The sequence below is a fragment of the Aulonocara sp. 'chitande type north' Nkhata Bay genome, linkage group LG17 (assembly GCF_057382095.1).
Source record: "Aulonocara sp. 'chitande type north' Nkhata Bay isolate Kocher_YH1m ecotype deep benthic linkage group LG17, A_spYH_male_GT1.1, whole genome shotgun sequence".
Classification (NCBI taxonomy): Eukaryota; Metazoa; Chordata; class Actinopteri; order Cichliformes; family Cichlidae; genus Aulonocara; species Aulonocara sp. 'chitande type north' Nkhata Bay.
The window spans coordinates 18,212,856-18,501,213 of record NC_141360.1 but is presented as its reverse complement, the minus strand read 5'-3'; the positions used below and the strand labels follow the sequence as shown (position 1 = coordinate 18,501,213).

Below are 288,358 nucleotides of genomic sequence, written 5' to 3'. Positions count from 1 at the left end.
TGGATGAAGGAGAGGCAAACTTGCGGTTCCACAAGTATAATTATTACGTAACATAGACTATATCGATATAAATGATATTGTCACATCTCATATCTCATATAAAAATATATTGATATATTTAAAAACTCGATATATTGCCCAGTCCTAACACACACACACACAAAGACAAAAACACAAATCCCAAAAACGTTGACTCTGTTCATCTGGACGTAGCGTTAGTGGGAGAAACATTTCATCACTCATCCAAGTGACTTCTTCAGTCTCAGCTGACTGCAGGTTTCACCAACCTTATAAACAGTACATTTGCTCAATAACTGAAACCAGCCCACTGAAAGAACAATGGGCTGTGAGGTCAGTTCCTTGATCATTAATACGCAATTTGTCATGACCAACGATCAACAACCACTGATCAAAGCCCACTGATCAATTGCCATGAATAATATTGCAACTGCTCATCCACTTTGTCATACAGCGATATTAAACTGCCACTAAACTAAACTAACTAAACTGCCACTGTTTGTATTGATAACACATAAGCATATAGGGAGTGATATCTGAAGACTCTAAATGGTGACTTTGTAATGTATGTTACTATACTAGGTTATAACACTTTAAATACAAAATATTTTTTCCCTGGATATTTTTTTACTAGTCGTTTAAACAAATTTTGTGCAGTACGTCCACATAAATAAAACATAATTAGCCTCTGAATAAAGTCAGGTAAATTAAAAAGGGTAAATAAAGCTCCTGTTGTTTTACGGGACTACAAACTACAACTGTCTTAAGGCACAGAGAAAATCCAAACCTGTATCTACAGAGAGTGAGCTGGGTGTTTGGAGGTTTGTGTTCTCACAGTTCTTCTTGTTTGTCATCACTTTTTCTGGCTAAGTGCTGGCTTTCGTGACTCTTGCGTCATGGGAGGTGACTGTCACAGTGTGAGACTGCTCTTTATTGTATCACACAGAGATTTGTACTCACCCACGTCTTTGTGTTGGACTGTTTTCAAGACGTTTCTCGTGCTCTTGCTTTTGTAACACATGCGTTTTCCAGCATTTGGGAACCTTTGTGTTTATTATTATTATACGTGTTTGTGTGATATGCTGAGGACTCACACTCTCCTTTACACTCCTTTTTGTGAAGCAGCTCCCACGTGTCTGCAGTAAGTCTGCGTCTGTTTTGCATCATCACCGTCTGCAGCACTTCATCTCGCTCTGCATGTCTGGTGTCTTCTGCGCGTCTCCTTTTGATCTCTGAGCAGTTGCATTAATTTGGGTTTGTTTCTCTGCGTGCTCTGCGCTGCTCACTTCGTTTTGTGTATTTACAAAGATTTGTGTTGTCTAAGCTGCTTGTTTCTGTTTGCTCTCTGGTTTTGTGCCTTGCTTGTGTTTATCTCCCATCTAGTTTTTGTTGTTTTTTGTCTTTGTGGTGCTTTTGCATCTCCAAGGTTCTTCGCTGATGTTTCTTTAGTGTATCTTTGTTGATCTCTTGGTGCTTCTTTCATGGCTTGTGGTCTTTTTTGTGTTAAAAAAAAAAAAAGCTGCATGCTATTTTTGTTGGTTTGTGTTTCTTTGTGTTCAACCGATTGATTACCCAGCATTAAATGTTAATCCTTACTGTGAGCACAGGCCTGCGTTCAGTGAGGCCACAAATCGATTAATGAGTCAGTTAGAGGAACAGTAAGAACCCTTTAACCCTTTCTACCAGCAGCTGTGATTAAAGACCATCATTCTGCACGTTTCCAGCCTCATCTTTTACTTTTGTGTCATTTATGACACACTCGGTGCTCCTCTCAGAACCTCTGAGTCTGCCTGCCTGAGAACAAAGACCCTGAATTGAACAGAAAACTGCAGAAAAGAGAGCAGCTTGCCCCACACAGAATCCCGTCAGAGGTGTGAAGGCGACTCAAAGCGTCTTAATTAACACTCAGCCACATCTCTACGCTAAATATAGAGGAGAAAAAGAAGAAACTGCCTCCTCCAGCCTCAGAAAAAGCTCCATGTGACATCAGCTGGTGTATTTATAGTCTGAGAATCTGCTTCTGTTCAGCACACACACTCAGAGCTGAGTGTGTCTCCTTCTGAGTTCCCACAATCCTTTGTGGTCGCTGACAGATGGTGACAATCAGAACCGTCGCCAGGAGACGAGAGGACAGGACGTCCTGTTCATAATTGAACGATCACACGGTCCAGCTAGGAGTCACTCCGGACCCCTTCACTTTCATTTCAGACAAATCAGCCGCTTGGTCAGCAGCAACCTGTTGGACTCTGCACAGCTGACCTACGTGGACATGTTTGAGTAGATCGGTCAGAGAGTGGAAGGGTTCTTCTTCCAGTTCAAGTGATGACCTTTCATTTTCACTCACTGCTCTCTTTGTTTCTCTTTGTCTCTCTGGTTCTGTCACGGTCCTGGGTCGGGTCGACCCAGTATTTTGAGTTTCTTATGTTTTGGTTTATTTTGCATTATGGATTAGTTATTCTCTGGTGATACTGTTTTGATTACAATTATATTCTGATTCTTTAGTTATCTGATGATGATGTTGATGATGATTATTTCTGGTTTAGGTTTTGTTATCTTGCCCTTATGTTTGGTTTAGGTTGCCTGTGCTTAGTCTTCTCTGCCCGTATGTCCCTCTGTTTGTCCATGACGTCATTATGCCTGTTTACGAGTCTGTCTCTGTCTGGCGTGTGCTTCCTGTTTTATTTTGTAGGTCTGTGCCCTTTGTCAGTGCGTTCAGCTTTGTGCTCTCCCTGTCTCGTCAGTGTAATCAACGTCAGCCGTGTCTCCCAGCTGTTTCCTCTTTGCTCCGTTCACCTCTTGTATTTAGTGTCTGTGTCTTCCCCTACTCGGTGTCGCATTGTTAACGTCTGTTTACCCTCGCTTCCTCCGTGTGCTCCGTTTGCCAGCCAGCCTTCCTGCCTACTCATTCCGTTCTTCCAGTTTAGTTAGTGTTTTTCTGTTCTGCTTCTTACCAGCAATAAAGCTGTGTGTTTTGAATTACTTCCGCCTCAGTGAGTCCTGCATTTTGGGTCCTCTCTTCCTGCCTGCCCACACTCAGACATGACAGGTTCGTTGCATTGCTCCGTCCTGTCTCCATCTTGTGTTGCTCATGAGATAATCTCGGATTCAGTCAAAGTGCGGATAACTCCAGAAAAAAGTGGAATCACTGGCTTGTGGCACCCGACCCATGTAGCTAGTATTCAAATTAGATCAAAGGGGTGTTGTAGTATTACAGGAAAGTCCCTGGGTTCTTTGATTTTGTAACTTGCCGTACTAACCTGTAATGCTGATGAAATTGTGTTTTTACCAGGAAACCAGGTGCACACTGTCAGTAATGTTACTTTATATCCATGCTGCCGCAAGAATACAAACTTTCAGCATTTAGTCCTACTAAGAATTTGTGGTTAAGCCTCACTGAAACAATCAAAGTGAATCGGGCTATTGACAAGCACCTGAAGTGAAATACAAACTCACACACAGCACTCATTAACACAAAAAAGACTTTAGTCAGCACTGCCAAACATTTCAAATAGTCCCAATCACTGAAGTATCTCTGAAACTCAAACACCAAAATACTCACGCATGCTCTCACACTGATGTACTGCAACCATAAATCGGAGTCCTTTAAGTTGAAATTAAATGAAGGGTGCAGGCCCGTGTGGATGTTTGCGTGCTCTGTGGTCTGAAACTATGAGACCCTCTCACTTGCAAAGCAAGCAGGAAAACAAAAAAAGACTTAGCATGTGCCACAGTTAGGCTGTAAAAGCCTGAATTAGTGATGGAAATGGGAGGAACCATCAAAGACACAGATGAGAGGGCACAGTGACAGAACTGAAAGCCCACAGAAGAAAGTGAACATCTGGGTCCACCTGTGCTTCACCAGGAGGATAAGTTCAAGGGCAGCCTCCTGGTGCTGTAGCACTCAGTCCATTTACTTTCTCTTAAGTCTTTTAATGACTTCCAACATCGGCACACATTAACACATCAACTTACACCGCTATACGTGGTACATGTGCTAACACTGCTAGTCACTAATATGCTATCCGCTATTAGCTCGTTTAAACAGTGACTCTGACAGAAACATTTAAAACAAGCCTCAGAAATATTTACTTCCTTAACCCAAACCCTGTAGTCACCATGGTAACAGCCTCTTCTTCGCTGGTCTTCACTGGTGTCACCTGCTCTGTGTCTGTACATGTGTCGCTTTCTCTTTCCACATGTCATGCAGCCGTCAACGTCAGGTCCCTCCCCCACAACTCCCTGATTGGTCCAAAATTCACAGACGCCCAATACCAGCAAACAACCCCAGGAGTCTGCTGCTCAGCAGGGTAGGTAGCAGACTGTGCACGTGTATTCAGTTTTATTAACATACAGAAAATACACTGAATAACACAGAAAATAATTTGTTCAGCTTCTGAACTTTAAAGCACTTTTAAATCAACTTTTAGCTATTTAAGCATTTTGGAACTATTTACTCATTTACTATAGTCTCTTATTGGCTGGGCTACAGCATTATTTATTATTATTATTATTATTATTACGGGCAGCACAGTGGCATGGTGGTTAGCACTGTTGCCGCACAGCAAGAAGGTCCTGAGTTCAATTCCACCATCAGGCCGGGGTCTTTCTGTGTGGAGTTTGCATGTTCTCCCCGTGTTTGCGTGGGTTCCCTCCGGGTACTCCGGCTTCCTCCCACCGTCCAAAGACATGCAGTTTGTGGGGATAGGTTAATTGGAAAATCCAAATTGTCACTAGGTGTGAATGTGAGTATGAATGGTTGTCTGTCCTTGTGTGTTAGCCCTGTGACAGACTGGCGACCTGTCCAGGGTGTACCCCGCCTCTCGCCCTACGACAGCTGGGATTGGCTCCAGCGCCCCCTGCGACCCTGAAAAGGAAAAGCGGTAGCGAATGGATGGATGGATGGATGGATGTATTATTATTATATATTTGTTTCTTGTTGGTCTCATTACAGCCTGGTGGCCTGTGCTGAGATAATTTCGCCCTATCAGAGCTGGGATAGAGATGGATGAATGTTTTCACTGTGTGGTTGTTCTGCTGTCTTTCATGTTTGACCTCCTTCATTCCATTGCTGCTGGTTCTGTTGCTCTCATCCTGTCTCTGGTGGCATTGCTGGGTTGTGTCTCTTTGGTTTTCTGCTTATGTTGGATTGGTCCTGTGTTTGGTTACCAGGGTTGTGTCCTGTGTTGCTTCCTATCCGGCGTACTCCGCCTGAGATTCCCCTGCAGTCCCTCCACCTGTCACTCTGTCCCGCCCGGCTGGACTAGTTCCTGATGCATGCTGAGATTGAACCAATTATTCAATCCCTGCTGAGATCTAATTAATTTAATATGATTCAAAACAACTGACCAACAAACAAACAGACACAAGATCTGCAAACTCCAGGAAATAAATATCGTGAAAGCTTTAAAAATTATGGCAAATGGGAAAAACAGTTCAGATGAAGGCTTCATCTGCTGCCTGTGCTCTCTGCCTGCTCCTGGTAACAGAGAGAGGCTCAGTCATATTATAAGGATACTACAATGTAGTCTGATTCTCACCTTACATATATGGTGACTTAAAAAAAAAACCATAATTGTCTTAGTTCATTTGTCAGTCATTCATGTATTTAACCCAAAAACAAACACAGTCCCACTGGACATCCATTTTTACCCCTAACACTGATGTGAAAATATGAACACGCCCCACCAACAAAAACTCTTGAAGTCTGAACAAACAGGATTTTGTTAAAAAATCAAAGCTGAAAAATCTGAATTCGAGCTTGTTTTACCCTCTGATCCCAGATCTTCGTGTGATGCCATTTTTAAGATGTTACATGAACGTCATGACATCCTTTGGTTACATGAACATGTACCATGATGTCTGAGCTTTAATGCTGGCCACCCAGGAGAGAAGATCCCCCGAACAGGCTGGGTGTTTACGAACCAGTACACAGCTTCATGTCCAGTTTGGGCTTAATTTTCACTCATCTTTTGGATCAAGTCGACTTCTTGCTGAGCGGAACTGAACTGCTTCCCTCCTTCCTCCTCAGTGTGAGTGCAGACAGATGTTAGGAGCTTTGTGTCCTCTCCTGAACACAGTCAACAACATGATCCTGTCATCAGCTGGATTAGAGCCAGAGCGTGTTAATTAGCTGCAAAGTGCGGAGATTAAATATTCACCAGATGTTTATCTTGTTTTTTTCTCTGAGGACATGTAACCTGGATGCGTGTCCCTCTATCCTAATAAAGCGATCCACCCTACTGGCCCCAAGTATAATATCTACAATGTTCGGATCTAGGGCCCTCCAGTGTAGAATCAACACAAGGCTACTCAGACTCGCACTCACTAACCCACTAGGTTTCTAAAGGAGATTGGCAGTAGCAGACTAAATGGAAGCAAATGAGACCCCCAGCCCACACAACACACAGGAGCCCACGCTGATGAACAGGAAATTTCTTTATGTGAATACCTCATTCAATTTCCATTTAGCTTCTGTTAAAGTAGGGGTACCCCTAAAGTAAAAACAAATAACCCAAATATACCAAAAAGTAATCTTAGCAACTTAGATGGGTGTAACAAGGAAAACAAATGAAATTACTCCAACAAATGAAGGAAATGTGGTACTACTTGACTGTCCAGGTTGTGAACCTCCAGTTCATTATGGTGTCAATTTATTCAGTCACCTGTTATCTTGGTTTGATAACAAAAAACAACCTGAGTCTCAGGCGGAGGAAAAAGGTAGCAAAGTAAGACAATAAAGTAGCTCTCAGGTGGACTCCCTTTTGTTTTTTCCCCCTACCAGCCTCCTGGTACGGCAGGCATCAATGTGTCGGCACCCTGACACACAGAAGGCCTCCACAGCCAAAACGGCATCTCAGATCCTCACACGACACAAATGGAATTATCCCTCAAAAAAAAAAACAGTCTGGGAACAACAGTTTCCTCATGAACTTCCACGGAAAGTTCTCCTTCCCCACGAACTGGACAAAACGTGCTTCCCTTCTATCTCCCTGCTCATACTCCTGTTTCGGCCCCACCCGAGCTGCAGGTGATGCCTCCAGGACAAGCCCAGAAAGAGCGTCACAGGAGAGCCAAACAAAGACCACGAGTGAGCCTTGGGTTTAAAGTGCAGTTTCATGTTCGCCTTTCTTTCACAGAACAAAGCTTTGTGACATTTGGTGCAGCTGATCCTGTAAAACACTCACAAGGGCGCAAGGGGAAGATTAAAGTCTTTATCAGAGACCTTGTATTGATTAGTCATCTGGCTTTCATCACCTTAATCTAATCGGGTGTAAGTATAAAACCCTTGCAGAGCTTCAAGCACATGCAGCGTCTCTGAGGCTGGAGGATCCTCAGCTCTGCTTGTGTGGCCACAGTGGTGAAACAGGGCCAGGTTAAACACTGAAGAGGGTTAAAGGGAAAGAAAAGGTCAGCCGCACATGCAGAGGAGATGTCAGCAGAGAGGTGAAGACTTCAACAGAAGAAACACCTCGAGCAGAACTCAAATAAACATTAAAGAGACAAAAGTTTGAGACAGTAACCTGTCCTGATGGTGCAGAGAGCGGCGGCTGGTCGCTGCCTCTGCCACACACTCACTGAGTTTTGGATGGTAAAGGTCTGCGGTGGTCTGTTGGATGTGTCTCACTTTCTGGTATGTCACATGTGTTTCCTCTCCAGTCAGAGATACTTGAACTGAACTCACATCATTAAACCATCACAAGCAGCTGGAGAAATGAGAGCCCACTCTCCACTTAGTCTTCATTCAGCACCTCTCTGTGTGCTGTGGAGTCTCAGTCAGTTCAGCATGAGCACACCTTGTTCTGTTTAATGAGGGGTGACCGGGTCACCTGAACCACAGCTCACTTTATGAGGAAAAGTCCAAAAACTATCACCAGCTGGCCGGCTGTCATTTCCACAGCTGGAACAAAGACGTGCTGCTGCTCTTCCAAGGAGCTGGAGGGAGGGGAAATCAGGCTTCAGGCCTAGCTTTCATGGCTTGAACGTGATTGGCAACTTGGCGTTGGCATGCCAACTCCAGGTGAGTAGAGCAGGTGAGGGGATGACAGCCCTGCCCAGGGGCGGGTATGAGGAGACTCAGGAACCTGGTGGAATCTTCCAGCCACTCACCTTGACCTTAACAAGGAAAAACTCCCTTAAAATAGGAAGAAACCTCAAGTAGAACCAGGATCAGGGTAAAGGAGTCTGACAGATTGGAAAAGTTCAGATCAGCTTTAATGTTTCCATGGTGATCAGATGTGACATCAACGCTGCTTCTGTCACAGCTGCTGTTTGAAGATGGGCACATGAAACAGGACTTACTTGTAAATACAGGTGAGGCTGAAGTCAGCAAGGAGAGGACAGGTGAAGCTGCTGCGAGCGTATCTGAAATCATAACTTCTGCTTTTCCATCTAAAAAGTTGTACAAGCCCCGACATGAGTCGGTTATTATTAGGAAGGTTTTATTCTCTCTCAGATGCCGAGAAAGAACCAAAGTGACCTACAGACTTAGAGTGATCAGAGCTCAGTGCAGAGTGTCGGGTGGAGCCTAAACACTGAGCGTTTGGACCACTGGCTCCTCTCAGAGCACCAATGCCGAGTCCTGATTTCTTCCTGCTCTAAAAAATAGAACAAAAGATAAAAAAAACATTCAAATGAAAATTACATTTTTAAAAATCCAAATGGGAAAATGTGAAAAAAGAGAAGGTCATCTTTCCACATAAGTCACTCTGAATGGTGAGGACGCAGTTGAAGGACGTGTTGGAGCCAGTTACAGAGTTTATTTCAGGAGCAGACCACTTGAAGACTGGGTGGAGGTCTTTTATGGTTATTTGAGGGCCTTTTAGTCTTTATTGTGATAGGACAGAGGAGAGAAGACCAGAAGAAAACATGCGGTAAATGTTTTCTGGGGCAGATTTGAACCCAGGACTCTGCATGGGCGTTACAGGTCACCTGCTGGACCCTGTGGGCTGAAACAGCACCACCGTTGTGTTATTTTAATGAGGACTGTGTTGATGTTCTGGTTGTGATGATACGTCCTTTGGGACTGTCACGAGTGGATAAATGAGTAAATTAGCCCTCTGACTGTGTCGGAGGGACTCGGCGCCTTGTTTCTGGGTTCAGTGCTGAACTTTGAAGCATTGTATTTGTTGATATTCAGACAGGAAATGAACATCAGTTTGTCAAGATGTTTTTCTGCATAACGACACTGAGACAGATCCTGTGATTTCTAGCGGCTGCTGTGACAGATCCTTAATATGACCCTGATTTGATCTCGATGTCCCATGAGCCTCAGACATATGGACCTTGTAAAACTGGAAGTGTTTGCGCTGGAAGCAGCTGGAGCATAAATAGATCAGATCCTCTAAGATGTGATTTTCCTGTCTCCTGGTTTCCCTATAGCTCTGATAAACTCAGGACTGCATAAAAGAGCAAAGAGAGCCTTTTCTGTCTTCACGTGGTCAGCATTTCTCGTCCTGATCCTTTTGATCTGGTCATCCTGACTTTTGTGTCCTTCTCGTTTTCTTTCCCCCATCACAGCGAGCGGCCTCGAGGTCATAACACACTGTACAGGAGCTAAAACCCCTCCTCCACCATCCTATATTCCCATCCTATTTATAGGCCCGCAGCTCCCCTCCCTCCACAGAAAGATGTTTCCTAATGTGGTTACAAAGGAGGAGAAGAAGGATGAGGACTCAGACTGAGGCTGATTTAAATCATTCAAATCTGCATTACAGACCCCAGCTGAGAAGGTGGTGAGAGATTAGCTGGTCAGCCTGTTATTGATCAGCAACGCTCATTATTCACCACAAAAGAAGCAACAAGCATTACTGACTTAATGGAGTCTATAACCAAACAAGATGTGAGGATTTATTACTTGCAGAAACTACACGCCGGTCTGATACCGCCAGTTTAATAATAAAAAAAGATGAAGGCATGCATCAACATTTAAGATCAGAAGTGAAGCCTGCATTTCCTCTAACGCCCACAAGACGCAGGCTCCAAAACTGAGTCATGATGAAAAAGTCACACCAAAGAGAAACGTGGCATTTCTGGATGTGTGAGAGGAGCCGACAACACAACACCAGAAAAAAGCCTTAGATGTGTTTTTGGAAGTTCAGGTCGAGTGTTTCCGACAATTTTGACTCACACAGTCAGAAATATTATAATCCTGACAATTTACCAGTACATATCCATATTTTTATATCTGCGGATAAAAACAAAGCTGAGACTTCATCAGAGATGTAAGCATCACAGCAGATGTCTTTGTGTCAAAGTAACTGAGGATAAAACAGAAAAACAGGAAGGAGATTTTCCTGGCCTGGCTTTTTATGGCAGATAACTGCCTTTAAAATATTCTGCAGTAGATCAAAAACTGAAGAAAACCAAGAATCATTACCTGCTGCTGCTGAAGTGAAGCAGAGCAAAGTTACAGAGGTTTTATTAGAGACAGAGCCAAGCATTTTGCAATTTGGCGTCATTTTAAAACGTTTACATTTCTTTGGTATTGAATAGCAGATATTTATAGAGATTTTTGATGGTGAACTGGTCTCTGAGTAAACTGGAGAGAGAGTTGTGCAGGAAGTGTGACTTTGTTGTGACGGAAACAAAACTGCCAAAGTAAGAGGGAATTCATGACGATGTTTTTCAAACCTGAAGCATAGTTTTGTGAGCTTTAAACTCAGATTCTGATGTTTCTGACAAAATACATTTATATCTAGAAATCAATTCAAGATTTAATGAATCGATATTGGGTTATTTATACAGCTTTAAACGTGAGTGCAGACCTGCAGAACCAACTCATCAGCTGGTTCAGTCACACCTGCACAGGTAAAACACTGAGGGAAGAAACTTTACTGATGTTTACATCACACCCTCACTACCCATAATGAACCAGTGATGGTGTGGCCTCTGCTTTTGTTGTTTGAATTATTAAAATCCTGTGGAAACGGCTGCATTATTTATTTTTTATTACATTACCACAACAGCATGACTGCAGACACCACGATCAATTATGGATGAGGTTTACCTTCAGAGGTGCACACGTGCACACACACGCACACACACACACACGTATATACACACTCACACATGATTATACAAACAGATTATTGAGTGAAGCTGCTGTTTGAACAAACTGCTGCTGAAGCCTTTAAATACTCCCTGAAGCCTGGAGGCTGTGACAGCAGCGCTGTGCGATACTGCGATGTTGGTATCGATACGTTGAACCTTTAACGGCAGCGTATCCAGGAAGAGAAGTGTGTCATGATTTATGAGATGATTCATCATCAGTCTATAATTCTGAATACATTTTAATAATCACTAAATCAGAGCTTTACTTTCCACAATAACGCGTTAACTCAAAAATCACCTTTCATATTTTTATTTATTTTGAAAATGTTTTTGATTTTTGGGGGTTTTTTTGTATGTTTAGGAGACCGGGGTGTAGATGTGTCTGTGTCTGAAGAAGTTGGAGTTTCTGGTCTTTACATGTCTTATAGGCTATAAAAACCAGATGTGACATCGACACAGAAAGGTTCAGACTGTCTTCATACTGCATGTTTGAGGGATATTTTTCCATCTGCAAATAATTCAGTGATCCACAAACTGAACTTACAGAAACAATGTATTGATCCTATCACGCTAGAATTAATTTGATACCGATACCTGTGTTGGTAAAATGACGAGCCCAAAATCAATAAAGCATTTCTCTGCAATTACAAACTCTGTGTAAACAATCTTGGTATTAAACTAAAGCTAGTGCTTGAGACACTTCATCAGAGGTGTAAATATTACCACAGATGTGACTGTGTCAAAGTAACCGAGGCTAGAACAAAAAAATAAGAAGATTTTTTTCCTGGTCTGAAATCCTTTTTCTATTTTATAGCATATAAAAACATGCTGCCGTAGACAATAAACTCCAGGTTTTAGTAAAAACAACCAGGCGTTCTTGTCAGGGTCCTGGGTCTGCTGTCCCAGTGTTTGTGATGTTTTTTGGTAAAAATTTGTTAAAAATGAGGCCGGGGGTCCATTTCTCGATTTTAAAGAAAATCAATAGGTCACTGCTTCACCCGTGCTCCACCTCTGCACTGCAGGTCATGAATCACACCTCAAAGAAAGATCACGTACTCCACAAAGACGGTAATGAGCTGGTGCTTGGAAGCTTTTCCACTGCGGGTGTATTTTTGCAGCTGTGATGGTGAAACGAGGGGAGGAAAAACAGATATTTATGATTGTACTCCATCTTTTCTCAACTAATTTGAGTCCAGTTTTCTCGGAGCAGAGCTGAAGGTTGTTTTTCTGAGGTTTCGCTGCCACTCGGAGAGCGAGCAGGAAGCTGTTCATAAAAACCTGAGAATGAAAGAACGGAAGCTCTCCTCCACCTGCTGCATCACATTCAACATTCATCCATCCACATCTCCTTTCAGCACATCTCTTCACATGCGCACACACAGGGTCATTATGAGACTGTTTTGGCCTGAGGCAGCTGCTCGGCGAGGACAAGGAAGATCCTGACCTTCATCTTTCTGAACACTCGTACAGATAAGGCCTACCTGTTTCTAACTACAGCACACAACTCTTTCACCTGTGTGTGCGTGTGTGTTGCTTTGAGGTCACTGTCCTGCTCTGTAATTGGCCACAGTGGGCATACGTGGAGACAGGAAGTGGGCTTCAGGGTCGAGGCTGGCATCCTGCTGCATTATTCATTCATCTTTAGTGAACGCTGCAAGGATAAAGAGACGAGAGCGGCTCTATTTACTGGGATCATTGGAGATCGATATCAGGAATCTGCAGAGGCAGAGGAGGATGAAGAGGGAAATTACTCTGAGTCACATGTTTCTCTGTGTCAATGGGACATCTACCACTAAAGCCTGACACAGAAACCGTTTCAGTCTCTGTGGATAATTTCCTCCTTCAAAACACCTGCTTTATAACACAATGTTTAATCATGAGTAAGGCTTAGTTTGCATTATTAGGGGGCGTGGCTTATTTGACAGACTGGTGAGTGATCCAAGTGTAGCAGAAGATTTTAAACGAGGTTTCATTGGTATTTTACTGTTTTATGACCTTGTTCAGGTGTGTTTTGCCTGCGTGTGCACCCTCAGAGGGACGACTGTGAGCAGGTCTGGAAGTCTTGAGGGCGGACATTTTGGTAAATTAAATCAGAGAGAGGGCTGAATGTTACCGTGTCCTCCAGGATGTCATCACATCCACCCATCCACGTTCTTCATCATGGGGAGGTGGAGGACATCTCAGTCCCACCCTCACAGGGCAACCACACAGACACAGACAACCACACATAGTAAATATGACACAAACTCACAGTGTAGGAAGTGGCCAAGCCTGGAATTAAGACACAGTCTCTAAAATGTGAAACTCAAACTTTTACCACCTTTGGATCAGCAAAAAGTTCCTTCTGTAATTAAAGCAGTGTGATTTTGCAGTATTTGGCCAGCAGTAATGTAATATTTAACCTCTGTGCGGACTCTCCTCTGGCTCACAAAGCCAATCTATGGAAGCCCATTTCTGCCACAAAAAAAAGGATCCATAACTCGAAATTTTGAGTTATTTTCTCGAAATTTTGAGTTATTTTCTCGAAATTTTGAGTTATTTTTTCAAAATTTTGAGAAAAGTAACTCAAAATTTCGAGTTAGCATTGCCAATCAATAATATACCTGGATGATGTTATTTCCTTGTTACCCGCAAGCTGAAGCCCTCAGGTAGAAATGCTACAGCTAAGCTACCGGTATTACATCCAGTCATGAATGCACAGATTGCTGATTATTTTCAGCATGGCTTCAAAAATGATGAAATCCTTGTGTTATTAGCTGAATCACATGGAGTTACTATCAGCAAACGTACTCGCGAAAGCGCCAATTTGTTGCAATCCGGTTTTGAGTGCACGTTACTCTGCGCCATATGATTCCGGGTAACAAGAAAGTGACCTCATTCACGTAGATTACCGATTGGCAGAGCTAACTCGAAATTTTGAGAAAAGAAACTAGAAATTTCGAGTTATGAATACTTGTTTTGTTTTTTATTTTAGTGGCGGAAACAGGCTTCCATACCAGTCGGCTTGTTTATAGTCCCAGAAATAAATCTGGGACTGTAGAGCTCAGTGTGAATTTTTACCTTCAGCTCTTCCAGGAAACAGCAGATCAACATGAAGCATCACAAGCAGCACAAGCTCAGAGCTCAGAGAGGATGGGCTGAAGGTGGGAGACATGGCAGATGTCCTGCTGCCATATGGTTCAAGAAGCAGAGCTGAAATAATGAGGATGTGTGATTGTTTCAATTTAATTTTTTAGACACTGTGTGTGCCGTGCTTTGCTTTTCTACAAGACAAACATCACAAGGTTACACCGACAATAAAACCCAGCGCAACAAAAACAGACGACAGCTCAAAAATGAAAAAGCATGAAGCATGAAGACACAAACCAGGAGAACTTTTCAACAACGCTCAGACAGACAACTTGTGCAAAAGTGACAGGCGCCACAGAAACACCACCTCTGTCATCTCCAAGAAACCCGATCACAAAGTCAAGCAGTGATCAGAGATTTGATATGAAACAAAAACATTTACGAATGTGGCCATTGTCTGTGTTCTCTATACTGCTGAATTACTGCTGGTTCTATTTGGATACTGAAAATCATTCAACAGCTTTCAACGTACATAAATGGTCGATGCCACTGCCGACAGTTATACGTGTGTGGTTTGCCTCTATTGCTCTGCAGTTTCCCTCCAAAACAGCAGCTGGTCAGAGAAGAGACATCTAAGTAAACAAGCGTATCATCTGCATAAAGGAGCGCTTAATCAAAGAAGAAAGCAGGACCTGAAATCAAAGCATGAGGGACTCCTTTGTAGAGGACCCCAGGAAACATGACCTTTGACCATGCGTAGAAACACGCTGGGATGACCTTAAAAACCGTGAAGAAAACTTAGTGTGACTAACAGCAGCTCATGGTGGACTGAAGGAAATGCCAATAGCGCTGCTTTCTGTCCACAACATCTTTTTACTGTCCGAATCTTGTCCTGATGCAGGCTCACACTGCTTTGAGGAAGTTAAATAAATAAATGAATAAATATTTAATGCATCATCTCACACACTGGACCCAACACATAAATCCTTCAGCTTCGTGTAACAACAGGTGATGTAACAGATACAGCCAGAGTGAGGAGGAAGACAAGGAGAAGGTTCATTTCTCTCCCTCAGCACTCAGTTTCATCTGGTTCACTGCTGAGAGTGGACACCAGGCTCTGTGCGTGCGTGCATGCATGTGTGTGAGATCTAAGTGAAGGCAGGGGGTCTCCGACTGCAGCCAATCAAAGATCAGAGAAACATGAAGCTGCTGCTCAGCAGGAAACACTGGCAGAGGTTTAAATCCTGCTGCTGCTTGTTTGGGTTGCTGAGCAGGAGTGAGGATGAGTAGCTGTGCAGGTCGGTCCTCACAGGTTCTACATGTAGACTTTAACCCTCTGAGTGTCGGCCTGTTCTGCTTCTCTCAGATGGTCACATGGTTTTGTGGCTAGATTCTGAATTTTGGTTCTTGTTCTCAGATTTTTTTCTCTTTTCTTTGTGTTTTTAGTCCAGTCAGTGTTTGGTCTTCTTGCTTTGTGTGGTTGGGATTTAATTTTCTTCACCTGTCATGTCTCTCACCTGTGTGTCTCGCTGCTGTTCGTGTCCATCCTTGTGTCTTACTTTTAGACGTGGGGCTTGGTTATCCACTCATCGGTCATGGTTCATGTGCTTTTACCTGCACAAATATCTGTCACACGTTCTTAACCCGAAATTCCTGAAAACCACTTGATTATTTGATCATTTAAGGTTAAATTCTTATATCAAGTGCTTAGAAATGGAGAAAAGCTTTTTGTTAATGACCCAACTGTCTTCACTTTGATATGATAAAAGACAGTACATTACAGAGAATGCTCATGGACACGATCATGATGCTGAGGTTGTCTGCAGCCGGCTCTTAGCTGTGTGCTTTTCTAACCAGTGCAAACAGTTCACAGAGGGACTGTCAGACTCAAGCTTATTGATAAATGTGATCTGCTCATCCTGCACATCCTGTGCAGTCACACACTTCAGCCTGCAGATATACACAATCCGTACAGATTCTTCCAGGTTTCTTGTGTAAACGTGGAAAAAAGCAGTGAACAATTTCTGACTATTAATAATTCAAAAAATTCTTGCTTTTTCAGAGCCTTTCTGCATCTCTGAGCCACCAATGAAGAAGAAATCTCCATCTGTGATTCGCTCAGAGCATTTCTCTCTGTGTGTAAGGGCACAGAAAAGTCCAGAAATCAGGATTATAAACGGATCTCTAACAGAGTTTATCAGCCATCACATCCTTCAGGTGATGACGTCCAGCTCAACGCCACCGCAGCCAGGGGCAGCCAATCAACCGCCAGCAGCAGAACAGTATCAATGCGTTATTTCCACAGTTGAAGCTGAATGTGTGTGCATGTGTGTGTGGTGTCACTCGTTCACTCCGACCACTCATCCACTCGCTCGCTGTCACTTCAGATAAACAAAAACAGGCCACCATCGATCAGCCTCACTCTGAATCCTGAGAGGCTTTTAATTAATCCTCACCTCTGCCCCCCCCCCCCCTCCCCGCCCCGCCCCGCCCCAAAAAATAAAAAATAAAAAAACCTCGCCTGACATCGAGGAAGGAGAAGGGGGCTAGAGAGATGGAGGTGGAGGGCAGAGGCGAGGAGGGAGTATGTAATTAGAAAGCAGAGCTGAAAGGAATCAGTCACCTGAGCTCAGGTCTGCAGGTAGAAACTGTCAGACAGGATTAATGCAAGAGAGACCGAGGGAGGAGGAGGAGGAGGTTACCAGCAGTTTCATCATCACTCCCCCCAAACTCAGCCACATGACCTCTGTTTACTGCCAGGATCACAGCGAGAAGGTCCAAACCAGTAGAAGAGAGAAAAGAACCCCAAACAATCATACATCATTAAATGTGTCTGGAAAGTGTGGATTTCATGACCTTCGCTGACCTGAGGCTCCACAACAGTTCAGGTTTCACTGCTTTATTCTTCAGGAAAGCTGTATCGGGCTGCCCGAAGAGACTGCCTTGCTGTGGTGGATCAGCATCATCAGGCCCCACAAACCCGAAAACCTCCTGTTCCTGAGAGCGGAGGTTATTTATGATCAGGTTCTCCTAGTTAATCTCCTCGCTGTCATCGTCTTTGTTGTTCTCGCAGACATAAGCTAACTGGGTTTTATGAAATTCTATGAATGTCTACCAGGAGCATGACTGCTGATAGACATCTGCAGTTAGTTAATTAGTTGGAGGTGCATCTAACACAGTTAAAGGGTCAGGATGCTCGGCTGCAGTGAAAGCATGAATCCTGCAGAGCTGAGCTCAGAATAGATCTCAGAGACTGAGCAGCATGGTTCAGATGTACGCCGCAGTTCTGGTCGGAAGCCTGTGATTGGTTGACTGGTCAATGATGAGCTGAAGCTGGGTTCACAGACGTTGGCCTTGCCTTTCAAACACCTGTGAAGTGTTCTCCTGTCAGAGAGCATAAACATTTGTCCTCAGCTCAGCAGGAACCACCTGCGCTCCACCTGTGAGGTCATCAGCAGGTGTGAATACTGATGCGTGCTGCAGCTGTATTCTCTGTCAGCCACCTGAGCGAGACTTGAGCAGCTGAACTCCATCGATCGCCTCTCACTGTTTTTCACTGGTATCAATGAAAGTCAGCAGCAGTCCTGCATGCTGATGCCTCTGAGTGTTTTCTTCTCTCCTTCTACTCTCACACTGAGCAGATGATTAATTATCAGGAAGTACAAGCCGGGGTGGAGACGGATCTATCAGCTCCAAGTCCAGAGGCCTCCGGTCTCCTTGGGTTTCGCACAGAAATCATCTACATTGAGCTTTGAGGAGAACTCTTTGCTGAAATCTCAATGTGCCGAGATGAGGCGAAGCTACGGCTGAAATTATGATTCCCTCCTGCTTCTACACAAAAGCCATAAACTAAAAGAAAAGTTTGTTAGGCCTGTGACATGAGGCCCACCTGCCCAGGTCTACAATAACAGTTGAGACACTTCACCACCACCTCCACCTCCACTCCCATGACCTTGAATTGGATAAGCAGAAGAAAATGAGTACTGAAGGAAAAAAATGTCCATCCCGGTTTTCCCTCCAAGGCACGAGCGATAAGCAGAGTTCTGTCCTTTCCTTCTAAGATTCCTAATTATTTAAAGTAACACTCAGGTATGCCATTCAGCGTGTTAGTACGAGCTCGGGAGCAGCTTGGGAGAACAAGAAAACAGAGACTGCTTTAGGTTGTCTTCCCAATCGACTCAAAGGTTTATTTAGTACATAACAGCTTATATAGAGGAAAAAAAGGTTCGTGTGTCAGCAAGTTCTCAGTTCAAACCGGTACAGACCAAATAAGGAAACGTCTTCCTGCCTTGTGAGCAAAGAAGTATCCTGTGTGTAGTTTATCAGTTCAGCTACAATTTATGATCATCCCAGCAAAATACACTCCTAGACATAGAATACAGAGTTTTTTCATTAGTGAATTCTGAAACAAACCACCTGGCCTTTAACGAGCCTTTTTCTAAGAGATAAAGAAAAAGGGAGGATGGGAGTAAGGAAGTGGTCTCGTCTCTGTGGTGTTTTCGACCTTGGGGTACCAGCCTGTGAGTCTTACACATTAATTCTTGGGTCAGAGAGAAAGAGAAAAACAACTAGTAAATGGGCCTTATTGAGTAACAGTTTCATGTATGATATCACTATAAAACAATATCCTGTAAATGCTATCATGGTATCAAAATATCACAACAAGTACCATGCTAGAACTGAAATAGAACAACTCACAGCGAAGCTGGTTCTGCCCATGAATGGCTAATATGCAGCTCATGGATGCTGATTGGTCGGTAAGAGGATTCAGAGCAGGCCGCGCTTGCTCGATGATGCCTGTTTCCAAGTGATAACTCCAACAGAGGATAGCAGCATGGTTGCTAACCTCTGCCCAGCGGACACAGCCGTCTGGTAGAAGGTGAATCTATCCAGGGGCTGCTGCTCGCTTCATGCCCCGAATCAAAATGGGGATGATGCAAAGCTGCTCAAGCAGTACTGTGCTGGGTTTCTGTCATTTATAAGACACGAGACTTGAAAAGAGCCCATAAACTCATGTCATAAAATTTCATTTTAGTGTAGTTTTTGAAGACTTTCCTTATTTGGACTGTGTGATGATGATGAAGATGATGATGATGACGATAATGATGATAAAAGGCTTCACTGGTATTGAAAGAGAAATGAATGTGGGCATCGGTAGGAACAAATACAGTGCTTCAGAAACACAGTGTTGTCTCAGAGGCAGCAAACGAAGCAGGACAATAAGTTATTTTGGTGGGTTTCAATCAGGCGGCATCTCAAAAACCGAAGGATCCTCCTCAGGATCTGAGTTAGTTCTGCCTTGTTGTCTATTGAAAACAAGCAAACATTTCAGACTTTTGTTAATAGAAATCATTTCCACTGACTGCCTGATGCCGGTGAACTACTTCCATGTTCTGCAGTGTAGGTACCTCGGCAGTCAGGTGTCGAAAATCAACAGTGACACTGCATTCCAAGGCTAAAGTCGGAAAAGCAGGAAAAACAGGTTTCATTTGCTTCTCTTGGAAGCACAATACATTTTTCCATTTAACTTCACTGCCGTCATCTTGGATTGTTAACTCAGGGTTGGCGGGGCTCTTCTGACTTTCCGAGTTAAGGTGATGATCCACATGAAATATTTCAACTGGGAACTTGGAAGTCCAGACTTGGGACTCGCTCTAGACTGCACTAATAGACCCTGCTACTGCTACGACATCCCTGTGTCAGTCTTTGGAGCGTTTCTCAGAGTTCATCCGAAAACCAGTGATCGAGGTCCTCAGCAGAACAAAGCATGAGATTTGTGACCGAGGCAGAGACTCAGACACATTTACAAACCTTACAAACCAGCTGCAGCTAATCAGAGACGACCCAAATCAGGAGAGTCACACATTAACTGAATACTAATGGCTGTCATTACTGCCTCCTCCTCCTCTCTCAGCGGGAGGAAGATGAGCAGAAGTGATGAGCTTCTCCTCACTCTGTGACAGCAGCAGGCAGCTCCGAATTTCATATCAAGTACTTTAAAGGATACCTTGAACATAGACACATGCTAAACTGCATCACAATGACAACTTCTGGCCTTGCTTCATTAGGTTAATTTACTTAAAGAGAAAATGTGATGAAGCTGCCGTTCTTCAGGAGAGCCCACAAACTAAACTAAACTAAACTAACCCCCCCCACACACACACACACACACACACACACACACACACACACAAACACAGGTCACCCTCCATGGGTTTCAATCTGACTTCTGTAATGGTTTTTCTGCTTTGCGTGGAGACGATGGCTCTGACCATCAATCACCATCAGCTGACTGTTTTTGTGGGGACGTCTCTGTCAGCAGAACGAGCTAACACACACACACACACACACACAGAATGTAAAACTACCCATACATGTATGTGTGTGAGGCAGGTTTTGGAGAGAAAGGTGTTTGTTCCCTGAGTTTGTCCAGAAGGCAGCGCTGCAGTGTTTGCTCATCAGTTGGAGAAGAATCTGTTTTTGTGGATGAAACGAGCACAAACCTGTTCAGTGATCATCAGCTCGACAGCCTGACCTGCAGACTGTGACAATGAGTGAATTAAAATAAAGACTAATATCTGGAGGGTTGATTTGAGATTCTCACGGTTCTGTGGTCGACAGCTTGGACAGACAAAGATTTAGTGTGTGCATCAAAGTCCAGTTGGTTACAGACAGGATGTGAGATTCTAAATAAAAGGAAGAAGCTGGTGGAGGTAAACACTGGAAGCCTAAGATACCTGGAGTACCTCAGGCATGCATAGTGGGCCCTGGGCCCTTTGTTTAGATATAAAAGATTTCCATGTGATGAACACAAAAGTTCAGTGAGGGTCACAAATGTTGTTTAAAAGAAGCAATGGCCAGTGTTTGGCGCCAATTTTCAAAGAATCCTGATACATTTTATCTTGATTACAAAGAACGATTTAAAAGAAAGAGGGAGGATGACCAAAGTTCATTCACCTCAAACGTCGAGAGGAGGAGTCTGAATGAACACGCTCGCTGGGTGTGACTGATTTTCAAATTTACAACACAAATGGCGCTCTGAAGGTCAGAACAGACTCAGTGAGAGATTATGAAATGATAAAGAGTTGATGAAGAGACAGTCACCATGATGCTTTCACTGCCCGCTGAGGAGTGTTAACATGTCACATTTACAAACATTGCTGCCTGATGCAGAGACACCTCATTGTCGCACGCGCGCACACACACACACACACACACACACACACACACACACACACACACACACACACACATTGTTGACATTTGTTGAGAAGAGGCGTCTCCATCCTAATGATCATTTCACACGTTAGTTTTTCCTTCCTGTGAGCGTTGTGAGCTTCACACAGCCAGGAGTATGTTAACAAGATGAATGGGTGGAGGAGAAGGTGGTGAGGAAAAAGGCTGAGCGCAGAGCTGGCTGTTACTGAGGCTGCAGTAAACCATTGATTTAGGTGATGGATGGAGTGATAAAAATGAGGAACATAAAAAGAGGAGAGTGAGCAGGGGAGCGGTGCTGAAGGACACAGGTTCAGGGTCTGAGATCAGCAGTTTAACAGGAACATTTTCAAGGCTGGAAACGTTCACTCAGGTCCTCTTTTCAGGAATTCACACAGCTGAGGCTGAGCCAGAAAAACCTGAATCTCAGATTTCAGCAGCACTCATACTTTCTCTCAACATTTACCCAGAAGAAGCCGTTAGATCCGTCTATCACATCACACAGTCGCCTCCTATTACTGGAAGTATGTTTGTGTTGCTGTGTAAGAACATCAGCAGCACCCAATCAGAACTTCTTCCTGTGAATCCAAACAGGTGTAGAGTGGAACAGCTTCTGTCTCCGACTCTGATCTCAGCCGGTGAACCTGGAGGCTGCAGCTTCCTGCTGGGAGGATTGATGGGATGGCTGAATTTATTCACAGAAGCTGGTGCACTCTACATGATGATGATGATGATGATGATGATGATGAGGTAATGGCTGTCAACGCAAATGCATTCACTATGTGTGAGCAGCCTGAGAGGCAGAAAGCAGGGCAGAGCTTCCATGTGGACTTTTGAAACCTCAGTTGGATCCAAACTGGAAGTGTTTGCAGAGATCATCGTGACAAGCGGTCATTTGGGGTCTAACTTGAGCTCTTCAAGCCTGAAGCGTGAGGCAGGAGGAGGCGGAGTAATTTAAAAGCCTGGAAGCACCCGTGTGTACACCTGTGAGCACTGGTGTACACACGGGTGCTCACACACACAAACTACACCCTTTTTGGCTCCTACCTCAAAGCACACTGTGCGCTGTCGATCTTACGTGATGCACAATAATATTCAATATTTAATATTTACTGTTATATTCACATAGATCATCGCAATGATGTAGTTTATTATATTGCCCTCTTTTTTTTTGCTTGTTTTCTCTTTTTTCTTTCTCAACAGGTGATCCAGGTGATTGATATGTGTATTTTTTGTCTGTTTGTTTTGTTGTTTTTTGTTTTTTGCCCTTTATCCCCATTCCTCTTCTCCGCTGTTTTTCTTTCCCTCTTTCTTTCTCCCTTTTCTTTCCCCCAGTCATGTCTGTCCCGTGTGTAGCAAGTGAAAATAAAATAAAATAAACAATAAAAACAAAGGTGAATCAAATAGAACAATACGGCAAGGCCGGGATGGTCCATTTGGTAAATCCGTTGGGCATCTTTCTTTGCCTTTAGACAATAATTCTGATGGCAAAAGAACCAAACAAAAATAAAATAAAATAAAATAAAAGCCTGGAAGCTTAAAGGCGATCTCTGTCGACGAGCCCATCGAAGTCAGAAGCCGTTTTCCTGTTTTTCTTATCGTGTTCGCTCATCTCACACAAACACTGATAAGAGTGATCGCAGGAGGTGAAGAAGTAAATCACAGCAGGGCGGAGGGAGCGGGGGGAATACAGAGGAAACAGTGAGGAGGGGGGCAGCGTTTTATCACTGTCAGCATGGTGAGTACCGCTCGGCATGCTGGGATGAAAGAGTCTGAAGGAGGAGGCGCAGGAGGGAGTTCCACCTCACTAAACTCAGCTCGTTTGTCTCTAATCCCTCCGTTTCTTGCTGCCATCAGGGGTCTGATATCAGCGTGTTTGTCGAGTGGAGGCGTCATCAGGAAGAGATTCCTCACTGCGAGGCCGTTTGCAGAGGAAGAGCCCAGACGACACGATGAGACAGGAAAGATGAGAACACGAGCTGTAACACACCAGCTCAGCTACAATTCAGTGTGGCGGGTCAGAGGTCACAGAGACGCTGCTGCTGCGACAACACTGAACACTGAAACTGTTGCAATGGAGACGTGTCAGTGTTAGAGTTCACCAACTGTAGACATGCAAGCATTACACATTAGAACAACGAACGCCTCTTGGTGTACGTACAGCGGCTGTCAGTCATGCACACACCTGAGTCTCAGCCAGCCTCTGTCAACAAATAGCTGACAGGAAGCACTCATGACCCTGACAGCCAAAAACACAGGCTGAAGCAACAGAATGGGAACATGACAGGGAACTAACAAACCTACCAGGAATCACTGAGGACAAATTTCACAAGAATATAAGAAAACTACCCAGTAAATGAGCAGAGGTGTCTGCCTCAGCTATGAGAACCATGTTTGATAAATGGTCGACAGCTCGTTTACGTGTCTTCCTCCCCTCACCGCAACTGGTTTCTTCCTGTTAAAAGGGAGTTTTTCCTTCCCACTGTCACAAAGTGCTTGCTCACAGTGGCTGGTGTGATTGTTGAGGAGGTCTTTGATTTGGTGCTGTATGAATAAAACTGAATTGAATCTGTGATGTGCAGCACGTGGAGGACATGGAACCGAGCAGGATTGCTGATTGGCGTGTTTGTGTTCTTCATACAGGGACCTTCACAGTTAGCGATCAGGTGTTTGAGTCTGTGAGAGCTGAACCTTACAGGTATCTGCTGTGAGGTTTCTCCTGCCTCCTCTCAAGCAGAGATGGAGAAAAATGGCAGGGAGGTGGATTTCCTGTGTTTGTGGATGGTGAGGAAGCAAGATGTGAAGAGCACAAAGTGCGTCATTGTGCTGGAATGTGTCGCTGCAGGAGGAGCCGAACCTGCTGGAGGTTCATCCACCATCACAGTCAGCTGATGATGACTCTGACACTGCGATGAAGATAACGATGCCTTCGTGTCCGGGTGCTTGGTCACTTCAGAGCCTCGTTATGCCTCGTTAAGCCTCGCTGTAGTGCTGACACTGAGCTGATTAGAAATAACGAGTGTTTCTGTGTGAACTTCTCCCTCCATCACCGATAACGCAGCCCTCGCCTTTCTGCACTCGGCCTTCATCTCACACTTAGCTTCACATGAAAGTCCACGTCCAGAACGGCAGGGCTAACTTTGGTTCTGACCCCAGACCGCAGGAAGTGATGTAGCCCTGTAACTATCACTCTGTACTCACATTAGCCTCCTTAGAGCTTTTCTTAATGCTTCCTGTGTGTGAACACGGTTTTAATTAACTGTCACAAAAATTTATGTTGAACGTTTAGGTGGAGGCAAATGGAGCATCAACAGGACACGCAGAGCCTTCGGCGGAGCACACAAGCAATTATGAATGTAGACAACGAGAGGGTCAAACGGGGCATCCTGATAGGCTCAGTCAGCTCTTTCAGCTTCAGAGGATCTCACCCACTGTGCTCCAGACCCCGCCTCTTCCAGCTGAAACCCAGACTGAAATCGGTTCATTTCACCTGTGAGGTAAAAACACCCTCTGACTCTGCCTGCTCACTGAGGCCTCATAGTTGATTTTAGGTGAGATAAGTAAACTACACACATACCTGCTAATCAGTAACATCCAGATAAAATCCCAAAACTAGAGCTCAGACTTACAGTAACTTCACAGCAGCCAAATTATTGGTCAGATATTTGCATTAAAAAGCTCCAGCAGTCTCTTAGTTATTTAATATATTGTCTCTTCAGTCCTTAGCTTCACTTTCACCTTTGGTTCTAAGAGTTTATAATGTTCTCTTACGGTCTCGTGTCCAGTGTCATTTCCACATCTTACGTTAGAAAACGCAAACATATTCCTCCTTAACTTAGCTTCACTGGTGTCCCTTCAAGTTTAGGATTAATACTAAGATTTAACTGATTGATTGGGCTGGCTCATGTTCACACTCTTGTCAGATCACATGATCACATGACCCCAATAACTGAGACGATCGAGCTTTGAGTTTCTGGGATGTATTACCATTTCATATTTGACATGTCCAAACTTTACATTCAAATCTTTGCTCAAGGCTCATTTTTCTTCTCTGGACTTTAATCCACACTAAACCTCGACCTCCTTTAATTGTTTTGTTTTCCATTAGCTTTTAATTTTGGCTTCCTGTGAAGCACTTTGGTAAATTGCGGTTGTAAATTTGCTGTATAAATAAACGTGACCTTGACCTTTAACTGTGTTAGGTTATTCATGTGTGTGTGTTTCCTGTTGAGGTTAATAGTTTCTTGTTATTGCTGCTTCCTGCTCATTATTGTCATCTGTGTCTCTTTACCCTGCTGTGTTAGCTTCTCTTGCTTTCCCTCGTGTGTATAAATAGTCCAGTCTTCTTAGTCTTTGTCTCAGTGTCTGTTTACTTCCTTGCACGTCTCCAGCCAGATTGATTAGTTCATTGTATTTTGGGTTTTTCATCAGCTAAAAAGCTATTAACCTTCATGCTTCATGACACCAACAGCACCAACACAGGTCCATTTAGCTGAGGTGAAGCCTAGCAGACAGCTAGCAGCTGCAGCTGCTACATGTTTCTAATATCTTACCTTTTTTTTTCTCTTTGGCATGTATATTAATAAAAGTTTCCTGATTCCTGAGTTGACTGGCTTTTTCTTCGTAGATATCTTAAAGTGAAGGTCGCTGAGCTGTGTGACTGCAGTGTGAGCAGATTGTAAAGCGGCGATCAGAGACTGAGGCCTTTTTATTGTCGTCTTCCTGCTGACAGATGATGGCCGGGAATCGTCCCAGAGAAACAATCGCATGGCGTGTCTACGGTCAGTCCAGCTGCTCACTGAGTCACACCTGATTTACCTGATGTGATTCTGCGAGCAGCGTCTGGTCCTGCAGCAGAGAAGGTGGAAAGGCTCGCCTCCTCCTCTGCAGTGGGAGGATTGTGCTGGAGGACAGGTGTCAGGGGATTTGTGGGAGCAGGCGTGCAGAAAGCCAATATGAGCTGGAAATGGGGAAGAATTCATGCGTGCTGTTTTGGAATGAATTGAAACCTGCAGAAGGCGTATTGATTCACGTCCCGGCCCCTCCGCCCACCCTCCCCTCCCGCTTTGTTTTTCGCTCACTGACTGATGGCAATGGACGGCAATGATGGAGAGGAAGGCGGTGACCTCTGGCTCCTCTCAGCTGAAGTTTAACTGCAGACAGAATGAATTTGTGTCTGACGGCTGGAGGTCGCCAACAGAGTGAACCTGCTGTCACTCGGCTTTCTCTGCAAACACTCAAAGTGAGATAAATATGAAAAATATATTTGCTCTCTCCTCCTGTAGAGCCTCTGACTGCGACAGCCTCCAATTCTGCAGCATGATTGAAAACGCTGTCAGTCTGTTTTTTCAGCCGCACGTGAGAAAGGAAAAGTCACAATTTCAGGCTTTATTTCTGAGTCTGTTAAAAAATTGTCTTCAGATCAGATTTAAAGATGGTAGTTGATATTTTACAGCTATGTGTTCAGGCTGGCCTCACTTTCATTGGAGTTTTCCTGCAATGAAGGCATAAATGAAAAGTTTAACTCATTAAATTTTAAGTGAATTCACTTTAAAATAAAAGGAAAATAAAGGAAAATAAGATGTTTGATTACAGATGTGTCAGAGTCCTGTTTCGCTGACGCAGTGTTTCAGGTTGGGGACTTTCTTGGTTTTCCTTGTGTTGTGCTTTATCTTCGTTTCCCAGTGATCATTTTGGTTTTTATTGTTCTGCCTATATTTTGCTCCTTGGCTCTGTTCTTGGTAGTTTAGTTCCTCTTATGTCAGTTTCTGTTTTGATTGTTTTTTGGTTTTTGTGCCTGCTGTTCAGTTTTACTTTCCTTTGTCTCGTTTTCACAGATTTTTTTTGCTGCTGTGTCTCATTCCCAGTTTCCCTCGTGTATGTAGCCCAGTCAGGACTTTGCTCTGTGTCCCTGCATCATTATCCCTCCCATCATGCTTCTGGTTCATGATTCTCCTGAACGTCTTGGGTTTTTGTACCTCTTGGATTCAGTTTTCTTGTGCATTATTTTCACAGACTGTCATTAAAAGTACGCTTTGAGTTTTCATCCTTGTTGGGTCCACAACCACACGCTACCGAACCGGATGGAAAGAAAAACGGACCCCTCCAACTCCTTTAAAGAAAACATGATCACAGCTGGAAACTGACTCTGTTTTATGCTCTGTTACGTTCAGCCTCTGCGTTATTATGATGGAGCTGCTCCTGGGTGGAGGTAGGAGGTGTGTGCTGTTTAGAACAGTGTTAAGCTGCTTTGGCTTAGCTGGCTTAGCTGCTTGTTTTCAGTAGTTTTGTCTCCGTGACACATGAGGTCATCATGAGATTATAGTCATCGCTCCCTGCCTGAGAAACAGCTCTTTCATCTTTTCTAATAGTTTGTATCAGGCAGGAGGTGAGGTCCAAACACGATGCGATCCATGGTCCCCTGATGATCCTCAGACTTTGCACACTGGACATGTAAAAATTTGTGCAAATGTTTTGCCTTTTAAAAATATTTTTCGGACTCACTGTTCACACCGACCACATAATTTTGCTTGATGAATTTGCAGTATTCATTTCCCCCCTGCAAATAAACAGATCTGACCAATTAGATCACTGAATTTGGCAACAAGTGTGTTCGTAGCTCGAAACATACACCGGTACACAACAAACTGAATTATTTAATTTTCCCATTTAAACTGTAGTGCTGTGATTACAGGGGAGACTCCTCTGCACTCTCATATTGGAAGGAAGCTGGAAAGCAGGTCTGTGATGTAGAGTAGTGATATCCCCTCTTTAAAGACGTGGTGATATTATTGCTACAAGGAGAAGCATGTTGGACTTCCTGATATTGTTTGACTGTTGGTGTGTTTGGTGCTTTGTGCTCGCTTTTCTTTGCTGATGTTTTAAAAGAGCGGTTGAAGAGCTTGGCACCATCAGCTCAACTACGACCGAGCTGTCTTCTAGTTTGGATACTTCTGACTCTTCTACTGCAAACCACTGCAGAAGCAAAGCCTTCATCGTGATGCTCGGCAGCGTGAAAACGGACTGACGTGGTGACACCACAGCAGCTTTTTCAGAGACAGTCCAGTCTGATCAAAGTGAAAGCAAACTTTCTGCATGTGACGTTTCCATCAACAGTTCTCTGAGCCGGACCAGGCGGGGTGAATTGGGGTGAATGTAGTGTTTGTGTGGATGATGAATGGTGGTTCTGTATTCTGTCCCCTCAGCTGAGTAAAGAGCTGCGTGGTTGTCAGGTTATTTTCTGTGGATGACTTTTGTGTCTGTAGGAGGTCATATCTGCAAATGTGATCTCTGTGAAGTCACTGAAGCTGCGACGACTCTGTGAGGAAAACAACAGCACGTAAAGGAGCAGGAGGACATATTGGAAAAATGACTCAGGACCAGCACGCCCTCTGCACGTCGTGCTTCGAGTAGAGGAACTGTGAAAACGTGACCTGCAGTGTTTTTGTCGTGAAGCATGCAGAGAAGGAAAAATGAAAGATGGCTTCAGGAGGAGCAGCAAGCAGTTCCTCTCTTTAAATCCCTCGACAGGAGGAGCAGTCAGAGATCTAGTGACACCTCCTCCACCTGCTGGACTAGTTCGTTAAACCTAAAGTTCTATTTGCAGACAAATGTCACCTGTTAGTCAGTGAAGACCTGTCCTGATGACATGTCTAAGTTTTTTTTGACCTTCATTGACTTGGATGTTTAAAAGCACACCTGTCAGGTGAGGGGTGGCTCATTAAACCCTCCCCTACTTCCTGCTCCTCTCCGCTCCAAAATTTCCACAGTGAACTTCATGTTTGATTCAGTCTGACCTGAGACCAGGAACTCACCAGAAAAGAGTTCACCGAGGAGGCACTCCCTGCTGAACAGAGAGATGGTCTGTGGAGGTCAGTGGTCCTCAGAGTTCTCACATTAAACCTCATTAGTCAGTGTGAATTAAATCTTTCTTTTTAAAGCTCGTTTTGGTGCTGGTGACTCTGAAGAGCTAATGTCCGGCCCATCTTGACCTCTGACCTTGAACCCTTTAAAGTGGCAGTAAAACCATAATGGAGCCATTAAAGACACTTGGATCCTCGCTGACCACAGAAAAAGCAGAAATGAGAGCTGCAGAGGCAGAGGGAGGGAGTGGAAGTTTAATTTGCTCTGCAGACTGAGAGGTAATTAAAAGAGACTGACCTAATTAAGTTAGAGAGCCGGGACTCTCCCTCTGAATTACACTGTGAGACTCCACTGTCACTGTTTAATCACTGCAGCCACTTCACTTTAAAAGCCACTTTCTAACCACCAGATTACAGTTCAGATAACAGCTGGTATTTATTAGGAAGACGTACAGAGATCAAAATAAACTGCAGCGTGTAATCCTGGAGCTTAAAGAGATTAAATCATGTACGATGGAGCATTATGGACTTAAACACCCATAAAGACAACAGCAGTAGCTCCTCAGAGGTCTCATCCTGTAAAGTCAGGCTTCACATCGACACCAATGTGTGCTTTATTCGATTTTTTCCTGCACACAAACGATCACAGGGTCATGGTGGAAAGGGTGGAAAAGAGTGGAGTTTCCACTCCCGCAAATATCTTGGGGTCCTGTTCATAAATGAGGGGTGAATGAAGGGTCTGCAGTGATGTGGGTGATGTACTGGTGTGTTTTCTGAGTTTTCTTCCCTCATCTGTGACTGTGAGCTGTGGGCAGACACCAAAACAGGAGAGTGAGGATACAGGTGGACGGTGTGAGCTTCCTCCAGAGTCTCAGCCGTAGAGAGCCTGAAGAACTGCTGCTCCTCCACATCAAAAGGAGTCAGCATCTGAACAGGAGCCTCCTACACCATCCCACGGGAAGTGACTGCCAGGTGCTTGGACAGACAGACGGACGGATGGATGGACAGATGGATGGGTGGATGATGAACTGACATGAAACTTCATGGGAGTGGGGGATCATTGAAGAATTAGTAGGGCCATCAGACGGGAAGTTACAGAGATGAGGATAGAGTTCCTGTGGGTTCTTGTGATCTTTTGGGGTTTTTTGGTTCCGGATAATAAACATGAAGCTGTGTGAGAAACCGGGACTGGAACCAATTCATCTCAGGACTTAAGTCTGAGATGATTTCCCTCTTGTGTTTTCAGTGCATGTCACACATTAACTGGCACATCTTCTGAAGGTTTATGTGATGTTCATGAAGGAATAGAGAAGTACCAAGTCACCTCTCACACTGGCAGTGACACAAATGCACACTAAATAACCACAAAGGAAGAAGAAACCAAGAAAAAGCACTCAAGAAACACAAACACAAGCTGTTCTCATTCCTCTGGGTTCAATTAGACAGACTTGTCAAAGCTAGTGGCATGGCTCATTTACACACAAGATGTCCTTCATTAGGAAAATTATGCTAATCAGCAGTGGGACAAAACACAACAACAGAATAGGCCAAACTAGATGTGCACAAAGCTCTCCTGACTGACTAACCTGTGACTTACGCCAACACTATCCCTGCAATCCCTGCAAAGCTGAAACTGCTGCGTGCAGTGCACAGCAACAGCATAAAGATTTAAACAAAGCCAAGCACAGAGACTGCACTGCTCTACCTGATGAGCAAAGCGGCTTTCAGCTTTTTTAATTGAACACTCGTAGAAACAAATCTGCTGCTGGGTCTGAAATATGCAAGCTGCGGCTTGAAACATGAGTTTGAGCCCAGAGCGAAAATCTTCAAGCAGCAATTAGCAGAGAAGGATTTTTGTTTGAAACAGGCAGAGCACAAGTCAGCTGCAATTGATGGAAACTCAGCTCAGACTTCAGACTCCTTTTGAGCTGTTTAAACTCCAAACTGCAGCTCGGTCACATGGCCAGACACACATATCTTTATGCTGATGTCAGCTCCTCTGCAGCTCCCACTGACACTGACAATGATTTTATTTTAATGGTGTACAAAGCACTAAATTAGATCCAGGATATATTATAGAGCCACTAAAACCACATTCACACTCTGCACTCTTGGCTGTACCACATCATCGCACACACACGAACTCTGGAGACCCATGCTGCTCTGGGAAATCAAATTAAACCTGCATCTACACCCCATTATCAGCATGAGCAGCTAATGCCAGCAGAGCAATGTCCAGCTACCGCAGGAAAAATTGCTTTTAAGGAGAAAAACCAGTTTTAAACACACTGGTCTGGATCGGCACACAAATGTAATGGGCTCTTCCTTTGGCTCGCTCAGCCCGTGACCACGAAGAAGAAACAAAAACAAAGAGCAGAAACAGCAAAACGTTTGAGAAGCTTCTCGTAGTTCTGTCAAGTCACAAAGTCCGAACAAAGATTCAGATTTTCATCCAATATCTAAGTGAGTGGAAAAAAGCAGAAAACAAACAGACAAAATAAGCAAAAAGTGATGTGAAAGACAAAAAAGACACAAAATGAGACAAAGTGATCAAGATTCACAGATTCATGAAGTTCAGCTCAGAGCTGCTACTGACAGACACTTTAACAAACCATCAATTAATTAATCGCCAATCAGTCGTGCAGGCAGCAGATACCTTTGCACTTGCAAAAGTCCAACATGGAGACTTTCTGTGTGTCCTGGAAGACATCATTAAGAGAACCGTGAACTTTCAAAGCCTCTGCTGATGTCACAGAGGTGATCGGAGAGCTTTGATTGGGCTCTGATGTGTTTCAGGTAAAGTCTTTGATGGTGTTCCAGAGGACCTTCAGGACTTCGCAAGGGAGGGTGAGGAGGTTTTAGAGCCTATAGTGAAGGTTGTAGAGGATTTAACGACCTTCTGGGGATCCATACATCATTGTTACAGTGTTTACCTGCAGTTTATTTAGACCAGAACTCAGCCAATCAGAATCCAGGGCCAGCTCCCTGCAGAAGCATTCGTAGTGAGGCTGGATGGAAACAGCATGTGTCCTTCTCATATTTCGTGTGGTCTCTCGTGGAAACACGGCTGCAGGAGATGGGAGGTAATGATCATAAATACAGTGGAAAGGTCAGAGCATGAATCTCTGAGAGCGGCTGCAGCGTCAGTCCTCACCTGTCCTCTGCATCTCTGTCCTCAGGTGGTGCCAGGGTGGGTAGGAGTGTGTCGTTTCTGCTGCTTTGCTGTTCAGCAGTACTGCAGCACTGCGACAGCTGCTCTCCCTAGGCCTCATAATGGCAATATCAGTCAGAGCTGATTCATTACAGGCAGACACCAGAGAGTAGCCCGAGTCCCAAGTCTAAAGACGTCTCACACTGGCTCTAAAGTCAAGACAGCACATCATTCATTCATGACTCTTCTTTATCCTTTCAAACCTGCACAATCCTTTATTTTTCATTATTGAAGAGATGCAGGAGCAGACACCCTCAGGATTTCTGTTTTTTTTTTTCTTTGTTAGCAATTTCATCCAACTAGGACTCATTAAACACCTCAGACAGAGAGGAACAAGACTACAAGTCTGCAACGGCAGGAGTTTAAGTTTAATGTGAGATTTGTATTTCATAAAATTGTGTAAGGCGTGTAGTCCTGGAGGCTCAGACAGACTGATATTTAAATGGACAGATTTGTTTCAAATCACCTTAGTGAAGCTGTGGACGGATTACGGAATCAACCTTAGCACAAAGCCCTGATGCAAGCTTTACTGGGAAACGCATGAGACGACACACACACACGCACACACGCAGCAGTGATAAAAGTATACAAAGTGACCACAAAGACACAAAATGACCACATGCACAGATTTCCTGAGCTGATGAGCACAAAAATAAAGTTTAAACCATGCTGCAGAGAAACTTTCCTCGCTGTCTTTCTTCTCTCAGCATTTTATTGACGTGTTTTCAGTGGAACCAAAGGTTCAGCTTTCATTTTTTATTCATTTTTTATTCTTTCTTCTTCTTCTTCTTCATCTCTTCCTGTGGTTCTACCCTCCAGCTGCTTCATCAAATGACCTGAAATCAGTAAGACCTCCCTGACCATCAGAGAGAGCAGAGCATTGTGGGATACCAGCTGACTCAATGAATCTCTCATCAGACAGAAAGTATCAGGTAGGTCCAGGAGCTCATTCACTTTTCAGGATGGCTCACACTAGTCCACACTACAAAACTAGCTGCGACCAGACCAACGTGGACTCCACTCATTCATTCACTCATTCATTCAGTCTCAGCTCAGAGAAACAAAAGAGGACTGCTATTAGGTTTATATTGTGGATTGTCATTTATGCTTAGAAATATGTACCCATATATGCTTAGAGTTTTATAATCGATTGCATATTGATAGGATGTCTGATCCTTAGCAGTCTGCAAAGACTCTGTGTGCTTCCCAGAGCACCCTGGCATACACACACACATCTTACGGTCATGAGAGAGGTCGTGGACCGCTGGACTCCTGGCACCAGCTTTGGGGAGTCGTTCACAGGGTCACATCTTGACACCCCCCCCTGCACACACACACACACACACACGACACACAGACATGGAACTCTTTGTTTAAATGTATGCCTATGTAAGACGTCATATGTTAATGAACGTATGCCTTAGTCATGTAACCGCAATAAAGAGCAGTGTTACGAGGGAGCAGACAAGAGCGACTGGAGTTCGAGCGTCAAGAACAGCGCTCGTCACAGTTCTCTCCCTCGTGCACGAGATCACACAAAGAGCTCTGCTTGGTGTCCAATGCTTTTTGCTGTTGTAGTAGAATTGTCTCGTTCCAGTGGTGGGTCTGTGCTAGACAGACCCAACAACTGCTTTATATATGGGCAGGGCTTATTGTAAGCAAAGTAGCTGCTGTGATGAACAGCTAACATTAGCTAATATCAGTTGGTTCACAGGGGATCAGAGCCGACCCTGAGCTTTCTTTCTTCAGGCTAAAGACAGACTCATTAGATGCTCTCAAATGGGGGTTCCTGCTAACAGCAGAGGTGCTCTGACTCCAGCTCCAACCGCTCTGAACTCTCAGAACTTTCCTTTGTTTCCTGAAACCAAGTGCTCTGCCTCTTCGTTTATTCACCCAGTCCAGAGTTTACAATGTGAGAATGAACACATTCAGTTTCTGCCACTTTGACAGCAGGTAAAACACAGTCATCAGTCTCAGTCACACAGGTCAAAGGTCAGAGTCCCTCAGTCCTTACCCCACCAGTGTAAATGTGCTCCTGTGTTTAGTTTTTTGGCAAATCTGCTTCACTGCCTCCACAGTCTTAAACCTAACAGCCCGTTCTGCTGCGTTCCACTGTTAGTCTTCAAGATCATATGATCAGTGTATTAGCAGTCAGGTGTGCAGCTCTGAGGGACTTGAGTGGAACCCTGGGCTGAATGTCATTTAGAAAGAGAAAAAAGACACTCATCAGCTGGAAAAGGAGGAGGGGAACCTCTCTTTAACAAAGAGCTCACACTGAGTCTGAAGAAACTCAACAACCTGCAGAGTCTTTATTCTGATTCAGGCCTTTTGATCTCCCTCTCTGTCTGCTCCGGTTCTGATGTTTTCCATCACATCCCTCGGTCTACTTCCTGCCATCGAGCCAACACTTTGTCTTTTTTCTGCTTTCAGTAAATGAATGCAATGCTTTTTGCCCCAGAGGCAATTTATCAGGAACAATGTGCCTTCAGAATTCATGTATCTGAAGGTAGAAATGGTCAGGGTGAAGTAAGACTCTGGGGTACCGAGTGTACTGTACTCAGTCTGTGTTTGAAAATGCAAAGGGTATGCTGAAGTTGGAGAGCGAATAATGACTTTTATGACCTGAAACATAAAGATTTGTACAAAGAGTTGATGTGGATTTATTGCTGTGGAACTGAAGACTTTTTGGTTGGGACCTGGAATTAATTCCGAGATTTGTTCAGGTCTTAGAGCTGAGCTTGTCTTTACTTTGGATGCAGTTGAACTTCATAACAGCCTTTATGTGGAACACAATTTGTGAATTGTTAAGTTAGTTAAAACTTGTTGGATTCAGTTTACAGCTTGTATTACTTTAACAGGGCCTGGGTGGTTTGGCTCTGGAACTTGGAGCTAATATATCTAACATGTAATATAGGATAATCAAACTTTATCTTGTTGGATACACTGGGACTTGATTTTGGACTTCATTTAGGAGTTGTTAGATTTGACATGTGGATTTGTGGGTTTTCATTTCAGTCTTGATTTGGAGCTGATGTTGGATTTGATGGACTTGATTTGGGATTTAGCAAACTAGATCATGGTCGTCATTTTGTGATTTAGTGGCCTTCGTGCGGGACTTGGACTTATTTCAGGGCCTATTTTCCGCTGATTTGGGTTTTGTTGGATTATGTTAGGGACATGGAACTTGATTATGGGCCTCGATAAAATGATTTGGGATTTCTTAGCCTTGATTTGGGACTTGTTTTTCCTGTTCTCAGACTTGATTTAGAGCTACTTACTACTTACTTTGGGCCTTGTCTGGATGTGACTCTTGTTCGATTTGATTTGGGATGTTCATGTGTTGCTCTGGAACTCCTTGGTGTAAATTTTGAACTTGCTGGATTTGATTTATAACCTGATGGGACTTGTTGCATGGCGCTGTTTGTTGACTCACCAAAGTTTTCTTTGCTTTATCTTCAGCTCTTTATTAATAACAGGAGCTTCATATGATGTATTTGTGCATCTCCTTTGTTCTTGGCGGTTTCTTTCCTCCCACGTGGCTCCAAACATTCTTCTGATAAACACAAAGCCATAGTCTTGAACCTGCCGAGGGCCTTGAACTCACCTTTTGTCTGTAAAAAGAGAAAATTAATGTGGGCCAGATGAGACTCAAACAACAGCAGCGACTCGTCTCTATTGGGTTATTTATCATTCGGCAGCGTGCTCGGCTCCCTGCCCTCGCTGCTGCCGACACAAATTGGATTTTCTCCGTCACAAAAACTATCAGAAGAAGCAAAAACAATCTTTAAACAGATCCGAAGGAGAGGTTTCCTCTGTACACAAAGGCTGTCCTTCATGTGCCATCCTGCAGTAAATTTTCTCTGACACAAAACATCCCTGAGCTCATTCACTCCCAGTTTCATCTCTCAGCAGCCTCTATTGCCTCCCACACTGACAACATAAAATCCTCTCAGCTTATTCTTCTTCTTCCTCTGTGGCCTCCATGTCCGCTCACAAACAGAGGCTTTCTGCAATTGATTGTCACATGGACGGCCAGCACAGCGCATTTAAATACCTAAAATATTTTCTTTACTGAGCAATCATCTTTCAAGGAAAATCACATAAATTTTTGTTTGTAACTATAACGAACAATCAAATATCTCACATTCACACAAAATAGTATTTTTATCATTTAGAAAGAAAATCAATGCATTCATTTTAAATTTATCCCCCATTAACTTTAACACGCCAGCCTGTACTAATGAAGGTTAAAATATTTTTGATTGGTTCAATGATCCTTAAAATTCACCAATTGTGGGACTTAGCTCTGAAAATCAGCAGAACTGCTGCGTTCAAATAGAACAAATCATCTTGAGTTACATTAAGATTGAAAAAGTTTGAAAAATATTTCTTTATAAATCTGACCAGACACAGAAAAAGAAATGTATTTGTATGAATAAATGTAATACTTTTCGGGATAAAAGTGAGCTTTTATTGTTATTTGAGACATGCAAACTTGTTTATCTTTATTCTTCAGATTTTACAGCTTTTATTGTGACTTTTCTCCTGAACCGATTCTCATATCATTTTATACTTGTTTATACAGTTATAATTCTGGCTTTCTAATGAATTTCACTCTCAAATGTCATCTCACTATTCTGACTTCTCCTGAAAATGGTCTGTTAATTAAAGAGTTGAAGCGTTACCGACTTTCACTTGTATGTGTTGATCTTCATCTTCCTCTTGATCTTCATCAGCTTTGTGATGGAGGGTAAGAGAGCTGTGCATAGACTGAGAGAGTAGATACCTCTGGGCTTTATTGAAAGCGAAATATGCTCGCTGTGTTTCAGGACAACAATGCATGAGCCGCTCTGCTGCCAAGTGAAGCGCCTCAGGCTCTTATTCACGTATATATAGAAATGTCTTCTGTTCTCCAGGCTGCGAGGAAACAAACGCTGCATCTTAAAACTCGGATGTAAATAATGAAGTTCTCTGAAGCGTTAATACGCTCATTCATCTGAGCAGCACATCTCCTCATTATTTATTCTTTATTCTCTTTGCTGCCTCAGCACTGAGGGACGTTAAAGTGTCTGCATGTGATTCATCGTAAATCCTCTTATGTAAATGTCTCTGCTCCAATATGAAGAACAGAGAGAAGACGACAACTTATTAGGAGAAATCAGCTGAAAACTGAAGGATCTGCAACAGCCGACAGATAATTACATATGAAAAGTGAGAGGGATCAATAATGCTCAGAGGAAATCCAATCAATCAGAACGCCAATACACTGAATAGAACTGCAGTCACATTACTTTGAATTTATTTCTTGAAGTGTCAGAAATGTACGGTGGCCCTGAGAGGCCAAACGGACTGCAACTTCAGAAAACACTTGCAAAAAGAAAAATGCTGTAAAAAGAAAAACGCTGCACTGCAACTTCAGAGAAAACCTGCAAAAAGAAAAACGCTGCAAAAAGAAAACACCTGCAAAAAGAAAAACACTGCAAAAACAAAAACACCTGCAAAAAGCACACAAAACACAACGGAAATAGGAAAAAAACACAATGGAAATGTTTCTGGGGAGACAATAACCCGACGGACCAGTTGTACGAACCAAAACATGTATGTATGGCTGTATCCCAATTCAGGGGCTGTGTCCCAATTCAGGGTCTGCACGCTTGAAGTACGCGCACTACGCGCACTACGTACAGTGCGTACGGTCTAGCCTTCATTGCGCTGTTCCATACAGCTTTGTGTGACAGAAATGAAGGAGAACAAATGTTTTGTTGGACATTAATTTTTGTCATGACATCACTTTGATTAGTTGAGTATCTGAGGCTGAGACCACAGGACTGTAAAACATGATTGTTGGGCTTCATTTCTGTACTGAACAGTTATTTCAAGATTAGTTAGTAAATAACAATTAGCTAATGTTGTTCATGAGACTAAGATCATCTCACTGTGGTAATGTAAATATAATATGGCCAATATTATATGTATTGTCAGATTATTATATATATATATATATATATATATGTGAGTGCAGGACAGACAGGTGACAGTCTCAGGTGTATACACTGCTACAAAAGAGCACAAGAGAAGAAGGATTTAGTGTTTGTGTTATTACGAGTGCTAAACAAGAAGAGTTCCCAGATGGTACAGTGGACACATGTGTGACTCCTGTGATTAAAGCATCTTTCTTCCAGCTTAACGAGTGAACCGTCAGCTCGTTCAAACACACGTTAAAGTCCGTTTGGCTTGACACCACCGAACAGAGGCAGCAATATAACATAGCTAACATTAAAAGTGCAGTGAATCCTGCTTGGGCCGTGATATTCAGGACTGCAAACCGAGCAGCATCACTGACTTTGAGCTTGTTGTGTTTGTGGATATATGACTGACTTTAATTATCCACAAAATCATCACATTCTCTGTAAGATTAAGGTCACCTATCAAACGGCGTATAAAGTAAAGGTTTTAAAGCAAAGTAAACGCTGAAAGTACAAACATCGCTAATGTCACATAACTTTGCCGACATGTGGCCAACAGTAATGTTTTAATGTTCTTCATTATTAAACATTTGCACATAAATAAGTGACATAATATTCAGTACTTACTTTTGAAAGTTTACTCTTTGGCCGCCCCGCTTCCACCGTTTTTTTCGGCAAAATTATCCACACCCACCACCGTGCTATGCATTCTGGGATATGTTGGGCCACGAAGTCTACACCGCCACATCGTTAAAATTCAGGGAAATGAAGGACGCATTTGAGGGCCGCATTTCGAGCAGCCTTTGAATTGGAACAGCCTTCGTCGCGTCGCTGTGACATAATCGCCCTTAAAAAGCGGCCTTTAAGGCTGCAGACCCTGAATTGGGACACAGCCTATATTTCAGATATCTGTAGTATTATTAGAATCATATGATTACAGTTGCAGTGCAGTGTTTTTCTTTTTGCAGCATTTTTCTTTTTGCAAGTGTTTTCTGAAGTTGCAGTCCGTTTGGCCCCTCAGAGAAATGTCCCCATAGAAGAGAAATGTCCCCACGAAGCAGAAACGTCCTCACAGAGGAGAAATGTCCCCACTCTGCGGAAATGTCCACAGGAAGTAGAAATGTCTCCACTGTGCAGAAATGTCCACAGGAAGCAGAAATGTCCCCGCAGAGAAAAAATGTTCCCACAGTGCAGAAATGTCCCCACAGACTGAGGTTTTGAGCTCAAATTTGTCGAGTAAATGTGGAAATGCATTTATCCATTTACACACATACCGGCCTTTGTAAACCTGAACAACCCAACCTGTCTGACAGTCTGGACCATGCAAGAGTTTGTCCATGCTGAAGACTGTCCCACAGTGATGAGTGGAACAAATGTCCTCACAGTCTCTAAAATGCTCGCTGTTCCTCACAAATGCAGCCATGCAAGCACACAGTCTGGCATCAATCGTGCAGTGAACGAGGGCCGGTGTTTACGATCCCCTTCAGCCTTCGGCCATGATGGATTTAGTGCTGATGGGAGAGGAAGGGCTCCAAAATTCATCAGTGAGACACACACACACACACACACACTGACCCAGTTAAGTGGTCCAGGAGTGCTGCACTTTCTTCTTCTCTCCACAGCAGCCAGCAGAAACACTGAATGTGTGATTTATGTTCTTAATTACTCAAGGAAGCAACAAGCAGCTGGACAGGAAGTGGAAACAAATCAATGTCTTGGCAGGTCAGCATGCCGCCTCACCTGTACCTGCAGCCTGATACAAACACTGTTTTGGACTCTATAGTGACAACCTCCTCCTACATTATGGGAACGTGTTTATGACTCACCTGTCTTCATCATTAGGGCGCAGCCTCTTTGACTGGCAGGTGAGTGGCTGGACCTCTGGACCATGCCTGTGCTGTTGGATGTTTCCTGAATTGTTGTTAATAAAGTTACAGATTCAAGACGTCAGACTTGAGCTCGCAATAAGAAGCTCAGAGATTTCACAAGAACTCCTGATGCCTCTCTTCTCTCTGCTGCTGCTCCCTGTGTCATGAATCTTTATTGATGTTCACTCACACAGCAATCCGACACAACACCAGGAGCATGTGATACAATCTGCAGAAATTATAATCTGTGGGATTGATGAAGCCGTGTTATTACTGAACTGATCAATCAGACTGAGCGACGAGGCCATCAATCAGATTTTATCGTAGATCGACAGATTTGTGTCCATCATTTATTCATTTATTTAAAGTCAGTGAATTTCCTGGATTTGGTCAAAGTTGCCAAAGTGTGTCTGTGCTGTGATTGGCTGTGACAGTCCCCTGAATGAATGCTGGAGTAGAGCCATGAGTCAGTGCAGGCCGTCAGAGGAAGCAAATAAATCCTGAGAGCTGAGCGTCCGGACGCAGCATTAAAATGCAGCTCTCAGTGGTTCATCACAGCATCCTGCACACTCCTCACAGCAAAGACTCAAACACACTTTGACACACTGAGGAAGAAACGTCTGCTCTCCTGCTGCACGCTGGCCTCGTCGCTCAGTCTGATTGATCAGTTCAGTAATAACACGGCTTCATCAATCCCACAGATTATAATTTCTGCAGATTCCATCACATGCTGCTGGCTGTGTGTGGGATTGTTGTGTGAGGGAACAAAAAGATTAATGACACAGTGAGCAATTGAAGAGAAAAGAGAGGCCTCAGGATTTCTTGTGAAATCTCTGATGTGATCTTTGAGCTTCTGACATCTTAAATCTGTAACTTTATTAACAACAATCCAGGAAACATCCAACAGCACAAGCACAGTCCAGAGGTCCAGCCACTCACGTGGCAGTCAAAGAGGCTGCGCCCCTAATAATGAAGACAGGTGAGTCATAAACACATTCTCATTATGTAGGAGGAGGTCGTCTCTGTAGAAACCAAACAGTGTTTGTATCAGGCTGTAAACATGTTTATTTCTGTTGTAAAGTTTTAACGGGACGGACATACTGCTGGAGCCCCTGCTGGTCGTCAGAGGAGCTACAGGCTGTGCTGGGCTTCTGATTGGCGGTTTTAGATGCCGTTATTTTTGTGCCTCTATTCTGAGCGCACATTAATAAAATGCAAGCGCCAATGTTGCATTTTGAGGAGAAATTTATTTTGATTGAAGAAAAGTTTAATTTGAGAGAACAAAATTCATTGCTGCGTGTAAGAAGTGTATTTCTTTTGTTTGCTACTATTCATATACACCCACAATAACAGCCCCTCTTGCTCAGTTGTTGGCATTTGTTCTTGCTCAGACCTCTGCTTTTTGTGCTGACAGACATCCGCTGACCTGCTCTCAGTACGGAAGCGTAGAGCTGCCACCCAGGCAAAAGAAAAATACAAGTGTATCACGTTATAACGTGAAAAGTTTATTGTTCTAACAAGATACTTTTCCTGTTTGTACAATATACTATCATGTTTGTACAATATACTTTTCACGTTTGAACAACATAATATCACGTTATTACAATATACATAATTATCACGTTCGTACAATATAAATATTATATTGTACGAACGTGATCATATATTGTACAAATGTAAAAAAAACAAATACCATTACAATAACATTTTTTATTGTAAGAACGTAAAACGTGTTGCGTTCGGAAACCCAAATCCATGGTAGGTGTGGAGAGCTCACGCTTTTCAGAACTGGCACTTAACTTTGAATGCCCTGCTTTCAACATGGACACAAACACTGAAAGCCCACTTCTGAGATTTCTTCGGAATCGTGGTGTACCTGAGGACTGTCTCTTACGAATGCTACAAGAACACATAAGTGCTCTCCTGAGGGGGAAACTTGTAAAACTCGCTTTTTACGAAGTTACAGCATCTAAAAATGTGACATATTGCTAAGTTAGCAACCACAGCGGTTTTCGCTTCTCTCGCTTTGACTGCGTAAGGACGTAACGGTAGGCTGCATTGGTGTGGATCTATATGGAATGGAGAATGTAAAACAAATTAACCCGCTGTATAAAACTGGGTCGTTGTATGACCACATGTTACTACTTAACCCGTATGCAGATTCCAGGTTTCGTAAATATATCGCTATATTATGTGATGCACAATGTTTCCTTGTTTATCTAAAAACAAATGAATTAAACTGTGCTTATATTGATATTTGGCTTCAATTTTAAAAAAACTGTGAGTTCAACCCCTTGTTCTCTGTGCAACTGAAAGATACGTGAATACTAATTTACTTTTTCAAAAGTGGGCGTTGTATATACTGTAATATTTCTATTAATAACATGTTAGAGAATCTCATTAATGTTGCTGGCATAGAGAGAGGAAAAGAATAAATGCTAAATATTGATGGCTGCCACTAAAATAATAACAGACAATTATCAAAACACATGTGAAATGTACATACATTTTTTTAGTGAGGTACCTCATGTGGTGTGGCAGCAGGTATACCTTGTACTTCTGTATAGTAATAAATATCTCTTATTACAGATTGATGCCACAGTGATTGATTTCATGGATGACAAGACCCTGTCTGGTTACATCCCAACATATGGTGATCGGATAGCTGCCAGACGGTTCTGCTTGGAAAACAGTGGTGCAAGTACTAAGGAATCAAGAAAAAAAAACTCATTGCTCGAAAAATTGAAGGAAAAGATGGGAATCAATGAAAATGAGAAGAAACCTGATCATGAGGAGGCATTTGTTTCTAAGAGAAAAAGAACATATGCAAAAAACAACAAATGGGCTGAGAAAAAGACTCGAAAAATTGAGTTAGGGTGGATCCATGAAGGTAAGCAAGTGAGAAAGCACAGAGGAGGAGGAACAAGGACCTTTGATGTGCCCAAAAACTCCAAAAAAGCTGACATATTACAGTATGCTAAAGATCTTTTCTTTCCAAGTGGAAAAAGCAAATTTGGAAGATGGGAGGTGTTCAGTCATGACATATTAGACTATCAGGAAGAGGCTGTATTTGATTAAGATGTCACAGTTGGAGAACTCTACTCAGCACTTAAAATGGGAATGTTGAGATTTTACTTGTGCACAAGAAGATTTTCCAATGATGAAGATGATGAAGAAGTTTATGATAGAGGGAAAACACATGTAAACAATGTTACACAACTGACTGATTCACATCAAGGAGATGAAGAAGCTTCTCACACTGTTGTGATCTCATCATCAGAATCTAGGAATGCTGATGAAGATGTATTATTAGACACATCTGAGGTAATGATTGGACCCTACCTTGGAGAGCCTCTGCCTTGTCAACTTGATGACACTGTAATAGATGAACCATTCCTGCAGTTTGAGGAAGATGATCTGGTCATCACATCCATTACACTTCCTCCAACAAACACAGCAGTCAGTAGTCCAGATACATCTATAAGCAATGAAGCAATAAGCTCTGCAGGATCATATGATGTTGTCTGTGTTACCATCAAACTTCACAGGGTTACTATTCTGGAGGAGATGATCAGCCAGTTCAAAGATCCAGCACTCCTCATACACCCTCTAAAATACACCTACATTAATGAAAAAGGAGCTGATGCAGATGGCGTATCAAGAGATGTGTATGCTGCATTTTGGTCAGAGTTTGTGGACAACACAGCTGAAGGAGAGGAGTTCAGAGTGCCATCACTGTCTCCTAAATGGCAGGAAGAAGAGTGGAAATCCATGGGTAGAATTTTACTGAAGGGATTTCAAGACCATGGATATTTCCCTTGTCGCCTTGCTCCTGTTTTCACAGTGGCACTCATCTTCGGTGAGAATCAAGTATCAGATGATCTGCTGTTTGAAAGTCTTCTCTTTTACCTAAGTCAATCAGATAGGGATCTAATAACAAGGGCACTAAAAGAAGATCTTTCAGATGAAGACAGGGATGAAGTGCTGGATCTCATGGATAGCCTGGATGTATCAGTGCTTCCAAACAAAGAGAACTTAAAAGGCCTTCTTCTGAAAGTCACACACAAACAATTAATCCAAAAACCAGCATATGCCGCAGAGAAAATGTCCTTGGTTGCAAGCCACTTCCTAAAATAAGCTTTTCAAAGCCCACAAGATGTCCTACAAATGTATGAAGATAAAAAGCCAACAACGAGAAAGCTTTTGAAGTTGCTTACTGCCTCTCCCACCACTCAAGCAGAGAAGCAAAGCTTCAGATTTCTGAACCAGTACATCAGAGGACTTGACGATACAGGGCTCAGAAGGATGTTCAGGTTTCTTACTGGGTCAGATGTCATCTGTGTTGACAAGGTTGAGGTACTGTTCACGCCTGTGGATGGACTGGCACGATGACCTGTAGCCCACACATGCGGCCCTCTTCTGGAACTACCATGGACATACAGTGGGGCAAAAAAGTATTTAGTCAGCCACCGATTGTGCAAGTTCCCCCACTTAAAATGATGACAGAGGTCAGTAATTTGCACCAGAGGTACACTTCAACTGTGAGAGACAGAATGTGAAAAAAAAATCCATGAATTCACATGGTAGGATTTGTAAAGAATTTATTCGTAAATCAGGGTGGAAAATAAGTATTTGGTCACCTCAAACAAGGAAAATCTCTGGCTCTCACAGACCTGTAACGTCTTCTGTAAGAAGCTTTTCTGTCCCCCACTCGTTACCTGTATGAATGGCACCTGTTTGAACTCATCATCTGTATAAAAGACACCTGTCCACAGTCTCAAACAGTCAGACTCCAAACTCCACCATGGCCAAGACCAAAGAGCTTTCGAAGGACACCAGGAAAAGTATTGTAGACCTGCACCAGACTGGGAAGAGTGAATCTACAATAGGCAAGCAGCTTGGTGTGAAAAAATCAACTGTGGGAGCAATCATCAGAAAATGGAAGACATACAAGACCACTGATAATCTCCCTCGATCTGGGGCTCCACGCAAGATCTCATCCCGTGGGGTCAAAATGATCATGAGAACGGTGAGCAAAGATCCCAGAACCACACGGGGGGACCTGGTGAATGACCTGCAGAGAGCTGGGACCAAAGTAACAAAGGTCACCATCAGTAACACACTACAACGGCAGGGAATCAAATCCCGCAGTGCCAGACGTGTTCCGCTGCTGAAGCCAGTGCATGTCCAGGCCCGTCTGAAGTTTGCCAGAGAGCACATGGATGATACAGCAGAGGATTGGGAGAATGTCATGTGGTCAGATGAAACCAAAGTAGAACTTTTTGGTATAAACTCAACTCATCGTGTTTGGAGGAAGAAGAATACTGAGTTGCATCCCAAGAACACCATACCTACTGTGAAGCATGGGGGTGGAAACATCATGCTATGGGGCTGTTTTTCTGCCAAGGGGACAGGACGACTGATCCGTGTTAAGGACAGAATGAATGGGGCCATGTATCGTGAGATTTTGAGCCAAAACCTCCTTCCATCAGTGAGAACTTTGAAGATGAAACGAGGCTGGGTCTTCCAACATGACAATGATCCAAAACACACCGCCCGGGCAACAAAGGAGTGGCTCCATAAGAAGCATTTGAAAGTCCTGGAGTGGCCTAGCCAGTCTCCAGACCTCAACCCCATAGAAAATCTGTGGCGGGAGTTGAAAGTCCGTGTTGCTCGGCGACAGCCCCAAAACATCACTGCTCTCGAGAAGATCTGCATGGAGGAATGGGCCAAAATACCAGCTACTGTGTGTGCAAACCTCGTAAAGACCTATAGTAAATGTTTGACCTCTGTTATTGCCAACAAAGGTTATGTTACAAAGTATTGAGTTGTATTTTTGTTATTGACCAAATACTTATTTTCCACCCTGATTTACGAATAAATTCTTTACAAATCCTACCATGTGAATTCATGGATTTTTTTTTTCACATTCTGTCTCTCACAGTTGAAGTGTACCTCTGGTGCAAATTACTGACCTCTGTCATCATTTTAGGTGGGGGAACTTGCACAATCGGTGGCTGACTAAATACTTTTTTGCCCCACTGTACACGTCCTACCCAGAACTACAAAATGAACTGGACAATGTTTTGGCTGCTAAAAGCTCTCATGAGTTCAGCATAGCTTGATTAAAGTCCATCATGTTTAAACCAAAGAATGAAAGGTTTGCACTAACAATGACTGGCTATGAAGCTCTAAAGTTTGTTAAACCCATAAACAGGGAACACATCATTGTATAAAAAAAGAAAGAGCTTAAATTTCAGGGAAGTGTTTTATTTCACATTTGAATTTATTTTCAAAAATTGTGGATAATATCAATTTGTTTCCACCATGAAAAATGTAAATTTCAGTTTAAATTTTCATACTTAAAAGTTTTACTAGTTTAAATGTTAACTAATTATGTTTAATAAGTTCATATGGTTAGCAGCAAGAGGTGAACTATGCTTATTATTAGTTCTTATCATGTGTCAAGGTCCTTTTCCACAGGTCTGTGGTGCAGTTTTGTAGGATACAAGATGTCTGCTAGGGGATGTTTTGTTTAGTAATAATTCAAAAGACTTAATATTAATTATTTTCAAGTATATTTGTTTTACCTTTCCACCAGTCATTTGTTTAGAACATATTTTAAGGGAATAACTTTGGAAGGCAATGTGTTTGATGCAATAGTTGACTGGACTGGAATAAAAGACAGAAAATTGGCACATAAGTTAAGTTTTGTAGTGTTTATCAAGAGTCCGTGTTTTCTTCTCCTTGAACAAAAATAAAAGGGAGGTTAACATCTAACAGTGTTTGTTAATTATTAAATAATGCAGAATTTTTACATTTACCAGTTTACAAGAAACTGTTCGTGGATGAATAGCAGTTGCACAATGTGTTCAGTAAAATTGAAAACAATATTTCATGAATGATAATGTATAGGATCAGCAGTTTAAAAAAATGTTTTTTCGACAGTCTTAAAACAGAAATCAGATATAATAGAAATTCAGTTAAAAAAAAAAATAATAATAATTGGACATGCCAAAAGGTTGAGGTTTTTCAATGCACATCTTTACTGATTTACTTTTTAAAACATTTTGCGTATTCAAGCATTTACTTCAATGTTCTCATTTCAATTAATAAACAGGTGTCAGATGTTTTCTTTAGATGGGAAGAAAACACCAGTTTTTTGCATAAATCTCTCAGTCAAAATATTAAAAAAAAAGAAAAGCAATACTAATACAAGGACCTGCTTTAATTTTGCTTCTTCACTGGAGTACACAGATTTGGTAAAATATATTTAGACATGCTTGCTTGCTACTATCATGAACCGAAAATCCAAACAAAATAATAATGATTGTCTTTTCTATTGTTTATTGCACAATAAAACATTGTACCAAAAAATATGTGCGTAAAAATTCCCAAAGCCCAATTATATTTAGGTTTATAAGTCCTTCAGTATATAGGCTCTCAGGAAGAGATACAGTTCAATGGATTCATCTGCTGTGCTTGGTGGAAGTAAGAAGTTCTCTGACATTATAAGGCAACACAAGCTGAAAACTGTTTCATCACAGGTATAAGGTCCTCTCTGTTGACATTCTTGTTTACAAGCATCCACTACCTCGCGAGAAACCTCTTTCAGATGATCCTGTCCTCCAAAGAGATGAGGGATGGTGTACATGAGAATCGGACGTCCACTTGGAGCAACTGCATTTCTGCTTCTGCGTATTATGTGGGTGTTCCACATATGTGCAACTTGCTGCAGCTCTTCCTATTAAATATTAAAAATTAAAAAATATCATATCAGTAAAAGAACACATTTCTCTTGGCTCAACATGTTACCCAAAACGGCGCTGGCACGGCTGGCAGCCTTAACCCAATTTCCCTCGGGATGAATAAAGTACGATCAATCAATCAATCAATCAATCAATCAATCAATCAATCAAAAGCACCACACAGTGACAGTCAGAAAGACAGAGTTTATCAAATAAATATGAAATATGCATTTTTTTCATATCCTGAACGCAGTGATAATAGGGATGGAGCATGGTGGGTGTTAAGGAAAACTTTTTATTCTCTCTCCGTGTCTCTCTTTCTCTCTAACACACACACACACACACACACACACACACACACACACAATGACTCATTAAAAGAATATAAACATAGTTACATACCTCGATGACGTTCAGGCATGCACGTAAACAATATGAGCTGCTTGTCCAAAAAACATCCAGAAAAGCAGTCATGGTCTTTTAGTTCCTGGAGACGATTTATCCAGTGCTGAGCATGATGTCGTCTCAGAAAGGCCCACCAGCCTTCAATACGCTGATTGTGATTGCTGGATCCAGTAATAAAACACTTTCTGACGTTCGGATCCATAGTCCAGCGAAAGAATCGTTGCATCTCGGCCATTATGACATTTTCTGTTCCCAAATCAGAGCGAATCCTAGCAGGTGTTCCCATCGTCTTTTCAACTTCTGCTATGAAATATCCAGCAATGACTTTGGGATCATTGTTTGTTGAATAGGCATGAAGCCAAATCACAACTCTCGAAAAGCCATCAGTAGCTCCATTTATACAGATTCCAAAAGGCTTCAGTTTGTCATAGGAGTCAACATGCCACATGAAATTTGGTCCAGGATTTACATACGTGCGTCGCATTAGGCGATTTCTGCGTCGTTGCTCAACACCGTAAGGGTCAAGATATTTCAGTAAATGTCTCACAGTACTCTGCGTGACAACATAACCTGCCTGAATGCAGTTCAGGTGGTGTAGTTTGTATCCATGGAGCCTCCCATGTCCCTCCAGTTGATCAATAAGAAATCGACTCATTCTTTCTCCTGTACAGTCCCATGCGTTTTAGGTTTCTTCTAAGTGTCCGCATGCTTATCACAATACTGTCCAAACTGCTCAATAACAGCAAAATCTCCCCATGCCTCAATCCAAGCATAAAATAGAACTTAATTAATTCCAATAAACGAGCCATTTTCTCGCACTCTGATCTGCACTGTCACCCACTTCACTATGTTTTACACTTCCGTATCTTTACGGCAATATATCATGCTCGAACAATAAAATATATGTTATAACATGAAAACTTTATTGTTCAAACAATATAATTATCACGTTCGTACAATATATTGTACGAACGTGATAATTATGTCTATTGTAATAACGTGATATTATGTTGTTCAAACGTGAAAAGTATATTGTACAAACATGATAGTATATTGTACAAACAGGAAAAGTATCTTGTTAGAACAATAAACTTTTCACGTTATAAAGTGATTGACATGGGCCGTGGTGCGCGGGCACGAAAGGATCCAGGCGCAGACTCCGAGCTAACAGAAAGACACTTTATTGAAACAACGAAAGGCGACCCGGGGAAATTAGAGAGCAAAACAGAAACTAAAAACCCGGGGAAACAATGACACGAGGAAGCCGGGATCGGGACGGCGGGGGGCTGCAATAGAAAGGGGAGATGATTACTAGGGAGCCAGGAAGCGGGGAAAACATATCAGGACTGAGTTAGAGTAGGGGCTTACGATAGAACGGGACCGTGGGAGCTCGGGAGGGAAGTGTGGCAGTCCGTGGGGGCAGGAAGTCCGTGGGAATGGCGAGTGGGCCAGGTGAGCACCGCGAGATCCAGTTGAGCCGGAGGACAGGCAGGTAGCAGACGCCGAGTAGAAACCTGGACAGAAGTAGGCAGGTTAAACAAAGTTCCAAGCAGAAGAGAATGCACACTTTTCGTGGAAGTCTGGTTACCACTGTGGGGATAACTAACGGACTGGCGTGGAGAATCCGTCAGCGCCGGATTTGTAATATCTCACGTGTAGATTCATCAGCCAGATTAAGTGTTTACTGACAATTGACAGTGATAGCGCACATCATCATCACTATTCCAACAATCCTCTCCTCACAGACAAGCATAAACACACTCGACTATCGCTAAATCAGATTTAACACACGTTTGTAATGACGATAATTCCGTTCATAATAGGGTTTATTCGCTCGGTCAGCAGGTGGCGGTATCCTCGTACACTGGGGAGTAAACTGCCATTAAACGAACAAAAGAAGAAGAAAACATCTGCACATGCGCGGTACGGATCGGGTAGCCCCGATTTGTACGGTCAGACTTTACACATGCGCAGTAAGGATCAGAGAGTCCTGATCCGTAACTTTCTTTTTATTTTTCGTTTTTGTCTACATTGTATTGAAATGCTTCATTATTGCAAACATTTTAAGATATACTTGTTATTCTTAACAGATACTCTGACCCATAACTATCGTAAAACGCTACGACCGGAAGTAGAAACCTTTCGCGCATGCGGGGTACCGATCGGGTTTCCGGTACAGATCGGGTAGTGACACTCACAACTATAACATCTCTGCTCCGTGCGCTCAACTCTCTGTACACCGTTATAAGTGTGCCACAATGATATGCGACAATGGGACTCAATCTCTATCCTTTTAATGATTGTGTTTTTGGTGTACTAAGTAAGCCACATGTATGTTAAAGTGTTCGCAGAAAGGAAACTGTTATATCTCATAAAAATGGCCTTCATATATTTATGTATATGTATATATGTGGGTTTTTTTGTTTTTGTTTTTTTTGGGGGGTTTTTTGTTTTTTTTTCTATTTCGTTTGGTTTCTTATTCAACCTTTTCAAGATGTTGTTGCACTAATGTTGTCCCCCAACGAGAGATTGTAATATGTGCATAAATTTAATTAAAGTATGGGGGAAAAAAAAAAAAAGTGTGCCACAAAACCAACCAATCACAGACTTGGATGTCAATATTCTGATTGGCTGTTACGGTATCCAATCAGCTGGCTAGCTACTGCATTCCGGAAACACGGTCCAGAATGTAGTTAAATCCAGTGGAGTGGTTTCTTTTAAACTAGATTAAAACAAACACTGGTCTTAATTATATATATTAAAAAAAAATAAAATTTAACATACTAACCGAAAGTGGATTTAGCTATATTCTGGACCGTGCTCCTGGAACAGGAACAGCCGATTAGAATATTGGCATCCAAGTATGTGATTGTTTCGTTTTGTGGCACACTTATAACTGTGTACAGAGAGTTAAGCGTGCAAGGAGCAGAGATGTGAGCGCGAACCACACATTGAGAGCAGGTCCGCAGATGTCTGTCAGCACACAGAGCAGAGATTTGAGCGAGAGGGGTTGTTGTTGTGTGTGTGTATATGGATAATAGCAAACACTGAAATACATTTCTTTCACGCAGCAATGCATTTTGTTCTCTCAAATTAAACTTTTCTTTGCTCAAAATAATTTTCTCCTCAAAATGCAACATTTGCGCTTGCATTTTTTGTTTACACGCGCTCAGAAGACAGGCACAAAATAACGCCATAATTTTCCTCCGTCTTCATCACTCACGTGGAGTAACAGCTTCTGTGTGGAGTCTGCATGTTCTCCCTGTTACGGCATTTGTTTTCCAGCTTCCTCCAACAGTCCACAAAACACACATGCAGGTAATGTGCTCTTAGTCCCCTTCTATTGGCTGCAGAGGTGACAGCCTGCTCACCTGTCCAGGTGTGCTCCCCTTCTCAGGCAAAATTAAGCTAAATAATAAAATAAACGTTTGGGTTTGTTTTTTTTATCATTTACAAATTCTACATTCATGTAGTTTTTATCAAATCATTCATTTGTTCACATGTTTAATCGGGGATTTGATATTTTATCTCTGAATTAGTGTTTTTCCTCACACAGCAACTTTGAGTAAAGTTGAACCTGTGACTCACTGTTACTGTAAAGACGCGGCTTTTTATTTCATTTATGGTTTTGTTTAATGGCTTAAAATTTTGTTGCTAACATTCGTTTCTAATCATTTTGGCTTTCAGTTAATTGCTTTTATTATTAAGCATTTTAAAAAATTATCTTATATTAAACACCATGTTTTCTAATATTTATTATTTTGCTAAATTTTGAGGGATATTTTTATTATTCAGTATTTCAGAGTGTTGCCTTATTATTATTTTCTGATCTTCTTCTTCTACGTTTTTATTGCTTCATATTTTTTTCTTTTCTTATATATTTATTCTCATAAACTTGATTTTTAAAATCTTTTGATGTTATTTTTTCTTTTTTTCAAATTCTAACTTCATTCTAAATATTTTAATCAAAAACTTTTAATTTTTATTTTTTGGTGATGATTTCTTTCCCCTTTATCTGAAATGTTGTTGTTATCATTAAATGTTAATATTTTTGATTTCTATCATATAGTTATATCGTAAAGTAAATACTGTTGTTATGATTATTTGTGTCAGTCACTCAGTACACCTGTGTGAGCAGGGAGTGGTGGGTGGTTGGTGTGTCATTGAGTTGATGAACATACTTGTCTGCAGACGAGGTTTCATCTTCCTGCTTTTACCTTTACGGTAAAAGCAGGAAGATGAAACCTCGTCAGCGTTTCCTGAATCCTTCATGAAGACGTCACAGACTTACGACCCCACAAGCTTTCAGCCACAAGCTTCTGGCTGGAGGGCTTCAGTCTCTAACAGGAAGCACCTCTGCTGTGTTTCTGCTTCACGCTGCAGTCGATGGCGAGAGGATCAAAGTATCTGCTGTGTCACCGGCCTCCAGAGGGCACTCAGTTTCCTCCTCCAAACATGGCGGGTGGCGTGGATAAAGCTCCATCACTCTCCTGAGGACCTGGAAACACAGACTTCACTCATCTTAATTGGCCCTGAAGCAGTGCTTTGCCACTCTCGGCTCCCTTGGCGGCTTCTTTGAGTCTGAGGAGGGAGCTCGTTATGCTCCCATGCAGGCCTTTAACACTGAAGCGTGATATTAGAAAATGATGAAAAACTGTGATCAACACGTCAGGAAAACGAGCCGTTTGCTCAGGAGAGGAAAATATGTGAGCGGTGTGCTTCTCACTGATGTACAGACATAAAACTTAATGATTATGCTGAAGTAATGAGGGTTTAAAAATACCACAGCTCAGGCTTAGAGCAGAGTGAAGACCAACACTCTCAAACACCACCTCCAGCCTCCAAGCAGCTCTTCTACCTGCCTGCACTGACCTGCAGGAGCTCCTGTCTGCTGGACTGAGCTCTGAGGTGACGCCCTCCTCAGACACCAGTCTGTGGGCTGAGCTTGTGATGATGCTGGCGAGCTCCACTAAATCTCTCAGCTGGAGAGTTTCAATACAGCCATTAAACCACAATAGAATCTCAGTTCCAGATGTTTAACAGCTGTGGTCAGAGGTGCCTTTAATCCAGGTGTGAGGAGCATCATCAGTCACCTGAATCCTAAAATTGCTGTTTAAATGTTCACAAACTCATCTCTGATTTTGTTTCTTAGTTCTGGATTCACGTTTTTGTTCCTAAATCCTGCAGCAGGACGCAGGATTTCCTCTGATCATCGCCTTGGTAACTGATGCTGAGTTCCAGGTTAGAGATCAGCACGTATGAAATCATCGCCTGCTGACCAATCAGACATGTGTAGGACAGCATCACCCTAGCTGTGTAGCTTCAATGTGCAGGCCAGTGGCCATGTTCTGCCTTCTGTTTCTGGTTCCTGATGCTCTCCTGTGATATTATTCATCAGTGTCTCCTCGTGTTTGTTCCTCCTCACCTTGCAGAGAGTTTTTGGACAACACCTCCTCCTTCTAGGATGTTTTGGTAACAGATCCTGCTGGACGAGGAAGAGCTGCATGTGAAACACACAGAGGCGCCTATCTGTCCTGCACTCCACGTCTCCAGCTGCAGACGTTTCATTTTCAGTCACTTCTTTTTCACCTTGCTGCACTTGCCAAAGTCACATGGTCCCAAACAAAGCTGAACCCTGACCAGGTCAGACCCACGTGGTCCTACTGCAGCACCAAGGAGTTCCCGCGTTACGTAGGAGCGTTTGAGCTCAACTGCCAGAGGATTCCTCCACATCTGGACAGAGCCAGGGACCAAAGCAGAGACACATCTGGAGAGGAGAGGGGAGCCTCAGCAGGCTTACGTAAGACACCATCTGTCAGTCAGTCTGATCACAAACAGCTGCAGCCCCAAATCCCCCGACACTTCACAGACTTCATCTGTCCACAGCCTCGCCCGTCAGCTGCCTGCATTGGCCTGACCCCCCTCCTCCTGCTCCTGCTCCTCATCCTCATCCTTCTCCTCATCATCACCCAGAAGGTCGCATTTGAACTCATGCATGAGTCTTTTTATCCCACTGGTGACGGCTGAATATTAATGTGCATTATGACTTTAAACGTCCCAGCAGTGCCGGCTAATGTGAACAGAAATCTAATTTGTTGATGCTCCGCACAACACAGTAGAGTGATTATGTTAGCACAGCCACAGGTGTGTAATAACGTCCAACAGGTCATTAAATGTTCTCATTCCCTCGCACTGCAGCACAAATGCGCTCTTTTATGTCACTAAATCTCATCTAACCTTCTAAAACCTGCAGATATGTGCAGTCCTGCCACCGAGAGGTCAACAGCAATAATCTCAGAACCAGGTGTGTCAGACTCCGCCTCCAAACCTCATCTTTAGGCATTTTTTTTAAATATTTATCTATGTATTTAGAAAGAGGGACAATACATAATAATTAACATTTTCACAAATGTAAATATGCCAGATTATAGCCTTCAGCTAATTTCCATCTGAAAACCCTCTGACAGGTTGGTGTTGCACACAAGTTAGTAAAGAACACACAGAGACAGTATTTACAGACCATTTATATAGAGAAACAGTTATCACATCATATTAGAACAAACAATGACAAAAACAAATGGACAACATAGCAAACAATAACAGAAACACATCAATTATATTGCACATGCCCTGATATTGCACTGACCCATTGCACCAATAACTGTTTCCCTTTTTGTAATTCTATTTCACGTCCAATATATAATCAAGATTAATTAGAAATGATCACATGCTTGTGTGTCCATCAGCCACCCTTTTAAATGACTCCTAAAAATAGAGGGAGACTTGTGCTTTCCCTCACTGGCAGTGGAAGACTATTCCAGAAGCTCCCTGATATGACAGAGCATTCTGTGAAAAGGTGGTCCCTCTAAATGCCAATTCACAATCACCTCTCACCGTGGCTTAAGTCAATCAAGACCCAGTAATACTGCTACTTTTGTTTAATAAGATCACTCATTGGTGGAGGCGCCAGACCACCTTATAGATTAGACAGGCAGATTTAAATATTTTGAAATTAATAAAATGTAAAAGCTTGTATCTATCTAGAATTTGACATTGGTGGTATGACAAAGGTTTCTTGTCTAATATGTTCATCCTGGGTTTCAGAACAGCTCCTGCAGGAAGCATGGTAAACTTTTCTAATTCCTGCTGAGGTCTTGTTGTTTTTCAGGTAACTGATGTTCATTGGCTCGCTAAGTGTGACTCACAGCTGATAAACACAGGCCTGTGTCATCTGCACATGGAGAAAGGGGGCGGGCTCACAGGTGAACAGCAGGTCACAGTGGCACTGCTGAAAGCCAGCACTGGAGCCGGTTCAGTCTCACGGTGGGAGGTGAAGCTGAAGGTTGGGTATCATGTGCTGGAGCGCCATCTCCAGCAGCTGATGGAAGCTTTGCTCTAACGTGCTGGGTTTCGTGTGTGACACTCAGGTCCTCCATCACACAGAGACAACAGCATTTCACTTTAAACTCTTACATAACGCTGCTGGAGACCATGTTCTGATCTGCAGCTAACGTCTCCCTGAGAGGCCGGCACACTGAGGTCAGAGGTCAGACTGGAGGAACACAGGCACTCGAGCAGGTCAGCGTTTTCTCCCTCATGTTAGAAGGTGTGTGTGTGTGTGTGTGTGTGTGTGTGTGTGTGTAGTCAGAGCACGATGTCCTCGTTACACTGGACGGTCCTCATTATAACTCTGACCCTCCCCCTCCTCTGTCCGAGGTTATCAGGCGGCTGGGCGCGAGCATTTCTGTCTGCGGACAATTGAGGGCACGCCCCCTCCTGCGCAGCCTGATGGGAAGGATGGAAGAGAGCGCTCTAATGGAAACCAATTACAAGGCCATCATCGTGGTCACAGCTAACGTCAGAGTGAGGTGACACCAAGGACGGGGGGAGGTGGGTTAGCCTGCAGGTAGCTCTCGGTAGCTCAGGTAGAAACATTAGCTGTCCTGCTCGTGAAGACAAGCAGAGATCAGGGAGAGACTTTTCTATTCACCACAAAAACAGTTAGTTAACGATGTACGTCTTTACCTCCTAACAACAAACATCTGAGCTGTCAGTTTTTTTCAATTCAGCCACAGCTCACTGTGGAGTCAAACTGGTGTGTCTTTTATCACACCAGTTCAGGTTTGAGGAAAGGCGTGTGTATTATTCACACACCTGAACCCTGAGCTGTTTCTCTTCATGTTTTACTATCCACAGTCCTGACTGCACAAGTGAGAAAACAGTGTGGTCATCACCCTGCAGCAGCCTGACACACAGACGCACACTGACATCATCACGAAATGCGACAGCAAAAAACCTGTGAGACAAACATATTTTACCACATGACACACATCCATCCATCCATCTGTCATCATCCACCCACCCATCATCCATCCATCATCATTCATCCATCCATCCATTATCCATCCATCATCATCCATCCATCATCCATCCATCATCATTGATCCATCCACCCATTATCCATCCATCATCATCCATCCATCATCCATCCATCATCATCCATCCATCATCATTCATCCATCCACCGATCATCCATCCACCGATCATCCATCCACCCATCATCCATCCATCATCATCCATCCATTATCCATGCGTCATCCATCCACCGATCATCCATCCACCCATCATCCATCCATCATCATTCATCCATCCATCAACATCCATCCATTCAGCCATCCATCATCCATCCACCCATCATCCATCCATCATCCATCCACCCATCATCCACCCATCATCATCCATCCATTATCCATGCATCATCCATCCATCCACCCATCATCCACCCATCATCCATCCACCCGTCATCATCCATTCAGCCATCCATCATCCATCCACCATCATCCATCCATCCATCATCATCCATCATCATCCATCATCATTAATCCATCCATCCATCATCATCCATCCATTCAGCCATCCATCATCCATCCATCATCCACCCATCATCCATCCACCTATCATCCATCCATCATCCACCCATCATCCATCCATCATCATCCATCCATCCATTATCCATGCATCATCCATCCATCATCCATCTACCATCATCCATCCATCCGTCATCATCCATTCAGCCATCCATCATCCATCCATCATCCATCCATCCGTCATCATCCATTCAGCCATCCGTCATCCATCCATCATCCATCCATCATCCATCCACCCATCATCCATCCATCCGTCTTCATCCATTCAGCCACCCATCATCCATCCATCCGTCATCATCCATTCAGCCATCCATCATCCATCCATCCATCCATCATCCATCCACCCATCATCCACCCATCATCATCCATCCATTATTCATGCATCATCCATCCATCTACCCATCATCCATCCATCCACCCATCATCCATCCATCTGTCATCATCCATTCAGCCATCCATCATCCATCCACCCATCATCCATCCATCATCATCCATCCATCCATTCAGCCATCCATCATCCATCCATCATGCCTCCCATCATCCATCCACCCATCATCCATCCATCCGTCTTCATCCATTCAGCCACCCATCATCCATCCATCCGTCATCATCCATTCAGCCATCCATCATCCATCCATCCATCCATCCACCCATCATCCACCCATCATCATCCATCCATTATTCATGCATCATCCATCCATCTACCCATCATCCATCCATCCACCCATCATCCATCCATCTGTCATCATCCATTCAGCCATCCATCATCCATCCACCCATCATCCATCCATCATCATCCATCCATCCATTCAGCCATCCATCATCCATCCATCATGCCTCCCATCATCCATCCAGCCATCATCCATCCATCATCCACCCATCATCCATCCACCCATCATCATCCATCCATTATCCATGCATCATCCATCCATCATCCATCCACCCATCATCCATCCATCCGTCATCATCCATTCAGCCGTCCATCATCCATCCATCATCCACCCATCATCCATCCACCCATCATCATCCATCCATTATCCATGCATCATCCATCCATCATCCATCCACCCATCATCCATCCATCCGTCATCATCCATTCAGCCATCCATCGTCCATCCATTCAGCCATCATCCATCCACCCATCATCCATCCATCATCCATCCATCATCATCCATCCATCATCCATCCATCATCATTCATCCATCCATCCATCATCCATCCACCCATCATCCATCCATCATCATCCATCCATTATCCATGCATCATCCATCCACCGATCATCCATCCACCGATCATCCATCCATCATCATTCATCCATCCATCACCATCCATCCATTCAGCCATCCATCATCCATCCACCCATCATCCATCCATCATCCATCCACCCATCATCCACCCCCACCCATCATCATCCATCCATTATCCATGCATCATCCATCCATCCACCCATCATCCATCCATCCGTCATCATCCATTCAGCCATCCATCATCCATCCACCCATCATCCATCCATCCATCATCATCCATCATGCATCCATCATCATTCATCCATCCATCATCATCCATCCATTCAGCCATCCATCATCCATCCATCATCCACCCATCATCCATCCACCTATCATCAATCCATCATCCACCCATCATCCATCCATCATCATCCACCCATCATCCATCCACCATCATCCATCCATCCGTCATCATCCATTCAGCCATCCATCATCCATCCGTCATCCATCCTTTATCCATCCACCCATCATCCATCCATCATCCACCCATCCTCATCCATCCATTATCCATACATCATCCATCCATCATCCATCCATCCGTCATCATCCATTCAGCCATCCATCATCCATCCACCCATCATCATCCATCCATTCAGCCATCCATCATCCATCCATCATCCACCCATCATCATCCATCCATTATCCATGCATCATCCGTCCATCATCCATCCATCATCCATCCATCCGTCATCATCCATTCAGCCATCCGTCATCCATCCATTATCCATGCATCATCCATCCATCATCCATCCATCCATCATCCATCCATCCGTCATCATCCATTCAGCCATCCATCATCCATCATCCACCCATCATCATCCATCCATTATCCATGCATCATCCATCCATCATCCATCCATAATCATCCATCCATCCGTCATCATCCATTCAGCCACCCATCATCCATCCATCCGTCATCATCCATTCAGCCATCCATCATCCATCCATCCATCCATCATCCATCCACCCATCATCCATCCATCATCCATCCACCCATCATCCACCCATCATCATCCATCCATTATTCATGCATCCATCCATCCATCTACCCATCATCCATCCATCCACCCATCATCCATCCATCCGTAATCATCCATTCAGCCATCCATCATCCATCCACCCATCATCCATCCATCATCATCCATCATCCATCCATCATCATTCATCCATCCATCCATCATCATCCATCCATCCATTATCCATGCATCATCCATTCATCATCCATCCACCCATCATCCATCCATCCGTCATCATCCATTCAGCCATCATCCACCCATCATCCATCCACCCATCATCATCCATCCATTATCCATGCATCATCCATCCATCATCCATTCACTCATCATCCATCCATCCGTCATCATCCATTCAGCCATCCATCATCCATCCACCCATCATCCATCCACCCATCATCATTCATCCATCCATCAGAGCTGCTTGGCCTCTGTGGTAGTTGGGATTTTAGCGTAAGAGAAACGATTCATGAATGATCGAATGATTAGTAGTTCTGCTTGTTTCGTTTCAGGATCTCACCTCAGTATATGGCTGAGATAAGCAAAACTCACTGAGGAGTTCAAACTGAAGTAAATCTGAAACATCAGAGTCAGGGCAGAGAAAATCCACTTCACATGTGAAACAACTGGCTTCAGCAGGTCCACATCAGCTGTTTGCTTTGAGAATCATTTGTTTTTGCGTCATCACAGAATTAATCCAGAAACAGCGAGCACACTTGAAACAGCTGATTAAAGCAAGCTGCTCTGTGTGTGGTGGTGAACTCACTAATCAGTTCTGTGCGTCTGTAATGTGCGACGCTGATTAGTAAGCAGGTCCAAACGAGCAGGAAGATCAATAGCAGGCAGACCAGAGCGGCTGACAGGAACAACATTTACAAACGAGCAGCAGCCAAGCAAAGACGGCAGCGAGGACGGGTCATTACAGTGGCCAATGAGCTGGAACTAAAATACGTGGTGAGCTCAGAGAGCGAAGGAGGAGGAAGTTTGAAACTGTATGTAGCATGTACAGAGGCCCTGTTGGGACATCTCAGGAGCAACACATTACACAGGAAGAGGTGTCTTCTTCTTTGGCTCAAGGTTTCAAAGAGATCTCTGTGTGTCATCGGAGGTAAACCAAAAAAGTTCTCTTTTTAAAGCGAGCCCAGATCAAAGTCTCTCAATAACAAAAAGATTCTTTTTTAACATAAGTTTAAATCAAATCTGTCAAACTTTCTCCTGTTCTCTGCTGACACTCTCAGCCATCTGGATTTTATGGGACTATTTTTCATTCGGTCTGGCTGAATAGCCGATCTGAGTAACGAGCCGGGGGTGGCCGATCCGAGCTCAGCGGAGGAGTTTCCCGGGACAGCGCTCATTTTTCCAGCCTCGCTGAGGCTCGTTGGCGAGGGAATGATCCCTTCACCCGCTCCTTCCATCCTTCACCTCGCAGACAGACTCGGCAGAGAAGTCGGACGTTTTCTCTCTCCATCATCCTCTGCCTCACCTCTTCGTCATCCTCCTCTGCCTTCCTCAGATGGGATACAGCTGTGACTCCATCAGTACATCCATCTTCCTCTCAGAGACAGAAGCAAGGGGAAAAGGTCAGAACCAGAACAAAACATCATATTTTATAAACCCACTGCATGTTCAGCCTGGCAGACTTTAATCTACTCACTAACAGTAACTCCACCTGAGGAAGAAACTTGGAGATCTGCTGATGTTAGAGCACAGAAGAAAGGTGAGGTACTCTGGGAAACATACTCCAGGAGACTGAAACCTGAAGACATTGGTGAAGCTAATAGCCAGAGAGCCATCTGATCTTTATCAGAGTCCAGGATTCCCTTCAGTTCCAGGACTTCAGCTCTACAGAGGTCCAATCAGAGTGTCAGATCACTGCGATGAAGGTGACACCTACATGTGTCTTTGTTTCATTCCGAATTATCTGCTGATTAAACAGGCGTGATCAGACCGTGTTCACTACAGCACACCTGTTTTCCACATGTAAACAGCGCTGCCGATGTCTCACAGCAGCTGGACCACCACCCGAAGTTTTCCCAGCCTGGTGGATCTGACACTAAATGAGCACAGAGACAAGCAACACAACCAACGCCATAAAAATACATGGAGTTGAGTCAGCAACAAGTCAAACAGCTGCTGCTCCCCTGCAACAAGGTTCAGAATCAGAATCAGAAAGGGTTTTATTGCCAAATGTTGAGCAGGTTTACAACATTAGGAAATTGCTGCAGTACTTAGTGCAAAACATACTGTCACACAACCAGTGTTGGGGAGTAACGGAATACATGTACCGCCGTTACGTATTTAAAATACAAAATATGAGTAACTGTATTCCGTTACAGTTACCGTTTAAACAGGTGGTATTCAGAATACAGTTACTTTGTTGAAATAAATGGAATACACTGGGGTACTTTCCTGTTTCATTTTGTCGCGGGTCAGGACTGTTTGGGTTTTGTTTGACAGCTACGTTCTGTTGTTCCAGGCGGCAGCGTTACGGTTGCCATGGTTACAGGGCAACGCTCTCTCTCTCTCTCTGCGACTGCGTGTTTCCTGGGTGAGAGAGCGCCTTTTCATTGTTGTTGTTGTTGTTGTGCTAAGCTAACAGGCAGAATGCTACAAGCATAGCTCTAAAGAATGTAGCATCATGGGCAGTGTAGTCCGTGTTTCAGGGAGAATGGACTGCCATACACATTATGGGTCTGTGAGCGCGAGGAGGGAGAAAAAGGGGAGCGGAAAGGTACGAGTTGTCATCGAGCAAAAACGGGAGCTGGAAGCATGTAAATATAATAATAACCACTTCAGCCAAGAAGAGTGCCTGACGAGCCCAGTTGTAAGTAAGCTATTAACACTCGACTGTACACTGTGTTCGTGTTTTCCTCCGAAAACAATAAGTTCTGTTGGAGCAGCCTTTCAACGCCTCTCTCTGTCTCTCGCAAGAAAAGTTGACCCACACAACAAAGTAAAGCTAGTTTTCGGCTACGAGCTGACAGGGACCCCGCCGTATTAGTCAGAGGTCCCTTTACTACAGTTCGGAGTCGCGGACCTTCAGTAATAGTAATAAATCACACAGCAATAGTACATTCACGTTGTTGTAAAAAGAATGATAATATATTAAGTAATCCAAAGTATTCAGAATACGTTACTGTCATTGAGTAACGTAACGGAATACGTTACAGAATACATTTTGAGGCATGTATTCTGTATTCTGTAATGGAATACATTTTAAAAGTAACCTTCCCAACACTGCACACAACACTTAAATAAACATGAAAATTAAAATTAAAAGTACTAAGCAGGTAGATATATACATGAATGCAGGTGGTGATCAGTGTAAAAATGGAATGATGCAGTGAACACTGTATAGGGTCAGGTTAAACACATTTCTAGATCCTGGGGGTCTGGACCTGGATTAGGCTTTCACACTCCCAGCAGCATAGCAGGAGTCTGTTGGTCTTTTGATATATTGTACATTAAAGTACAATGAATTTAAATATTACTGCTCACCTGTGAATAAATGCATCATATGAGAGTCACTGATATGGCTTTGAACCATTTTGTGCTCTGTGATCTGAGATCCCATCACGGCTTAGTTGCAGCACAGTCTGAAAGTCACAGACTTCTGTCTGAGGGCAGCCCGGGTTTACTTTCATCCACCTGGGCAACACAACATCCCTTGAGAAACCTCATGCTCTTATTTTGAAAGTTGAATTGCTGCTAACCAGTTTCCTGCAGATAAACTGATGTGAGACTCCTCCTCCGTGGTGGAGGTGGTTCAGTTTTACTTTTAGTACTCTGGGGCTGGATTGAGAGATACCTGCACAACTCCTGCTGCACCTGTGTTTCTGAGAGAGTCAGCAGCAACAACGGCACCTCTGAGCCAATTGAGTCACACCTTTACCCAATCCTGACAGGTGTCAAAAACAGAGGGTTCTAACGCCTGAGAGACTCACTGTGGTTTGATGAGCTTGTGGTGGTTTCATGATCCATCAGCGCTGCTCCTAGTGGATTGTGGAAGCTAAAAGGGAGGGAGGGAGGGGACCGGTGAGCCGTGCTGTCGTCCAATCTCACAGCTGCTGGCTGCGAGTTGGAAACTGGGGTGAAAACGGGGAGCAGGTTTAACTCTGATGGGTTTTTCCAGCCAATCAGTATGCTTGACAGGAGAGTCGTGACCTCAGCATTCTCATATTCATCTGCACGCGGTCAGTTTGAGCCATTCAAGACAGCTGATGAATGAGACTGCAGTGAAGATGTGAAACACACACACAATAAAACAGCAATTTGTTCACTGAGATCACATTTCTGGATTTCTTCTGTTTTTATTCCTTCTGGCAAAAGTATCGATTTAGATTTAGAAATACATTTCCCATAATGCTTTTATGTCATCTGAGTTCTTCCAGTTGATTTCAGAGCTTAGAGTAACTGTGTGTTACTGCTGGGCTTCATATCTGTTCTCTATCAGTGCAGGCTTCATGTTCACTCTGTTTCTTCTAGACTTTAAGGTGCAGGTTGAAGAGGCAGAGGTGCAGATTATCTGATTGGATTATACTCTGGAGACACTTCACCATCTGTATGCTTGTGCTTCACACTTCCAGTGTAAGGACCAAGCCTTCACACAGTTGTTTTCCCGTTTCCCTCGTTTACTTCCTGTCTTATTTTGAAGGGTTTTGGTGTTTGGTGGTGTTTTTATGTCTTCTTCCTGTTCTGGTTTTTGGCTGTGACTGAGTTCACCTCTTCCTTGTTATCCTCCCTGTGCTGTTTGTATTGCAACCACACACAAAAACTACCAGCCTGAGCGTAACTGGAAGCAAACCAGCGCAAACAACATGAAACCAAATCAGAGGACATCATGAATTAATCTGAGCAGTGCAGAAAACCCTTGGTATGATTTTCAGCCTCCTGATTGGCTCATTATGAGCTGCTGGTTCACTGGCATCACTACATTAATATTTGAAAACCTGCAGAAGAAGAAGAGACTGAAACTTTGAAGTCAAAGATCAATATTTAAACCCAAAAAACATAAAATACTTCAGTTAAACCACTGATCCCATCCATGCTCTCATCCAATGGGAATTAAAATAACAGGACTGACGTCCAATGGCATGCCACGCGGTGCACTCTCACCCTGCACAGACTTCTTAACTGAAACTTTTGTTTTAAGTCCATTTACATAACTGTTCCAGCAGTAATCAGAGTACAGCGGGTAGACCATTGGTGTAACCTTTGAGGAGGAGGAGAGTGCTGATCTTCACTCCACTCACTTGCTGAGATTCACACCTCCTCATTTACTCAAGCCGCCGCTCGCTGCGCTGTCTCTTCATCCATGGCAGGTGTTTGGAGGTCAGAGGTGCAGACTCCTCCTCCTGCTGTGGAACGTGTTCTAGATACTAGACTGTATATTTAAGATGGACATGATGTAACCCTTGGGTTTCTGGTGAATCAGCAGCAGCCTGTGTCACCATCCACCTGTCAGTCACAGAGGCCACGCCCATAACAATGCAGGCTGGGAGCCTCTGGTGGAAGTTAGAGGAACTGCAGCTGTTCAGGTTAACATGCTGTGAACTGTGAATGATTATTATTATAATGCTGATTAGATTTACCTGTGTGCTGACACCATTAGTTATCAGGTGATGTGCACACGGTGGTGTTTGTGGGGGTGGAGTCTCTGTGCTCACTCTTGCTGCAGGTGTGATGGAGCGCAGCAGGCAAATATGACTGCGACACATGGCTCAGCTTCACCTGCAGCTGAGTCCAGGATGTTCTGCTGCAGAGTCACACCTTCTTCTGACAGATGCTCTGTGTTATTAGCCAAAGACTGTATGTAAAGGATGGCTGTGGCCACAGCAGCATTACCTGTTAGTTTGTAGCTTTTCTGAGACATTTTGTGCTGGGTTAAGAATGGCGTGCAGCTGCTGGCATCTCAGTAATCTGTTGGTGCTCCAGTGGAAGAGATAAACGATGAAGAGGAGCGCAGTGCGATGGGGATGGGGTGTTGCTGGGAAACCGCTGCGTGCATTGTTTTCTCTGAGTTTATCAGAGGATTATTCTTCATAATCACATGTGGCCAGATGTTTTCCAGAAGTGTTCTTCCTGGGCCGTGACGACGTTTCTCCGCCAGTCTGCATCCTTTGTTGTCTCGTCTCTGTTGGGAAAGTAAAACAGTGGGACTCCCGAGCAGCATGTACACCTCTGAGGAGGAAAGACAAGGAGGAGGAGGGCGTCGTCTCCTGGATTAGAAATCCGGCTGCTTGAATTAGGAGTGTTAAATTTAGCTCCTGCTGCCCCGTCATCCTCCTCTCAGAGGCATTAATTACAGCTGTCCTCTCAGACTAATAATACTCACTAATGCTGCTGCAAGACGAAGAGGAGGCTTCCTGAGGCCCATCATCATCATCATCATCATTATTGCTTCTTAATGACATCACCTGCTGTTTTTGTAAATAAAGTTTTATTAAATCACAATAAAAAAATGGTTTCATGTGTGGAGGAAGAGTTACAAACACATGCATACACACACACGCACACACACATACTGAGGGCCCTGAAATCAGATCTGTGTGCAGAGGAAATCTCATCATGTTTCCATCTGCAGATATGATTTGTGATGGTCAGAGTTCAGACAGCGGTGTGCTGTCACGGCACACGGCAGCATGGCTCCGCACACTGCTTGTTTTGTTTCATGCCCAGGTAACCAACATTTGAGTTCAGGTGGAACCAAGAAAACCACTTTCTTATGTGTCCTTCACATGGCTTTGATTGTCTGCACGAGGGCTTTTATTCTGGCTCGATACTCTTCCTGCCCTCCTCACCTGCTGGTGGATTGGAGTGTGGTCTGGAGCAGGAATTTCAGGCTCAGAGGAGAGCAGAGACCTCCCTCAGTGCACTTCCTGCTCCACAGGGGGCGTTCTCAAGGGGCAGACTTGCTCACGGGTCGTGTCCAAATTCATACTAATGCTTCCTCAGGAGGATGCAGTCCAGGAATTTGGACACGACCATTGTGTTCCCACTGAGCACCAGAAGAGTGAGATGAGGAAGAGTGCAAACATTCATGACAGTATTATGACTTCTCACTTCATGGTTTTATTTTTTCTAAAAGATTATCCAAACAGCTTGTGATCCTTTTTACTGATTACTTAATTCATTAAGTATTTTGGTTTTTGTTTTTGTTTTGTTGCTTAGGATTCTTTAACCTTTAATCCTACACCAGTCGTGTAGCACAGGGTTTTTATTTAACTTGTTATCATGTATAAACAAAAATAAAACAGGGGCTTTAAATATTCTGTGATATTACAAAATAAGTCCAATGAATGAATATGGCTTTAGCCTGATATTTGCAGATATAAATATGAAATATGGAGTCCAAATTCTCACTATTTGACTTGGCTTTGCTCTTGCGCTGTTTTGCGCATGCCAAATCATCTGTATTTCTTATAAACAGATCGCAAGGTGCAGGCAGCAGCTCGCCCAGTTTCTTTAAACCAATGACTGGAGAAGTTTTCTACAGTTTTACAGAAAACTGTAGAAAACTGTAGATGTTTTCTACAGTCATTGCTTTAAACTGCAACGCTGCCATCTAGCGGTCGGCAGCCTGTATCACACCATAGCGCCGCCAGGGGGCAGCACGCGGAGCTGCTACACAGACCAGAGCAGCGAAGAAGAAATTTAACGCGGGTACTTTGAGTGTTGTGCTAACGGCTACAAACAGTTAGCCCCGGTGTAGCTCGGCTCAGGTTTTTCGGTAAGTTTCTCTCTGATTTTACTCCTTAAACACCGTCGCTGCTTCATGTTACCGACACCTGCTTATTCTCAGGTATTTCTCTTATTTAAAAAAATAACCAAGCTGAGCAGGTAAATGAGCCAAGTGTTCAAGCTTTGACAGCTGCAGTCGCTTAGACGCTCCGCCACATTGCGTTGATAAATCTGACATTTCTGTGTTTCATTCGGATTGATGTAAACATCGATCTCACAGAGGATTAATTAACACGGTTTACTAAACAGTGGAATGTCCCGGTATATTCGGCGTTAGATTAGGAATAAGTTAATTTGTTAAGTTTATCTTTTAATCACAGGTTTAGCTACAGCGATTAAAATAAATCACATTTTTGAACGTACTTTGCTTTAATTTCGTTCTCTCTGATTTCAGTATTTGCCGCTTTAGCTCGCAGCAATTATCACGCTATTTAATATAATTCACAGCAGCGATAACACAGTTTTGTTTGATTTTGAGGACAGGTGAATGCAAAGAGTTCACCATGAAAACTGATAATCGATACTTAAATCGATATGTACAGTCCAGCTGTAGCTGTGCGCTCTGATCGACATTACAGGCTTTTATGAATCTACTATTATATCAAATTTGGACTGAATGAAAGTAATCTTTGCTTGAGTTTTAAATGAGAAAGCGTTCCATCTGCAACTCAGAGCACTGCAGAGAAACGAGCTGCTTAAAGACCGAGTGATGTTTGAGACCCCGCAGGATTCACAGCCTGTTCTGGTTCTACCTGTTTCAGGTGAGATGGAGTCCACAGAGAGCCGATATGCTCACCTGCTCCAGCCGATCCGAGAGCTCACAAAGAACTGGGAGATCGACCTGGCGTCAGAGCTAAACGACTACTTAGATGAGGTAATTTATTTATACCACAGAGGCTCTTACTTTGATAGCTTTCGTCCTCCATACAAACTGACACGAGACAGCAATATCCTTCTGCATCAAACATGTGGTCCGTGCCCCAGAACAGGCTCACCTACAGGGTCAGTCTGGCTCCCTGGGTGTCTTTGTAAAGAGTAAAAGCAGCACGGAGAAGGTGTCAGTTTTAGCAGTAAGCTCTGCAGTACTTCTAATGCAGACAGAAGAAGACAGAGCTGTAATTAGAAGGTAACAACTGCATTTCAGACAAATTGCTCTGGGTCAGTTTATTGTTCAGGTCATTCACAAAGGACTGGTCTGGCAGCTTCAGGTGATCCACAGAGACACAAACGTGAATCCAGGTGGGATTTCAGTCAGTCACAGCCTGATGGAATGAAGCTGAGCTCCGCCCAGTAACATCTGTCTGTGTGTCTGCAGCTGGATGACATGTGTATCACCTTCGATGGTGGGAAAACCAGGCTGAACTTCGCAGAGGCTGCGCTGCTCATCCAGGGCTCCGCCTGCATCTACAGCAAGAAGGTGAGCCACACACAAGTCACATGACCTCGGCCAGTCTGTGATGGAGTCATGTGACGGCATCTGCGTCTGTTTCAGGTGGAGCTGCTGCACAGCCTGGTGTTCCAGACTCTGGAGTACATCAACGACAAGAACAAGAAGTAGGCGTGACTCCGCCCACATGCTGGTTTGATTTCCTGCTGCAGGTTCACACATTATCTTTGTGCTCTCCCGACAGACGCAACAAGCAGGCAACAGAGTCTCAGGAGGGTGATGGCAGAGCAGTGAGCAGTCATGATGCTGACAACTTGGAGGAGGTAAAAAAATAAAAAAAAAGACCAGGCAGCTTTTATTAAAGGTGGTTCTTTACCTGAGAGCAAACTTCCAGAGTCACATTTTGTCCCTGATTTGATTTTCAGCTTTCATGATGCTTCATTCATTTAAACACACTGGCGATAAAGTGCTTTGAGAGCTGGATGTTAGACTCAAAAATAAACCACACCAAGGAAAAGAAGTATAAAATGTTTCTGTTCTAAAAATTCAAAACTGATATCTGACATTTTTATAGACTTCAAAGAAAGTCTATGAAACATGTTTTCAGAGGGGATTTAAAGGAAGCACCTGACTCTATGAGCCTGATGTTATTAGCCAGCTTGCTCCAGAGCCAAGGCCTTCTTTAACCCTCAGAGGCTGCAGAGTGAGCCGAGCTGTAGAAATAGTTCGGTCCTGGAGCAGACAAGAAGTCAGGGTCAGCTGGAACTGAAGCATCTGAGGTCACTGAGTGTGAAGCTGTTTGGGTGAAAATGTGGCATCTGTGCTCAAGAATATAAACAGCAAGTTACAGGGGACCTGGAGCCAAGCCTGAGGTACCCCTCAGGTAACGTGAGTTAACAGGTCAGAATGAAAACAGGCACAGGGTTAAGGTTTTACTGTTACGCCATTCTCTAACAACACTCACAGGGCATTCTGGGGAACGTAGTCACTTCATTCAGTCACTGACCATATCATATTTAAAAAATTAGAACCTTAAATTTAAAACATTCTTTATCGTGATCATTAATTATTTTAATTATTTATTATTAATGATCTAGATTTTTCAGATTCAACCTTTTAATCGTAAAAAATAAAATAAATTTTGACCTCAGATTTTCACAGAAATTCTTTTTAAATCTGTATCGTGTCATTTTTGCCTTTTTATTTTTACTCCTTTTTTGTAACTCTTTATCCTGTCAAAGTCAGGTGTGCTCGGGTGTAAATGAGTAACATCATTTGTGTCCTTCAGTTTTCTGCGTTGGACCTGGAAGTGTCGGACCGATCTGAGAGGTCTGACTCCAACACGGTGAGTTTGATTCTCTGAGGTCAGTTTACCTGCAGCTCGTTCTGGCCTCTGACCTCTGCTTGTGACCTCTGACCTATGCAGACTGTGGACGTGCCGCCTCTTCCTCCGGAGTCTTTGATTGCACCTGAAACCCAAGAGAAAAAGAAACTGCCCCTCATCAGGTCAGTGATCTCGCACAGCAACTAAATGAGAGCTAAGCCTCGCTCCCCGATGATGAGGTCTCACCTGGTTCTATGCCTGTGTGTCAGTGTGAAAGGTGAGATCCTGTGCAGTCAGAAGGACTTCAGGATCAACCTGTTCGTCCCAGGTGAGGGCGACATGATCCTGCTCACATTCAGATCAGTTGCTTCCACTTCCCTGCCTCACAGTGACTTCGCTCAACTAGAGACCCAGCCCCCAGGTACACCTCACCTCACCTGTTCAGTCCTTCATGACACATTTCCTCCCGCTTTGCTCCCCTTTTTTTTTCTTCTTGACTTTCACTACTTTGGTTTCTGATTTTTTTTTTACTTTTGACCTTCATGGCTCAGATGCTGTGGTTCCAGTGGATGTTGAAATGGGCAGAGCTGATGCTGAGGAGGGTGGAGGCGATGCAGCAGACGATTTCCTCCCCTTAGAGTTGGACAACATGGAGCAGGAGGAGGAGCATGTGGACAGATTGCAGGTGGAGGAGATTTCACTTGTTAGAATCACAGAACAGTTTCAGCCACCACCTCTTCATCTTCTTCTTCTCCTTGTGTAACTTCGGTGTCGTTGGTGTGTTTCAGGCTCCGAGTGATGGTCGAATGATCCGAGAGAGGCAACATATGGAAGCCAACAAACCGAGGAGAGAGGAGCCGATTCCTCCTGCTGTACGTTAATCTGCTTTAATCCCCCAGATTGCAGCTCAGTGTTCGCCACAGGAGCGTTTATTTTCCCCTAGTCAAAAATCTCACACACTTAAAGCACAACAGTACTTTTATTTTGAAAAAAATAGTTTTCATAAAGCTCCGGTTCCTCATTTTGTTTTCTAACTAGATTCATTAAATTTGACCTTTTTACTAGAGCTTCATTATGAAACATCTTTTTTTTTTCTTTTTTTTTCTTCTTTTTTTTCTTCAGGTGAATGTTTGGGCGTTCCATGACCCATACGCCATGCTTGAGGAGGACAAACCACTGAAACCAGGTAACTATGGGGACCGCGTGGCATGTTTCAGTATTCAGTCTGCAGGTGCTTACAGAGTTTTGTGTCTTCTGCAGGGAAGTGCTACAGAGTTCCCGACGGGCTGGACGACTGCGGGAAGAGGAAAAGGAAACGAGCCGCTTTCCTTCGGGACTTCAGGAGCTGGTTCAGAGGAACCTGTAAGAACAAACTGCTTGGAGCACTCATGTTCTTCCTGTGGACCCATTATCTGTTAACATGTCACTTCCTTTTTGTGGTTGTTTGTTTCAGTTGACCCTCCAGAGCACAAGTTGAAAAATGGACCCACATTTACAGGTAACAATAGGCTGAAAACTTTTCTGTGTCCAGAAAAAGACTTTTAATCTGAAGAGTTGAATTTATACTTCCTGTTAAATGAAGCTAAGACTTCCTGTTTTTCAGACCTCAACTACATCTACCTGAGCACGATCAAAGACAAACTCAAAAATCAGAAGAGGATGAACAGAAGAGCCGTAAGACGCACACACCATCATCCATGCTGACATCACAGTGATGTCAGCAGTGACATCAGCTGCGGTTCAGGTCGTTTTATCAGGGTCAGTGTTATTGTCAGATTATGACTCATTACTATCACATTTGTTATGTCACTCAGGGAGTGATGATGTCTGACGAGGAGCTGAAGAGGACCTTCCTACAGCCAGAGGGGGTGGGGCCTGGTCAACTGGGGGAGGAGCCTGTGGAAGAGTTGAGACAGCACCTGCTGGGTAACAGTCTTAGTGCTGGTCTGAGTTCAGGGTCATAAAAGCTGTTTGAGTGTGTTTGCGTTAAAGCCTGATATGTCTGTCTGAAGGTGGGGATGATGACGCCTCGGACAACGAGCACGACGCCTTTCCCGATGACGTCCCAGCCGAGTTTCTGGGTGGCCCGGAGCACATTTCACCTGGTAAAATGCTTCAGATTCAGACTGAAACTGATCGATCAGTTCAATCAGTTCAGTATCGATACAGGAACAGTGGACCGTGTGTAATGATCTGATGCTGTTTGTGTCCGCAGAAGCTCACCGAGATGAACTGAGTTACGAGGATCTGGTGAAGCTGCGAGTGGTCAGTGATCAATATTATTATCTTCAGTAATGTTCAGTACATTCTGATCAATCATACTTGGAGCCTGTAAGGTTTGTTCCTACTGCTAGAAGCTACCCATAATCAGAAAAATCAAACTACTTATAACTCCGTCATGAAGAAGGTGAAGCTTTTATTTTGAATAGCAGGAAGTTGATTAACCCTTTGTGTGTGGGATTTAGGAGCAGCTAGTGGTAAACAGTCGTGGTTACACTCAGGAGACAGCACTGTCTCGGAGGGTCAAAGACTGGGAGGAGAAGATCCGCCCTGAGTTGGCACTGCAGGTAAAACCTGCTGAGCCCCATCCAGTAACTTAACCCAACTTCTGACTCAAACCCCTTCTGACTCTAAACCCCGCCTCTCCATTTTCCAGGAGGAACGCCCAGCATTTGACATCCATGATTACGGAGACCGCATCGTGAGAGCGCTGAGCGGCGTTGGATGCCGCAGAACGTTTGCAGCCATCGTTCATGGTCTAGACAACTTTGAAGCCTCAAAGTACCTGCTGGCCTCCCTGCAGCTGGTAAAACATCTGCACAGACATCAGCGATCAACCAATAACAGCGCAGAGATCACACACATCAGACCACACTTACTTTAATGATCTGAGCACACTCAAATCCAAAGGAGGCATTTTGCGCGTTTTGTGACTAGTTTGGCCCAAACAGTGAACGTCACCTGTTCCAGTCAGGGATGTCATCAAATGATGATGAATTCTCTAAAAAGCATAAACGATAAACTGCAGCATTGATACGTTAATCTGGTGTCATAGTTACGGCTCTGCACACACAGTTCGGTACAAGGATGAGCGCAGCGCTGCAGGTGTTTAACATTCTGTTGCTGAATGTTTCCTGATGAGGTCATCCCATCGAACTGAATAAAACAACATGTTTGGTCCAATTAGTGTCAGGAGCTTTTACCATGGGACCACACAAAATATCCAGGCTTTATACAGAAGTAGATGATGTCACCATGTCCATCTTTTATATACAGTCTCTGTTTAGACCCACTATAGCATTCGCACTGGGTATCGTCACTGATTTCTATAACTGATTGGATTCAATTTGATTTAGACTCAGAAATATTTTAATTCTGATCTTTTATCAGTATATATACATATTTATGCATATTTATATCTATGCATTAAAAACAAAGCTAAGACTTGTGAGAATTCATCACAGGTGGTCTCTGAATACACAGAGAGGCAGCTGTGCAGGAAGTGTGGTTTTTATTGTCCTGGGCACAAAAGAGGGAATTCATGACAATGTTTTTCAAACATAGAGCATAGTTTGGATCTTCTTTTGCTGCCGGTTCAATGAATTTTGGTCAGAGTGACGAAACCTGCAGCTTCAGAACTTGTGAGATATCAGCTTTCAGCAACGACAGCATGTCCGCATGTGCCGTTTACCTGCTCTCATTTGCTTTTTTAACTGTTTGGCAGTGGTTGAAATAGTTTTGTGAGCTTTAACCTGAGATTCTGGTGTTTCTGGCAAAATACATTTATATTTAAAAATCGATTCAGGAATTAATGGATTGATACACTATTCAAATTGAAATCGATTTAAATAGGATAATTGATTTTTTTTTTTTTAAACCTGCCCCTATCGTGCATAGCTGTGTTCATTCCAGTGAACAGCAAGGTGTGTGTTTAGGGGTTTTACTGTGAAAAAGGTAAGGACAGGAAACTGGATCAGTCTGGTGGTTTTATTTTGAAAATCCTCCATGACAGAAGTGGTGCTTTTATTTCTTTAAATCCTCTGAGCTGGTTAAAGACAGACGAGAGTCTGATGAGCTCGCTGATCAATAACAGAACAGCTGTCTGATCACTTTATTGATCAGTGACACCGTCAGAAGGTTGAAAGTCTGTTCTGATGAGTCTTCACTTCCTGTTGATGGATGGCTGCAGCTGATTGGTTGCTGATCATGACTCTCTACTTCCTGCAGGCAAACGACTACACGGTGGAGATCGACAGTTGTGCCGGTTTGGAGGGAAGTTTGGACACAATGGCTCTGACTCTACTGAGCACGCACAGAGCGACGGACAGATTTGCCACGCTGAAGGCCTGAATGCAGCACAAGCCGCTCTGACATCATCATGTAACGTTTAATCGATGATCAATGTTATTGAATTTTTGTAATAAAATGTTTGTCACTGTCTGCACTCTCTGTGTCTGTGGGGAAAATCTGATGGTAACAAGAAGCCAAAAAACAAAAACGCACGACCTTCTGACGAGAACCTGTCTGTCACTCACGCTTCATTAAAGTCCGCCATAATATAACTTGTTTCCACAGCAACATTACAGCTGATCAGTTTCCATGTGACCAGCATGATCTGCCCTATCGCTGACCTCTTCACAGGAATCGGCGAGGTCCTCACACCCTGAGGCCAATCTGACCTTTAACTATGAAAACTGACACTTTCTCAGAGAGCATGTCCCACTGGCATTTATGTGACAGACTGGAGGAAATGCCCAGCATGCACTTCTTCCAGCTGTTAACACACTTCATCCACACTGAGCAAGAGAGAAGTAAACTTAACCTGATAAACATCTCAGCTCCACATGGAAGCAGTCAGACTGCTTCACTTGTCTGAGGAACAGGAAGTCTGTCTAGGTGTCAACAGAGGAACACCTTAAACAGGAAATCTGTGTGTGTTCCTCTCCTGACACCAGGCCCCACACACACACACACACACTGAAACCATCAGGCTGAGACAGGAAGTGAGGGAGCATGCTCTCTGGATTTTACATTGTTATTATCGACAAACTTTCACTTCAAACACGTTTACAGTTCTGTGTTACCATGGAGAAGTGTCCCGTTTTAGGACAAGAAGCAGTTTATCCCCCAGCTGTGAGTGGGGTTGTTATGAAAACAGTCTGTAATTGGTTGCTATATAGCCAGCGCTCACAGCGTGGCATAGTTTTTGATGTGTTTGCGGACACTGTCGGCGATCTGCTCATCACTCTTCATCCTGTTGTAGTAGTCGAGAAAGAGGCCGTCAGGGCTGACAAGGTAGATGAGGATAGTGTGGTCCACAATGTAGTCGCCATCCTCGTCTTTGGGCCCGGCGCTGGCGTACACTCTGTAGTCCCGCCCTGCGTGCTTCACCTCCTCGACCGTCCCCGTCAGCCCAATCAGCCGGGGATGGAAGTCTTTAACGTACCGGGCAAGCGCCGCCTCATCGTCCCGCTCTGGGTCTACAGTGATAAAAAGGGGCTGCACCGGCGGCAGCGAGGCGTCGCGGTCCAGAGTCATCACGACAGTGCTTAGCTTTTCCAGCTCTTCGGGGCAGATGTCAGGGCAGTGCGTGAAGCCAAAGTACAGCAGCACCCAGTTGCCCAGGAAGTCCTTCTTCGTCCGGCGGCACCCCGTGTGGTCCATGAGGCTGAAAGTGCCCTGCCCCAGCGCCACCTGCCGCAGCTGCTCCACTCGCTGCTGCTGCAGCTTCTGCTGTTTCTCTGAGTGCACAAACCACCACACACCCAGCAACCCGCCGCCGAACAACAGCGTAACCAGCAGCCGAGTCCGCAGCTTCATTTTAGCCACTACTGACGGCGACGAGTCCCGATCACCAGAGAGGAAGCGAGCCTGAGGAAGCCTGTCCTGCGGTGCTAGCCGCCACCTCAAACTCAGCACCGCCGAAGACACAAATGTCCTCCGGAGTGCCGCTCCTCCTCGCAGGTCACCCATGATGCACCGCAGCCCCAACATCTCCACCACCTGCTATAAGACAGGAAGACCAGATTATTTTATTATATTATTTATTCTGATCATTAATCTGTCAAATTATTGATTATAAAACATGTTTCACTTGTGTCTATTAAACTTTAGATCCGCTTATTTTATTTGAAGTCTGACTTCAGAAACACACTGAAACGCAAAGCTCAAAACATTATTTTAGTTTTAAAAATTTACCAAAATAAAATCCATTATCATCACGTGTTATTATTAGTTTCTGACATTCATAAAATAAATAAATAAATAAATAATTAGTTTAAATGTAAAATCTTGGCCCCTTTGGTCTTCCATACACTCATTACCCTTTTAATCGTCTTTGGGGATTTTTCCTGTTTTAGTGAAGTTAAACCCACGTGACACTGCCTTACCTAGACCCCAGACCTTCAGTAACTCTCAGGTGAGTTTACGTCCTCACCTGTTACTGACCGCGTCACGACGCTGTTACGTCACAGGACAAATGACGGTAAACACATACAAACACCAGCCGAAGAGACCCCCCCCCCCCCCCACACACACACACACACACAGCTGATGTCAGGACAGTGCTACAGGGTTTCCTGGTGACTGAAGGTTAAGGAGCACGCGGTTAGCCAAAAGCTAACTGAGTGTCGGCTCGGGATAATGCTAATGCACGAGCTGCTTCAGCGAGTTCCGGTAAAAACGAGGTGCGGACTCACCTGTTTACCTTTTAGACCCCACACTAATGTGACCGGCTCCTGCCACACGTCCACCGAACACTCCTCCGGCTTCTGCTTCCTCTTCTATGGTGGTTTACCGCAAACATCGAGATGCAGTGCCGCCACCTGCTGGAGTGACGAAGCAGGACTCCTAAATCTACAACTGCACTTGTCTCCACCTTTAATCTTACAGAGAATGTGATGATTTCATGGATATTTAAAGTAAATACTGAGACAAATTTAGTAATCATGTTTTTACAGTCCTGTGGTCTCAGCCTTAGATACTTATCAAATCAAAGCCCATGTAGAAACAAACAAACAAATGAACAAAAATATGTTCTCCTTCATTTCTGTCAAGCAAAGCTGTATGAAACGTTTCCAGCTGTTAGTATCATGGTTGCTAGGCAACCTGGGCAGCGCGACCGAGGCTAGACCGTCCCATTTCAGAAGCCTCGCACTTCCGGCCTTAGCGGTCTTTGAGTGCGCGGCCCTTGTGGACCGTTAACGACGCGTACTTTAAGGCTGCAGACCCTGAATTGGGATACAGCCCTGGTGACACGTAATCTCCACAACAGCCTCTCTTCATTCATCATGTTTGTGTAAAATGTCTTTCATGTCATTATCAGCTGTAAGACTGGCTTCTTCCTCTGAATGGCGCCGTCCGACAACTGCAGATGCGCTCCACTTTAATCAAACAAACATCTGCACGTTCATGTTATCAGGAAATCATACAAAATCACAACTAACATAATTTATTACAGCTCCTGCAGTCAGAGCAGCTTTCGGGTAACCTGAGCTCAGAGTTCAGAACTTCACCTGAACGATGAGAACGGGGAAAAAAATCAAGAATTGAAACTAATCAGGTAAAAATACTCATGTTTCCGTGATTTCACCTCTAAATTAAATCAGAACGAGCGCTCAGAGGGGATTCTGACTGATCATTCAGGTTTTAACTCGTTTTTTAGGATTTAATCTAAGAAGCTGAAAATCATGGTTCACGTGCGTCCTCTAACCGTCCGTCTCGCGCAGCTCAGCTTCTTCTCTGCTGCGTCGCTCCATGTTTCTTTAATGAGCTCTAAGGGCAGCACAAACCGGCTGAAGCACCACTGAAGAAGGAACCAGGTCACATCGCAGCGCAAACACACAGCATGCACAGTGCACAGCTGATTTTCCTCTTATCATTCTTCTTCTTATTATTATTCTTATTATTCTTATTCTTATGTAACACACCCAAAGAAAGATTCTAGGTCTGACCAACCGTCTCAGTCGTGGGCAAAAAAATGACAGTCAATAAAATTCTAAAAGATAATTTATTGACAAAAAAATATCAAGAGATAAAAGATAAAACAGTCCAGTGTCCCATTTATGAATCGTATAAAAACACATAGTCCCAAGGCCAGAGCCAGCTATGCCACATGGCCAGTTGCACTCCGCGTGTTGCCTTTAACAGGGTTAGAAGTTGTCCTTGGAGACCCCTGCAAGCATATAGCCAGTGGTCACTCCAGCCTCTGCAACTCTGCTGCCTTTAGGTTGTGGCATATAATAGGCCCTGGCCTGCACAGAGAGACAAAATGACACATTCAGTATAAAATTCATAGCGCAAAACCCATCCATCCCAAACATATCTGATTTCTTTTCATCACATTACATACCTGCACAGAGAGACAAAATGACACAGCAGTGTTTGTAGTGTGGGCTATAAGTAGACCAGTGTATCAGTGCAATCAAGTAGGGGAGACCGGGGATAGTTGTAACGTGGGTCAGTTGTAACACTTCCAATTTCTCCAATCAGGGCTAAGTTTCAAATGATGTGACTCATGTTGGACTCATCCTGTGCATGCCCAATTCAGTTCTGCTATCACATGTGAAAAATCAGCACATTTTGTCAAACACAGACAATTTAACACGAAAAAAAGTAATTTGTATGGCAAAAAGTAAGTTTTTCTACTTTATTTCAATTTCTAATAGCATTATTTGCTTTTCAGTTAAACTCATCAAACTTAAATTATGTTATTTGTATGTCTATGGGGATATATTCTGTGTAGGTCTTTAGTGCTAATGTTTTAGCCGTTGGCTGTAATGTTAGCTAGTTCATGGCTATAGGAGTCTGGGTCAGTTGTAACAGCAACAGTCTGGGTTAGTTGTAACAATAATGCAGATGTTACAACTTGCCACACTATTACTTTAACTTATATTAAACAAGTTGGGGCAACGACATCAGCAGAGAGAGGTTCACTGGTTTCATTTGTATATGTGGTTAATGCCATTGGCAACACAATTCCTCCACTGTTTGTGTTCCCACACATACATTATGCAGACCACTGTGTCAGAGATGGACCAGTAGGAAGTACTGGTAGTGGAAATAAGTCAGGATGGGTGCAAGAAACAGATTTCCTCATCTTTCTGAAGCACTTTGCAAACCACACCAAGGTAAGCCATGATAAAAAGTAATGGAATTGCGATGCTGGTGAACAACTACATTTTTTCAGCTTCATTGTTATGTTCAAAATTGGTGCAAGAGTTGTAGGTTATAATGCCCACTGATCCAATGAGGCCAAACTCAAGGAAGACCAACCAAAATTAATGAAATATTCAGTTGCAGAAAATTCCATAACCTGTCTTTTTTGGGGGGTTGGAATATGTTCAAAAGCTAGATTTCTGCATTCTGTCACACACACACAGAGCTACATAAATGGCTCTAAGTGCATTCATGTGTTGAATAAACAAAGATTACATGTTAATGTTTTGTTAGTACCCTTATTTCATTGTGTTACATTTCACCCCAGGATATGTTACAACTAACCCAGACTATGGGGTTAATTGTAACATTTCACTCTTTGTGTTTGAGACCATACCATGCAATGGATAATTGTGCTGCAGAGAAAATAGCTGCACTATTTAATAGTTGAGACATGTAAATACTTTGCATTACATTTTGAATCCACTACCTTAAAAGAGCTTCAATTTACAGACAGAAATGTCAAAAATGTTACAACTATCCCCGGTCTCCCCTACACCTTCCTCTAATTAGTCCAAACCCATTCCAGCCATTGGCTCACCAAAAATGTGACATACACACACAAAACCACTCCCAACCCAGTGCAACTTCACATAATAATATGGAGCTGAATTAACACAGGCACATTAGTCTACCATGTTACAATTATTATTATTATTATTATTATTATTTCCAGGTGCTGCAGTGGTTAGCACCGTTTCCTCACAGGACAAAGCCTCCAGTTTGGGGCGTCCTGATTGGCCGGTTCTTTCTGTGCCTGCCTGTGTTTCCTTCCTTTGTCCAATGACGTGAGTTTCAGGTCACCTGTGATTCTGACAGTGACGTGAGGGCTGAAAGCCAGTTTAAGTCAAAGTCAAAGTCAACTTTATTTGTCGATTCTGCCACATGTACAGGACATACGGAGAATAGAAATTGCGTTACTCTTCAATCCCTAGATAAATAGCAAATGAACATTTAAATATATTTAAATATAAAAGTGATTAAAAAATGCAAGTAAAATAATTAAAAAGTAAAAATTTAAATAAATACAATTTTACATATAACAAGAAAGCTATATAATATACAATATAATGGGTAAGTGACATTGAGTGTAAACCAGGCAGAGTAGTGCAAATAGGCAAATAGTGCAAATGGAGATTTAGTAGTGTACGGTAAGAGAAAGTGTAACAACAAAGTCTTATGAGGTAATGGCAGTCCAATGCTCCACAAAGTGACTGGTAACTGGTGCAGGCCAGTGAGTGAGTCAGAGAGTGTGCGTGTTTGTGTGTGTGTGACAGAGTTCAGTGAGACCGTGGAGGAGAGAGGGGAGAGGGGGCAGAATCGGGAGGGAGTTAAGCTTCCTGACAGCCTGATGGATGAAGCTGTCCTTCAGCCTGCTGGTCCTGGCCTGGAGACTCCGCAGTCTCCTCCCCGACGGCAGCAGCTTGAAGAAGCTTTGCATTGGGTGCGTGGGATCAGCCACTATGCAAAGGGATTTTTTAGTGAGACGGGTGCTGTAAATGTCCTGGAGGGAGGGGAGAGAGACACCAATGATCCTCTCTGCAGCTCTCACTATGCGTTGGAGGGTTCTATGACAGGACGCATTGCAGGCTCCAAACCACACAGTGATGCAGCTCGACAGGATGCTCTCGATGGTGCCTCTGTAGAAAGTGTGCATGATGGGGGCTGGTGCTCCTGCTCTTCTTAGTTTGCGGAGAAAGAAGAGACGCTGCTGTGATTTCTTGGCCAGTGCTGTGGTGTTGTACGTCCAGGAGAGATCCTCTGTGATGTGCACACCCAAGAACTTGGTGCTGCTCACTCTCTCCACAGACGCTCCGTCAATGGTCAGAGGAGCATGTTGGGTGTGCATTCTCCTGAAGTCCACAACAATCTCCTTCGTCTTCTCCACGTTCAGAGAGAGATTGTTGTCAGCACACCACGTGGCCAGGCGTCTCACCTCACTTCTGTAGTCGGTCTCATCCCTGTTGCTAATGAGACCCACCACCAAAGAGTCCAGCTGAGTGATTTAGAGCCTTTACATAACCCTGCAGTGCTGAGCACACACAGCATCTCTCACTGTGTTCACGTCCTGTTTGCACGTCCACACTAACACAGCGCGTCTACAAACATCTTTGAGCTTCAGACAGAAGTAGAGACTCAGACAGCAGAGACGGTTTAATCTTTTACTCCCCTCCAAGTTTCAGAGTCTTCAGAGCCATCATTTAAATGTAGAGTTTCAGATCTACAGTCACAAACTTTCACGCAGTTTCTAATAATAATGTGCTCAGTTTGAGCCAAAACATCAGGATGCAGATGCCGTTTTTTCTACTCTGGGATATCTGTGATGTCACACAGGGGGGGTGTCTTCGTCAGACCCATTAGCTTGTCTCTACTCCGCTCTCGAGGTTCTAACTCCTCATCAGGACTTATTTATTTTAAGATTATTTATTTATTTTACAGTTTGTTTTCTCAACCTTCACAGCTGCGAGAGGAAGCCAGGCAAAGGGCAGCCAATCAGAGGAAAGCTGCTTTCATGCAGTGGTTCTCCTGAAGGTGGTCCTGCAGTGGTCAACCCTACACCTTTTACCCTTCATCACCATAACAGAGTTTTTTTTTAAAAAAATACTAATTTGTTTATTTCTATTTATTTCACTTAGTTTGACTCCTCCCACCACCTGCAGAGGCCACCAGGGGGCTCAAGAACTGCTGGTTTTAAGGCAGGAGGTCCCAAACACACTATTATTATTATTATTGTTATCATCAAGAGTTGCTGTTGTGTCGTTATGAAGTGAAAGCTCATCTGTGCTGTATCCCGTTTGCTGAATGTGGGTTCAGCGAGGCTGTCAGTCACAGAGCTGCTCTCAGAGGTTCTGGGAAAACTCTGAAACTGGGAATGAGCAGACTGGAAACCTCTTCACTGTAGATGTCAGTGATTCTGGTCTCTGTCTCTGTGGGGATTTTGAACCTTCAGGTGGAGTTTTAGTTTTAACCCTGCAGCTTCCTGGATCTTTGGGAGGTCGGTGCTCAGCTTTCATTTCCCTCCTCTCTCATCTTTGTGGCCTTTAATGTTATCCAGCCTGGATTTGTGTTGCCTAGCAACAGAAGTGAGCGAGTTTGCAGCGTTTCCATTTTCACCGGCAGTTGACTGAGAGCCAACGAGTCTTGCAGAGCGTCTGTGTCACCTTGTGTTAAATCTCTCCTGCAGGTGCGACCCAGAGACTTTCAGCTGAGACTAAAACCGCAGTGAAGCATTACTTTTAATGGGGAATAAGACAATTATTCCCCATTAAAACAATTATTAGACAGTTAATCAATACTGATATCAGTCTTTTTTTTCTGTATCAAGACTGAAATAAAATCAGTGTTTGTCATTATTGTGTTTGTTTTGCTTCACATGGCCTTGTTAGAGTTGAACACTGTTTCTGTCTGACCACTTGGTGAATCATAACCTGGGCCACAGAAATGTGATCCTTGTTATGTCTGCAGCTGCAGCCACTCACACGTCTTCAGTTTCACTGACTGCAGATCAGAGGCAGGAATGGGTTAATAAATGACGTCATGTAGGCTGATTGTGCATTCACATCATGGCCTCTGTCCGTCTGTAGCATGTAGTGACGTCACTCTGCATCACGCTGAGAGAGCAGCTGAGGAGGAAATATAGGACAACAGGAGGAGGAAGAGGAGGAGGAGGTCTGCAGCAAAGCCTGAAACCACAGAGAGTGGTTCAGAGACGAGCAGATCTGCATCAGGTACGTCTTCATCCTGCATGTATGTGTTGTGTTTGAGCAGCAGAAAAAGGTCGTGCCACAGCCTGTTAGCTGATTCTAATGGAAGAGTTCAGCATTTTAAAACTGCAATGAGGCAGGGAGAGGATGTTCCAGCAGAAAATCCAAGGAATGACATTTAAACTTTTCCTTTATGAAGGCACAATGACAGGGAAACAGGGGGATTTCAGGCTTTATGGTCACAGTGCAAGCTCAACGAAATGACACAGAGCAATGAATGAGGACTTTAATATCAGCAGCAGGACAGCACATACAGAGCACATATAGAGGGTGATGACATGGTGGTATTAATGTGTAATAGTGAGGATAAGATTGTAATCCAGCTCATGTCAGAGCTGCTCTCAGTGTAAAACCTTCAACATGAGGAGTTTCTGCAGATATATCAGATTAACATTGCTGAAGCTGTTCCTGTTTGTGCCTCAGTGTTCATGTTTGAGTTTCCACGTCAGCTGGGAACTCTGAGGTGTTAAAGCTAATCGATGCTTCTGTATCAGCACTGTGTTCTCATCAGTCTTTTTGTCCTTCTTGATCGTGCTGTGTCTGTTTTTCTAGTCTTTTGTGTGTTTTGGAGTGTTTTGTAGAAGCCTGGCATCAGACAGAAATGTGTGCTGGTCCCTTTAAACTATCCCTGAACGGCTGCACTTACATGCAGAATGCATGAGTACTTGCAGTGTGACTGAAGGTTTCAAGTTATCTTTACATCCTTTCAATCGGGAAATGTGATGTGTGTTCTCGTCAGCGCTTCGTCCCTGAAAATATTTACAGTCAGAGTGTTTTAAAATCTCAGCAGAGGAGCAGTTTGACATTCAGGTTTAAGTCATGAAATCAGGTGGATCGTTTCCTCTGAAGGGTTTAAACTTTAAATAAATATAATCTGAATACCAAGCTCCAGGTAAACACAACCGCAGCCTTAAATCTGACAGCCTTTCCCAACCAACCAATCTCTGGAGACCAACAAACCTCTCTAAACGATCATCAAAGGCCACACTGATGAAGAACAAGCACTGCACAGAACCGTAAAACACATTCCAAGATTAATAAATGAAGCTAGCACTGAAGCTCCAAACTAGCAGTTCTTCTAGTTTCCACTAGAGGCTCCAGGAGTGACCCAGGACCAATAGACTTCATTGTTAAAATAAACATGTTTACAGTCTGAGACGGGATAGAAACTGGTTTGTGCGCTGTACATAATTTCCCACTTCCTGAAACTATTTTACTTCTGTTACATCATAAAGATAAGTAAAAGGAAGTAAAAGACAGGAATGGGAAGAATAAGACATGCAGATGACATAGATTTATAAGCTGGAAAAGAAGGAGACTGCAAAAGTTTATCTGGGGTTCATATCAAATATAACGTCTGTATGGGGGGAAAATGTTTTTATAAGTCATATGTTTAATTTTACTAACAGGCCATCCAAGAAGTCTGAGCTCCAGTTTTGGTCACCAGTGAAATTCTAGGATTTTGATTGGATGTTACTGCACAGGTATTTGTGTCTGTGAGGCTCTGCCCTCTGAAAACAAAACATAGCACCTCATGGGTCAAAATGCTAAAACTGATGGCACAAAGCAAACAGCCGATAGCCCTCTTTTATTCACAGTCTGCTAAAGGTTAGCGCTATTTGTAGGTAACATACCAGCAAACTGAGAGTTAAGGGATTCAGTGGTCCAGGTGATCTCTGTGGTCAATTCTTATTTCAGTCATTTGTCATGAAGAGCGGTCCCAATTTATAACTGTATAGATGACACCAGCCGCCCATGGTAGCTGTTGATTGGTTCTTGTGGCAGTGGTGTCCGCAGAGAGATGCTGTGTTTGCTCCCCTCTCACTGAGGTTATGCGGGTTGGTGGTTAAAAGGCAGCAGAGCTGCAGAGTGAGACATGTGGAGATAGAGTGTGTGTTTGAGGCCTGCACGCTGCCCGCCTCCTCGTGATGCAGTATCTGTCGCAGCTCTCACCACCTCTCCCTCCTCCCCCTGTGTTTCCCTCCCAGCTCCAGAAGGATGAAAGGGCTGCAGCGGCTCTCTCTACCCGGAGCGTGAGGACCCTTCCTGGGCTCCATCTGCCTCATTCTCTCCCCTCCTCACCCCTCTGGAGCTCTGACCCCCTCATCTCTATAGCTTCCCGTCAATCAGAGGAAACATGGATGCCTTCCGGCTGCCGCCTGTCATCGAGGAGGTCCTCGACCCATCCGGTCAGTCACTGTGTGTGCGTGTGTCTGTGTGAAGGGATAAGCATCAGAGTCTTCATTTTTAGTCCCATTTATTTTACCTTACATTTATTTTATCTTCACCTTGTTAATTATGTTCAGCACTTCCTGTTTCACATAAAAACCATAGAGGCTAGAACAAGGTGTAGACATTTCAAATGTGTGTCAGAGGTGCAGACTGAGGTGCACGCTGAAATTCAAATTATTACTTTTGATTTAAGAGAAACACGTTCTCCTTTATATGAAATATTATATTAGAATTATCTTATTTTATGGGATTTTAACTCTTTTGTTGTTTTTATGCTGATGGTACACACATTTAAAGGTGTTTTGCTGCCAGGTGAAGTCAGGTATATTCAGTTGTTTACCTTTTCCCTGCCCCTCACTTTAAATGATTTGCTGTTAATGATGCACCAGATTAAATAAAGGTTAAATCCAGCAGATGTCTCTGCAGCACAGCACACAAAAAATTTGGACATTGAGTAAATTTAGAGGATTTTAAAGTATTTAAAACAAGGATATTTGATAAAAACTGTTAACCTGCTTGAAAACCTCAGACAGTTTCGGTATTTATCTCCCACTAAAATAAAGGGTATGACTTTCAGTGACAAACAAGAAGAAACCTGGTTTATTAAGAAGAGCCCTGGTGGTCAAGTAAAGAAGTACATCATGGTTTTATAATCTTTTAAAATAAATATTGTTTTATTTGGAAACTCCTACAAAATAAGAGAAGTGTATTTTCATCTCTCTTTGTTAAAAATCCTCCTCTGCCTCTTCATTGTCTCCTTCCTCTCTGAGCAGATGAGCTCTGTGAGCTGAAGGAGGAGAAGCCCATCATGCTGGCAGATACCCTCACAGCCAAAGAGAGGGAGTCCCTTGAGGAGAAGGAGGAGACAGGGGGTGAAGGAGAGAAGGGGCAGGAGGAGGATGAGAAAGAGGTGAAGGAAGAGAAGTCTGAGGATGAGGAGGAAGGCGGCGATAAAGGTAAAGAAGAGGAGCTGGAGGAGCTGAAGGCTCAGGTGTTGCAGCTACTGCTGGAGCTGGAGGAGACACGGGAGGTGTCTCAGAGACATGAGGAGAGCTTCATGGAGCTACAGGGTGAGGAAACGTCACTTTGCTTCATATTCACGGTTGTTACTCCTTCTGCATCTCCTGTTATGCAGGAGCACAATCAAAACTGCTCCCAACAAACATAGAGGTTTACATCAGCTCTGTAACTTTCCTCTTATCTGTATTTCATTTTATTCAATTTAATAACGGTACAGTACTCTCTTTTTGGTAACCTTTGTCCTTGATGTAAATATGTGAAAACTGTGTATGTTTCTGTTCTGTGTCTTGTGTACTGTTTGTTTGTATATGTGTCTTTCTTGCTGCTGTTACACCCAAATTTCCCCATGTGGGACAATTAAAGGATTATTCTATTCTATTCTATTCTATTCTATTCTATTCTATATCATTTCTCCTTTCAAAGGTCTGTTAGAGGAGGAGCGGCTGGCCAGCGCCCACCAGGCCGAGAGCTTCACCCGGCAGATCCAAAGGCTGCAAGGTGAGCTCCTTCACCTCCCTGACTCTGACAGTATGACACTCTGATTCTCTGACACTCTGACACTGACTCACAGACTCTGACTCTCCGAGAGTCTGACACTCTGAGACTGTGAGTCTGACTCACTGTCTCTGACTCACTGACACTGACTCACTGACTGACTCTCTCTGGCTCTTTGACACTTTGACTCTCTGACACTGACTCTCTGATCTCTAAGACACTGACACTCTGAGACTCTGACTCACTGACTCTCTCTGACTTTCTGACTCGCTGTGACTTTCTGATCTCTCCGACTGTCTCTGACTATGACGCTCCGACTCTTTCTGACTCTGATTTTCTGATGCTCCCCGACTCTCTCTTGCTCTCTGACACTTTGACTCTCTGACTCTCTGACACTCTGACTCAGACTGACTTTCTGAGACACTGACTCTCTGAGACACTGACTCTCTGAGACAGTGACTCTGACTCTCTGACTCTGACTCTAAGACTCTGACTCACTAACTCTGATTCTCTCGGACTCTGACTCTTGGACTCACTGACACTGACTCACTGACTTTGACTCTCTCTCTGATTCTGACTCTCTGAGACTCTGACTCACTGACTCTGACTCTCTAACTCTCTGAGACTCTGAAACTGTGATATTGACTCTCACTCTAATTCTCTCACGCTGTCTGACTCATTCAGCCCAGCTGCGTTCAGTCCAGGAGGAGATGGACAGTCTGGAGGAGGAGAAGGAAAGCGAGCTGGAGGAGGTGCAGCAGGAGCTACGCTCAGCTCAAGAGGAGGTGCTAATGCTGCAGCAGGCAGCCGAGGAGGCAGCAGCAGAGAGAGAGAATGACATTGCCTCCCTTCAGGAAGAGCTATGCCGTCTGAGGGCGGAGCTACAGCGTCTGCACGCCACAACAGCCGAGTACGAACTTGAGGTGACAACACTGAGAGCTGAGCTGAGCATGAAGAGCCACAGCACACTGACACAGGGTAACTGCAACTAAACACAGTAACTATAACTCTAAGTAATATTAACCTGCATTATCTAAGGTTTAGTACTAGTAACTGTAACTAAGTAGGAGAACTGTAACTAACAGATGGGACCTTTATCACCTGAGATGAAGGAAACAAAGTGAACAAACATCTGATGCACCAATAATGCAGAGATGTAATAACGTGTTTGTTTCTTCATTAGAATCAATAAGACAATTATTAGTCAGTTAATCAATACTGATATCAGTCTTTGTCTACTGATACAGGTGAGGTCACTCAGCTGCAGGACGAGTTCAACTCTCTGACAGACCAACATCAGAATCTGACTAGTGACAACAAACAGCTGAACAACAAGGTGGAGGAACTGCAACAACAACAAGACGCGTGAGTGACCTGAGCAGCTTCAGTCAAAACATCCACCTACACCTGACACTCTGACTCTTAAAATGTGCGAAAATTCTTCAAGCTTGGGTTTTCTACCAGAGACTTTTTTTGTGTAGTAGACCCCACCCCCTGTGGATCTTGTGCTCAGAGCTTGTCTGATCATTTCCTAATAATATTTAAATTTACAATAATGAATTACACGGCAATGGGGAATAGATTTCATAACAGCAGATGTCTTTCTGAAAGCACTGTAACTAAGTTCAAGGTCTTGTTAATAATTTTACTTCTTCACTGTGTACGACTCTGCACAATGTGGCTCCTCAGAACAAGAAAGCACCAGATCACAAGAACTTGACTCCCTGGTGTAACTCTTAAACACAAACCTTAAAGATAACTTGTAAGCTGGAGAGGAAATGGCATATCACAAATTTAGAAGTTCATTATTTAGCCTGAAAAAATAGTTTGCTGCTTTATTGTTTTGAAAATGTCCCCCATAAAGCTAGAACGTCTCACTATTCATCATTGTTTGACGAAAATAAGAATAACCCCAGGTTTCTCTAAAGCACTGTAGCCAGGCTGACAAAAGGTTACAATTTATGTTCTTATGGCCTCTGACGGTGGACTTATCTCTGTGCTGGTCCTGCTAGACCACAGTGCAGCATTCGATAGTGTTGACCATAATATTTTATTATAGCGATTAGAACTTGACGTAAGTGTTACAAGTACTGCACTGCAGTGGTTTTAATTATATCTATCTAATGGACTCAAATTTGTTCATGTAAATGGAGAGTCGTCTTTACACACTAAGGTTGATTATGGAGTTCCACAGGGTTCTGTGCTAGGACCAATTCTATTTACATTATACATACTTCCTTTTGGCAGTATCACCAGAAGGTATAGCATACATTTTCACAGCTATGCAGATGACACCCAACTTTATCTATCCATGAAGCCAGATAACACACCAATTAGTTAAACTGCAGCAATGTCCTAAAGACATAAAATCCTGGATAACCACTAATTTAACGCTTTTAAATTTAGATAAAACTGAGGTTATTTTACTCTGCCCTGAAAATCTTAGAAATATGGTATATAACCAGATTCTTACTCTGGATGGCATTATCTTGGCCTCCAGTGACACTGTGAATCTTGGAGTCATTTTTGACCAGGATATGTCCTTCAGTGCGCATATTAAATAGATACAGATGTGGACAAAATTGTTGGTACCCTTCAGTCAATAAAAGAAAATCTCACAATGGTCACAGAAATAACCTTAATCTGACAAAAGTAATAATAAATAAAAATTCTATAAATGTCAACCAATGAAAGTCAGACATTGCTTTTCAACCATGCTTCAATAGAATTATTTAAAAAATAAATGCATGAAACAAACTACCAAAAGGCAACATTGCAGACATAGAGGGCAGCTACAAGTACCTGGGGATCCCACGGGCAAATGGGAACAATGAAGAGGCCGCTAGAAAAGCTGCAACCACCAAGTACCTGCAGAGGGCCAGGCAAGTCCTGAGGAGTCAGCTGAACGGTAAGAACAAGATCCGGGCTATCAGCACCTACACCCTGTCCATTATCAGGTACCCTGCTGGGGTAATAGGCTGGCCAAAGGAGGCGATAGAAGCCACTGACATCAGAACAAGGAAGCTCCTGACCATGCATGGAGGGTTTCACACCAAGTCCAGCACCCTGAGCCTGTACGCTAAGTGGAAGGAAGGAGGCTGGGGACTGGTGAGTGTCAGCACCACAGTCCAGGATGAGACAACAAACATCCTCGAATACATCAGTAAGATGGCCCCAACTGACCGAGTGCTCAGTGAAAACCTCAGGCAGCAGAAACCCAAGAATGAAGAGGAAGAGGAGGAACCATCATGGAAGGACAGGCCCCTGCACGGTATGTACCACCGGCAGATAGAGGAGGTGGCTGATATCCAGAAATCCTACCAGTGGCTGGACAAAGCTGGACTGAAAGACAGCACAGAGGCACTAATCATGGCAGCACAAGAACAAGCTCTGAGTACAAGATCCATAGAGGCTGGGGTCTATCACACCAGGCAAGACCCGAGGTTCAGGCTGTGTAAAGATGCCACTGAGACAATCCAGCACATAACAGCAAGGTGTAAAATGCTAGCAGGCAGGGCATACATGGAACGCCATAACCAAGTGGCCGGCATAGTATACAGAAACATCTGTGCCAAATACGGCCTGGAAGTCCCGAGGTCAAAATGGGAGACGCCCCCTAGGGTGGTGGAGAATGACCGAGCTAAGATCCTGAGGAACTTCCAGATACAGACTGACAAAATGGTGGTGGCTAACCAACCGGACATAGTGGTGGTAGACAAACAGAAGGAGACGTAGTGATAGACGTAGCAGTTCCGAATGGCAGCAACATCAGGAAGGAACACGAGAAGCTCGAGAAATACCAAGGGCTCAGAGAAGAGTTTGAGAAAATGTGAAGGTAACGGTGGTCCCCGTGGTAATCGGAGCACTAGGTGCGGTGACTGCCTAACTAGGTGTGTAGCTCCAGCAGATCCCAGGAACAACATCGGAGATCTCTGTCCAGAAGAGCGCAGTCCTAGGAAGAGCTAAGATACTGCGCAGGACCCTCAAACGCCCAGGCCTCTGGTAGAGGACCTGAGCTTGAAGGATAGACCGCTTGCAGGGACGAGCGGGTATTTTTTTTTTTTTTAGGGTGTTATTATATATCTCACTTTGTCTCCTGAAGCTACTGTTCCAACAGATCTTCTGTCTAATGGCAAACAGGTGTGATGACGTGTATCTGGCAGTCAGAGCGGAGGGCAGTACTGAATATGAAAAGGACAACCAGGTGAAGGCGGACTCTTATATCACGGTGTTCCAGTCCAGACCTGAGCAGAAGGACTCATCTGATATACAGGAGGAGATCAGCATCCTGAAGGTCAAACTGAGACAAGCTGAGGAGACAGCGCAGAAGGTCCAGAGAGAGGTGAGAGGTGACTGCTGTTTATGAGCTAAAACATCTGGATGTTTACTACAGACGGACATCATATTTGGTCAGTTTAATCCAAAGACTGTTGATATCTTGAATTGCAAAGCTTTTGATTTTACCTTTAACAGTCATCTGTAGCAGCATGGCAAATTTCAGCATTTCAACATTAAAAAACAGGCAGTTGTAACTCGAATAGAATAGAATAGAAACATGCTTTACTGTCATGGTACATGTTTAATGAAATTGTGGGAAATTGTTCCCAGTATGTCTGTGAAGGTTCTCAGTCATCCAGGTCATCGTAGTCAAAGGAGCTTGGAAAGAAAAGCGCCTGGACTTCTTTAAGTTGCTTGAAGACGTTTCACCTCTCATCCGAGAAACTTCTTCAGTTCTAAGGTCAAATGGTGGAGAGTCCCAGATATAAACCTAGTGGAAGTAACCCCCCACAGAGGGACAAAAGGACCCCCTGATGATCCTCTAATCGCCTGAGCCAAGGTGTGAAACTGGGTGTGGGTCCCAATCAGCCAGAGTTCCGGGTGTGTTCATTGTGAAACCTGGCCCCACCTTATCATGCGACTTCCTGAGGTCAGATGGCCCAGGATGTGAGTGGGCGTTAAGGCGTCTGGGAAGGGATCTCAAAACTGGATTATAGATGGCAGAGAGTTGGTGTCGTAAACCCCCGCCTCTGTTCAAAGATGGTCGCTCACAGTGGACATAGATGGCTTCTTTCACTCCTCTTTCAAACCATCTGTCCTCTGTCCAAAATGTGAACATTGGCATCCTCGAAAGAGTGTCCTCATGCTGTACAGTGCAGCGAGGAATGCTCAGACCTCTACATTGGAGAGACCAAACAGCCACTTCACAAGCGCATGGCACAACACAGAAGAGCCACCTCCACAGGACAAGACTCAGCAGTCCATCTGCATCTTAAGGATAAAGGACACGCTTTCGAGGATGCCAATGAGAGGTGAAACGTCTTCAAGCAACTTAAAGAAGTCCAGACGCTTTTCTTTGCAAGATCCTTTGACTGTTCCCAGTATGGAATCAGCATCTTCCAATAGTCTTCAGGTTTACAGACCAAAGAGGTCCTGACCTGCCCATAGTATCTTTGTCTCTTATATAAATATCTGTTATTGATTTGTTGTTGTGTTTCTTCTGTCCTTCCTTCAGTGTGAAGGTTTGAAAGGTGAGCTGGCCGAGCTTCAGCAGCTGTATGACTGCAGCCAGCGGGAGCGAGCGGCACTTGAACAGGAGCTGCAGCGCTGCAAGGCTGAGCTGCAAAAACTGGTGGGCAGGAAGTCACAGGTGAGAGGTCACAGGTAAAAGCCTCAGGTGCTTAGTGAAGTTGGGTATGTTACAATGTTAAAATGTTTCAGTACTGATAGATTATTTGGTCTCAAGTAACCATGCCTGACAGAGATTAGGGTTAAAACTCCCTCCCTCTGGAGAGGAAAGGGTGAGGTTTAGATTAACATAGCAGAACATTTTCAGGTAAGTGTTTAGAGAAAAAAAATCTGGTCCGTGCTCTGTCACATGACGCCTCTCTGTCTGTACTGTGTGCATGTTGGCCGGTAACAGCTAAGCCCAAACGCTCTCTGGATCATTTTGCTTTCAGCTCTGCTCGTGGCCGGTTTCTGACAGTTTTTCTGTGAGCTTCTAAATGTCTGTCGCTTCAGGGCACGTTGTCTTTTGTCTGGTCTTTCGCCTGTATCGCACAGCCCTTGAAAATGAATTTCATACAAAAACAAAGAACACGGACATTTACAGCTCATCTGATATGGAACATCTCCTGCAAGACAGACCAGTCCAAACAGTTTGGGACTCTTTACTTTAACATCAGTAAATCAATTCTTCCCGGAGACTCCAAAACTTGAACAAATAAATTCCCCAGTTAGGTGACTCAGTATTGATCAACTGTCAATTTTTCACACCTTATGACTCAAATTGACTTGAGGGTTCACTAGGTAGGATGTGAAATTCAACTGATTTTCATTTTTCATAATGTCAAATGGATTAAAGAGATTGGAAACTTTAACAATCAGATGACCCCCCACCCCCACCCCCCACCCCAAGGAGCAGCATTTGGTGTCAGTGAGGAGCAAAACTCCCGTCTAACAGGAAAAAACCTCCAGCCTAACCAGGATCAGGGAGGGGCAACCCATCTAGTCTGATATAGTTCCACATAAGAGGGGCCTTAAAGATGAAGGCTCTGCCTCCCATTCTACTTTTAAATACTCTAGGAACCACAAGTAAGCCTGCAGTGTGAGAACAAAGTGCTCTAATGTGGTGATATGGTACTATGAGGTTATTAAAATGACATGGGGCCTGATTATTTAAGAGCTTAAATGTGAAGAGCAGGATTTTAAATTCTGGATTCTTAACAGGGAGCAAATGAAGAGAGGCCACCTGTCAGTACTGTTGCTGCAGCATTTGGGTTCAACTGAAAGATTTTCAGGAAGTTCTTAGGGCATACAAATAACAAATTGCAGCAGTTCAACCTAGAAGTAATAAATACAATAACTAGCTTTTAGCGTCACTCTGAGACAGGATATTTCTAATTTTAGAGATATTGCAGAAATGGAAGACAGCAGTCCCACATTTCTATTTAATATGCGCATTGAAGGACATATCCTGGTCAAAAATGACTCCAAGATTTCTCACAGTGTTACTGGAGGTCAAGTTTATGCCAGCCAGAGTAGGAATCTGGTTATATGCCATATTTCTAAGGTTTTCAGGGCAGAGTACACTAACCTCAGTTTTATCTAAATCTACAACCATTAAATTAGTGGTTATCCAGCCTTTAAATTTTTAAGACATTAATGTAGTTTTACTAATTGTTCTTTCTTATCTAGTTTCATGGACAGTTAAACTGGTATGGATTTTTGCATAGCTGTGAAAATCATAATCCTTTGTCCAAGTCAGCACTCAAGACCTGCTGTTTGACTTCACCCTTATCTGGATCTCCAGCCATGCTTTCAACACTCCTACTTGTAATTTGAAATGTAAACTGTAAAATTAAAAACTAAAACTACACAGAGTTTGGTTTTCTAAGACTTGCTGGGGAACTTTCCTGACTCGAGCATTTGCATTCACTAGTGCTGACATGAGGTTTGACTCAGAACTTGTTGTGGCACTTGCCTTTCTTTTCTTTGGACTTTGTAAACAGTGACCTGGTCCCCAATCCACTCCTCTTCATCAGATAATTCATTCAATTTCTTATCCACCATGCAGCACTGCAGGGGTGTCATTATTTTGATAGTAGCAGCCTTTAACATTGACATTAGTTCCTCCTTCCCTTGGCAAAAATAAAATGGGATTTTTTCACAGGCCTCCAGAAAATATCACTTTGTGAAATATAAACATTTTAGGATGAATTTAGGATATTTTCACCGAGTGAGATATAAACTCACTTGTGAGAATACTAACGCTAGGCTAACAAACTTGTTAGGAAACACATCAACTTTTAAGATGGCTCTCTACAGCCAAAGCTGACCTGGTAGTTCTTACCCAAAAGCCCCTGCAGGGCTGCTGATGCTTCAGATTTGATCTCCAAAAGTCTTGAAATGACAAGATGCTGATGTTTTAATGTTAAAGACTTCAAACAAAACAAAACAAAAAAAACCTCACCATCTTGTCTTTAATTTTTCAGTTTCCTCACTTCATTTCCATTTTTTTGTCTGATTGCCGTCTCTTCTGTTTCACATGAAATTTACACGAGAAACTGAAAAATTCTCTGAAAATTTGATGAGTTTTCATGATCGACCTGCCTGCCTATCAGTCATTTCACATCAGATCACTCGTTTTCGTTTGCTCCCTGCTTGCCGTTCGCCCTCACGTCCTCTGACTTTATTATTCTGATTTTTTTATTTTCTCCTCTCTCCATACTCCCCACACTCCTACCTTCTGTCTTCTTCCCAGAACTGCACTCGCCAGTCTGAGCCCCCTGTTCTCTCCATCCCCTTCATAGGAATGATTGTAATAGTGGCCTTGATTTGGTGCTGGTGGGAGGAGCTGGCGTCTTAGATGGGACCAGGTATGGCCATGACCTTCTTCCTCTACCAGGCGCTTTCAAGGAAAACTGCCTCTGCATTTGTTTCCACAAATGAAGAAACAATTGCTTCAGATGAACCCCTCTGTCATTTAAAGAGTTTAAAAGTGGAAACCTCTGCCACCATGACTTCCCAATCTCTGTTCAAATCCAGGTTTTACTTGTTTGTTTGAACTGTAGTAGTACATCAGCCGTGCCGGGTGTTCCATCCTCCATCAGCCATGATTTTACATGCTCATGTCCCGACTGATTTAATGCTGGGCTCAGTTTGTTTTGTCAGGTTGCTTGAGTTTCTGTGAAGCAAATCAAATATGAAGGAAGGTTGGTGGTTCAATCCGCGTCTGCTTTCTATATGCCAAATATCTTTGGGCAACATACTAACCCCAAGTTGCTCTCAGATGCCTCCATCATCTGTGTTAATGTTAGATAGAAAACACTTGCATAGAAAGAAGCGCTTATGCGAATGGGTGTGAATGTGTGAATGAGCCAAGTTGTGCAAAGTTAGCTCATAGTAGAAAAGCACTATATAAGAACCGGTCCATTTACCATCTGTCCATCAAAGAGCCCATAATAATGTAATCTTTACACTTTAATTCTTAGATTAATGTCAGAATTCCGAGAAAAAAAGTCAGAATTCTTACTTTTTTCTCGGAATTCTGGAAAACAAGAAAGAAAAAGATGTTCCCACTCTTTTTTTTCCCCCAGTGGCCCTAATCCTCTTCCATACTTTTATCTTTTATATCTTTTTAAAGAAAATCTATTTCTTTATTTATCTTTTTTGTATTTTCTTTATCACCGAGGGCACCACTGTAATTTTTGTTATGTTCTAGCAACATAATGCCAGTAAAGAAAATCTTGAATCAGAAGAGTCTTTGCTTGTGACACAGCACGGACTTTTTCTGTAAGATTAAATATTTTCAGTTTATGTATGATTGCATCTTAGCATTGACTCTGTTTGTAATTGTGAGGCACAAAAAACATCCTTCACCTTTCGCCTAAACACAGCCATACAGAGGTAGTTAGAAAAATACTGAATGACCTGCCACTCACTCTTCATTTGTGACCAGTACGAATGGATTCGCAGAACATCTAAAAGTTCCCAAACATCTTAAAGGCTCCACACTAAAACTTCGCTTATGGTCATATTCAGTATTTTTTGTTGTCAATTTGTGTGGGTTCTTTGCATATGTGTTTAGAATATGCAGAGGTTGAAGAGGCTCTGCTTCAGGGGCCACCTGATTTCTTCACCCCTCTGGACCAGATCCTACAAGCACATTCAAAATGTGGTGGGAGGTCAGAATGTAGTGCTCTTTTATAAAAAGTATTGTCCCCTTTTTTATAGACATTTCCATTATTTGGTGCATCCAAATGGAAAAGAACTGCAAAGTCAAAATAAAGTTTCAAACTCCATTTAAAGTTTCCAAAATATCCAGCATGTGGCTAAAACCTAATGTGCTTATAAATTAATTTTATTCTAACCTGTCTTGTCGTCTCCCGGCAGCGCGACTGTGAAGGCTGGAACCTGGCAGTGGTGGCAGTCGCCGTGGCAGCCATTGCTGTTCTGGTTGTCCCTAGTTTCACCAGGGCTTGAGGAGTACACAGGAAGCGACCTCACGGTGAACTGTAGGATTGTGGGATTGCCGTCATCCATCCAGTGCTGCCCTCATACATGTGACCATCCTGATGTCTGCTTGTTGCATCTCCACGACTCTTTGACCAAACGCCACAGACGTCAGTGAGTGCTGGAGGGGAAAGCAATAGGAATTCCCGACATCGTCTACTATGATTCTTTACTCTTCCTGCAGGTCAGCTCTGCGCAGATGGTCAAGCGGTTGATTTATTGAGTACTCACCATCACAGTTCAAGAGTTGAACAGAATATCTCATTTTGTTGTATCTTCCAGAAGTACCAGAAGTAGCTTGTCATGAGGTTCGTGAAGACAATGGACTAAGTTTCACTTTCGTGTTAGTGGATGCTACATATAAAAAAAAAAAATGTCTCTACATTCAGTGTTAAAATGGAAAATATAAACTCATGGGGTGAAATGATCTAATTAACTTACTGATAAAACATGCTTACTTACTTGAATAGTTTTGGTGATTATTCATTAAAATGAGATTTGATCAAACAGCAGTCCAAAACAAAAGGCTCATTAATTTAAAGGCAACACTCTGAAAAAGTAGCACATTTTTACTTTAAAAATGACTTGAGTTATTATATTTTCCTTCAGCTTTAAAATTATTTGCCTTATTTCTGTCCTGGTGAGTTTAAGGAGTACTTTGCACTTACTGATAAAGGAGAAAACAGTAGCAGATAAAACTTGATTGTTTAGCGCTTCAAATACTGCCTTCCTTCCTTCTTAATGTTATACATCATCTGATCATGTATTTGTCAGAAACTTAACGCTGATTAACTTTAATCAGCGTCAAGTTTCAGCAGGTCTGGTTTGTAGCATGAAACACTGGGATTAGCTTTATTTTACCTTCCTCACTTCTTATAAATCCGTTTACATGTCTGGATTTATGTTTTTCAAATGTGTAGTATGACTATCTATAAAAGTAAAATAGCACTTTAAAAATATATATATTTCCTAAAGCTCATTTCTAAAGAGAGATAATTTCTGTGGACTGATTACACTGTGTTTAAATTCAGATTGTGCCAGAGTTGTTTTTATTTTGCACAGTTAGGTGTAGCAGATGGTTTTCATTGATTTATTTATTGATTTATTTTTGAACAGACACTTTCCTCCTTCTCTGAAATAATGCTAAGGGGATTTTTTTGTTGTTCATTTTTAGCATGTTGTAGAAAATGTGATTAAAATCAAAACACAGCAAATGCTAGTGTTACTTAACATGCAAATTTTAGATTGTGTATGCAGATGACACTTTTCTTTATTTTTACGAAGAGCAGAGTTTGATCAAAACGTAATGAACTGAAAACTATAATGATTAAACAGAAAATTACTTTTTTACTAAAAAAGTCCAAATTTTATGCATGCAGATGATACATTATTTTACATCTAACAGTTGAGCACAATGCAGCAGAATGAATTTCATGAAAATTTGATTAATTGAAAAATGATAGAAGTTAAGCTCATATACAGTCCTAATCAAATAAGGGCACTGGGCAATATCTATTTACAAATAATAATGGAGGAGGACCAGAAATGATGTCATGTAGTGGAACACCTTTCACTGAATTCAAAATGACAGTGATAAGGACACAAAGTTTTATTTAGATTTGAATATTGTTTTGTTTATTTTTTTTCTTCTGTAGAAATTAAAAACTGGGATGGATCTTGTCTGAAAGGGGCGGCAAAAATTCAGCATTTAATGTAAAACCCCAAAGAGAAGTCTGCATCTGCATTTTGGTTGATCAAACTTCTCAGATGCCTCAGATCATCCTTCTGAATAAACACGTCTTTTTCTGTAAGCTTTTGAATTTTTTTTACTGTGGGAGATACCCAAATACATCTCTTTTTTGCTTTTGCACACATTTCAAACTTTATGGTTCCTAAGTTATGTTTACATTTAAATAGAGACCAAATAATCCTAGAAAATAAGAATAAGCTGTTCAGATGACTGTGATCCCTTTCAGGGTGGAACAAGGTACTTCTGTCAAACTTGTTTCAGTAAGATAACAACTAGCTCAGACATTCCAGTTTCTTTACAACATATGGCACTGCAAATGAAGATTGAACTGTGACAAGTGTACTTGACTGAAGATATTAAGAGCATTAATTTGATAAAGCAGGGCTTTAACAAACTATGGGAATTTAAAATTAATAAAGGCTTATTAATTAATTTAAGATTATTTAAATTAATTAATAATTAAATCCGAAGTTTGATCAGGCTATTATACTGTATTGTTTAAAACAACTAGTAGCATGTGCTGTTAGGAGCTCCTATAAACATTTTGCATGACAAACACGTGTAGCCTACTTTAAAGACACTTGCTGAAGGAAAAACATATTTTACACATTTAACTGATGTTGTGAAGTTTTCTTAGTAATATGTGTAGGTCAGCTCCCAGCAGAAAAAAAAACAATAATATATATGAAAGGTTAGTCAAGATAAAGACTTAATTGCCACACAACTTTCACGGGGTAACTTTTTTAAATGTACTTATTTACTCAAATTAAAGGTATGAAAGCCCATTACTGCCAGAAAAGGGAAACCAGTTAGGAACAAAAAATTATTATCTCATTAATGTCACTAGCTAAGTCAACATTAATGAGATAATTAGACAGATGTTGAGTTGCACATTATTTAATCATTTTGATCAGTGAGTTTCAACTAATTTTATCTGATATTTTAGAACATAAAATACTAATAGTTATAACCTATATTTGACCTGCTAGTGTTTTTGGTATTTCCTGGGCTTGAATCTGGTTTTGTGTTGTATCGGGGCTCTCACTGTTTTTAGTGTTGCCTTTGCTGGTCTTGTGTTAAAAATGTGTCTGAAAATATGTAATTTATTCGAGACTTCCACGACCTTAACTGGCACTGAATCAATTCCTCCAGAATGTTTTTAAATCTGTGTTTTACTGTGAATACAAACTCGATACTATTTTTTTATTATTATGTCAGTAAAATTACAAAAATCTTCCTAAAAGCTGCATGCCGGTGTTCCTCTGTACCGTCTTGGTATCTTTGCTTTGATCAGGTGCTTTGTTCTGATTTTTCTTCCGCTTGGTTTCTTCTTTGTTCTGTTTTAAAGTGCATAATTTTCCTACAGCTTCTGTGATAATAAGTATGTGATAGTTTGTCAGATGTTTGCAAATCTAGCATTAAGAAGAGTCTGGGGGTGGACTGATTATTGGTTTCCTGATACATTAATATACAGCAGCACAACTCAGACTGTTTGTCCATTATGCAGAAATCACATCTGAATTTATAGAACAATTTAAAAAACTTTCTTTCATCTATTGTGTGAATATGGATTTACTTTGAAAACTTCTCAAACATCTGAGCTTCCTGTTAGGCCACCAAATCTCCTCTGATGGTTCTCGTATGTCTGTGTTGGAGTTATCTTGACAAAAGTCACAATAATATAATCAAAATACAAAATATGTCAGTTTATCTGCTGTTGTTTCTGCCACAGTAACTTGCACTTGATATCAATTTCTGGAGGTCTGTGATAGTTTTTATGTACTTCTGAAAACAGAACTAGTACTTATCTGATCCTTTTGTTGTTCTCTTTTCACAAAATTAAAATGTAAAAGTGAAAAGGCATATTTTGTTTTATCAGTGATATCCTGAATCCGTCCATCCTTAGCACAGTCCTGACAAACGTTAGCTCACAGTAGGTATCTCCATCCTGCATGTTAGGTTTAGAGGAATAGTGACTTTGCATGAAATTAGAAGAGTAGATGTAGCCGCTGTAGCAGCTTCAGCCAAGCTGTAGCATGAGCGCTAAAATCCAATTCTTCCATTAGCTGATGCAGACTGTGTTATTAGCCAATTGTTTTTATGGTGGATTTTAGTTTCATCTGGGTTTAACCAAGCTGAGCATGAACACTGGAACCATGGGAGCACCTTAACATCTACATGATGGTTTACATTAAGTTTATGTGGCACACAGCTAAAGACATTGTCACTGAACTAGTTTAACTTATAGAACTACAAACAGTTTAACGCAACATGTTTTCCTGCTGGTTTCTAACTGGTGTTGTGTCGCGCAGCTGTGTCTAATGGAAATAGCAGTTTATTATTATAGTTATCTATCAGTAGCAGCTAGTTCAGCCTAATTTAGCACAAGTCCGTGTAGCTGCTGAAATACTGGCATGTTTTATTAGCTAAGTGATATTTTTGTTGTTATTAGCCACTGCAGGCATTACACTAGGTTCTTCTAGTACTGACAGGCATTGTTGTAGTTTTTTGTAACTGGTGTTTATAAAATTAGCTTAGCCTAGCTTAACATATGTTAGCCAGCATAACTAAAGATAGTATGCTAAATGTTTTTCCATATTTTGGGATTTATTTGGTAGTTAGCAATAGATTTATTCAACATCATGCTAGTTGGTATAAAAATGAATGTTATGGTTTGTTGTTTTGTTTAGTTTTATTTTGTTTTGGGGGTGGGACAAGTGTTCATATGTTTAAACGTGATTAGCCAAGCTCAGCGTTGATTAGGATGTTAAACACATAGGGGGAAACTGCCAATGAGCTTTAAAAAAGAAAATACAGAAGACACTGATAGCTGTCAGTTTGCCCCTGAGTTCCAGCCTTTTTGCAAAGCTAGGTTCATCCTGGATGTATACTTAGACCACGGTGAAAAGATTTAAAAATGTCTGACTGTTTAAACTCCTCAGATTTCACTGCTGATTGTGCGTCAGGTGTTACTGTCAAGTATCAGGTGTGCTGTATGAACTCTGCTTCTACTTTGGCGTCCTGAATCTGAGCCGCAAAAAAGTGGAACATCACTGTCATCTGGCTGCTGTTTCTCTTCTTTGTTTTTGATCTCTGTTCTTGATGTTTTTGCACCATGATAACATCTGTCTGGGACTGTATTTTATGTTTGTTAAATGATCTAATACAAATAAACATAGTTTTCCTTGTCTTTCATGTGTTCAGCATTATGGTATATTTTCAGAATTACTGGTAAAAACAACCTTGAGACATTACATGTACCTGTTTCAACCATGCAATTATCTATTCAACCAATCACATGGCAGCAACTTATTGCTTTTAGGTATGTAGACATCGTGACAATGACCTGCTGAAGTGCTTGGTTGTTGGTGCTAGAGAGGCTGGTCTAAACTTGAAGCAACTGGGCTCCAGCAGCAGAAGACCTCACATGTACCACTTTTGTTCACTAATAACAGTAGGCTACAGAGAGGCTACAGTTTACACAGACTCACAAAAACTGGACAACAGAAGACAAAAAAACGTTTCCTGGTCTGATGATGATTCCTGCTAGTACAATCAGATGGTAAGTTTAGAGTTTGGTGAAAACAGCCATTATGAAGTCATTTATCAATCCTGCCTTATACCAGTATTTCAGGCTGCTGGTGGTGTGATGGTGTGAAGGATATTTTATTGACCCGCTTTTGTCACCTGAGCAACACAGTTTACAGTTTAAATACAGCATCGTAGCTGAGTATTGTTGCTGACCATGTCCATCCCTTTATGGCCATAGTATACCATGTTCTAATGCTCTATCTACTCTGTCATCTGATGCTGTGTCAGTTTCTGCTGTGAAACCTTGTGTCACCATCATAGTTGTGGCAGCTGTGTGGTGGATCAAACCAAATCAAACCAAACCAAAAGGTCCCATTAGAGCCAGAAAAGACCACAAAACCAGGAATGATTTAGGGCGGGGCTACCTAGTGGTCAAAAAGTTGCTTCATGGTGACATCATAATGGCTACTTCCATCGTCTTTATTCAGTTCATGGTGAAGGGGAAAAAAAGAGTAGGAATCAGGAGTGAAGTCATGACCGTAATAAGTGGTGATAACTCTGGTAAACTGTCTGCCCTGAGAGGATGATGAGTGTATCACGGCGGCACTCGCTGTTAAATTTAGTTTGGCTCCATATTTACACTTTAGATGTGAGCTGCTGTTTTCCTCTCGTGATATCTGAGCTGGACGCAGATATTTTCAGACTCACGGTGAGTCTGTATTCCTGTCTTGTGTTTTTATAGTAAGTCTCTAAACGTGACACACAGGAAATATGCCTGATGCCACACATTTTAACTCAAAACACTACTTTCATGTTTTCACACACATGTTCAACGAGCCCACGATTCCACAGCATGAATGCAGTGAGCCACTGTGCCACTTGTCACTTTTTAATCCACTCAACCCACTAGAATCATCACTGTGGACATTTTTTGTTTATAAAGACTATAGACTATGTACAGCCACAGCGAGCACATTTTAGGCTGATGTTCAACACAGTTGGAATAAAACCAGCAGCTCTTATAAAGCTGTAACTGCACACATCTGTATGTGATTATTGCAGAGCTGATCTTGGGTTTCACTCTGGGTCAAGTTCAGCTTGTTTCACGTAGAAGCAGACTGTGCTCAGCAGGGGGCGCTGCTGTTTACGTCAATAAATCTCTTCAGTTTGTTTTATTCTTCAAAAACGCAGCATGGAATTTTTCTTCCTCTCTCGCTTGCTTCAGTTTGCCGCGCCTCCATTTGGCAGCCAATGGAATTGCAAGAAGCAGCAACACCTCATTCAATTAACTGTAAACACCTAACCTCCATTGTAGTTACCATTAATTTCATTAATCATTATCACAGAGCCTATTGTATTTTCAGATATGATATGTATTTCCAAACTGAAGTAAACTTTGATGTTTTTTATTTATGCTTTGTTGTTTAAATATCATGCAGTGATTTGATTCGCTGTCTGATGGTGATGTCATGTCCCTCCTCAGGGTGTCTCTCCAGGTTTGAGGACTCTAAAAATACCCGGAGGTGTCAGAGCGGCTGTGGAGCCCCGGGTCCGGCTGTCGGGGTGGGGTAGATGGGGGTGTCCTGGTTGGGGGTGTCCAGCGTGTCTCCACCCCCCTGTTCCGCGCCGACCAATGATCTGCGGTCTCGGTGTCCTGCGGCTCGGAGGATGCCCGGGCCGCAGTAGTATATGGTCATGGCAGGGGCATTCCTGGGAGTCCTGCGCAGTGACGCCGAGCCTTTAAACCTCGCTTCACGCTCCCGCAGCTGCACAGCCCCACTCTGTCCACGACGCCACCCGCGTGTGACCACAGCCAAGCCAGCCGGAGGACAAAAGCAGACTATTCTTCACTCTTCCTCCCGAGCCTCCGCTTTCTCTGAGAGTGTGAGCCACAGGAGTGACCTCGGGTCTGCATGCGCGCCTCTTTACGCACAGCTCCGTGAAGCTCCCTCCCCGCGCGCTGGGCACTGCCCCTCCGCTTCCACTGCCCCCCGTTTCTCTTTTTTTTTCTGCCTTTCCTTCTCTTCCCACTGCGCTCGGTTCTATAAAAGGCATGTCCATGATGAGCAACAACAGCTACTTGGAGCCCCAGCAGTTCTACCAGAGCACCGCGGACATCGGCGAGGAGGAGGAGGAGGAGATGCCGGCCACCGAGAAGGACCTAGCCGAGGACGCCCCGTGGAAGAAGATCCAGCAGAACACCTTCACTAGGTGGTGCAACGAGCACCTGAAGGTGATCAACAAACGCATCAACGACCTACAGAAGGACCTAAGCGATGGGCTAAAGTTAATAGGGCTGCTGGAGGTGCTAAGCCAGAAAAAGATGTACCGGAAGTACCACAGCAGACCCAACTTCAGGCAGATGAAGCTGGAGAACGTGTCCGTGGCGCTGGAGTTCCTGGAAAGGGAGCACATCAAATTGGTCTCCATCGGTGAGTGCGTAAAACCGAGACAGAGGCGCGTTTGGAGAGTTTTTACGCAAATTTTACGCACGGTGTGTATTTGTATGTGTGTGTGTGAGAGAGAGAGAGACCTGGAAACAGTCAGCCCAACTGCTGGTTTCTTTCATAAAAGGGGTTTTAACAAAGGTAATCACGTGTGGCATCGGTTTGTGACTGACAGGTCACAGGTGTGGCTCACAGGTGTGTGGAGATCCAGGTGTTCACAGCTGTTCAGTGCGTACAGCTTCATCAGTGGATTCATTCAAAGAGTTTCTTATTTTTAAGGATAAAAAGTCAGAATTATTAAAGCCTGCTTTTAAATTTCACCCAAGTACAGAGTATGTGGTTTTTGCAAAAGGTCTCGGGAGGGCTCAGAGAAACTTGTTGAAACTTGAACCCTTCAAGAAATCCAAAAGTGTTTGGAACCCTCCAGAAGGACGTAAATCGGACTGCAGATGTCTTGGAGTGGATGTGAATGATGAGTGGCCAAGGTGTTGCAGGGTTTTATAAATCCTGAAGAAGTACAACTTTACTGCTCAGTCTGCAGACATGAAGTCCATGCTACTTAGTACAGCATTAAAAAACTAGTATAGATGAAGTTAAATGCACTAATCTGACTAAAGGACAGTATTTGCAGACACAGTGTGTTTGTGTTGCTGAATTCATTGTGCAGTGGTGTGTTGGAGTCTGTGTGCCATGGTTTTCAGTGTTTATATGAAGGTTTAGTTGTTAACAGACTCCTGTTGAGAGTAATTGTTCCCACTTCAGTCTGTCTGTAACTGTGCAGGACACAAAGACTAAGCAGGCTTACCTTCATTAAATGAAACATAGGTAGTAACAGTAATAATAACTTTGTTCATATAGCATGATTTAAAAAAAAAAAATCAAAGACAGATGATCAAAAACATAAATAGCAAAATCAAAGGGAGACCCTGAAATAAAAGACGATAAATGAGAGAGAGGAAAAATCCACACACTGAAGAAAAAATCACAGCCAACAATTCTTCTTACATTCAATATCAGGATTAAACTGAGTTTAGACTGAGCTTGTCACAGTAACCGTCAGCTGGAAATCAATGCTTTAATTAAAGAAAATCACTTTTTGTAATTATGTCACATTTATTATAACTTAAGGAAAAACATGCTTCATTTTCATTCATTGAGCAGTTTTCAGTTTCGGGCTTTTGAATGTTTCTTGTATCGGATTAACAGAAAATACCCAGCTGTGTATTTAACTTGTGGACATCTGTCATATATTCATGGAAATAATATTAAAATATTTAAAGAAAAATACTGACATCACTAACGAGACATGGTGGTTAAGGCTAAAGGTGAAAGTTTTCCTCTGTCCAGCTGTGCGCTCAGCTCTGGAGATAAGTTTGTTTTCATGTGTTGTAGTTTTACTTTTGTTGAGGGTCTAACAGGACAAACTGAAGCTTGAGCTGCTGTTGTGAGTCTGCAGCTGATGGGGGGGCTGTTGGGGGGCTGCGAGGCCTGGAGGGCGCAGTTACTTGTTGGGGTTTTATGGGGTGGAGGGGGTGGAGGAGGTGGAGGAGCAGTGTGAGTAGGAGTTGATTGATAGCAGCACAGCTGAGCTCTGCTGTCCCTCAGCCAACAGCTGCTGAAAATAGACCCAGAGAATGCAGGGCCTCGCTAACCTGCTGAGGGGCCCGGGGGCAGAGACATGCTGAGGGCTCCTCAGGACCCCCTTATGCAGGGCAACATTTAATTAAACTTTGTTAATAAAATGCATATGCTTTTCTATTATTTTATAATAATTTTATATAGATAGATAGATAGATAGATAGATAGATAGATAGATCTATATAGATATATAATTATATATAAAAAGTCATTATAACCAACCACAGCTGACAGGCTTCATAAGAGGCCTGGCCTGGAGACAGCCACTTAATAATGTTTTAGCACTAGTAGTGGGGCCAACAGGAACTCATCATTGGTTAGCTAATATATGTGAGTTGCTTGTTGTGTCTGATACACAGATATTTGATGTGTGACAGGATGTGATCTGTAACCTGATTGGCTTGTTTCCAAACCTGAGGGGTGGGTGTATAAATGGTTAATGTGGTGTTTGTGTAGCTGAGGCTGCTGAGCTGAACTGCGCGTTTTCTCTAACCTGGATTCTTTCAGCCAAACTCCATTCAAATATCGGCTAATTTTACCTCCATGCCTCTCTGGCTGTGTCTCTGTAATAGTTGCCATGTGTTGCAGCAGTCAGCACACAGGAATGTTAAACTAAGGCCAGGACACCCCGCCCCTCCCTCCCCTCATAGTAACTCACTACACGCTGCTGATTTCTGAGCCGTGTTTCACATTAACTTCCTGTTACAGCTGAGGATATCCTACCTGACTGTGAGGTCACAGGTTAGACTGTACCTGTGCAGCGTTTATGTGAAAACTGTGATACCGAGTCTGTGTGTGGCAGCAATTCAGAGGTCAAAGGTCGGGTGGAATAGGAGACGAAGAGAGGTTCAATGTGGAGATGGTCATTTGTGGGAGAGGAAGTGTGAGTGTGGTATCGCCTCTCTTTTTAGGACGTACTGGGAGCTTCACTTTGTCACACTGTCGGCTTCATTAAGACCAAAATAACGAAGTCGAGTCTGAGCCTTTCTTGTGTGGGGGTGACGTCCTGCTGTCCTGAACCTTCAACCAGGATATAATAGTGAGAGTAAAAAGTCATACTAAAGAAAAACTCAAAGCTCCCAGCGGGACTCGAACCATGACCTCCAAAGAAGGGCTCCTTCCAAGCTCCTGATGAGGACGTCACAGGCTGTTATATAAGACACCCTCGTACTGTCCTGATCCTCCCTGCTGAACACTTCCTGTCAGGCACCGGCAAACACGAAACTAATGAGGAGGCTGTGGTCACGCCCCGTTTGGACTTTTATGTTTGCATTTTTTTTCTTTTGTTATGAGCTTGTTGGGTTTAGATGGTTTAATCTGCACCAGTAACCCACCTCTTTGAAGCTGTGGTGTGTTTGCACCTTCCTTCTCTCAGAGCTCCTGGAAACCTCAGAATCAATCTGTTATGAGTCAGCGGGACAGCTTTCATTAACGATGGCTCAGCATCTCTAAGTATCACTGAGGCAGCGTGACACCAGCTGGATGCTGGAAACTACATCAAGGGTCCAGCTTAACCAGATTAAAGTGAGCTTGTTTGGTCATTTCCAGATGTGGGAGCGTGTTTAAGCCACTGTTGGAGACAGATGTTTCAGTGCTGGGCGTCTACATGCTAGTTGGTCTTTGTTCCCTCTGAGCCTCACTGGGTATTTGTGAAGTTTGAGAGGAACAGCTGCACAAACAGCAGAAATCACCTCAAAACAGTTTAAACTAGCTGAGGGTGATGTGGGGGAGTAGGAGCCCATTACCAGATGAGCTAATAAGCAAAACTGGAGATGGTGGGGAGGAAGAACACCCTTTAAACTGGAAAACAGGAGGAGGATCAAGGAGGAGTACCTAACAATAAGATCAGCAAAATTTCAAATGGACTGCAGGGAAAGAATGAGATTTTTCAAAGCCCCGGACTTCCCCTGTGTGTGTGTGTGTGTGTGTGTGTGTGTGTGTGTGTGTGTGTGTGTGTGTGTGTGTGTGTGTGTGTGTGTGTGTGTGTTTGAGAGAAGAGAGATAGAGAGATCTGGTGTGATCTGCTGACTGTCACACTGTAGACTCTGCAGTAAACGTCCAGTTTGAGTCTGAACAACAAAGACTCACTTTAGTTACTGCCCCCCCCCAGACAGAGACCAACCACATGACAAGAGGGTGAGGGTGTGTGTGTGTTTGTGTGCATGTGTGTGTCAGCTGTCGCCACAGCTGTTGTGAAGCATTTGAAGCAGCAGCCGGAGCCTGAGCACATCGAGGGGAATGATGTGTTCAGGCTCCAGCTGACAGAGTTATTATAAGTTATTGATTAGTGTGTGGTGTGTTGTATGTGTGTGTGCAAGATCTGGGGTATCTAACAATATCTAACAGTGGTACATTGGCTTTGCAGAGCTACATCCCTAAAAAATCAGACAGACTGAGAAAAGTTCCACGCTGGAGAGATTTGATCTCTCGGCTGGTTTGTGAACGCCTCCATGCTCATTGTCGTTGGAGGAGGAGGCTGGGCTTCTCTGCTTAGACTGCTGCCACTAGGATAAGAGAATAAGATGGATATGTGTGTGTGTGTGTGTGTGTGTGTGTGTACATACATATGTATATGTACATATATGTAGTAATGTGAAAAAATGCTTTAAACAAAGAATGCTTTCAGAAATATGAACGCTTGTTTATTTGCCCCAAATGTAGCCAAGCCAAAGTCATTAAGAATTATCTTAAGTGTAAAGAAGAACAAGAAGTACTGGAAGTAATGGCATGGTCCCCACAGAGCCCTGATCTCAACGTCATCGAGTGTGTCTGGGATTATATGAAGAGACAGAAGGATGTGAGGAAGCCAACATCCACAGAAGATCTGTGGTCAGTTCTCCAAGATGTTTGGCACAACCTACCAGCCGAGTTTCTTTAAAAACTGTGTGCAAGTGTACCTAGAAGAATTGATGCTGTTATGAAGCCAAAGCGTGGTCACACCAAATATTGATTTGATTTAGATTTCTCTTTTGTTTATTCACTGCATTTTGTTGATTGGTGAAAATAAATGATTAACACTTCCTTTTCTGAAAGCATTTTTTCTCTCATCTCCGTTCTTCCTCCTGATCGCCTCTCAGATCAGCACATTTCTCTTTGACCCACCTGTTTCTTTTGACCCTCACCTGCACTATAATCCAGTGGAGAGTGTCTTAAATTGTGGAATCTCACATGAAATCACGGCTTTATTCATATCAGCTCCAAACAGCCTCTGAGCCGTCTCACGTGTCGGGTTTCTCTGGGTGGTGTTGTCAGAAGGAAGGCGCCTTGATGAGGATGACACCGGAGCGTCACTGCTACACGAGGATATACCTCACATCTATCACACCATCTGACAAACGGATCCCGGCTCCTGCCAAGTGTCCCTGCTGAGGGACACCTCCCTGTGGAGCCAGGGACACTTGGCAGGATTTCGGGTGCCTGAAGTTTGTCTGTCAGGGTGAGATGTTAAGCTGTGTTATTGGAACTCTGATATATATCTGTTTTATGTCTTCATATTCCTCTCAGTCTGTTCAACTGTTTGTTTCCTGTTTTACTTTGATAGTTTTGTCTGGTGTCTTATATTGATTTTGACTTCCTGTCTATCTCCTTGTCCCTCCTCGCCTCGTTTAACCAGAACTCTGAGGTACATTTAGTCCTTTGTTTGCTGCTCATATGTGGGTGTTTTCGGTATCTAAGCTCCTCATGCCTGGCGCTGGCTGCACTCGTTTCACGGCTCATCCAAAGGTCTTCTTCAGTCCTGACAGATGACGGGGAGTCAGTGGTATTTAATTTGGAGGCGGATCAAATGCATGAAGGTGTGAGCGGGGCTAAATGATATAGGCGGTTGATGGCTGGTGTCATATGCCACTACCTTTGTCCAGTGATGGTGCTTCAGGTCTTCAGCAGCTCAGAGAACCAAGCAGGACCCTGAGATGTAAATGTTACTGTTCCTGGATCAAGCTCTCCTCACTGAGGAGGACGGAGGCCTGAACATCGTGCGCGACGTGTACAGCCTGGAAATCCAGTAGATCCTTGCTCTAGGTCTGGTGGGTGATCAGCTCCCTCCTGACTGACCTGCTCGTGTCTAGCAGAGCATTTGAAGTGTCCAGGTAACTGCTTTGACCTCCTTTATTCAAGAAAGCATTCAGAGGAAGAGAATGTGTTAAACTACTGATAGAGTACATGTTTGTGCGCTGAATATTGCAGTAATAACACGTATTTCTCACACCTGGGCATGCTTTGAGGTACAAAGCTGATGGAGGGATAAAAGTTCATTGTACACCTGATGTCACTGTGTGGACTCTGAGGGGGAAACACCAGAGCAGCACACTCAGAAATCCTAACCAGCTGCTGGCCCGATCAGCAGACTTTGGTCTTTTATAGCTCACGTGTGTGTGTGTGTGTGTGTGTGTCTTTAAATAGTTGTGGTCTTTGTGAAGTCTCCCAGGATAAACAACAACATCTCATTTACTCAGCTGCCGTCCATCTGCTCAGACAGAAATCAGGTTTGAGCTTCCAGTGAAGTTCGGGAGCAGCTGATCAGTGACTGAATGAGCTCTATCTTCGCTCCATCCAGCAGGTGCTCGGGGTGGATGTTTGTGTGACAGCAGGCTGTTGTTCTGTTTCTTCTTGTAAACTTCAGCTTCATGAAGAGCTTTTACAAAAGTGACCCACTCAAAAGGCAGTCCAAAAATATTTTTTCAGGCTTTTATTTTGAAAAAACACTCCTTCCTGTAGTGTTTAAAATGCTTCACGAGTAAAATCAGACTGCGAATTGCTTAAATGCACTAAAAAGGGTAAAATCTACTTTATGTTATGTTAAATTCAGCTTCCTGCAGTCAGAGTTCACCTCATGTTCATTTCTTCCCCCGATACTAAACGACCTACATATACTTTCCTGCTCTGCTCACATCCAGCTGCCTGTTTTCATACTGTGCCAGGGCAGCTTTGCATGATTCACAGTTCAAAATGTTATAATAGTGCTTCTTTATCTGATCCTGCGTGTCGGTGCAGCCCGTCAGTTCATACTCTGTCGGAAACAAACTGTTTTAGCTCTTTTCACTTTACAGCTAACCTTCTTCTGATTGGCCAGTTTCTGGAAGCGTGCTGAGGGACACTACCCAGTAACTGTGAACAGCACTGCCTGATTTTGTTTTTCTTTTGTTTGTTTGTTTTTTTGTTTGGGGGGGAGGGGTATCAGCCTGAGTCAAGATGACGTGGTGATGGTCGTGAAAAGAAATTTGTAATCTGAGAGTGTTTGAAGCTTTGTTGATATTCACTGTGAAAAATATACAGAGCCTTTAAAAGTCCCTTTTCTCAGTTTGAATGTTGAAGATTGAGGTTTTCTTTGTTTCGTCTGCCTTCGTATTGCAGGCGTGACCTCGCTTTGACCTCTGTGTGACTGCAGCTCAGCAGATAGTAGAAATCCTCCCACACAGACGTGAACATCAGCGTACCAGCCTGCGCCTTGGACGGGTGCTCACACAAACTATCTGCACTCCATCAGTCTGTCACGACCTCATTTGTCCTTTTAAACCACCTTCAGTTTACTGAGGTCACACTGTGTGGGCTCAAAGGAAGCCTGGCCTCAGACTGTCTGACACCAGTCTGCTTCCAGTTAAACCAGTGATGGAGACATTCAGACTTTCTCCTGATCTTGGATTGTTTAACTCTCCTTTTTCAAATTGAGCTTGACAGGAATCCGATGAAAGGATGAGTAACTTTCACTCTTCAGAGAGGAAGAGGACGCGGTGATGTCAGGCTGGTGGTTAAACCACCTGTAAAAGCAGACTGTGGACATTGGTGAGTCCAAGCGTAGGTGATCTTCCTCTCATAGTCACAGAGTGGAGTTTACAGCAGTGACTCTATTCTCAGGGCTGCGTTTTAAAAACGTGCAGATAAAGAGCGACAGCAGACTGGACGCCATGTCAGCAGGTAGCCGGAGGATTGGCTGGCAACTTGTTTTAACTTCCTGTTGTTGGACTCCTGCAGAGCTCAGACCCTCCTCTTTAATTCTTTCCCTACATCGTCATCCTCGTTCTTTGCTTTTTCCACCCTCCCTCCATGTCTTCCTCTCTCCACTCTGCAGCTCATAAAGCCTTTCTTTCTAAATGTCACATTACACAGCTTCTCCGTCACCCTCGAGCTTGTTCTGGAGGAGGAGGAGGTGATGGAGGAGGTGACGGGGGGGCTGTTTTCCTCTCACGCTGCAGGCTTTCTATCAGGACTCCATTGTTTCTAGGTGGCCTGTTTGTTTGGTAACCAATGACGACCGGCGAGCGTGGCTGTCGGACATTAACGAACAGATGAGTTGTTGTGCGGCTGGCAGAGTCCTGATTTTAGAGCCTTTGGGGGTTTTTACAGAAAACTCACCTCGACTCAGCTTCTGTTTACAGGACGCGGCGCTCAGAGCACGTGTAGCTCAAACCCACCTTCTCCAAATTATAAATCACTTTTTTTGAACACACATTCACATTTTCCAGAAAGCCTTCCAGCCACAGGAAATAAGAATCAGTGGTGACGATCATGTCTGAATATGAGCTGATATTTATTTCTGTGCTTCACCATAAACTATTTAAATGATCGCAGAATAAACTGTGTTTATCAGGCAGGGAAGGCCAGGCCAACTGCTGCAGCAGCTCCTGTTTCCTGGGGAAAGATTACAGCGACACTCCAAACACATTTCCTCTCTGGACACCGGACCGGGCTAATCTCTGGGCTCCGAGTTTCCTGAGGGGTGAAGAAAGGTCATCTGAGCTCAGAGAAGGAAAATATGATTTAACGACTGGGAACAGACGCAGTGGTGTTTCCATCACCTCAGAGGACATCACACTGAGATTTATTTCCTTCAGGCTTAACCTTAAACTAACCTTAATCTCACTTTAAAATAACATTAATCCCAGGAGACACAGAACAATTTATCTGCCTTACAGAGGCTGCTGTGGTTTCAGACATGCAGAGTCGTGTTTCAATCATTTCCAGCAGGAAGATATTAAAGAAAACTTATTTTCATTAGACTTAACTTAATGTCAGTTTAAACCTTAATATAACTTAATATAAAATATCTTTATTTGGGCAGAGTCAGGACCTTACATTGAGTTTTTTTTTTGAATACTTTTTAATTTTACTCTTTTTAAACAAATATCTGTACTTTCTACTCCTTAAATTTCCAAAGCAGACTAATTACTTTTGCCATAACACATTTGAGGGGAGTTATTATGTCATCACTCACATCAGTTCCTCACGTCAAACACATGAAAGGAAATCCTGTTCACTTATTAATCTCCAGGAGATGTGGCATAAAAAGAGATGACTATGCCAAAGTCACAGGTTAAAGTGGGACAGTGTTTTTTTGTGTGTGGGGTGGGGGGTGGGGGTTACCACAACCACTGCAGGTGTCCATAAGCTGTGTGTTTGTGGTACTTCAGCATCTAGTCTTCGTTTTTTTAAAATCAGATATCAGGTCTGTACATGTGAAATTATGTTTTTTCATATTGTGAAACATGCTGCTAAACAAACTGAGGCAGACAAACTGTGTTATTTGAAATCCTCTGCAGGTTAGTGCAGGATAAATAGGTTAGTTTTCTGCACTGTGATGGATTTAAAGTAGGGGTGGGAATTTAACACGTTAATTGCTATTCATTTTTTTTTTTTTGAACAAATAACACATTCAAAAAAATAATGCATTTAATTGCAATTTGTATTCCAAGCAAAGGGGAACTTTTGTCAATGCACAATTTCCTGGTATACTGAATACACTGAGGCACACATCAGAGCGACTGTGCTTGACCCATGCTTTAAGGATTTAGAGTGTCTTGCAAGGGGAGAGCGAAAAGAGGTTTGGACCAGCCTTGAGGCCGCTGCAGGAACAGTGTAAAGATGCCACCACAAAGGAGCCAGCAAAGACAAAGAGCCTCCTCTTCTCTTCGTTGTTTTCAGACTCTGATTCAGATGAGGAAGCCCTGTGTAACAGGGCCCTGAGTTTGTACAGAGCAGAATCCACCATCAGCAAGACAGACTGCCCGCTGCAGTGGTGGTCCAGTCGAGCAGGGACCCACCCACAGCTGTCTGTCCTGGCCTGCAAGTATTTGATTAGTCCTGCCACTTCTGTCAGATGTGAGAGACTGTTCTCAGTTGCAGGTCACAGTAACAAAAAAGAAAGCTACCTTCAGCTCAGAAAATGTGAACAGACTAGTTTGTCTAAGTAACTGGCTGAAGAAGACGGACAGTAAATAACCATGGAGGTATTGTGAGTCCAGTAGGTTTGTTATGTTTTGCACTAAAATGTTCAATGATCACACTGTTTTAACCTAATGTACAAAATAAGGTTACTTAGAGTTTAAAGGTGAAGCTGTTGAAATAACCTTTTATGTTTCTGCCTTATCTTTTTTAAGAAGAAAACCTGCACTTTATGTTGACATTTTTATTATTATTATTATTGTAAGACAATACAATTTTGAAAATGTACTTAAAATGGCACTTTATTGTTAAGTCTGCCCAATTTTGAACAGGGATGTTAGGTTTCTCTGTTTTGGATTGAGTTAAATCCTTTTTTTTCTTCCAGAAATTAAAAGAGGTTGAGTTACAATACATGTCCATGTCTATTATTTGATTCTGTCACCCACTAAAACCCTTTTCAATTTAAAAAAAAAAAAAAAAAAAAAGCACTCTTGGACAAATTTTCTTGTGTGATTAAATGCGATTATTCGAGATTAATTAATTATAAAGTCGCTAATTAATTAGATTAATTTTTTTGACCTAATGACAGTGTGTGACTGGTGCACAGTGGCTGTGGTTTCATGGTCAGAGTAACTTTACATCAAGTGTAGCAGAGACTCATTCACTGAATTCCACCTTCATACCAACTTTAGCACTCAGTAGAAATCGTCATATCGTCGTCACCCCCCCCCACACACACACACACCTGAATCCACTTGAACCCCTGACTGTACACATTGACTGTACCTGTTTAGAGGTAAAGTCACCCTCTACAATGCAGGCAACAGAAATATAGATTTATTTATTTTTTCCTTCTTTTTCTTCCAGTTCAAACTGAAAATAATTAGGATTAAAAAAGTTAGATTAAAGTTTGTATTCCCATCTACTGACATTATTTTATCATTATGTTGATATAGCACAAGGTTCAGTTAGCATTGTGCAAGACATAGAAATGTCTTCCAAAGATCTGCTTATACTTTCTTACTTTTTTACTTTTAATTAAGTATAGAAGTAAAGTTAAATCAGTACTTCACCTTTTTGTGGTGTGTTTCTAACAGTAGTACCTGTACTTCTGCTTAAGTACAGAATGTCTTTACTTTTGCCAACTCTGGTCAGAGGCCTTAAGAAGATCATTTGTAACCTTCACTAAAGCTGTTTCTGTGCTGCTATGAGCTCTGAAACCTGACTGAAACTCTTCGGATAAGCCATTGCTCTGCAGATGATCTGTTAGCTGTTTGACAACTACTCTTTCAAGGATTTTTGAGATAAAAGGAAGGTTGGAGGCCTGTAATTAGCTAATACAGCTGGGCCAAGTGTAGGGATGGGTATCGTTTTGGTTTTATCCGATACCGGTGCCAAACCGGTACTTTTGAAACGGTGCCGGTGCTTAAACGGTGCTCAAACCAGTGCTTAAAGAATGGAGAGCACAAAATTGGTCCAAAAACCTCTCATGTTCAGCTGGTTTTTTGTAAAAAGATAACAATGTTAGCCTTTTCTGCAGCTATGGGGCATATATGGTATCACTCTTGGCTGGAAGCAGTGCTTAAACAATGGACAAACACAAACTTTGTCCAAAAACTTCTCATGTTTAACTGTTTTCCACTTTTTCTTTGGTCATTTTAGCCTTTTTGGCCAGGGTGAAGGGAGTATCTGCCATCAAACAAGAGGACAGCCGCATGTAGCTATGATGATGTTTGCTAGTTCACCTTACATGCATTAATGTAATAACGTGGTTAGCCTACTCAACGTAAATTACACACGAACAACATTAAGCTACTCACGCAGAGAAGAACGGCTGCTGCTGCCATCATCATCCGTCATCATTTCTGCTACACTGGCAGGGCAAGGGGCCAGGACTCTCCTCTTTGGGTTTTTGGGGGATGATGCTAACTCCGGGTCCGATAACAGGCACCACACCCACAGTAGATGTGCTCGGTGTGAGGTCTTGCAGCAAGCTATCAAATACGGCGCATTTCTCGGCTTTTAAAAAAAAAAACGCTATGCGTCGCCAGGTGTTTCATCGGATTTGAGGTGTTACCTCCTTTGACAGTATCACAGTATCAGCTTAAAGCACTTGTTGCAGGCTGCTGAGTTTGCATATTTTGCTGTGAAGTACAACCAGACTTTTGACCGCTTCGCCTTGGGCATTTTTAATCTGTAGCTCTGCTCTAAAAGAACATACGTACCTGGACCCGCCTACTATCCTCGGAAACATAAAATGATCGGCTAGAATCTAAAGTGTATCACAGCTCAGGAAAAAAAAAGCACCGAAATAAAGCACCGAAATGTGCGCTGCTTTTCGGTCTGGTTACTACCGTTTATGTCAGAACCGGTGCCATCATGGCACCGGACACCGGTACCCATCCCTAGCCAAGTGCTGGCTTTTTAAGTAAAGGTTTAAATACTGCCAGCTTGAAGGCCTGTGGTACATAGCCAATTATTAGAGATAGGCCGATCATATTTAAGATTGAAGCATTAATTAATGGCAGGACTTCTTTGAGCAGTTTTGTAGGAATGGGGTCAAAAAGACACGATGGTTTGGAGAAGTAATTACTGAAGTTAACTCAGAAAGATTAATTGGAGTAAAAGACTAAATAAATAGTGTTACATCTGTGCGAGGATTATGAATATTTCTTTCTCTAATAGTTAAAATTTTATTTGTGAAGAAGTTCATTAAGTCATTATTACTAGTTGGTCTTTAGTTTGTCTCTTTGGGAGCTGACACAGGCGATGGGGCTTTGGGGGGATAACAGGAGAGAAGCTGCATAGAGGCGTGTAACTCTGTTTCCTGGTCCAAACTCTGGATAGTCACATTTTGGTGGTTTTAATAAATTTGACCAGATTTCTAGAAATGAAAGCTGCTCCATCCAATGTGGGACGGATACCATCTCTCCTAACAAGACCAGGTTTCCCTCAGAAAGTTACCCAATTATCTATAAAGCTCACATCATCAAAATAAGCTGGCAGGCAGTGTTCGTGTTGCTTGTATGTGGTAATGTGAAGTTAAAGGCGCTGAAAACAGCCAAAGCGTGAGTGAAACTCCAGCTGTGTGTTTAGAAGTTGGTTTCCTCGCCTCCTGATTGGGTAGGCCTTCAGAAATTTTAACAACACTCAGGGGGAAACACAAGGTTTTCTGCTGTTTTAAAGACGACATGTTCACATGACAAGCTGACCTCAATATAGAAAGAAAGCAAATTCACCTGAGAATTCAGGTGTGTGACAGAAAACAACAGCAGTGTTCAGCAGAGCAGGAGAAATGTGTCTGAGGGTGTCCTCCATCAGATTCCTGTTAGTGTGTGTGTGTGTGTGTGTGTGTGTGTGTGTGTGTGTGTGTGTGTGTGTGTGTGTGTGTGTGTGTGTGCGCGCATGTGTTTCCTATTTAAACTGACCTCATTCCTCAGAGCGGGGGCTGCATGACATCATGCTGCTCGCTGCTGTCGATGGATGAAACTTTTCTGCACGATGACAGAAAAAAATAAGTCTCCTGATGTCTGAAAGATAAACAGAGAGCAGACATGAACTTTTATTTTGGCACTCTTTGGCAGAACAGGAAACTGGGTCACGAAATGTTGGAAATCAAATTCAGCTGAACGTGACTTTAAATTAATCAAAACCAGCTGTTAACATCTGTTCACTGATGCTCCACACGTCACAGAATCAAAATACCACAACAGCGCACGTAAAAGTATAAAAATATAATCATCTACAGTCATGATACAAAGAAAGTTAAAAACAACCTCATAAGAAAAAACAACCATGACACATTACACCGTGTCTTTATTTAATTAATGAAACTAAGTCCATCTCATATTTCAGCAACAGTAAGTTGCACTGATGGTTCCTGTGTGACTTCATCAGTCCGTCTCATCTCTGCGGGGGATTTTTAGTCCACTCTTTTTCACAGCCATGCTTTAGTTCATTGAGGTTTGCAGCATTCATTCATGCACAGCTCTCTGAGCTCTGCAGCCCTTCTAAACAGCCATACCTGTTAGTCTTTTTCTAATTGTGCTGTCATGAACTTTGACTTTTAACCTGCTAACTGATGCTTGTAGAGTCTGACATGTAGTTCTTGGTTTTGTTGCTCAGTCTGACGTCAGGGTGGATTTGCTAGAGCACTCAATCCTGGAAAGACACTCACATTAAAACACCTGAATGACTCTGTATTTATTTCAGACTCCAAAGCCATCGTGGATGGGAATCTGAAGCTGATCCTGGGTCTTATCTGGACCCTGATCCTCCACTACTCCATCTCCATGCCCATGTGGGAGGACGAGGATGACGAAGACGCCAAGAAACTGACTCCTAAACAGCGTCTGCTGGGCTGGATCCAGAACAAGGTGCCCCAGCTCCCCATCACCAACTTCCACCGAGACTGGAGGGACGGCAAGGCGCTGGGAGCTCTGGTGGACAACTGCGCCCCCGGTAGGATCCCGCTGACACTGCACACAGTGTGCAGAGACGCTGATGTTTAAGTTAAAAATGATCAGTAAAAGTAGTTTAAATGTTTTAAGACAGGAAGCTGACTGAGTTTGGTTTTCTTTAAAACGTTCCTGTGATTTAAAGAAAAGCGGCTGCTGTTTTCCTGGAAGCTGAGGAAAGCTTCCAGGAAAATATAGACGCTGTCAAATAAAAACTTTCCCTGAAGCCGTCAAACTGTCAGTTAAAGTGAACATGTGCTTAAATAATCTGTGAGCTGATGTGAAGCAGCTGCTAAATCTAAACTATCGATTTGTTCCTGTGTCAAAGTTTTCTCCAGAAAACCTGATATTTAACTTCCTGTATCGATGTCTGGAGGGTTTGGTCATCGGCTGAGTGCTTCGCTCTGGAACTGATCCAGCCCCACTAACCTGGAGTCAGGCTGTAAAAATGTCTTGACTTTGCAGGAAAAGTTGAAATCTTCACATGGAAGTTTGTACAGCACACTTGGGGAGGAGGAGGAGTTAATCCTCTTATCAGCTTCAGGCTCAGAGTGTTTCTGTGTTTCTGCTTCATGTCAGCAGCTTCAGGAAACAAGCAGCAGCTGAAATCTGCAGTTTCTGCTCTGATCCTCATCAGAGAGCAGCGAAGGACAAATATGTATAACTCATCAGCTTTAACGTTCAGCTAATTTTGAGTTTTTCAGTCCAGGGTGAGGTGTGCCGGATATTTTCTGATCTCATTTTTGAGTTTGTGAAGCTTATTATGCAGCCAGAGGCTCGTTACCTTTGTGGAAATGTGTTCAAGTAATTTATGAGGACAAAGTGTGTGTGCTCAGGGCTGATTACAAGAAACTGGCTGAACATATTGTTCCATATTTTTTGTTTTCATCATCATTTCTCTCTGATTAAGGTCTAACAGAAGAATCCTCCTGTTTTATGTTTAATAACAGTCACATATTTTATTCATGTTTTCTGCTCCAGTTTCATAAATGCTTTTTCTTTTTCTCTTTCATCATCGGAAACTTTTATCTTTAATATTTCCGTATAACAGACCTGCATTAACTAACTGCAACACCTCCTCCATTTCCAGTTCATAGTCAGCACTTAACTGTGAAAATATTTACAAATAATTCAAAGTGCATTAAAATAGAAATGTTGAGAAGATCTTGTTACTTTGACTCTGTAAGTCTGACCCTCGACGAGGTTTGATGATGAGCGTCTGCTGCCTCTGTTTGTATGTAAAACCAACAAGAACTGAAACGAGTAAACCGGCTCAATCAAAATAAAACCTGTAATAACTAAACCTACAGTTTCATTACAAAGCTGGTTTCTCCTAGATTACAAAGTAAACCCGTTCATCCATTTATAAATATAAAATACAGACATAATTACAACAAATTTTAGACATTTGTTTGTTTTCTCAAGAATATTCTGTAATTTCACAGTGAAGCATATGCGAGTTAGAGAAAATTGTGCACATGAAACAGAAGTAGTCAAAGTGTCTTTTAATTATAAAGTACTCTGTAGTCAAAGTCCATAAAGAGCCCATATCACATATTTTTATGTTCATAATTTAATATGTGGCATAAATCGAATATGTAGTTTTTTTCATGTTAGTTTGATATTAACTCCCAAACTTTGTCTCTTATGGAAATGAACTCGTGTCAGACATGTTCTGAGTTTCTAAAGCTTGAACAAAAAGGAACTCGCTACACAAATCAAGGAAAAATAAATCTTATTTTGAAATATTTTCTCTGCAAACTGTTAAGCAGGAGCTCATCGGATGTTCTGCAGCAGAGGCGACTCAGACTGAACGTCGTCCTGCAGGACAGACTAGTCTCCTGTACATAATGAAACCTCTCTGTCTGTGCTGCCTTCAGGTCTGTGTCCCGACTGGGAAACATGGGATCCCAGTCAGCCAGTGGAGAACGCCCGGGAAGCCATGCAACAGGCTGACGATTGGCTGGGAGTGCCACAGGTAACACCTACCTGCGCACGGACTGCAACACATTCAGTGTCTGTTCTCTGAGTTTCTTCTTACTGATTAATGAGAAAATCAGAGCCAAAATCTAGGAAACAGCTACAAAATAAAAGCCTCTGCTTCACTGAACATGGATGAATCAGGGATAAGTTGACCTGTATGCTGTTTATATCTGCCGGTGAGCTTTGTGGTTCCTTTGAATTCAGGCTCAGAGGATATATTTGTTACGATTAAATTGAACTTCAGAAATAGCAGTCGTGGTTGAGCCATGATCCATGTGGATGATTCACACGCTCGACTCTATTTTCAGCCTGCAGAGATGTGAGCAGGCTGCAGTTTAAATTAGCAGCAGAGCAGATGAGTCAAAGCGATTGTTCACTCAGTAGTCTGAGGCACGAAGTCAGAGTCTGAGTTCAGCTGCTGCCTAATTTCTGCAGGTCGGAGGTGAATTAAGCCTCTCTAATTTCCCAGAAAGTTTAATCATAAAATTCAACTGCCAGAGTCGTTTAAATGAGAAACGCAGAAATTTTTTAGTCAGAACTTGTAAAGAGAGGAATAATGTATAAATGTTTTCACAAGAAATTAGAGGGAAATGATTTGGTAAGGAGCGCTTAAGTGGAAAAAACACATAACGATGACAATAATGATAAAACTCTTTGCACTGTTCTCAGGTTGATTCAGGCGGTTTTCCTCTGAGATTTCAGACGTCTTCTCACTCTCCTTCGCTGAGCAAGCAGCTGTTTACCATTTCACCGACCCCTCACGTGTTCTGTTCTTTTGTTATTTATGTAATTAAAAAACAGATTTTCTGATCAGATGAAACCATTCATTTTGATTTCCCTCCAGTTTCTCTTCCATGGAGGATTTTGGACTCGACTCCCTCAATCTCTTATGAACTCACTCACTTCAGCTGTTGGAGATTAGAGACGTCTTTATCGAGGCCATCTGATGTGTTTCTGGCAAAATGAAATCGTTTTTAAGTTTCCAGCTGTTATTTTTTAAATAAGTATTTGCAGCTGGAAATGTATTGATTGTAACAGGTTTACTGACATGTTCACAAGCTCATCAGCTAATTTATGTCCTACCACTCTGAGCTTCACGAGAAAGAGCAGGGCATCCCCTAATCAGAAGGTCGGTGGTTCGATCCTAAGCGCCTCTATTGTGTGTGTGTGTATGTGTGTTTCTGGGTTAGTAAAAAAATGCTTAAAGACGTAAATTATTATAACTTGTTGTGAAAAGTGCTTTGAATGCTGAGTTCGAGTAAATGGTAAATGGTAAATGGCCTGCATTTGTATAGCGCTTTTCTAGTCCATAGGACCCCAAAGCGCTTCACACTACATTCAGTCATTCACCCATTCACACACACATTCACACACTGGCGATAGCAAGCTACATTGCTAGAGTAGAACATTGCTATAAAAGGACCAGTCCATTTAACATAGTTCCAACTTAAAAGCAAAGCAAAGAAATAAAACTGCAACTAAATCAGGAGATGTTAAGCATAATATGAGAAAACAAATTTCTAGCTGCAAAACAATTTTCCTTGAAGGTTTTTAAACTTCTGAAGAAATCGTCAGTAAATGGAAAACTTACCTTACCAGTCACACAGGAGAACCGTTAGCAAGGACATGTAGTTCCAGTTCGATAAAGCTTGAGTGTGTGGCTGCTGTGTGTTGAGCTGATGCAATTTTCGTCTTGTCCTTCCTCTCCAGGTGATTGCTCCTGAGGAGATCGTCGATCCTAATGTGGATGAGCACTCTGTGATGACCTACCTGTCTCAGTTCCCTAAAGCCAAACTGAAGCCCGGTGCCCCCTTGAGGGCCAAATCGCTACACCCCAAGAGGGCTAAGGCCTACGGACCAGGTGAGTGGAAAATGCACAGGAACAAAGTTCATTAATCAAACTTCAAGTTTTATTGAGGTTTTAGAAAAATTTCTGGTAGAATCGACTCATTGGGATTGTACAAAAAACGTATTGTAATACCTCAAAATTCCATCAATCATTTAGATATTTGTCTCATTACTCAAAACAAAGTTGTTAGGTGTGGCTGTGTGCAGACAGGAATAGGACCCAAGGTGCAGACTCCGGAGACAGAACTTAAACCAAAACAGCTTTAATGCTGAACTCAAACATAACATAACTGGGGAAAAAAGGTCAAAAATAAACTCACACCAGCGGATTGCCAAAACACACAGCAAAATAAACGGTAGATTGCGACACAGACACTAAGAAACACAGGGCTTAAATACACAGAGGGAGCAATCAGGGAATGAGTAACAGGAGGGAAACACAGCTGGGACAAATTAGAACTGACGAGACCAAAGAAGCGTAACCTGAACACACTGAGATAAGACAGAGACCTTCAAAGTAAAACAGGAAACACATAACACAGACTGAACAAAGACACAGACTCACATGCAGGCACTACAAAGGGAACAGAGACGTGGGAACAGGGCAGACACAAACACTGACTGAACACGGGGATATAGGAACTTAAGATACACATAGACGCGAACTAGACAAGGGGATGCAGGTGATAGGGGAGACATAAGCCATAAGACGGAACTCAAAGAAACCAAAAACTAGAAAGTATAAATAATAACATAAACTCAAACACCCTGGGTCAACGACCCAGGCATCCTAACAAAAGTACCTAATCTGAGGATGTCTTTGGGCTTATTTAACTCCTTTTTTTGTTTCATAGATGAAACACTGAAGTGGAAAAAGATCATTGCTAAATTTCCAGAATATTAAAATGTTTAATAAATGCAGATGCACATTTAAACTGAAATCATGCTCAAATAGCAATTTTATTTGTACTGTTAGCTGAATTAAAACAAGTTTTCTAAATATGTTATCGACATCAGCACATTACGGCCCTAAATCCAGAAACAGTCAACTTTATTGTAGCTTCTGTTATTAACACGGTACTACCACATCTGAAAAACTATGTCGCCATTTACGTAGTTCGATGCTATCGGAGGACTTTCACAAACATTTCCATTCATTACTTCAAACAATAAAGTTACGTGTGATCGCTGTGTTTGCAGGTATCGAGCCTCGAGGTAACATGGTTCTGAAACCAGCAGAGTTCCTGGTGGAGACGGTGGAGGCTGGACTGGGAGAAGTTCTAGTTTATGTGGAGGATCCAGAGGGACACACAGAAGAGGTGCAAACACACCCTCACATTAATTTAAAAGGACACAAAAGTTAAATATAACTGAGATTATGCTGCATCATTTCTGTCTCCATCAGGCCCGAGTCATCCCCAACAACGACAAGAACCGAACCTACTCTGTGGTCTACCTGCCCAAAGTGGAGGGGCTTCATAAAGTAAGAAGCTCTCACTGTAAGGCTGAAAGAAGTACAGTGGTTCTTATGTTATTGATCAGAAACACAGGGCCATGGTTCCCAACGTTCTTCATCTGATGGACCTGCACAGCCTATAACATGGACCCAGAGCCCTTCATGTTTGAAGGGGAACCCATTTACATTGGACAAGGATGACTTTACCATTTAAGATAAATAAATACAAATACAAATAAATGTCATCATCCACAATCATTAGCATAACTGTTCACTGACTCATCAATAACTGCATTCTCTTTCACCATTAATTATCACTTTTAATCATGTATGCATATCTATTTGCTACCATTTATCAGTTCCTTTTAACTTTAACTGGTGATGTCTGCTCAATTTTGGTCTCTGTAATTTTTTTAATGTTTATGTTTGAGCTAATCTTTCTGCAGAAGAACTCCCTGTGATGCTTATACCCCTGATTGGGGAATACTGAACCAATGACATGTATAATTCACATGGATCATGTGTGGATAAAGGAGCTGTTTCTTGTGTTGTCCTTTTGACAGGTTCTGAATGTTTCCTGGTTCCTTTGTCTTAGCTTTTGTTTAATTCATGGAAACACAAATTTATGTTTGTGAACCTAACAGGCCTTTGCGGTCCTCTTCCACTCAGGTAAAGGTGTTGTTTGCTGGTCAGGACATCGACAGAAGCCCCTTCATTGTAAATGTTTCAAAAGCCATGGGCGGCGACCCAACCAGAGTTCAGGCCCGCGGGCTGGGACTGCAGCCAACGGGAAATGTGGCCAACAAACCTACATACTTTGATATTTACACTGCAGGTAAGTCTCATTGTATTGTTAGTTTGTCTGAGCTACATTCCCTTAATAAAAGAAAATTGATGAAAAGTTTTTCTTCCATCATTACTCTTGAAAGAACAAATTAAAACCAAAATTATGCACAAAAACATTTTGTGGTCTCTCGGAGGGACTCTGACTCTATATTTCCATTAGCTCTGGGTATCCACTGCTATATTTCCTGCAGATGACCTTCATTGTCTGATACTGTTCCAGTGACTGTCACATTCCTCCTCCATTGTTTAAAGGTCTTGTTATTCTCTGTCCGTACACCAGGAGCGGGTGCTGGAGATGTGGGCGTCATCATTGTGGACTCAAATGGCCGCAGGGATACAGTGGAGATTGTCCTGGAGAACAGAGGCGACAGTGTATTTCGGTGCACCTATGTCCCTGTCCTGGAGGGACCTCATGTCGTCTGTGTGACTTTTGCTGGGCAGCAGATTCCCAGAAGTCCTTTCACTGTCCACATCTCCGAAGGTGGGCTATTAACATTTACTTTATGTCTACAACACTACAAACTGACCTTTCTAACTCTTTCCTGCATTCTAGGTGCTAGGCAGTTCCTTCAGTGATTTAAAATGAAAACCACAATTTTGTCCTAAAGTCCTATCTTATATGTAATTCTTTAAATCTGCAGATATATTTTTATTTCATTCATTTAATATAGTCAACTTAAATATTTACAATATTTATTTTAAACATTTAACTGACCCTGTCTCTTATTGTAATACATTCACCAGCACAGATCTCTGATCAGCATGCGTGTAACATTAAACTTCAATGGATTTTGTAACAGGAACCTTTGGTATCGTCCAAGTCCAGGTCTTCTGAGATTGTCTGTGCTTCCTTTATGGTTCACTCTATGGACTTTCATGTTTTTAGGCTGTGGTGTTTGATCACCTCTGGTTTGCTGGAACAGGATGTGGATATTTATATGGACTGGATTATGTCTGACTTGGCTGTTCTTGATCTGGGATTTGGCTACTTTTGGTTAGGACTTGTAAGTCATGTTTGGAGCGTTCCTAATTTGTCTTAATTTGGAGCCTAAATTTAGGGTATTATTGGCAACTTGGTCTTGTCTTGTAATTTGTTGCAGAAGTAGCCTTGGGATGTCATGTTGGATTAAACTAATTTGGAATTAGATGAGGGGATTTTTCAATATTGAACTTAAGAATCGTGAAATGTGATTTCCAAGGATTTAAGATATAAATCAGGACCGTGTTGATCCAGGACACTGAGTTTGGGAATAGCTTACCTTAATTTGAAGTCTAACTTGACTTATCTTTGAAAATGGGACTAGCCTGATTCAACTGACTTGAGAAAATTCCAGTGACTTGAGACTAACTTTGCAGAATTAATGCAGAATTAAACTTTATCCCAACTGTCTACGGGTTTGATTTATGTTGGTTAGGTGGTTAGGTCTGGAATAGTTTGTTTTGGGTTGACTGGATTTCCTATGTTTTATTTAGCGTTGGTTTGTTGGTTGTGTTTGATTTGTTTTAGTTTTGTTTGGATTGATTTGGCTCGTTTGCTTTATTTTAGTGCATTTGGGTTGGGTTATTTTGGGTTTGCTTAGTTTTCGTTTGGTTTGGGTTGGGTTGATTTGGTTGAATTTGGAGAGTTCGTCTTGCTTTGGTGACGCTGCCCTTTAACCGATCTGGGTTCTGTCCTCCTTGTGCCGATGTACAAATGCATCATACTGTTATTCCCTCCTTCAGTTTCACAGAGTGTCCCTCCTCCTGGGTCTCCAGTGCAGATTGTACCTCAGTCCATACGCACCCCACCTGCTGACAAGACCAGGAGAGCTCCTCCTCCAACACCACCCAAACCCAGGCGACCAAGTTAGTACAGGCCATTGACAGGATGCAACTGGAGCCTGCCTGCGCTAGCCTGGTCTTTTCGACTCAAACTGTCTTCACTTTGGCCCCATATGGATGGGGGTTCCCTGCCTTACAGCATGTCCTGGCACTGCTTCATCCTGAGCAGCTTGTTCTTTTTCTACATCTCAGAAACTGAATGTGGTAGTCTAAAGCCCTTTTTGAATGGCATCAGAAATAATTAGGAATTATTTAAGTTCATCATTATTTTATCATTATTATTTTATTACACTTTAGTTCTGTAGAAATTCAAGCTTAATAATTTACATTTGGGTTGGTTGTGGTGTTCTGGGATGCATTTTGTCAAAACTATCTATCCTGAGAACATGTTGTTAGGTCAGTAGGTTGATAAAAGCAGCAAAGAAAGCAATTCCAAGTAACTCAAGCTATTTACTGCTCAGTTTTTTGTTTTTGTTTTGTTTTTTTAGCTCCATTGCCCACAGATTCAACTTTTGTGTCAGCAAAAATCCAGAATATTCTCCTGAGTGGGTTAGTATGTGTGGTGGGTCACGTCTTGTAAACATTTGGAGACTTTTGTTTGATTTAGATGGTTAACAAAAAATCTACAAGAACCGTTGAGGGCTGGAAAACGACACTGACAAAGTAGCCCAAGAACAGCTCAGATTTTCTTGGTATCACTTTTAATTTTAAGAAATTTTGTAGAATTGAACAGGGTTCAACTATATAAGGAGGTATTAAGAAAAAGTGTGTTATGAAGAAGATTCTGGGTTGTTTTATTGGTTTGAATCTGTAATTTGAATAACAACTAAACAGAATAAGAAGTGTTAATAACATCTTAGCAAAACAACAAAATTAACCACTTTAAAATAAAGTGGTTAGCAAGTGACTTCACATAATTATATATAATCAAAGAAGAGGCTTAAATGCCAGAGTGATCTTCTACTTGCTCCTCCCCAACATCATCATCAACCCTGCCTGTTCTTCCTCACGTCGCCTCCAGTAACTCTTCCTTCTGCAGCTAACCGACGCTCTATCCTCTGAGTGCATCGTGTTCTCAAATCTGATGCTTCAAACTTAAGTTTAAGTTTAAAGAACATATCAATCTATAGCAAGTTTTTCCTTCTGTTTGCTATTAAGTTTGTGTGTATTTTGTATTTTTCTTGAATCTTCAGCTCTGAATTCTGATTTCATCACGTCTTCCTCTTTGCTGCTTTTCCCTTTCAGCCTCAGCAAACTGCATTTTATGGCGCTGATCAGCTGACTAATGAGAAACTCGTGCTGCTCTGTGTGTGTGTTGTTAGTATATTTTAGTTAGAATCACTGTGTACTGTTGTACACACAGTAATCATTTGAGTTCAATCAGCTGTGCACTGATCAGTCTGAGAGAGTAAATGAGTAACCTGTGAGATTAACTATTAATTTCTGAGACCAAATTAACTCCAACTCAGCCCTCCATTTCAAGCTTCATAGCTCCTCCATGATAGCAGCCGACTTTATGGCTTCAGCTGGAGGAGGCAGTTGGACAGATAAGACAGATTCTGATGATTCTCCAGGCGATTCAGTGTAGGATTACATAGGAAGTATGAAACAGGCTCTGTGTGTTTGTGTGAGTTTCATTATCATTTGAGCATCGTTTCCCAGTCTTAACCTCCATCTGACTGATCCTTGCAGCCTGTAACCCAAACGCCTGCAGAGCATCTGGCAGAGGTCTGCAGCCGAAGGGTCTGAGAGTGAAAGAATTGGCAGATTTCAGAGTTTACACCAAAGGAGCCGGCAGCGGGGAGCTCAAAATCACCGTAAAAGGACCAAGTAAGACAGCAAGACTCACCAACCCACGAGATTCACCAACTGGAGCTAAAATCCCTTTAAGGAAACACATTTAAACACAAAACTGAAGAGAACCCCTGTTATTTTTAGTACAGAACACTGACTATAGCTGATATTTGTGAGATTTTTAATGATGGATTCAGCACAGTATGGCCTTTCCAGAATATCCAAAAAGAGGTTTCTCCTGTGTATGTACATTTGTGAGTGTGTTTTACAAAATGTTTTTATTTTTGGTAATTGGCTTTATTTTCATTTGAAATTTAGCTCAGTAAAGGTGGGCTGATTGTGGATTATGTTTATTTTTAATATAGAGGGCCTGGAGGAGTCTGTGAATGTGCTTGAGATGGAAAATGGCCTGTATGAGTGTAATTATTACCCCGTCATGGCAGGAAAGTACATCGTAACCGTCACTTGGGGCGGACACAGCATCCCTCGCAGGTGAGGTTGATGGAGTGATTATACATACTATTACATTTTGGGGAGTTAACAGTGTTTATTACAGCTGTGCATTATGTCACATATAGTAACAAATGCATGCATTTTAATCATTTGGCCATGTGATGCCATATAAAACTAAAGATATTGAGGATCCAAGATTGAACCCTGAGGTACTCCAGTGACTTGTGTGCATAAATGTAAACTTTTTTTTTTATCTGAAATAAAGATAAAAACTAATCAATTCGTTCTGTTTTTCCAGCCCATTTGAAGTTTATGTCAGTGAGGAGGCAGGGCTTCAGAAAGTGAGAGCCTGGGGTCCAGGTCTGGAGACCGGTATGGTGGGGAAGAGTGCTGACTTTGTGGTGGAGGCCATTGGAACTGAAGTGGGAACTCTCGGTTAGTTACAATAACATAAAGATGGGACTCAGGAAAACGTTAAGAGCTTAAGGTGCTGACTTATGGTCAAAAGCAATCCACAGTACTTCAACATCTTGTTGAAAAAATATTTTTAAATTTAATAAGGATGTAACATTTCTGCTGCATCTATCAAACGAAACGAGACCAAGGAAATCTAACACCTCATATGTTTCAGTAAACAGCTACCAAACAGAACTCCACATCTTTTATTTGCTTAAGTGGTCATGGAATAACAACCTGCAGACCTACTCCTTATCAACAGTCTGGTTACTTTTGAGCATCTGAAAACAGGGCATTGTGTGTAAGATGTTTGCCACTGTCCAAAAGCCTCTGGATCTGATGGTATATCCTGCTATTTCTGTGAATATTTGTGTGTCATGTAAAGTATTGAACTCCATGGGCAGATCCCATTGTTTTCACATTCATCAATGATAGGCAGTGTTTAAATAACAGCGTCTATGTGTAGGTTTCTCTATCGAGGGGCCCTCCCAGGCTAAGATTGAGTGTGATGATAAAGGCGATGGATCGTGTGATGTTCGATACTGGCCGACTGAACCAGGCGACTATGCCGTCCATGTTATTTGTGATGACGAGGACATCAAGGACAGTCCCTTCATGGCCCACATCCTCCCTGCTGCCAGTGTCATCTTCCCTGAGAAGGTCAGATCAGAGCCTTGTTGAGTTTCAAACATTTTCCTGCATGTTTAATTTTTAAACATGTGATGTGTTTACTTCCTCAGGTGAAATGTTACGGTCCAGGTCTGGAGCCTTTGGGCTGCATTGTTAACAAACCTGCTGATTTCACCATTGATACCCATGGAGCTGGCAGAGGAGAGCTGAAGCTCTATGCTCAGGTGAGGATTCAGAGGCAGCCTCTCCGTAATGTTTTAATAACACATTAACATCTTTTCAAAGTCACACCAGTGTAAATCTGTTTGTGTTGTAGGATTCAGATGGTTTCCCCATTGACGTCCAGATCACAGATAATGGAGACAGCACCTACTTCTGTGTTTACATTCCCACAAAACCCATCAAACACACCATTATCGTCACCTGGGGTGAAGTCAACGTCCCCAACAGCCCATTCAGGGTATAAAACCAACACCAAATATAGTCTTACATTAAAGTCACTGAAGTATATCCTTTAAATCTGTTAATCCCACTGACAATGTCTGCAGTTTGTTGCAGTGTAAACTGGTCAATCATTAACACGAACATACAAATACCTTGCTCTTTGAATTATTACCAACTTACAACAGACACTATGTGAGATTAGTTTCAGGTTTGTTTTTTGTTAGTAATCAGTAAAACATTAAATGGAAAAAACTAAATTAACCTTTAACTTAAGCAGATGTCTGCTAAACACGATTTCTATTCGTTGAAGGACAAAATGCTGTCATGTAAATACAGAACTTTAGGGGACCCATAATAGAGCCTTGAGGTACTCCGGTGGCTGCAGTGTTTTAATAATAGTGTGTCGAGAGCTCAGTGTATCACCTCAAATGTTTCTTAGCAGAAAAAGATGAGTTTAAAATTTTCCTTAAAAGCATGGATGTTTATATTCCATGATTTCTTCCATATTTCAGCTTTTGCATTTATTTGTTAGAGTCTAGATAGAAGCCAGGTTTATTGTTGCCAACAATGATGGTAATGTTGTGAATAAGGTGACTATCGGAGAGGGCAGCCATCCAGAGAATGTGAAAGTTTATGGTCCAGGTGTGGAGAAGACAGGACTGAAGGCCAACGAGCCGACTTACTTCACTGTGGACTGCAGTGAAGCCGGACAGGGTGAGACCTGTTTCATGTCTAATGTCCTCTTTTCATGTCCCGCCACCACAATGCACGACACATAGGAGATTGTTTTGTCTTTCTGATCGTTGAGCTTGATCTCCAATGAATGACTTTAACTCAGATTCAGACCAGCTGTGCAGCACACAAACATGCTGTAATGCCAAGTTTTGTTTTTATGAGTGTAATTAGAAAGAAATTAAATAGTACAGGAATACTGCTACATGATGTTTGAATATTACTGCAGAAATAACCTTGAATCTCTGTAATAGAGTTAATTATTATTTCCCTGCAGGTGATGTCAGCATTGGCATCAAGTGCGCTCCAGGTGTAGTCGGACCTGCCGAGGCTGACATCGACTTTGACATCATCAAGAACGACAACGACACATTCACAGTGAAGTACATGCCTCCGGGTCCCGGACAGTACACCATCATGGTGCTGTTCGCTGATCAGGTAAATGAGGGGTCAACAGTTGGATCAAATCTTAAATGCACATCTATGTTAAAACTGAATTGAAAAAACATCTCACACTTATTGTGTAAAACAGGAAATCCCTATTAGCCCCTTCAGAATAAAGGTGGATCCTTCCCATGATGCAGCCAAAGTCAGGGCAGAGGGACCTGGACTCAACAGGACAGGTGAGCTGGGTTTTATCACATTTGCGATCAATACAACACAAAAATCAGCGTGGGTTCTCTCCGGGTACTCCGGCTTCCTCCCACCGTCCAAAGACATGCACTTAGTGTGGATAGGTTAATTGGTTAATCAAAATTGCCCATAGGTGTGAATGTGCGAGTGAATGTGAGTGCGAATGGTTGTCTGTCTCTGTGTGTTGGCCCTGCGACAGACTGGCGACCTGTCCAGGGTGTACCCCGCCTCTCGCCCTATGACAGCTGGGATAGGCTCCAGCGCCCCCCGCGACCCTGAACAGGATAAGCGGACGCGAATGGATGGATGGATGGATGGATGGATGTTTTCTATTGATTCCAGCTGCCTACTATTTATAATTTATTCTGGCACAACTAGGGTGGAGCACCCACAGTTTTGATTTATATGTACAATGACAATAAAGGGTTATTCTATTCTATTCTTCTAATAATACAAACTTTAAATAATCTAAAAAGACTGTATCAGACTATAAACATCTATATCTGTTGTAAAGTTGGACATTTTAATCTTTAATTAGTCTGTTAGGACTGGCTCACTGCTGGAGCCCCTGTTCCCATCAGGGGGACAGCAGGTTTTAGCTTGTTATCTGTATTAAATTAGATAAAGTAAAATTTTATTTATATAGCACCTTTCTAGACAGAGAATCACAAAGTGCTGCACATAGAAGAACCTTATTAATAAAGTTTCTGTCTGAACTTTGCAGGGGTGGAGGTGGGTAAGCCCACCCACTTCACCATTTATACAAAGGGAGCTGGTAAAGCCAAACCTGAGGTCCACTTCACCGGAGCAACTAAAGGTGATGCCGTCCGAGACTTTGAGATCATCGACAACCATGACTACTCATACACTGTCCGCTACACGGCGGTGCAGCAGGTAACACACCAACTTCACATGTGTGATGGATTACCTGTGAGGTGACTGATGGACATAAGTTAAGCACTGCTTGTGTTTCTCTCAGGGGAGCATGTCCATCATTGTGTGTCATGGAGGAGACCCCATCCCAAAGAGTCCATTCACCATCATTGTGGCCCCCCCACTGGACCTCAACAAGGTCAAAGTTCAGGGACTGAACAACAGTAAGTCTGTGAGGAAAAAAATGGAACATTTATCATACAGAAGCAAAGTGCTTCCATACGGAGCCCTGATCGGGTTTCATGACGCAGCAGATGAAGCAGAGAATGCGTGTTTCCAGCTAAATTCCTGGAATTATTCATCACAAATTCCTAAATACAAGCTGCTGTTTAGCTTTAGATTACAGGATGTTTCCATAGAGAGTCCTGCACAGTTTGGTACTAATTATAATAAGTGAGGTGGAGAGTAAATGATGGATTAGATGAGTAAACAAAAGAATCCAGGAGTTCCTCTGAAAGACAATCACAACCCCTTCATGGGGATCCTTAATGACTCTGAGCTGCTGTTCATTCAAGCTCTGTTTCATTAAATTTAATCTAACTGATGTGTAATTCTGATCTGCAGTGGAAATTTCTCTTCTTTCTGAATCATTTAACATAAAACAAGCTTGAACTGCTTAGACCACTTTTCCATTTCATTTATAATCGGTATCAAAGGATTCCAACAGAAATATCCCTTAATGTGCAGCCGAACACACGCCAGCATTTCCAAAAATAATAGCTTTTCATCTTTATGTCTAAAGCTGCGTCCACACAGGAAAAAATTCACATGGTGACAGGAAAATCAATGACATTCAATGATGTCACGCGTGACATAAACGTTTCTCAACTTTAAGGAGAGCAATTAAAGTGATTGCTACTTAGCTCAGGATACTGGTGAATGACATATGACTGGCTAGTAAATACATTAGAATGTTACCTAGGTAACTGGAGCCTGGTAGCGACCAACCATCAGGTTGAAAGCGATGCACGGTGAGTGAATTGTCCTCTGTGTGGGTACAGCTTAAAAAGATGTTCAGACTTCACTGTTATCAACATCCTAAACCCCAAACCCCTGTTCCTGCTGACCATCCTGCTGTTTCTGTGCACTAATCAGAAGTAGACGTTGGGAAGGATCAGGAGTTCTCCATCTGTACTCAAGGTGCTGGAGGTCAGGGCAAACTAGACGTGAAGATCACCTCCCCTTCTCGTCGACCAATCCCCTGCAAGGTAGAGTCGGGCACAGCCAATGAGGTTCATACAGTGAAGTACATTCCTCCTGAGGAAGGACCATACAGAGTGGACATCAGCTACGATGGGAACCCTGTCCCAGGAAGTCCATTCACTGTGGAGGGCATCATGCCCCCTGATCCTTCAAAGGTGAGTTAAGATCACAACAACCCACACTGATAGAATTTTAATATTTGTCAGAATAAGTAAAGACATGTGGTTATCCTAATTGGGCTTTCATCGAGTCAGCAAAGATGCACAGAAAAAAGTATCAGACACCAACTAGGAAGGATCAGAAAGGTACTTAGTACTTAGTTGAGAAATCCTTGTGTAAATCTTTACTTGTGTGAATGTTTTTCAGGCCTACCAGTTTAGTAATCCATGGATGTTCAGTCAATCATCTGTGCTGATTCTGGTGCAAACCTCAGACTTAAAGCTAATGTCTTCTGCTAACCAGCATTAATAAGTATTCCTTGTGTCTCTTCTGGTTTTTTTCATTTACTTTCCAGGTGCGAGCCTACGGTCCAGGCCTTCAGGGTGGTGTGGTAGGCAAACCAGCCCCCTTTGCCATTGACACAAAGGGTGCTGGTACTGGTGGTCTGGGTCTGACAGTGGAGGGGCCGTGTGAGGCCAAGATTGAATGCCAGGACAATGGTGATGGATCCTGCTCTGTGTCCTACCTGCCGACTGAGCCTGGTGAATACGCCATCAACATCCTGTTTGCAGACCAGCACATCCCCGGTTCCCCCTTCAAGGCTGTGGTCCAGTCAGTGTTTGACCCCAGCAAGGTGACAGCCAGCGGCCCCGGGCTGGAGCAAGGCAAGGTCAACGAGGCTGGAACCTTCACGGTGGACTGCTCCAAAGCCGGAGAGGATGAGCTCACCATCGAGATCATCTCTGACTCTGGGGCCAAAGCTGAAGTTCACATTCAGAACAACAGTGATGGGACCTACTCCATCACATATATACCCCAGTGCCACGGCATGTACACCATCACCATTAAATATGGAGGACACATGGTGCCAAAGTTCCCCATTCGCTTGCAGGTGGACCCAGCTGTTGACACCAGCGGAGTGAAGGTCTATGGACCAGGAGTGGAACCCAGAGGTGAGCACTTAAAGATGTTTTAATGCCCAGTTAAAAGAAGGATGTCTGAGGTTTGTATACTTTAATCAAACACAAATGTAAAACAATATCTGGTCATCAAATTTGCTCATCGATTTTGTGCTCTAAACACGACAGAAAACTCAGTAGATTTTGCACACGTGTGAGAAGCTGTGAAAATGTACTGATTTTTATTAGCTGTAAACATGCAGGGGTGCAAAATGCTTCCACAAAACCCCCTGCAAAATTTTAGTGACGTAATGCCACTGCCATGTATGTGTATAAAATATGATACATGCACCTGATATAAAAACATGTCCAGAAACGCCCCTGACCCTAACAGGACGTCTGCCACTAAAGATGCAGGGGTTTTGGCTCCTCTATGTTATGGGGTACACATTACCTTCTATTTTCCTTAATAAACCATAGGGGAGCCTTTAACTTGTTTTCAGCCCTAATTAGCCTATCCGTCTCAGTGGTTAGAGTTTCCAAACTCTCTGCTGTTCTGAGGTCTGTTTTTACGACGACAGGACTGTTTCCAGTGTGATCTGGTTTAGGCTCAGCTCTCTGTGGTTGGTTCATTGGCCTCCTGGACGCCACCAGACTCCATTATCACAGTTAATAAACTCCCAACAGCACATTTAGTTTGTATGTTGTTCTTTTTTTAATTATTACGTTTTTCTTTCCGTATTTCGATTGCAGTCTTTATTAAATTGAGATTAAAGTAAAACCAATAAAAGAGCACTGAAGTCATAAAGTCTTATAATGAGAACAAATGGGAGAAGTTGCTGAATGCTCACGTTACTAATTTAATCAATAAACAAAGAGCAAAGAAGAAATGAGTGCTTGTTGCATTACTCTGATGGATTTATCCTGAAACAACCTTTGGTCCTGATCTAAGTCATGCTGTGAAAGTTAAAATATGAGGCTGGAAAGTGATAGAACGTCATACCTCTAACAGAGCCACGGCATCCAAAATGAACTTGTTGTTCTATTCAATCAGACCTGAAAGCAGCGACTGAGAAAGAGTTTGCTGAGCTCAGAGACTTTTATCCAATCAGACTTCACTGGAGTCGCCCCCTGCTGGAAATGACAGAAAATGCAGCACTAGAAGCTAAAGTCCATCTTTTGTAATAACTATGATCTGTGTTAATGATACACGTTTTCTATCATGTTTGGGTTTTTTTTAATTTATGTGACTGGAACCAAAAAAATAAATTAAGTGATTAATATGGCTGATTGTTTGTAAACTGAACATGAATTCTGTAGCACTTTAAATAATCTGTTCAGTATGACTGTATTCAGTGAAATATTTCAAATATTTTACTGTCTTTGGCTATGATTAAAAGTGATGAGTCCTTCTCTGCATCTTGGTAAAAAATGGGATGTTATATTTCATGGAGACATTGACTAACTTTCTTCTCTACTTTTTTGCCTTCGTGCTGCTTTCCTCTCCGCAGGCATCCTGAGGGAAGTAACCACTCATTTCATCGTGGACGCTCGAGCTCACTACAAGAGCGGTGGCAGCCATATCAAAACCTCGATCTCAAATCCGTCAGGCGCCAACACAGACGCCTACGTCACCGACAAGGGAGATGGGACATACAAAGTCGAGTACACACCGTATGAGGACGGTAAGCCTGAGACCTGTGTGTTGTTTGTGAGCCTGGCTGCAGATCGTCAGCAAAGACAGAGGACGGGCAAGACGACGGTTTGCTGCTGGTTTGTGGGTGTTTTTCCACTGCAACACCTCCTAATTGTGAAATAAAATTCCATTTGGCTTTCATAAGGCTTGTTTTCCCTCGCCAGCCATGAAGGACTGTTGGCTGAACTGCGGTCAGTCTGTGTACAGAGGGGTTAGCAGCAATCAACATCCAGGGCATAATTACCATTCCAGAGCAAATATATCTGATTTAATATTTAAGTGCCTGAAGCTCAGACAAATATCTGCTGCTCAAAGCTTAACCCTGCATGTGCTACTGTTATAGTCAGTTATAGTAATGTACTGAACATCAGTTACAATGATTGGATTCTGGTCCTTTAACCTCTCAGTGAGGAGCGGGTTTGGACCAAGGGTATTTATAGCTGCAGTCTGTCGGCGCTCAGCAGATGGTTTTCCACTGATAGTGAAGTGTGACGTGTTAGAGTCCATTGCATTGTGGGAAAGAAATACTCAGTCAGACTGGAATTTTAATGGAAGGTGATTCTTTGTCTGGTTTACTCCCACTCTGCCTGAGAGGTTGCTGGTTAAAAACTGAACCGTGGGGTAAAAAAATGAGTGACCATTAAATGTTTGGGTTACTTTGAAACAACACACTCAACAGCTGAAGATGGATAAATAAATAAATGTGTAAAGCATTTAATTTGTATTTCTTCGTATACAAGTTTAAGAGAACAAACAAATTACAGAGCAATGAGGAGGTTACTCAGTGACATCTACACACCGGATCACTGCAGAATGGTTTCACCCACATTATCTTGACTCTATCCATTAAAATACTCACTTTTACTGGACTCTTGTTTGCTGAAGGTTTACATCTGATTGAAGTTCTTTTGGATGACATCTCGGTGCCAAAGAGTCCGTTCAGGGTGTCCGTGAGCGAGGGTTGTGATCCCAGTCGAGTCCGAGCCTACGGTCCAGGTTTGGAGGAAGGACTGGTGAACAAACCAAACCGATTCACTGTTGAGACCAGGTATCGTCACTCTGTTTTTAAATCCAGAATAGATTTTGTAGCATCCATAGATCTCTGTTTAAACATCCTAAACTTCCTTTTTGTTTCATGCGTGCCTCAGAGGTGCTGGCACTGGGGGACTTGGCCTGGCCATTGAGGGTCCATCAGAGGCAAAAATGTCATGTAAGGACAACAAAGATGGCAGCTGCAGTGTGGAGTATATCCCCTTCACACCTGGAGAATATGACGTCAATATCACCTTTGGAGGCTTACCGATCCCAGGTGAAGGTCACTTAACCCTGTAGGGTGTGGTTTGGATATAACTGACTCTGCGCTTTTCTAAGGTAAAGATATCTGCAATCAAGAGCGTCTATTACGTCACTTGTCTTTCAGGGAGTCCATTCCGGGTCCCAGTGCGAGAGCTGGTTGATCCCAGTATGGTGAGGTGTTCAGGTCCTGGCCTTGGAAGTGGAGTCCGGGCTCATGTTCCTCAGACTTTTACTGTAGACAGCAGCAAGGCAGGGGTGGCTCCCCTGTCAGTTCAGCTATATGGACCAACAGGTAAGATTACAAAGACTTATTAACCTCATAACATTGCCCAGGCCATTGGTAACCAGGAAAGCTGTTCCAAAAAAGCTGCACCTGCCTTACCTTATACCCGTGGGACTTCCAGTCAGACCAACTCATTATCAAGCTGGAGTTAAATCTTTCTTTAGTAGTATTGTCATGAAACTCTCCCATTAGCTTTAATCACCTGATATCACCTCATTGTGGCCTTGCCCTGTGCTCTGGTTTGTCTTCAGGTGTAGCTGAGCCACTCAACATCACAGATAATGGTGATGGCACTCACACGGTCAACTATACTCCTGCCAACGATGGCCCATATACGGTGTGCGTAAAGTATGCCGACCAGGAAGTGCCCCGGAGGTTGGTATTGAAGAGAAGTGTGTACAAGACAGTTCTGGTCCTTCAGGTTCAGATTTAACCTTTCTAACTGTCTCTTCAGTCCTTTTAAAATCAAGACGTTACCGGCTCATGATGCTAGCAAAGTTCGAGCCAGTGGTCCCGGTCTGAATGCATCTGGGGTTCCAGCCAGCTTGCCAGTGGAGTTCACCATTGATGCCAGAGATGCTGGAGAAGGACTGCTCACCGTCCAGATTCTGGTGAGTCTCCTGTCCTGAAATCATCATTGTGCTGCCCAGTCAGTGTTTGGCAGGGAGGTGTCTGTCGTGTCTTGTTGCTCTTCTGTGACCTGTTTCTGACTCACCCCGATTCAAACGCAGACCGGCGGGCTTGTTGCTGTCACTGCAGGGTCCAGACGGCTGCAGTCGCGAGGCTTCATTGTTTGTGGAAGACTGGGGCAGGAGGGTGTGGGAGACTCACATAGTAAAGAAAACCATCCCCTTCAGTATTCTTAGGAGAGGCTCTGTAAGCCCTGCACTCTCTCCCTTCACCTCCTTCCCCCTTTACCTGTCTCTTGTCCCCCCGCCCAACCCACCTGTTCTCCCCCGCTGACTGCCTCCTCATTGTGTAGCCTTTGGCTGTTTTCACCGCTCTTATATTCTGCATAAGATCTAAAGTGTGAATATTCCTGTGACGCTAATAACATCCATGAAACTCATTATTAGTTTCATGGATGTTATTAAAAACGGAGACTCAAAGAAAGAATAGCTGCACGTGGTTAAGCTCTTATAATCAACTCCTTAATATGGAATCTTATCTGTTAGTTACACTTAAATGGAAATCTTATAATGGAAGAACTGTAAGGATAAAATAAGAGTGAGAGAACAAATTTCAGCCCTTTCCCTTAGCAGTTCACATCTGACCTGGCAGATGGTAGGATGTTAGGTAAATGCTCTTAGTTAAAGCCTTTTAAATGAAGCTCATAGTTTCCTGTGTTAGAGTCCAAGTACTTGAAATATCACTTTCAATGTTCATCAAATCAACAACAGATTCAAAAAGATTATCTGCTGGAACGTTAGAAGCAAATTTTCATTGGCAGCACTTTGCTTGGCTTCCACCCCTCTGTGGTCTGCACGTGCACTGACTCCATTCAGTTTGTTTAACGAGTTAACAGACATATTTGATTTTGAGTTGTTAACTAACCAGAGTTTTTGGTAAACCTGCTTCCATTCAATGATCCATCCATCCACTTGTCTGACCTGTCATTGCTGCAGTGAATAGTTAGATCCTGTGAGAACACTTGTGGACGTGACAAGCCCACTGCTCTCAAACCATCAGCGGCCATCAGGTCTACGATAGTGTTCATAATGCGGTAGCTGTTAATCTTTCTGATACACACTTTAGTTTTTCACATGGATATAAGCTGTAGATGCCTGCTTCCACACACCAGGGGGCGCTGCTGCACAGGGAGGTTAAATCAGATTTTTTTATTTTTTTTTATTTTTTTTACGCCTGTTTTTACATTCAACTGCTCATCACTGACACAGTGAAAAGTTTTAGATCCAGAAGTCTGAATTTCATGTTGGTTGTTTGATCTCTAACATATTTGTTTATCCAGAAAATCTGTTTTGTCCTCTTCTTCTGTGCAAGATACAGAAACCGGGTATTACCAATACTGCAATGAGAAGTATATTCTACTTTGTACAAAAGCAGGGGCAGGATGAGCAGTGCCAGAGCCCTACAGAATGACCTGCAGCAGGCTACTGGTGTGAATGTCTCCGACCAAACAATCCATTGATTGCATTTATGTATCACAAAGATTCCTAAAAATCATCAAAAGAAGTTGGAAATTATCATTAGAGACCAAAACAGTTTCTGTATCAGGTTGTAAAGATGTTTATTTCTAATGTAAGGTTTTAACTGATGCACTGCTGAAGCCTCTGCTGGACATCAGAGGAACTGCAGGTTTGTAGCTTCCACCCAGCAGTTCAGTTTGTTTGTGTCCACACATGAAGAAATGAGCCTCAGTCTGGTGACCAAGAAGATCTCTGATCTCCGTAAAATAAAATTAATTTGACTTCATATTACTTTTCCCTTTTCTTACTATCGATGGCAGATGGTAGGAGACCAGTGATGGGCAATGGGACCTATTTATGTTTTCTGTACCCCAAACATGACTAACTTCTTGTCTGTACGCTTCCAGGATCCAGAGGGAAAACCCAAGAAGGCAACCATTCGAGACAACAGAGATGGGACTTACACAGTGTCCTACGTGCCGGACATGGCGGGCCGCTACACCATCACCATCAAATACGGAGGAGATGAGATCCCGTACTCACCTTACCGGATCCACGCCCTGCCCACCGGAGACGCCAGCAAGTGTCTGGTCACAGGTTAGGCTCCACCCATCAGCACTGAAACTTAAACTTTATCATTGGAAGCTTAGCAGCATCACTGATTGTAGTTGTTTTCCTACAGTGTCGATTGGAGGACACGGACTCGGTGAGTGGCCTCAACTTTCTTAGACTCACTGAACGCCAACAGATAAACAGCATTACAGTTTTGCATAAAAAAGCAGCTGCTTAACTAACCAACCAGCAACTACACATATATACTGAACGGTGGATATTTAAAATGGACACTGATTCATTGAGTTTAATGTTTTCTCAAATTTTGGTTCTGCATTGTGACTGGAATCCAGCTCTGTGTGTGTGTGTGTGTGTGGGGGGGGGGGGGGGGGGGTAGTTTGCTTTAAAAGGTAGGATACCATTCCTAGTAGTAAAGGTCACCTCAGAAGTTATTATTATTATTATTAATAATAAGAATATAAAATTAGCTGGAAGCTGTTATATATGGAAGGAACTGAATAAAATAAGATGCTAAATATGCAGTGATTTCTGTTCTCAGAGGCCAGAAGATGGGCTGGGAGTTTCTCTGAGCTTTCAGAATGAGTGATGGGAAATGTCATTCGCTAAGCAATGGCTAAACTAAATCCCAGTACGCGCTGGGAACTGGACATCTGTCAGTGCAGCTTGAAGCTACTTAAAGATGTTTTGGTGTGTAGGGTGGAGAATTAAAAATGCTTGGAGGTCACTGGATAAACTCCAGTGGACTCCAGATGAGACCGAAACTATCTGTGGCATTTCTGCACTCATTTCCTGTCATCTATATTTGACATATGTGTAACTACCCACAATTACTGTCACTGTATTTGTCCAGTCAGTCTGTCTGGAAAACAGAAGGAAATCCAAGATTTATTATAAGTATGTTTTGCACTTTAAACCCACCCAAACAAATTCAAACACACTCAGTGCAAACTGAAATAAATGACAAAGACTTTAATTTATTGTTTTATTTAAGGGTTTCTATTGTGCAATAAACATATTGATAATAAACACAATAGAGATTAACAACCCACTCTAACAGCTCATTGAGCAGCACTCACTCTGAGGCTGGGTACACCACCGTTATCAGAACCTTTTTCTTATAATCACTGCTCACGATCACTCTTAAAGCTTCCCCTAATCAACTCAGCATCAATCTAAACATTTAACCTCCCTGGTATTAGTGTGTGCTTTCTTTCATTAACATTAATCACTTCAGAAATCACTGCTTTGACTCTGTTGGTTCCACAAATGTCTTGTCAGGTTCAGGAATTGGACCAACCATCCAGATCGGAGAGGAAACAGTCATCACCGTGGATGCAAAGGCTGCAGGGAAAGGTAAAGTCACCTGTAAGGTGTCAACGCCGGACGGAGCGGAGTTGGATGTGGATGTAGTGGAGAACGCAGATGGGACGTTTGATATTTATTACACGGCTCCAGAGCCAGGGAAGTACGTCATCACCATCCGCTTCGGAGGGGAACACATTCCTAACAGCCCCTTCCATGTCGTGGTGAGTCACCACCCTGAAAACACCATGATTTGGGCTTAGCTGATTTCAGTTTGGGACTGAGTTGGAGTCAAGTGGTCAGGTTAGCTTTGTTTTGCTTTGACTTTCTGGCCTGTTATTGTTGGTTTTATGGGGATGGATTTGGGATAGTTTAGGTTGAGGTTAGTTTAGGTTGGGTTAGGATTTTTTTTTTTTTCTTGGTTCAGAGTGGTTTTGTTTGGGATTTGTTGGCATGAGTTTGGTTTGGCTTTGGTCTGGTTTTTGTTTAGGGTTACATAGTTAGGTTTGATTTGGGATGGTTTGAACTGGTTTGGGGCAGTTTGGTGTTTGTTGGGGTTGGTTTTGGGATAGTTTAAGTTGGGGTTTTTGGATTGGGTTTTGTTTGGTTTGAAGGTCAGTCCTTCCAAGGCTTCTTCATGTAAATACCAAAGTAGTTTTACGCCTCCAACTATCTCAACCCATCTGAATCTATCAGATTTGGAGCCACTGGAGATCGATTAGCTAATGGCTCATTTATTTAACACTCTGTATAACTGCATGTCTTTCACAACTGATCTTGGGATTTTTTTTTTCATGAATATTAGTTGTCACTATGAAAAAACAAATATTTAAATTATTTAGTTGACCCCCAAACAAAACAAACTCTTTGAATAAAACTGTGAAACTGTGAATTCTTCACAGCATTGACACGATGGAGAAATCTCCAGTTTAAGGAAAATAAATGTATTATTATTTATTATTTTGTTCATCTTTTTGTTTTCTTTTATTTTTGTGGCTGTTTTTGTATTTTTTTGTATCTTATGTATGTATTTGTTTTATGTCTCATTTTTGATTTGATTTTAAGTTGCAGTCTATTTTATCCTTAATTTTTCTTTGACTATTTGTTTTATTTTTGTTTATTTATTGTATTGTTCCATATTTTAATTATGTTTCAGATTTATTTCCTGAAACTGTGGAAAATTGCTGCGCTTTTCGGTGTGTTTGTTTCTGGTTTGCTTGTGTTTGTAATGGCTGCACCTTGTTCCTCGTCAGGCAAGTGATACCATCCCAATAATAGAGGAACCATGTGACAAGCTTCAGTTACAGCAGCCCTACTCTCCCTATGCGGCCTTCTCCCCTCAATGGGTATCATCATTACCTCCATACCTGCTGTTTATCTGCCGCTGCGTCTCCTCTTCATAAAAACTGTCATCTGTTCCTCGCTTTGCCCTCCATCACTGCAGCGTTTCCTGTCCCACAGTCGATACCGACCCACATTCACTTATTGATTGATCTCTGGCTCAGCATGAGGCTGCATGTTTAATCTGCATGATCATCATCTCCTGCTGGGAGGGCAGCTGGGGGCTACTCTTATTAACACTACCCTCTGATTTTTACCCTCTGACTGGCTGATATCAGAGACAATTCAGCATGTCAACTTTTCTTCAACATCTGGAGAGCAGCTGATCCAGATGTTCTGACAATGTGATGATTTTAGAGAAATAGTTTCAAGACAGATTTGATCTGTTTTGTATTATTTCAGAGAATTGTGTATTTTCTTAAAATTATAATTTATTTTATTTTTATACTTTTATAATTTTTTCATATTATTTTTAGTATGACATTATTTTAAATTTTAAATTTTGTTTTATTGCTTTACTCTATTTTTCATTAAATGTATTTAATTATAATTTTTTGGTAATTTTATGGTTTCGTTATAGTTTTCAGAGCCGTTGTCTCTATTTCATTTTGCTTCTTTATATCAAAATGCTTAGATAGGTTAATATTTCTTATATTAACCTATATAATATTATTTTCTTATTATCTCAGAGACTGTGCAGCAGTCATTTGTTCCAGTTCAGTTCTGATCGTTAGAAGCTCCCTTCCTTTCCCCGCTCTTAAACCAGTGTTACCTAAACTGGACCAGTCAGATGTCTCTGTCAGCCTCTCTGCAGCCCTGCTGTGCTTCCTCTGCCTCTCCCCTCTCTCTGGATGAAATCCCAGAGTTCCTAGTATGATGCCACTAACGCCCCTCCCCTCTTGCTCTGGTTCAGGCTACCGATGATCCCGTCAGCCCTGTGGATGGGCTGGAGCCGATGCTGCGTCCCTTCAGTCTGGTCATTCCCTTTACGGTGCAGAAAGGAGAGATCACAGGTAGGGCATCTTTATTTCTAATGGTAGTGTTTATGCAGTTTGTGTTAATTTTGTTTTGTTTTGTGGGCATTTTAGCCATTATTGGACAGAGACGGTGTAGACCAGGGGTCAGCAACCTTTAACACCCAAAGAGCCATTAGGATGCGATTTCCACGCAAAAGAAAACACTGGGAGCCGCAAATACTTTTTGACATCTAAAATGAAGATTACACTGTATATATTGTTTTTTACCTTTATGCTTTGTGTGAACAACTAAGGTCTATTGCTTGTGAAATCCATGAAGTGCTACAGAGAAAATTACATTTCAATTTCAAAATTACAATTACATTTAGCAAACAAAAACTGTTGTGAGCCGCCACCCTTATATCGCCTTTGGGCTTTTGGAGCCTTGACCTGACTTTTAAAAAGTAATTGGAAAAAAAGCACTATGCTGCTAAAAAAAAATGAAAACTAGATATTTGCAAAATTCTGCCTAAATATGTATTTTACCTGGTTAATGTGTGTGGCGGGGCGTGGTCTGCAGCGCCGCTGCAGGGGAGGCGGACGCACCTGAGCGGCACCCGCAATCACGCCTCGCCGCCTTAACGTCTGTGCTATCTATGCTGTTGTGTTGGTGTGTGTCGGGCTGTGAACTGAAAAGCTACAGCCGGCTGTATGCGTACAGCAACCGTGTGTGAAAAGTGGTAGATGCTGAAAAGCATGTTCATGGAAACATCGTTGGTCTGCCGTGGTATGTTTACAATGGAACTTCTGCTCCTGAACCTCTGCGCACTGTTACGTTATTTGAGGTTATGGATGTTATTTGACTGGAGGCATAACTCACAGACACAAGAGACGCGCCATTACTCCAATGAGTGTCCTTTATTATTTTTCATCCCCCCCTACAACAACAACCCAGCAGAAACGTTCCTACCACTTAACATTTACCTGATACTACATCCCCCCTACTAAATAGGATGTGATGCTGGAATACAACCAAGAAAACAGATTAGACCCGCACGCTTTAAAGTATACTATTACTATGTCCTTGTGCTTTATCTGGTAACAGCTTGTTTACTGAACTCGCTTGGTTTCAAACCAGACTACTCAGAATGTCCAAAAATAAACTCTCAAAGTATACAACTCTGAACACTAAGCATAAGTGCACATTTCTGAACTATTCAGTGCAGCTACAAACAACATGTTTAAACAGTGCAACCATTTGCTTTATTTCTCATTGTCTCTATGAGGGATGGGGTAGACTACCCAGCCCTCAGCCTGAGTGTGGGGATTATTCTGCCCCATTGCTCACTCAGTTCCAAGCCCTATGAGCAAACATAGTCTTTTAGGTATGCTGGAGGCCTCCTAGACCTGGGTTGGATTTGGCTCCCAGCTTCAGGAGTCTGCTGGCTGGCCCCCTGTGAGATAGTGTCTGGAACCGACACAATCTATGCAGCTGGAACAGAGTTCTCAGGTGAAGCCTCTGGTGGATCGCCAGAAATCTCTGGTGCCCCAGGTGTCCATGTAAGATGGTAACGGTTTCTTCTCAGCGTGCCCTTTGCTGTCTCGATGATGTAGGACCTCGGTGAGCCTGCCATGGACACGACTGTCCCTCTAGTATCCATGTCTGAGAACCACACTTTGTCTCCAGGATTGAGCTGTAGCATATCATGTGCTCTGTGTCTGCGGTTGTAGTTTTGTCTTTGTTTTTGTCTGTACGATTGTTCTATAGCTTTGAGCTTGTCTGTGTCCGTACCTCTTGGATTTAGCTGTGATGGGATGACAGGAATAGTTGTCCTTATCCTTCTACCCATGAGAAGCTCTGTTGGGCTGTAGCCATTTGCCAATGGAGTGGCCCGGTATGCCATAAGGGCGAGATAGGGATCGCCAGACTTTTTAAGAAGACTTTTGATGGTCCTGACTGCCCTCTCGGCCTCCCCATTGCTCTGAGGGAAGTGGGGACTGGATGTCTCATGGCTAAAACCCCATTCTTGTGCAAATCTTTTGAAGGAATCAGACGAGAACTGAGGTCCATTATCAGAGCGAACCCGCTCTGGTATGCCATGACGTGCAAAGATTGATTTACAGTGCTCGATCACTGCCTCTGATGTTGTAGATGTCAGTTTGGCAACTTCGAAGAATCTGGAAAAGTAATCCACAATGACCAGGTACTGTTTATTCTCTATCTGGAACAGATCAGTTCCAACCATGGCCCACGGTCTTTGTGGGAACTCGGTAGGTAGCATGATTTCTTTGTGGTTAGTCCGCTCACGGCAGCAAGTGTCACAGGTCCCAATCACTTTTATCAGCTCACTGCTCAGGCCTGGCCACCAAACAGATTGTTTAGCTCTCTCTCTGCATTTCGTTATTCCCAGGTGTCTCTCATGTAGTTTAGACAGAATGTCTGCTCTGAGTGATGTGGGAATCACTATTCTGCTCCCATAAAGAAGCAAACCATTGTGGACTGTGAGGTCACCTGAAAATGGCAGATAAGGCTGGAAAACCCTTTCGATGGAGTACTTATCTGGCCATCCTTCCACACAGAACTTCTTCAGCTGGCTTAGAATGCTGTCATTGTCCTGATGTGTCTGGATTTCTCTGAGTCGTGGCTCTGTGGCTGGCAGGCTTGCTATGACGGACTCCACATACAAGTTGATTTCTTCCTCCGGCAAACCTTCAGTTGTGTCACATACAGGAGCTCTGGACAGTACATCTGCTGTTGCAATGTAGCTGCCATCACCAGTGTGTGTGTGAGTGGGTGGATGACTGGATGTGTAAAGTGCTTTGGGGTCCTTAGGGACGAGTAAAGCGCTATATAAATACAGGCCATTTACCATTTACCAGGAACATGAGATATGGTATAAGAGAACCTCATCAATCGCATGCGTAAACGTTGTATACGAGGTGGAAGCTCGTCCAGGCCCTTGGAGCCAAGCAACGAGACCAGAGGTTTGTGGTCTGTTTCAATGTGGAATGTTTTCCCAATTAGGAACTCTGCAAACCTCTCACAGGCCCATGTTGAAGCGAGGGCCTCCTTCTCAATTTGAGCATATCGCGCTGAGAGCTTTTGAAGCGTATGCTACTGGTTTCCACCCTAGATCGGCGTGCCGCTGGAGAAGCACTGCTCCCAAGCCATACGAAGATGAATCAGCTGATACGCACGTTTCAGCATTTGGATCATACAGAGCAAGCCCTGGGGGTGTTGTCAGTTCTTTTTTGATGCCGTCGAAAGCCTGCTGCTGCTGTGGCCCCCATGACCACAGGTTGGACTTCTTCAGTAGATCTCTTAGGGGGCGCGTTTTTTCCGCCAGGTGAGGAAGAAACTTTCCTAGGTGATTCACCATGCCCAGGAAGCGTCTCACCTCACTTATGTTGCTGGGCTCATCCATGGAACTCACGGCATGCACCTTGTCAGGATCTGCGCTAACCCCCGATGCCTCAATGACCTGCCCCAGGAACTTTATCCTGTTCTTGGAGAACTCACACTTGTCGTTCAATGTTACTCCAGCCTCCTGCAGTCGAACCAGTGCTTTTCGAAGTCTCTCATCATGCTCTGCTTGTGACGTCCCCCAGATGAGCACATCATCCATCTGGCAGAGGACTCCTTCTAAGCCCTCAAGAATGCGTGCCATCCGTTTCTGGAAGTGTTCTGGGGCTGATGAGATTCCAAAGCACAGACGATTGTAACAATACCGACCAAAAGGTGTAATAAAGGTCGTGAGCAAAGAAGAGTCCCTGGATAAGGGAATCTGCCAAAATCCTGCATTGGCATCCAGCTTTGAAAACACTTTTGCTCCTGCAAGCTGTCCTAGTGTGTGTTCTACTGAAGGGAGTGGATGCTTCTCTCTCATGACATATTTGTTTAGTTCAGTGAGATCGCTGCATATTCTCACTATGCCTGTGCGCTTAGGAACCACCACCATAGGCGCGCACCAATCAGTGGGCTCCTCCACCTTGGAAATGACACCCTGCTGCTCCATCCTGTTCAGCTCTTCTTTAACCTTTGGTAAGAGTGGAAGGGAGATTCGCCTAGGGGTCGAGAGGGAAAACGGCTGTGCCTCTGGTTTCAGAACAATATTGTACTCCCCCTCCATTTTGCCTAAGCCGCTGAAAAGCTTGGGGAATTCTTGTTTGACAGCGTCAATAGAGTCTAAGCTAATATGATTCACTCTAGCAACCAGCTGTAGTGCCACTGCAGCATGCCCGCTCAGCAGCGGTGTGCATAAACCCTGTACGACATGAATGTCTTCTTTGGTTTTGTGGTTGTTCTTGCTGAGAGTGGCTGTGAACATGCCTTTAACCTTCAGACGTGTTCCTCCTCCTCCATTGTTGCGAGCGCGGACGCCAAGGGGCTGCCAGACATTTATACAGCCGTATTTCACACATGACTATGAAAGGCGGAAGAGGAAGTAGTTCCTCTGAATGTAGACAATCCGAATGTTATAGTTTCTTCCCACTGTGTTCCTGTTAATGATAAACTACAAATTTACTCTAAATTACTAAAATATCGATATTTTAATGTGAGAATCGATTCTAGAACATAAATGATTGGTATCGGAGGAATCGATATTTCAGGATCGATCCGCACATCACTAATAAGAAGTCACTTTCATCTTTACGCAGGACTGTAAGCTATCATCTGTGAGGCGTGAGCAGTGTTTGTTTTTAGCATAGTTCGCGGTGGAGAATAGCTGTTGACATAATGTGGATCCAAAGATCCATAATTTGCCTACCTGGGGTTGAAAGTCTCGATAAATGCAAGGTGTTTCGGCGGGTATGCCGGCTTCAGTGAGTGTGACGCTTATTTTCAGCCATGAAAAATATAATATAATTTTATATTTCAATATCACAATACTCTTCCAATTTAGGACTAAAAGTTAAAAAGAACATAAATAAACATAAATAAAATGCACTTCAGCAAAATATTTAAAAAATATATATATATATTTTCCCAAACCACGCAGAGCCGCACTATAAGGACTAAAGAGCTGCAGGTTGCCGACCCCTGGTGTAGACAGACAGGAAAGCGGGTCAGACTTGAATCTGCTCTCTTCTGTGTGGCCATGCCGCACATGGTCGCCTGCTCATGCTCAGTTGGCACCCCAGTAAATGCTGTTTCTTAGCTTTGACATATCATTCCTAACCAGGTGACTTTGCATCAAAGGATGCACTTGAAGCATTACTAGAGGCTGATAACTTGCATAGTATTTTAATCTAATTTAAAAACTCTAATGAAATTTAACCTTTTGGTTATTGTGATTAGAATGGTTTCAGTCTAAACATGAAATTAGTCAGAATAACTGAACTTGTGTGTGTTTTATCCTCCAGGTGAAGTCCGCATGCCTTCTGGCCGAACGGCCCGACCTCACATCACCGACAACAAGGACGGGACAGTTACTGTGAAGTACTCGCCAACTGAACGAGGCCTCCATGAGATGGACATCAAATACGATGGCAACCACATCCCAGGTGATCCCTCCTCAGTGAATATGTGTTCTGTTTCTGAGGCGCACATTCTTTCGTCTTCAGCAGTGTTATCAGCAGACAGACTGACTTTCAACCTTTAATGTGAAAATCATTAAACATCACATTAACACACAGGTTCTCTGTGTGCTCTCTCTGTTACAGGAAGTCCACTCCAGTTCTATGTTGATGCTATTAACAGTGGTCATGTGACAGCATACGGTCCCGGCCTGAGCCACGGCACCATGAACCGACCAGCTACTTTCACTATAGTTACAGAAGATGCTGGAGAAGGTATCCCTCATATGTACACTAGTAGATATAAGAGCTGTTTAAAGCCTGAGCCCAGTTCTTCTCGGGCACGTAGACGGTGTTTATGACTGTATCTTTTATCTGAAATATGAAATGTGTATTTAATCAGAAGAAGACACCATGTGAAACTGAAGATAAGAAAGGCAGTAAGTGTTCCCACTCTTTCTACAGGAGGTTTGTCTCTGGCAGTTGAAGGTCCATCCAAAGCAGAGATCAGCTGTAAAGACAACAAGGACGGGACATGCACAGTGTCCTACCTGCCCACCGCACCTGGAGACTACAACATCATCGTCAAGTTTGATGACAAACACATCCCTGGCAGCCCCTTCACCGCCAAGATTACTGGTAAAAAATTCTCTCTCCTCGGGAAAGTCGGGCTTTTGTCCAGACAGCTCAGTTTTAAGCAACACTTTTTAAATGATTGTTCATCAAAAAGCAGCTGCAGCACCTATGACGTTGTACATTTTTATGATTTTAACAAAAGATGTAATTTGAATTTAATGTGTAATTTTTCAGAACTACCTCCAAAAATGTAGAAAATCTTCTTTTAAGAAAACTAACATGCTTAGCTTTCAGTACCTTCAAAACACATTAATTATGAAGCACGTGCAGAAAAAGATAGATATTAACTGTGTACTTGGTCACATGTGGATTGCCTTTAGTTGATTTCTATCTCTGTACGCAGACAACACTCTGCTCTATCTTCCTGTGGGACACCAAATATACAAAACCCTTTCCAATCAAAGCAGATATAAATGATCAGATTTTTTTTCAGCTAAATTCAGAAAATAAATTATCCAGCATTTTTATCTTCAGTTATTCAGTCATTTAGTCCTGTAAAAGGTTTCACTTTAACTCTAACAGCTTTAAAGTGTTCTGGACAGTTTCTTTGTTTTGTCAAACCATGACGTGGCATGTGTTCTTCTTTTGGTTGTCTAACTTCTTGTAATTATCCTTCCTTGTCATTATAATATTTCCTAATTACATTATTTAACCTCCTGACCTTCACTGGCTCATTGTTAACCTGTCTATGTCACGATCTGGGGGGCAGATCATCAGGAGATGCAGGATGTGGACCCAAACGCAAGCACTGACAACGGCGTAGCTGTGAGAAAGTTTATTAATAATGAAAGGGGAAAATACAAACCAAAGCAGGGTATCGCAGGGAACTACGCTAACAAAACCTAAACTGGGAAGAGCTACGAAATAATAATACAAGAAATAAAAACCTGTGACTACAAACCTGAAAACATGGAGAGACACCTGGAGAAATACAGACACGCAGACGAACCAGTAACTAACAGAGGGAAACACAAGGCTTAAATAGACAGACGGATAACGAGGGAATGAGACACAGGAGAACACAGCTGGGAGTAATCAGACATGACCAAGGGGAAGCAAAACTCAATACATTGACATAGGACGCAGACTTTCAAAGTAAAACAAGAAACATAACAGACACGGACTTAACTAGGTGAGACAGCAACCATGGAACACAGAAACCAAAAGACTAGAAAAGATAAACAATGACAAAATCAAAGTTCAATAGTAATACAGAAACAAAACACTGGGTCACAGACCCAGGACAGTGACAGTCTCGGTTTTTAATTGTTCCTCCAAGTCTTGGCCATCAAAGAAAAGAAAAAGTATCTATATATGAATTACATCTATATTTACACATAGATTATTCCTGTCTTTCTTCTTTTTTGTGTGGTACGTGTATACAAGTGCTGAGGCAAAGTGGGGGTAATGATGAATATCATGAATCAGTAGAGTGCTGAGCATAGGGTAGGGATTAATCAGCGTGTACATACTTCTTCCTGCTCCATTTTGGACTTGATGATTAAGTGGTTTATTTCATGTCACTGAGATTTTCTTTATTTATTGTATTTTTTTGTGTGCATATGTGTGTGTATGCAGGTATCAGTGTATATGTGTATGTTTGTATATGGTTTTTGTTTTATGTCAGACATAAAAGCTCATCATCATCATAATCAAAAGATTAAAAGATTTTCTGCTTAGGTGGTCCAAACTCTGGCATCGAGCTGTGAATGTTGATTTAGTCTGCATTTGGAGAGCACATTCCCCTGCCGAGACACCCCCCTCACCTTTTAAAGTTCCCAAGCTCCTTCTCATCATGCTCCACCTTTCAGTGTAGTTTTTTTAAAATTAGTCATGATAGTTGTTCAGTAAGCAGCACCTGTTACCCACGGTACGTCCATCACATGGCCAATCATTAGCTTAATTTCTGTTTTCAAATTGATGCCAGTTTAGTTTGTTTTAGTTTGTTTATGTCATTGCACGTTGTTTCATTTGTGTCGGTGCTGGCTTGTCTGTGGGTGCTGTAACCTGCATTAAAAGCTGCAGTATGAGTAAAGTTTGGCTGATTGAACTAAGCTGGTTTTCACTATTACTTTGTCGTCTCACATTTGATCTCCAGGTGACGACTCTATGAGAACATCCCAGCTTAACGTTGGCACGGCAACAGATGTTTCCTTAAAAATTATGGAGACGGACCTGAGCAGCCTGACCGCGACGATCAGAGCTCCATCAGGAAATGAGGAGCCCTGCCTGCTGAAGAGGCTGCCCAACAGACATATCGGTCAGTTTCTATGCTTCAATGCTTCTCAGTCACCCTTTGGCAAAACGTGGACCAAAACCAAACAACATAGAATCTTTATTATTATCCAGATTTCATCAAATATTTGGTTTTCTAAATATTACATTCTTCAAATTATTACCCAGTCAACAAAGCTAGCTGTCCATCACTAATTCATCGGTGATAAAATTACCTTATTGTCCCTAAATAATAATGTCTTTATTAGGACTTGAAAGGGAAAACCTTCAGGTGCTGAAGGTCTGAAGCAGGCCAGATCTGAGACTATTGTTCATGTTTTTGGAGGTGACACAGGTGTGAGGATCAGAATATCGTCACAGTCAGCAGACAAGGCTGGACTGGGACAAAAAATCGGCCCGGGCATTTTGACTAGAGACCGGCCCACCAGGATAAATGTGACGTCATTCAGGGGTAAAACCGCAAAGGATTCTGGGAACTTGTGGCAAGAGGTACTAGCGCACGCAGGCTTTCAATTGAACTCAGTTACACAGCGATAAAAAGAAACCCAAAAAATGGCAAGAAGCTGTTGTATTATTAACTGCAATAGCCGGTCGCATGACAGCCACGGGAAGCCGACGGGTAAAGAGATCTTTTTTTTTTTTATCGGATTACGTCGTTGAAGAGAAATTTTTAAGCCATGTTTCCGAAGTAAGAGCCGACGGATGGTCTGGATATACCAAATATAACGTCTCAGAACACTTCAGCTCACATGTTAGTCTGCTCCAAGCATTCCCACAAAGGTCAGAGTTTTGTTGTAGTTAATACGTCATTTTTCTTAACATAACTGGTGATATAGGTTACAAGCAAGTCTGGCGCTGAACAGAAATTGTTGCGCTATGCTCCTTTATTTATTGTGCATAAATAGTGAATTGTCCTGACACAATATTGCATTTCGCTTCTGTTATTATGGTACATTAAGAAAAACATATACTTTTATTCACAGGATAAAACAGTTGTTTTGTATCACTAATTGTCCAGTGCGATTACAGCATACAATATTATTGTCACTGCTACATTTCTGTAATGCTACCAGAAATTATTTCCACTACTAATTAATTACCGTTGAGCTCAAAGGTTATATTAATAAACGGTTAACGAATGTGTATTTATGACGATTATTTGTGAGACTGGTAAACTTACCTTTGTTTGTACGATGGTCTTTCGTTCTACACGGTGCATTTCAAGGTCCTGTACCCATCCGTCGGTAAACTGTACCTGGGCTTGTTGCAGTGACCTGAAGTTACTAAACTTCATGAGTGTATGCACTCACTCCAAGAACCGTATAATTATGAATCTGAGCGTGGTGAAAGTTGGGCAGCACGCTGACGTCCTTTGTCCACTCTGGGTGCTCCTAAGGGTCTGGCCCTTTCACTCCTTTGATTTTTTTCCTCGTATCTTTTCTTTGTCTTTTCGTCGAGTCTGTCTTTGTACGGACCGACATTGTTCTCCTTTTGTTTTGTACATTCCTTTTTTGTGCGGCAAAGAAAAAACAGGAAGGTATTGGAACCGGAGAATGAACGTTTTGCGGTGCTGCAAATGCTTGCATTTGATGCGGTACTTGGATTGTTTTGCCACGAGTTCCCGGCATGCAATGCGCGAAAATCACGTGATTGCTAAACAAGGGGGAGGGTGCATCCAGCCTCCTCGGCTGTAATTGGTCCAGCCCAGAGTCGATCATGACCAAATGGCCAATCCAACACCTTTCATTATATATACCCTTCCTAAAAAAAAAAATCCATCGGCCCATAAAAACAAAAAATCGCCAGCGGCCCACCGGGCAAATGCCCGGTATACCCGATGGCCAGTCCAGCTATGTCAGCAGACACTCAGTTTTTACATTTTTCTGGGTTGAATACTAGCTTAGTGTTGGCTGTGCAGATGTTAGAAAAGAGGTGAATTTGTGTTATCAGCATATGATGCAGTTGTGTCTATCCTGGATGCAGTTTGCACTTTACCATCGCGTTCTCGTCCTTTTGTGCAATAAAAATAAAAGTCCACATCCACACTGGAAACTGCCCAACTATTTTCCTCCTCTGACACACAAACTGAAATCAGCAGATTGTAGCGTGCAAAAACCGATAAGTGGGACAGATAGGTAGGCAGACGATTCAAAAGAACTGAACTACTCGGATCTCAATTCCCATTCCTACACGGACGTGTGATTTTATACAGTAAAAAGAATTCGCACAGCTGTACAAGAGACTCCACGTTTCTGATGACATGTCTCTTTCCTGCAGGAATATCCTTCACACCAAAGGAAGTTGGTGAACACGTGGTCAGTGTGAAGAAGAACGGGAAACATGTGACCAATAGTCCGTTTAAGATCATGGTGGGTCAGTCGGAGATCGGAGATGCCAGCAAGGTGAAGGTTTACGGTCAGGGGCTGGTGGAGGGACACGTGTTCGAGGTGGCCGAGTTCATTGTGGACACAAGGAATGCAGGCGAGGATTCAACCTTCATCCACACAATCAGAGCGCTGAAGCTCAGGATTTCAGATTCTAACCCTCAATGTCTGTGTTTGTGGCAGGTTATGGAGGTCTGGGTCTGTCCATCGAGGGTCCCAGTAAGGTGGACATCAACTGTGAGGACGTGGAGGACGGGACATGTAAGGTCACCTACTGTCCCACAGAACCAGGAAACTACATCATCAACATCAAGTTCGCCGACCAGCATGTGCCAGGTACGAAAAATTATTCCAAGTTTGATTTGAGGCAAATTAGTTTGTAGAAAGAGAACGTACCACTGCAGATGGTATAAAAGATGAATGCAGATGCCTGAAGTAGTTCTTCACAAGTACAAAACATTTTCCTGTAACTACCATAAAGAGTTAGATAGATCATTGGTTCAGATCTGATGAGCTAGGTGTTGATCTGATGCTCTGGACAAAGCATGAGGGTCTAAGAGTTTCGGCTTTCAGTTGTGATGTGATGTTTGTGTGAACAGGAAGTCCGTTCACGGTGAAGGTGTTTGGTGAAGGTCGGATGAAAGAGAGCATCACCCGGAAACGTCAGGCACCCTCCATTGCCACCGTGGGCAGCACGTGTGACCTCAACCTCAAAATACCAGGTGAGCTGTGATATCTGCCTCCTCCTCATCCTCCTCCTGTCGGCTCCTGCCCTCCCTGCTTCCTTCTCTTCACCTCCTCGTCTTTGTCCACTATTTCCTCCTCCTCCTCCTTCCTGCTTCTCCTCTGGGTCGCAGGAAACTGGTTTCAGATGGTTTCGGCTCAGGACCGTTTGACCCGGACGTTCACCCGCAGCAGCCACACCTACACCCGGACCGAGCGGACGGAGATCAGCAAAACCCGAGCCGGAGAGACCAAGAGGGAGGTGCGGGTGGAGGAGAGCACGCAGGTCGGAGGCGATCCCTTTAGAGACGTATTTGGAGATTTTCTAGGGCGAGAGAGTCTTAGTGGCTTCAGCGGGATGCCGACCGGCAGCCGACAGCCGCTGCAGAACGGTGTGTGTGTGTGTGTGTGTGTGTGTGTGTGTGTGTGTGTGTGTGTGTGTGTGTGTGTGTGTGTGTGGTAAGTGAGAGTGGCTGATTTAACAGAGTGTTGTGCTGTAATGGCCTCCCATGCTAACCCTCTAACCTGCTCTGATTCTTCCAGCTCTCTCACTTCTCTTTGTCTGCATTCTGCTGTCAAAATGTCTGGATTAAGGTAGTATTGTTATTCAGTCTGGCCTGATGTGGGCACTGTGCCTAATCTCAGATACAGCAATAAAGAAATGTGTTGGGTTTATAGTTGCAGTAGAAGGAAGGAGCTGCTTACAGGTTCAGCAGTCATATCATTGGTCAGATAAAAAATAAAAATTAAAAAAACCTTAAAAAGGCTCCAACAATACAAATACAGCCCAGAAGTCCAGTTCAGAGACTTCTGGGCCATGTTTGTACTGTTGGAGCCTCTAGTGGACTTTTGAGGAAAAGCAGGTTTTTTTTATAGGTTAATGGTTGCTGTTGTTTTTGTTGACTGAGACGTGGAAGAACTGATTTCTGTTCATCTTTAAGACTATTTTAAAGCAGAAAGACAAAGACAAACATCCATTAAGCATATTAGTAATACGCACTCTCAAGGAAACATTTTAAATTTGTAAAATTATTAAAAGATTGCAGTTCAAGTATTTACAGTATCATCACTATTTCTTATCAAATTCTTCATAAAAATGTATTTTCACTTAAATGTTACTATTGAATGAGATGATTTGTTCAAACTGAACTAACAATTGAAAAAAGAAAAGAGGACCTTGGATTGATTTCTGAGGAGCTCCACACCTAATTTTAGCTACTAAAAATTACAAAATAAACATGCTATAGACCAAAAACCTACAAAATCTAAATCCGTGACATATTAACCAGTGCATGATGCAAGATATTTTTTTTTTTGGTGCATGCTATGTAAAAACTGACTATGAAACATTTGCTGGATGAATCATCTGATCCTCAGTAACATTCTCCTAATCCTGTCAGGTGAGGCAGCTAACCAGGAGATGACGGCTCAGGTGACGAGTCCTGGAGGAAAGACAGAGGACGCAGAGATCATTAAAGGAGAGGAGAGCACCTACAGCGTCCGCTTCATCCCTCAGGAGATGGGACCTCACACTGTCAACGTCAAATACCGGGGCCAGCACGTCCCTGGGAGCCCCTTCCAGTTCACTGTGGGGCCCCTGGGAGAGGGAGGGGCCCACAAGGTCAGAGCAGGAGGCACTGGACTGGACCGCGGAGTGGCAGGAATCCCAGGTGGGCTGTAGGATTTACATTTGTTCCTTATCTCTTCTTCTGTCCTTATGAACCGGTTTCTTTTTGCTTCTTCTGTAACAACTTTGATTTCATTTGAATCTTTGGATGAAGAAGCATGCTGACATGCTCCTACATGTCAGCAAGGTTTGGTCACAGGAAACAAAACATCCATCTGTGATGTGTCAAATGAACTCTTGAAACACCCATGTTCCTAATTTTGTTTCACTGATGATATGTCTGCTATTTCAGTTCAATTTGAAAAATTTTCTTTACAAAAAGCTCCTCTAGTGGCCACCATAGGAACTGCAGCTCTCACAGTTTGTGTTGTTTTGCAGCGGAGTTCAGTATCTGGACCAGAGAGGCTGGTGCTGGAGGTCTCTCTATTGCTGTAGAAGGACCCAGCAAGGCTGAGATAACATTTGAAGACAGGAAAGATGGATCCTGTGGAGTTATTTACGTAGTGCAGGAACCTGGTAAGTCTCAAGAGATATTTGGCTTAAGCCTCTCAGATTTATTTCAGCCAATGAAAGAAGCCTAACCTTTTTCTGTGAGATGTTATCATTTTAATTTTAATACTTTTAATACTCTCTGATAGTTTTAATACTCTCTGACAGATTATTGTGGTGTTTATTTGTTTTTTGTTTTGTTTTTATTCCTCTGATTAATTGTATCACTCTTTTCACCATAACAGCAAGACAAATTCCTTATTTGTGTGAAAATTTGACAATAAACATCATTAGGATTCTGTATCTGATGGTAAAGGGTTTGATCTGCATACAAACTTATATTCCACAAGGTTTCTACCTACATAGCAACAAAGGCACAAGCCTGGAATCACTACTTGAATTTTATCATTTCAAATATTCGCCCAGGACCAGTTTAGTTCAAATCCATCCATGTCACAGTATAATTATTGTAATTGTAAAAGTGTAAGCGTGCTCTGCCTCTGGAACGATATATAAAAATAAATTAAGAAAAAAACAGATTAAAGTTAGAACTCATGGTAAATGGGCAACTTTTGAAAAACAAACTTGCAGATTAACAGAAATGAAATTAGAACTTAAAAACAGTATAAGGCTACGTTCACACTGCAGGCGAAAGCGCATCAAATCCGACTTTTTTTTTTTGACCCTATGCGACCCATATCCGATCATGGTATGACAGTGTGAACGGCACAAATCCGATCTGGGTCACTTTCGTATGTGGTACTGAATCCGATACATATCCGATGTTTCAGAAAGCGACTGCTGTTTGAACGGTCAAGTCGCATTAAATCCGTCTTTTACGTCACTGACACAAGACAGACGCCAATTATCAGCGCCGGAGAAGCGCCCGATAAGACATCGCGAACGCTTCCTGGCCATCCAGTGAAACTGCTGGGAAGACGACGTTGGAGAAACGTGAACATTTTATTTATACTGTATAATCTGCAGATTCTGACAGAAATCTGCAACTATCCTTTGAAGCACCGCTCCTCTAAAACAGCAATAATGATAATTATTAGGTTATTTACATTATTATGTAAATAACAAAATAACTTAAAGCAAAAATTGGGAAACGTGAAGTCCGAAGTCTTTATATTAAGGGCCATCAGTCAAACAATACTGTTTGCTCTGGGTCTAAACAGAGCGCGTTGTGTATGACGTCTTCTTTTGCGCATGTGGGCCGCTTTGAGCGTTCACACTAGAACGCGTTTGCTCTCGCATTTTATTTGTAGTGTGAACGAGCAGACAAAAAAATCGGATTTGATCAAAAAATCGGAATTGAGCATCAAGACCTGCAGTGTGAACGTAGCCTAAATGTTTTTGAAGTTCCTTGTTATAATGTTATATTGTTTTTGTTTTTTTTTATCATTGGATCTGCAAATTGTTGTGATCGTTAAAGTATTAAAGGAGAAAGTGCATATCCTTCCAACAATAATATATTTCTTTTGTTCAGGTGATTATGAGGTCTCCATCAAATTCAATGATGAACATATCCCAGACTCCCCCTTTACCGTCCCCATCGCCTCGCTGTCAGATGACGCTCGCCGCCTCACCATCACCAGCCTGCAGGTGAGGAAAGATCTAAATCTACCAGCTGAACTTACAGAAATGAAACCCTTTGAGAATTATATTTACTGTGGACAGATTTATTTTTAGAGTCTCAATAACTGTGCTGTGTTGAGGATTGTATTTGTGTTCATAGGTGTGTATATTTATCTCTGAATATTTAATCGCTGCCCTCTTTCTTTGTATGCAACACATTTATTCTTGAGATATAACAAATGTGTGTACAAGTAGGGAAAAAAAACAAAGTCACAATATGTTAAATTGTGAAATTAAAAAAAAAATTATGCTGGTAACATTAACAGAAAAAAGGCTATGGAGGAGCTCACAAAAAAAGACAGAAATAAAACTAAACTGACAAATTTCTATTTTAAAAATAAAAAAACTAAATAGTTTTGATTAAACAATTTATAGTTAAAGCCAAATCTTTAAAACATAGGCATAAATATAAAAACAGGCACTACAAACTTTATTAATCAGACCACCAAAGAAATCTTGTAAAAACACTTAAATGAGTATCTGCAGTACTGAGGAAGCATATTCCATTTGTTTAAAATAACCGAGAACTGCTTGTTGAACACTTTTAATCTCCATGGTCCAAAGCACTGAATCCCTTTTCTTTACCAGGAGATGGGTCTGAAGGTGGGTCAGGAGGCCTCCTTTGCAGTGCAGCTCAATGGAGCAAGAGGGCTAATTGATGCCAAGATCCACACGCCATCAGGAGCCACCGAAGAGTGTTACATCACTGAGCTGGACAGCGGTAAGACCCCATTATAGCTGTTAGTGAAGTGATCTTTAGGACTTTTGAGTACAATTAAAAACCAAACATGGATCCACCACGATTTCCTAACCCAGTCAAAATTACATTTGGAGTTCCACAAGGTTCAAGTCTGGGCCCACGACCTTTTAGTTTTTCAGGTTCAGATCACTTATTTGCTATAAATACAAGACTGTTATTTACTGCTTAACTATTAATTTTAATTTGTAATTTTTCAGAGTGTTTGGAAGTTTAAATCTTTCTTGTATTTAATCTTCATATTAAATACAGGATTATAGAGTCATTCGTATAAGAAACCTCTTTCTCAAAGTCTGTATTTACGGTGGTTATAGAACTGTTTGTAAATCAATGATTTCCTGTTTCTACAGATCAGCATGCTATCAGGTTCATCCCAAAGGAGAATGGAGTTCATTCTATAGACGTTCGTTTTAATGGCAGCCATGTCCCCGGCAGTCCCTTCAAGATCAGAGTAGGAGAACCGGGTCAGGTCGGAGATCCAGGAATGGTGTCTGCGTTTGGGTCAGGTCTGGAGGGAGGAACCACAGGTATATACAAAAAACAAAGTCTTTAACTTTGAAGCCATTTGATGAAAGAGAGTTTTAATGAGCGTTCTCACTTTATTTAGGCATGGCATCAGAGTTTATTGTCAATACTTGTAACGCCGGCTCAGGAGCACTGTCCGTGACAATTGATGGCCCATCAAAGGTTAAGATGGATTGTCAGGAGTCTCCTGAGGGGTATAAGGTTTCCTACACACCTATGGCTCCTGGAAGCTACCTGATCTCCATCAAGTATGGAGGACCCCAGCACATTGTAGGCAGCCCCTTCAAGGCCAAAGTATCAGGTGGGTCAATGACCATTGACCTTTTACTGAGGTCAGTCCGTGAGTTTTCCTGATACTCACGGGTATAGTTTCCTGGGGTTTCCTTGGAAATGAGGATGAAAGTGATTCGGTCTTGTTGTGTACAGTCTGCATGCTGCCTTCAGGCGTAGTGATTCCTGGAAATAAAGCATGATTCATCACTTTCCACTGATTCCTCCAGAGATAAAGAGCACATTCAGTTCTAAATAAAGCTTGTTTGAAACCAATTGTTTTTATGCACTTGTAGGACACCAAGCTCTACATAGCTGGTGATACTGACCATATGACTCCTTTTCCTCCTTTTCAGTAAACCTGAAGGGATGTCCACATACTGTTGGAGAAAGCTGACTCTAACTCTTCTTCTTCCAGGACCTCGTCTGTCAGGTGGCCACAGTTTGCATGAGACGTCGTCTGTTCTTGTGGAGACCGTCAGCAAGTCAGTAGCGATGGGCAGCCCTTTTGCCTCTCTGCCTAAATTTTCCTCAGATGCCAGTAAAGTCATCTCCAGAGGTGCCGGCCTTTCAAAGGCCTTCATTGGTCAGAAGAACACCTTCACAGTCGACTGCAGTAAAGCAGGTGACCATTTCGTCCCTCCTGTCTTTCGTGAAAGTCAAATCTGAGATTTTTCTTCACCACTCACGATATTTCCGTTTTTTTCCTTGCAGGCACAAACATGTTGATGGTCGGTGTCCACGGGCCGAAGACACCCTGCGAGGAAGTGTACGTCAAACACATGGGCAACAGGATGTACAATGTCACATATACTGTTAAAGAGCAGGGCAGCTACATCCTCATTGTGAAGTGGGGAGACGAGAACGTCCCCGGCAGTCCGTTTCATGTCACAGTCCCTTAAAACTGAACTCTTCACTGTCCAAGACTGGATTAAAATGTGATCTGCATTATCTGGACTAGTTTATTTTCTTGATGACAGATTTTCTGTTAGTATTTCTGAAGATATGCAGCACTCAGAGGTCCAGAGGTGTCTGAGGTCACCATGAAGGGGAGACTGCATACATTTCCATCTTTTTTTGTGTGTCCACTTCTCTGAACTTTTTCATCACACCTCATATTTAGTGAAAAATTCAAGCTGCAAGTTGCTCTTTTGCTCCCACAAACCAAACAATTCAGAAGTTAGCTTAAACAGAAGAAACAGTTTTAACGTCAGTGAGGGGGGAAAAGTGCTTCCGAGTCCTTTATTTCTTATCTCCATCTGTAAAAACAGGAAACTATAAACTTTCTCTAAGAATCCTTATTTCTTACTGATGCTCATCCGATAACCACGAACACTTCAGACCCTTGGACTGTCTGCACTCCAGCCATGGTGACTATCGTCCAAAAATCTGATTGGTCAGTAGATGGTGAACGCTTACCTGCAACAAAACCTGGAGCAACTTTGGTCTGTAGCATCAGTTACCATGGTGACATACCACCTTTATAACCCTGAAAAGACAGAGTTAAACCCAAAGTTAGCTTGATAACTACAGATCCCTAAAAGCATTCATGTTTTCTCATGGATGAGTTTAATGTCTTTCGAAGATATTCTGAGTGAAAAATGGTGTTTAGTTAGCCTCAGCAGGCAAAGTCTCCCCTTCCTCAGCATTCAGTTTCAGGTGAGCGAGAGACTATCTTCCCTCCATGTTGAATCAGATGCACTCAGCAGGTCTCTGTATGTCAGGGTTTGTGCCAGATCGCTCATGTGGCGTAGGCCCAGTTGTGGGATGTGGAATGATCAAGATGAGCTGGGCTGTGACGTTAACAAACTCTTCTGTTTTTATTTATCCTGCAGCATTTTTCTCTCCTTTGATTTTCTTTGACAGAAAATGGTCTTACTGTTGAGAGAAGCAGGTGATGATGGATTTTTTTTTTTTTTTTAAACCACAGGAAGGAAGTGAAGTGGCGTTTCCTTTGTGAATGTTGGAAAAACAGTAGCAGATATTAGAGTGACATTTTATAGTGATTTTATATGTATGAGTGAAGCAAAGTTTAAGTGTTTGATATGTTAACCTTCTGTATTGCGACACTGTGCAGGCATAATAAAAGTTTATCTGTGAAATCTCTCATCTCATTTTCATGATGGAGAACAATCTACTGTGCTTTTCCTCTTTCCTGTGTTGTACAATAGACTGCTGTCTGATCTCATTTTCATAAACTCTTGGTATATAATGTCATGCAGAGGGTGTATTCTATTATGATCGTGTCAGACAGAAGTCCGCCCACCTGCTGTTCAAACCTTCTGATTGTGAGGGGTAGCCAACCAGAACAAAAGTTGTCCTCCTGGGGGAGGAGTGAAACAGCTTGTTTCGGACAGAAAGACAGATACAGGCCCATTATCTGAGACTCGGGTTACAGCTCCTTCAAATGGAAGCAGATGAAAAGAAATTCATAAAAAAAAAAAATCTAATTTGTTCCAATTTTATGAAACACCAAAGACAAAAATGGTAAGGACGGGTCCAATACTCTGATTAAATAAACTGGGGCAATGTATTTGAAGTTGCTTGGAGACGATTTCTAGTCATATTAGACATTGTTATTTAAATGGCTGGAAGATGAGCAGTGTGAATATCATGTTCAGGGTTTAAGCACAGAAGCTGCTGAATGTGATCTGAGGGCATCTGTGTGACTGTGGTGCTGCAAAGGACCAGCAGGTGGAAGCAGAAACCAGTAAAAACGGCAAATAGAACCCGAGAAACAGGCTTTGTTTTCAAACAAAGTCTTTATTGTATTTTGTTTTGAGAAAAAAAAAAAAAAAAAAACACAATACAGACTATATGAACCAAAATAAATACAATACCAGATTATTAAGCATGCAAAGATAGTTAGGAATTATCAACATGTTTTCTCAGTAATATTTAAAAATAAATTATAATTATGTCACATAGGTCAATAATAGCATCACAGTATGTTTTAATAATACCAGCCGCCATGCTTTCAGCAAAGGATATGAATGTTATCAGGTAGCACGGGATTTTCCAATAGATCCTGTTATGGTGTAGCTGATATCTTCAAGATGAACGTGACCCATGACTTCTCTTATCCAGTGGCCAAATCTTGGGGGGAAAGAGTCCTATTTAAAAAGATCCGCCTGGCCAACAGAGAAGAGAAGGTGTTCATATCACTCTCTGTGAAGTTTCCCACTTTGAAATTCCTCCTGGAAAGGCTGAACTTCTCTTAATCTGCTTAATGGATGTCTGTCTTCTTGTTTCTGCTTTAACAAGAAAAGAAAAAAAACAACAAGAACAGACAATAGTTCTTCCATTATCTTAATCGGGCTGCCCAGCTACTCAACTTCTGAAGGCTGATCACACAGGAAGTGGCGAGTGCTGGTTGAGCGAACAGCCCAACGTTTGTGTTGAACTTGCTGCAGCGCTCTGCTTGTACTACGACAAGTTTTGCACCTGTCAATCTGAGATATAGACGTCATACCTCACCGAGGTCAAAGTTCAAATGAACCTGCCAGGGGCTACCGTCAACTTAGCGGGAAACTGTGCAGCGAAGGTACTTCGTATGCGAGACGCTGAAGAACTAAAGCCTGCAGTTCCTTTGATGTCCAGCAGGGGCGCCAGCAGTGAATCAGTCTCATGCTAAAATGCTCAAAATTACAGCAGAAATAAACATGCTTACAGCATTTTTATATCTCACTGTTCAAATTGGACTGAGGCTTATTTCACATGTGGCTCATATAATCTGTGGATACAGACTGATTACCAAGTTAGTTAGCATTATGACATAGCACTTGTTTCGCTTCTGGAAATAAAAAAAAGACTATAGTAGTAGGTAAAGGGAGCTAAGCTTCAAAATGAGGATGTCGGGTTTGGTAACTAGTGATGTGTGATACCACTGATTTTCTTTCCAATCCGATACCAAGCAATATTCAGGGTGGTATCGACAATACTGATCCGATACCGATACTTTGTACAAAAACTTATTTTTATTTATTGTATCTCAAATTATAGTGTCATAATAATTACAGGACATCAGATTACTTGTTCTTATCACTTAATAATGCAGAGTTCATCATATAGAAATAACAAAACTGAAGTTGTGCTATTTGAACACCTTGCCTGCCTGCAGCACTAAAGGACTCCGTGAGAGACATCTGTCTCGCCCTAGCAGCACCTGTCCCTCTCCTCTTCAGTTCACCTCTGAAGGAAATCTCGGTCCCCGGTTTCTCCGTGGATCAGGTTTCCTCCGAGGCGTGGGCACCTATAAGCAGAGTTTTGTCTTTACCCTATAAGATTCAAAATTATTCAAAGTAACACTCAGGTATGCCGTTCAGCGGGTTAGTTACAGCGCCGGGAGTAGCTTGGGAGAACAAGGAAACACAGACTGCTTCAGGTTGCTTTCCCAAAATCAACTCAAAGGTTTATTCATCAGACAACAGTTTATATAGAGGAAAAAGGTTCGTGTGTCAGCAGATTCTCAGTTCAAACCGGTACAGACCAAATAAGGAAACGTCTTCCTGCCTTGTGAGCAGAGAAGTATCCTTTGTATAGTTTATCAGTTCAGCTACAATTTATGATTATCCCAGCAAAATACACTCCTAGACATAGAATATAGAGTTCTTTCATTAGTGAATTCTGAAACAAACCATCTGGCCTTTAACAAGCTCTTTTCTAGGAGATAAAGAAGGGAGGATGGGAGTAAGGAAGTGATCTCTGTGGTATTTTCGACCTTGGTACCAGCCTGTGATTCTTACACATTAATTCTTGGGTCACAGAGAAAGAGAAAAACAACTAGTAAATGGGCCTTATTGAGTAACAGTTTTCCTGTATAATATCACTATAAAACAATATCCTGTAAATGCTACCATGGTATCAAAATATCACAACAACCTCAACATACACTCGTCATATTCTGTGATATGATTTACTCTGAGGTGTTTGACAAGGTTAGTGATGTTGCCACAACCATACATGCCAACCCTCCCAATTTTTCCGGGAGAATCCCGAATTTCAGTGCCCCTCCCGAAAATCTCCCGGAGCCCCCATTCTCCCGAATTTTTCCCGATTTTCCAGCCGGACAACAAAATTGAAAAACCATATCGCAGAATTCATAGCGCGGCCCAGCCTATTCCAGTTTCCAACAATGGCGGCAGCTGCTTAGATTTAATATTACTCTTATTTCGCTTTCTGGGTCGCAAAAAAACTTTTAACATATTTTCATGTGAGAATGTAGCTGTGTAAACTTCAAATATCTGAGCCGATCCAAACATCGTTTTCAAACCCCCGCGGTCTTTTGCTACTCGGGTTAAACATGATATAGTCACTTTGATAACTTAAAAATGTTATTGTTCGGCTTTTTCAGTGTTTTATTTGTTCGTGACTAAATCGGTTTGGCTGAGATTAAAGTTATTAGATTAGATTAAATTAAATGTAACTTTATTAATCCCTCAGGAGGGTTCCTCCGGGGTTTTCACACAGCTGAATAAACGTCAAACAGAAAATAATTAAACAGAAGCGTTTACGTCAGCGCCCGGTTATGTATTAGATAGCAAGGAGCAGACGGCAGTTTCACTCCAGCTCGTGACGTACTACCCGGCTTTCTTTAGACCGGGTCCTCAGGTGGAAGCAGCCTCTGAATTTGGACACTGTTGTAAAGGCTCACCTTTCAGCACATTCACTTCATCAGATGCACTTTCTTCTTCTTCTTCTTTCTTACAGTTATATTGGCGGTTGGCAAACAATTGAAAGGTGCATTACCGCCACATACTGGCAGATGCACTTCTTGTCCTCACCTTTGATTGGGGGTGGTGCTTGGCCTTAATTGCACTCACCTGTCACTCGTTATATAAGAACTGCACTCACCTACCCCCTCACTCTTTCTTCACTCCCACACGGGCGGCAGCTGAGGTGAGTTTCTCTTTGAGTCTCCTGAGTTCATGTATCATTTTGAGTTACTTAAATCATACTTTGTCCCTTTTAGTGATAGCAGTCCATGTGTCTTTCCTTTACCCGTTATCTAATTAAAAAGACAAAACCTGCAAATGATTGATGACTGCTTATTCTCATTCTAATCGGATGAGTCCATGATGATGACTACTTAAACCCTGAAACTTCCTTCCTCCAAAACAGACACCCCGCTGTTTCCCGGCTGGCCAATAATAACTGTGAGATTTAAAGTATTTTATCCGATAAATAAACCATGTAAAATGTATTCTCCCCCCCCCCCCCCAGCAGCCCTTTGAATGTCTCCCTAGTATGGCCACAACACCTCACTCTTGGAGCACTTTTTTTGCCACATGTATGGCAAACCACGTCTCAGCTGTTTGTGGAGGTAAAATACTTCTGCACAATTAGGCTCAGCCATTGTTGTGAGTGCGCACACCAAGGGGCTGCGAGACATTTATACAGCTGTATTTCGCACATGACTATGAAAGGCGGAAGAGGAAGTAGTTCTTCTGAATGTAGACAATCCGAATGTTATAGTTTCTTCCCACTGTGTTCCTGTTATGATGAACTACAAATTTACTCTAATCCGATCCGCACATCACTATTGGTAACTATCATTTATTAAACAGTGTTATATACAGTGACATATAGGAGGCGCTAGTTGAGACTAAGAGATGCATCACTGCAACATGGGTGATCTTCACTTTGTTTTCTGTGTGGGCATTAACACCTGGTTTGAGTTTAATGAGAGAGAGCCTGTGAGTGACTCCAGGTGGGTCCTTACAGAGACAGGAGGACCAACAGCCGCATACGTCAGTCCACCTTAAATCGTGGCACCACGTGACCGTGTTCCTGGAAAGTTCCTGGAAATGCTGCCTTTGTGTTTATGGTGACATTGGTTCTTAGGCAGCTGCTGGACTCGGTTGTGTCCAGCTCTCTGACGGACGTTCGGACGCTCGATTACCCGCTCGGTGCTTTTCGGTCTCTCCGGTAGCTGCCGGTGCGCGGTTGCTCCCCGGGTGGGACTGGGTGTCAGAGAGACGGCAGGGACCTCCGTTTATCTGCACTGTAACCCGCCATTTGTAAATCGGGAAAGACAAGAAAGAAGGAAAACCTCCAGCAGCGGAGCGTTTCTCGGGATTTGGACTAGAAGTGTTACTGGGGACATGTCGGGGCCCCCCCGAGGACACATCGGCGGCAGCGCTGCTGAGCCCGCCGTGACTTTTAGCTAGACAGCAGCTAGCAGGACGTAAAGCAGTCAGGTGCGTGTGCTTGTTTTTATCACCAACATGTCACCAAAACTCAAACCAGGTGGGTAAACACGCACCCAAATAGACAAGTAACACGCCGATAATACGCTCCAGACTGCACAGAGCCTTCTGCACTGACCTGTGCTCCCAAGTTCGATTATTTTACCCAGAATAATGGGAGCCCTTCTACTGCCTGTCGAATTGCGTTACATTTAGAATAAGCTTCTCGGTGTTCTCATCTGATTAAAACGTAATAATCTAATTTTCCCGCTATTTTTACAGCCCATTCTTCAGTTCGGCACACAATAACTCCCCGTCCAGGTTTTGCTTTAGGAAGGGCTTTTTTTAAATCATCGTTGAAGAACTGTTCATGTTATACCAAATTCTACTCAAAAAAAAAAAAAAAATTAAGGGGTATTTATTATTTAAGGGGTATTTATTATTTAAGGGGTATTTATTATTTAAGGGGTATTTATTATTTTCTTTTTTTTGGGTTGTATGGAAGCCCCAAACGCAATTTCATTGTTCTTGACAATGACAATAAATAAATACTAAAATTCTTCCAAATTTATCCCCGTGCCCAAAGCTGTGTAGATTTGAATAAAAACAAGCGGATTTATGTGTCCTGCTTTACACAGCTCTCCTTTCTATTCCGTCCACAAAGTTACATCAGCGTTCAATTTTAATTGTAATAAAATAAATTAATTTTGCACTACTCACTGCTGTTTCGCCAAATAGAATTTAAACTCGAAGCCACTGTAATATTTCTTCATGACCTCGGCGTAAAAAAAAAAAAAAAAAAAAAAAAAAAAAAAAAAAAAAAAAAAAACCCAGAATATTTGTTCTTTCCTGACAGCCTGTTCCTCGGTTACACCAAATATTTTTTTATTATTATTATTAGCAGCTATACGTGCAGAATTTTTTTTTTTTTTAACAAATTCTATTGTAAAATCGCCTTAATTTGTTTCCGAGGTCAGAGTGCAAAGTCGCTTATAAAAACAGTGATTTTTGCGTCCTTTGTCCTCTGCAGTCAGACATAAAACCTCACAGCAGGTTTTAAACTGTATGCTTAGTTTGCTTTTTCCAAATAGCCCAGTTTTTCCAAATTCAGTTAAAATTCTTGTAATTCTCATTCTTCACGGAAGCCACTGTTGTAGACAACAAGACATCAGAGTGCAGTACTGATTTGTGCACACAGGAACAAGCAGCCTGTATTTATTCCGTTTCTTCTTGTGTTTGCCCTGCTGGCCTGAATACTAAGCAGGTTATTCCACGGGGGGAAATGGAGATCTCTCACCAAATTCTGTGAGAAATTCAGCTGCTTTAAGGCTGCCTGGAATGTAAACATGTGGCCTGTCCCCCAAAGTCCACTTTGAACAAGAACCACCTCACCTGACTGCTTTTTAAGGTGGAAAAATGAATTAATCTAACTTCAGTCTGCTGTTATGTGCTGAAACATTCACGTACTTTCTTTGTTTAAACACAAAGCAGTCAAACAGCATTTGTTTCATGATGGACAGACGAGGAACTTAAGGTGTCTCTTTACTCTATTAGTTTAGTTAATAAGATTTCACCTTCCACCTGAGTTAATTTAAAACTGCCACTATATCTGCTGCACAGAATAAAGAAGCTGGTCTCTGAAAGATGTTTGGAGGTTTGTCTTTGCAGAGATAAGTTGCATAAGCACTCAGGAATGTGAGATAACAGAGTTAACCTAACAGAGGACAGGAGTAACACACCGAGCCCTTCAACACATTTCTCATCTGAATGATTTCCACTATTTACTCAAATATAAAAGCATTAAAGGGACTTCGGCAGAGTGCCAGTCTAAAATGTTTTAACTTTTTATTATTGCTTTATTTCTCCCCAGTCTTTAAAACACTTTAATGATAGTTATGGTGAATATTGGTTGGTTTTTTTTGGTTTTTTGGTTTTAAAGGCCACACAAAGCAGTTTTAACCAGTGGTCATAAATGTGGACTTTTTTGACTGGAATTTGGTAAGAGGGAAAAAATACTGCTCAGTTAAAGCCATTGAAAATCTTCCTGTAGTGAAGAAATAAACAATACTCTTTGATAGACACTATGTACCTTTTTTTTTTTTTTTTTTTTTTTTGTTTCACATCATCAGTCTTTTGGCATTTTTGACCTTAAAGTTTCTTCGCTTTTTGTTTTTAGCTGATGTGTGTTTGTGATTATGGTTAAGGTTTAAAGTTGAAATTCCTTTCTTATTGTCTCATATGAACTTAAATTTTTTTTTAAATAATAACAAAGATCCAGGAAAATGTGATTTTGGCTTTTTTTTTTTTTTTTACTAATTTCTCTCAGTTTGGACAAAAAAAATGCCTCTGCAGAGTTCAGATGTCAGGTTTGTTCAAAAACATTCAGCCTCCTCCCCCCAAAAATCTACAAATCTGACACCCAACAGTTTTAAACTTTCAATCAGTTTGGTCTTAAATCTGCACTTTTTTTGACTGGGGTTTGGTATGAGAGAGACAGTATACCTGTTTGTTTTAGTGCTGAATTTATTTAGAGGTGATGAGTCAATCTCGTGTTTTACAGTCAGCTGATTGATTTAGTGAAACATAAATCTGCCTCTGTCTGATCTGTCTTTATGAGTAATATTGTCTTAAAGATAAAGCTCCTTTATTTACCGGCTCACTTGAACGTAAAAAACGCTGAAATGTTGAGAAATAAAACTTTCTCTTGTTGAGTTTCTGGTTAAAAATGTTTTCAGACTTCATTCAGGCTCTAAAGTATTTTTGGATCAACTTTTTTTGAGTGGAGCCTGGTGTGCAAGCCTCATGTCAGATTTTTCTTCTTCACTGGTTTTTCTCCTGAACTTCCAGGACTTTGACACTGTGGTGTGAGCAGTTGCGCCCTGTAGACTTTGTCCATGTCTCAGCTGTGGGCCTGAAGGTCGGATTTATCCAATGACTTGCCAGTCCTCAGAGTCCACGGAAACCATCGAGAGTGACAGACGAGCCGACAACAATACCGCCGCTGTGGAATCTGACGAGAGCCGCATTGCCGCTGCCATGAAGGAGCTCAGAAACACGGGTAGGAAAGATTTACGCCTCCACAGTCTCCATCCAGAGGAGAACAGCTGGAAACCAAAGCCCAGCAGGTGGAGTTTCCATCCTCTTGTTTTTTATTTTTTTATTTTGGCAGATTTAGGGGGGGGGCACATCCAAAACTAAAAAGGCTCACCTTAGTGCATCAAATAGTCCTGTTCAGGAGGCTGAAAAATCACAAACACAGCAGATTTTTCTTTAAAGCATGATGGTTAACAGCTCCAGAGACGTTGCAGCGAGTCTTCAGGTACCCAGCCGCCACAAATCAGCTGATTGATTTCATTCTCAGCTCATAACATGAGCAGCACTGCCGTCTCTAAAGGTCTCCTTGGCTGGTTTGGGCCGTTTCGCACCACAGCTGCTGCATTCAGTGACAGACAGGGGAACAGTGAAAGGTGTGCACTGTATGTTGTTTCACACACCTGAAAGAATCGATGTGTGTCTAGGTGGCGCCATTACTTTCCACCAGGCAGATTCACAAAAACATTTTACTGTGAAACAAACGGGAGCTGCTCTTTTGCAGCCATCCTGATTGGTTGGTTAGTTTGGTCATTTTGTGGTTTTAACCTGTTAAGTTCCCATTAATAGCTAGTATAAAGGTGCAGTGAGCAACAGTGACGTCACATGTTGGTTTCTGAAGTCCTGTTTCCAACCAAGACTTTGAGTAATTATTTATTGTTGGAACAGCAAGGGAGACTGGGGGTGTGGTTTCAGATTAAGATATGGTCTCAGCAGGACAGTGGGAGGGGTTGGTGATCTCCAAACACTGACACATACAGACAGCTCGGTCACTGGGTGCTGCCCCTGAGCAGGCTTCCAAAAGTTGGCTAATCAGAACAAACTGAGCTTTTAATGAGACGGGTTAAAACGGGTGGTTTCAGAGAGGATGAGCTGGGATAAAGGGTTATTCTGAAGTTCATCTTTTGCTTACTGTCAGGTTGGTACTGGGGCAGTCTGACGGCTAATGAAGCCAAAGAGATCCTGCAGGACACCTCCGAAGGCACCTTCCTGCTGCGGGACAGCTCTCAGAGAGATTACCTCTTCACCATCTCCGCCATGACGTCAGCAGGTCCCACCAACCTGCGGATCGAGTTCAAACACGGCAAGTTCAAGCTGGACTCGGTGGTCCTGGTGAAGCCCAAGCTGAAGCAGTTCAAGAGTGTGGTCCACCTGGTCGAGTACTACGTCCAGCTGTCCAGGAGCAGCGACAAGGCGGCGTCGGCGTCAAATTCTCGGGTCTCTCCGGTGCCGCCTAATGGCACAGTGCAGCTGCTACTCACCAAACCCGTGTACACCTCCACGCCATCCCTGCAGCACCTCTGTCGCATCACCATCAACCAAAGGACACGGCAGGTTCAGGATTTGCCGCTGCCCAACAGACTAAAGGACTACCTGACGGAATACGCCTACAATGTGTAAGGACTGATGTCATCTTACCACTGACTGATCCCATCGTGTGCTGCTCTACAGGGTCACGCAATAAGCTGCAGTGTCGATGTGCTCTGAGTCTGCAGCCAATCACGCTGGAGTCAGAGGGGAAAGGTCTGATGGAAACGCCGTGTCACATGACCCCTCCTGACCACAGCTACCTCTCTGCTCTGTGGTGACTTGACACCTCGTCGTCCCCTCACCTTTACCAGATCATCACTTTTCAGAACATCCATTTTCCCCTGAATCCATATGCTGATTTTTAAAATGGACCAGATAAATCTGAAGTATCTTAAGGTATTAATGTTTACAGTGGTTACTGATGTGGTCACTGATGTTACCATGGTTCTATGAAACGTCATATTACAAATACCATTATTTAAAAAGCTTTGTTATTAATTTTGCTTGTTGACACTTTGAGTGATGCAGAGGGGGAAAGTGGTGCTATCGGGCTGCCCCCAAGTTAATTTTATAAATAAAAACCAGAATATTGTATTTACCTTCATGAAAACAATAAAAATATTTCTTTTAGTTTTCAGGTTTGCTCTGCTGATGAATCACAGATTTGCACAGGTTTGGAAAACATTCCCTTTAAATTACAGCTGCAACTAAAGATTGGTAGTTGACTAATCTGTCAATTTTTCTTCAATTAGTCAACGATTATTTCAGTAACTCTTGTCCCTGTGGGCAAACTTCCTGTTCTAGGCTCCAGGACCTCACCTTCTCTGGTCTGCCCACCTGTGACTGTCACCCTGTTGTCTCATTCCACAGCAAATTCAAATAATTACCCAGGAAACGTGTGAATTTGAAAATAATCAAATGTATCTCTAGCATTACTCAATAGCACGGTCAGAATAAAAGTAAGTCAATAAAATATCAAGGAACATAAATTAAAATGCTACTTTAAACAGAAAAGTGTCCATAAACTCAAATAAAGCTTTGAATTAAAAAAAAAAAATTTATTTTTTTGTTCAGGTTCAAAATAACAAGTTTCCGAAGTTTACAGATGATTCAGTTCATGAATTCACAACTGCAGTAGACATGCTCTGGAGGAAAGCTCACACTTGTCTTTGAGATGTTCCCAGCTGCTGATAAACATGCTGAAGATGCTCTCTGTCATGATTTCAGCAATTTGAGAGGTGCATCAGCCTCTTTTCAGAAATGTACTGGTTTGCTATTGGATTTCAGTCATTGGCTAGCAAAACTGAAATGCTTAGCAAGCATCCTGAGAGGTTTCTAACAGGTAAGCTAAAATAAACATTACTGTACGAACATGAACAAGGTATCAATGTGACGCACTGACTCAGCTCTCAATAACGGACTCATCAGAGCTGATGTAACAGCTCTAGGGTGACAGCGTTTGAAATGCTCATGCACTGCAGTCGTGGAAGGAAAGCTCCGTTTAGCACGGTCTGGTTTAACTGTTTAATTTTTGTAAAATACTTTCACTTTTTTTTTTTTTTTTTTTTTTTTTTTTTTTAATTTAATCTCCCTTTCAGTTTACTTCTGTCATCCACTTTTGCCGTTCACACAATGTTCTTCTTCGTTAGTAGTGAGTGCAGTCTTGCCAGGTGATAGAGGCGATGCTGCCCCCTTAGCTTCCTGTAGTGTATTGCTATTACAAAAGTGCATTCATGTGGTTTTTCTATAGGATGCATCTTAGTCAACATGATCAATTATAACAACAAATTGTAGCAGCAGGCCTACTTAAAATGACTTTTTTTGAATGGAGTTTGGTGTCAGAAGAACGTAAACAGCAAATTGTGGGTTCATGGGTTACTAGCTTTTCTCTTTATTTCAAATCTAAAGTAAACAGTGGGTGTCCAGAAGCTGGCCAATCAGAAAGTATGCTTTTAAAAGACGAGGACTGAAATGACTTCACTAAACAAAATAAATAACTTTAAACTTTTAATATTTGTTTTTATTTCTTTAATGTTTTCTTTGCTTTTTTTATTTGTATGACTTTACTTAAAGTAAATAAGCTTTGAAAATATGGAGGGAAATACAAAAGCAAAAAAAGAACAGAAACAAAACTAAAATATAAATATTTTTATTTAAAATATTTTTAAATAAATTCAAAAATTGTAAATAAAACTAATAGAGGTGTTAATACAAATACTGAAATATGTCCCATCTTATAACTTCATTATTTTGTGTGTTTTTAATAATTTCGTGCAGAGTTTTGGCCATGTTGGTCCTCCATATGTAACCTCTTTCAACCTGGTCACAGTAATTTAAGTGTTGAAACATGAATATTAATCGATTATTGATTAACCTTTTTTCACATTTTTAAATGTTTATTATTGATCAAGTTAGTAATTATTGTTCCCATTAAGTTATTGATTATTTGATCAGTGAAAAAAAGAAAAAAATATGTTTAGACCAAATAGCGGTTCCAGATTGATTTTCTAATTGATCTTTTGATTGATTATTCGGCCTCTTCATGTTGGAAAGTTTCTGCGAGGATTTCTGTGGAAATAATTAACAGAAGGAAAACAAAAATCAGGAAATAGAATAATTTTCCATTTTTCTCCACCAGTCAGAGCTTGTCAGTCCCACCTGTAAACACAAGTAAACAGAGCCTTCTGATTGGCCGACAGACAGCCTGTGACAGTGAACGCTGGTGAGGCGGAGAGTCGAGGTGTCCTCGTGGACGTTCAGAATCAAAACAAGCTCCTCAGACTTTGTACCTGCATGTAGTAAATACTCAGTTTTCTTAAACTGTGATTGGCTCAGAGCTGTAAAGGTGCAGGACCTGTTATTTCTGTAGCAAGGAGACGGAAAGGCACACTTTCAAAGCTCAATTCATCAAATAACCTCAGTCTGCACCAATGAACCAGCTTCAGGCTGTGTGAAGACCTTCCAACCAAACTCAATTTAAATATCCTACGTTTTTATTACCAGTATCATGGTCTCCTAAATTCAGCACAGACACTGAGACCTGGTAAAAAAATATGTTTATATCTTTATTTTATTTTACCAGGAAGTCTCACTGACACCATATCTCTAGCTTCGAGCCCTTACTCAGGAAGGAACCTTTAACTACAATTCAGCCAAACTCAATTCAAAAATCTAAATACATCCTGCTGGTGTTAGTAATTAGTCCCGATAAATTCAGCACCATCTTTGTTGTTGTTGTCGTCATCATAATCATCAGGGTTTTTCCTGCTTACAAAAAGTTCTTGTTTTACCCCCAATGTAAAAGAAAAATCCCCAGAAATGTGGTGCAAGTGGGTGTGATTTGGATTAAATGGTCTTAGTCTCAAATATGTCTCCAAACAAAACAAAACCCGCTGAACCACCACATTTCACAAACATGTTTAACAAACCCTGACCAAGCCTCATTAAAAAGCTTTTGTTTTTAGGATTCATATTCACCCACCAGTGTTGATGGTTAATGCTGAGTCTCTGGAGCACATTTAACCAAACTTCATTCAAAAATTGCATGTTTTTGGGGGGGCCTGTGGAATCTTGTGGTTGCCTCATTAATCCAACAGACATGCAAGCACTTAATTTAATGAAAAAAAAAACATTTAGTCATGGATTCAACCTGTTTGTTACCGTAGAAATGAAGGTTACACAAGTGACCATGTTATGTTTTTGTCAAGTTGTCCCTGATCGGGTACAGGGCGTCGACGCTGCATGCTCACGCTCTGTCACCTTTCTTTAAAATCATTTTCAAACATCCAATCACAGCTCAGCATCGGCCAAGAAGAAGGGGCAGAGCTGATTGGTCATGTAGCTGCTCAGGTAAACAGGGTGTGTCCTGTGATGTGTGTATAAGGAGGGCCAATCAGGGTGTTTGTTTGTGCTTCAGCCTTGATATCTGACCAGTTCCATGATGAAGATGACAAAGAGCAGCTGAATTAAGCATGGATGCACCAAGCAGGCAGGGCGTGTGCGCGTTCTTGTACATATCGCAGCCCCTGTGATCTGATGAAGTATATAATTAATCGTGTCTGTATTTCTGGTATGTTTCTGAAGCATGTAAACGATGAACTGATCAGCTCCTACCAGGAGATCAATAAATTTTATATGGTGCCTCATCAATAATGTCTCACTGCTGCTTATACTTCATGCTGTTATTGATTCACACCCACAGGACAAAACTATGGAAGCCCAGGTATGTGTGTAATAAATGGTTGGGGTTTTTTTTAATCATTTATTGAAAGGAAAAAGCTGAATATCTTCATTAATAATCAGATTTTTTTTTTAATAAAAACATAATACAAAGAAACAAATGATGCTAATAAAATCTCTCTGTTAAATTTTGTTTCTCTGGTTAGTTTATGAAGGCCCATTCTTTATAGAAGCCTGAGTGTGCCAGGAAACCTGAAACGTGTTTATAGACTGGTCATATTTGTTGTTTAAGTTCTTCTAGCAAGAACTGCTGCAAGTTATTCCATTCATTTTCTAGATTTGTAGAAATAACAAATGTTCATGATTAAACTTCCTGGTGCTTTAAATTAAAGATGTAAAAATTTAGATTCTTTTCCCCACATTTTTAAATGTGCAAATGAGAACATTGTGCAGTAGTCAGCTTTATGAATTTGTCTCAGTGTACTGTTTTTCATTTGGTGGCTATGTATAAATTATTTTTCTCACAAATAAACATATGAATCACATATTATCAATAACAATGTCAAAAACAGATTCAGTTAACTGTAAATTGGTCTTTGAAAATAAAATCTTGTAATAAAGGACAATGTGACACGAGGTTTTGTGAACTCCATGGAAAATCTTTCAGTTTGGGGAATTTTATTTTGAATTCCTAAATGTAAGTATCTGATATATAACAAATATATTAACTTCTTTGGTCAGATTGTGGCTTTTTAATGAATTCGGCAGATATTTTATAAACGTTATTTTCTTTTTTTATTAATAAAATATATCTTGTATCTATAAAATTACCCTTGGTTTTTAGCTAATGCTGTGTGTTAGGTAACGTTGCTCGATGCTATGGTACGCTGAACCTAATTCAATACTTTGTTTTTGAGGTTTCCTCGTGGATTTATTAATGAAGAATATTTATCAGTAAAGTGGAACGCTCTGCGAGGCTTCTTACCGAACTTCGGCGTACATTTACGTCACCAGAAATCATCTTATCAGAACCAATCTGCATAAAATCTGTTTTCCCTCAAAGTTAATTTTATCCGGGGTATAAACGCACGCCGAATTTAAGATCAACGACTAACCAATCCTTCCACGCAAATAGATCCCATATTAACCACCAATCTAAGCAAATTTTAGATTGTATTACCATAAAAAAATGTGAACGCAACGTGATTAGCAAAGACTTTGGTTCCGCCTGCTTGTTTCCACCCGAGCACAAAAACAGAGCAGTTGAAAGGTAGTTGTACAGCTGACACAAAGGACTAGTTTAATGATGTGGAACTGCTTATTTTTATGAGCTTCGGTGAAATGGACCCGGTGCACAGAGCCGTCCTCCGAAAACACCGGCTGGAGCTGTCCGGCCAGCTTCTGGTCAGCGAAACCATCGTTCCGTTTCTGTACCAGGAGGAGATTTTAACGGACGCGCAGGTGGAGGACATCGAGTCCCGATCCACGGAGAGACAGAAGACCCTCCGGCTCCTGGACCTCCTGCCGAGCCGCGGGCCCCGGGCCTTCCAATCCTTCCTGCGGTCCCTGCAGGATTTCAGTTGGGTCCGGGACCGACTGCTGCAGGAGCTCCAGACCCCACCTGAACCCGGACCCAAAGGTAAAACCAATCAGGGTGCGGGGGAATCATACCTCTCTACATAAACCCGGAAGTCTTGTTGGCAGAAACATGAGGCACAGGTACTTTAGCCAGACCAGATCCAGGACACAGATCAGCCTCTGGGTCCTTTGTTTTAGGATCAGATGAGGGTCAGAGGTCACTGATGTTTGTCTGAGGAGACTACATCCAGTGTGACCAGGTCCAAATGTAAGACCACTTCTCTTGGACCTCTGTAACGTGGACTACATCAAAGACTCTGACCACTGTGAGTGGGTCACATTTAGTTCAACCAAACCTCATGGAAGTATTGTCTGATTTGAGGACTGAACCATGAAATAATTTCCAGAAAATTCTAATTTTTGAAAATCGACAGTTTATTGAACCATGTGACAAATTTATTTAAAACATAAATTACATTTCAGTTTTCTTATATGACTTTTAATTTGTATCACATTTGCTGCATTTGGCTTTTTTAATTGCTTAAAAATGGATAGTGCCATTTATTTTTAGGGGGGAAATCACACTGATGATTTACTGGGGCGATCGTGGCTCAAGAGTTGGGAGTTCGTCTTGTAATCGGAAGGTTGCCGGTTCGAGCCCCGGCTTGGATAGTCTCGGTCGTTGTGTCCTTGGGCAAGACACTTCACCCGTTGCCTACTGGTGGTGGTCAGAGGGCACGGTGGCACCAGTGTTCGGCAGCCTCGCCTCTGTCAGTGTGCCCCAGGTTGGCTGTGGCTACACTGTAGCTTGCCATCACCAGTGTGTGAATGTGTGTGTGAATGGGTGGATGACTGGATATGTAAAGCGCTTTGGGGCCCTTAGGGCCCTATACAAATACAGGCCATTTACCATTTACAAGCCTAAAAACCCCACAAAAAATGTATGTAGAAATATAATACACTATTTAACATTTATCAAAATCAGAAGTGTTCGGCAGAACAAATTCCCCACTTAGAAAAATGGGAGGAGACTGATCTGCTCCAAGGAGGTTTGGGATTATGCAGAATCAGCATCATGTGAATGTGATCCCAAACATCTGGCTGGGAAGCTGCTGCCAGGTTCCTGGAAACCAAGAGGGAGGTAATAAAAGGAGGAGGTGGACGAGGGAGGCCTGGGCAGGAAAACAAACTCTTCCTCCTCCTCTGAGTGGTGGGTTTTCAGCCTCTCAAAATCCCCTCGTTTTATTTTTGTCTGAGTTTAGTTTCCCAGAATTTTCCTGCTGCAGCCGTTCTCGGAGTCCCTGATTTTGATTGTTTTTTCCAGGAAAGTCCCACGTCGTGCTGACAAAGTATTGATGCAGAATCCTGACCGTCTAATCCTGTCATCTCTGTCCTAATCTGAACTAAAATGTAAAGACTCAGACTTTTTAGTGTTAAATGTAACTTTCTCTCTGTTTGCTCAATCCTCAAATCCAAATCTTAGATTTGTATAGTTCACACTCATCTCATAACTTGGATTCATAAAATTCACAACTTTGTCACTTTTAATCCAGAAATTGTAAACTTCAGACACACAAGGTTGGAATTTTAAATTTGTTTTGACTTTAATTTGAAAATGTGGATTTTTATTTATAAAATGAATCCAAATGAATCGTGCAGGACTTCCTGTAGGTTGAAGTCATCCTGTGAGCTGGAAGTCTGAACACGAAGCATTGGTCTTAACGAGTCTCCTGACTTTGATTAAAGCCCGAGAGGAAGACTGTCCTCTTCCTTCAGTCTAACCTGAAGCACATCTTCATCACGGGACTGTGGATGCTTTCAGTTTAAAGTTAATGAAACAAATAATCTGCAGCTTCCATCAGATGCTGAGTAAAAATCAACAGCAGTCATTTATTAATACAATAATGTGATCAACAGTTATCCACCTAACCCAACGTTTGTGGATTTGATACTCCATCATTGTCACAGCTGACTGTAAACTGTGTTTTGGACAAAATGAAGCTCTTTCAGTGATTAATGAAGTGATCAGACGGACAGACGGATGCCAGCAGATGTTCTATTTTTGATCTGTAGGCGTCTGAGTCGTCTCACTACCCCTCAGACGGTCAGAGTTTGGCCATCACTAGTTACCTGGTGTGGGGTTGGTCTGATCAGCGGCAGCAGAGAAGCCCTCTCACACCTGCAGAGCACTCTTCCATGGCATGCATTTTTAATTTCTCTTTGATGCTTGGGCTGATCGGGACCCGATGAATGTAAAAACAAAGAATTACCAGATTTTTGATTTTTTTTTTTTTTTTTTTTTTTTTACCTAATTTTTGTTTCTGAGAAAAATTAGAGCCACATATGAGGGTATTCGTTTAGATTTTCGATAGAACAGAGGCAGTATAATGTCCTCATAAGTGGATATCAGGCCCTTGTAGAGCAAAACTTTGTATTTTGGTCTAGACAACCCAAAATGTGATGTCCACATATGTGGACGCCAGGTCCTAGGAGGTTACAGCAGCAGCAAACAAGCTTGGATTTTAAAGGTCATGTAAATTACAGTTTTTTTAAAAATAGATTTTGGTGGGCTCACGCCTGCCGTGCATGGATTCAGTGATGTCAGCATTTGAAGCAGAAAAAGGCAAAAACATTCTACACTTGTTTGTGTTCTGGCCGTTTGAATAAACTTTATTTGTTCTGCTGTCACTGGTTTTTGCTGTAACTTCAGTTCTCAGTATTTTAACGTAGGCAGGCGGTGGTGGGAGGGCTGTGCCGTTTGGTCTTCATTCATTGGACGGCAGCATCAACAACAACAGAAAAAATACTATGAGCTGTTGGCGTCATGTTTTCCTGTGAGGTCACAGTAACCACGCTTCACTGTTTGTTCAACCCCCGGAAAGTTCGAATTGCTCAACCAGCTGAGGTTACAAACAAACGGCACCCTGCAGAGCACCAACGGGCTCGGAGTTGCCCAATCCAAACAGCCATTCACGTCTGTTTGTCCTTATGAGGGTGTTAAGTTGAAAACATCACAATCCTGACAATACAAACCAAACATTCAAACATTTGGAGATAACATTTAAAATAAGATGTTTACAAACCAAAGCAATGTTCAGATTTAAAACAATTTAAACTGGAAATCTGTTAGATGAATTTGATATTATGAAATAAACCTGAAGAGGGCAAATATAAATCAGTCGATCAAAGTCTGCTTTTTTTTTCTTTTTGAAATGTGAAAATTTAGTCCAGATTTGAAATAAGTCTGAATTTGTGATATTTCAGAATGACAAACTCCAAATTCAATAATTAGTTTAAAGAGAATTTCAGAATTTTAAAATTAAAATAAACATGTAGTCTAAGAATAAATTGAAAAGTAATTATTAGAAATTCTATTTAAAAAAAATCTTCAGTTAAACCTGAATAAAGTCTTTGTCTAAGCAAATAAAAATAAGTCATATTTTGTGTTATTTAGAAAATAAATTCATTGTATTAGTTCATTTACAGTTTTGAGTTTTTGATACATCTGAATTTTCCCTATAAAACACCAAAACTGAATATATATGTTGATGTGTACAAGAAATAATTATATCGAAAATAAGTCATTAAGTCCAAAATCAACGAATTAAGATTACATTGAAAAGTGTTTTTTGTTTTTTGTCAGTACATATTCTGAGGTTAAACATGATTTTTTTTTTTTTTTTTGTGACAGTTTTGGTTTTCGGGAGAAGTCTAAAAAAAGTTTTAAACTGAATGTCAAAGAAACTTTTTTTCAAAGAAGTGTTATTGTTCATGTTATTGTTAGAAATTTGAACTCAAAGTTGATTAAAATCCACATTTTGAAATAAAAATGACAAAAACTGTGAAATAGAAATAAAAGTCAGGATTAAATCCAGAATCTGAAATTAGAACTGAGGTTCTAGTTCTAAGATGATAATGACATTATTTCCTTTGACCTTCCTGTTCTCCGTCTGTCTGCAGACGCCTGTCGGCTCCAAGAATCGGTTCTACAGCGGGTTCCCTCAGATCGAGAGTTGTCCCAGCTGGCGTTGCAGCTCGGTGCCGAGTGGGAATCGGTGCTATTGGATCTGGGTCTGTCGGCAGAGGTGTTGTTTCGATGCCGGTCCGATCACAGCCTCAGTTCTCAGGCGGCGGCGCTCGCTGGGCTGGTGCGGTGGAGGCGGGCTGAAGGGAAGCGAGCGACAGTGGAGAGGCTACTGCAGAGTCTGCAGAGCGCTGGCATCCATTCAGCGGTCCTGGAGGACGTTCTGAACGTTTCTTCGTAATGCAGAGAGACGCATTTCAAATGAAGAAAAAGACTGAAATCTGAAATATAATATTAGGGAAAAATATACATTTTTACACTTATGTTCAAGTTTTGAAGTGTTTTCAGGATATAAATCAGAAAAATCAAATTTAGAACAAACTGAAGCAGCCAAAGACTAAAATGTGCCTTTATTGCTTGTGTCTGTGGGGTTTTAAACTTTTTACATAAAACTGATGTGTGATGCTAGAATCCTTTTATTAAACTTTATATCCAGAGAACACATCTTTAGATGAATGCTTTGTAGAAAGTCAACAATATGAAACAAAAAGAGTAAATTTGTGGCATAAATATCAACTCATGACAGTAAAATCCTGTTGAAGCAACATAACCTGTCGAAGGTTTGGGATTAAAGTTCAGTCTGAGATTAGATTATGTTTGAAGATAAAAAGTCTGGATTCTGAGAGACTTCATTTCAAATGTTGAAGCAGAAAGTCTGACAGAAAGAGCAGAAATGTAAAGAGATTTAAATCCTGAGTTTGTTCTGAAGTGTGTAAAGTGACAGGATGACTTTTCTTCATGGAGCTGAATCATCAGCATACAGGAGCATCCTCACCTGCTCTGCTTCATGCTTCACTCATTGTTACTGAGGCCCAGGATCAGAGACAGAAGGATTACTGTGAAATGTGAGTCATGCTGAGCTGGTCTGTCAGCTGGAAGTGAACAGAATAAGTTACTGTGATGAAGCAATGCACTATCCCTTTAAATCCTGATCAAATAAAGTTGGACTGAACTTTTTCCTGAGAAATTAAATCAAATGTTTCCTGTAAAAACTGTGTGTGCAGTGTTTGTGTTTCTTCCTCCACCACCACCTCCTTCCTGGAAGACGACCCAGATTTGTTTCAAGAAAACCAAATATTTTAGTCCGAGGAAAACCTTCAGAGAGCCCTTTGTGCCTCCAAACACAGGCGCGTGCACACACACACAGTAACACACTCTTTAATACACACATGTAATAAAACAGTGTGACTCAGCCACACACACTAACACAGTAATACACTCTAAAAGGCGTGTAATAAAACATTGTGACACACACAGGAAGCTGTTCATTAATTCCTCAACAGCCTGCAGAGGGACGGCTTTCTGAGTTTTTAAGGTGGACTGAAGAGTTGAACTTTGTTTCCACAGTGACCGTCTGAAAAAAGTGGTTGAAACCACGAAAAGTTCACATTTCTTCAGTTACTGAATTTGCTTTTTCTAACAGTTTTTAAAAGACTTTAAAAAGTGAAACCAGATCCCGGGTTAACCTTTAACCTTTGAACTGGTGGTTCTGAGGAATGTTTACATGGGTTTAAGCTCAGTATTTTCACCAAGCAGTGGAAATTTTCAGATTGAAAACTTTAATTAAAGTTAAAATGTTTCAAATGCGTGTGAGAGTTAATAGTTAAACATCTCACAACAAAATCATATATTTGTAGGATTTTCAGAAAAATACATAAGAAATCTAGGAAATAAAGTCAGAATTCTAGGTGTCTGAATAGAATAGAATAGAATAGCCCTTTATTCTAGATAGTGGCTGCACAGGTTCATTGTCATCTCACTGAAAATAACTTGTACGAACAGTTTCAGTCCGGCTTCCGTTCATGTCACAGTACAGAAACAGCTCTAGTAAAAATCACCAATGATCTTCTGCTTGCAGCTGACTCAGGACTTATCTCCATCCTCATTCTCCTTGACCTCATAGCAGCTTTTGATACTATCTCCCACCGCATCCTCCTTCACAGATTAGCATCTGTTGGCATCAGTGGTACAGTACTTGCCTGGTTTACCTCTTATCTCTCTGGCCGCTCACAGTTTGTTCAATTACTCCCTCACAGATCAGTATCTACTCCAGTTAATTCCGGTGTACCCCAAGGCTCTGTCCTGGGTCCTTTACTTTTTATCATCTATCTCCTACCTCTAGGTAATATTTTTAGGAAGCATAACATCCAGTCTCACTGCTACACAGATGACACCCAGCTCTACCTATCCTCCAAACCCACAGCTACTCGCCCACCCACATCCATTTCTGACTGTTTAAGTGAAATCAAGGTCTGGTTTACTCACAACTTTCTTAAACTTAATGGCAATAAAACAGAATTCATTTTAATAGGCACCAGATCAAAACTGACTACAGTTCCAACCAGTCTTTCGGTATCCATTGATAACTCTGATGTCACACCCTCCCCTCAGGTTAAGAGTTTTGGTGTCATCCTCGATAGCACTCTGTCCTTCACAGCACATATAAATAATATCACTCAGTCTTCCTACTTTCATCTCCGTAATATTAACCGTCTTCCTCCCTCACTCACTCCAAACAGTACCGCCATGCTTGTCAATGCTCTTGTCACATCTCGTTTAGATTACTGTAATTCTCTTCTCTATGGTCTACCTCACAAATCCCTCCATAAATTGTAGTTAGTTCAAAATACAGCTGCTCGTATTATTTCCAGAACTAGATCCACTGAACATATAACACCTGTTCTTAAACAGCTCCATTGGCTTCCAGTTCACCTCTGGGTCAATTTCAAGATCCTGCTTCTCACTTTCAAAGCGCTTCATAACTTTGCTCCTCCATATCTATCCGATCTTCTCCATACATACTTATCCCTTTGTACACTCCGCTCTTCTTCAGCTTCCCTTCTGTCTCTTCCACCTGCTCGCCTGACTAACATTGGACTCAGAGCCTTTAGTTGTTCTGCCCCGAGACTTTGGAATGCACTTCCACTTGTTCTCCGGACCACACACTGTCTCACTTTTAAATCACGTATCAAAACTCATCTATTTAGAATTGCATACACCTGATCTGTCTTAGTCCATTTTTACCTTGCTCAGTTTTTATACTTGTCTTTATACTTTTATGACTGTTTATGTCTAAATTTTATTTTAACATGTTTAATATATATACATAATTTTTTTAAAAATGTTTTTTATGCTATTGTTCACGTGTTCTTGTAAGGTGACCTTGAGGGTCTGAAAGGCGCCTATAAATAAAATGTATTATTATTATTATTATTTATTATCATTGTACATGTATAACGAAATTATGGGTGCTCCACACCAACTGTGCGGGAATAAAATAGAAATAGTGGACATGAGGAATATTTACAGAACAATAGAAAGGCACACATTAGAGAACAAAGTGCTTGAAAGTAGTGCAAAAAACTTTGTCTGAATAGAGCCTGTGTGTGAGTGACCTGAGTGATGGGGGTTACTCAGACCATGGTTCATATTTGTGGGTGGGGTGTGGGGGGATAGTGTTTGCTAACCGTCTGAATGGCCAAGGGGAAGAAGCTGTTAGTGAATCTGATGGGGAACCTGTGAACAGAGGGCAGCGTGAAACCGGCAGGGTGTGAAGAGACACCTGTGATGGCCCTGGTTTACCTGAGACAGGAGGATCTGGCGATGGCCTGCAGGGGTGGCAGAGGGCAGCCAATGATTTTTTGAACGGTGTTAATAACCCTCTGTGCAGCCTTCCTGTTCTCAGTAGTGGCTCCTGGGTACCGAACACCCAGGCAGGAGGAGGGCACACTCTCCACTGAGGAGCAGTAGAAGGCCAGCAGCAGCTTCTGGTCCTGGTTATTCTTCGTTAGAACAGAGAAAGTGCAGCCACAGCCGGGCCTTCTTTACCAGGGCAATGGTGTTGTGGGTCCAGGTGATGTGAGTGCCCAGAAACCTAAAGGTGGAGACAGAGTCCACCCTTCTCCATTTATATTGAGAAGGCACCTGTCTGTGCCTCCTGAAGTCCATTATGAGTTCTTTTGTTTTAAAGATGTTCAGCTTCACTGTATTTATACTGTATGCTGTCTCATCTCCTCCAGAGATGAGCCCAACCACGGTGGTGTCATTGGCATTCTTGACGGTGACATTGGTTGGGTGGGTTGTGTTTAGTCATAGGTGTACAGGGTGTACAGTAGGGGTGCGGTGCTGAGTTGGAGGGTGAGGTGGGGGCTGAGTCAGACTGATTAAGGCTGGTTTGGTAGGAAGTCTTTAATCCAGGAGTAGATGGCACAGGGGATCTGAAGGTGAGGATGTCTGGGATTATGGTATTGAACACTGAGCTGTGGTCCACCAAGAGCATCCTCACTAGCTCTTCTTAGTCTCCAGATGGCTCAGCGCTCTGTGAAGGGTGATGGTGATGGCTTCTGCTGTGGACTGATTTGCTCTTGATGCAAACTGGTGGGGGTCAATGGAGGAGGTAGGCAGTCTCTGATGTGCTGAGACACTATCTGCACGAAACACTGCAGGACTACATATGTGAGGTCTGTAGTCATTGAGGCTGTGGTCATGTTTTCTGGATGTTTGCTGAATGTTTGTTGGATGTTTTCTAGATGTTTATCGGATGTGGTGACAGCAGATGAAGCAGCAGTCTGGTAATGTGTGGTTTCCACCAGCAGGGGGTGGAGCAGGCTCATGATGCATCTTCAGGTCGTGAAGGCAGACTTTCACCTGAAGCAGACAAAGCTTCCAGTTCCCGTTGCTGTTTCAGGATCATAATGACTGTTTGCAACTTTTGGAAAAAGAAGTTCTCCCTTTCAAAATAAAAATTATTTTCAGTCGCTTCAGCGGCATGGAGAAGGAAACAGCAGTGACACAAACAGCTGATCAAAGTCCAGTTGATCTGAAAGTAAGAGCTTTTTTTTTTACTTTCCTTTTTTTTTAATATTAAACTTTATTAAGAAACAGAAAACAGAACATGTATACAACCAGAACAAAATTAACATATGCCAGGGGGTGTAATACAAAGAATTACAAACATTCAAATAATTTGTAATTACTACAAATAGTAATAGTTTTCATAGCCTTTTTGTTAAGTGATCCACTAATCAATTTTATGTAACATAAAACATAATTTGTTGTTTTTTTTTACTTTCCCTCACATATAGGGCTTTGGAGTTGGCATCACGCCGCAATGCATTGTGGGAGCACGCCACCATTTTAGCAGGTCACGAATCAAAACACTGTGGCTGTATCCCAATTCAGGGGTCGTGTCCAAATTCATGGGCTGCATCCTCCTGAGGACCCGGCCTTCGCGGTCTACGTGGGCCGGGTCCTCAGAAGGTCAGGTAGGCCGGAAGTAAACGGCCGTGAAATTGGACGGTCTAGCCTTCTGATTAGCGTCACCGCTGTCTCAGTGGAGTTTAATAAACTCGGTCGTCTGCTCCTTGCTATCTAAAATATAACAGGACACTGGCGTAAATTCTCGACTGTCTCATACTTCTGTTTAATCAGTTTTCTGTTTGACGTTTAGTCAGCTGTGTAAAAACCAAGGAGGAGGGGGATTAATAAAGTTTTATTTTATCTAATCTTATCTAATAACTTTAATCTCAGCCAAACCGATTTACTCACGAACAAACAAAACACTGAAAAAAGCCCAACAATAAAATTTTTAGGTTGTCTAAGTGACTTATATATTACGTTTAACCCGAGCAGCGAAAGTCCGCGGTGATGTGAAAATGATGTGCCGGGAGTTGTGCCGTTCTCGGCCGCATCAGTAACCCTCGAGCTCCCGGCTAGCTATCGAGCTGGTGGGTAGCAGACGCCTTCGAAAACGTCGACGCACTTTTGCAAATATGCGATATCTTGATAAACCGAGCAGATATTTGATGTTTACACAACTACTTCCTCGCCTGAAAATATGTTAAAAGTTTATTTTGTGACCCAGAAAGATTAGTATGAGTAATTTTAAAACTTAGTAGCGGCCGCCATTGTTGGAAACTGGAATTTGGCTGGGCCGTGCTATGAATTCTGGGATATGGTAGGCCACGAAGGACACACCCGACCCATCCTTAAAATTCGGGGAAAAGGAGGACGCATTTGTCGGCTACATTCGGAGGAGTCTACAAATTTGGACAGCCTTCGGCGCGTCGCTGTGACGTAATCGGTCTACAAATGCGGCCTCAGGAGGATGCAGCCCATGAATTTGGACACGACCAGGGTCTGCAGCCTTAAAGGCCGTGTCACTACCCGATCCGTACCGGAAACCCGATCGGTACCCCGCATGCGCGAAAGGTTTCTACTTCCGGTCGTAGCGTTTTACGATAGTTATGGGTCAGAGTATCTGTTAAGATGTTAAGAATAACAAGTATATCTTAAAATGTTTGCAATAATGAAGCATTTCAGTACAATGTAGACAAAAACGAAAAATAAAAAGAAAGTTACGGATCAGGACTCTCCGATCCTTACTGCGCATGTGTAAAGTCTGACGTACAAATCGGGTCTACCCGATCCGTACCGCGCATGTGCAGATGTTTTCTTCTTCTTCAGTTCGTTTAATGGCAGTTTACTCCCCAGTGTACGAGGATACCGCCACCTGCTGACCGAGCGAATAAACCCTATTATAAACTGAATTATCGTCATTACAAACGTGTGTTAAATCTGATTTAGCGATAGTCGAGTGTGTTTATGCTTGTCTGTGAGGAGAGGATTGTTGGAATAGTGATGATGATGTGCGCTATCACTGTCAATTGTCAGTAAACACTTAATCTGGCTGATGAATCTACACGTGAGATATTACAAAGTCTGCATTATTAACTCTGTAATTAGGCGCCATTCTTCTTATTTTACGGCGCTGTTGCTCAATCGGGGGACGCTCTCTGTTGAGGAGAAAAGCATGAATTTCTTTGTATACGGATTATCCATTGTTTAAATGTCGCGGGCAGTCGAAAAGGAGGCAGAGCTGTTGAGAAATGCTAGGAGCTAACTGGGCGCTAACCGTATCATTCAAATATATTGAATGTCGCAATGTTGGCAAAGAGAGGAAGTGACGTAAGATTTGCGCATGCGGGTACCGATCGGGTTTCCGGTACGGATCGGGTAGTGACAGGCCGCATTTTAAGGCCGATTACGTCACAGCGATGCGACGAAGGCTGTCCCAATTCAAAGGCTGCTCGAAATGCGGCCCTCAAATGCGACCTTCATTTCCCTGAATTTTAAGGATGTGGCGGTGTAGACTTCGTGGCCCAACATATCCCACAATGCATAGCGCGGCGGTGGGTGTGCATAATTTTGCCGAAAAACAAGAAGAGTAAACTTTAAGTACTGAATATTAGGAGGGGTGATCGTGGCTCAAGAGTTGGGAGTTCGCCTTGTAATCGGAAGGTTGCCGGTTCGAGCCCCGGCTTGGACAGTCTCGGTCGTTGTGTCCTTGGGCAAGACACTTCACCCGTTGCCTACTGGTGGTGGTCAGAGGGCCCGGTGGCGCCAGTGTCTGGCAGCCTCGCCTCTGTCAGTGCGCCCCAGGACAGCTGTGGCTACAATGTAGGTTGCCATCACCAGTGTGTGAATGTGTGGATGACTGGATATTTAAAGCACTTTGGGGTCCTTAGGGACTAGTAAAGCGCTATATAAATACAGGCCATTTACCATGTCACTTATTTATGTGCAAATGTTTAATAACGAAGAACATTAAAACATTACTGTTGGCCACATGTCGGCAAAGTTATGTGACATTAGTGATGTTTGTACTAACTTGGTTTTAAAGCTTTTACTTTAAAATATACACCGTTCAATAGCTGACCTTAATCTTACAGAGAATGATCAAAGCTCATGTAGAAACAAACAAACAAATGAACAAAAGATTTTCTCCTTCATTTCTGTCAAACAAAGCTATATGAAACGTTTCCAGCTGTTAGTATCATGGTTGCTAGGCAACCTGGGCAGCGCAACTGAGGCTAGACCGTCCCATTTCACAAGCCTCACACTTCCGGCCTTAGCGGTCTTTAAGTACGCGGCCCTCGAAGATCGTTGAGGCTGCGTACTTTAAGGCTGCAGACTCTGAATTGGGATACAGCCTGTGTTGGAAGAAAGATTGCTATGAACCATACCTAAAAGCAGGTCAAAAGAAAAATAACGGTATAGAGACAGACTGGGTCCGGATGCAAAGAGACGGTACTTGCAAAAAATAGCGTGCATTGGAAATGTGGACCCGTATGAAATAACGGCAGTGGAGTAGAAACCCTGAAGACCAACCGCTTTTGACGTAGCCTGATATATTTTCGTACCTGTGGAGTCAGCGCGTACACAGCGAACCAATTTCGCAATTATAAATGTCTGGAAGCGCACATCCAATTCACCAACGGTTGGGTACAAGATTTGACTATTTTTAAGCCTGCACGTCGTGAATACGTCATCATTCAAACAAAGGTAAGTCAGCTTGAGTGCTGCGAGTAAAATGCGTTTGATTTCCTCCCGAACATTCAGATTAGTGCAGCATAAATTCATTCATGAGGGAGAATTACAGTGAGAACATGTGGAGGCTGTTAGAGGGATAACATAGTGAGTTCAGTGCATTGATGTGACATTGTCCTGAAGGATTTAGTCATTCTCTATGGTTAAAGAAATTGCACTAATTAATTCATATTTATTATAAATAATCCTTATTACACATCTTCTACGCATTCTATTTTAGTTTTATACATTGATTCATGACCTGCAGAATCTCCTTATCATGTTAGGTGATTCATAATTGTCACTTAAAATCGAACTTTATGCTTTCTCCCTCTTGAAAGTGATTACATCCTTGCATTACATACTTTAGGTAAATTTTTTGCTGGCAGATTAAAAAAACAAAACAAAAAAACCCCAGGCAGATTTAGAATATAACATGCAGCGTTCTTTAGATGGATGCATAAAAAGATAAAAAATTACATGTATGTGCCAACTTTCTAAACACTTTTACATTTATGATAAAGTAGATTAAACACATTTATGTCGGCCTTGGCTCATAGTTCTTGTCTTTAAATTAACTTTGCCTGTGTGTGTTTCAGGTCCTGCACTCTCAAAGACTGAATGAACCAGCATTGCAGCCATGGGTCACTGTGAGCATCACAGGGAAGGTTGAAGCCGCCCACTGCACCTGTATGGCCGGAGTCGCAGAGACCTGCAGCCATGTCGCTGCTCTTCTGTTTAATGTAGAAGCAACAGTGCAGATCCGTGGCACAAGGACTGTTACAGATGAACCTGCATACTGGGTTTTGCTGGGTAATATGACCAAGATACAGCCAGTGGTTGGACATAAGATAGACTTCTCCTCTTCAGCTGCCCCAAAAAAGGCTCTTGATCAAAACATAAACAAACCATCCGTAGTGACAGGTAAAAGAAGTTCCACCTGCTACCGTGGAGGAGTTGTCTGAACTGATGGGAAAATATTTCTCCAAGCATAGTTCTGTTCTGAATAACCCATCATGTTGTATTTAGGGGGTCTACATTTATGCCTGAAGTGCACTGCCATGTAAATAACTTGCATTTACTGAACATGTTCTTACTAAGTACCTCTGTTCAAAAGTTGAATAAAGAAACAAACTAATGTTTGCCTCTTTTATTTTAAATTAAAACCACTTTGTAGAACATCACATCAGTAGAATCAATGTCATGTATAGTTTACAAATGACAAAATGTTTACATAAAATCATGACAGCATTTAAATAATATCACCCACTACTAGCATTCTGTAATTTACTGTCTCTTTTGAAAACTTATCACTACATAAACAGCACAAGACTTTTAAGAGTATTTAACAAGAGCATTTTCCCTGGTTTTACTAACACACTGGGGCACATGTTCACCAAAATGCAGCAAACCTTCACCATCTTATCCAGGAGGGTCGGCTCTTCACCCACACATGGAAGAAGTTATCTGATTGGCAGGGTGGTGTGTAGCCAGGCCGTTCTCACTCCCGAGGCGTGTTGATGCAGCATGTAGTTTGAAGCAGGGATTTCGTAGTGCCCCATGTGTAGCGTTGGAACCCATCAGGATTTGTTTCATTCATTCCTTCGGCTGGTTTGCCTGCATAATGAAAAAAAAATTAGCAACTCTATAAATAGAACGTAAATCTACAAAATCACTCATTAGGATGTTTGTTCTAATTTGCTATGACCTCAGAGCGCATTGAAAATAAAACTAATAGGCTAGAAAGAGTGATATGAAATTATGTAGAACTTACCCGAATGAAAATGTCTGGAGCACCAACAGATATCTGTGGATGGTAGAGAACTGGATAGCAGCTTGTCTCACAGCTGCTATCCAGGCTAGACGCCTTCTTTTGGTAACGTCCGATACATGAGCTCCCTCACATTGCTTCCAGGTGGGGAAAGAATAAAAATAGAGCCCATTTTCCAGCTTATTCCCTTCCCGATCGTGCGATCTAACATTACAACTGACAACACAGCAAGGATGAACCATTACTCATGCTTTCGCTCCTTTTGCCCTTTGTTTGGCCTACTAAAATGGCGCCTCGGCAGCCTCTATGACGTCACCGAGATCCCAAATGAGACTGTGTGATAAACACAGTGTTTGGCTTGGTCTGCAGCCTCCTCAGGAACAGGACACACGTGATCAGCTGAACTTTCCCCCACAGTTGCTGTCATAACCTGGATTTCTCATCAGTCTTCGCTGTCTCTGGTTCTAAGGACGCTGCCCTTAAAGCATTTATCCAGCTAGGCTTTATTAGTGTACACCACGGCTGGTTGTCACGTTGTTTGTTACTGCCACACAAGAGGGCGCTGTGGAGCTCCTCTGGTATCACACGTTTCACCTGACAGTGTGGTCAGTTTGTGGACATCCACAGAACTCTTAGGGGAGGACGTATTTTGTGATGGGTCTTTGGTAGGTAACAGTTATTTTTCATCATGATCTTGTGTTTATATTGGAAGCTCTCACAGTGTTGGTCGTTATGTTCCCTCTAAGCTGCGCGCGTGTGCAATTGCGCACTGCTGGCACGGTCTCTGCGCACAGAAAAAAAAATCAAACCTGAATTGAAATTAAAATTAAAACTTTAACAATTCTGATTTGCAGTGTTAGTCAGTAAGTGACTGGCTGCTCCCATATGGGATTAGAACGATGCCACCTTATCCAATAGTCCAGCCAATAATGCGATTCACATTTGTATATGCGCAGCTAATCAACATTGTTGACAGGCTATGACAGCATCCTTATGTGCCAACACCGGTGTTTTAGCTAGAAAAGCAGTGTGGCTGATGTGGAGTGAAACCGCCTTAATGACAACGTGGACAACCATTGGAGATGTGACCAGGACAGACGGAACAATTGGCGGGAAAAGTGTGGACTTTATACCAGTTTTTAAATTGTGTTGATAGGCCACGAAAACCAGAGTTATGATAAAAATATTTGCAATGTTTGGTTTTCTTCCTGAGCACTATTGTTGTTTATATTTACTGCGAAGAAATGGTAAAAACGGCGTTTTATAAGGAAAACGCTCGAAAGCCCTCTCCGCCTGTGAGGAAAGATGAAACCAAAAAAACCCCACCCTTTCCTATTGGTGGAAAAATGTACCATGTCAACCAATCAAAGAATGAGATGGCAACATGGCATTTAGTTGTTTAGGGAGGGGGGAAGTTTTAGGAGTGACGGCAGTGTTTTGAGATGTGAGAGATTTGCTACGTTTAGCGCAAATCTTGTGTTAGTGTGTAGTGTAGTCAATAGTTTTGTTGTGTGTGTCAGAACAATGAGGCGACTACTGAATGTTACAGGTGTTACAGGAGTGATACATCTCCTGTTGTCAGGCCTGCAGGTATCAGGCTGTTCTCCTTTATCTCATAGTGGACAGAAATTACTTTTTGGAGTGGCACAAATAATTTGTGTGACATCAAATTTGATGCAGAACAGCTGATTTTTCTGTAAATAGTTTGAAATGTTTATTTAAAAAAACGCCTTAGCTGCATTTTTAGGTAAACAGCTGCAACAAACGTTGTTGTTTGCATAACTAAGTTACTTTTTTGAAGAAGTAACTATATAATTAATTGCCCAACATTGGTCATTATTTACTGTATTTCGCAGACAGAGAGTTACAGGACTCTCTCCCAGACCACAGACTCATAATACAAGTCAGAGCTTTATATATATATAAAAAAAAGAAAGTTGTGTTTTCAAAATTGGAGTTCAAGTTATTTTTACTTCCAATAGTGTTAACATACTACACAGGTCATGAACAAGATTTCTTTTACATTTTTATTGTAAGTGGGCTAAATCAGTTAATTAAAAGTAGTGTAACATAAATGTAAACGCTGTAATTTGATTATTTTAATAAACCATGTAACTTGGATGGATTTGATGCTGGCGTGACCACAGTGCACACGTCTGATGTTGCTCACAGTGCTTCAAGGGACCGCTCAGGGAGTTTGTGTGTTCGCTCAGACACATGAAAAATTAGAGGGAACATTGGTCGTTAAAAACGGGCATGGGGTCATGCGTGAGAGATGTTCTCCAGCTTCTAATGGCAGACATGTTTTTGTCTCTGTGCTTGCACAGTGGTTTGTGTGAGGACGCCTGGCTTCCATGTGGAGACCGCTTCCTGTTCAGGGGCTGTTCATTTCTGTCTCCATTTAAAAACAGAAAAACAAATCTGTTTTGGAATCATTATTTTTACTGAGATCTCATTGTTGAGTACAGAGACAGCCAGACATGCTGGCTCTTTACTTTAAGTTACAGTTACTCTTGAGTTACAGTTGCTTAATCTCAGTTACAGTTACTTACTGTGAGTTATTGTTACTCTGAGTTACAGTTACTCTGAGCTCTGATGCAGTGAAGAGTGATCACTGCGTCAGTGAGCAGCAGAGCGATGTGATTTTAATGTGTGATGTGACGTCACGTGACGGCTGTGTTTTCTTCCTTGTGTTTTTTATGTTTGCGGTGAAATAAAGTTTGGAGACAGGATGTCGTGAGTAATTTCAGTCTGAGCGCCTCTCAGAGGGAGCTGATGAAGAGGAGGAGGAGCGGCTGCGGGGCGCAGGGCGGGGCGTCGGCGCGCAGCAGCAGCAGCAGCTCCATCACCGACACCGTCACCGACCTGCTGGCGTCTGCGGGCTGCGGCATGGACCCCGCTGCCCGGCCTGTCTGTGAGTGTGGGCCGGTCCGGTGCTGCTTCCCGCGGTTCTGATGGTGAAGGCGGTGCGCGCTCAGAGAAGCGGAGCGGACACAGACCTGTGCGCGTGGCGCGGCTCGCGCTCCGATGCAGCAGCGGGAGGAGGAGGAGGAGGCGCCATTGTTTGGATGCGCAGCAGATTGAGAGGAAGAAGGCCAGGGATCGCGCGCGCTGACCGGGACACGCGCACCATGCTGCACCCGTTGTTCCTCGCGCTCCACCTGCTCTGCTTCACCCAGGTAAGGAGCCGCACTTCCGGCCGCAGCGGCTTTGTTCGACCGCAGGAACCGGGGAAGGGAAGGAGGGAGGTGTGTGTGTGTGTGTGTGTGTGTGCGCGCGCGCATGCGCGCGCGCGCGGCGGACACGCGACAGCCAGCAGCTCGATGTGTCTGCGGAAAGTGGGTCAGTCGGCTGCAGCATCACACACACACATAGACTCAGACTCACACACTCAGTCTCACACGCACGCCACACAAATACAGACGGACTCACACACACACACACCCATACACACAGACTATCACATTCAGTCTCACAGGCACACTGGACACACATGCGCAAATACAGACTCACACAAAGACACATACACAGTCTCGCACACATCACACACACACACACACACACACACACACACACACACACACACACACACACAGACTCACTCTTAGCTGGTGCATCTGGGTAAATCTACTTTACACTTACAGGTATTAGGAGCAATGCCTTTATTACTGCACTCCTGCACATGCTCAGTCTGTTCTTTGTAAAGAGACTGAGTGGTCATGTGTGAAGCCAGATGTTCCTGATGTTTCTGCTGAAGCCAGAGGTTACTATAGCACCCCCTGTGGGTGTAGTCCATCAGCTGTTGACATCATCACACAGACTCGTCCATTTGTGCTTGCTGTGTGTCGTTTTTGTGGGCACAGTAACACAAGTGAGGTTACAAAAACAGAGAGGTGCCTGACCAGTGATGATGATGTCACTTTTGTCATGCAGTGCTATTCACCGGGGTGAAGATGGCAAGATGATAATGGCCCTGTGACATGCCACCTGTGGACACTTATAAAGCACCCGTCGGTTTCACGGTTAAAGTCAGCCTGTTGTGAAGGACCAGCGAGTGTTGCGCTGATGCTGGACGACTTCCTGTCTGCGAGTTTCTGTTTCCTGTCCCTGTAAAATCATCTGGAAGCTGCAGACTTTTATTTCCTGTTCAGTGTCGAGATAGTTGTGAAGTAACGTGGTGGGTTTACAGTGTAACGGGTTCCCCTCCACCTCGTTATCCTCGCTATCCGCATGCGGCGTTAATATCCTGCTCTGAGCGCTATCTGATGCTCCAAGCTTCCAATTTCCTGTCTTCTGACAGCTGCTCTGATTCGAGGCGCTGAATGTAAAGAGTATGAAGAAGAAGAATTTATGAAGCATTTCCTGTTTCACTGACATCAGCATCTTAAGTTTTGGACTTTTATTTGGACATAATATGACGCACATTTTAACAAATGTAACCGTGTGAGGAACTTTTACTTTGAAGAATAAATGTTTTATCCAAATCCAGATTTGTTTTTATCCAAATCTCCTGCTTTGTCTCTAAAATTTCAGGTTTAACAGCAGCGTACTACATTGCCCACAATCCTAAGGAAGACGCTGAAATCACTGATATGTTGCAGCTGTTAGTAAAACATATTTAAAATCAGTGCCATCAACTGTGGCAGTGGGCTGAAGGCCTTGGGAAGGTTTTATGTGGCCCGTGATGAACAAAGACTGTTCATCTCTCCACTGCACCCATCCACTGTTCATGTTGTAGAATGAGACAAGCCTGAATCTCCTCAGTGCAGGTGTAATTTCAGGTCTGGACAGGAACTTTAACAGCTAAGTTAGCTAAGAGCCATGAGGTGGCACATTGAAATTCACTGTACTACTGTGGCCACGCCCCCCAGTGAAACCTATGTCTCAGAGGTCCTTCAGATGAAGCTGACCAAAAATGAAGGCGACCTGATGAAATGTTGAGTTTGGCACCTGAAAACTTCAGAGAACTTCCTGTTTAGCTGTTACTTATGTATTCTGGCTTCCTACCACAGTCCAAAGACATGCAGTTAGGTTACGTCTACACTAGCCCGGATAAAATGGAAAACGGTGTATACATCTGAAAACACTCCGCGTCCACACTATTGTTTTCATTTGTTTTCACAGAGTTGTTCATCCACATTGAAACGCAATACAGGAAACACGTATTGCGTTCAAGCAAGACAATTCGACCTGCCTGATTTCTGTCTGCCGTTTATTTACTTTTCGGCTCTTTGAAATGTCGCGGAAAAGCACAGAGTTTTTTAAAACAATGAGGTGGAGTTGTTGCTCCAGCGCCCCTGCAATCCTGAAAAGGATAAGCGGCAGAGAATGGATGGATGGATGGATGACTTTTGTACATGCGGGTGTAGAGGTGGGAATAGGGGGCGTGTTGCGGGTCCTATTAGTGTTTGGATGAGCTTGGAGTTCAGAGGTCAGATAATAACAGCGGTTTTTTGTATTTTTAGGAAATTGTTTAATGTCAATCAGCTGTTCTCATTATTGTGGCTGTGACATCATCAGTGAGATTTATGGGTGATGCGTGAGCCATCACGTCCTCAGATCTGCATCATGGTTCTGGGGTCACTTCTGGACTGTAAGCCCACAGTAACCATGTGGCGCCGGCTGTGACTCAGAGATCTGTTTAAGTCGGCGCTCCACACGGTCTCTGAATATTCACACATTCGTGACTTTAATGTGCGTCTTGGATTACGTTGGAGGGTTTATCCCTGTATGTGACAGAGGGCAATAATGTGAGGGCATAATCAGAGCGGCGGAGGGTTAACAGAGGCCCGATTAGAATTTAATCAGAGTTAGATCTGCAGAGCAAACACTGAGCTTCTTCTTTGAGCCGCCATGTCGCCCATGCGATTCAGCTGCAGCCGAGTGGAATAACAACGAGTACAACCTCAGACACCCAGAACAGAGGCTGGACGGGCTTCTTTAGGTCAAAGGTTTATAAAGAGCAAGTGCCAGAATGATCCAGAGCCAATCACCACACACGACCAGTCTTCATCCTTCCTCATCCTCTCTGTAGAACATGGAAGGTTCTTCCTGCTTCAGCCCTCTTTCAGAATAACAGTTATCACAGCTCGACTTTGGGTTTTTATCTCCCTACTAATGGGAACGTTTACTTTGAAAGGTCTTATAAATAAGATAGGCTTCCTGTTGGCTTTGATTGAGTAATCAGCTGATGGACCTTTTACGTGTTGTTAGTCACATGATGATGGTTATGGTGAGCTGATGAAGAGAAGGTGATTCGCCACTTTTCCTGCTGAGCTCTAATGAAACGTTTAGGAAGGTCACTAAAGAAGCTCCTCCACCTCCAGCTCCACCACCATGATGCATTGGGATCTGATGAAGGACTGAAAATGATCAACTTCACCCTGAAGCTCTGTGTCATTTCAGAATCCAGACGGTGAGAACAGAAAGCCTCCACGGAGGGACGCATTGTCATTGATTGGTCCACAGTTTCACATGGGGCCATCTGATTGGTTGAATCTAAAATATATATGGAGCTGCAGATCCTTCTGGATCTTTTCTAGTGACAGGCGATGAAAATGAGGTTCACTGAACCCCTCAGTCCACATTTAAGGTCAAGAAAAACATCACTTACAGTAACGTGTTGAATTTAATTCCAGAAGTTAACTTTTAGTTTCCTTCCTCGTGTTCTTTACCAGAGCGTCTTCACATGAGTTAAGACAAACTTCCCTAATGGACATTAGAGGAACTGCAGCTTTTGGAGTTGATACTTACTTATAAGAAGTTTCTTCTCCATTTTTTGATTACAGCAATGAGCCCCAGCCCTAAATGTCGGACATTTTACCTTATTGTGGTCACATTACCTCATTAGGCTTGTTATAGTACTTGAAATAATCAACCAATCAAGTCCCTGTTCCAGCTTCTTAAGTGTGGGAAAAACATTTTCAGTCTCTTTCTGTTTTTTTACAGATCTTGAGAGCCGTAAACTCGCTTCCCGGCGTTTGATGCCCGATGTTTGTACCTCTGCGTTCCGCTTCATTCGGTTTGGTTGTTGCAGCAGCTTCTTCTGTGGGAACCTGCTTTGGAGAGCTCGTTGGAAAGGTTCTCATTGTTCTGTGAATGAGGCAGAGAGCTGTCAGCCATCTTTTGTTATTCCGGTGAAAGGAAGCACCGCATGAAAAGACCTCTGAGCCTCACCAGGCTACATAAAGAAAAGTGGAGATTTTAGTGTAACACTCTTGTAAGAGAGAGGCCAGAAACATGATGAAGGAAAGGCCTCAGATTGGATTTCATCAGAAAAAAACACCAAGCTGAACTTTTCCACGCAGGAAAAATAGAGTCAAGAGGAATCTGCAGAAGTTGTGAGGCTCAGGTTGTTTTTAGAGTTATGAAATTTACCCTCACCAGACTACATTCAAAAAAGGGAAGATTTACTCTGCTCTAATCAAGCCAAAAAGTCTGAGGTGAGCCATAAAAGTCTGAAAAAAGCCCATCCAGAACACACCCCCCCCCCCCGTCTTCCCCACCTGCCTCCACACAGCTTTGCAGGTTTGCATGATAATGCTGGCAGCTGCCTGAGGGTGAAGCCTCCCGACCCCTGGCTCCACCCCCTGTTGGCTGTCCGTCTGCAGCCATTCACAGGGTCACATTCATTCACTTACTCAGAATCACTTTCCCCTCATGAAAGGATGAGCTGGTGTCCTGACACAACTCTGAGGATTCAGTGTTTTTAGTTTTAGTTTCTACGCTCTGTTTGCTTCTTTCAGTTCATTTGTATTATTTAGAAATTTTAGTGTTACTTTAATTTTGATCTTTTTTATGATCAGCCTACAGTTGTAAGAAGTTCAGAACAAGTTTTACAATAGAAACACTCATCAGGACCTGATCATTAACACAGTTTAATACAGGGGTGTCCAACTCCAGGCCTCAAGGGCTGGTGTCCTACAGACTTTAGATGTGTCTTTGATGCAACACAGCTGATTTAAATGACTAAATTACCTCCTCAACATGTCTTGAAGTTCTCCACAGGCCTGGTAATGAACTAATCATTTGATTCAGGTGTGTTGACCCAGGGTGATATCTAAAACCTGCTGGACACCGGCCTTTGAGGCCTGGAGTTGGACACCCCTGGTTTAATAGAAGCCAAAACCTGCAGTTCCTCTAGCACCCAGCAGAGGCCAAAGCAGTGAGTCAGTCTCCATAGACTGTAATGTTAAAAACTTTACAGCAGAAATAAACATGTTTACAGCCTGATACAGAAGTGTTGTGGTCTCTATAGATAATTTCCCCCTTCATTACAACTGTACCAAACTTTTGTTAAGGAATAAAGATAAGAGTAAGTAAAAGAGAGGAATGAGAAGAAAAGCGTCTCTATACGCAGATGACCCAGTTCTATATACAGGAGAAGAAGGAGACTAACAGTTTATCTGGGGTTTATATCAGGAGTTAGAGACACAAACAACTGCACAAGAGGAGAATATTATTGTAAGTCACCTTATTAACTTGCATTAGAGCTTAAAGTTTGCATTATTAGAAGCGTGGCCTCTACCTGCAACCTGCCTTATGTCAACTAATTTGAGTCTCTTAACTGGACCTCTGGACCATATTTGTGCTGTTGGAGCCTTTGGGAGCATTTTTAATTACTTTATCAGACCAATAATATGGCTGCTGTGAGATTACTGTACTAACAGGCTATCCAGGAAGTCTGAGCACCAGTTTTAGGAATTTATTTGGATGTTACCAATTAGCAGGCATCAGCGTCTGTATGTTGTTCCCATACAGTTTTTTCTAAGATGAGTCCAAAAACCAGTGACTGCTTCCATCTTTTATTTACAGTGTGTCGTTACAGACATTGATTGAAAGAAAATTGATCAGTGCTGACAGACCATTGATGTTGTTTTGTTCCTGTCTGAGTATGTACGGCAGTGCTTGACCCTCAGAAAGTCTGTGATCTGCAGAGAAATCGAAAACCTTTCTCTTTGGAAAAGTGTAAGCGGTGCTGAGTGTGTAGCTCTTGGAGCTGTAGGATTAGTTGGACAGTTAATGAGTGAACAGTGGGTGAAACTAAAGATAACCTGAGGAAATGTGTTGCAGGTTTTGATGTTCAGGCTCTCAGAGGATCTTCTTATTGACCAAACTCGCTGATCAGTGAAACAGCTGGGGTCATGTGATTCTGGCCCGATGTGGGGGCTGGGGGTACATTAGTAGCATTGAGCCCCCATGCTCTGCAGCGTCTCCGTGGTAATCCTGCTGCGCCGCCACCCACCCTAAACGTGGTGCTCCTTTCATCACTGTTGCCATGGCGACAGCAGAGCAGTGGAGCCTTGAATGAGTCAGTGTGGATTTTCTCTTCCACTCTCACTCAGGCTGATGTCGATGGTTGCAATGTGGCGACAGCTCGGGTTGTCACGATACTTGAATTTCTAACTCATCACTGATCCCCAAGAGAGTATTGCATATATGGGAATACTGCAGTACCACAGGAAAAATTAGAGGCTTTAGTGTTTTTCTTTTAAATAGAGACTGGAACAATACAAACAACAACAGAAGTAACAACAGTAACTATGTGACTGGTACTTTAAGGTTGTTTCTGTGCAGCTTCTGGTCGACTTTTCTGCTTCGGTCATAAAGACAAACCGGTCTGTCCACTGACCTCTGAACTTCCTCCTGAAGCTGTGCCTAGTGTTAGTGATGGGAGGGGTTCTTTCAACTCAGAATAGCTGTCTGATCAGATTGTAATTTAAGTATTGATTAATATCTGAGTATCAATTTTTGCCATCTAAAATAAGTTTTCAAAACTTGATTGTGTGAAGCTGACATATACATTCAGCTCATTTTGAAACTTATTTTTACTCTTGGAATTTGAACTGGATATTGGTGCAGCCCCTTAATTGGTCCTCTGAAACAAGCTGTTTTAGCTTCTCCCTGAAAGCACACTATCTTCTGATTGACTAACTTCACAGGCATGCAGAGGGGCAGCACCCAGAGGTTATGAGGTGTACTACAGTGAAACAATATATCCACGACAGATAATAAGAAAATAAAGAATAGGTACCCTTTAATTTAGAAAGTAGAAAGCGGCTTGTGGATTGTGATTAAATATGTTCTGGAGGTTCGTGTTCCCATTAGGATCAGCTCATCTACCACCTCCATCAGGTTATTGATTAAGCTCTAAACAATGAGAGCCATGCTCCACATATGAATCAAATCAAAACAAAATGACATAATCATGAATTAATTCTAAAAAAAAAAGTTTTGTTTTTCAAAATAAGGGCAACCTCCACAAGGTTGTAGATAGCTAAGACTTTCCACATTTTAAGAACTGAAGAAACCTCTTGAATAAGAGGTGAAATGCCTTCAAGAAATTTAAAGAAGTCCACCTGCCACCTGCTTGCTTTCCAAGCTCCTTAGATTATCGTGACCTTAATGACAGAAAACCTAGACAGACAGAAGAACAATTTCATTTTGATCCAACATCCAACTTCCTCCAAATACCCTGACTTCCAGCTTCAGGAAAGTAAAGAGGTACAGTTGAGTATCACCTGCATACAGGAAAAAGCTCAGTTAGATGTACTGTTGATGTAAGTACAGAAAAGAGGAGGACCCAGGATCGAGCCATGAGGTGCACCACACAGTCAGTTTCCTTTCCACAAACAAACCTATGTTCTTCCTTTTTCTTTATCTAACTCCACAAATAGACCTCAGCACCTCCTCCCCCACCTCCCTTCCCATCTTTATGGACCTGCTCTGTCCAAATACCATACCACAGCAGTCATTAAGCCAGAGTGCCGGCCTGGCATTTTAAAAGGCCAAACCAGAGTAGGCTGAGCTTTTATTTGCCTCCTTTCTATAGAGAGAGAGAGAGAGATTTATCTTCTACAGTCTAATGTGGAGGCGTGCTGTTAGAGGAGGTGAAGCTTCGTAGGCGGAGGTCGTTCACAGAGAGTTTTAACAGCAGTTGAAGGAAAATACAAAAGTTTTATATCAGGCACAGCAATTACAAAGATGGCTCTTTGATAAAACTGATAGTTTTATTTGATTCTGCATACATCATACAGAACATTTCCCTCATCTCTTTAATGGCTTTTTGAGAGAATTTGTGTGAAACACTGAATGATAACAGTTTTATCATTTTTAGATCATATATACTGTATTTACACAGTGTGTTTTTGTGTTCTTTAAATAGAATTCAATTGATGTTTTCAACCTGAGGGTTTGTTTTTTTTTTCAGCGATCCAAATGTCTGTAAAGTCTAGATTGAGGTTACACTGTATTCTTATTAAGCACAGCGCTAAAAAGACAGTAAAACCAGAGCCTGTGTCCTGCATGGAGGAGTTGGGATAATGGTTGTTCTCAGCTGAAAGGTTCAGAAATGTTTCCTTCCTGGATGTAGGTCAGCTCCTGCTACACTTTACATTTACTAACATTTAACCCGCTTCGCTTTCTCTGTTTGTCGCTGAATATTTAACGTCGTCACGGTGTCAGGGTAGATTCCATCATGCCTCGGTGCAGCACACGTTCGTGACTGTTTGAAATGTGGGTCAGGTTCTGTGTGGATGGATAATCTGCTGCTCCGCAGTCACAGCAGGTCGCAGTGCTTTCATGAAGCTGCTGTAGGCAATCGTGTCACTGAGCTGCTGCTGATCCACAAACAGGAAACACAGGCTCTAACCGACCGATCCGACCTCAGCCGGAGCGCAGCCGCTCTTAGATAAGATACATGGAAACTGACGGCACAATAAATACACAGAACCAAAACACACGAATCCAAGAATTAGTTTGACACTTCTGTATGGTTTTATCATCAGGAAGAAAAAAAAAACTCCTTTAAGGTGGAATCAGCTGACATCTCCTGTTTCAGACCAGGAACCAATCAGTGACCAGTATCAAATAGTGGGTTGTAACTGAATGAAATGTGTGGTGCTGTGATCATGTGATTCAATCAGCAGCGTGACCTTTATGCACACGGATGGTGCTTGGCGGGGAGTCGACCTCCTGATGTCAGATTTAACGAAGGCAGACCAGCCTGCTCAGCTCAGGACAGGAGAGACAAGAACACAAATCATCTTTGCGCTCAGAAAGAAGAGAATAGAATAAAACAGGCCGAGATTACGGGAACTCCGATGCTCAGTCTGAGGCTCCTCTTCACCCAGTCAAACGTGTTTAATATTGGTCATTAATTGATCACCAGCCAATGGGAGCCCTCTCTGCATCCTCAGTGTTGTGTCTTCTCTTTCTCTTTGGCCTGATTCTTAGAGCTCTGGGGCCAAAGCATGATGGGAAATCATATTCATGGACACTGAGACTGCAGGGGGTAAAACTGACGGCTGGCTGTTGGCAAGTGTGAGAGGCTGTGCAGCTTTTGAGCTGTTTTCACTTTTGATTTCTTAACTTTCAGAAATAAATCATGTTCTGTTCCATGTTTCTTCCTGGACTCCACCAGAGCTGCTCTGCATTATTCACAGTTAATAATAATCCTTCTTTATCTAAACAAAGCTGTCTCTTTAATAACCCCTATCCGAGAGCCCACTTTCTTCTGATTGGCCTATTCTGGGAATCCTGTTGAGGGGCAGGATCCAGTGCGTTTGGGCCTCACCAGAGCTCAGCGGGTCAGAGTGAAAGGAGCTGCTTCATCTAAGCTGAAATAAACTTTAACCTCTTTGTTTGCTCACATTTTTCTTTTTCAGAGCATGACGGCGTTCCAGGCGACCGTAAACGACGAAGGTTTGATTGTGGCGACTTTGGATAGCTCAGACCTGCAGGAGAACGTCACGGCGTATGCGGTGCAGATCTCTGGAGAACCTCGAACCATCCTGATCCAGTTCGTAAACACCAGCGAGCCTCTGCTGTACAACGCCTCCTTCCACGGCCTCTGCTACACGGTGGGGCTGCTGCTCAGACGGGGACAGGCTTGGTCCCGCCCCATGAAGACAGTTGCCGTGCTCACGAGTAAGAACCTCTCCAATCACGGGGTTGGGGGTTCAAAATCACTGATTCTGATATTACAGGATCGCACCATGTTTAGCTGCTGGCCTTTACAGGAAATAAACCTGAGAGTCACTGCTTTCCATTTTTAATAACCTGGAACGTCATTTTGGACATTTCTGATGTTTTCTGATGTTTTTAAAACCAGTTAAACGATCAACTGAAATAATCAGCAGACTGTTTTTACCTTCAAATTCTCTTAGCTTGATCATCATCGGTGACTGCAGAAGTCAATGCTGTAAAAGTCTGATTTATCTGGATTATTCTGTAGATTTAAGCTTTAAAAGTGGTTGAGGTTTGTTTAATTGATTATGTGTAATACAGGAGCATACAGGGAGTGCAGAATTATTAGGCAAATGAGTATTTTGTCCACATCATCCTCTTCATGCATGTTGTCTTACTCCAAGCTGTATAGGCTCGAAAGCCTACTACCAATTAAGCATATTAGGTGATGTGCATCTCTGTAATGAGAAGGGGTGTGGTCTAATGACATCAACACCCTATATCAGGTGTGCATAATTATTAGGCAACGTCCTTTCCTTTGGCAAAATGGGTCAAAAGAAGGACTTGACAGACTCAGAAAAGTCAAAAATAGTGAGATATCTTGCAGAGGGATGCAGCAGTCTCAAAATTGCAAAGCTTCTGAAGCGTGATCATCGAACAATCGAGCGTTTCATTCAAAATAGTCAACAGGGTCGCAAGAAGCGTGTGGAAAAACCAAGGCGCAAAATAACTGCCCATGAACTGAGAAAAGTCAAGCGTGCAGCTGCCAAGATGCCACTTGCCACCAGTTTGGCCATATTTCAGAGCTGCAACATCACTGGAGTGCCCAAAAGCACAAGGTGTGCAATACTCAGAGACATGGCCAAGGTAATAATAATAATAATAATAAACTTTATTTATAAAGCACACTTAAAAACCAAGGGTATGCCAAGGTGCTTAACAAGTAAAATAGAGTATAGGAGGAGGATAATAGAAATAGGACCAAAGCAAGTACTAAATATGCAAACAGATAACTGTCACTAATACATAGGAAAGCAACAGGTACAGAGCAAACAAGAATTTAAATGAGCATAGAAGTGCATGATATAAAATCATAAAAGAAATATTAACTAGAGGGAAAGGCAAGATTGAATAAGTGGGTTTTTAATCGTGATTTGAACAGTGCAATGGAGTCAGATGCGCGGAGGTTGAGAGGAAGGGTATTCCACAGTACCGGGGCAGCCAGAGCAAACGCACGGTCACCCCGGGACTTCAGTCGAGATCTGGGTTGGGTCAGAAGTAGTTGAGTGGCAGATCTGAGTGTTCTAGCAGGAGTATGTGGTTTGAGAAGTTCACTAAGATAACTTGGCGCTAATTTATTAATAGTTTTGAAAGTAAGGAGTAATATTTTAAATTGAATACGGTACTTTATGGGCAGCCAATGCAGGCTAGCTAGGACAGGGGTAATATGGCAAAATTTCCTGGTACCAGTCAAAAGGCGGGCTGCTGCATTTTGGACTGTTTGCAGTTTAAGAAGAAGAGAAGAGGGAAGACCATAGTACAAGGAGTTACAATAATCCAACCTGGAGGTCACAAAAGCGTGAATAAGCTTCTCCAGGTCCTCATGCGGAATATAATGCCTAGCCTTAGAGATAAGGCGCAGTTGGTGGAAGCTAGATCTCACTACAGCAGACACTTGCTTATCGAGTTTGAGCGAGCTATCCAGCAGTACACCCAAGTTACTGACATAGTCACAAGAAAAACTAGCAAAGGAACCCAGGGCAGCACAGAGTTGGGCACGAGGGATTTTACTGTTGAACACCACAATCTTAGTCTTCTTATCATTTAAAACGAGGGAATTACTCAGGAACCATTCTTTGACCTCCCGCATGCATTCTTGAAAGTAGTGCAGGGACACAGCAAGGTCGTCAGTAAGTTCAAAATAGATCTGTATGTCATCGGCATAACAGTGGAAGGCGATATTGTATTTTTCAAAGATTGTGCCTAGAGGGAGCAAATACAATGAGAAGAGAATAGGGCCTAAAACTGATCCTTGAGGCACACCACAACAGACCGGAGCGGAGGAAGAGGAGAAGGTGCCTAAGTGAACTGATAAGGATCTATCAGCGAGGTATGATTTAAACCAGTCGAGGGCAGTGCCTCTAATACCCACAGTGTGCTCAAGTCTTAGTAATAAAATGTTATGGTCTACCATATCAAAGGCCGAAGAGAGGTCCAGTAAAACTAGGACCATAGAGCGTCCAGTATCAGTGATTACAAGAATATCATTAAGAACTCTAACCAACGCTGTTTCAGTGCTATGCAATGGCTTAAAGGCAGATTGAAATTTCTCAGCAATATTGTTCGTGTCCAAGTACGCCTGGAGTTGGGAGAGAACTAGTCTCTCCAGGATCTTGGACAAGAACGAAAGCTTAGAGATTGGTCTATAGTTTGAAAGGTCATAACAGTCAGAATTTCTTTTTTTAAGAATCGGGTGGACTACAGCATGCTTAAAGGACAAAGGAACACAGCCTGAGAGCAAGGAAAAGTTCATAAGAAATAGGATACTAGGTCCGATTACATCAAAACAGTCCTTAGCTAAACGAGATGGAAGAATGTCAAGCACAGGTAAGAAAGGCTGAAAGACGACCACCACTGAACAAGACACACAAGGCAACAAAATTATCCTCTTGCTCTCTTGATTTTTTACCTGCATCATTATTTAAAAATGTCTTTTACTCTACTGGTCCCTGTATTCTTACTATAATTAATACCTCCTTGGCCTCGGGCATAGTCCCTGCCTATTTTAAAACTGCTGTTATACATCCCTTGTTAAAAAAGCCTATGCTGGACCCATCTCTCACTAGCAATTATAGACCGATCTCAAAAATTCCGTTAATTGCTAAGATTCTAGAGAAGATCGTGGCTAAGCAGCTTACAGCAGTTTTAGATAAATATAGTATTTTCGACAAATTTCAATCTGGCTTTCGTAAAGTTCATTCCACTGAAACAGCCCTTCTTAGAGTTTCTAATGACATTTTGTTACAAAGCGATGCAGGTAAATGTTCTGTTCTCTTAATGTTGGATCTTACGTCGGCCTTTGATACTGTTGACCACTATATTTTACTTAACAGGCTGAAACACTGGGTTGGTGTCTCTGGGACTGCATTGAAATGGTTCTCCTCGTATCTCTCTGAACGATATTCTTCTGTGGCAGTTTCTAAGTATAGATCATCTTCTGCGTCCCTGTCTTTTGGTGTGCCACAAGGCTCTGTGCTAGGGCCATTACTGTTTTTAGTTTATTTACTCCCTCTTCAGCACATTTTGAGCCCTTTTGAGGATATTTGTTACCATTGTTATGCAGACGATATCCAACTCTATATATCTTTTAAACCGGAAGAGGCTTCTAAGCTGCGGCTTTTAAATGTGTGCTTGGAAACCATTAAAGGCTGGATGGCTGAAAACTTCCTCCAACTAAATGAAAGTAAAACCGAAGTCCTCTTATGTGCCCCAGATAGACATATACCCAGTATAATAAATGCTCTTGGTTCTCTTTCAACGTTTGTAAAACCATCTGTCAGGAACTTAGGGATTATCCTTGATCCTGCTCTTACGTTAGATAGTCATGTTAAATCTCTTGTTCGGTCTTGCTTTTATCATTTAAGAAATATTTCTAAATTGAGCTCTATTATATCCTATACCGAACTGGAGATTGTTATTCATGCTTTTATCTCTTCACGACTGGACTATTGCAATTCCCTGTTTACTTGTTTAAATAAAGGTTCTTTGGAGCGTCTGCAGATCGTTCAGAATGCTGCAGCAAGACTTTTGACGAAAGCTTCTAAATTTTCACATATAACACCGTTGCTCATGCAGTTACATTGGCTTCCTGTTGAATTTAGAGTCCAGTTTAAGATTTTGGTTTTAACTTTCAAGGCTCTTCAACAACAAGCACCACCATATATCATTGAACTTTTACAGCCCTATGCCCCTAGTAGGTCTCTGAGGTCGAGTAGTCAGGGCCTACTTGTCATTCAGTATACGAGACTGAAAACTAGGGGTGATAGAGCTTTTGCTACTGTGGCCGCCAGACTGTGGAATTCCCTTCCTCAGGACTTACGATCCGCTGATTCATTGATTACTTTTAAAAAACAGCTAAAAACACATCTTTTTAAAACTGCCTTTTGCTAACTTTGTTTGTATTTTGTCTTTTTAATCTGTTATATCTTGTAAAGCACTTTGTGATCTCTATCTAGAAATGTGCTATATAAATAAAATTTTACTTACTTTACTTTACTTTACAAGCTGAAACGTCAAGACTGGGCCAAGAAATATCTCAAGACTGATTTTTCTAAGGTTTTATGGACTGATGAAATGAGAGTGAGTCTTGATGGGCCAGATGGATGGGCCCGTGGCTGGATTGGTAAAGGGCAGAGAGCTCCAGTCCGACTCAGACGCCAGCAAGGTGGAGGTGGAGTACTGGTTTGGGCTGGTATCATCAAAGATGAGCTTGTGGGGCCTTTTCGGGTTGAGGATGGAGTCAAGCTCAACTCCCAGTCCTACTGCCAGTTTCTGGAAGACACCTTCTTCAAGCAGTGGTACAGGAAGAAGTCTGCATCCTTCAAGAAAAACATGATTTTCATGCAGGACAATGCTCCATCACACACGTCCAAGTACTCCACAGCGTGGCTGGAAAGAAAGGGTATAAAAGAAGAAAAACTAATGACATGGCCACCTTGTTCACCTGATCTGAACCCCATTGAGAACCTGTGGTCCATCATCAAATGTGAGATTTACAAGGAGGGAAAACAGTACACCTCTCTGAACAGTGTCTGGGAGGCTGTGGTTGCTGCTGCACGCAATGTTGATGGTGAACAGATCAAAACACTGACAGAATCCATGGATGGCAGGCTTTTGAGTGTCCTTGCAAAGAAAGGTGGCTATATTGGTCGCTGATTTGTTTTTGTTTTGTTTTTGAATGTCAGAAATGTATATTTGTGAATGTGGAGATGTTATATTGGTGTCACTGGTAAAAATAAATTGAAATGGGTATATATTTGTTTTTTGTTAAGTTGCCTAATAATTCTGCACAGTAATCGTCACCTGCACACACAGATATCCCCCTAAAATAGCTAAAACTAAAAACAAACTACAAACTACTTCCAAAAACATTCAGCTTTGATATTAATGAGTTTTTTGGGTTCATTGAGAACATGGTTGTTGTTCAATAATAAAATTATTCCTCAAAAATACAACTTGCCTAATAATTCTGCACTCCCTGTATATGAAGGAGAATTATCCTCAACATGAGGATAATTCTCCTTAAAAAAACCTGTTGTTGCAAGGATTAGGAAAATGTTATTATTTTTTAAATTTTGCATATTAGACATGTAGTTCAAATAAAGGGCTTACATCTCTGTTCTGTAGTTCTGTGATCGTGATGTTCGACTCAGTTTTGTTTGTCTCCTCAGAGCCGCTTCCTGTCCGCAGCGCTCAGATATTGGACTATAAGGAGGCTCCAGAGACTGGCGTGGTGTTTGAAATCGATCCTCCGACCAGAAACGTCTTCAGCAGAGTCAACATCAGCTACGCTGAAGGACAGGAGCGCCGATCGATGCTCTATAAAGGTAGAACATTTCATTCTGCTTGTATGAGTGGGTGCTATTTAGTGTAATTTAGTGTTTTGTAAACCAATATGAGCCTTCTGCCTGAATGTGAGGACAGTTATTGTAGTTCACAGTCTCACTGGGAGGTGAAGGCACGTGAGTAGCGATAGAAGAATGTGTCTGTCTGAATAAATGCCCGGCCCCTTCCAAACTGAAGATTCTGATTGGGTAGAAATCCTCCGGGGAACTCTGGTGCGCCCTTGCCTTTCTCTAATGGAAAGCATTTCTGAAAGCACGTTATTCCACTTAAAGCGGCTTGAGACAACTGATGTTGTGATTTGGTGTTATATATAAATAAAACTAAATTGAGCTGAACCAAGTTATTTCAAGTTTACCTGCACACACCTCAGTGGAGGCAAATATAAAGGAAAGAGGACCCAGGATTGACCCCCGAGGAACTCCATTTCAATTCAATTCAATTTATTTATAAAGCACCGAATCACAACAACAGTCGCCTCAAGGCGCTTCATATTGTAAGGTAGACCCTACAATAATACACACAGAGAAAAACCTAGCAATCATATGACCCCCTATGAGCAAGCACTTTGGCGACAGTGGGAAGGAAAAACTCAATTTTAACAGGAAGAAACCTCTGACAGAACCAGGCTCAGGGAGCTGCGACCGGTTGGGGGAGTGAGAAGGAAGACAGTGTAAAAGACATGCTGTGGAAGAGAGCCAGAGATTAATAACAAGTATGATTCAGTGCTGAGGGGTCTATTAACACATAGTGAGTGAGAAAGACCAGACCTGATTTCAGCTGCTCCAGACTCATAGTCGCTCAGTGCTTTGGTGTTCATGTCCTGACTGCTGACAGATGTTAACACAGCTCCAGGAATAAAGAGAGTGTTTTTGTGCTAACAGTTTGTTTCTGCTTGTTGTTTGTAGATTTCTACAGGGGGAAGACAGTGTTTAAGCACTGGTTACCGGGGATGTGTTACCGAAACATCACCTTCCAGCTGATCTCAGAGGCCACCGTGTACCAAACTGCACTGGTGACCCACAGTGACATCACTCACACACCGCTGCATCATCGGACAGGTGAGGCCCCTCCCACTGTGAGAGTCCAGTGCTTGCTCTGTACTGAGTAGATTAGATTGGCTCTGAGGCAGACCTTCCTGCATGAAGCTCTAAGTTCTACTTTCAGGAATCGTTGCCTTAGTAAATACAGTGATCAGGTCTGGAGAACATGGCGGCCCGGTTCAGAGGCCTCCAGCGAGGACCTGCTGCCTCATTTTTTTAAACAGTGATGTATGATGAGACGGGAGGAGCTTCGTCTGGCGAGCTGACTAGCCATTTCCTGCTCAGAATAATTCACTCCCCTCTCTCCCCCCAGTGCCCCACCCTCCCCTCAACATCTCCTATAAGATCATCCATTTGAGCCAGAGGGCAGCTCCAGGTCAGCTCCCCGACATGCTCCCACATGATAGTGGGCAGCGATCCCCCCGCCAGGCCCGGGACGTCCCACTGATGGAGGAGCGGGAGGAGGAGGAGACCCAGGCTGAGGAGAATACCTCAGATGAGGTAATAGGAGTCACTTACGCCCCCTTCAACTCCACAAAAGTGTTGACGGTGAGCGCCCCCATTGATGTGAACAACAGCCGCACGGAGGAGGCAGAGCCTTCGAGCTACTGGCTGGATCCGACGGAGCCATCTCCTGCCGACAAGGATGAGGAGTTCGTTAATGGCGTGCTGCCCGAGTACGAAGACTCCAACGAGCCGGGCTCAGCCATGGCACTCCCTGCCGAGCCTTCTGTCCTGCCCACCAGGCTTCCGCCAATCCTTTTGGAACTGCGCTGGCTGCCACCGCGCCCACCCACCAGCTACGACGGTTTCAACGTCTACATCTACAGAGATGGTAAGCAGGAAGCAGCTGAATAAAGAACATCTCAGATGTTCCCGTGTTGACATCTGAACCTCTCGCTCTGCTCCTCAGGTAACTCGACAGAAACAGCGACGGTGGATGAAAGCACTCACGAGTTCTTTACAGAGTTAACGGAGCCGGGAATATACCGTGTGCAAGTGACCACACTGAGCTCGTCTGGAGACTGCGAGTCCCGAGAGAGCAGTGGCGACACTGCCTTCACCTTCTACCTCAGTAAGTGTACAGGAAGTGATTATGGCGCATGCAGCAGCGTGTGGCAATAAAGGATGGATTCAATCAAATGCATCTTTGTTCTAGTGTTGTCATTGTTAACGTAATCCACTTCCTGTTGACCTGCTCCTTCGCTGGTTTATTAATGGTTACAGGTCCCAGCGGCGAGCTGCTGGAGGACCTGCGAGAGCGTCCTCAAGCCGTTAGCGTCAGGCTGCTGGACTCGAGCACCGCTGCCATCTCCTGGGCGCCATCGTCGCAGAACCACAATGGGAGCCTGGTGTCAGTGGTTTCCACCACCTGCCTGAAGCCCAGCCTGAGCCAGAGGATGGAGAACACCTACTGCAGCGAGGTATGGCACGGCACTCATCACTGGCCGCGCACCGCAGATTGAAGCTCACACAGGGGGGGGGGTCTTTTGAATAAATAATAAAAAAATTTTTTTAATACATATATATGTGTTTAACTATATAATCACAGGAAAACTCGACGAGTGACATCATCACCAACCTGACGCCGGGTGCTCAATACCGGGTGGTCGTCTATCACACCAATGGACCCCTGATCAGCCCGCCGTCGGAGCCCGTCATCATCGATATCGGTGAGCGTCACTTTATCACTTTATGCGTCTTTTTCAGTCCCACTTCCTGTTCACTGCTCCTGTTCTTCCTGTTCCACTCTTAAATCCCGCCTGTGTCGGTGTGCTGTGTCAGAGCCCACCGGCGTGCGCGAGCTCACCGTTTACCCCCTGAGTCCAACGGCGGTGATCCTCAGCTGGCAGCGTCCATACCACGTTGCCTTCAGGAAATACGTGTTGCAGACCTTCTTCTTCAACCCCGTCACGCTTGCCTCTGAGTGGACCACCTACTACGAGATCGCCGCCACCGCCTCCGTCATCGCCTCAGTGGTAACCAGTCTGTCTCCGTCACAGGAAACATTTCATGGCACCATGCCACGTCCACCTCACCGTATTTGTCTCTATTTCCTCTCAGAGGGTGACTGACTTGCTGCCTGCCTGGTATTATAATTTCCGTGTTTCCATGGTGACGTGGGGTGACCCACCGCTCAGCTGCTGCGAAAGCTCCACCGTGAGCTTCGTCACAGGTAATGCCTCACCGCTGCAAGGACGCTGCGAGGGAGGCTGGGCCAGGATCCAGCAAACACACTTAGACTTAAAAATAGAATAAATAGACTTTTAAATTTGTTTTTACTGATTTATTTAGTTTTTATATAAAGAGACATTTAGACACATAATTTCAAGCCATTTTTTCTTCATGAATATTTTTTATTCTTCTGTATTCATCCATCAGCTCTAAAAATAAATAAAAAATAAATTAAGAAATAAAAACATGCAAAATTAAAACACATTTTAGTGTTCAACATTTTAAATTTTTTTTAAAATTTTGTTTAAATATTACTCAATTTGGTCACTCCCTGAAATAATACAATAAATATACAATTTAAAATTTATGCATAAAAATAGAAATAAATAAAATAAATGCATATTTTTAATGATCTAATTCATTTTGTTTTTATTTTATATCTTTTTCTGGGTTTACTGATAATGCAGCTCACAGATGAAGAACAAAACGCATAAATTTTTATTGTTTCTTACGTTTTTTTTTTTTAAATTTTGGCTTTTATTTGCTGATATTTCTTGTGAAGATCCAGACGGCACATCTTTAATGTGTCTGCAAACGTATGATGCAGGTCTCCTTCCTCTTCCTCCTCTCAGCTCCCGAGGCGCCTCACATCTCCTCTGTGGATTACTCTCATGGCGTTCTGTACGTCCGCTGGACATACGGCGAGCTCTTCATTGACCTGTCGCACTCAAGGATGCTGCACTGGCAAGTGGTCGCTGTCGGGAAGAAGGGACCGGAGAAGACGTACTCCGTTGACGTGAGTCCAGACACATCTGTCTAGGTGTTCACGACACTCTGAGACACGTTCTCGCTGTTTTAGGTGTATTTGTGCGTTTGTGTGGTGATGAGTGTGTCTCCAGCAGCAGCTCATTATTTCAGGGTCGAGCGGAGCTGTTATTGACTCTCTCCTTCGGGTTGGTTCGATGGTCTGATTAGCAGCAGGAGAATGACCTGCAGACGTCGCTGCTCTACGAGTCCAATTACCACCGTAGCCTGAGCTCGCTTCTGTGATCAAGTGTCTGAGGGTCCCAAGCCATGTTGGAGGTTTAATTGAGAGTGTATACAAATGGCGTGTAGATGTCAACTATATTCAGGATGTTAAGCAGTCTTCATTTCTACTAGATTGCTACTAATAGTTCTGATAAATGTGTAAACAATTAAACCAGCTTACAAAAACACAACAAACAAGAGAAATGTAACTTTATTTTGAAGAATTTATGTGAAATAGAAATCTCAGTAATGAGCATTGACCTCGGGGACTGAAACCAAAAATTACACTTCCTTTTCCAAATGTGGTCAAATGTGTATATAAAAGATGAGCATAGCCACCATGACATCATTCATTAGTTTTGTTAGCATTCTGGGCGCCAGCTCGTTGTTTTCTTGTTTCTTAAAATGTTTGTTTTGTTTGGATAAGAGGGTGGAATGCTAAGTTATCATCTAATGCTAGCTAACTTGGTTAGCATTGTTTAGCAAAGTTTGTCTCTATAATAACCTCACAGCAGCTTTATTATTGGTCAGATAATGTCATTAAAAATGCTCCAAAAGACTCCAACAACACAAACACAGTCCAGAGGTCCAGTTTGCTAAATGTAAGCCTAACTGACAGCTGGCAGCTACAGCCACCTGTCAGTCAAAGAGGCCACACCCCTAATGATGTAACCTGAGAGTTTCTGCGGACTCCATCACTGCTGGGGCCTCTGCTGGAGGTTAGAGGACATGGCTTTGCAAAGCAATGGCTAATGTCACATTGGTGATGTCCATCTTTTATATACAGTCTGTTCGGTCTTTGAGGTTGAATGTAATTTAAAATTATAATTAGATATAAGAGTACAAAGACTGAGTCAGCAGGTCTGCAGAAGTTTAATGAAGCTTCCACACTCAGAGCTGATCATTTATATTTAATCGTTAGTTCGTGGTGGAAGCAGACGGTCACAGTGACTAAACGGAGACACAGACAGCTGTGAGGATTTACTGCAGGGATATTTTTAGTTTTATTCAGGGCAGATTAAAAAGATATTTTAGGAAAATACCTGCACTGTTAATCTTTCAGCAGCTCCGCGTGGGACAGAGGCAGAGCAGAATATGACCCTATCAGATGGAGGAAGGGGGCACTCAGGACTGACTGTGTGCACGCTGTTCAAGTGTTATTTACATGTTGTTTACGTGTTGTTTACATGTGGTGCTGTGTCAGGTGACTCGGAATGTGATGCGGGCAAGCCTCCCTCTGCCTCCTGGAGACATCTACAACCTGACGGTGACGGCATGCACAGAGCGCAGCAGGAACACGTCCACGCCAAACATCATCAAACTGGGTCAGCGAGTATTCACTGCAATTAACAAAGATATAATAACTCTAAGAAAAACAAAGAATACAAAGGTATTCACTGCTAACAGACTAACTCCCCCAAAGTTCCCAGAGTGCTTTTTCAAAAGAATCATCCCAGTTTTCTTGAGAAAGCATAAATGATTTATATTAGTACACTATAACTGAACAATATTTTCACCCCACTGAAAGGCCGACCTTTAACTCTGTAATTCTCAGAGCTGTAAAATTGAGTTAAAGGGAGGGTTAGCTTCTGGATTACACTCAGTATTAAACTCCAGTAAAAGTTTGAGCTGTTGCTGAGAAAGCATCACGCATTAAACCAAAGAAATCACTTTAGACCTGAGAAAAAGAATCAGTTATGCTCATAAAGCAGGAGGTGGATTTAGAAAATTATCAAGTTATAATGTTGAGTAATGAGGCTGCAGACTGAGAACAATTCCACTTCTGCAGAAGAGACACCTTCGTGTCAGACTGAAGTATGTTGAGGACGATCTGGGGGCAGATCTGGAGGAACCTGAGAGGTTCTCCAAAGCAGAACGGGCTGGGATCATTTAGGAGATGAGTGTGAGACACTGAGCAGGCTTTTTTTTTTTTTTGGAATACTTTAGTTCCTGTGTGCAAATTACAACAATGTAAGCATCCAAAATAAAACCAGGATGTTTGGAAGAGCTGAGCAGCACTTCTTTTTCATGGGGGTAAAAATTCTGTCCTTGTGATAGGATGACGTATAAAACGTGTTTGCTGTTTCTGTCAGTTTGTAGAGAGATAATTGAGAAAATGAAACACTGGGCTGCAGGAGTTTTAAAACGTGAAGGATGTAAGTGGGAAAGACGTCTCGGTGCTGATCGCCGCGCGGCAGCCTCTCTGCTTGTTAATCTGTGCTGTGGGTCTGAGGTCAGACTCACAGAGTGAACATGAAACTTCATTTTCTCCACTTCCCCTTCTGAGCGTATCAGACTATTTCAGTCCTCCTCAGAGGAAGTGCGGGGTCTTTAGCAAGCTTCGGCTCGGCTCGGCCCTGCAGTTCACCACTGCAGTTCGTCCTGTACTGTAAGCTCTCGTGAAGGGTTTTCACTGCTGTTTCCTGCAGAGCCGGCTCCTCCCAGATCGCTGTATGCCGTCAACGCCACTCACTCGTCCGTGACTCTGCTGTGGACCGAGGAGGGAGTGGTCGACTATTACCAGGTCCTCTGCAGACCCAGCAAAGCCAGCAAGGAGCAGCTCAAGGTAAAAGTGCTTCAGCCATGCTCTATATCAGCTTTCATTGCCTCAGCTGCAGGTCTGAGACGATTAGGAAAGGATTACAAAAGAGCGAGATTACAAGTTAGTTTCAGCTCTGCAAGTGTTTTCTGTTTTAACTCATACAAATTCATTCATTTCAAAGATTTTTCTATGTTGTTCAGACATTAAGTCAACCAAACTTTTGTTAATTGTGAAAATAAAAATGTGATGCGCAGATAAATCAATAATAAAGGAACTACTTTTGTGTTTTGCTGATCTGAAAGTTTCTGAGATAATCCCGCAGAAATGTGGAAGTTGTTAAACATGAGATGAGATGACATGCTGATGAGAAATAAACCAGACAGATCGAGTGAGGACCGAGGATCGATCCCTGGGGAACTCCAAGCCTCATTTTAGCTGCTACAACTAAAAAGTTAGATTTTTGCAAATCAGATTTTAATTGCTGTAGAAACAAAGAGGAGGAATGACAGAAGTCGCAGACGTTTTCTTCGAGCATCAGCGTGAATAAATTCATTGAGGCTCTCTCAGGCTGGTGAATTTGTTTCATATTGGCCACATGGGATCTGTATTAACAGTTTTCTGATCATGTGACCCAAAGAATAATAAAATGCAGTAATCAATAATCCCAAACTGAAGCTCCCTGAACACAGTAATGAACCCGGACACAGACACAGGGGACCAGGTTTGCAGAGATAACGAGCTGCTGATGCTGAACACGTGTTTTTACCTGCAGGCTTGAAATTTAGTTTGTTCCCAAGCTAACGAGCTGGATGCCGGCTTTAATTAAAGAACTGAAAGTGTGATCAAAGCTGAAAGCAGAATAGAGTGAGTTCACATCTAAGGGAGATGGTTGATTGTTTCCTTCTTTTATTTTAGCTGTTTAAAACTTGAGAGTAGACTGACTCAAAACAAACTCACACAAAGCCTGAAGTCTGCAGTAAAACATGATGACATGTCATGAAATGCCTGGGTCTTGTGGTCGGGGTGTCCTGCAGCGAGTTGAAAAGCTTTCATGGTGTCTCGAAATGAATCAGATTATATATAAAAGGATGAGTCAGCGTCAAATTATAGGAGGTCCAAAACTCGAGCTCTTCAGCACCATAAACCAGTTGAAACTTTTCACTTTCAGTCTGAGACCAAACTCAGATCTGTGAGGACTCTGATGTGATTGGTTGCATTTGACCCACACCAGCTGAGGTGGAGAGAGCACGATCGGCCTGATATTGTTGGGACAGTAAAACAAGATTATTTTTATACAGCTGGCGTATATCCCTTTAAGCAGTTAAATAATGACAAATGGCAAACAATTGGGAAATCTGTTGTTTCGCATCTGAAAGGAAAAAAATCAGCTGATTTCTGATCAGATTTTTTGAGCGTCTGTCAGTCTTAAAGTCTATAGGAGAAGAGTTTAGAAAACATGGTTTTCTTCCCGTATCGAGCTTTCATCCCTGACTGTGTTTTGTTGTTTTTTAACGTCCTTTCAGTGTAATGGCTGGTTTACCGTCTGCAGGCGGAAGTTTTTTTTATCATGAAAGCAAAATGATGTCCCAAAGAGCCGCTCAGCACCTGTGTTTGCTGGTGCGAGTTGGTGTTTATGTGGATCAGTTGCAGCTAATCTCATTAGAAAGCTTAAAAGTGAAATAAATCTTTTATTTTGGAAATAAATCCTACTTTACTTTTAAAAAGAGAGAAAAAATTTTTCTGCCTGTGATGCATTTGGATGATTTGACCACAACCTCTCGGGTCATCTGCACGTTAGAACCCAAAGCCTCTGACAGCAGGAAACTTACAGCTGTTTCCAGCTGTGCTCCAAAACAGCTGCTTTTGGAGTCATCAGACAGGTTTTTTCTGCAGATGATGAAGAACATGGTGAAGGAGGCGTGTTTTCGTTGTGGATGGCTGTGGATCACATATATGTGCTGCGTGGTATCTGTGGGATGCTGTGAGTTTGTACAGCAGCTGACTCGCTAAGAGAACATTTTTGATATGAGTCCAGCTTTCAGGTAAAATAAAGGCGAATGACTGCAGGGAGGTTAGCAGGAACTGGTGTTGGAGGTCTGGACCTTGAGAACAGAAACTTGGTCACATCCATGGTTCCATATGAAGAGGTAGGCGATAAAAGGAGACTAACAAAAAGGATTTAGATAGGCCTAGTGCTGCCAAGGGTAATTTGGCAACACGTGTGCAGAGATGCAGGTCAATAAGATGTCTGATCGTAGAATGGCAAGGAAAGCTTCAGGCTGTTGTTAATGATTCAAACTTGAGTGCACTGCTCGGTGGTTTCTGTCCAGTGAGAAGTCTCTCGTTTGACCAAATTTAAAATTAGAGTTGCAGAAACAGGAAGTGCCACGTAACCATGGAAATATTTGGGAAAATTAAGACAGTACAATTTTCTTTAGCTTCTTCTTTTTAAACGTCTTGACAGATTTAGCAGTGAAGCACATACTGGAACCAGGGTTATAGTAGTAACAACAACAAAACACCAAAGAGTTTTGGAAAATGTGAAATATGTGGTCATAAACAAAAATACAGTTTTAGTGATTCAGTCTTACTGCTCAGCACCAGGCTGGGGTCAGCAGCCGCTCAGCCCTTTGTCTTTATCTGGACTACAAATCTGACCTCTTCTTCCTCTTCCTCAGGCCCTTGAGCCGCAGACCTCCACCTCCCACGTGGTCACCATTTCTGGTTTGATACCATCGTCCAGCTACAACTGCACCGTTACCAGCTTCAGCTACAGCACGCCCAGCAAACCCACACACATCAGCGTCAGCACCGTTGGTAGGTGGCACCATTTACCTGCACCGTAGGAGGGCAGTGACTGTCTTTATTTGATCCCTGAAACATCTTAAAAGTGAAAACTGAACTAAGTGCAGCTCTTTAATTTGAAGATTTAAAATGTTTTTAGTCACTCCTGCAGGCAGTAAAGTGAACTGCAGCCACTGAGGGTGAGTGTGACATGAAGAAGATTTGTGCTGTGGAGCTGAGCTCAGTGAACTCTTTCCAGCTGCTTGCAGCGACTCAGTGAAACGTTTTGGTGCCGTTAGTCACAGAGGAGCAGCAAGCTCATTGGTTAGCACCTTGTCATAACAGGTGTTAACCAGTGAGTAAGGATTGTGAGATCCACCCCTCTTTCAACACAACAAGAAGCTCACAATTTCTATGTCGATCTTTTATAGTATATCTTTGTAGCAAAGTACAGTTGGAGGCCACCCGCTTGATAAAAGAACTTTAATGTGAAAGTACCATACAGGAAGGGTTCTGTGTTGAGAAAACTGATGAAATCGGAGAGGACTGTGCTGAGAGGTAACAACGTCTGTCTGTGCGTCTGTCTGTATATCTGCAGCCAAAGAGATGAATCCAAGCGTTGCTGCCATCTCGGCTCTGGCTGTCCTCAGCATCCTGCTCATCAGCCTGCTCGTTCTGTTCCTGCTTGTGCTGCGCAAGAAACACCTGCAGATGACCAGGTAACTCAAAGTCAGCACAGCAGCAGTGCCCTCTGCTGTCACGCAGTCATCTGTTGTTCATTTGGCCTTAACAGCTTCACTCTGTGTGACAGTTACAGTGTTTGAGATACAGTGTATGAGTTTATTGTGCATGAGTTGTAGTGTATGAGGTTAGTTTCTGTGTGCATTTCTGCAGCAGATCCTGCAAAAAAAACAAAACAAGCATGCGTCCTGAATGTCTTGTTTTTGAAATGCCCATTGAGATCAGTTTATGGACTTTATTCTAGTTTTAAGAAAAGTAAAGTCCTTCATTTAGAATAGAAATGATGGAATTTGGATCACAGTTATTGGAGTTTATGAGCATGAATAATCTTGGAGCTTCAGAGTGATTCACAGCTGAATTTCTGAGGAAATAACTGAGAGGGTGTCTGCATGCTGTACACTAATCTGTAAAGCGGTCAAGCTGTGGTCTGCTGTGGTCAGCCGTTAATGCCCAGCTAACTGGCATTCATAATTCACAACACCTTTTTTTCTTAGAGTCATGACACGCACGAGTTAGGACGCAAACTACTTCCTCTTGTCAGGAGGCTGAGCGGCATGGGCGGTGTTTACGAGGCACTTTATAGACCTACACGTTATTGAGGAAGCAATATTTACACAGTATTACACTGTGTGTACTGTAATATGTGTGTTTTACAGATTTATAGAATAATGGTATTCTCTTTTGTACTAAAATAAAATACTGATTTTTTTGAATGTATCTTAATGCTACATCTCAAATATAATGTGGAAAATAAAAAATACTTGTATGACAAAAATAAAAGATTTACTTTTTTAACATAAAAATTATGAAAAAAAATCAATTTAATACAAAAGTTAGAATGAATACATTTTAAATCAGTTTCTACTTTGCACATTCAATTCAGGAGTTTTTGTATCATATTTATGCAGGATATAAATGCTGTGACATTAAAATGGTGCATTTAAAAATGTTGACGTTAATTTAAAATTAAATCATATAATTTTTACTCAACAGTTTTCGTTACACTTACGTTATAATTCAGGTTTTTTAATGTAGGTCAGACTACAGACACACTAGAACCTTTTTAACATTGAGTAGTGTTTTTTAAATGTGTCAAAATAATTGAATGCAAAAGTTAACATTATAAAATTATAAATTAATAGTTCTACATTTAATTTTATGTGGCCAAAGTCGTTAAAAAAATGTAATGTAAAGCATTAATAAACATCAGTAAGCAGAATTATTTCAAATTTTTCACATGAGCCAATCAGAATGCGGCATGCAGACTTTTACTAGTGAATCACATGCAGAGGTTAAAATGTTTAAACTGTGTTACAAAGTTATGATTACCTTATGATCGTAACTTTACCCTGCATCATCTCTCCAGTTATTCTATCTTTTTCATTTTTATTTTTCACCTTTTTGAATTTTTATTTTTTAAAATGTTTCTAAAATGTTTGAGCAAAGAAAGTCGTTATTTTCCGATGGCTTGATAAATTCTTTACTTCACTGTAAATTTTCTTTTCATACTCACTTCACAGCTTCCTCCATTTCCTTATAAGTCATCTATAATTTCTGAGTTCCTCAAACTGAGCTGTTCTCACCACATGTGCTTTTTAATTTCTGTTTCAGAGAGTGTGGCGCGGAGACCTTTGTCAACTTCGCCTCGTTTGAGAGAGACGGAAAGCTTCCATATAACTGGTACGAGCTTCGTCATGTGTTTGTTCATCTTCAGATCACAAATTAAGCGTTCACGCACGGGTGGATGTTGTTTTAGCTTGGATTTTGAGTAATCACACAACCTCGGTTTGGATGTGCAAACACCCACGAAAGACCCAATCAGAGGCAGATTAGCAGCCCGGAAGGGGGATTGAAGAGGCAGATTAGGGATTTGAACATATAGGCACAGATTATAGCTCATCTGTGGTGCTTTATACAGCTTGAGGTGACGATGACCATGATGATGATGATGACGACGACAAAGAGCTCAGCACCCTTGCCTGCTTTGTTTGGACCAGCTGAAATGGGGTGTTTGATGATGATGAAAGCTTTGAATTTCCCCTAATCTCAGATTAAAAGGACAAAATGTTGCTTTTTGAGTCAGTCGTGTTAATTTGTTCAAAACAAGAAAAGATAATTCAATTTTATTTCTCCTTTAAAATCAAGCAGAAGAGGCAAAAAGTGCCTGTTTTTAAACTGTGAAGTGGCTGATGGATCAGATTCAGTCTCACATGTTATTTCTGACAAACATTTGGAGATTTGTGATTAATATAACAGCTGAAAGACGGTCAGTTAAGGCAGAACCTTGGCTTCCATCTGCTGTTGTATTTGACCTTCCATCACTAAATGCACATTTCCATCAGAGTGTCTTCTTCTTCTTGATGTGATGGTGCAGTTTGCTTTTAATGTGCATGTGGACAGACTCACTGTGTGATGTCACAGCAGTGTGGATGTGATGAAAACGCGATGCCCCCACTGATGCTCCAAAAGGAAATTCTTTCAAGAGCATTTATCTGAATATATCAAGTTTTAAAGAACTAAATGATCCCTTTTTATGTTATATAACAATGGAACCACTTAAAGAAAAACAAAAACCACAAACAGCATAAAAAATAGAGCAAAACAATATAAATATGATGTACAGTTAGGTTATTTATAGTTGTAAAATATGAAAGGTATAAGCAAGAAACACATCATGATGAACAATTCTCCATATGTTTTGTACAATGTTATGTTTAATTCTGATTGAACTCTTTATGCCTTGAAAGCCTAATAGGAGTTCTTATATGAACTGAGCAGTTTCTGTCATATGTCAGGCTGCTTATTGCGCATCAGAATTTAGCAAAGGTGGTCTCTTCCAGTGGACCTACTCTTGGAGAAACCCAAAAATGACTGTAATTGTCATCAAACCACCTCTTCATTAATATACACTGAAGTGTAGAAACTTGCTACACCTCAGGGGAGGTCGTCAAATGTCATGTTTGTGGGGGGAAAAACTTAAGGAAGATAAGTCTTAATGTAATTAATGTAATTTACCTTCTAATTAACCTGATTTTTATGTGAATTCTTTGATTGCTTTCAACAAATCCTGAAAAAAGTCCAAAGCAACCAGTGTAAAACCAGTATGGTGTACCTCAAAGCTCACTTCCTGGGATATTCATTTTTTAAACTCACAGTTTTACACTTTTATGACATAGGTTAGATAATTTTATTAGCAAGAAGGTGATGCAAATATTTTTCAATGATAAAAATTGGAATGAAACTAACAGTGTATTATCCAGTGTATCTAGCCGGCTAAATGTTTTCTCATTTTTATGAACAAGTCAGCAAGATAATTCATCCAGTAAGTTGTTTTAGTATTAGTTTTAGACTTAGTTTTATTACTTGATACTACAGAGACATTTAAGTCTGTGGCAATAAAATGTAGAAGTTTGACATGACTTAAATTTTAATGTTTGTGCTCCCGAGCTTCATCAAGAAAACTCAGGAAAACCCAGACGGACAAAGAGGAGTTCATAAATGTATCGGCATCAGTGGGGTCATTACCCAGGCACCACAAATGTAAATGAGATCATCAGGTTCATAAAGGTGGCTGTCACTGCCAAGTGACAAACTGAGAACTGTTTATACATGGTGTCGGTCCTGGCTGAGGGTTGCATTGTGGGATGGCAGGGAGGACGCAGTGATGTCACAAACTCAGGCTGGGGGGTTGTGTAAAAGAAACAGAGTGACCATTGACGTCCAGCAGCATACAGACTCCTGTTGTCCTCCAGAGACACAACAGGACACTCTCTGAGCGGCTGCATGATGCATTAACTCTGTGTTCAGCACTAATGTGAAGCTCTTGACGCTCTGTGCCTCTTTACTAATGGAGCACCATGTTCTGTCCCCAACCTATCACCCCCCTCGTGTCTGTTTTTTTTTTCATTTTTTATTTATTTTTTTTTTTTATTCTTGTTTTTATTTGAACCCCCTTCAGGCGAAGAAGTCTCTTTGCCTTCCTTACCCTACTGCCATCCTGCCTTTGGACTGACTATCTTTTGGCTTTTTATATTAATCCTTGGTAAGTAAGCACTTGCTGGCCAAAAACACTGCACTTCAGGGGCATGTCTAAGCAGAGCCACAGCCGACAGTATTGATCAGAGACACTGTTTTACTCTCAAAATTAACCAAAGTGAGGAGTCACGGATCACGTCTGGATCCAGAGTTCACAAATAAGTCTGGTGGTGTTTTGTATGGAGTAAAACAACAATCCATTTGTCAGTGTGATGTACCTCAGGGTTTACATCATTCATATTTTCTATTTTTAGGTCAATATTTTTTTTTAATATCAATTACAAAGAAAACCAAACTATTGCCAACAAAACAGTCCTTTTCATTCGTCAACAATGGTCCACATAAAACAAGAGAAGTGAGAGATTACTGGGTCAAAAGCTTTGATCCTTCTTTGTAGCAGTGAAATAACTTCTGATTGGCTATAGGTGTTTTGGTGCATTTCAATAGGGAAACATTGTGGTTTGGGTTAAAATAACCACTTCATCAAGTTTAAAATAATAACCACAGAGTTAAAGTAGTGCAGTGACTGTTTTGGTGGTTGGTAGAAAACAAATAGCCATGTCCTGTTTAAAAGTACAACATTAATAGACCTATCCAACCACCTTGAGCTCCTCCCTGAGTTTTATCCATGCTTCTATAGCCAAAATACACTCATTTATCTTTTAAGAAACTAGTGCCTTCATTGCATACCACGCCTGCATAGGGATGGTGTGGCTGAAAATGTCCTGTGATGGTTCTCTAATTCTAGCAAATTTACTTAGATTAGATAGTGAATCTAGTTTTTCACAAGGGTTCATTTCAAGGCCTGTGTTGTTTTTCCAGGACACACTCATTTAATATGACTGAATGAAGTAGCCTAATTGCAAAGCCATTGTCTTCTTTTGCAAGTTTAAAGTGAATTAAAACCAAAATGTAACAGGTTTCTTCAATAATCCATGCTCCACGTCGCCACCAAGCTTCAGGATATTCAGTTTGGTACTTATTGTGTAAGAACCGCTACCTCAATTCAGCACAATACATAGTTTATGTTACAAATGCACCCAAGATCTATTTTTCTGTCACCAGGGATTTACTGTTTTATTTATGCATGGCCTTTAGTCCTCAAATTTGAATACAATTTTGGGTGTGTGTTTATAGCATTATGTTACACTTAATGCACACAAAAATTCTAACTCATCAATTTATTTGGGACTAAACCAAAAAACAAATGTGATCATTTTTAAGTTATCTAGTATAATCAGCTGGGATTTCTTACTATTCATGTTTACTAATTCATGTTTATATGTAGATAAATATCAAATAAAACAGTCAAATAAAAGAAAAAAAACAAGAACAAAATATTATCTTTAGATGTATAAATAGATCACTTGCAATTCTGCTTCTGTGAATATGAAATCTGGTGTTCCTCAGGGATCCATTTTGGAACCCTTTAGGTTTTTTTGTGTTATAAATTATTTTTATTTGTAATGTTTTCTTTAGTGTTAGTTGCTAGCAGGAGACAAAACTCAGTGTTGGATTGGACATGTGACTGTTTGTTGACAAGAACCAAAATATATCAAACTTAATATATAAAACATCACCAGACTTTTCTTTAGCATTTTGACACTTCATTTTGAAACTACAGGGAACTCCCGACATAAATAGGTAGTCAGATGTAATTTCTGACATGTTAAACTTTGTCTTGCAATGCTGTGTCTGTGGTTACACCTTCAAAGTCACATTGAGTGTATTTCTACTAACATGTTGGATGTACTTCAGCATGAAGCGAACTCTCGATGCTAACTCCGGCTTTGGTGTCTGCATGCTCCCTGTCTCTCTCTTTGTGGACTTTCTCTTTAGAAGTCTCTTTGTTACTCAGTTGTGATTTCTGTTCTCTCATAGATTGTAGATGTGATGTGCATGTTGATGGATCAAGATGAACTAGCGGATTGTGTTTTAGCGTCTCCAGATTTCCTCCCACTTGATGTTTGAAAACTTGGTTGTAAACCAAGGAACTTTCAGGACATCATGAGTGATTCAGGGGGAAATTTGGCCCAATTTAACACAATTTGTGTTAAATGGTTGAATGTAGATACAGAAGTATGAAGAGCAAAAATTACAGAAGATGCATGATTGTGGAGAAACTTAATGGCTCAGTCACACTAGGGTGAAAATAGGATGGCAACCTCCTTGACCTCCTGGGTAATCCAGAGGTTAACTGTGTAACACCTTTAATCTGGGCAATCACAAGATGACTGTACAGGTCGCCTGGTAGGAAGCAACCTGTCTTGAAACGGTCGTATTCCAACTCGGACTGACTGCAATCACTCTCAAAAAAATTGGAGAAGATTGACAAATAAGATCTTGATAATGTATAAATGCAGACAGATTGCCAATATACTGAAGTCTGAGTCAGTCTGCACTGATAATTGCAATTCGTCTACAATCCATCACTTTGTAATAAGGACCTCAACTCAATTGGTTGCCAGCTGATTATAATCTGATTATATTCCTACAGAAAAGCAAGCTTGTGTGTACAGGTAAACTGCTGTGTTATTTGTGTTATTTTTAAATCTATGAGATGAATGTGTTTGTTTTACTTTCTGTGTTTGTTGATTGCAACAGATTTGTAATTTAAGCAAATGTATCCCAGTTAATTGCCGTATTATCACAGACAGATTGCATGTTATTGCCAACTTGACCCAATGTAATTGTAAACTGGTAGCAGACTGACTCCATCTTTTTGTTGTTTTAATGCTGTGTTGACACTTTGAAGCCAGCAACTGACTGAATGGTTGCAGACCTGGTCCCTTTTTTCCAAAGCAAATTTCCAAAGCAAATTCAAAAATTATTTCAGAGGCAAGGCAAGTTCATTGCACACTTTTGCAGTAATTAAGGTTGTGCCATGGTTTGTTTTCCTTAGTGTGACTGTAGCATTAAGCAGGTAGCAGATCTAGATGAAGACGGTACTTGTGAGCATGACATTGTCTTGCTTTGATGGGTCGACTTATTTTGAAGTTCTGCTTTGTTGGGTTGGACCGATGCTTGGGTTCGGTACTGGCGTTATATGCAAAAGTGATTTGTGTGAATCTATCTTACTGAAGATAGACCATAACCATAACCCTAGCCCTTTTATTATTGCGTAGATATATGACAGAATAGGAACCTCAATAAGATTTCAGTTAGGCAAAAATGTCTAAAAACTACAACCCATCTTTTATCTGGGACTAAATCCAAAACAAAATGACTTGGTGCTTTTATGCAATTCAGTAAGTGACTGGAATAATTAATGTACAGTTTAGTTGGAAATTATCTATCGGAATTTCAGGACCAGGACCACGCCTCCAAACATGCTCCTTCCGGTTGTCATCTATATAGGTTCCCCCAGTTCTGCAAGCTGTTCATTCTGGTTTACGTGCCCCACCCTCCCTCCCTTCTTGTTCTCAGTTCTTTAACTTCTTCATTTCTATTTAGTACATGGGCATCTGCCAGGCCTGGGAGCCATCGCCAGTCCCCTTCGAGGCTTTCCCCAAACCGCAGCTCAATTCATGCCAAAGCATTCATTTTTACCCACTAAAACACTGTCAAATCTAAAATGAGGACGTGGGCCCAGCTAGTGAAATATTTTATTGTTGCCATGGTGCATCATAAAAAAAAAACTAATACTGAAAGAGGCAATTATATTTGCTCATTCATCATAACCTGGAAATTTTGTTCACGCCAAAAAATGAAATGTGAGATCTAGTCTAGAATAAAATAGAATCCAACCTGTGGCCCTTTGCTGCATGTGTTCCCCTCTCTCTCTCCTGCCGCTTTCCTGTCACTCTTCACTGCTTCTATCAAAAAAGGCCCAAAAAAGAAATAATATTTCTAATTTTTGTCAGTAAAAATGAAGTGATTATTGATAACATTTAAATACTTTTTAAGAAAGATATTTGGTGTTTAACAGTATCAAATGTCTTAATATTTTAAGCATTGTGGCAGTTCACAAATTTGATCTAAAATAGACCATTTATTTATTTATTTATTAATAACCACAGAACCATAGTTCAAGAAATGTATACAGGAAATGCTTTAAATAGAATATTCTACCTGCCCATGACTCTTAACTGTGGAACTAAAGTCTGAACCTTCAGCCTCTGGGGCGAAAATAGGCACAAACACTGAAAACCTCCAGTTCCTCTCATCTCTAGCAGAGGCTGCAATCACAGTATTCTAACATGGTGAGCGAAAGCTCCAGGCGATCCAGGAGAGAAGAACAACTGCTGCCTAGTCAAAAACCCTTAGCGATCCCTTATGTGTCAGGAGTATTGGAACAGTCGACACGCATTTTACTCTGAACACACTGCGCCAAAAATTAGGTCCCCTGGCACAAACAGTGTAATATAGTGTACCCTGTTAAGTCCCAGGAGGATTGCTGTGATTTATACTTGAGGGAAACAAACAACCTCTGGTGAAGTGGATGGCGCGACACAGAAGAGCTACCTCATCAAGCAGGACTTCACAGTCTGTTTACGCCTACAGGCCAGTGGACACTGTTTCAATGATGAGGATGTACACATCCTGGACAGGGAGGAACGCTGGTGTGAGCGCGGAGTCAAGGAGGCCATTTACATGAAAAGGGAAAGACCATCTCTGAATTGAAGACGGGGCCTAAGGGTACATCTGTCACCATCTTACAATACTGTGATTGTTACTGATGGCCATTGATCAGTTGTCATTGATCAAAGGTCTTTGATCAGTGGTTGTTGATCAATGGTCATGACAATTTGGATATTTATCATCAAGAAACTACGCTACATCCACATGAGCAGAATCAACTTTTTAGACTCCCGTGTTAAAACTTTACAGCAGAAACAAACATGCTTACAGCCTTATACACAAACTGTTTTCATCTCTATAGGTGATTTCCCCTTCATAACAACTGTATTAAACTTATTACAAAAAAAACAAAAAAAACCCAACTTATTACATACTTATTACATATTGAAGAAGATTTTAGCAGTTTAAGTGGGGCACATATCAGGAGTCAGAGACAAATATGAAACTGTTAGGGGTGAAATTTTATATGTTGTTATAACCCCCATGTTTAAATTGTAATATGGCTTAAAATTTCTATTATTAGGGGTGTGGCCTCTTTGATTGTCAGGTATATGGAAACACAGGAAGGTGTAGCAGCTAGCTGTCTGCTAGGCTTCATCTCAGCTAATTGGAGTCCTTGAACTGAACCTCTGGATCGTGTCTGTTCTGCTGGAGCTTTTTGGGTTTAATGAGCAATTTACAAACGAACTGAAAACAAACCACACAGCAGGGGGAGATGCTACATTAAGGGGTAAAAACCTGCATCGGTCAAAGCCCAACATGAGCTAATGATGTGAATGAAGGAGGGGTCAGAAATCATCACAAGGACTTGACATGTTTGTATTTTATAGGAGCAAGACTGCTTTAAAGAAACGGAAGCTAACAAGGTAACGACGACTGCATGCAGCTTTCAGCCTGTGGGCTTCATCTTTCTGTGTGTGTGTGTGCGTGTGTTCACCACTAATACCATCCTTCAGCCAGAAAACAGTTTTATCCAGCAGTCTCCTGAGAAATTGAACCAACATTAACTGTGTACTCAGAGGGATTTCTGACTTTTGTGGGTGTTGAAAGGTTTGTTAATAAATTATTTCAGGTGCATGAAATTGCTCATGCTTTACCTTAGTGATGAACTCATTAATGCATTGCAAGAACTTCGACCTTTAGGTGGCAACAGATACATTTTTGCTCCATCTTATTATTACTATGGAGTAAGTGTTCCCTGTGCATTGTAGTACCTATGTGTTAATTACCTGTTTATGCTGGTTACCTGTAACAGTGTTTTAAGAACCAATGCAAAGTTTTTGGTGATCAACAAATGTAAAAGAAGTCTGAAGCCTAACGTTTCTGATACTGTCCAACTTTCTTCAAACTGCCATCTATCCACCTATCTTCTTAACCACCTTCCTAGTACCTATCTACCTACCTACCTAATTACCTCCCTACCTGTCTTCCTGCCTTACTATATGCCTACCTTCCTGACTCCCTTCCTTTCTACCTACCTATGTTACCCTTTCCCTCCCGAAATCCCTGTTATTCCCTTACTGCCTACCTAACTCTCTCCTTAATTACATCTATCTGCCTGCCTACCTCCCTTTTATCTTCATTATCTTTCTACCTTTCCTTCCTACCTCCACGTATACCTCTCTACGTTTCTTCTCATCTTCCTATCTACCTACCTGCCTTCTTCCGTCCCATCTTGCCTAACTGTCCTCTTGGCTATGTCCTTCCTACTTTCTACCTGCCTACCTATTTATGTTCCTACCTATTTCTCTTTCTTTCTACCTACTTACCTGCCTACCTGTGAGCTGGTGCTGTATAGACATAGGCCCATCTATCATTCAGGGCAATTGGATTGTATTACAGCAGTTTGTTCTTTATTTTTCTTGACTAATTTATTTAAACTTACTTAATTTAAAATTTTCCAGTTTAAAAAACTGACATTAGCAAGCTAGCTGTAGCTTAGCTACTCTGAATCAGGCGCTGGTTATTCTCTTGTGATAGCTGAAAATATGACTTGCACAGGGCAAGCTGGCCAGTGAGGCGCATGGATAAATGAGCTGACAGCATCAAGGCTTCTACACTGCTGCAGTGTGAGCTAAAGAAATGTTGCTGAGGTGAACTGAATATACAAGCCTGAGGGTTTCATAGAACCAACTGCAGGTTGTTTGGGGTGAAGAGATCTTCAGGTCCAACATTAGAGCTCATTAAAGGTTTTGTGCAGCAAACATCTGCCCGTATAGGACTTGGAGCTTTCGTTATCGGTGAGATTAAAAGCGAAATGTAAAGACGTTGGTGGGTGTCAGCCATTTGATAGTGTTTTTTTTTGTGCTTTCAGCCCTGTGCAGCTGGACGACTTTGAGGCCTTCTTCAAAGACATGAGCAAGGACTCTGCCTACAAGTTCTCCTTGCAGTTCGAGGTACAACTTAAATCACGTCTTCTGAGACCAACAGGCCTGACGTTTGTTCTGAGAAGCAGAGGGAAGCATCTGAAACCCTCTGTGTTTTTTATATCATTTAACTTTGGTTCTGGTGACGTTTCTGTAGGAAAAACCAAAAGAGGAAGTGAATAAATGTCCCAAAATGACCTTGATAAGCTTCTAGGCTAGTGAGTGATGAAATAAAGTCTGCAAATAAAGTCTGATTTAGATCAGCAGGAGTGAATGCTGCTCTAATACATCGCCTGACGTTAGCAAGTGAGCAGGATCTTACATATTTCATCAGTTCACACATAATATTTAAATGTTTACAATTTAAATGAAATATGTCTTTTAGTTATATATTTATTCAGATGCATGGGTGTGCCTTTCAAGGGTGTTGGGCGACACTTCCCCTTACTTGGGAAAACAGCGAGATGCTTAATTATCATGTGGCGCCTGATTTTGTGTTTTTCTTTACGTAAATAAATACGGTCTAAACTGAAGCACAAAAAACTAAAACTGAAAATGAAATCAAATTTTTAAAAATGTTCCTCTAGCGCTCAAACTGCAGTGAGGCTTAAACCTTTTTCTGCATAGTGGGTGTGTCATCTGATTTTAGGGTGCTTTATTCCACAGCCGTTCACAAGTAACAATCAAAACATGTCCTGTTAGAGCAGATTCGTGCTGGTAGGTAGCATGGCAACAGTGGTGGCTGCAGACGTGCTCGCAAGAGCATGGGATGGGTTTTCCTGTCGTATGGACACGTGCCACTCATTTGAAGGGAGACACATGCAGACATTATATAAAGTTTTCTATGTAAAACTTTATATTCATCCAGGTATTTTAAATTTTTGAATTCCTTAAAAAATACAGCGTTTTAAAATCTGATTAACTTTTGATACACCCAGTATTATACATTTATTCAAAGTGGATCCATTCCCCTTATTTCCACCTGCATTTTTTACTGTTGACTGTTCAAGCAGCTATGCATGATTCACACTTCAGAATAATCCTTCTTTATCTGATGCCAAGATTCAGTTCAGTCGCTCTTTGAAACAACCCGTTTTAGCTCCTCTTCATTTAAACCAGCTTTCTTCTAACACTCACAAACAGAAACATGTCAAATCACTTGTTTTGAACTTGAACAGGAGGTGGGTGGGGCTTCTGTCTACCCTCTCTTACATCATACAGTTCCAAGAGTAGGAAAAACTGTGATAACAGTTAGAACAGGCTGCAGGGATTTGTGTACATGCACTGAGCTGATTATTAGACACTCTGGTCATTTTTAATATGAACATCCAGCACAGGAACAGGAAATGAGGAGAAGACCCCTGGGTCCATTTTACATCTCACATAACCTCGGAGCTTTTTAAGAGCATTTTAATTTGAAAATCTGACTCAGATTTAAATGATCCTCATCCTTAATTTTAGTACTGATGTTTTTTTTTCCAGGATCTAAAGAGCATCGGTTTGGATCTTTCCCATGATGCTGCTGACCTTCCCATCAACAGGCCCAAGAACAGATACACCAACATCCTCCCCTGTGAGTCTGCACTAACATGTATATATCTAGATTTAAATATCTAGATAAAAAAAATACACAAGATCATCAGAACAAAGAGGAAGGCGGGGCCGGACTGAAAGCAACCCGCTGATCATGGGGAAACCATAAAATCAACCGTGAGCCTCCACTTTTACTGATTTATTGCCCAGAGAAAATTTACTTTCATTAGACGGTCTGTAATAAATGTGTAAAATGGAGCCTCGCGGTGCTTTTTCTCTGACTTAAAAATCCAGCTCGTCAGAGTTGTATTCTGAAACCAGCGCACACCACTAACTACAGTGAAGATGCCATTATTAAGTGCCTTTATAGAAATGGAGAGCTTTCATTTTTTCTGATTCTAAAGTCACGTGAGCGTTTGTGTTCCTCGGAGTACGAGGACAAGTTTTACTGTTTGGTGACGACCTGTAGTTTATCTTGGGACTAACGAGAGAAAATCTGCTCTAAGATGACTTCAGTCGGGTGAAGCTGATCTCGATGCACAATGACGAAGGTTCAGACTACATCAACGCCAATTACATACCCGTGAGTACATCCACAACACAAATGTGAGGAATTAGCATCCATTTGTTTTTCATCTCTTTTATAGTCCATGTTTTGCATGAATTACTTTTTTCTTCTGTGCTTGTGTTTGGATTCCAGGGCTACAGACACAATAAAGAGTACATCGCCACGCAGGGTCCGCTGCCTGAGACCCGCAATGACTTCTGGAAGATGGTTTTGCAGCAAAAATCCCCGATCATCGTCATGCTCACACAGTGCAGTGAACGGCGCCGGGTGAGACTTTATGTTTAATCAGTTTAACTCTTTGTAAGTGGAAAATCTGGAGGTTTCAAGCCGCTTTAAATTTTATACTTAAATCAAAAAAAATAACAGATACGTAAAAATAGACAGACACGTAAAGATGACTCATTAGAATAAGTATTAAAAGACTGATTAATAAATAATGTTTTGAAGAAAAATTGTAGTAGCAAATACTTGCTAAAAATGGTTTTCGAAGGATTCTGATTTTTTGGTGTTTATTTATTGGTGTTTTATTCAGACTGAGCACAAGTAATGTGATTAACACAATCAACAGACAGTCACATTACACATATCCACCTATGGCTCAGCACAGAATCACCATCTTCACCTTTTATCAGATCAGAAAATGATTCTTGTTTAATTAGAAGAATAAAAACAAATAAGATGTTGTGTTTTTTATTTGCATAATGAAATTATTAATGTCATATTTCTAAATTAGTATAAATAAGGGGAAAATACATACACACAAATATTTTGTGTTTGGGGGGGGATCTGAAGACGAAAATTTCTTTAAAAAAAATAAAGTAAAATGACAGAAGTTGCACAATTCTGCCCCCTGGTGGTCATTTTTAACTGTGGCTGTAATTTTCTTCATGTTTTCAGGTGAAGTGTGATCATTACTGGCCCTTCAATGAGGACCCTGTGATGTACGGTGAGGTCAGTGTAGAGTTGCTATCTGAAAGCGAGTCTCCAGAGTGGATCATCAGGAAGTTCAGACTTGGATATGTGAGTTTCTTTGACTTCCAAACGGCTACTGACAAAAGCTTCCAGTTAGTGCATTTATCGAACGTGAACTGTTCAATTCAATTCAATTCAATTCAATTCAATTTTATTTATATAGCGCCAAATCACAACAAAAGTCGCCTCAAGGCGCTTCATAGATACAGAGAAAAACCCAACAATCATATGACCCCCTATGAGCAACTGTTACTGCCACCTGCAGGCTGATGAGAGTCAGGACGTCCTCCACCTGAACTACACCTCGTGGCCGGATCACGGCGTCCCCACGGTAAATGCCATCGAGAGCATCCTGCAGTTCGTCCATATCGTCCGCCAGCAGGCCAACAGGACCAAAGACCCCATCATCGTCCACTGCAGGTAAGGCCACTCCTTAAAAACATCTGCAGATATTTTATCTTGCTGTGACTCATCTGTTAGCATCCTCTGGTGGATACATGGAAAATCTAAAATAAATCACCATTATTGAAACTTTTTGTCATTCCTGCTCATTAAATGAAATAAAATGAAACGGCGTACCCAGTGGTGGTGCAGTCTGATTATTTAAACAGAGAAGCAGTGCGCAAATGTCTTCAAAATAAAACATTAGTGCACAATATATGCCACTATTAATGGTTCTACAAACATGGGCTGGATTTTCTGGATGGTTGCAAAGATTCTAGGATCCTCGATGGAATTGGATCAAGTAAAAAACCGAACCCAGGTCCCAAGAATTAGTGATGTGGCAAAAAATTGGGGTTATTTAAAAGGAAGAAATGGTGGTTTGTGGGAATGTGTGAATCATTGAAGAGGTTCTTTCTGTAGCCCTTCCCTGATCTCAGTGTTTCTAACTTCAGGACCAGTAATCTGTGGAGCTGTGTAGCCATCTTAACACTAGAACCACGGACTGGATCATTTAGACTTATCATTTAGGTATTTTAAAAATCGTGTAAATCTGTCACATTCAAACCCCATCATCTTGTATTTCATGGCTTTTCCTAAAACCCTCAATCCACCAACTTCCTTAGATGTCACTTAAAACTTTTAGAGCCGTGGAGCGTTTCTTTGGTAGAAATACTTGGAACCATGTAGACTCTGACAGATGGGTATGTGCTCGACAGATGTTTAATGGTTTTCTATTGTAACTGAGACATAAAAAGTCCTCCTCTTGGTGTTTTCTGGTAGCCAATGAGGTCCATGTTTTTTCATATTGCTTCTGTATTAGAACCAGAACTGAGTCAGTTCTCCGTTAGTGGAAACTGACCCACCTGCCATTAACGTCCCAGTTTGCGTTCAGGTTTTATGAGCGGTTGGGTAATGTCCTCATTCTTTCTCGGAGTGAATTTATTTATCCAAGTTTGATTTCTGCAGGTTTGATTTTCTCAGAGCAGGAAGGCGACTCGTTTCCTGACAGTCTGAGCCATAAAAATGCAATTAGAGAGATGATGTAATGGCCATTATGATGTCCATTAGTGGACTAGCGACAGCAGCGATTTGGTTTCTAATGATGCCGCCTGTGTGTGACAGTGCTGGAGTCGGCAGGACTGGGACCTTCATCGCTCTGGATCGCCTGATGCAGCACATCAGAGAGCATGAGTACGTGGACATCCTGGGCATGGTGTCGGAAATGCGATCGCATCGCCTGTCGATGGTTCAGACTGAGGTCAGACACTGGCACATCACACCAACACATACATGTGTAAATAAGACAGTTACTTGAAGAAGTCATTAAGTGTCCACACTTTAGAAACCGTCAACTGGATTGCGCCAATGTGTCCTCAATGACCTGAATTTGTGATTGTGAGTATCAAAGGGTGGACGATTAGTTCAAACGTGTTTGTTGTCTGCAGGAGCAGTACGTGTTCATCCATCAGTGCGTCATGCTAATGTGGCAGAAGAAAAAGCAGCAGTCCATCACCTCGGACGTCATCTACGAGAATGCCAGCAAGACATAATGAGGACACCTCCAGACGTGAGTCCAACCCGAAGTATCAGGGCTCATCCCGATTCGCGACATGCTTTATGGTTATTCACGGTATAGAAAATGATTTAGAGCATCCATCCATCCTCATCTTTGTCGCGGGGGCTACACCCTTTTCCAGCTATTCTAGGGCGAGAGGCGGGGTTTACCCTGGTCAGGTCACATGTCTTTGGACTGTGGGTGGAAGCTGGAGTACCCGGAGAGAACCCTGCTAATCTTCATTGCTACCAATGATGATTAGCAACAACTTTCTAGAGGAAGTGGTTAAATGTCTTGGACTAATTTCAGTGAACCCTGTCAGGTCTGAGTCAAGCCAACCCTAAACTCTGTTATGAAGAAAAGTTTTTTTTAAGTGTATAAATATAAATGCCATGGTCTGATAGCTGTCTACCTCAGAAACTAATCTGTGATAAAAAAAGTTTGACCTTAAATTTAAATTGAATTTATCTCTGCATCCATCATCTTCTTGTTGATCCAAACGAATGTCTTTGTGTTTTAGACTAAATCCTCCCTTTGTGCTTAAACCCTTCTGCTTGTTTTGCAGGCTGTGAACACACCCCAACCTCCTGTGCTTCAGGCATCCATTCTCTGCAGAAGAAGACTCGCTTCATCATCAGTATCAAAAACAAAAAAAAACAACATAGAACATCTGGGCGAGAGAAAACTATTATCAGTCTCTTTCTTTGAATTGGTGTTAAAGCATGGGATGGAGTTTTGCCTTAAGGAGCCTTCACTGACTGACCAACATGTTCAACCACAGCCCTGCCCTCTGAACTGGACTGACTCACACCAACGTGGGCTCGGAGGAGCGTTGACAAGCAGCAGTTGTTGAGGCAACGAGTCGGTGGAACGGAGTCAGTGGTTTTTCATTTTTATTTATGTTTTTAATCTCAGGAGTCGCTGTAAAACCAGCAAGCACACTGGCCTCCCCTTCAAACCTTTGTTTTAGGTTCAGGTTTTGCTTTGCCCGTCGTCTTGCACGGTGCAGCTTTCCTGGCTTTTTGGGGCGTAGGAGTCGGCGGCGGTAGATTTCATCGTTACGCACTGCCACACCTACCGCACACGTCGATAATTAAAAACCCCAATGGCTCGAGCTCGCTGATTAACTGCCAGGACTGCTGCACAGGAAGAACCCAGCAAACATTCACTAAAGAGCGAACCCAAGATGAGCACAAATCGGATGTTTGGAGACACTTACGTCATCTTTCCATCATGGCTGCATATGCCAAACTTCAGAAGTGAAAAATGAGGAACTTTTCAGATTTCTGCTCCAAATTACGGCAGAAAAATATCATCATCATAACACTATCCGAACTTTATCATGATCAACCCTAGCGGTGTGAATGTTTGCTAGGTCTGTACAACAAGAGGGCACAAACGAGTCGAGGGGAACGCCGTACCCACGCTGCCATCCGTCGCCGCTCGGCGTGTTTGAGGCCAGTTTAGAAGCTAGAGACTGTGGTTGTAGAGCTGTAGTTTGTATTTGCACTGAGGCCTCTGAGCTGCTGAACAAGAAGGGAAGCATTTTGCTGCTGCTTCCCACCGTGGGCGACCAGCACGCAGTCACCATGCTTGGAGCTGTAGATTAACGTTAGGACTACTGTAGAGCTTTGGACTGTCCGATCGGGCTGGCAGAGGAAAAGGACCGTATCCGACAGCATGGACATCGGAGACAGAATCTCTCAAGTTTCCCCGTTACTGGCCCGAAGTCACAGAAACATATCTGCTCAGCATATCAGCAGAGCTCATCTGGGTCCCACATAAATTGATTTTTCACCGTCTAGAAGTGCAGTCAGTTATTGCACAACTACAAATTATACCTTTGAATCTGGACTAGAAAGTATAAATACATAAGTTACAAAAATATCTGCATTTCAACGTCCCGATGCAGTCAGTGGTTTTCTTATACATGCCCACAGTGACTTCCTATAAAGAAGTACTACACCGATAAACGTTTAGCGTACATTTCACTGGACGTCACGTGTGATCCAGCGTTTGTAGTGCAACAAAACAGAATGTACGCATCCTGTAAGTATCTTTGACAGTTTAAAAGAAACTTCCTTCACAACGGTTTGTTTTCTCGTTCATTTTGAACTCTAAGCTTTTCTATTTAATTACAGATTTTTTTGTAGTATTTTCAATGAGTAAAACACCCAAAATTTAATCATTAGCATTTTATGTAGTATTTCCTACCTTTTTACCATGTCACATACTACAGTCTAGTATGTATTAGACTAAAAGTATTTTAAACATGTGCATTTCACTAAAATGCATTTTGTTGGGTTTTGTTTTTGCCACAGTTTAACATTTTGAAAGGATTTTTCGGGCATTATAAGAAAACCAGTGAGCACGGACATTTAATAAAAAACACCACAGTTCAGGTTTTTGCTGGTTTTGGGCCCCTGGTGTCGGTTTGCGAATGGCTGAGACCGACTCATCAAATTCGATCTGTACAGAAAAGTATTGAAGCATCAGTGTCTGCTAGTTAGATCAGATTCTATTCAGCGATTTAGTTTTCATTGTTCATCTTTCTACTGAGTATTTCACATGAAGGGCAGAAGAATATTCACATTTCCATCATTCCTCAATGATTGTAGAGAATGTCTACTGAGCAGATGAGTGGTCGACTTCAATGAACCCAAAGTTTTACACTCGATTCAGGACATACAGGGTGTCGTCAAAATAAGAGCTCAACTCTGGGGGACGGGAGTATAATCATTTGGGATAGCTATGACTTTGGAATGAATCACAAAAGCTGGTTGAACAATCCAAATAAAAGATTTGGTAAAATGCTAAAAAATTTCATCAAGCTTATAAAATGTATAACACAAACTCTGCACTTCCTACAGTCTACAATCAAAATTTATTGTTATTTTAGAAAGTGTACTGCAACATACATGGTGGGAAAGGTGGAGCGCATTTCAGATGACTGAAATCAAAATTCAATTTGATTTCATACCAAACTGAATTGTAGTTTTTTTTCCCATAATAATTACATTTTGGCACATCGAGCAAAGCTTTTAAATTGCTTCGCTAGTTATTCCCATAATGAATACTAAACCAGGTAACTCTCACTTAATGCTGAAGTACAGATTTTTATTTTGACGACACCTTGCATTAAGTTTGTGCAAATATTTCAGTAATTAATGAATGTTTAAAAAGGCCACTGGCCACTTGTGAAATGATTCATCTTTGTGGCCTTGTGCTTACCACACCTGAAGTCTTTGCCTGTCAGCCGTCTCAGATCCTCAACGGTTGGGTACTTCGGTTCAGTCGCCGCTCGATAGTTTCCATGTCACTCTTAGATATCAGATGTACTGTACATACTACTACTACTGCTTAACTATTCTGTTTCTACTCGTCATTGCAAAGTTATTCTTGTGGAGATGTTGCTTTAGAAGTTTGTTTTTTAAAAGTTGTTGTAAATGTGAATCATCTTTCTCTGAGCTCAGAGCTGAATTCTCGCCGGCGCCGTTTCTTAAGCCTCAGCGTTTAGAAGCGTGACGTGGACGTGGAGGATGCATCTGGGGTCTGAGAAATGCACTTTGGTATGACTGTCAAAAAAAGATTTTTAAAAACTGACAGAACTTGCAGACAGTTTTGTGAAGCTCAGCACTGAAACTCTTCTACAGTTCTTTCTTGCTTAGTGTGTGTCCAGTCGAACTCGTACGTCATTGGTGCCATTATTGTGCATTGTGTCACTTACAGTTTGAAGGATGATCCCGAGCTTGGGTCACCGTCACAGAGTTTTACTGTGTGTGTTGGAACAAAATAAAAATGTTGCAGTAAAAACAGTGTGTGCTAAGTATAACTGTATGATCTTACATAATAATTTAGGATACCATCATGTGTGTTGGCATAATGGCGATATAATTTTTAAATACAATAGTTATGAATACATAGATTTACATAGCACCATGAATATAAAACAGTAGCTCTTTTGAACAACAAGGTCCTGAGTACTACTTAAGGGAAAATTAAAATCAGAAGGTCGCCAACTGAAACGTCAACTTTATGGAGTACAATGTGCCACAATATATGATTCTAGCTTTTCTGACCATCTCACTGTACCGTATTTTCCGCACTATAAGACGCACTTAAAATCCTTTAACTTTCTCAAAAATCAACAGTGCACCTTATGTATGAATTGTGTTTGTGCTTACTGACCTCGAAACAATTTTATGTGGTACACGGCACTCAAAAATGTTTTAGTACGACTTTGGTAAGCTACGAAACCGGACCGCTTGATGGATTGTCGAAACATTACGGCTACCGTAGTCAGGAGCCTCGAGGACTCTGAGTATCTGGGTCCAAAACTCCGTCGCTTCAGGTCCCAAAGTCAAATAAACACTGTGGCATCACTGAGAGTTAAAAACCGTCTAAATCTTTAATAAAATGATCAGCGTTGCTGCTTTACCAGGTGTAACAATTAAGTTTGACATCCAGGCATCCATGAAAACAGAATTTATTAAATTTAACAGTTAGAAGTTAGCAGGAAGTTAGCTCGCTAGTTTCCACCTAAACACGATATAGCATGTTCTGACTGAGAGATTTCTGAAAAAATTTAAACGTACAGCTCTGCAATCACTTCCAACATAAACAAAGACAGAAAACTAAAAAGCAGTGACGTTTGTAGGGTTACTGAAGTTGGACTAGCTGGTATATAATGATGTGCTACGTGATGTACCTGGTAGCGACACGGCTATGTTAGCATAAACACAGTGAAGCTGGAGGCAGTGTTGGTCGAGTTACTTTAAAAAAGTAATCAGTAACTAATTACTGATTACTTCCCGCAAAAAGTAATCCCATTACTTTACTGATTACAAAAATAATTAGTTACTTAGTTACTTTTTAAAAACATGATTTACAACCTGAATAGGTAATAAAGCAATAGATCTTTCAGCCCAATTCTACACAGTGGGCCATTTATAGGGATACACCGTAATAAAATGGGAATGGTTGGTGATATTAAAGTCCTGTTTGTGGCAAACTCCTCAAGATGGGTGGTGACCATGGTGGCCATTTAGAAGTCGGCCATCTTGGATACAACTTTTGTTTTTTTTCCCAGTAGGAAGAGGGCCATGTGGCACATCAAAGTTATTGGTAATGACAAGAAAAACAATGGTGTGCTTGGTTTAACAGGGTCTAACCCTGTTAAACCAAGCACACCATTTTTAAGTACAGGTACTTAAAAAACGTAAGTACCTGTACGTTTTTTTACATAATCCATCATATAAAATGTAATGTAAAATGAAAAAGTCTGTTTTTAAAACTTGTTTTATTAGTTTTAATCTTTTAACTTTATGCATCAAGCAAAAATTTAATTATATGCAACATTCTCTGACTGGAAGAAATTTGTTGAACATTTAAACCTTTTTGCACATTCCAGCATATAAAATAAAATAGTTTTTTGTGTTTACACTCACTCTTTCAAATAGATGCGAGTAAAACACAGCAGAAAATAAAGAAAGTCAAAGACTCAGCGGTCCTGTTGCTCTATTTTCACCAGTATAGCAGGAGTGAGGCAGGCAGAGGTTTGCCCTGGTGCTGGTGTGTCGCAACGGTCAGTGGAAGGATCCGGGAGTTTCCCATTCTGTGGCAGCGTACTCTGTGCTTGCTCTGAAGTTTAGGGTGTTTTTCGCTGTAAAAAGTTTTCTTCACATGCAGTGAACAGCGGACGCTAATGTTTTTGTCACTTTTTACGGAATCAAACTCAAAGTAAGGTCAGTACTTCCACGCTTTAAACGCTGCACGGTCATACTCTCTCCCGCACTTGTCATATTATCCATTGTTGATCTGCACACAGCTGTTGCCACGAATGTCGCACTCGTTTACGTCATTCTCATGAGACACTCTCGCAAAAAAATAAATAAATCATGGCTTTAGTAACGCAGCGTGCTTACAGGAAAGTAACAGTAATCTAATTACCTTTTTTGCAATACAATCCCTTACTTTACTCATTACTTGAAAAAGTAATCGGATTACAGTTACGTTACTTGTAACACGTTACTGCCCATCTCTGGCTGGAGAATGAACGCTAACTTTTTTCCACTCGATAAAACTTAACGTGAGGGTTCCTGATGGTTGGGGACAAATGCAATCGCATTGGAGGATGCTGTAAATGGACCAAACTTCAGTCAGGAGAAGAACTGAGATAATCCATCCACAATACGAGGTTAGTCATTAATATACTGCAACAACACGGGAATAGAGCAGCTGCGAGAGAATTCATCATTAATGAATCAATGGAACGGAAGTGGAGGAAGCAAGAAGAATTAGTTGAGTAAAGTTTGACTTTTTTGAAAGTTTGAAAGTTTGACTGTTTTGTTTCGCTTAATCCAGTGCGCCTAATGGTCTGAAAAATACAGTATTTAAATAAAGAATGAATTTAAAATTTGAACTTTGCTGTGAAATGAATCTCTGAAAGAACGATGGCTCAGAAGCAGACGTGAAGATTACAGGGAAAAAAAAAAAAAAAAAAAAAAAAAAAAAGGCTCCATGATGACATTAAAAAAAAAATGCTTTTAGTAAATGTTTTATTGCAGAATGAGCAGATTTACATGGAAAAGGCACGAAGAAAACTATACACGTACAAATGAACTCTAACCTTTCCTCCTGATTGGCCTCTATACATCTGTTTGGGTAAAACTACACTACGTACACTTTTACTGTTCTCTCATTAGCAACAAGCAATTCTCCATAAACTGAACTACTCTGCTTTAATCATTATTTGTATTACAGTGCTGTGCTACAGTTCAGACAAAGACAAAACTTTCCTTCAGAAGATTAAGTGCATAAGTGGAAACAAAATCAATACAATCAATGCCACAGTGAGTACAGGCTCATTTCTGTACATTTCCTTTTCTATGAGCATTTACATCTTTCATTTACAGTGTTTTCAGGCTGCATGTTTTTACTTTATTTACTGCTCACTGATCTGAACATCTTCTGTTGTTGATTTTTGGCGGTAAATTCTCAAACAATAGCCAGTGTTCAAATAATGTCTGAGCGTGCTCGTGACCAGCACGAACCAATCCAGTCACAGCGGGAACCATCACACCCGTGACTGTTAGAGCACATCATCGCTTCAGTCCCAGTGGTCACCTCACTGATTGGGTTGGGTGGTTTTCAGAGTGATCAAAAAGGACAGATTTTTCACATTAAAAGCCTTTTAAGAAAACAGATTACACCCTTTTCAACTTTTAATGTGAAAGGTCTGGACTCCTTAGTGTGAGTCGTTATTGTGATCCAGTTCAAAATCAAGTCCATGTGAATGTGTGCGTGTAACCTTTAAAATGTGAACTTAAACCTGTGAACTTCCTGTCCCACAGGGGGCGCACTCGAGCTCATCCAGACAGAATGCAACTCTGTGGAGCTGAAGAACAAAAATGCTGATTTTTCTGGGGTAAAATTTTTTCTTTTCCATCAGGTTTTCGATAGAGTATACAGAGTTCAATTTGTAGATTTCCCCCCCCCCATTTTTTTCACGAGGAGGCTGATAGTAATGGCAATTACTAAACCTGAATATAGTCAGCAATCGCTGGCATCACATCACCTGCAGCTCGAACAGGTAAGATGACCAATGAGACAGAAACATGAGGCTACCTGTTGCTTTGGACGGGGCGTGATGAGTTCAGCTACATTCATTTTGTGTTTTTACCCTCAGAACAAAGTCAAAGAAAGACTTTCAGATCTGAGCCATTACAAACACCTCAGCTGCTTCGGCTTGTTTCATTGGTTGTTACCTCTGCCTGAAAAACAACAGCATTTTTATTCATGTGCAAAAATGCTGATTACCAAATATCATTTCCTTGTAAGAAATCTGATCACTCACTCTGTGACAGATGTTCTTCATAAGTTATTTCTATAAAGTTATGTGCATTTCATTTTGCTTCTAGTTTTAAAATAATCCGAGAAAATGAAATCCCATCAAATAACTCTCAAAAACATTTAAATGTATATTTATCAGTCTGTTAGCATAGATGATAGAATAATATTCATTTAGTGAATTTCATTTTTGTAACAAGCAGTCAGGCATGTCTAAAGTACCAGGCTCAGTTTTAGCCTCTCCGTGATCTCACTGTGCCCAGGCACAGAGGGAATAATCCACGTGTGCAGGGTCAATCCCTCTTTGGAAATAAAAACACAGGATCAGCACTTCCTGTTTGCTTTTAGCCTTTTCCACAATCTTAACTCAAAAGACATAAATCCTGAATGTCTCGGCTCCACGAGTCTTCTTAGAGTGCAGTGTGTTTACATCATTACATCATGAAACGCTCCTATGTGTGACCTGACCGCAGTGATGGAGCGGAGAGGACCGGGCGCGGCACTGATGTTAATACTGCGAGGCTTTGCTTTGGAAACGGTGAGCAAACAGCTTTTCACCAACTAAACGAGTCCCCAAAGTGTTCATGTGAACTCCAGGCAAACATGGCAGAATATTGTGTGTGTGGCAGTCCGGTGGGCGGTCGGTTTGTTTCTATGGAGATGAGCTGAGGAGTTCCTGTCTACGCCGCATGATCTCCACGAACGCCGCGCGGTCGGCCGCTGCCTGAGGATTGAGAGAGCAGCAGGCTGCGGTTTGAAAAAAAAGGATAAGGTACAGCAGAGGGAGGGAAGAGGAAGGGAGGAAGGAAGGAGAGGAGCTGGGTGGAGCTCAGTGGGCGCCGCCTTCATCGAAAGACTCCACCCCTGAATCACAGGTGCTGGCTGCCAGTTTCTCCTGCCGCCTCCTCATGATCTCCTGCAGCTCGGAGCCTGCACTCTTCTGGAGACGCAGACGAAACAGAGACATGAACAAACACTCATCAGGACACAAACGCACATTTGATCTCGGGAAACTCTCGAGCGCCGCCTCGTGAGACGAGCCCATTTAGACAGCCTGCCTGACTCACTGCAGTTTAGTTTTCCACCAATAATCACGCACTAAAACCACTTTGTTTTTGCTGAGCTTTACTGAAACAGAGTGTTCCTCTCCACAGATTACAGGTGGCCATCCAAGGGTAAAGGGAAATTTAAGAGAAAAAAAAAAATTCTCCATGAACTTGAAACGTCAGAAACTACGATGTAATTATAAACTTTTTTTCTTCAAGCTGATCTTAAGTTTGAATTTTGGTAATTATCCACAGCTTTTATTTACATCGGTCTGTTACCTTGGACAAACTACAAGCTCCTGCTTTCCCGGACCACCTCAGCCCGTTAGAGCGCCCCCGAAAGTCTCACCTCGACCTCTGAGCTTTTCAAGCAATAAATGTAAAATCTACTGAGCGTCAGTGCCGTCGCTTTAGAAGATTTTTTCGGCGCGTTGAGGTGAAATCTTCTGTCGGTCAGAGCCTAGCGGCGCCAGCTGGCTGCAGTTTGGTGTAAACTCAGCCTCGGGAAGCCTTTGGCGACTGCCAAGCTGCAAACAGCATGTGGATGAATGTGTCTACGGTGTGGTGTCAGGAAGCATGCTGGGTAACGGGATTTTCTGAAACTGGTGGCACAAACACCTGCTACACCAGAGTCTGTGTGTTCCCAGAGACGAGATGATCTGGAGCAGTTCGTTCACCGCAGGGAGAAAATATAGCGTTTGAGGCCGAAGTGCCGATATTTGTGCAACCAGCTGCAGGTGGAAAGAAGCTTGAGGTGTTCAGGTACGAGAAGTGATCAAAAAGATTACAGGAAGCAGCCAATTACAGGAAAAACCCTCATGCCACTGAAATTTAATCAGTTTGCTCTTCAGCGTCGTCTCATGTGCACCTCTGGACCTCTTCCAGATGTTTCCTGTTGTGACCTGTGAGTCCTCCTCAGAGCTCAAATGTCACATTCACATCTCATGTAACAACAGTTATACTAAATTAGCAAAATTGCATTTTTACTTTAGTTTAATGAGTTCAAACTATTTTCCCTTTTTGTTATATTTCAAAAGTCTATTTTCATATTTAGTGAACTAAAATGTTTTTTTCACATGTAGTTTTACTTTAATGAGCTTGCAAAAGGTCCAGAGGTGCAGAAGAAGATCTTACAGGCAGATTGAACAATTTTAGGCAAGTGTTTGGTTGACATCTGAAACTTTTTGGTCACTTTATTTAAAAAACTGTTTTAAAAACTGATCCAGGACCACAGACAGCTAATTTATACTTACCAGACGCTTCAGTATTACAGGTGCTTTCACAGGTATGTCGCCACTTTACTTATCTAAGATGGTATTTCAAACCATTCAGCATGGTCCATGTCTAGATTGTGGGTTCAGCAGCTGATCTGAATCTGGATGTTTTCAGTGTTCGTTTCTTTATAAAGGACAAACTAACAACAGTAGATATTAAATCTAAATTAAGTGTGTTTAAAAAATAAAAATATGAGCTAAAACTAACAATTGATGTGTTGGAGAAAGTCCTGAAACCCAGATCCGTACATGGAAAATGTGTTTGCACATTTTACCAAAAGAAGGTGAAAATTACTACACATCCAGGTTTCTATGGGAGGGTGGGGCTGTGAGTTAGCAACAGGTGAGGGTCAGAGGTCAACAGGAAGGGCATTGTTTGGGAGCTGCTTCATTCAGGGAGATTAAGAAGGACTTTGTGCACAGCCACAGCAGGAAGCCTAATGCTGACTACCTTAAAAATGCTGCTACACATGAAACATCTGGAGCCTCGTTCTGATGGCCAGATTCAGGAATTCTGAGAAAAGAAACTAGTCTGGAGTCCTGTGTCGATACGAACAAATCCTCCGGTGCAACCGGTCAATGTTGGTCTTCATCTGTGGGCTAATTATAGACTATAAATCCAAAAGGGCCAGGTAAAGAGAGCTGACGGGAAAGTTCTGTTAGATGAAAAACTCCCCAATATCAACAATCCAAATTCAAAAAAGTTTAACGCACTAAGACTCATTTAAGACTTGTTCCCCTCAAAATCAAGACCAACTAGTCCTAAGCTTGGAATACTTTTCCTAAGTTGAGAACAACAAGTCCGAAAGAAGCAGCAGTTGCTGCAGCATCTTGGGCCTTTTTGGCTTCTAAGTCATGTCACTAATTAAGAGAAACAGGAGTCCAACAATCTAAATTCAAAACCTTCCAAACTCGCCAACAGTCCCAAACCTATGGCCACATCAAGACCAGCAAGGCCAAGTCAAGAAGAAGAGCAAGACACAATAATGGTAAATGTTGATTCAATTTTTGTTGTTGAACTTAAAGTGGTTTATTGACCATGATCCCTAACCCAAAAAAGGGCCAACAATCCAAAAGTAAGACAGGTAAGTCCCAGTTAAGACCCCTCAAACATGCGCCTCACGCCAGGATGAACAAGTCTCGCGTTCGCCTGACATCTTCTGACCAAGTTTAAAAAAAAAAAAAAAAATTAGTACTAACAGATACTGGAACATGTTGGTACCCAAAGAGGAAATAAAATTAAGGGTTTACTTGAATCGCATTAAGTATCTTAATTTTGTCATGAGTCATGGAGGACCTCCTGTTGAATACCACAGCATGTAAAACCCCATGAGTCCTCCATCTCATGCAGTTTCCTTAAATCTGGCCAACAGAATGAAGCTGCATTTACATGAACACGATACCTTTAATGAGTGTGGTAACAGAATCAGAAGATCAAAGGAGGCTCAGAAGAAAACCTGCAGGTGGGAAACAGACACCAGAACACCAGACCTTGCCAGAGTTTGGCGACAGAAAGCTTAAAGACAGAAAAGATCGTGAAGAGGCCTCCAGCTTCCAGACACAAACACATGGCAGCGAACAGATTACAGAGATTACAATCTCTGACCCCTCAGATTATCTGACAACGTCAAGATCAGGATCATAAGTGCTGCTGTTGTCTACAAATAAAACGCTTCCCTTTAAAGAAGTTTAGATTTTATTACAGGAAGTGATCCGATTTGTATTCCAGCACAAAACGTTTTAATAATAATAATAATAATAATAATAATAACTAGAAAGTGCATTTTCTGAAGAAACTGCAGTGTGAATGCTTGAATCTGAATGTATGCACTGAAATGAATTAATTGCTGAATTTTGAGTTAAAAATATTGAATGAGATTAAAAAAAAACAAAAAAAAAAAAACGAATTTAACCTGAAAACAAAGGTGCTGAACTGCTAAAAGCTGAAGGTTACACAGAAGAAGGAGTTGGAAAAAAACTGAAAATGTTTTAAATGTAAATTAGAAAACCCTAAGAAATGAGAAAAGAACATTTAGAGTCAGAAAACATCTGAATGAATATTAAAAGTTCATATTCTTTGAATCACTGAATGACTAAAATGTGATCCCTCCACTTGGATCCACACAGTTTTAAAAAATTTAAAAGTCTGAGCTTTGAAAGACACGGTGTTGGAAAGAGAACAACGATGGCGACGTTTTGAGGGTAAAATGATGGCTTTAACACTGTGGACACAGCAGCAGTTGAAAGAGAAGTGTTTAAGATGAATCTTGGCAGAGTGAGAGAGAGCTCGTTAAGCAGGCAGGTGTGAGCCTGGTTGCTATAGTGACTGCACCCAGTGGCTCCATACACATGACACAGACATGCACCTCACTTTTGCTGCTTAAAATGAACAGAAAAGTCAGGCCGAAACAAATCGTTCCCAAATGAAAAGTAAAAGTCGTATTGACGAAATTCTTTCACCGTGAGCGACAGCAGCTTCTAGTCTACTGAATTCTCAGTTTTCATGCCTGTGGAGTTTATTATATGGACGTGGTGACAGTGGAAAGACACCATGCTCTTCTGATTTTCAAACGAACCTTCTGAGCCATTTTAACATTAGAGTCTATGGAAGAGTTGGAGGGAGGAGGCTGTGCATTGGTGACATTTACGAAAGAACCATAACACCTAGGACAATAGTAAACACATTGGATGAAAGAGGACAGCGATGGCTACGTTTTGAGGGTAAAATCATACCTGTAGAGCAAACGCTGCGGACACAGCAGCAGTTTTAAAAAAGATTTTAAGATTAATTATTTTGCTCCTCTCACTCTAGCAGTTGAGCTGCCTCACTCTAGCCCCAACATTCCGTCCCATACACACCCATTATAAACTCTGAAACGGGTGAAAAAACATCATGAAACTTAAACTGGAACTGAAGAAAAAGTATAATAGATATTGAAAAGATAAATACAAGTTGAATAGTTGAATGTCTTGTCTTCGTTTTAAAGTTTGAATGGTGGCTCTATGTGAACGTATGTTGAAGTAGTAAGAGTTTAAAAATGAGTAAGTTGAATGAGAATTTGAAGGGTCTCCCCATTGAAATACATGGGAAATTTTTGTTGAATAAAGTTGAATAAAATTAAAAATATAAATGTTAAAAATGAGAAAAATACAAGCAATCATGTCCAAAAGAATAGGAATCTAATGGTGTTTGAATGGTTTTTCTAAGTTGAACGGTTTTGAAGGAGTAGGCTTTCAAAAAACGTACGGAATAGATAATAAAATATTATAATAATAAAGATTACAACAACAATACTGTGAATGCTTTTCAAGCATTCACACTAATAATAATAATCCTCAGCATTGAGGTGTCTGTTAACACCAACAGCCTGTTGGCTCCCTCTGGTGGTCAAACTCAGCGACTTAGCCCTCTTTCATTTTCACTAACTTCAGTAATCAGTTAAATCGGCGCTGACATGTCAGATACTCAGATTGTTTTGTCTCCGTTTCCTGCTGCACGCGTTTGTCTGATGAACCAATCAGCTGTCAGGAAGCTTGGCCTCAACTAACAACACGATCTGATAAAATGCAGTAATAAAACCACACTGACAGACACTAAAGTGAACAATAACACGATTTCACCATCAAAGATTCATTTGTGAAAACTAATCTGTCCTAATACAGAACGTTTGTGTCAATGATCCTTTAATCTAAGAACATAATCATGATGAGGATGTCTCTAAGGAAGCTGTTTAAACTCAATAAAGGCAGGAAGTACAGGTCAAAATTCATTTTTAGATTATTTGAAACTTAAAGTTGTAGTTTGTCAGTTTTATTCTTTTAATATTCAAACTTTATTCGTTAAATATTGTGGCTCCACCATTAGATTCATGGGATGCATGGGACTGACGCTTCTGTAAAGTATTATGGATGTATAATACAGTTATTATTGTAATGCAATCTTAAGCTATTTGCAGTTCATCTCCTTTAGTCCTTAAAGAAAAAGTTAAATCCTTTTAATAAAATGTGTAAAGTCTAATTATTATTCTTCAAAAAGCTGAAATATAAAAAAAAAAAATAAAAAAAATTACCCAGACTTTTTAAATAGTCAAAAGTCGGTTTTGTTTTTGATAAAAAAAAAAAAAAATCTTGTCCTGAACATGAAATTAAAATAAATACATCAATTAATTAAAATAAAATAATAATGAACGTGACTATATTTTCAGGATATTAGAACAGGCTAACTTTTCATTTTATTGGGTGTAAAATATTACTGTTCAAATAAGTATGAACTCATTAGTGAAATATAAAGATTATGAAACCTAAGACCATTTTAACTTCAGCGTTTAAATTATGCTTCCTGTTTTATAAGAATATATCCTACATTATGACTGCCTCATTCTCTAAATACACAAACTTTACTCTGAAAATATATTTTAAATACGTTTGTATTTAATTAAAATGTTTTTGCTGTTCTTGAAGATTTGAAGTATGAGGTTTGATTACTGTAGTTTTATTTCTAAAATATTCCAGCTTTAATCAAACCAAACCTTTATTTTGAAATACTGCACACATTTCCTCAGAGTGACTTCCTGTCTCTGTTGCTTTCCTGCAGTTACTGACATTTCTGCTTCCTTTACTTAAAATCAGACTGATTATAATGAATAGGAATAAATCTGATGGTGACGTCGGGTCTGAGCAGTGACACCCACCTCGAGCGCCGCCTTCTGCACGGTGACCTGACTGAAGACTCGGGCGCCGTCGTCAGGACAAACCGTCCTCAGCTCCTCCTTGTTGAGCGAGAAGAGCTGAGCGCCAGTGAGCACGCCGAGGCTGGTGATGGTGCTACACACACACACACACACACACACACACACACACCATTATAGCCTCTCCAATTATGTCCCCCTTTCCTTTTACAGTTTGTGGTTACACACTACAATCATGAGATGGTTAAAAATGATGACGGGTAAAGAAAGTGACATCATTTTATTTATATGACCCGCTTTGAAGCATGAAAGTCACACTGTGGATTATTTTACTTTGAAAAACTGTCATTAAAGCTTCCAGAAGTGAACGTTTCCTGTTCTTGGTCATAAATCTAAACGTTTTAGTCACATGACTGTCAGGAACATGCCTGATTGGTCACATTCAGACTTGACTCTCAGACTTGAGTCCAGTTTGTGTTTTTCTGGTTTCCTTCCTACTCTAAACACAGGTTTAAACTTTAGGATCAACTGAGCGTGTGGGTCAGTGCGGGTTAAAGCAGCAGACTTACACGGGGCTGAAGCCTTTGGCCTCCAACCATGCTTTGACCTCTTCTGGTGTCGAGTCATACGTGATGCTGACCGACGGCGTGCTGCCACTGCGGGCGGGACCCTGAAACTTCTTCTGGGCGCTGCGACCGAGCGTCAGCCTGTGCATCAGCTCGTCCTGGACCTCCTCCATGTTCGACTTCCTTCCTATGGACAGAAACACAAACAGGGTTACCTGTACCATGTCACCTGCCTCTGATGGTCTGGATTCTTTAAGTAGAAACATTTATTCAGCAAGTCTGAATATTAAAAGTATTCAAACTGATCACGGTTTGATTTTCTGAACTTTATTTAAAAAAGATGGGATTGTTTGTGTTTTTAGTCTAAAACAGGTGTTGGGGCTGAACAGCTGGATCAGCAGGTGTTTCTGGACTTACGGCTGCCAGCGGCAACAGCAGGTTTCTGGCTGTTTTGCTCCCTCATGGCGACACTGCCCATGTCGCTGGACGCGTTGCTGTTCTGTCGGCTGACTGTGCTGCTGCCGGCGGCCAGCTTTGTGGGCTCGGCGGCCGGAGGAGGCAGTGGCGGCGTGGGGACCCTGGCGGGGGCTGGAGCAGGAGGAACCGGTGCGGGGGCTGGGGGCATTGGCGTGGCAACGGGTTGGCTGGGGACAAACTCTGTCCTTGTGGTCTGTTTCTGCAGGATACAGATGAGTTTTTCAGTGTACAGTTGAGTGTACAGGTGAGCATGTCTGTTCATCTCCAGCTCCATGTTTTACTCATGACTCCTCAAGAGCAGCTTTGCATGATTCACAGTTCAAAATAATCCTCATTTATCTTATTCAGCGCATTAGCTGCAGCTCCTCCCTAAAAGCCTGCTTTCTTCTTATTGGCCGACTCCTGGAAGCCTGCAGAGGGGCGGCACATATTGTTTTCAGCTGTCTGTATAAAATAAATTGGATTTCTACCTCAGGAACTTTAAATTGAGCTCGCAATGAATCATTTTCCACATGCCATCAGGTCAACTTTGGGGGCGGGGCTTGCAGCGCTGAATATTCCTGATTGGTCAAGCCCTTCAGGTAATTTTAAGCCACCAGTATCTGCAGCAGCTTTTAAAACATTTTAAAGCACAGCCTCTACTTTCTCATCAGTCAGATTTTTCAGGGTCAGGGTTTAGGCTTCCTGCAGTCAGGGTTTTCCGACCCTCTGCTGGAACTTCAGGTGGTGTAAAAAAATTTTAAAAAAGGACCTGGACTAATGACGAGACACCTCTGTGAACAAAGAAAAACTGTTTTGATCTTTGAAATATCTAAAGCGGTGGAGTCTGTTCAGAGCTGGAGGCGAGCAGAGTGCTTCCCTCGAAACAGCAACAATCAGAGTCTCAGTGGTGTTTACCTCGTTAAGCTCTCCCAGTAATTGCTGCCAACAAGAAATGAGACAGATGATGGCGATGAGACGATGAATCAACATGTGTAACTCACTGCAAACTGAACCAGGGTCTGTGAGGAGCCACTACTGGTCACTGACCTGATCCTAGAAAACCTCTTAAAGGGACAGCCCACTGCTTTATTTTAGCCTTGCTCAGACAACAGCAGCACCAACAGTAAATGTTTATTCAGCGATCTACAGCAGCGCCACGAAGAACCGAAGAGAAACGTCACTGAGTTTCTGTCGGCTTTGGCATTTTACACTGAAAACCTCCACAGGAAGTAAAGTATTAAAGATAATCCATCACAATTGTAATCCGTTAAACCACAGAAATTCCACCTTTAAAGATCAGCACGTTTACCCTTTTAGAATATAAGTAAAAATAAACTGAAATAAACTAAGGTTTAAAAATGTATTATCAACATTTCATATTATACTATAAATAATAATAATACTACAGTGGTCCCTCACTATAATGGAGTTCAAATACAAAACAGCATTTTGTGCAATTTTGCATTCTTTTTTCTTTTTTTAACAGCGCATTGTGTTCTACATCCTGATTGACAATGATTGGCTGTAGACCAATCAATCTCGTGCCGTGTCTCCTGTACAATGCAGAATGCGTTCAGCATGTCAAATTTACAAATTACAAATTTTCAAATCTTCGATTGCTAGCAGTGTGATCTGGAGTGCTGTATTGTATGTTTTCTCCCCAACAAACACAACAATGTCAACAAAACATTTTGTACTGTCAGAGGCAACCATGGGTGCCTTTGGTTTCATTCTATAATATTGGACTTATTTTTCTACGAAGGTTTGAAGAGTGTTTAAACAAGAGAGAAAAGTGTGAAAATGTTCATGCCTGTCTGAGAAAAGTGTGTAGTGAGGGGTTTTACAGCCTTAAAACATCTATAATAATTGTAAAAAATAAAGTTGGCTACTTCATGGATTTCACCCATCACGGGTCATTTTTAGAAAGTAATAATAATAATAATAACAATAACAACAACAAGTAGTAGTAGATATTAGAACAATAAGTAAAATGTCCTTGGAGCTATGACGGAGCTCTGGGTCCTCCTGGTCCAGTCCACAGGACTGAGAGGAAAAACAGCTTTAATCTCTCTCTCAGCTGAGAGTCATTTCATAATTTAAAGGTAACCAGATTCGCTCAAATGTGACACTGTCCCTTTAAGATCACAGCAAATCAAACGCAGGAAGTGGAAACTACAGCGAGCTAGAAACACACACCCAGCTCGTCCTACCTTGAACAACTCAAACTCCCTCCTTGGCATCATAAGCTGATGATTGATCATAAAGACAGAACATGAATTGAGGTGACTGAGATGGGACAGGAAGTGAGCCGCTGCGGTGAGCGTCAGAGCGTGCGTTACCTGGACGGTGTGGCTGTAGATGGGCTCTCCTCGGCTGGTCATGTCCACCGCTTTGGTGATCTCCAGGATGTTGTTTGGCACGTAGCCCGTTGCACCGCAGCCGTTACGAACCTTCCACCACTGCTTCCTGTCGTCCAGCACCTGCCAGGCAAGAGTCAGGGATTACTTCACTCAGTCTCCCCCTCCTCCTCACTTCCTGCTGCGTATTTTCTGTTCCCATAGAGATGGGCATGTTTAATATGACATGAAGTCAATGTCTACACATTAAAGCTCTGAACACTCAGTTTATCTCAGTTTTTTATACTCTTGGATCGCTTTGATGTCATCTTAGACACAGAAGCCCCACCTACCAGCTTTTAAAACCTTCTCCAGCCAATCAGAAGAGACCTGTTTTTAGGGGAAGGCACTTTCAGAGAGGAGGGGCCACACTAAGGTCTAGTATCAGCTACATGAGGATTATTCTGAACTGTGAATCATGCAAAGCTACTCAGAGTCCAGGAATAAACCACGAGCAGAAGAAAACTAATATGATTACCTCAACCACCTCGTCTTTAAGCACCGACAGCTCTGTGTTGTTCCTCCCCACAAAGTCGTACTTCGATTTGGCAAACATTTTGGGCTGCCCTCTGCCATCAGCGTCGAAGCCTCTGAAACACACCAACAAGGAAGACTTCAGTCCAAAAAAGAAAGAGGACCCGAAGCAGCACAGCAGCTCCACAGGGCCAAACACCGAACTTTAAAGGTAGATCAGTCTCCGAGGAGGAACATCAGGTCAAACAAAAACCTCTTCTCACTTTAAGTCTGATCGGTTTGGATCTGACGCCATGACGCTGCTGAACATCGTAAAAATGCGATGACATAAACTAAACGGCTGCAGCCGTGGAGAAATGTCCCACCGACAGATCAGAGGAGCGTCAGCCAGAAGAAGACAAAGATCATAGCGAGCGAAGAAGAAAACCAGCAACAAAAAAAACAATCAGCAGCAGGAGGACAAACAGGAAGTGACAGAAGATTTATCAATATTTTAGCTGATTAAAGTTTACTGATCAATGATTATATTTCCTCACCTCTGTTTTATATTCAAATATAAATGAAATGTTCTGACGTTGATAATTAAACTGAGTCACATTCAGTAACACTTCATTAATGCATGTATTATTTTCAAAACATTTACTCAACGTTAACGCCATAACTGCATTAATGCGGCAAATCTATGTTTGCTCATTAACGCGGATCGCCCCGTGTGAGGGCTGCATAGAATCAATGCGTTAGTTCGTTAAGGCGGGTCGCTCGTTAACGCATTAGCGCCGTGAAGCCCCTTGCACGGGGCGATCCGTGTTAACTCGCTAACGGAGATTTGCTGCGTTAATGCGGTTATGGCGTTAACTGTAACGAGATTAACGCTGACAGTGCTAGTATATTTATATTCATTTATTATGAAATCTTATTAATTATTCTATTTGAGCATGCATAAATATTTGAATAATAATTATTATTGTTATGATGTTGATGAAGAAGAAAAAAAGGAAAATTAGATTGAATTCTTTCTTAATTCTGGTTTGTTATATTTTCTTTGTTTACATACGTAGTTGTTTAACCATTTATTACTTTTGAAATATCTTCATTTGAATTTTTATAATGAATTTCTATTTACTGTTTTCTTTATTCGCTCATGTTTGAACTTCCTCTTTTCTTTAGTTAATTTTTTAGAAATTTTGTTTTTAGTTCATCTAATCATTGTTGATTGTTGTGTGATTTTTCTTTATTCTGCTGTATTGATTTTGCCCCTCCCAGGCCTCCGTAGAGCAGAGCAAGCACAGCAGTGGGATCAGTTCTCCAGGGCGTCATGTGACCTGCAGTTACCGGTCTACACGGCGGCTGGCGGCGTGTTTGAAAGCAGCCACGGCCGTGTCCTGATCCAGGATCTGCATGCGTTTGTAGGAGGTGTTGGTGAAGGCATACCCGTCAGCAGGGGAGAACCTCTGCAGCGCCACCTGCAGCAGAAACAGAAATCACACCACGAGTGAGTACCGCGTCAGCGAGAGAAAAGCTTAACTCAGAGCCACTTTCACATCCCGCCCCTTACCTCCTGAGCCACCCACGGCCTTGGGTCCTCCGGTCTCTGCAGGTTGGCGTTAGCGAGGCTTTCAGCAAGCTGAGCGAGCTCCTGCTCACGACTCGGGGTTGTCGCCGGCAACGCAGGTGGTTCCCAACCATCACGAAACCTCAGAACACACGGCGGGAAGTAGTGGTCCTTCGGCCACTCCAGCCTTTAGGAGACCAAGATGTTGATCAGTCAACCAATTAAATCAGTCGACTGATACATCGGTTACTTCCTGTCTGACCTGCTCTTTGTCCATCCGTCTCCCAGGGCAACCCACAAGTGTCTCTCCTCCGCCGTCCCCGAGGCGTGAAGGAAGTCGATGGCGTCTCTGGTCAGCAGAGGAATGACAACGCTACGAGCCAGATCAACGCTGCCCGAAGCCTGGATCACCTGAGCGGAAGGAGGAGGAGGGTGTGACAATAAAAACTTTTTACTTACATTTACAACACTGTTTGGGGTTGTCTTAGGTGTAGCTGCTCTGGTGTTCCACCTGAAGGTCTGAGGGTGGAACTGAGACTGGAACCTGAGATTCAAGGTTGGAGCAGCAGTTGTGATATGTGACGGTGTTTGTGGACCAGCCATCACACTGATCTTAGGTCTCGAGTCCCTCATGCTCCTCCTCCATGTCAGGGGTTTGATGGGAGGAGAGATTCTGCCTCTCAGCTAAAGGATGGATGGATGGATGATAGGTGGAGCCTCTATCTTTCTTTAGTTCTTAAGGATTTATTCCAGCTCCATGCCTGAAGTCAGAGCACATACAGGAAGTAGCTGTGTGAGGCGCTAACGCTGACTTACCATCTTTAGTGGTGTGAACAGGAAGTGGACCAGCTCCACGGCACTCGGGTTTTGGATGTGGTCCTTCAGCTTCCCCTGCAGACGGAGCACAGAGAGCTCATGAGGCAAGAAGCAGGTTCATCACCAACGAAACTATTCAGTCAGTCTGACAATAAATAATCAATACATTTAACCTGCGCAAGAGAAAACACGGACAAAAGATTCATTTATGATCAGCGAGTTTTATATCAGCAAATAAACTGTGAGAGGAGGGAGGAAGGAGGAGGGAAGGGGAGGAGGAGGAAGAGAAAGAGGAGGTAGGAGGTACCAGCTGGTTGAAGGCATGCTTGAACTTCTGCAGACAGTCGACAAACTCGTCTTCGCTCGGAGGTTTGGAGCGCAGCGTCAGGACGCCCTCTGGTGGACACAGAACATGACAGAGGTCAGTTTGTTTAACTGAGGTCAGTCACAGGTCACATGATTCAGAGGAGGGAGGAATGATAGGTGTTCCTGTCACTCACACTAATTTATTAAAACAGTTTGGAAATAAATCAATAAATGTATTGTTGAGGAACGCAGTGATTCAGAAATCTGAAGCAGCCTAATGGGAAACAGCTGCCAGCGAGCTGATCTCTGATCAGCACATCCCTCACTCTGGTTTCAGCAGGATCTGTCTATGTGGACAGTACTGTATTGTAGTATCAGCACTTTTACTGCATATTTTGATTGGTGTGGCTCTGCTGCCTTCTCACCTCCGGGGCTTTTCTTCTTGCCCTTCTTGTTCTTCTTCCTCTTGGAGAGCTCACCGAAGGCCTCGGCAGCCTTCTGAAGTTTGGTGACGAAAAACTCAATGTCATCCAGGATGTGGTTCAGGATTTGCTGCGAAAAGGAGAAGCTGTGCTCAGGATCTTTTAATATTTGATTCACCTTCACGGTGGCTTGCAGGTTTCCTGTATGCGTTATTTAATGATTAAACCTGAACAACAGCGCAGCGTTAAGCGCTCTCAGCTCCCTTATGTAAGCAGATTTGCTCTCCAAAGCTTCCAAACTCTGATTATGCTTGAATGAAGCAGCCTTCTTCAATCGGCTTAAATCTTCTATTGTGCCACAACCCCGGGCCGACCTCAGATTCAAGTTTAGCTCCTCCAGCTGCTCTCAGATCAGCCTTGAAACCCCACCCACACATGGGACACTCACCACATCGCGATCTACGCGAGCTGCCGTCATCTCCACCGGCCCATTGTCCTGCGACAGCCGTCTATCGTCTGCTGCAGAAGGGAGAAAGCGCATGTGTGAGGAAAACGTAACACCCGATTCATGAGAAAACATTAAAGTGTGACTGAAAACCAACACAGACATTTTTATTGCTACGTCCTATCACCCATATCAGTTCCACACAGAGTCACATCACAGTAAATCCTCAAAGAAATAAAAAGCAGAATGATTCATCTGAATAAACTTTACCTGCAGCCTTTGTATTAAAAAAACAAAACAAAACTCAGTATTTGTTGCTTTCACTGTCAAAAAGAAAACAAAAGAACAAAACAAAAACAAAACCCATGTGAGCTTGAAGCAGCTGGTCAGAGATAATCCCAAATACTCTGCGAAACAAGCCGCTTAAACTCCTCCCACTTTAACCCAAATTTCTTCTGACTGGCTGTCCCTCACAACCAGAAGGTTTGAACCGCAGGTGACTGGGGCTTCTAGCAAGTGACATAACTCACCCTCGTACTGCTCATTGGTCCATGCCGACCAGGCTGCTGCACGACTCTTTACGTCCACCAGATCAGGTGACGGTGGCGGCTGGGGGGCAGGAGCGGAAGGGGGAGGGGGGATAATGCCATCGCTCTTCAGGATCATCCTGCAGACAGACAGATCAGCCAATCAGCTTCTAGGATGAGAAACTGGGCTTAGTAACCCTCAGAGTGTCTCAGCTCTTACTTCAGGGTCTCCGGCCGTTTTTTCACTTTGCTTCCTTTGGCATCCATCATGGCACTTTCTACGTCCGCTTGGATCAGATTTGCCTATCAGAGAAAGAACATAGATCATTAAGTTGTTCATCAGGATGAAACACATTTATAACGTGACATCTGACTCTGTCCAAACAGGCCGGTATTGTTGGAGTCCCACAGGGCTCTGCCCTCGGTCCTTTGCCGTTTACATCAAAGCTGAATTTTAATCAAAGTTTTCATTTACTAGCAGCAAACAGGTTTCACAGCAAACTCCTTCATCACACAGTAAAGTCAACTTTAAAGTGTTTTAGGACTTTTGGCCCTCAGGGCTAGCTTAGTGTCTTGCCCAATCAGAGGCTGTTTACTTTGATTTCGTCGCACTGGAACAGGTGGAGGTCGGGTTTGACCTGACCCGGCTCTTTGCAGATCAGAGCCAGGATGGAGTCGTAGCTGCAGGCGTTCATCACGGCCTGGCAGTGCTGGATCGAGCCAATCTGGAAGTTCTCCAGCTCGTTCTGAAGGAGAAAAACCCACAAGTCAAAGTCGGAGTGGGTCACACTGAGCTTAAAGCTGAGGACACACTGAGAATCAGTGTTCTTTTTTTGCCTTTTGTAATTAAAACAAACAAACAACCCCCCCCCCCCACAAAAAACAAAACCAAAAATAAATCCTTGTTTTTAGCCTCACCTTTGTTCCTAAGTCGATGAGGCTCACCATCTTCTCCTCCACCTGCAGCAGCATCTCCTGTGTCCACACTTTCCCTTTAGCATCGAGCAGACGGAGGCGTCTGATGCCGTCATCCACCGTGATCATCCCGTCTTTGCGGTCCAGCACAAACGTGGTCAGGTGCTGAACAGACAGATTTAGAGTAACGGCAGGAAACTGAACATCAGCAGGACAACAGGAGCTTCAAGCGATCACAGTCACAAACAAAACAGCTTATGTTTTTTATAATTTAAGTGGTGATTTTTGGTCACTTTGTATGTGAAAACCTTAAATTTGAACACGTTTGGTTTGATAAAATGCAAGGCAAGAGGAGCAGGCGTGAGCACCAACCTCCACATGATACTGCGATGTGTCTGTCAGGCTGTTGATGCTGGTTTTGGTGTAATGTTTCCTTTGTTCTGTTAAAAAGAACAGAGAAAAACTCTTATTCTGGACTGTGAATATCATGTTTATGTCTCCCTAAAGTCCCCCTGGGAACCTGACTGTGTTCATATTTCATGACTGAAGCTGGAAATTAGCATTCAGCTTTGATTTTATGGACTCAGAGAAGGCTTGAGGAAACTGTAATGAGAAGATGGTTTTATGCTGCTCCAATGACCTATAAGTGACACTAAAGCAACACACATGACGATGCTCTGAATTAAGCAGAGAAGAAGAGTGAACCTGGACATGTGATGGATTAAAGGTGGTGTTTGCAGGAGGACGTCAGTAATTCAGCTGCTTCAGAGCCCCTCCGGAAGGAGGTGACAGATGTTATCAGCTGTGATGGGAACAAAGAGGCCGCTGAGAGCCGCAGATAAGAGCCAAATCTGCATCGTCACCATTATCTCCACCTGGCAGGAGGACCGGCACACAGCTGCTCACAAATCAGCGGCAAAGCAGCAGAACAACAGCCAACAGCGACGTCCTTGCTAGAGTCCATGTGTCGTTTCAGTTTTTAAACAAACTCATTCACATGTGCACCAACAGGTAATGGTTTCACAGATTACCCATGATGCTCCTCTCCACCAAGCGCCAGGACGTTTGGCTTTTATTTGTGTGAAAACAAAAACAGCATTGAATCCTTCAGCTCTCATCACAGAGGAACGACCTGAGCTCAGGCTGGAGCTTCTTCTTCACTTGAATAAATTTCCTGTTCACACACGGAGGAGGGATCACATGAAAGTTTTGCCTTAAAGTCCAGCTGTGTGTTTGCGCGTTTTGGACTTCCTGCAGGTTAGAGGGCGGGGCTAACTGGGTTTGTTGAGACTGTGAGGGACGCCATTCCGTCATTGGTCCCAGGAAATGTTAAAGTGACCTATGTGATCAAAACCGTTGTTTAATCTTGGTTACATGATCAAACACAGTGCTGACGTCTCTTTGGTGACCTGAAGCCTCCTCGGACATGGGCAGCAACTCCAAACAGCCCCTGGGCGACTGACAGGGATCAGAGCGAATTAGCAAAATAAACCTGGCAATGAAATCCTGAGCAGAGCTGAAAGTTCAAAAGTTTGGAGAACAGCAGCCGACTTTTATCCCACGAATGACCCGAGCAGCCAGAGTAACCAGATCCTACATCACTGAAAACATGTCTCAGAGGAAACACTGAGCCTCTGACGAGGTTAACCCTCAGCCGTCCAAATCCTGGTTGGAGTCTCTGGACACTGCAGATCTTCCTTCTGCCTCAGACACGGCAGAAAGTTTCAGCAGGAATCGTTCCTGCAGTGAGAACATTCACACACACAGCAGCTCCATAATCCTGCAGCTCCTGATCACATCACATTTACCTCACACTCAGCCTTAACTCAGCGCCTCCAACTGAAGTTTATATCAACAGTAGGCCCGCTGGACAGCTGTGGTAAATGTCAATGTGAGCATAAAATTTGATTTCCTGCTGATGAACTGAGGAGGCCTCAGTCAATGGCTGAAGAGTCTAAAGCTGGAGGTCTGAACTTCAGTCACATGTTCACTGAGGTAAAGTTCACTGTGACGGAGATCATAGGAGATAGAGACCAGGAGCTACTGCACACGTGTTCACAGTAAGACCTGAGGGCTAGCTCACACGAATCAAACATCTGTCCCATTACAGATGTTTGACAACACGAGTCGTACCCCCGAGTTTGGACTTCAAACCTCTGTCTGAAGATAATCGATGCTTCACAAGAAACATCGACTCTGCAAACACGTAACGCCCAAACGAGGCAAAACACGACACACACACACACACTTTCATATCTTGGTGGGAACATCTAATTGACTTACCCTAACCATCAAAAATGAATGCCTAATCCTAACCATAGCCTAACTGTAACTTTCACACTAAAACCACATTTTGAGTCTCAAAATGCCTTCAATCTCATGGGGACAGCCTTTTGTTGCCATAACGGACTGTTGGCCCCCCCAAAAATAGTAAAATTCCAAGTTTTGGTCCTCACAAAGATATGTAAACGTGGTACACACACACACACACACACACACACACACACACACACACACACACACACACACACACACACACGTCTCACTGTGACTTTTCTTTTTGTGTTTGGCAGACGAACGAAGAAAATAGATTTCGTCAGATCCTGTGAACAAAGATAAAGCAGATAATGAGGTCATGGATCATGTCTAATTTCTCTGAAACCCAATAAATCAAACAAAGATTCACAGGTGAATGGAACCTGCTCAGGTTCAGTTCACCTAACTCACCTGGAGTCTCAAACTCAACTCCAAGTCTCAGTTTGTTTCAAGAATAAAAGCACCTAAATCTGAAGTAATGAAGACTACAGCATGTGGTGTTCAGAGAAATCTGTGCATGTTGTTTAGTCCTCACTGACGTCATGACCTTAAACCATTTCTAACATCAGCTCCTCTCACAGGTAACATTCCCACCTGCAGACACCTTACAGTCAGCTACCCATTGTACCACCCCGATCACGGATGTCATCTCTGAACCAAGCTTTATTATAAATGAGGTCCAGAATGATCCAGGACAGCCTCACCATTTCCCAGGAGGAGGAGGGAGAAGGGAGGAAGGAGGGTCCTCACCGTAAAGAGCTTTGGCACTGGTCTTGGCTTTGTGCATTGCAGGCTCTGGAGATGGAGCATCATGGCCGCTGGGACAGAAAGCAGAACAGAGTTAGGAAGTCAAAGGTCAGATCTGAGATCAGCTGATGATGCAACCAACAGCAGCTTCTGATTGGACGCCAGGTGATTTTACCTGACAGGGATACTGCGTGAGTGTTTGGTTTTATTTCACTTCATCTCTGAGGTGTCCGAGTTTGGCTTCTGTTACAGTTTTATTTATGATGTCACTTCCTGCCTCCCCTCCTGTGCTGATCTCAAACCGGCATCCCGCCTGTGTCACTCGATACTTTTGCACGTTCACACTTTAATTCGCCACATGACGACGTTTATAATGAATGAGCGCGATTACAGACTACATCAGAGCCACGCCGGCACAAAACCTGACACCTTACAGGAAGCGCAGCACAGCAGCTGGTCATGTGACACACCGCTGATGATTGCCACACAAATGAATCTGTGCCAGGAACTCACAGGAAGTTATTCTTATGAAGTTATACGCGAGACCCTCTTTAAATGATTATTGACTTTATAAATAAATAAAATCAATAATCATTGATTTCAGATCAATATCCAGTCTCCATATATGACTCCAAGCCAGAGAAATTAGCTGGTCTATCCCAGATTATCCTCTTATGTGGGCAGGGACACGCTGATGTTTTTAGGGCTGGGGACAGTGAATAAACACACGAACCAGGAAAAACAGAACGGTCCTGCTTCAGAACCAGAAACCATGAGATCCGGTCTCTGCTCCTCCAGAGGTCAGACAGCTGCTTCCTGTCCACATCTCAGTTTATTTCTTAATAACACCGTCACAGAAGCAGATGCCTCGGTATAGACGTAACAGAGACCAGTAAAGCTCCTGAAGCGTGTCCGGTTTGAGTTTTCATTAATTTTTAATCTGAGGTTTTCTCAGAGAGAAGCTGAGCTGCAGTAATATTTAACTTCTACTGCTGCGAGACGAGAAGCGTCAGCACGGATAAGAAACTCAGAGACGCTTTCAGTTGGCCACAAAAATCCTCCAAAAACTGTCATTTTACAAACAAACAACAAAAGTTCTGACTTAACCATTAAAATTGTTTAATGGGCACTACTCAGTAATAACTGGAATTATTAACAAAACTGAACATTGTCATGCACACTTCAAATACATTTAAAATTGAAACTGTAAATATTTTTTAAGCTTTACCAAAGACTATACAAAAGTATGTTTTAAATAATAATTACCATTTTATAATAATTCATAATACAAGACTTACTAATGAAAGATTTCAGTCGTTACAATTAATCTGCAGTTAAACTTAAATTTACTCAGTTCATTTACATCACAAATTTATGGTTGTATTTTATGGTATTTTTAAAAAGAAAAGTTGTAGTTTTGTAATCTTATTTTGAAATCTGTTGAATATTTAAAACTAATACTTACCAAATTGTTTAAACTATTTTAAAAATAGCCACAAAATATACACACAACGAAAATTGAAACTGTTCAAAATAAAATGTTTTATACATTAACCTCAGTTATTTACTTAAAGAATTGATGAACGAAATTTACCAGAGTCCAGTAAAAGCTCAGTATTAAAATAAAACTAAAAACCTGAAGAGATTCTCTTATTTCAGAAACAATCAGTGTCACAGAAACAGCACAGGTTATGCCTCATATCAGAGTAAGCATTATTAACAGTGTTTCACATTCAAAAAGTGACCATGTGAGCTAACGTGGCTAACATGGCCAATAGCAGAAAAGGCTGCTGGGAAACTCACTTGATGGGCGAGCTGTAGGAGCCGAAGACGCCCGAGGCGAGAGCTGGAGGTTCGTATCCGTTCATGCTGCTTCACGGTGGACCATCAGCTGGAAGAGACGCAGACGCACCATGAGTCACATGACCACACTGCTGGGTCAAAGGCTAGCTCCGGGTAAATGTAATACATTTATCTGCTGTGACCAAACATCTGCACAAAGCTCATACCTCCTGACACTACTGGAATGCACTGGTGCCGTAAAACCACAATTTTATTGATATATGCTGAGGCGTCAAAACTCATCATTTTACTAAAACTAAATTAGTGGAAACGGCACAAAAAAGGCCAAACAGCAGCTCTTCAGAGGCCTGTGGGTCCCCTAAAACTCTATAACTCCTAAAAGCTGAAAATGAAGCTGAAAATGAAGCTGCCACGCTGCCGTTCCTCTGACATCCAGCAGAGGCAGCAGTGGTTCAACCTGTAAGGTATGGACGCTACGATGACAGAGCAACCACCTGACCGCCAACATGGCTGCTGCAAGTACTGCCAGAGCATCCAGGATGGCTGCTGAAACGCGAGGGTTTAATCTGGATGTTTCTGAGTGCTGAGTGGCGAGTCGCCCTCAGAGAGTTCATCTCATTAATGGCTCGTTGGGCGTTTCCCACGGAGCGGCAGGGAAATTAAAACTGCGTGGCACACAAAGGGGGCCCGAGCATATTTATGGTAGTTAATGACACAGTATGTACAGTGCAGCCACGCGTGATTACTTTTCCCACAGCGCCATTCAGCTGGGACTCATAGCCATGGTAACCAGGCTGCAGCCATACTGTTTGTGCTGCAGAGGAGGAAAACCTGTGAGACCGCAATCAGGGAGAGATGAGTCCACAGCAGGAAGTGATGTAACGACAGCAGAGTGAAAATACCAAAACACCATCTCAAAATACACTGGCTGGTTAGCTCCTCCGATCATGAGCCCTCGCGGGTGACAGCAGCAGAAACATGAGGACACAAAGGTGAGGAAGAGTCAAGGTACAGGCATTACAACCCAAACCAACTGAGACTAGGGCCAAGGCCGGATCTGTGACCTCATCGAGACCCTGCCTCCAGCGTGACAGGAAGCCATCACAACCCCAAATAAGCCCAATATACGTCAATGTTTTCAAAAGGTACAAAGACAGCAGATACAGAAAGCAATGAAGAAGAACCAACCACATAATCCGCTGTGCGCTTCTCCACTAAACCAATACAATCCAAACGCAGGAACACCGCCACTGATTAATGACGTTCAGAAAATAAATTTTTTTGAAAATCCAGTTCAGCTCTAAATGTTCATGTCTGAAGGCTGTGATGTCTCTGGTGGGCGGTGACGCTACTGCAGGATCGTTTGAGTGTTTCGAAATTTGAATGATCATTTACGTTTTACTCCACCATCAGCATCTGGCTTGATTCTACACTGATTCCAAATTTGTCATCCTGACTTTAACTTGCTCACCTGAGCACGTCCACCCACCTGTGCAGCCCCAGTGGCTTTAAATCCTCATCATTACTCCCACAAAGCCCCGCCCACTCTGATGGATATGAAGTTAATTTTCCACCACCTCCTCCTGACACCCCAGGAAGCTGAAGGGGTCAAAGATCACGCTGGTTAGGCTCAGTTTTGTCATCTCTATTTGCTCTGGGAGGAGATGCGGTCACCACGGCGAGAGCCACTTCTTCTTTTCTCACTTATCTTAGGCGGGGCATCAATGGCGCTGTGAGGTCAGCAAGCTTTACGATAACGAGGCGTTTACAGCATGATTGTTTAAATAGAGTTTCCTGAACGTTTCCCGGTATCCTTCACTCAGCAGGAGGAAGGTGGGGATTAGGTGTGTGTAGAGTTAAAGCTCCTTACCGATCCTGTGACACACACTTTAATCCTTTAAATGCCATGTGGATTTCAAAGTAAAAGCACACAGATTTAAACTGGTTTGTAGTGCTGGGCGATATGACGATATATATCGTGTGAACGATAGAAAAATGGCTATCGTGCCGTTTGTCTTCTGTCGTTTCTAACCTAATTTTATAATTTATTACATAAAATATATAATTAAATAGCCTGTGGCAAATATATCAGCGTTGTCTTCTCACTATACATACTCTATTTTCTCTTGCGTAAATTAAAAAAAAAAAAAAAAAAAAGGAAAGGTTTTTCACAAAGAAACTCCGTCTTGTTGTTTTGCGACATGGTGCTGCTTTACGTGCACCCAGATTTGCAACATGCTTTACAGTAACTCAAAACGATGGATGCGCGACAGGTTGCAGTTTCATGCCCGGACATGCAACAGGACGGCTACACAGGCAGCTCAAGAAGAAGCACTTTTACCGAATCTGGCATTTGGTTATAATTTTTGAAAAACAAAACAAAACAAAAAAATTAAAAGTGAAGGCCACAGCTGTTTTCATTTGATACATTTATATTGCTGCACTAAAATCTATGTTTGTCGTTTTTGTGACAGTTCCGTTAAATGTCTCTTCAAAATAAAGTTGGAGAAAAGAAACTTTTCAGAGAATAACTGGAAACGTGGCAATATTGTGGTATATCGTGATATAAAATAATTCATATCGTGATAAATATTTTTTCCATATCGCCCAGCACTACTGGTTTGTGTCAGGAAAAGAAAAAGTTCACTTTGATTCTCGCTGTGAGTCACACCTAAAAGCCCCCTCAGTTACCCACAGTCGTATCAGGCTACAAAAAATAAAATGCCATGTTTATTATGAGTGTACATTATGAATATAGGACGCTGTGATGTCACAAAAATATGGATGTGAGGACAGGTCGGCTTTCAAAGGAACTCCAGCTGTGAATAATAAATGTGTTGAGGTGAGCGGCGGGAGGAGAGGAGAGTGACATGTTAAAGAAAAGAGATGAAGCGGGGAGTCACCAGGCTGATAAGAACGTCCTTGTCGGTCACTCATTAACTGTGTGTTTGATCTGGGAGGCGTTTCCACGCCGACACTGGAAAAACACCCTGCTCGAGCCGCCACACGCTCTGGGCCTCTAGACCTGGAAAGGTCTGACATGAAGCAAGAACCGTGAGACTCCACCCACATAAAAGAGATGACACTGATGTCAGGGTTCAGAAGGTCACCGCAGCACCGTCGGCTTCCCTCCATCTTTACTCCGACAACAAACATCCACCTCACAGCGTTCCACTGAAACAAATTCAGGATCAAACTCTAATACAAGTGAAGGTGGAGAAGAACACACACCCTCAATCCAGTGCTCCGCTCACACTGCATCCATGTTTCAGAGAGAAGACATTTTCTACAACTCCTCCTTTTAGTTTAAATCTCAGAGTTTTTCCCATTTCCTCACTGATGTTTCTCAGTGCAGATGGTGAACGAACTCTGCTCATCTCTCAGATATTAAACTGCTTGTGAAACAGCTCTGTTACCATGGAAACTGCTTCTGGTGTCTGCCGCTGCCTCACAAACCATCAGCTGACACAGGAGAGCCATCGCCGCCATGTCTCATCCGCTCAATCACAACTTCATCACCGTGCCCCTCCAATTTTCAGTTTTCCAGTCCCTGATCTCAGATGGCGGTCATGAGTCATGTGACTGGCTTCACAGTGAGGAGACATTGATTAACGTCCTCCGATTGGTCTGTAACCCAAATACTGAGCGTGTTCTGCAGCTTCAGCAGGAGGAACAGTTTGATGCCTCAAAGTTCACTTTCAAATCTTTTATGACACGTTTATTTTCATGTTCTCTAGTTTTATATTTTTCTGTAAATTATTTTGACTTCTTTAACTCTTTTCTTTATTATTTTATTTACATTTGTGAGAATTTTTCTTAGGTGGTGTATTTTTTTTTTTTAAATCAGTTTTCATGACTTTCTTGTAACTTCAATTATTTGCAGTGTTTTGTCTCATTTCCAATTTTATTTAATCATGTCTCTTTAGATTTCCCTGGTTTCTTTTTCTAGCAAGTACCTTTAAAAACATAATTTCATTCATTTATTTCTTCATTTTTTTATTTTATAGTGTTATTTTTAATCAGTTTTTAAAGATTGTTGCAGATTTGAATGTGAACTGTATGTTGAAGAAACACTTTATTAAATAAAAAGGTAAAACAAAAATTGCCTCAGTGATCGGGTCACTGACACCAATTCGCTCACAGCTCCATCACCTCCGGAAAAGATCCATACTCATCAGCAGTGACCGTGTGGTGCTGACATTGGACACTGCAGCACGTGTTCGCCAGCTGACCCGCTTTCAGACCCACAGCTGGAGGCACCTTTCCACCTGCAGTTTGTTCAAGAGCAGGTCCGCGAGGGCCGGCGCAGTAAAGGAGGCTAAAAATAATCCTGAGTAATCCTGAAAGTGCTGAAGTCTTCATTCCTGCTCAGAGGGTCACGGTGCCCATTACAGGCGGCCTCGTTACACCGGCTCACAGCAAGGGAGTACCGAGGAGCACACTGCACAGAGTGAGTGGAGAGTGGCTCGTCTCTGTGAGAGTGAGTTTCAGTGAACAAGTGCATCTACAAACACACCGAGCATCATTGACTGACACAGATTGTGGCAGGCACGGCAGCAGTCACAACCATGACCTGCTGACATCATGGAGGTCACACTGAAGGGCGCTTCAAACAGTTTCAGCAGAAACTTCCTCCAGTCAGAGCCACAGAACTGAACTGATCTCAAAGAAGTTCTGAGCTCTGATTACACCTGCCGCCAAACACAAACACGCCCCGTGGGCCTGCTGATTGGTCAATCCACCTCGTCAGCAGGTATTTGAGACAAAAGCGGAAAAGAATAAAGAGGCGTCCACGCCAGCTGAATGAATCAAATGGTTTGATTACCTCTTCAGCATGCCATCGTGTTTGGCAAAGGCCTGATAACAAGCCATTCATTTGATTCGGGTGTGTGGGAACAAGGATGCATCTAAAAGCTGCAGGACGGTAGCTCTCGAGGACCGGGACTGGGCACCCTTGATTTACACCCTGAGGACAGACAGGAAACCTTTGGCACCGTGAGCTGAACCGGCTCAAACTGCCAAACTGCAGCCTCAGAGTGACGACTGCAGTGGATCCAAAAATCGCAGCATAAAAGCAACTTCCTGTTGTCTCCTCAGGAGCTCTGATACAATGTTTTGTGCCACGTGGATCATTCACAGACATTCAGTCCCTGTTTATTGGTCCTAAATTCTGTTCAGGTTAGGATAAACCCCGCCCACTCACATCAGCAGTTCCCTTCGCTTCCATTGGAGGGAGTATCAGTCACTTGTCTGACTGAGGTTTGGGTTTAACAAAGATCTCCTCGGGACTCAAACATCTGGCTGCAGATGCTGTGATTCATGATAAACTAAGATCGTTGTGACCTGAGACCACCAGTTTGTGAGAGACAGCCAATCACAGGAAGCAGCTTTGAAAGGGAGGAGTTAGAACTTGGAGAGCGAATTATTCTGAATCCAGAAATTGAACCGCGGAATCCTTGCAGCAGACAAACCCACAGATGGCGTCTTCTCAGACCACAAAGCCTCGGTAACAAACCAAGCGAGCACCTACCTGTCCAAGTCGTCCACAGGTGAGCGGAGTGTGAGGTCGATGCCGCAGACGGCTCAAATAAAGCTTCTCTGACTCCAAGCATCATGTGGTGGATTAGCGAGGATCCAGGGCTTGGTGCAGCACCGGGATTCGCTGCAGCAGCGAGTTGGCGTCCAGGATCCTCTGCTTTAAGCCTGACTAATCACTAATGACGGACAGGTGGGGGATAGGGAAGGGGCGGGGCTTCCAACTGACAGGTGGCAGTGGAAACACCGAGTGGGCTTAAAACTCTCAGTTTACTCTGTGCAGAAGAGTCATGCAACACCCAATACTGTTATCAAAACTGGTCGCTAAGGAAATGTGCGGTTTATTTCTGTTTTCTTTTAGAATAAATGACTCATTGTGAGGGAAACGCACCTTATCAGCAGGCCACGCCCACCGCACCCATGGAGATCAATAAAGTTTAATCTAACCTGCAGCGATAATGGGTCCTGATTCATCTGTGGTGCTGACCCGCTTTAAAAATAAAATGTTATTTGTTTCACACAGCTGCTGCCTGATGACATCACACTTCAGTGTCACGATTACTTATTGATCTTCAGCAGCTGATCAACAGAGCCTCTGATTCAGACTCAAAGCTTCTCCTGAAGCTCAGAGTGCAGACAGATCTTCAGTTATTGATCAGTTATTGCTCACAGGTCATCTGGACTGGATCAGAAGTTTGATCAGCAGAGAAGAAGAACCTGGGATTTGTTGATCTGGCATTTCATGGCTTCATAAACCAAATGTGTCCCCATGACTCCTCTTTGACGATTCAGTAGTGTCACAGAAACCAAACACCAGTCTCCAGGCAGGACTTTAATACCTGATGATATCACCGACTCTGATCAGGTACCTAACACACGTGAGCGTGTTGTTGTGTTTCCTTCTTCTGTTGTTGGATCCTCGAGTAGAGCACAGCAAATGTCCTCGGATTCTTCTCACCGAGCTTTGTGCATCGCAGCGCCCCCAACAGGTCAAAGTCTCAACTTTCAGATTCAACTTCCTGTTTCTGAGTACAGTCTCATCTCTGATTGGTCCATGCTGATTGGTCCATGCTGCCCTCCGTGTGGAGGATGGGGCAGGCGGGCCGTGGTGTGCTTCAGTAAATGAAGAGTCAGTCCCTCAGGAGGTCCTGAGCTCCTTTACTTCCTGTCTTTGCTCCTTACGACAGCGTGTGATACCTGGTGTTAGGTGAGACAGGTGAGTCGCAGGTGAAACAGGTGTGCCGACGCCCTTGCCTCCTCTTTGTTCTGCTAAAAATCAGACCGCTGGCTCAGTCCGAAACCCGACTCCCAACCGGCCCCAGTTTCCCATTTCAAAGCCATAATCCTGTAGCAACACCTGGCAGGTACGGTTACATCACACTGTGGTCACAGCAACCACAACACAGCCAAACAGGGAGAGCTCCAGGGAGACGCCCAGAAGATGGGACAGACGTTTTTCACTTTGATCTCAGAGTTCATGGGAAAAGTTTATAAGTGATATCATCGTAATGCGTGTTTCCACTCCATTTGTACCTGCTGTTGACATCACACACAGACCCTCATGACAACACGTCCACTGACCCTGGAGTCAGTTATGGTGCACAGTACAGCACAGTTAAGACCCGCTCACCATGGACAAAACCCTCCAACCACCAAGCTGAACACAATCAGAGGTGGAGTGGAGCAGCACAGGCATGGAAACATCCAGAAATATCCTGCGAGGCTCTCAGGAGGATGGCAGGCTGACGATGGTTCCCATGAAGAGCACTGATCCAAGACCAGCTGTGGCCTGCAGCAGCCTGACAGGAAGCCCACATACAAACACTCGATTACACAACCAGCTCAAAGGTCCTCCAACTGTTCAGCTTCAGAGCCCGCTGACCTTTGACCTGCAGGAAAAACAACCCCATCTTCCAGCAGTAAACACACACACAGCTGAAGCAGGTCTGATCACACCTTCTGTCAGAACCACTTCAGTGAAGTAACAGTGACCTAGACGTGACCTCAGAGAGGCTCATTATGGTGTATGGGGGAAGGAGCTTTCTGATAAACATCAGGTGACTGTGACCCGGTCAGGTCACTCACCTAGCTGCTCTGCTCTCGGCAGTGATGGCACGAGGTTCAGTGCACCACATGAATCCAGGTGTTAGCCGGTACCACCGGGAGGAGCAGAGAGCTTCCAGGCCGAGCCGAACAAGTGAAGCACCGGGCAGCCCTGTGCATATAGCCGGGGAGGGTCGCCTGCTGCCTGGGCCGCCTCACACACCTGCCCGCTGACTGCTCGGATCCGCCATCAAAAGCAGGCAGGTGTTTTTATTCCGGAGAGAGCGAGCACCCGGGCGCAGGGAGGAGCTGCCCTTCACCTTCATTTACTATTATGAACACAGTGTGCCAAACTCCATTTAAGATTCTGTTGATTTAGGAAGAACTGGACTACAGGCAGAATAAATGAAGGTGTGGGCTGTAAATGAGAAGCTGGGAGCTGAAATGGAAGCTTCCAGCCATTCCGGCGCACACACTGCCCGCTCCTAGCACCTCTATCCGGAATAAACTGGCATTAAAGTTGGTCTTTAGCTCCAGTCACCCATCCACTAAGACTCTTTGAGACACACCAACAGCAACAGAGAGCGCGGCCATAAAAGTTTAATTTACACTCACTTGAGCCCTGTCTGTGTTTTTGAGTGAAGCCGAACTGAGGCCGAGACACTGGAGCTTCAGGTAAAGAGGACTCGGGTATGTGTGTGCGCGCGCGCGGTCACAGCTTCACTGTGTGTGATCTTTCCGGCGGAATCTGGTGTGGGAGCCCGTGACCGCAGGGCTGCTGCCACAGAGCAGAGGGCAGCTCAGCTGCTCCGGTCCGCAGTTCCACTAAGGTCAGAGGCTCGAAGCCGCTCACAGACCACCACCCACGGCTCAGAGCCGCCGGACTAACCCGGACCTCAACGCCCCCCCTCCGCGGCGGATCAGGAGACTCACCTGCAGGTGCGGCTTCAAAAATCCCGAGGTCACAGAGACATGGCACAGTCCGCGCTGAGAGCTCCGGGCGCTTCACCGGCTCCTGCCTGCACTCTGTGTCTGAATAACTGCACTCCTGTTCGGCTGCGGGAGCTCCTAGCGGAGATTAATCTGCGGCTGACTCTGGATCAGCTTTAAAGCAACGGACCGCAGTAGAGGGCGGTGTGTGCCCTGAGTGAGGACTGACAGGACAGTCTGCCTACTTGACCACGCCTCCTTCACGCCAATCAGGTCGTTAAGTCTGACGTCACTAGCCGTGTCTGGGCCTAAACTCTGCTGCAGGTCCATATATCAAATGATTACTCAGCATTACTGAGAGTTGAAACACTGTCTAAAGTCTTTCATCTTTAATAAAATGATCAGCGTTCTGCTCTACCAGGTGTAACAATTGAGTTTAACATCCAGGCATCCATGAAAACGGAATTTATGACATTTAACGGAGTTAGAAGTTAGCAGGAAGTTAGCTCGCTAGCTTCTATCTAAATACAATATAGCATGTCCTGACTGCGGGGTTTTGGACGTGATAACAGAGCTGTACGTTTGAATTTGTTTCCAAAACCCCGCAGTCAGGACATGCTATATTGTATTTAGATAGAAGCTAGCGAGCTAACTTCCTGCTAACTTCTAACTCCGTTAAATGTCATAAATTCCGTTTTCATGGATGCCTGGATGTTAAACTCAATTGTTACAACTGGTAGAGCAGAACGCTGATCATTTTATTAAAGATGAAAGACTTTAGACAGTGTTTCAACTCTCAGTAATGCCATAGTGATCGTTTGATATATGGACCTGCAGCAGAGTTTAGGCCCAGACACGGCTAGTGACGTCAGACTGAACAATCGGATAATATGAACTAATGAAATAGTTATGATATTGGTAATACAGAGAAATAAAAAACAAAAATAACTGGAAACATTTTATTATCAATATTTTTTTATTGAAGTTACAGTGTGTCAATTTTTCACTAACAGATGTCAGTAGCTGGAGTCTGCTGAGTTTTGTTTTCTTAACCCTCCCAAATCAAGAGCATAATCCTAGCTACGGTGGCTGCTGTAGGACAAAAATGTTTTAATCAGCCAAGAGAGATCAAAGACACTGAATCTAGATTTTACCTCATAACAACTGGCATATTTCTACTACTTTTTAAAAAATACATTATAAACACATTTGAATAATATCAATACTTACCAATAAATCTGGAATAAAACCCAGAAATGTGTCAATTAGATATTTTGGGTTCTCCTCAAAAATGTGGGCTACTGTTCATCTGCAAAGTTGCAGGTTCAGATCTGGCTCGGAGTTTTCCATCTTGCAAAGGCTGGCAGTGTGTATCTGTTTACTCTGGAGGAGGCTGCAAAACTTCATGAAAGGACTCAGACATAAATAAATGGTAAATGGCCTGCATTTGTATAGCGCTTTACTAGTCCCTAAGGACCTCAAAGCGCTTTACACTACATTCAGTCATTCACCCATTCACACACACATTCACACACTGGCAATGGCAAGCTACATTGTAGCCACAGCTGCCCTGGGGCGCACTGACATGAGTCGATGACTCAGTTATTAAGCTCAGATCCCACTGATAAAAACTATAGGTGAGCTGCTGGGATTTGCTGAACTTTTCTGCCGTAACACTGCTGTTTGTTCCACTGCTGGGCTACGCTAGCTGCTACTAACATCCATTAGCTTCTGTTAGCATCTGTTAGCCCTGTCTATAACACAGTGTAAAAACGTAATTAACCTGTTTTTATATTAGATGGATTTTACATTATTGTGGATTGAATGTTATTAGTGCACCAGTTCAGTGCTCGCCACTGAAAGCTATAAATATCTTAAAAATATTCCAAAATGAGGGACATATTGATTTTTGATCTATAAATGTCTCAATTAACCAATAATCTTCAATTTATTGAGACAGTGCTGATCAGGTCACCTAAAGCTGCCTTCCAGCCTACACTCAGGGAAGAAGGGGGCCCTCGCAGTGATAAGGCAGCGAGGGCCCCCCCTGCTGGGACAGGACACACTCAGCAACAGAGAGGCAGAACCTCTGCCTGCAGTAAAACACCATGGTACTAGTACTCACTAAAAGTATCCGAGTATAGTCAGGACTCTTCCACGTGGCCTGAACCCAGAGATCAGTTTGTTAGCCAGAATCCTCAGGGAGAAGAGCTGTGAATGATGAAATAATGTAATGAAAATAATCCAAAAATCAGTCAATTGTCATGGTGACGACAATGAAAACAGGAGGTCATGTGACTGGAATTTCTGTAAAACCTTTTGTGAAAAGACTCAGAGTTCGTAACTGCGGCTAGCCTTATGCACACGTGTTTGTAAGAGTTTCACCTTCAGGAGGAGAATATCTTAATGAGTCACACAAATATGGCAAATGTGAATTAAAAGTCTGACACACAATTGCAAACTGCACAAAATCTGAAAAATCCTGCCTGTTTTCAAAGAGAAACACTTGTGTGAAACTTTAAAGCACATTGTCAGATCATCTTCAGTTGTGACATCACAATAATTTGCCCCACTTAGTAAATCTGTCCAGTAGTCCGTAAAGTAAAACCTGTCTTATTTTCTTATGTTTTACCTGCTGTGTATAATTCCTTTTCTCCCCTGATGGGTTGAACAGTGACCACACAGAACCTTAAACACACTCTGATCAGTTGTTATAGATCATAATGTTGAGCTCATACAACGTTCTACACGCAGCAGCAGGTCAACAGAAAGCAGTTTTTCTTCCACTGGTGCAACGTTTAAATGTAGCATGTCATTTTAACAGCTGCTGGTAAAAACTGAATATGTCAGAAGGTTATGGGTGAAATGGAAAATACTGTTATGTTGAACATTTATATGCTCATTTCTGCTCTGTATTGTCATTGTCATAAAGGGTGAGATGCTCAGTCACTATGAATTATAGGGTGGTGTCTTCTCCTCCCCTTTCATAAAGGATGGTCCAGCCAGCATCTCCTCTGCTAAAGGAAACAATACAAGAAGCACTGACCCTCCTTTCCTTAGTGTTTTGGAGAACTGGAACAGCTCAGATTATGGCCATCATGCAGATACTTGGCCCGCACCCCATTCTTAGAGCTTCATAAATAGCTGACCCTAATGACTGTGGTCAGGTTTGGACCAATCACAGTGCACATCTGAATCCTGTTTAAACGAGTCAGTGTGGCCTTCATTTACCAGGTGAGTCATTAACAGCCTGTTCCTGGCTGGCTGGAAACAGGGAAGCCTGCTGAGGACATGCAGGTAATGCAGCCAATGCTGACCCCTGCTGGTGAAAGCTTCAGTGGAGGGTAACCTTTAAACAGTTTCCTGTTTGTTACTGAAGCGTGGGTCACCACAGCCTCAGCATCCAGAGGAGCGGTCATTGACTGGAGCCTTCTGATTGGTCCATCAGCAACATTACCGGTCGCTTTAACTCTTTAAACTGCTCTGGAATAAAACAGCATCATCGACGTTGTTTACTTACAAATCTGCAGGAGGAAAATATTTACATGTAAAATACAAAAACTACATTAAACCTGACTTACAGTACGAGGATGATGAAGCAACGTTTCATACAGATGAAAACTGCATGAAAAAAACCTGAATCATATATTCTGATTTATTTATACTTTTTCTTTTATGTTTTGTACTTTTCAGACTCCCATACAGGAAACACATAAGGAAATAAAACAGGAGTATCTGTTTAATTAATGTATCATTTTTGATAGTGTATAAACGTTTGTTAAAATTTCAAACTGTTTGACTACATTAGATCTATTCATATTTCTCATTTATTGATAAATATGGGAAAAACAATTACAGAAATTACTTTTTTTTTTTTTTTACACTCAATTAATTTTATTCTACAAGGTGAAATTAGCTGATTATTTTATAATCAATAATTTGTCCACTTTATTTTTATGGTCAATAAATCCAAAGGAAAATGAATATGGGAAAAAAAATGTCGTGTTCCGTACTGACAGAACATTGTGCTAAACATGTTTTTAAAACTTTAAGAATTTATTTCTAAAAATCAAGCTTCACAGATAGAGTTACATCTATGTCAGTGTCTGAGAGCAGGGCTCAGAGGTGTAAATTAGCCTTTGTATGTGTAGTTTCACGTCCACTTTAATTACACGTCAGAGCATGTATTTTGTATTTTTTGGCAGTGTTGGTCTTCCATACAGTGTGAGATTAGAAGTTTAAAGATGAAGCAGACAAACTTACACATCTGAAAAGTCATATTTTTTATTCTTTTTAAACACTCTGAATCAAACCAACCTCTATACCACAGTAGTGCAAGATTACCTGTGAATACGTCTGATCACATGACCTGCTGTCTATCCAGGTGAGGCCAGAGATCCCCTCTGATTGCCTCAGAGGACACCTGAGAGTTAACCTGCCAACAAGCTCCTTTGACCCCCCCCCAGAGAGTCTTGGCAGTCTTTGTTTCACTTCCTGTCGTCAATCACAAGGTCCAAGTGTGGCAGGAATAGCCACCACGGCAAAACACATAGGCGATGTCTGACATCAGTGTATTGATTTAACGTCCCATGAACCAACTATTCCCAATGTACTAATGTCAGAAAACAGAAAAAATCGTTCCAAAGCTGACAGGCTGCAGTGAGTACTGCCTCCGGTGGAGGTACTGATTACTACAGCCACAATTTTCAATCACGAATTGATTAGAAGTGAAAAAAAAAGTTTAAAGTGCGAGTCCCTCAGACAGGTCTGCACACGACATGTTAAAGCAGCGGTGAGTGTTCAGTCACAGCAGCTCTCTGATTCGACGCATTTCAGCATTTCCTGTTTTTAAACTGTTGGAGTGACGTTTTGGCCCTTTAACGAGTTACCACAGCAGCACGGACATGTTAACCAGTTCCCAAAGTGCTTCTTCCAGACCTCATATCCTGATATTAGCTCAGAGGTCACGCCAACCTATGGTTCTAACCCACCCTATGGATATGCCCATGTAAAGCTGCAGTACTCTCTCAACCCCCTGCCACCAGATAAACACAGATGAGCTTCATCACAAACTCCTTCACCACTCGGCAGCCATCTTGAAACACATAAAGGCACTTATTAGGCAGTTACTGTGGAACATGAAGGTCAGGGAACAATCAGACTGGTCAGAGGTAGAGTCAGGTCAGGGGTCAGATTTATTTGACCTGACAGATTACGCTGTACAGATGATGTCAAATATGTGATTGGAAGGCCAATCTCCGATCACACTGAGTGGATCGTTGTGGAAAGCAGAAAGACGATCATTACTGTGACAAATTAGATTAAAGCCAACCGCTCAGAGGCGTTACCAAGATGGCTGCCGAGCTGTGAGACCACTCAGATGGTCTGACCTTCATGAAAGGTTGTTACCCCAGCAGAAACCTGCCATTAGACTCAGCTGTCATCGATTAAGAGCTGCTACACTACCTGTATGCCCCTGAATGCCGCTCACACAGGAAGTTCCATCACCGTGAATCAGACCCGATCGAGTCATAGCTGGTTTGATTTATTCGACTTTTACCTGCATTTAAAAACCATTCAACTGCTGGCTTCGTCCCCTCCTTGTCCTCCACTGTCAGGGTCGGCCCTGACACAACACGGAATCGTTGGTTTGTGTTGCGTGTGTGAACTCACGACACCTCGATGACCTCCATACTGCCCGAGAAGCTTGATTGACTCCCCGCCGTGCCCATTTCCTCGCGGGAGCGGCTGTCCGCCATCCCATCTCCAAACTCCATCTGGCAGCTGCGCCGCTTCAGCTGCTTCTCAAAGCTGCTCTCTTCGTGCCAGCTCCTCCTCGAGTCACCGCGGTCATGTGTCCGCTGCCGCCGCCGTACCGCCTCCAAGCCGTGATTGCAGCTGTACGCCGTGAAGCCGCCGCCGCTCAGGATAGCCGATGTAGAGTAGAAGCGCGTGGACTCTGAGGAGAGGTACCATCCACTGGCCAAAGAGGAGGTGGAGACGGTGACAGGGCCCAGTAGGATGTCCGAGTGCCAGCCCTTCAGGGCGCTGCCACCTCCTGGTTTGGCGAGGTGCTGCTGGCTCCGTGAGAGGCCGAACAGGAAGCTGGTGGCGTTCTCCTCCATGCTCCCGCTCCGGTGCAAGTGGTGGGAGCAGTTGGTTGGAGCGGCGGGTGGCTTAGCAAAGCCGCTGGAGGCCGATGACACCGCTGGCTGCGGGCTGCCTGCCTCCTCCTTATCAGGGCTCTGCTCCGGCGTGGACTGCTCTGAAACCTCCTCCACTGGCGAGAACTGGCAGGGTTTACTCGTTGTCTCTTTGAAGGATGGCGGCTTGTAGAAGTCATTGCTGTCCCCCGACCCGCTGTGAGGCACGAAAACTCGATGGGTGCCGCCCCCGCCAGGCTCGCCATATGACTTGATGTCCAAAGAGAAGGAGCGTTTCAACCGGGCACTGTCTTCTGAGCCGTCGGCGAGCTGCAGGCCACTCAGAGCCTGAGCCAGCAGGCGCTCCTCGGGGGCATTGGCTAAAACGCACGGCAGGGTCAAAGGTTCCAGCAGTGTCACGCCGGGCGTTGGGACCGCATCCTCAGGCTGAGCGCAGGCCTCGCTGCTGGGCTCCGGAGGATGGAGACACTTGGGTTTGGCGTCCGTACCAGGAGGACTTTTTATCTTCTTCTCAAAGTCCAGCAGCTGACCCAGGAAGTTAAAGTTGGGCGAGATAGTCGGCCGCTTTTCCTTCACAAACCTGAATGAGGAAGAGAAACAGGAGCATGACTATGGACAGGAAGCAACACGACAGGTTAATGAGGATCAAACACTTACGGCTGTCAGCATCATTCAATACCAAACACGCGCACATTTAAAGTTTGCATTATTAGGGGCGTGGCTTCTGACTGACAGGTGGAGGCTGACACATGCAGCTGTAGCTGCTAGCCGTGTTTGTTAGGGATCGTCCTAGTGACTGTTTCTTAGTTGAGAAAAAAACAAGATGAACCGACTCGTCTAAAAGTAAATATTCAATAAAAACAAATGCCGCTTAATGACAAATTATCATCTGAAAACTAAACTGCGCACAAAAATCAGCCATTTTCTTCTGCTTATCTGGAGTTGTCAGGGGAGCCCAGACCTCCCTCTCACCACCTCCTCCAGCTTAGACTGAATGAATGACTGAACTCCTCACACTATCACAAGGCAGAGTCCATCCACTCCTAGGGGAAAGCTAATTTCTGCCACTTGTGCCTTCAATCTAGTTCTTTCACCTTTAAAAGAACTAACTACAGTGTTAACAAACATCATGCCGAGATTAACTGATACATGGTGTTTCTCGGGCAGCACGGTGGCACGGTCGGTAGCACTGTTGCCGCACAGCAAGAAGGTCCTGAGTTCAATTACACCATCAGGCCTTTCAGTGTGGAGTTTGCATGTTCTCCCTGTGTTTGCGTGGGTTCCCTCTGGGTACTTCAGCTTCCTCCCACTGTCCAAAGACATGCAGTTAGTGGGGATAGGTTAACTGGTTAATCCAAATTGCCCATAGGTGTGAATGCGGGAGTGAATGTGAGCGAGAATGGTTGTCTGTCCCTGTGCGTTAGCCCTGTGACAGACTGGCGATCTGGGCCCCCCGCAACCCTGAAAAAGGATAAGCTTGGATGGTGTTTCTCACCAACAATGCTCCATCTGGTGGCGTCTGACTAATCCGCCCAACTATATAGCTGCTGTGAGGCTCGTGTACTAACAGAGTGTCTGAGCTCCAGATTCTATGCAAACATTACGTGGATGTAAAATAAATGTCTAAACTTGTCTCTGGTTGCTTGTTGGGGCTTCAGAAGCCTTGTCAACGGCTGACTGATGACTACAACCTGGTTATGTTCAGAGTTCAGTGACCTCTGATGACATCACAGGGGGAAGAACTCAGAAAACTGAGCATTCAAACATTTTAAACTAACAAACAGACTTGGTCCCAGGTCAGATTCAGAAGTCCTGACTTCTCACCTGTACGCCTCGTCCAGTGACATGTCCATCCTCTTCATGATGTAGGCGATGGCGATGGTGGCCGAGCGGGAGATTCCAGCCAGGCAGTGGACCAGGACTCGGGCGTTGGAGGCTTTGGCCTTCTCTGAAACACAACAAAGTTCAGACTGAGCAGAGAGCAGTAGGGTCTGGTTTATTCAGTCACACAAGAGAGGTGGGCAAGTGATGCTGACCTATGAACTCCACCGAGCGATCCAGCCACGGCAGGATCTTCTCACAGAACGAATCGTTGACGGGGACTCGGAGGAAGTGGGAGTCTGGGATGAAGTCTGGTTTGGGGCAGGTATTGCTGGCGTTCAGGACGTAGGCAATGTCGTTCTGTTGTATCAGGTCCTGGAAAACAAACACAGGTTTGGATCAGAGCCGGACCAGAGAGGCTGGACCCCAAGAAGAGAGAATTAAAAAAAATAAAATACATTTTTTTTTAAAAAGCGTTCGGGGGCAGGGCTGTGATGTGGGGGTGGTGCTGTGTCACCTTGTTGAGGACATCCCTCTGGCAGCCCAGGTACAGGTGAGGCAGAATACGGGTCGGCCCGATGTTGGTGACGGGCAGGCAGGGTTGAGAGATGCAGGAAGGAACCAGGGTGGACTTCCCCTCACAGAGACCAGGAAAAAGGTGAGAGAACTCGGAGAACCCACCTGAGACCACACACACACACACACACACACACACACACACACACACACACACACACACACACACACACACACAGAGTCAGCTGAGTGAAATAATGAGGTCAACAGCTGTGCTTCCTTCCGGCAGGAATCAGACTGAATCTTTGTCTCTGCTCGACTCAAACATCCTCATCACCTGTTGCCAGGCAACAAGCCAGAGCATCGATGTTCTGCAGCCTCCTTTGGAAACCGATTTATTTCCAGCAGAAAGTGCCAGGTGAGTCCAGCTATTGATCATGTAAAGAAAACGTTCTGATCTATAACTACACCTGTGATCATGATTGTACACAATCCAAAGACAGAACCTGAAAGATGTTCACACAGTTTTTAACTGAGGCCCAAACACTCCTGGTTTAAATGTCCTGGTACTTTTAAAAAAATAAATAAATACATTTAATCAATTAAATTCTGTTACAATTTTTTGAAGTTTACTGACTGATTTTTGACTTTTTTTAAAACTTTTTTCAATTTTTTATGATTTGTGTTTTTTCTTTTATTTTTAAGCATTTCTTTTACATTCTTATTTTAATTTAAAAAAATTAAATATTCTGTGTTTTTGTAGCTAATTTTAACAGCTTGTCTGTTTATGGATTTAAACATAGCATATGAGCACTTCCTGCTCACATGCCTGTCTGACTCAGTTCGCTGGCGGGCGTGTTTTGTGATCCTCGGCGCTGATGAAGACTCTGGTCTCCCAGTGGAAGTGGCTGTTGTGTAACTGAAACCTCAGAGCTAGCACTTTGTTTGGTTTTTCTGATGTGAGGGTGGAGCCACCGTGCAGCATTACATCATCGTTACATAACGCCACACTCAGTAGAAATAGCTGCAGGCAGCTGCAGCATGCTCGCTCAGAGCTAGAGCCGATCAGAAATCAATAATCTGATCGGTTCCTTCCCATTAGCTGCTGCCATCTCACTTTAATTACCTTTAACGAGTGTAAATGAGGTTTAATGGCGTCGCAGAGACGTCCAGCAGGAAGCAGCCGCTCGCTTTCAGAGGTTTCCTGTTTAAACTTAGATTACAGCTGCATGCCAGAGTCAGAGGCTCAAGATTCATCGTCATGACTCGGTGAACCCGGTGAACTGCTCACCCCCCACAGTTAAACGTTCCCTACAGGCCACACTCTGAACTTTAGTTATGGCAGAGCGACGCGGGTGCAGGGAGGCTCACCTGAGAGCAGGTGTACGGAGGGGAAGCTCCTCTCCAGTTTAACCAGCAGGACACTGATAAAGGACTCGGAGCTCAGAGCGGCTGGGTCGGCAGAGCTCTGATCGTACACCACCACCTCCTGATCGGCCTGCAGTTCCAACTGCAACACAGATACACAGGTACATCCAGGATCAGGAAAAGAGAAAATAAATCTGCACATAATAATAAAGGATATTGAGCTCGTAAAAAAAATAAATAAAAAATTCCCATCAACTTGAAACTAGAAACAATGCCTCAGTGAGCATGTGCAGATGAATGGCAAATCATGTCAGCATGACCCAACAACTCCACTCACCACATCAGGCACGGTCACGTCTGACTCTGAAAACATTGCAACAGCACTTAAAGCGACAGCTGTGTCCATCTTTTATATACAGTTTGTGACACAGTGACCAGTCATTTGTCCCCTGGCCTGCTCCGTACTTTAACCTAACGCATCGTTCTGAATCTGAGCCGTATTCTAACCACACCGGAGCAGCCCCCACCCTCCCACCACCACCACCACTACTCACCTTCTTTTTGGCTGAATGCTGCAGCAGCTCGGCAATCTGCACCTTGTCCTGCTGCAGCCTCCTCTTCATCAGCTTGGAGCAGTTCACGTTTACGGCCTCCAGGATGTGGGAGGTATTGTAGTCAACGAAGGGCCGGCTGTCAATCAGCACCACCCGGTCCAGCGCCCCCTCCAGCAGCGCTACCAGAGCTTCTGGCCCGATAGGGCGCACAATCCCGGGCCTTGCCATACCCAGTCCAGTCCGCGACCCCACACGCTCACACATGTGAGCTGCCTCCTCTCACTTCCCTACCACCCCCCCACCCCCCTCCCTGGTAGTAATCCTCCTCCTCCCCCCCTCCTTGTGGGCGTCCCGGCTGGCAGTCTGGCCAAGAACCTCAGAGGATGAAGAGCTCCATTGTGTCGGCCGGGTATGATGTCATCCCGATGGCAGCCCCAGAGAGAGAGAGAGAGAGAGAGAGAGAGAGAGAGAGAGAGAGAGAGAGAGGGAGAGAGAGAGAGCCAATCCCAACTGTGTGTGAGATGGTGGTTCAGAGTGTGTGTGTGTGTGTTCAGTCCATCAGTGTGTGTGTTTGCAGCGAGGGGGAGGGGCTTTCATTCACTCCAACAGCCGTCTTTTCTCCTGATGACATCACTCTGAGTTTTAAAATCTGAAACACAAACAGAGTCAGAGTGAGTCTGCATCACAGTCGCTTCAGAAACATTCAACGACGCCACGCCAAATCAGGACAAACCTTATTCACACAGAAAACCATGACCGTGAGACAGGTGGGTCAGGTTGTCCGGCACATCAGGATGACACAAAACACATCGCGCCCAATTTCACTAAACTTTATAGAGAGCCTGAAACATGAGCAGAGGAAGGAGCTGGAGAGTTACGGCGCTGTTCTCATTGCTTTCCTGAAAACCGTGAAAAAGAGACGTGCGTTTTGGAGTAGGGCTGCTCGATTATGGCAAAAATGATAATCACGATTATTTTCACTGAAATTGAGATCTCGGTTATTTGACAATATTTATTTAACCCTTTAAGACCTACCATAGAACCAAGTCCGCCAGAGCTTATATTATTTATTTATTTATTTGTTTTTGTTTTTTTACATGCTGTAGTGCCATTTTTGGGAGCATTTCAAGTTGCTATACAGCAATACAACTGTTATAGCCCATATTTTAATAATATGTATGCATTAAGTCCATGGTAATTACATTAATTACAAAAAAGTGCAATAAACTACAAAAAAATTGAAAATCGTTTTTGTTTTTTTACATATATTTCTACTTGGGGAAATTTAAGAGGCTTATCCCTCAAAACTTTAAATACAAAAAAGTTGCAAAAAATAGTTTCCCACCACAGGAAATTTATTTTGAGTGTCTTCATAGTTTTATTTTGGAGATACAGCAATTTTTATATAATGCAGGAAAAACAAAAAACAATCCTATGATGCAAATTTGCAAAGAAAACAGCAGGTGCATCAAAATAAACTATTTCCAGCAGTGCAATTTGAGTTCTAAGCATCCCAGAAACTATTCAGAAAAGTATATAGTCAAACATGACTTATAAAAACACCAGTATAGGCTTTTAAGGCCTACAAGTAAAAAAACTACATTTTCCACGAAAATGACGTCACTTCCGGTTTCGGACAGGAAATGGCGGGCATGAGATAGTTCACGTTGACTTCATTTTCATTGTTGGAAGTGTTACGAACAGCTGATCGGATCGGCAAAGCGTGTTTCTGGAATATTATGTTTTTGTTCCTGCAAGCGCTTTTTATGCAATTTTTGCAAAGCTATATGTGGAAGGAAACCGTGACCGAGGACAAGCTGATGGCATAAGATGTAAGTACAACTCCTCTGGTTTCATATGCAAAACAAATTATTGCGCTAGCTTACGCGGTTCCTGTTCTACAGGGATTTAAAGGGTTAACAATAACAATGTATTGAATAATGACTTTTAAAAAATAATATAAAATAGTGTGCAAATACTGATAACAGTGCAAATGTTTGCAATATAAAAAATAAATGAAAAATGTAAACATCTATATTTAGTGAACTTTGCAGTGTTGCTCTGTGGTGCAGCTACGACACCGTAGCAAAGTTTACACACTATGTCTACTTGATCCACGTCTGACTCCGCAAACCCATAATGTTTCCACACCACTGAAGTTTTTTTTTTACCTCTCTTTTCAACCAATGGCAGTCACTCTCCTCTCCAAATAACTTCTGCTTAGCTTTCCGAGCTTCCCTTGGGTCCTCTTAATTGTTGTGACGTGTGTTCGAAATGCAGAGAGGTGCGCTTGATTTGCCACACGGAGCAGCGCGAGAGTAAAGCACGAGGGAGGGGCTAATAATCGGCTCAGTCATTTTTAATGATCGTTGAAAGCCCAGATCGTAATCGTGATTAAAATTCGATTAATTGAGCAGCCCTATTTTGGAGTGGGCCTTACAGTCAGTAATAAAGATTTAAATCAGTTGTTTGTTGGGAGGAGGTACACTACATGCAGGTGATCTCACCTTCCAGCTGAAAATAATTATCAAATAACACCCTCATACTGAGCTGTGTAAGAAATCAGCGATGCAGTGGTTTCTGTGCTCGAGCTCGTAAAAGTGTGACGAATGATTGAGCTGCTTCTTTGAGCTCAGGTGTTGAAGCACTTATCTGCACAATCTCACACACACACACACACACACACACACACACACACACCTTCATACATCAAATTACTTTTTGCACAGTGTTCAGTTTTTTGCACAACCCACTGTCATTGTTGCACCTTTCAATTGCACTGTCTTGTGTCTGTATTGTTCTATTCTGTC

At 42.6% G+C, this 288,358-nt stretch overlaps 9 protein-coding genes, 1 long non-coding RNA gene and 1 pseudogene across 35 annotated transcripts; 7 read left to right on the top strand and 4 right to left on the bottom strand.

The window, feature by feature from the left end:
* Nucleotides 1-40,207: 40,207 nt before the first annotated feature.
* LOC147309934 (uncharacterized) lies at nt 40,208-44,650 on the top strand (annotated as a pseudogene).
* Nucleotides 44,651-59,765: 15,115 nt separating this feature from the next.
* On the bottom strand, nt 59,766-62,537 carry LOC147309933 (uncharacterized). Its single transcript, XR_015125659.1, has 3 exons — nt 61,605-62,537; nt 61,292-61,479; nt 59,766-61,189 (listed from the first exon to the last, which is right to left on the bottom strand). It is a non-coding gene; the product is annotated as an uncharacterized LOC147309933 (long non-coding RNA).
* A 4,102-nt stretch (nt 62,538-66,639) lies between these two features.
* ncaph2 (non-SMC condensin II complex, subunit H2) lies at nt 66,640-74,528 on the top strand. 3 transcript variants are annotated; one of them, XM_086268897.1, is made up of 20 exons: nt 66,640-67,366; nt 68,139-68,251; nt 68,693-68,794; nt 68,870-68,931; nt 69,009-69,087; nt 70,053-70,109; nt 70,191-70,270; nt 70,358-70,509; nt 70,640-70,773; nt 70,877-70,960; nt 71,211-71,274; nt 71,349-71,450; nt 71,542-71,586; nt 71,692-71,762; nt 71,903-72,014; nt 72,101-72,193; nt 72,304-72,353; nt 72,554-72,655; nt 72,745-72,894; nt 74,316-74,528. In XM_086268897.1, the coding sequence occupies exons 2-20, from the start codon at nt 68,144-68,146 to the stop codon at nt 74,436-74,438; spliced, it is 1,770 nt and encodes a 589-aa protein (XP_086125023.1). In that variant the 5' UTR covers nt 66,640-67,366; nt 68,139-68,143; the 3' UTR covers nt 74,439-74,528. The 3 variants fall into 3 exon arrangements, with proteins under 3 accessions (XP_086125023.1, XP_086125024.1, XP_086125025.1); XM_086268898.1 differs by lacking the exon at nt 66,640-67,366 and adding an exon at nt 67,417-67,438; XM_086268899.1 differs by lacking the exons at nt 66,640-67,366; nt 68,139-68,251 and adding an exon at nt 68,336-68,616.
* Nucleotides 72,713-77,089, bottom strand: sco2 (synthesis of cytochrome C oxidase 2). Of its 3 annotated transcripts, none has more exons than XM_086268902.1 (2): nt 76,787-77,089; nt 72,713-76,091 (listed from the first exon to the last, which is right to left on the bottom strand). In XM_086268902.1, exon 2 carries the CDS (start codon nt 76,080-76,082, stop codon nt 75,276-75,278), a length of 807 nt encoding a protein of 268 aa, XP_086125028.1. In that variant the 5' UTR covers nt 76,083-76,091; nt 76,787-77,089; the 3' UTR covers nt 72,713-75,275. The 3 variants fall into 3 exon arrangements, with proteins under 3 accessions (XP_086125028.1, XP_086125027.1, XP_086125026.1); XM_086268901.1 differs by having other exon boundaries at nt 72,713-76,094; nt 76,795-77,089; XM_086268900.1 differs by having other exon boundaries at nt 72,713-76,094; nt 76,787-77,086.
* A 5,810-nt stretch (nt 77,090-82,899) lies between these two features.
* On the top strand, nt 82,900-101,766 carry LOC147309930 (uncharacterized). 2 transcript variants are annotated; one of them, XM_086269054.1, is made up of 10 exons: nt 82,900-83,032; nt 85,057-85,257; nt 86,074-86,370; nt 86,744-86,818; nt 87,500-87,793; nt 88,063-88,180; nt 90,956-91,157; nt 92,328-92,462; nt 95,076-95,190; nt 96,707-101,766. In XM_086269054.1, the coding sequence occupies exons 2-9, from the start codon at nt 85,206-85,208 to the stop codon at nt 95,178-95,180; spliced, it is 1,278 nt and encodes a 425-aa protein (XP_086125180.1). In that variant the 5' UTR covers nt 82,900-83,032; nt 85,057-85,205; the 3' UTR covers nt 95,181-95,190; nt 96,707-101,766. The 2 variants fall into 2 exon arrangements, with proteins under 2 accessions (XP_086125180.1, XP_086125181.1); XM_086269055.1 differs by lacking the exon at nt 95,076-95,190.
* A 2,016-nt stretch (nt 101,767-103,782) lies between these two features.
* LOC147309929 (filamin-C-like) lies at nt 103,783-163,596 on the top strand. 8 transcript variants are annotated; one of them, XM_086270250.1, is made up of 50 exons: nt 103,784-104,539; nt 118,562-118,810; nt 120,687-120,784; nt 122,500-122,650; nt 123,838-123,956; nt 124,043-124,120; nt 124,763-124,928; nt 125,220-125,420; nt 126,662-126,784; nt 128,453-128,590; nt 128,920-129,046; nt 129,306-129,442; nt 129,930-130,123; nt 130,204-130,317; nt 130,410-130,553; nt 131,128-131,251; nt 131,547-131,707; nt 131,802-131,892; nt 132,627-132,796; nt 132,882-132,999; nt 133,931-134,193; nt 134,553-135,150; nt 136,608-136,781; nt 137,678-137,840; nt 137,941-138,101; nt 138,213-138,380; nt 138,623-138,746; nt 138,826-138,982; nt 139,131-139,247; nt 140,926-141,115; nt 141,201-141,224; nt 142,370-142,617; nt 143,647-143,739; nt 144,648-144,747; nt 150,055-150,195; nt 150,355-150,483; nt 150,673-150,846; nt 152,942-153,103; nt 155,356-155,559; nt 155,646-155,798; nt 156,062-156,184; nt 156,320-156,577; nt 157,586-157,855; nt 158,191-158,328; nt 159,794-159,909; nt 160,531-160,663; nt 161,050-161,226; nt 161,307-161,525; nt 161,913-162,119; nt 162,209-163,596. In XM_086270250.1, the coding sequence occupies exons 1-50, from the start codon at nt 104,161-104,163 to the stop codon at nt 162,394-162,396; spliced, it is 8,454 nt and encodes a 2,817-aa protein (XP_086126376.1). In that variant the 5' UTR covers nt 103,784-104,160; the 3' UTR covers nt 162,397-163,596. The 8 variants fall into 8 exon arrangements, with proteins under 8 accessions (XP_086126377.1, XP_086126382.1, XP_086126376.1 ...); XM_086270251.1 differs by lacking the exon at nt 143,647-143,739 and having other exon boundaries at nt 103,783-104,539; XM_086270256.1 differs by lacking the exon at nt 156,320-156,577 and having other exon boundaries at nt 103,783-104,539.
* A 3,765-nt stretch (nt 163,597-167,361) lies between these two features.
* socs2 (suppressor of cytokine signaling 2) lies at nt 167,362-173,719 on the top strand. Of its 2 annotated transcripts, none has more exons than XM_086268985.1 (3): nt 167,362-167,392; nt 171,529-171,739; nt 172,691-173,719. In XM_086268985.1, exons 2-3 carry the CDS (start codon nt 171,613-171,615, stop codon nt 173,170-173,172), a joined length of 609 nt encoding a protein of 202 aa, XP_086125111.1. In that variant the 5' UTR covers nt 167,362-167,392; nt 171,529-171,612; the 3' UTR covers nt 173,173-173,719. The 2 variants fall into 2 exon arrangements, with proteins under 2 accessions (XP_086125111.1, XP_086125112.1); XM_086268986.1 differs by lacking the exon at nt 167,362-167,392 and adding an exon at nt 168,301-168,693.
* Nucleotides 173,720-178,494: 4,775 nt separating this feature from the next.
* On the top strand, nt 178,495-183,905 carry cradd (CARD and death domain containing adaptor protein). The gene is made up of 2 exons (XM_086269853.1): nt 178,495-178,900; nt 182,800-183,905. Exons 1-2 carry the CDS (start codon nt 178,588-178,590, stop codon nt 183,102-183,104), a joined length of 618 nt encoding a protein of 205 aa, XP_086125979.1. The 5' UTR covers nt 178,495-178,587; the 3' UTR covers nt 183,105-183,905.
* Nucleotides 183,906-195,780: 11,875 nt separating this feature from the next.
* On the top strand, nt 195,781-241,824 carry ptpro (protein tyrosine phosphatase receptor type O). 3 transcript variants are annotated; one of them, XM_086268223.1, is made up of 27 exons: nt 195,781-196,240; nt 205,727-205,988; nt 211,478-211,633; nt 212,558-212,710; nt 213,006-213,527; nt 213,606-213,767; nt 213,920-214,116; nt 214,245-214,365; nt 214,478-214,671; nt 214,757-214,868; nt 215,500-215,663; nt 217,101-217,221; nt 218,326-218,462; nt 221,117-221,255; nt 221,821-221,941; nt 223,575-223,643; nt 225,922-226,005; nt 231,410-231,445; nt 232,894-232,975; nt 234,428-234,518; nt 234,985-235,061; nt 235,179-235,313; nt 235,944-236,066; nt 236,284-236,438; nt 237,585-237,720; nt 237,908-238,029; nt 238,583-241,824. In XM_086268223.1, the coding sequence occupies exons 1-26, from the start codon at nt 196,016-196,018 to the stop codon at nt 238,010-238,012; spliced, it is 3,879 nt and encodes a 1,292-aa protein (XP_086124349.1). In that variant the 5' UTR covers nt 195,781-196,015; the 3' UTR covers nt 238,013-238,029; nt 238,583-241,824. The 3 variants fall into 3 exon arrangements, with proteins under 3 accessions (XP_086124349.1, XP_086124350.1, XP_086124351.1); XM_086268224.1 differs by lacking the exon at nt 225,922-226,005; XM_086268225.1 differs by lacking the exons at nt 225,922-226,005; nt 231,410-231,445.
* A 2,733-nt stretch (nt 241,825-244,557) lies between these two features.
* On the bottom strand, nt 244,558-275,290 carry eps8a (EGFR pathway substrate 8a, signaling adaptor). Of its 11 annotated transcripts, XM_086270131.1 has the most exons (24): nt 275,129-275,288; nt 266,618-266,705; nt 264,818-264,885; nt 262,124-262,191; nt 261,755-261,916; nt 261,433-261,582; nt 261,057-261,139; nt 260,840-260,976; nt 260,313-260,383; nt 259,868-259,994; nt 259,444-259,532; nt 259,137-259,211; nt 258,583-258,731; nt 258,324-258,507; nt 258,101-258,231; nt 256,773-256,884; nt 256,238-256,378; nt 256,109-256,144; nt 254,814-254,837; nt 253,857-254,115; nt 253,443-253,626; nt 252,877-253,009; nt 249,589-249,642; nt 244,558-246,805 (listed from the first exon to the last, which is right to left on the bottom strand). In XM_086270131.1, exons 2-23 carry the CDS (start codon nt 266,680-266,682, stop codon nt 249,631-249,633), a joined length of 2,460 nt encoding a protein of 819 aa, XP_086126257.1. In that variant the 5' UTR covers nt 266,683-266,705; nt 275,129-275,288; the 3' UTR covers nt 244,558-246,805; nt 249,589-249,630. The 11 variants fall into 11 exon arrangements, with proteins under 11 accessions (XP_086126257.1, XP_086126249.1, XP_086126254.1 ...); XM_086270123.1 differs by lacking the exon at nt 249,589-249,642 and having other exon boundaries at nt 275,129-275,289; XM_086270128.1 differs by lacking the exon at nt 249,589-249,642 and having other exon boundaries at nt 244,558-246,589; nt 275,129-275,289.
* Nucleotides 275,291-279,090: 3,800 nt separating this feature from the next.
* On the bottom strand, nt 279,091-285,838 carry dusp16 (dual specificity phosphatase 16). The gene is made up of 6 exons (XM_086269286.1): nt 285,549-285,838; nt 284,998-285,136; nt 283,628-283,791; nt 283,326-283,485; nt 283,114-283,237; nt 279,091-281,869 (listed from the first exon to the last, which is right to left on the bottom strand). The coding sequence occupies exons 1-6, from the start codon at nt 285,810-285,812 to the stop codon at nt 280,795-280,797; spliced, it is 1,926 nt and encodes a 641-aa protein (XP_086125412.1). The 5' UTR covers nt 285,813-285,838; the 3' UTR covers nt 279,091-280,794.
* Between the last annotated feature and the right edge of the window lie 2,520 nt (nt 285,839-288,358).

Excerpts from the sequence above, each read along its gene's own strand:
- socs2 (XM_086268985.1), top strand. The coding sequence starts at position 171,613 with ATGACTTGCCAGTCCTCAGAGTCCACGGAAACCATCGAGAGTGACAGA. Across the intron at positions 171,740-172,690 it reads GAAGGAGCTCAGAAACACGG|GTTGGTACTGGGGCAGTCTG; the intron begins GTAGGAAAGATT and ends GCTTACTGTCAG.
- LOC147309929 (XM_086270250.1), top strand. The coding sequence starts at position 104,161 with ATGTCCATGATGAGCAACAACAGCTACTTGGAGCCCCAGCAGTTCTAC. Across the intron at positions 122,651-123,837 it reads GGCTAAGGCCTACGGACCAG|GTATCGAGCCTCGAGGTAAC; the intron begins GTGAGTGGAAAA and ends CTGTGTTTGCAG. Across the intron at positions 128,591-128,919 it reads AATCACCGTAAAAGGACCAA|AGGGCCTGGAGGAGTCTGTG; the intron begins GTAAGACAGCAA and ends TTTTTAATATAG.
- LOC147309930 (XM_086269054.1), top strand. The coding sequence starts at position 85,206 with ATGGATGCCTTCCGGCTGCCGCCTGTCATCGAGGAGGTCCTCGACCCA. Across the intron at positions 86,819-87,499 it reads GCAGATCCAAAGGCTGCAAG|CCCAGCTGCGTTCAGTCCAG; the intron begins GTGAGCTCCTTC and ends TGACTCATTCAG. Across the intron at positions 91,158-92,327 it reads CGCAGAAGGTCCAGAGAGAG|TGTGAAGGTTTGAAAGGTGA; the intron begins GTGAGAGGTGAC and ends TCCTTCCTTCAG.
- cradd (XM_086269853.1), top strand. The coding sequence starts at position 178,588 with ATGAGCTTCGGTGAAATGGACCCGGTGCACAGAGCCGTCCTCCGAAAA. Across the intron at positions 178,901-182,799 it reads ACCTGAACCCGGACCCAAAG|ACGCCTGTCGGCTCCAAGAA; the intron begins GTAAAACCAATC and ends GTCTGTCTGCAG.
- dusp16 (XM_086269286.1), bottom strand. The coding sequence starts at position 285,812 with ATGTGTGAGCGTGTGGGGTCGCGGACTGGACTGGGTATGGCAAGGCCC. Across the intron at positions 283,486-283,627 it reads AGAGGGATGTCCTCAACAAG|GACCTGATACAACAGAACGA; the intron begins GTGACACAGCAC and ends TTTGTTTTCCAG. Across the intron at positions 281,870-283,113 it reads TCACTGGACGAGGCGTACAG|GTTTGTGAAGGAAAAGCGGC; the intron begins GTGAGAAGTCAG and ends TTCCTCATTCAG.
- ncaph2 (XM_086268897.1), top strand. The coding sequence starts at position 68,144 with ATGGAGTCCACAGAGAGCCGATATGCTCACCTGCTCCAGCCGATCCGA. Across the intron at positions 69,088-70,052 it reads ATGCTGACAACTTGGAGGAG|TTTTCTGCGTTGGACCTGGA; the intron begins GTAAAAAAATAA and ends TGTGTCCTTCAG. Across the intron at positions 72,194-72,303 it reads CCCGGAGCACATTTCACCTG|AAGCTCACCGAGATGAACTG; the intron begins GTAAAATGCTTC and ends TTGTGTCCGCAG.
- sco2 (XM_086268902.1), bottom strand. The coding sequence starts at position 76,082 with ATGTTGGGGCTGCGGTGCATCATGGGTGACCTGCGAGGAGGAGCGGCA.
- ptpro (XM_086268223.1), top strand. The coding sequence starts at position 196,016 with ATGGTGAAGGCGGTGCGCGCTCAGAGAAGCGGAGCGGACACAGACCTG. Across the intron at positions 213,528-213,605 it reads CGTCTACATCTACAGAGATG|GTAACTCGACAGAAACAGCG; the intron begins GTAAGCAGGAAG and ends TCTGCTCCTCAG. Across the intron at positions 218,463-221,116 it reads CCAGCAAGGAGCAGCTCAAG|GCCCTTGAGCCGCAGACCTC; the intron begins GTAAAAGTGCTT and ends CCTCTTCCTCAG.
- eps8a (XM_086270123.1), bottom strand. The coding sequence starts at position 266,682 with ATGAACGGATACGAACCTCCAGCTCTCGCCTCGGGCGTCTTCGGCTCC. Across the intron at positions 256,145-256,237 it reads TCTACAGCCACACCGTCCAG|CTTATGATGCCAAGGAGGGA; the intron begins GTAACGCACGCT and ends ATCAATCATCAG. Across the intron at positions 253,010-253,442 it reads GCCAAAGGCTTCAGCCCCGT|CACCATCACCAGCCTCGGCG; the intron begins GTAAGTCTGCTG and ends GTGTGTGTGTAG.